The following is a 288358-nucleotide window of genomic DNA, read 5'->3' as shown; positions in this document are numbered from 1 at the left end:
ACTATTTAATCCTCACCAACTATCAGGGGCATGCAGGGGGCAAGAATCCACTGCTTTCTACCCAGGGGATTGGGAGTTTCAGTTGTGCAATCCCCTTGCTTTTCCCCCCCCATGATCTTAGCAAGGATGAAGGGAAGCTGAACAGAGGCACGGGCGGGGGAGTAAATGGCATTAATGAAGGGCATTATTCCTGGTGCTTCCTCTGGGACAGGGAAGTTCTGGCCTGTACTATGGATCATGCCTGCTTTTGTTCTGTGTAGCAATTCTTACTGAGGCAAAACGCTAGTTTTCCCAGTGGTTTAAGAGTGTTTTAAACCAGTAAATATCTGCATGTTAAAGGTCTGATTGTTTAGCACCCATACTGAGAACCCTTAACTCTGTAAGCTTTTCAGGGCAGGGTTCAACTCTTAGCACACATTTGTGCTGCACCATGCACAGGGAGGGTCCCAAGGATAGCTGAGTGCTTTTAAATGCTACCCTAACTTAAATAATCATAGTTGGCTTAGTGACCCTCAGCATACCGCAAAACTGGGCACAAAAGGAGAACTGGGCCAGGGGCATTCTAGAACAGGCTGATGAGCAATACTAGCTAGGAGGGACATGGCAGAGTCTTCTGGAACGAGCTTTAGTAAATGTATTGGATCTTTGTTCAAAATCACAAGTTCTCTTTCACCAAATACCTTATGGAATTCATAAAACCTCTTTTTCCATCCAATGCACTGAAAGTTGGTCTTGGATTAGGATACCAAACACACTAATGAAGGATAAATCTGTGGGGAATTTTCCCGAGCAAGGATTGCAGGCTCAAGTACTTGGTGTTAAAAGATAGCATACAACATTTTAAACAAATTACCAAGGGAAATGGTGGATGCCCCATCTCTTGGTGTTCTCAAATCAAGACTGGTTGCTTTTCCGGAAGATATGTTTTAGCCAAACTTAAGGTATAGGGCTCAATACAGGAGCAACCAGGTGAAATTTGATGGCTTGTGTTGTCCAGGTAAGACTAGATGATCTAATGATACCCTCTGGCTTTCAAATCTATGAATCACATTTTCAAAATACACTATTTGATTACATACAAATACCCATTGTTTTGCTACTCAAATATTGCACAAGTGATATCTTGTATCCACTTTTTGTATTTGCCACTTCTTTTGATTCTATAAAACAGAAATTAGATTCTACAATGAAAGTCAAAAGGACTGAGTGGAAAACATTTTTTGAAATAAGATAGTTCTGGCTCTTAAAATTACAGCTTCAGATTATTTTGATTAAATAGTATTTTATCTTTAAAATCTTACCCATATTGAAAAATGCACATATTTTCCACTTCTATGGTATATATTAAGTTTCATAAAGCATATTGTACAAATATTTGTCATACGGTAGAACATATATTTAAAATAATTTAAAATTAACCATGTTTATGATAGTTAAAATATTTGATAATATCTTGAAAGATTTTAAATACACATAGTGTTATGCTGTCTTTACGTAGTGTAGCATTTAAAAAAATCTGCTTAGATATCTTAACACTGCAACACTGTTCCCTAAATATGTGTAATAAATATTAGGGGCTATGTAATATACATATACATACGAGTAACATAGACATTTTTGCAATATCTTAGCATTTCTGTTTTTCAAATCGCAAACCTTAATTGGAGACAACTGTAGACAGAGACAAGCACAAGAAGAATTTGAAAGCTACCTTGGTGCCCAACTACATTAAATTTATCCTAGTATACAACTCACTGTGTATGATGATTGAAGAGTATAGCCCTTTTAAATGGTGTCACAATATAGACAAATGTGGATTTGAATTACTTGGAAGAGCATACATAACATACCATTATTAATTATTACTGTGAAAGTGCATTATAGTAGTACCTAGAGTCCCAACTGAGATTGGGGCCCCTTTGACCTGGGCATTGTATAAATGTGTAGTGTGAGACAGTCACTGCTCTAAAGAGCTTCACATCTAAATAAACAAGATAGGCAAAATGTGGGGAAAAATATGTTTGTGTTATCCCTTTTTCGTAGATGAGAACTGCAGCTCAGAGAGATTAAGGCCCAGATTTTCAAAGGTATTTAAGCACCTACCTCCCATTGATTTCAATGGAAGTTAGGCTTTGAAACACCTTTGAGAATCTGGGCCTAAACTGATTTTAGAAGTCTGTGGCAGAGCCAGAATCTGAACCCACATCTAGTGAAGCCCAGTCAAGTGCCTTAACCACAGAACCGTCTATACCACACCACATGAGCTGATCTATATCTTAGACTGAAGGCTCTGCTGGTAATTGAATGTGCTTGCATGGTTTTGTCTAACTTTGTTCCTTTCCCTTCTTATGCCAACAGATGCTAAGAACTGTACATTCTTCTCTGCCTATGAAGTGTGGAGAACAGCTACAGCCCAAATCTTGTGGGATAGCACAGAGAGGAAAGGCAGCTATTGACCAGATCCTCAGCTGGTGTAAATTGATGTAGCTCAGTTAACATCAATGGAGCTACTCATATTCACACCAGCTGAGGAGTTGGCCTTTCCTGTCCTTTTCCCTGTACCCCACTGTCTGTCTGCCCTTTTCACAACTAATAGGAGTGGTGCTAGCAGCGCGAGGAAGGGACCCAGGGAATAGCCTTACTGTAGTCATGTTCCCCTCAAACACCATTGGAGGTTGTGCTGCAATAAGCATGATTAGTTACTGATTTCCAGAAAAGCATTAGATCTCCATTTCAGAGCTTCTACACACCATGGTGATGGTACCATAGACACACACAGTGTTGTGAGGTGAGAAGAGCAGTTAGGAAAGGTACAGATCACAGGTATTGTCCAGTAGTGCAGAAATCCAGAAATTTCTGGTGGCAAAACTGCCTTTCATGTCAGTAAGCTAATTGCTGAATCAAGTCCTGAAAATGTTCCCTTAGGTGAGGCTTTCTGTCTCAAAGGAAGGTCCCTCCAGCTTTTCATCTTATCTTTGTACATGGGAGGAGCTGGAAGGCTGCTTCTGAGCGCCTAGCCTTAGGATGAAGTGAAGCTCGCTTGAAGGATGGATAGGGCTGAAATTTTAAAAAATGGATTAGTGAGAATCACAGGATAAATGAAAGCTTCAAATCCTTCTAGGAAAGGGCTAATTTGCCTCTGCCTCAGGAGGAGAAGGCATCCTCAGTATCTACCTTTAGCTGTGGTTGCAGGGCAGGGTAAGAAAAACCTGATGCTAATACTGAACCTAATATTAAAAACATGCAAAGGGAAAATCATACCCTCTGGCTGTAAAACTAACAGGAAAAGTGTCTTGCTCTATGGCATATGCTGCACAAAACCCATTTGTACACTATGAATAACAAATTAAACCAAAAAGCCCTTCCCAACATGTGCTGCAAGAATGTTCTTCCCTTCTCATTACTCCCCTCTCTGTATCCAGTTCATGAACTCGTTGCCTATAGTGGGCCAGCTTGTAAATCCAGACAGCTCTGTTTCAAGGATCTCCTTATCTCTGCACTGAAAGGGAATCAAGTGTTCTACAGCACTGTTTCATCTCCCCCACAAAGGCTGCAGAGGGGCAGACTAAGGAAGGTGTAACCAGGGCCAGAGGATACACGTTGGCCCTTCACCAGCCCAGCAGAACCTACATGGAAAAGTTAACATAGTCCCAAGCTGTATCAACTTTTGCATAGCTTCCTAGCCATTCTCACATCCATTAGGCAATCAGATATTGCCATGATGAGGGCTGTATAGAACTCTATAAAGAAAGAAAACCCACAGCCAGAGGGCCCTGCTGGCTGCATGGCTCCATGGGGGCTATGCTAACAGAGAGTTAGGGGCTGCCCATACATTACATAATGCATTAGGAGGTGGGTGGATGTTAATTTTGCATGTTACAAGTGAGTGGGTGGGTCTTGAAAAATCACCAAAAATGTGTTACATAATTTATGGATAGCCCCTTAAGAAGGCTGAGGGCACTTCTGGGTGTCAGAGCTGAAGACAGGTAGCAACTTTATTTCAGGCTGCATTACATTGCTGAACAGTCAAGTTTGAACCATGTGTGTGCAGAAAGCTACAGTGGGGATATTGGCTGATTCTGCACTACACCAGCCTGTATAGAAATAGTAATGATCAATGCACAGTCTAGAACCCTATATCCATGCCCTATATAGACAAGGCTGCAGGCAGAGAGGCTGGTCAAGTGGACAGGGAAGGTCAGGTGCTGAAGCAGGGGAGGGGCTAGACGTCCGTATGGGAGAATGAGAAGCTGCGGAGGGCCACTCAGGCATTTGAGTGAGGGTGAAAGATCGCCAGTTGGGCAGGAAGTGGGAAACAAGGTTGGGCTTGGATACTAAGGGTGAGGAACCTGGGAGGGAGTCATGAGTTTCTGCTCTGAGAAGTCACAATCTAAAGGCAGAGATTAGGGAGGGGGAATAACCATAGGCAATTTATATACAAATCAACAAGGTTCGCTATAGGCAGCATAGCAGAGGTAAGACTTAAAAGTGGACAGGGCATGGCCCCTTCAGATGAGCTCAGGAAGATCAAGCCATGGAGCGGGGCTCCTTGAAAGGAGGCATGGAAGTGACTGTGTGACAGTCTTACAAATGGACAGATGATGTGGGAGCACTGGTGAAGCAGAGAGGATTGGGGGGCATGAATATTGACAAATAGGGTGGGCAGAATTATGTAGAGCATTAAGACAAGAAGCTTAATTTCCATACTGTGTTGGCTGGGAAGCCACTGGCGCTATTCCAAAAGGAGGGTTTGTGATGTTCCCCACAGGTACCCAATATTGTGAGGCACCTCACCATCACCCACCTTCTGCTTTCTGTAGCAGGGGAAAGCTGTTCCCAGGTGTGAAGGAGGTGCTGGGAGAGAGGAGGAAGAGCAGGGACCCTGGGTCTCTGCTGCTCCCGGAAGCAGCCAGCACGTCCCTGCGGCCAGGGAGGGGGCAGGTGGTCTCCGTGCACTGCCCCCCGGCCTGAACACCAACTCTGCATCTCCCATTGGCTGGGAACTGTGGCCAATGGAAGTTTCAGGGGCGGTGCCTGTGGACAGGGGCAGTGCGTGGAAACCCCATGGCCTCCCGCCTAGGAGCCACTGCCAGAGGGATGTGCCAGTTGCTTTTGGGAGCTGCCCAAGGTAAGCACTGCCCCCCTCAACCCTTCCCGCACCCCAACTCTCTGCCCCAGCCCAGGGCCTGCACCCAAACTCCCTCCGAGAGCCTGACCCCACATCCCGTCCTGCAACCAAACTCCCTCCCAGAACCCGCACCCCCTCCCACACTCCTCACCCTCTCCCATACCGCACCACCCTTCTCCAGTCCTGAGCCCCCTCAAGTACCCAAACTCCTTCCCACACACCCTCCTACACCCAAACTCCCTCCCACAGCCGGCACTCCACTCCTGCACCCCAAACCTCTGCCCCAGCCTGGTGAAAGTGAGTGAGGGTGGGGGAAAGCAAGAGATGGAGGGAGAGGGGATGGAGTGAGTGGAGGCATGACCTCAGGGAAGGGGATGGGGCAGGGGTGGGACCTTAGGGAAGTGGGCAGGGCAAGAGCTGAGCAGGGAGGCTTGGGGGTCCCCCAAAAATCAAATCAAAATGGGGGTCCTTGGGTTGCTAAAGTGTGAGAACCGCTGCACTAGCTTGTTTGATTCAGCGGAGGATCAATGCGTATATAATAGCACAGCACTGAGATATATTTATAGTGAAAACTATTATAAGTTTATTATGAAAGATTAAGGGATAGTCAGTAAGGACAGTTAGAAACAAAATTATTACATATGAAACAAAATCATAAAATTCAAAGTGAGTCTACACTTATCATTGGTTAACTTTTTCTATACAATAATGTAGATTTCCCCCAAAAAGTTTCAGTCTTCTACAGAGCTAGCTGGTTTAAAAAAAAAAAAAAAAACAAGGGCCATGAGTTCATGAAGCACCCACCTCTGCCAGGGTTTTCCTCAGTGAGTGGATACCATAATGTCTCTTTGCATTCTTCTTATACGCTTCAAAACTAAATGTTTGCCCCCAGAAATAGGTCAATTTCCTCTGATTTTGTCTCCAATGTCTTCTCAATCCCCTGATGACTTCACATGTAAATTAGGCTCCCATTGCGTTGGCTTACAATGTTTAATTTACATGTGATCCAAGCTAGACGGGTTAATATACAGCCTAACCCCTGTCTGGAAGAAACCTGTTTTTCTCTTTGGTTGGTGACAGACTTTAAAATATGTTTTGGATACACATGCACAAGTCCTTAAATATCACATGTACCTACAATCACACAATGAGTCTGAGGTTCAGTATGACATAAGCTTTTCTTAGAAACCTCACATGACCCTTTTTGGCTAGATCCTATGAAAGCAGTGTTTTAGGTGTGGTGAGTCTGTCAGGCTTTTCAGGAATTACGGTTACAGAACAGTGAATGCTTTGCCAGCTGGTGCCAGTAGGCCTCTGTATCACAGGGCTACATGATCAAACTAGAAAGGAAGATGAGTTTAGCAGCAGCATTTTATATGAACCAAAGTGGAGCACTACATGGAAGGATGGAGTGAGAAAAGTTGTAGTTTATTCCAGGGCAGGACTATTTTAATTTACAGGCTCTTTTCCTCTGAAGATCTGCCAAGGCCCCTTGGCAGGATATTGTTCTAACATGAACAGTAATGGCACCTCTTTCACCCACCATGTCTTCTCCTTAGGCAAGAGTGTGGAAGCACCATGGATACGAGTCAGCAGGAGCGTTCCACAGGACTAAATCACAGTAATGTCCATCCCTCTGCACATTTGCTAATGATTTTCCATGGCAGAGGGTGGCAGCAGCAGCAGTTTGGGCATGAACCAACTTCCAATGAAGGCAACGGAAAGACTCCCATTCACTTCACTGAGAATTGGAACAGGGTTTTAGACCCAGAGCCTCAAAGGTATTTAGGTGCCTAACACCATTGAAATTAAAAGGAGATAGGCACCTAAATACTTTTGAGGATCTAGGCCTTAGTCCTTATTTGGTGTGTACAGTGTCTTGGGGGTCTTTAACACCTCCACTATATACAATTTCCATTGATTTTGGATGCTTTTTGTATTGTGTAAAGAGATAAATGGCAGCTTTTTCATTTCACATGAACACTATATTTAAAAAAAAAAAGATTATTCTCTTCCCAGGGTATTAAAAAAATCCCTGTGAACCTTAGTCTTCATCTCAAAGGAGTGTTAACATAACAAAAGAGCGCTTGTAATAAAAATGTGAGGCAAGATGTGTGCTCCACATCACCACTCAATCACTTGCTTTTTGCTTCATCCCTTTCTTTGTCTATAGGTTATGTATTTTGATTGTACGTCCCTCAGGGCAAGGGCTTGGGGCCTGAGTCTGATCTCACTTACACCAGTGGAAATCAGGGGATCTCCTGTGTAAAACTAGTGTGCTCAAGATCAGAATTTGGTCTCATACCTCCATATTTGGCTCCAAAGCACCTAGCACACATATGGGACTGTGTGAACAATAAATAATAGTAATAAAAAGATGGCAAGAGGCATTTTCCTCATCATTCTGCCTAACATGAGAAGCCCTTGAGAACACGACACATTAATGAATAAAACATAAATCTGCTAAGCAGCTATGAATATTTGCAACATGGTGTCTTCTGAGGCCTTGGGAAATTCACTTTGGTGTTGTTCTGACCTCAGCGGGTCAATATTCTTAACTTGTGGCAACTGAACATAGTTGAGACTATTTTCTTGCTTACAAACTTTACAGAGAAGCTATGAAGATCAACTGGGCTAGACCAGTATGAATTTATTTTGGGTTAAAAGTTATATCCAACTGTTTACCAGCCACATAACATGCATAGCGCATGGAGACCCCAGATCCGCAATGAGCTTTCTCAGGATTGTGATGGGGGCAGGTTAAAAGTTTGGGAGGCCCCCACATAAATCTTTCTAAAATCATAGGGATTAAATGCTGGGAGCCCATGACAAGTCTTCTAGTACAATGTGACATCGACCTTTATTGGGACATCTGGATGCAACAGCAAAACAAATATGAAATAATAATAACAGGCACAGACTTATCAGCATAGCTCTTAAAATAAGTATTGGCCCTTGTTGTGTAGTGCAGAGGGAAACAAAAGCCACGGTGTCAAGCGGACAGTGGCTCTATAGAATGCTCCTGGGTATCTACTATGCTTAACTACCCCAAAATGTGAGCAGACCAGCATGTTCTACTCTTCCAAAAGCCATGGAAGGTCAAAACATGCAGAAGGGTAATGCCACTTGTAGGAATACTAATTGCATTGAGTGCCCTGTGTTTCCTTTTTGGGATCATGACTATGATCTGACCATGCTGCCATGACTAAAGGTAGTGGGGAAGGGCACTTCATGGAGACAAGAACAAAAGGAAAATCTATCCTCATAGTCAGTGAGGAATCTGTCACTTATAGGGCAAAGACACAAACAATTCTTGCCCCCCCCTTCATTTTTTTGACCCTGCCCTTTGGCTGGTGTACATTTCACTGGTCCTGCAGATGAGGTTTTCTGTACAAGACATTATATTTCTTAATCATGTTTTCCTCTGTGGGATTTTGTGGAAGAGAGGAGCAGAGGGACCTTTGAGGTTTTTTTCACCTGCTGAAATGTTCACACCCAAATAAGGTATGTGGCACCAGTGGGGGTGGGAGGGTGTCAACATACATAGTTGAAATTCTGAGTGGTTAATAGAGATAGGGATGGCGTTGCGTAGTCTTGTCTAGAACAGCCATTCACAGAGGTATTGTTCCTTTACACATTTCATTTTTTCCCCCAAAAAACTAATTGTTTGCATTGTTCTATCAGTATTCCATTAAAAGATTCTGGTCAGTTTTCCACCTGGGGTTTTCTTCTCAAATAGCTCGGTGTGCTCCCTGTACAAGGGATTGCATAACAATAGCATCCTTAGAGCTCAATTTTATTTCTGGATTGCATATCCAATCTCAAGTGGAGTTTTGAGTTGGATATTGAACACATTTGATCTGAAACTTTTGGCAAGAAAGAGATAGCAGGATGGGTAGACAAATATTAAGCCAGGCATTAAGGAGGTGGGTCACCCCAGTGCTACCCCAATCTTTCTAAGTTCATCTGTGATCTCTCTCTGCACCATATATTTCAGGTAGTCAGCCTCTTTGTGAAGTTATTGTAAGGTAGCAGTGGGCATAGCTAAAACACTGTAATATAGTACTTGGGCAAAAGTAGCCTCCCCCAGAGGAGTTTGTTTATAAATTGCTTTGGTCCACTTGACAAGGTCAAATCCATTCTCTTAATGATGAATCTCATCTGTTCTGGTGCAGAAAGAAATGTTTTCTTTCACTTCTACGTGTGGTAAGAGCTCATTCATCTCTGTATGTTCTAAAGGGAAATCTAGCTACATCAGAGAGAGAAGGAGTATTCAGAGGGCAACTGATGGCCAGTAAGATAGATTGAATTCACTTTCCTGGGACAGACATTCAAATGGTAACAAGTGATAGAAAACAGCTCTATATTTCAGCATGATGTGTGTTCTCTCTCTTACGATTAAACCCCCAGTGGGCCATCTGCATTTAATGGGTTAGAACTACTTTGTAGCTGGAGTTTTTTCCTTCCACTGCTCTTATTTATTTGAGAGAAGACCAAACTGCACACTTTAAAAGTGCAGCATTTAGGAAACACTGCCAAGAGAATGAAAAAGAAAAGGCAAATTTATGAGCCAGTGTTGTTTTAAGCATTTAGCAGTACAAATAGGAAGTGTAGATAAATGTGGACACATACGTGTCTCTCTGTTTATCTCAGTTACATTATTTGCCGAAATTCCAGAGGAGAATTAAACAAATTAGTTTAGACAATGGTTAATGCTGTGGCTCAGACTCAGAGATTTAGAGGATGTGTAGAATCATTTTCAAACTAAAGCTGATATTCTTTCCTAGACTGGTCTTCCCTAAAAACCATCCAAAACCAAAACACATTTTCCAGCCCATCCTCATCCATGATTCTTATCAACAACAGTTAGAAACAAGTATGGAAACTACTGTAAGCAATTAGAGAATGAACGCTAATCAATGAAGCACTGTGGTTTTCAATAATAGAATGGGCTATCTAATCACAAGCCTTTCATATAAACTAACCGATTCAAGATAGTCTCATTTAAATAAATCTATTATATATTTGTTAAGAACCAAATCCTGGTCCCAAGTCAAGTCAATGGCAAGATTCCCATTAACTTGAATTGAGTCCAGGATGTGATCTTGAGTAAGGTTTTAATATGGGTGAAGCCAAGGAAATTTCCTCTTCCCGACCTGTGAGTGTATTTTACTTCTTCCTCTCTCTATATAGTGTTGGTGTTAGCAATTGATCACAATGATCCCTTCCGGCCTTGGAATCTATGAATCACTAAATAATATTATCAGACTTTAGTCCAGACTTCAGCTTCAGGGCCTTTTTAAAGGGCTCACGGATCATTCTGTTTAATAATATCATGTATCCAATATAGTGAAGTGACAGCTTGAACATTTTTCCATGTGTAAATATGAATTTAATTATATTATTAAAATCCTTATGAAAACTAGTGGAAAAAATCTTACTTAAGCACTGCTTGGTAGCCAAGTTGTTCTATTAACAAATGTAATGTGTTTTGAAAAGGAAATCTGTGATAGTCCTGTTTAGTATTGTTATTTTAACTGGTGAAGAACTCAACCATTTTCCATTATTATTGTTTTCTAGCAAAACCATTTTAGTCACTAAAGCCCTGGCTTTGCAAACACTCAGACACGTAAGCAATTGTTTGAAGGATTGGGGCCTAATTTTTTAACAGCTTCTTATTTTAAATTAGGCCTTTGAGACATAGGAGGAAAAAATCAGAAAGGTGTTAAATATAATCTTGTTGCCACTGTTGTGAATCATTTCTGAATAATTATAAATCAGATTTTTTTACTTTATTAAAAAAATCCATCACATGCCAAGATTTAAACACATAACAAAATTTCCTGATAGAATTCTAACCCCTTGAAAATAATGGATTACAACAGAAGTGATGGCACACCCATAATTACAGTGGCCTCTTGTTAAATGAGACCAAATCCTGCTCTCTGTACGTATTCCCAATGAAATCATTGACACTGCATATGTTGGTAAGACATACAGGATCTTAATAATGTTCATAATCATAGTATGATGTAGAGATTATTAGGATCCCGGTTTTGGGAAATGGACACCTCCAAAAGATTTAGAGCTATTGTATGGGCACTGTATTGTATTGTATTGTATGCTTTACATTATCCCATTCCAACTTTAGAGAGAGCTTGCAGGCTTGTGCCCGTGCTTTGGCCTTGATTCAAAGCCCACTGAGAACAATGGGGGTCCTTTGATATGCTTTGGACCTGGCCCTTTGTTAGGTTATATTTGTGTGTGGTTATTAGAACTGGGGGTGTACAAGAGGCATGAAAGTCCATTTTATAGCTGAGGTCACTTTACAAGAAAGATTCATTTGGGTCTTGATCTGGCAACCCTTACTGAGGCAAGTGGTGCTTATGCATGTCATTAGTCCCGTTCCCTATTCATGAATATTATTGTCTCTGGGTTGATTAATTTGGCTGGTTAGTAATTTGCATGTTATTATGGAGGCACCAGGTAGGGCTCCATAATTAAGCTTGTTTTGTGCTTAAAGCAGGGATTCAACAAATATGTCTGAGTACAGTGTATCCTCCCCATAATGGCACCATTTACTCTCTGAGTACACAATACTTTTTTTTAAAAGAATGTGCAAGTCCTTATGGCTTTCCATTGCACTACTTTCAGGTATAAGAGGCGTTGAGCAAGGGACAGTGGTGGTTGTGGGGTCAATGGAGAAATTGGGGATGAGTTGGAAGCAGAACTGTTTATGGGCCTGCAGGGAGAGAATGAATGTTTGTAGGGAGGGGGAAATATGTAGAGGAGACCAGTGTTATGTAGGAGGGGCTTGAGGTGCAGGGTAGCGGTGGGGAAGAGACCAGTCTCTAATTACTGATGTTTCTGAACTTTATTGGCTCTCCGTGAACTCTGGCCTCAGCGGCCCAGGCAGTTCTACCTCACTGCACAGTGGATACAGTAATGTCATAGAGACCCTTTCCGTGCATTGGAAGCTTTGTCACAGAGACACTAGGCTTCCCACTCCAGACCCCTGCATGGACCTCTCTGCATAAAAGCCTCATAACTCCCACATGTGCGGGCGCGTGGGCGCACACACACACACACACACATACACATTGCATGTACATCTCTTGCTTCCTCCCACTCTCCTTGACGTTAACATGAATTTCTCCCCCTGCTCTCCTACAACTCAGCACACCACCCTTACTCCCCTTCAGAAAACCCTCTTTTCCAGTAATCAACTCCTGCCACAACCCCTCTATCACCTACCTTATTCCTCCTTATTGCCCAATCTGCCTCCAGATTTTCATAGGTAAGTCACATTTAAAACATTCTCTTTCAATTACAACTGTTTCACTCCATAGTTTCATGTCCTGGAAGTTTACTTGATAAGTTTTCCTATACAACCCATAAGTCAAATGAGAAGTAAGGTCCAGAACCACCATTGAACTGCAGCTGTTTTGTGTTGCACAGACAATGCAAAGCAGCTGTAAACCCAGTTAAACTAGCCAATAATCTCTAGCTGCTTTGTGGTTGTCGACAGTCGTGCAAAGCAACCAGAGCGTACCACTGAATCTGGCCCTAATATTAAAATTCATGTGACTCACAATGTCTCAGAAACCCACTGCCAAAAAAATACCTCAGTTATCCAGGACACATGATCCCCCCCACAACGTTCCTTCTCATTTGATCATTGGATCAGAAATTGGTACTGGGAAGGTGGGCTATGGAAAGCTTACATCTAGGAGGATGAGACGAGAACCAGTGGGGAATTGAGGTAGATGAGAGCTAACATTTAAGAGGAAAGAGAGGGAACTGGCAATGAATGAATGTGTATATTTAGGGGCAGAGGGAGTGGGTTATTCAGCAGCTGTGAGGAAAGTGAAGGGTTCAGTGGTTGGGACAAAGTCAGGACCCTGTCATAGGGAGAATGAAGGATGAAAGTCTGGTGGTGAATAGGGCTGGTTGGAAAACAGAATTTCTTTCCACAGAAAATCTGGCATCACAATATTTGCTTTCATGCTGAATTGGAACAAAGTCAGGATTTTGAGGTCTGTCATGGAACGGAAATTCCAAAATATTTCAAATTCAGAAACATCTAATTGTTTTGATAATGTCAAATTATTTTGTTTAGATAATGTCAAATTGTTCCTTCAGTAAGGTAAAAATGGCTCATTCCAATAATGTCAAAACATTATAATGAATAAAAATATTAAATATAATATACAAGATAAGCATATATAAATAGAATGTTACAATTCATATTTTAATATATACAAGTCAAAAATAATTGAAATAATAACATTGGAATGAAATGTTTTTACCTTTTCAAAACAAACCATTTCAACATTAGGGCAATGAAAACATTTAGTTGTTATCACAACAGAATGAGAGTCAATTTTCTTTTTTATTTTCTCCCATTTAAAATGTCATCAAATTCAATATATTCTTGTGAAACATCTCAATTTTGAAAAAGTGAATTTTCCAGTGGAAAACTGTTTTATTGAAAATTTGAGACCATTTCTAGTGGTGAATATACCGGTCTTCAGCTAGTCAGTGAAATATTGTCCTCAGTGTTGTAATACAGATTAAGTATATTCTGCACATTAAGATGTACAAACATTGATGACAAAATTTAATTTTTAGAGTTAGGTTTAAATATATATATTTTTTTTGGTTCAGAAAATCAGTTTAAAAATGTAAGAATGATTAATCAATCTTAAGAAAAAATGGCCCACCAGTAGATCATTACAAATAAATCATGACATTGTTTTACAACAATATTTCACCTTCTTCTTTAACAAGTGAGGGGAATCATAGCCTAGTACTTCTATAAATTTTCTTCTCATTGTTGCATGATGATCACATATTTCAAACATTAGCTAAAGTGCTCAGGAGAAAGGGCAGGTAAATCACCTCCTTTTGTTTTTAGTACATTCTCCACACCATCTGTGAAGGAAAATGTGTTGAAGAAGCAACTAAAAGTTCAGTCACTCATAGTAAGAAATCAGTAAGTGGATAAAATCTATTTATTTAAAAAAAAAAAAAAAAAGAGTTGAAGTATGTGTTAAAGCTAACAAAAGTCTTGTAGACTGAAGAAGTGTATCCAACAGAAAAAGATCATTTTGATACCCTTATTTCACACAGAGTAGAAATTCATTCAGACTATATTATATATATGCACACACATATATAGACAGACATTTCTTTTGTAAAATACTCTTGTAACAGATGTAGCGCTTTACTCCACAAATAGTGCCACTGACTTCAATACCACTATTTTTGCAGGAAGTGGCTACCCAAAGGGATTATAGGTATTTAACTTTTAAGAATATAAGAATGGCCATAGTGGGTCAGACCAGTGGTCCATCTAACCCAATATCCCTGTCTTCTGACAGTGCCAGATGCTTCAGAGGGAATGAACAGAACAGGGCAATTATTGAGTGATCCAGTCCCAGTCATCCAGTCCCGGCTTCTGGCAGTCAGAGACCATTAGTCACTGTGGGCCAGATTCTGCCACCCTTACCGTTGTTGAATAGTACCATACTCTTGACCTGGTGACTCACTTACGCTGGTGGTGAGCAACTATCCACATGAATAGTCCCATTGTCTGCTGTGGGACTAGTCATATGAGTAACCATTCCCCATTGTGCATAAGTTCACAGTTTGGCTTTCTGTGAGGAGTCCCATTGAAATTGTCTAGAGGGGTCACTAAACTGGCTGTTAATTGAAATCAGTGAGACTACTCACTGAGTAAGGGCTACTCAATAAGAGTAGTAAAGGAGGAAGAATCTGACCCTGTTGTATTATTTGACATCTAACATATGAGGGTGGTTTTTCTACATGCTGCAGCATATAGACTATCGTTCATACTAAGAGACTCGGCTGTTGCGAGAGTGTGACAAGTTTAACTCAGGGTCTGCAATTTATCACACTTCGGGTTTAATGATGCTTGAATACCTGTTTGTTTAATGCATCAGGGTATGCTTGCAAAAGGTAACAAATCATTTCCATTGTTCAAAATGGAGAGGAAAAGTTTAATTCAAATATAACCCTTCCAGTTGATTACAATCAGCAGGAAAATGAGGGGTTCCCTCCCCACCTTTGCTTCTTGCTAGGATTCAAACATCTAGCAGTTTTGTAATGTTTTGAACATGACAGTTTATTTCCTGCAAACACTCTGTCACTGCAATACATTGCTGGGAATTGTTCAGTTCTAATCTTGACCTAAACTGCCTTGTAAAAATGAACTTTAATGCAGAATTTCCTGGACGATAATTGAAACTTCTGGTATTACAATATACAAGTAAACTGAAGGAAAGGCAATGATAAAATGGCTCAATGTTTTGCCAGTTGAGCTTTCATTGCCTTACTGCTAATGATGCTCTAATAAAAGTTATCTGGAAATTGATCTGGCATGTTCCATATACTATACCTTAAAAATTATTATGTTGAAATGCTAAAAAAAAAATAATAATAACAAAAAAAACACATTTTGAAATTGAAAACAATTTGACCTGTGAAAAATGCTTGGATTTTCATCACTTTAATCCTTCTTCATATGGCACAAGTGTCTGTATAGCCATTGTATCTTTACATATGTTAAAAACAAATCGGTCTGCTTTAAAGCATAAGGCACATTTTACAGTTGTCTAAACAGGTCATTAAAAAAGCTGCTAAATGTGAGCCTGAAAATTCCCCCTTCTTCTCCCCGCCCCCAATATCCAAAATTGAAGAAGCTCATTTTGGCAAGGTAATAAAATTAGGAAACCACAAGTCTATAAATGAATAAAAGGCTGATCTTTTTGTTAAAGACTGTGCATAGGACAACTTTCTTTTCAAATCATCCAATTTAAAATATTTGCTATAAAAATCTCATTTCCAATTAATAATAATGCTTTCAAAGTGAGGCTTATTTACTGCACTTAAGGATTATGGATTGGATCCTTCTCACATTTAAGTCATTAGAAGCTTGGCCTTCATCTCAAACAGAAAGAGGATCCCTAGATCCCTGTAGTTTTGTTTTATTAATACTACTTAGTTCAGTTTTGTTGTACTGAAAAATGCTTCCCCGCTGCATCCCTTGCTTCGAAGTGGTGGCTAGAGAGAAAAGCAAGAAGCACGGGCTGTGTGGAGAGCTGTATCCTGTTCTAATCACAGCCATGCAAGTCCTTCTTTATTTCAATTAATTTACTTTGCCTTTATGAACTTGAGAGACTGGCTGTTGCTTTCAAGGAGCCTGACATTTCACTCATCTGAAGGAGCCTGGAATGTGACAGGGGAAAGGGAGGAGAAGTAAATCAAAGCAGATAGCAATTCTCCAGATGTAAAGTATTTTTCTTCCCCCCCCTCCCTATTTTTAAATGTCAAAGTCTGCTAACGTTTTAATTCCTTTGTAATATGCAGCGAGCATATAGAGCCCAATCCTGCTGCCACTGAACTCAATGAGAGTTTTGCCATTGACTTTCTGCTCCCAGTGAAACCACGGGAAATGTCTCATTAAACTCAATGAGAGCACACTCAGGTCTATATGAGTAAAGGATCAGACTCACCATTCCATTACACCAGTTTTACAATGGTATAACTCCATTGAACTCAATACATGGGTGTAGCAGAATAATGGATCAGGCCCAAAGCAGCAGCGGCGTGCTCACAGAGTTAGACCTACAACATTTATTTACAATAAGGAGAATCATATGCTTAACACCCCACACAATGTGCTTAAAGATTTATATCACAGCCTTGATATGACAAATGTATTTTCCTCACCAGACTTCCTCCTTTATCAGGTATTCATTCATAAGGAATTCCTTTTGTACGTAGCACTGACATATATCAAAATATAACTGATGTATTTGTTTAATAGGTTTATTCTTTTTGCAGGTTTTATAATCATATTTCATCAACTGGTACAATAAAACATGTTTTAATATAAAAAACAAAAAACGGGGATGGTTGAGATTGGTAAATCTGTTCAGGTTTATCCTTTAGTTTTATTGTTAAATAATATAGGATATTTAGGTAAGCAGGCTTCAATGTATATCCTGACCTCTAGCATTTCCAAACACAGCAGCTTATTGTTGTGTCCTTTAAATATGGGAAATAAGAATGTTTTTAGTTTGCTACTTAAAAAAAGAAAGTGTACTATGATATTACATGGCCCAGGAAATGTTCGCAGCATGCTCCTTGGCTTTCATTCGTAGAACTGCAATACTGGAGGACCTCCTTTCAAATTCTGGCTTGGTTTCAAATGCGTGTCCGTTGGTAGCCCCAGAAAGTAAAGAATCAGTGAAAAAGTTGTTGAGGGGCACGTGGCTGAATTGGTTCTGGTGGTTTGAAAAGCCTGTGTATCCAGAATCTGTCCGGGGTGAGTGGGAATAAGGTGTCATACAGGAGGAAGTGTCACGCGGTAGCATGCAGGAAGTGACCATCGAGCTGCTAGCTGCATTTCCTGCCCACAAATTGTTCTGAATCTGGAACATATAAAATAAGATTACATTTAGATTTTTTTTCGTGTTTTGTTTTCTTCTTTCTTTGGTTTCCCTCACTAATTCTGCTGTATAATATTAGCAGCTACCCTACTAATGCTATACAATTTCATTGAAAAATATAGTGAAGATACAGCATGGGCAATGTATTAGATCATATGCCAGGGAGTTAGGACTGTGGAACCCTTTCTCTGCTCAGCCACTGATTCTCTTGGCACACTGAACTTAAATATATGCATCTCCTCATGGAGATAAAGAACCCAATCTAATGCCCATTATAGTCAATGGAAACCTCCAAATGACTTCAGAAGAAAGAGCTGTAGAAGTGAAAATATCATTGTCATTATAAAAGCTTTTGATAGTTGAAAATTTTCACTTTGTTTTATTATTATTATTATTTATTTGTATTACTGTAAACAGGACTCCATAATGCTAGTCACTGTACAAACACAGAACACAAAGCTCAAAGAGTTTACAATTTAAGTATAAGACAAATAACAACAGATGGATACAGACAGATGGGGGCGGACAAGGAAACAATGAGCCAGTATTGGTCATCATGGTAAATAGTGGTCTCAGCACACCCGTCACCTAACTGTTGTAATGTTTTGCATACGCATCATGGCAAAGGAGAGTTTTTAAGTAAGTATTTGAAGATAAAAATACCAAACTTTGAACTGAACAGACAATTTTCTCAAGTTACTTATGCTTGACTATAAAATATGAAATTTCAGCGTCTTGGATAGCTTTGTATAGTTAGTTACTTTAAAAAAAATGAATCCAGAAGATACAGACATGAGTCATAACACATTCATGGCTCTTTTCTAAAGTGGTTTCAAAGATGGTTTTTAGTTAAAACCGTCTTTTTCATGATGTTTTAAAACAAAATTACACCCATGAACCTTTTTTCCAGCTCTCTGCCTTAACTAGCTATACAGTGTGGCATTTTTGTTGGAAAACTTTGCATGACAGACTAGGAGACAAACTTTGTGGTTACCGGCAATGTCTGCTACAGATCTGGAGTAACCGCATGTGTAGGGTTTGCTGTCTTATGCCTTTTGTGCTTGGCACTCACCTAAAGCCTAATTTTTTAAACATAAAGTACCACTGGTTTCTCCTGTCTTCAGTGTATATATTTATATAATTTATGAATATATATTTTTCATATATTTGTTATTTGTTAGATGGTGGTTTACAAGGATTTTCAAGGCTCAGCACAACTTATGCCTCCATCTCAGATTGTGTATATTTTTACTGCCCTATCTGTGCACTTTGCTCCAACCAAGACTCACATCCAACCCTCCTTTTTTGTCTTCTCCCATTCTCCCATCATGCGGCCACCTTTTGCATGAATGGGCGAATTGATCTTACAATCCCCCTTTCTTCAAACAAGTCTCTCTTTATACAATTAGGGCTTTTCTACATGGAGCTTTAGTCCACACCAGAAGGGTGTACATTTTAGTCCACACTAGCATATCGTGCACTAACAGGCTCAACGTGGACCTTGCTGATACACACTAAAAGTTCCTTAGTGCGTGTTAATGTAGTCCTGTTTCAATCTTTACTGAAACAACAATAAATTCATGATAAAGACAACTTTCCCTTCTCATTCACTATGGGGAAAATGCTCTGCCAAGAACTATATCATGCTCTTTTCATTTCCTGTGGTTTCCCCCACACCTTTAAAAATGTGTTTGTACATTTTCATGCTGACTTTAGATTACAAGCAAATTGGGATAGGGCCTATATCTTTTTATGTGCTTGTTAAGTGCTATGCACACTTATGGTGCTATTTTGGAGTGTCACAAATTGCTCCATAGGTCACAAAGTGTGTTATAAACCCAATTTTACCCCCATTTTTTCCTATCAAATTTGCCATCAGTTGGAAAAGGGGTTAATGAATTATGACACCCCACCAAAAAAAAAGTTGCATTCCCAAGTTAAAAAATATTTCTGATGTTTTTTTTCCTCTACTCCTTCATAGCAAACATACACACAAACCACCAACCAGAAGGACAGAGATAAATTATGGTTCACTAAACTCGTCTAGTTGAGATCTAGTGTGCAGATATAAAGATGAGGTAATTAAACTCATATTTTAAAAGTTAATATTTTAAATTATATTGTTAGCATGGGTCTTCGGGAGCTGACAAGCTAATTTTGGATCCTTGACAGCTCCAGAAACAGTGCTAGGAGTAGAAAGAGAGAGACAACGGGAAATGTTCCTTCCTGGGTGTCCTGCAGAACACTTGGCGAATAAGGGGCAAATCACACCCATCCTGATGCTCCTGCTCTCCCTAATCTCTCTCTCTCTCACTCACACACACACTCCCCTCCTAAAGATCTGCTCCTACATATCTCAGGTGGTCTGCTGGGAGGGATGGGGGTAGGAAGCAGGACAAGGGATGGAGATAGAAAAGTGCTCGGGGGTGGGAGGGAGATCAGGGATAATTCCTCCTTCCTGTGGGCCTCCTGAGATCGACAGGAGGAAAGAGATCCAGTGACCTTTAGGAGGCTTGTCAGTCCCCATCCACTTCCTGCTTTTGGAGGATCCCGACCAAACAGAAACATCAAGCCCATAGGAGGCCCACCCCACCCCTACATGGGGCTTGTTATTCCCCAAAGGACCAGTTTGAGCCTATTTTAACTTGTCATAAGCTGACAAGCCTACTTTTGCTCCTCAGAGATCAGGGAAGCCAATTTCAGCTACCGGGGGGCTACGGAACCTGCTATGTCTGAGGCAGACATGTGTGGGTCAGTGCCAAGACTACTAAGTGGCAGCCCATTAGCTATTTCTAAGGTTCATAGAGAGGGTCATGAGTATCCTTCTTAAGGCTCAAGAGATAGGGTCCATGAATGTTCTAAGGCCTGCAAAATGCAGGCCCTGATGAGGATACAAAGTCTTGTTGGGTGTGGGGTGGAGGAGGAAGAGACCATCAACAAGCCTCATGAAGCCCAGGGATGGAGGGTAGAACACTGCCTTCAATAACTCTAGGGGAGGGTGAAGGTTGGAGAGGGCCCCAATGAGTCTTAAGGTTTACAGGATTTGTGAAGTCCCTTAGAGCCTTTTAAAACTCATAGAGACTGGAGGCACCAACAAACCTGCTAAGGTTTTTACAGATTTGGAGGCCTAATAACCGCCAAGGAGTCTCAGGGGATTTGAGCTTCCTGGATTATCTTCATAGAAATGTAAGACTGGAAGGACAAGAGGTCATCTAGTCCTGCACTCAGTCAGAACCATTTAAACCTCGACCATTCCTGACAGGTGTTTGTCCAACCTGTTCTTAAAAACCTTCAGTGACAGGGATTCCATAGCCTCTCTTTCAAGCCTATGTTATCCATCCATAACAAACAGTTTTGTCTTTCTAGAGCTTGTGCTAACTCTGGCCTTCTTTATGATCATTCACATTCCACAGAAACAAATCTGCCTTATAAACTCCTGGTTAGACAATAACTTACTGACAGCAATGAATCATTCCCCATTCCTTTTGGGGGGCCCAATCCTCCAAGGTGTTCAGGGTGTTCAGCATCTCATATGCTCAGGCTCTATGACAACCAATGACCTAAGTGTCATTAGACACAGCACTCATGGGCCAAATCCTCTGCTAGTGTAAATTAGCATAGCTCCATTCAAAGCTTTGCCAGTTTATGCTAGCTGAGGATCTGTCCCACTGTGCCTACAAAGGTGACAGAAAACTAATTATATACTAATGCTCTGTGTGCAATTTTATAGTCTACCTGCAAGCAGAACAAGTATGGTGGCAGTTCCAAACATAAGCTATTATACTTTTGAAAGCTCTTAGAAATGGTGCATGATCCCAAAAACTACAATCTTATGAAGCTATTCTTGCAGTACTAGGTTTCCAGTTTGAATGATATTCAAACCTTGCAACCTTTTGAAATTTCCCCACTATTCCCACAATTGACATACATTAGACAAAATCCCATGTTATCTGTCTTGCCCAATGTTCTTTAAAAAAATCAGGGCAAATTCTGCAATTCCATGGACTGCAGAGGTATGATTACTGGAATAATTTTGCCTGAAAACTGCTTTAAATGGGTAAAACAGACAAGTGGAACTTTGTCCAATAGTATGTCTACTACTGTGATGATGGGTGGACTTCAGAAGCTTCAGAGGTTAAGTTTAGATGTTCCTATAAACTTGTGTGGTCTAGAAGTATCACAAGATTAGTACTTGTGAGATTTCTGCTACCTCTGTGTTTGTCATACTATAAATATAGTACCGCAAGTTTTCATGATATTTTTATCCTAAATGCGCCCCTTTCAATTTGAGGTTGTACAGGTGTAAGTGAGGGAAGGAATCAGCCCATAATGCTCAAATAGATCTATGCCATGTCAAAAAAATGAACAAACGATTGATTCTTGAAGATTACAAAGTGGTCCCACAGATTCCTTCATCGGCGGAAGGAATCTTAACTAGTAGCCTGAATTTGAAAAGCCTAACAAGATCTTGGAAGATGCTCACAGCTTATCTCATGAGGCAGCTGCACTTTTCAAGTGTATGTATCATGTTTGCTTTATCATCCTATTCCCTGGGTCATTTTTTTGTTCCTTTATTATTGAACATGAAAATTATTCGGCCTTCATTTTAAGTGCTTGAATCATGTTTGATATCACAGCTCCACTATTTAGCAAAAAGTTATTCCATAACTGTCTCAAAGTGAAATTGTAAGTGCAAAATATATCCCAGAATTACATATAAACAGAGCAATACTTTACAATAAATAGAAATGATCAGTGCTTCTTCTATAGTGTACATGGCAGATGTAGACAGGAGGGAAAGGGGACATTGTGCACATGAATTTAAAGAAAATATTTTTCCTCTTAAAATCTTGTGTGATCCATGTACTATATAAAAGGCAATTCAGAGAGGCTGTGAATAAGGCTATACATACTGTACATCTCTGGTTTCTGTTAACATCACAGACAGCTTGAGATTTGCTCTTGTGGTTACCATGAAATCACCAGAACCCTTGAATATATTTACCTACCATGTTTTATATATATTTATACACTGCCAGCTAGAAAAAAAAAAGAGTCAGATTTCATGGCTGTGACATCAACATCACTAGGAAAGTCATAGTTGTCATCGTAGTTATGATGTCACTTCCTTAGAATAGACCTTCTGCCTGACAGAACTGAGGTATGAAGTTAACTAAAGTAATCAGTATTCTGATTGTCTTTCCATGTAAAAATTCCATACTTCTTTCCATACTAAAGTCTACTACACTTTCTCTTTCTCGTCTATTCAGACTGTAAGGTCTGTGAGGAAGAAGGTCTGTGTCTCTTATTAATGTGTTGCTTTTTTCAGTGCCTAGCACAATGGACAACTGAGATGTTAATTAATAAACAACAATAATAATATAGTAATGAGCCAGATCCTAGCCACCGGGTCTGTTCCTTTTGTGCTGCTGAATGATGCAGGATAGTGGGGGATTCCTCTGATGTACAGGGAATGCCCATATGGCAAAAAGTCAGGGTTGTTTGCTCTATGTCACCTACTCTCCCTGTCCTTCTCCCGGTGTAGATGATATTCCTGGACTGCCACTGCACCCTGGCAATCCCAGGCTGGCAAAAAGTTCCTATGGCACTGGTTTAGCCAGGTTAATCTTGCTGCTCTAAACTACACCACAGATCAATTCAGTCCCTGCTTAGGCCCAGGATCAAGGGAGCAGACAGGCAGCTTCCCACCCCTTGATCCTGTGTCTACCACAGTTTGGCCAGACTAAATTGGCCTAGTATTCAAAAGATGCTTTATTTCTTGTATAGTGTACATCCCAGATGTACTGTAACCCACATAACTCTCAGAGCCAAAGAGAGAAAAGAAAAGCATCATTCACTGCTATGATATGGTCAAAGGCCATATTTCATACCCTTGGAGAACACTATTAAAGGGGGAAATCCCACCTCACACCATTGAGTAACCTTGTAACTAAACTCTGGGTTCACTTTCACCCAAAAAGTTTAAGGGAGTAAGGATTCAGCAAATAATGAGAGAGGAAATCTTGAGACACCAAGGACCAAGTATTTCAAAGTACTAATTGGGTAAGTGAGTATGGTGCTTTTATGGGCTTGAAAAGAAAATTGTTATATGTTGTATGATCCTGTCCAGAACACACTGGAATGGGTTACGTAGGGAGATGGTGGAATCGCTATCCTTAGAGATTTTTAAGGCTTGGCTTGACAAAGCCTTGGCTGGGATGATTTAGTTTCTGTTGGTCCTGCTTTGAGCAGGGGATTGGACTAGATGACCTCCTGAGGTCTCTTTCAACCCTAATATTCTATGATTCTAGATTCTATTATTCTAATTGGCACTGGTCAACAGAATTAGCACTAAAGAACAGTCACTGTTAGTCAGCTACTGCGGTTATCTGCCAGTTTTATTTAGCCTATAGTTAAAGTCATATAACATGTGGTGTATAATATAGACCACATGAGGGATTTAATTTGAACCAATAACTCTGATTATTTTTAATGGGAGTTATCCATTACAATGGAATTAGAATTATGATTCACGGGCTTAATAAACAGCATGTGCATATTTATATAATTTCTTACATCCTTGAGCTGCTAAATAGAATATGGGACCTTAAGGTTTTCCATTGCTGACTAGGTAGTCATAGGCTAAATAAGTACATATCACCTAACTTAGCCTGTCTGAGTGTGTTTGCCAGTCCAAGGTAGGGGACGAGCCCTTGTACTTCTTCCCCTCTCTATTTTTAAGAGGTTGCAATCTACTCTCCCCACGTTTTCTCTTTTGCACCCCCACAACTTCTTACTTTGTTTGAAGCCCCAGCTCTCCTTTTGGGATTCCCACTTGCAGTGGGTTGGAATGTCCCTGAAAATCAAGTGCAGCCAGTGCCTCAGACATGCCTCCATTTCCAACTCCAGTTGCATTTCAAAGGAGATGCTGTGGCTCCGGAGAAAAGGAACCCCAGAGTCTCAGTGACAAAAGGGCAGTCAGTTTAGGAAAAGCAACAAGAATCCAGCAGAGGTAACAGTGCAGCAACAGCAAAGAACAAACAAGTAGGGAAGTCGGGGTGTGGTAGTGAGAGGGGGGGGGGGGGAGATATCCCTCTCTCTCTTTCTGTAAAGGATGTGATTTAATACAATTATTTATTTATTGGCCTTCTTGTGTTTATAGAGATAATACATATGGATTATATTTAAGGTATACAGTGTAAAACTACTAGCCTAAGTACTGAACATGAATAATGTGGGATCGAGCGTATGATTATAACTCTTCATAGGGAATAAGAAGATGCAACCTTGTCTCAGCCTTGGTCCATTTACAACCTAGTACCTGAGCACAAAGACTATTGAAGTTTAGCACGGACAGTGGCACTAGTCTCTCCAAAGGACATGGAGCAATGTCTCCCTCTTCTCACCACCCTCCAAAACTGGCTCCATGTAGTGGGGTAGGAAGCACATGCTGTATTCTGGACATGGGGGTAGCAGGGCTGTGCACCCTCAGAGCCCTGAAGTTATTCTTCCTGCTTCTAGCAATGCTTCCAAGGACTGACTGCATCCTCTTCTCCCTATCACAGAGCTGTGCCTTAAAGGCAAAATCTGGATCATCATTTCTAGTGTCAGAGTGTTACTGAGGTCACTTTTTCAACACTAGGGACAGCACTTCTAGCCTCTCAAGCTCTAGCCTATTTATTACACTCTTTAAAAATGATCTGAGCCCTAATGTGCTGCATAAATTAATCCTCTAATGAGGTCAAAAGCTGCTACTAGAGCAGGTCATAAAACAACATATGCGCTGGTTTTTCCATCAAAAATCAAATTTTCAACACAAACCTTTGTCAAAAACTCAAAATTTGGAAAAGTTCAACTCGTCCTACAGCTGGCTTAAAAAACCCTGATGATTTGCAGGGTGTTGGGGGAGGTAATAATAACATCTACTTTTTGGAAAATTTCAACAAACTCTACTTTTTACTATTTTACCTTAATTTTTCCATGGCTATTTTGTCGTACAACATGCTTGACCACAAGCCTGAAGTACAGCTGAATTGCAAGGAGTTGTGTCCCAAATGCTACTTGAAGTGCCCACACCTGTATGCTGGTTGCTCCCATTACAGTCAAGGGGAGATCTGAGTGTGCAGACACAAGAGAAGAATTGAATGGCATTGGGGCTTCCAGTTATTTTTTCAACCTGCAGAGCAATCATTTTGCACCACAATTTGTGTCAACAGTCAACATACTGCAAAATAGATTAGACTGAATTAGACAGAACAAATAATTATGGTCGGTCTATAAAAATATCAAAAGTACATTGTCTATAACTATGTTAAAGATTAAGAAGAGTAACTTACTAGCATGGTTGGGCTGAATAATAGATAATTCAGAGCCAATCTTCCATCCCAAATAAGTTGAAAAGATTCTTTACTCACTTAGGAAGAAATCCTTTATATAGTTCACACAAGGCTCCGAATACATCAAAAAACATCATATTGTTACTGTGGGGTGGGGGTCAGATAGGCAGTGGAAAAGCAGAGCAGGGGGGTCTCCACACCCTCTGTTTTGCTCTATCTTTGTTGGAATGCAGGTGGGCTATGTGTGTTTGGAATACCACCCACACATGAGTTCAGAGCAGAGATCTGCAGGCTGCAAATCATATAATGCAGAACAAAGAACCACATTGGCTGCTGATCCTCATGCCACACGGCAGTCAGTGCAACAGACTGCCCCAGTGTCCCTATATTCATGTTGGAGGAAGGAGAAAGATTCCATCCTCCCCAGTCCCCATGTACTTTTCACAGGCAAAATCAAAGGTTGGTAAATGCACATCAATGTAAGTAAGGGTTTCACAACTTTATCACCCAATCTAATTATCTGTGTTCCTCCACTCCCAGACAATCTTCTTATCTGCATGCATGGCAGAGCATGCCTTGATCTTTAGAGATGTCAGTGTCAGAATAATAGTGCTTGAGAGGGTTCATTTAGGGAAAATAAAATGACTGATCGGTTTACTTTGTATCATTATTTATTGTTCTAGTTGTGGTACCACTAGGAGTGCTGTGATAATGACACTCACTCTACTTAATGGCACTGTGATTGCAGCCTCTATTAAATTACATTAATGTAATTTAGATCTTGTCTACACTTAATGCTACAGTAGCACAGCTGCATTGCTCCAGCTGCGCCACTGTAGTGCTTCAGGGTAGACACGTCTCCCATCGGCATAGGTAATCCATCTCTCCACGAGGCATTTTTCTGTCAACTTAACACAGGTTACACACCAACTTAGGTTGGCTTAGCTACGCCATTTTACGTGGATTTTACGTGGATTTTTTCAAACCCCTGAGCGACGCAGTTATGCCAACCTAATTTTCTAGTGTAGACCAGGCCTTATTAACAGTATCCAGGGCAGGCAAGCAGATCACAAATTTAAATCCTGACCAATCTCTAATATAACAGCAGCGTATATCTCTGTTGCATATTACATCTGTCTAACCACTTATATAACTCCATCACCATAGTGCCAGAATGTCTTCCAACCATTTAAAAATAGAAATAACCATAATAATTTCTCTCTTTCCTCCTTATCTGTGGAAGAAATAGCTTGAGTAGTTTATACGGAATGTTGTATGTGTTGTGAAGGTGTGAAGCACTTATGACGGGAAAGAAGCCAAATGAAAAGGTTTGAATGTAATGATTCTAGGGGCTATTATGTCTTCTGGTAGAAGATTTCATAGGCCAAGTCTACACTACAGCCCCCACAGTAGCACAGCTATGCTGCCATAGCCCGTAGTGTGGAGGCTTCCTACATCAATGGAAGGGTTTTTTCCATTGTTGTAGGTAATCCACCTCTTCGAGAGGCAGTAGCTAGTTCAACAGAAGGATTCTTCTGGCAACCTAGCTACATGAGGGATTATGTCGACCTAACTACAACACTCAGTGCAAAATTTTTCACAGCCCTGAGCAATGTAGTTAAGTCGACCTAAGTTTTAGGTGTAGACCAGGCCATAGCCTTGTCTACATGAGTACATTGCACCAGTTTAACTAAAGGAGCAATTTTAAATTGATTTAGGCCTTGTCTATACATACAGCATTGCAGCGGCACAGAGGCTTCATATCCCCAAATGATATAAGTTTGCCAACATAGGCTGTAGAGTTAGGGTGACCAGACGTCCCGATATTTAGGCGTTTGTCCCAATATTTCACATTCCTGATTTTTGTGTTGTTGTTTTTTAACTCCGCCGGTGGGACTCTCCCCTCCCCCCATGTGTCCCGATATTTTCTTCATCCCATCTGGTCACCCTATGTAGAGTAGACATAGCCTTAGTTAAACCAGTGCAAAAACTGTGGAGACTCTCATATTTCAGTTTAAACCAGTCTTATTTCAATCAGTTTAAGCTGATTAGGAGTCTGCTTAAGAGAAACTGAAAAATACCACTTTTAAACCTAAACAAGAGAGCCCATCTGAGTTTAAAAATCAGTTTAAAAAAACAACTGAAATTAAGCCTGTACAGCTTTCTCTTGTAGGCAGGCCTTATTCCATATACATATATATGTGGGTGTGCTTTGGAGCGGATGTATATATGTATGTATGCAAAGAATACATATAGCAGTAAGGTAGCAATACTTACGTAATGTTCTGCTATCAGGATTTCTAATATAAACCTCTATTTTTAGGAGTTTATAACTCAACCCAGTGATAAAAATTTCCTCCAGGCTGAAACTTGGCAGACATGACCTAAGCCTGGGAAAGAATTTTTCACAAGATTCATGAAAAAAACAATAATCAGGTCACCCATTTCAGACCAGTAAAGAAGTATACAACAGACATTTTCATTGGCTTCAGGTTTTTCTTTTGGCATTCTCCTATAACTCAAAAAAGCTTCATTTAAATACTAGCAATAACTGCCAAGCAATTATCACATCATGTGGATGAAACATTATCTATATTTAACAATATTTTAAATAACCAAACTATGGTTAGTTTTAAAATATACACTTTTAGCACACACATTTCAAGAGGTTTACTGAGAGTCCCAGAGTGGTGTATGCATAGTTCTAGGGTCTGGTATTACTGGAAGTCTGCTGGTCAGGAAAGGTTGCAAATGAGATTGTGCTGAAAGAAACTGTGCTTTAGGGGAGCTGGCATGGTGTAGTGGATAGCGCAAGGGACTGAGGTTCTGAAGATATGGATGCTAATCCCAGCCTCGCCACTCACTTCCTGTGTGATCTTGGGCAGGAGCGCCACCAGCTTTTCTGCCACCCTAGGCGGCAGAAGGTCCCGCCCCGAAATGCCGCCCCCCACAGAGGCAGCAGAAGGTCCTGCTGCCGAAATACCGCCGCAGTTGCCACCCCCCAAATTGTAGCACCCTAGGCGACCGTCTAGGTCGCCTAATGGGTTGCGCCAGCCCTGATCTTGGGCAAATCGCTTCACATCTCTGTGCTTCAGTTCCCCCTCCTCACTCATTGTCCCTCTTGTCGACTTAGATTGTAAACTTTTAGGGGCAAGGACTATCTCTTATGTGTATATACAGTGCCTTACACAATGGGGCCCTGATGTTAGTTGGGGCCCCTATGTGCTACTATACTATGAAATAATACTAATGCTCTGGAAGCCCCACTTCCTAAGATAAATGCATGCAGGTCTGTTTAAACTGATGAGCTGACAGAGATTCAGAAGTCCTGGTAGCACAAGAACATATTGTCATTGAGGGAAGGGGGCAGGTGTGGCTCAGGGTGTCCAGAAAAGCTTTTTTTTTTTTTTTTTTTTTTAATATTGTGAAGTGGAAATTAGAAGGAAGACATGAAGAGGAGTGAGTACAAAAATAGAGGTGTCCCAAGTCTAAAAGAAAGGGGGCAAAGAGCAAAGAGAGGAATGGGACAGGGGACAGACAGCAAGGAGGATGGGAACAGTATGAAAAGGAAAGAGAAGAGAAATAAATGGAAGGAGTTGATAACAGGTGAGAAGGGTTTGATGATCATCTCTTCCCCCTCCTCTCCTTCCCCCGAGTCTGACCCTTAAATTACTTAATCATAAATTGTGTGCCTGTGAGTAATCTTACTGACTTCAATGGGACTGCTCATGTGAGTATACATTAATGCACATGCTTAAATGGTTGCAGAGTCAGGGCCAAACTGCCTAGTGATCATGTAATGAAAGGTCTGTTAACAAAGTAGAGTGACATCTACAATTCTGAATTTCCTGACTTCATTGTTAATGCTTTTTGGTGTTCTTTTTTTTTAATGAATAGATAGTATAGATTATGTAGGGGTGTTTGTATGTGACTATATTTATATATATATATGACAATATATATTTATATATATGAAGTGAAATCCTGGCCCTATTAAATTCAGTGGCCCAACACCCATTGTTATCCCAGTGTGACTAGGATTTCACCCACGGGTGCGTGTGCATGTGCCTATGTATATAGATTACACACATACACCCTATGTATCATATACATGCAGGGAAAAAAGGAAAAATGCACAAACCAAAGTTATTGCCCACTGTTTAAGAACAAATCAGCCTCCATAACTTATGGAAAATTAGCCATAATAGAAATGCAACGTCTTATAAAAAGCCTTTTCTCATCTAAAAAAGAAAAGCTGTAAATGTATTGTGAAAGCTAATTATTCTGTATAAACAGTTGAGGTGTTGGTCATAATGGCAGCTCTGTTGGATACAAAGTTTTTTGGCATTTATAAACAGCATAAAAAACAAAGTATGGTCAGGGGAAATGAAAATATACAGTAACTGGTTGGGGGGGGGGGAGGGAGTAAAGGAAAACAGATGCCTTGGCTGAGACTGATGGTTTCATGGCGCTCTTGTTCAAGAATGGCTAAGGCTCACCAAACAAAGCCCAAAAGATATTGTCTTATTATGCTACATACAGTGTTATATTTATTTGACTAGTTAACAAAGGTAAAGAAATTGAAAAGTGAAAGTGTGCAGGAATTACAGTGCAAATGAAGTGCTCTTGCTGCCTATTTTGTTTCTAGGTCTTTGCATGTATGAAGTCATACAGAAATGATATTTTAAATGAAGAATGTTAAAAGAAAATCAAATTAGTAGAGTCAGAAATAAAATCAACATGGACTCGAATGTCTCAGTGAAGGGTAATGATGATTGAATATTTTCATTATGCTACAACTGTACTATTTTTGAGCACTTTTACATGTAAGCATTGGCGTGAGGGGGGAACAAAGGTGTTGTTCTATGTTATTTACTGTACCTGTGGGTAGCTGTCAGTCCGTGGTAGAACAGATATATCATAGGTGGCAGCAAAATGGCTTTTAGCTTGCTGGATCTGGCCATAGCGTTCTCTTTTTCTCCATTTGGCTCTTCGATTTTGGAACCAAACCTACACCATGAAAGCAAATAACAATCACAAGAAGCTATTGAAAAGCCTTTCCTGAAACCAAAAGACTTCGGAAGGCAACTTCCAGTATTGCCATGTTTTTTCTGAAAGGAAACTTCTCTCATTGAAAAGAGGAAGCTCACTGCCCCCTCTCACTCCAGACCCTTTCGATATAAGGTCTATTGAAGTGAATTCTGGCTCTTTGAGATGTGTTTACAGGAAATCTATTTTTCCCCTACTGACTGAAGGAAAGAGACAGAGAATGATCAGCACATAAGGTAACATGATGTTATATATCCCAATTATTTTGGGCAGCCCACTCAGGTAGCAGCAAGTCACACCTAAGAAGTACCTTCACTTATTATTAATTTCATACAGCCAATAGATTGTTATGATTGTCTAAACTCTTTATGTTAAGAGAAGAACAGGAGTACTTGTGGCACCTTAGAGACTAACAAATTTATTAGAGCATAAGCTTTCGTGGACTACAGCCCACAAGTACTCCTGTTCTTCTTTTTGCGGATACAGACTAACACGGCTGTTACTCTGAAACCTGTCATTATGCAAGGCACTGCATTTAGCCGTATGGAATGGAAATCCATCAACCTCATGAAAAAACTCGTACAAGAAGTGGGCTGTAGTCCACGAAAGCTTATGCTCTAATAAATTTGTTAGTCTCTAAGGTGCCACAAGTACTCCTGTTCTTCTTTTTGCGGATACAGACTAACACGGCTGTTACTCTGAAACCTGACCTTATGTTAAGAGGTGGTATATAAACTTTATCTGGAGCAATAAAAAATGGTGGGGGAAGCTGGCTAACAGCATCTGTGAGCTTTGCTGCATAATGGAGAGGATCTTGAAGGAAGGGACACAACCAGTCAAGGCTGGGAAACAATAAACAGTTATGGGGCAAAGGCTGTTCTTTATAATAGAATCCAGTGGATAGTCCTGGCAGCATGCATGAAATAGCTCAATGAAAAGAAATATTACTTTTACTGGGAGATGGTCCCGTTTGGAACACTGGAGGTCTGGGAAGGAAAGGAATTTCATTTCTAGGTTCACTTAGGGTCTCATCAAATGCCCACTGAAGTCAATGGAAAGATTAACTTGGCCCTTGGATTAGACCCTTAGTTATTAAGGCATTAATGTATCCAGCTCTCTGAGTATTTATATTGTACTCAGCACAGTATTGTCTGAGAGACTAATATGAGTCCACCATGTTGTAACTTGTGACACCTTGTGATGTACAATTAAAGCTTCACTCTATTTTGGAAGTTTAGTTTGAAGTGCCTAGAAGAGTTTATATGCCTCCTTCGTAGCCTGCTACAAGTTGAACCAAAACTACTATACTGAGGGCTCTATTGTGCAATCCAGACTCATGATGGTGAACACTTGCTCATGAGAGTCATCTCACAGAATCAAAGAGACTGCTAATTTGAAAGTGTTCATCAACAGAAGTAAGGGTTGCCCAGTTAAGCCCTTATTGTTCTGCTATGGGTAAATTCATTTTGATACTTATTAATAAAGTTACCCTGTTAGTAAAACTAATATTACTAATTGTATTGAGGATCCCCAGTCACAGACAATGACCTCATTGTGCTAGGCACTGTACAAACATAGAACAAAAAGATGGTACCCACCCGTATACTAAGGGATGCTTCATTATACTGGATACCACAATATTTAAAATGAAGTTATATGGTATTAGACTCTAGAATAGGGCATGTAGCTCTCTTTAGGCTGAGCAGAAAGTCTCATGATGAGGAAATAATTTAAAGACTCATCTGTCATTAAAACGTAACAGCAAAATGAGTTACTTGAAAAAGTTTCTAGTTGGTTTTAGTGCTTTTAACTCTTTGGGATTTTTGCCCTGGTCCTCTGGGACTCTAACATTCCCTTGATATTGTCTGAGCAGCAGAGGCATATTATTGGTCAGTTTAATTTCTAACTACTTACTGCAAATTTAATATGGCAGTCTTGAAAAATGTACCCAGAAATCAAAACAAGGCACAGAATACCTGTTGAGCATATTTTCTATGAACCTTGTTGGTAAATTTGTATTATCTATCATGCCTGGGGCTCAGCAAAATATATATATAGTATTTTTTGCCTGCTGTCTCCACAGGAGGCACCAGGAACATGCTAAGGGAATTTAGTAATGAGGCTCTTTCATTGAAAAAAGACCTTGACAATCTCCTTAAAATGGGTGCCAATTACTGCACTGACATGCAGCAGGAAAGAGAACAACTTAGATAAATTAGGTTCAGGTTGGCTCACTCTGCATGTACGCAGGACACAAATTAAACTGGATCTTGATGAAATGGCGGTGAAGAGAAATGTGGGTAGCGTATCCAGCTGATCATTCCACTAAAGTAAATAAAACAATTTGTTTGAATTTATAGTAACTAAACTAGAAAAAAAAAGCACACTTTTTTTTTCTTTGACAATCCCCCAGAATGTTTCTGTTTACATCACTTTACTAGAAACTGACTCTTGGCAAAGATAAAGTAACCATTTGCCTACACAAAGTAATGCAAAACTGCTGCTTGTTATCCTTACATTGCCAGATGCTTGCCCCTAATGATGCAAGGCCTTTTAAACTGCTTAATCCCATGATGGAATAATGTTGCTACTCAGGATCAACATGATCACCATTTCCTTTCATATTCCTTTCTTATTTAGCTTCTCAGAAATGCAGATATTGGTCATTTTCTAAGTGAGGGAAAATTATTTGTAAACAAAATAGAAAACAAATATTGTCAGCCTATTATTCAGATATACTGTGCTTTGTGCTTTTAATTCTTCAGTTGTCCTACTTTTACTTCAAGAAGCTTATGTAACTGTGAAAAAAATATGATCAATTTCCCAACCTGAAACTATTAATTTGGACCCCATTATTCCATCCTAATTCTCACTAAGTAGAACTTTACTCTGTGAGGAGGCCCAGTGGCCCCAAAATTACATAACGGAAATAATATAAAGCCATAGTGGTCTTAATGACTTATATGTGTTTGTCTGAAATCTAAGCAGAGATTTGTTGCAAAAAGTAATGACCAGAAGTCACTCCCCAAAAGCTCTCTAAATTTAAAAAGAAGACTGATTCTCCAGGGTTTATTAAAGAGTTAAAAGTCCCTGAGCTAAATTCTCTTCACTTCAGTGACGTTGCATGGGTGCAAATGGAGGGAATATCTGGACCCCGTTTTCAGATGACAACAATGCCTATGTCACTCAGTTAAATACAGACAGGCAAAGGCCATTTATTTTATAAAAGTTAAGTAATTTAAATAGTTTATGAAAGTGATCTTTGTTTAATTTTCAGTCGTGTGCATGTGAACTGGCTTTTATTTCTTTATAAATTACAAGTTGTGAAGTTGTTAACACGTAAAGTGGTTAAACTGAAAAAAGTTACTCCTGTTCTGGGTGATTCAACAGGACTGATATTCCCTAAACTGTAAAAAACAGGGAATATCAATGAAACCAGTAAGATCTCTAAAAACAGAATGAACTTTTAAAATGCAACTATTGTATATATTTGACAGCTAAACCCATCCTTTGAAAGTAAAATTCAAAGGAACTCAGATTTTTTGTCAGCCTTTCTGCATATTTAACACTTTTTCTCATCATTGTATATGTACACATACAAATATTATACAGATGTATTAAATCAGTTATGTGTGTGACTAAGATATATACATATAATGCTAGCTAATTAATTATTTAACAATAAATGTACCCAAGAAATTAAAATAATCTTGAAAATTGATCATACAATAAGTGAAAGAAACTAGGTCGCAATCCTGCAAGGTATTGAACAGCCTCAACTCCCAATGATATTAATGGATCCAGTCCTTACTGTCTATATATATTGTTTCAGTGTTTACTCTTTGAAACAAAATATAAGGAATTTGATTACTTTAAATCTGTAATTTGTGTTCAATAATAGAATTGGAGTCCACAGCAGTCCAATTTGGTATGAGGATACTGCCAAACTATTATACATTTTGTATTACACTGCTGGGAACTTTTACATATTAACACCATATTCATGTGCTGCCTGAAATTTTGACAGAGAAGCAAGGTTATCAAAGACCGAAACTCCATATTTCTTTCTATTTTTCCTCCTATATGCAAGTTTCTCAGACAGTGAAACTTAAATATTAACAAGTTATTTTTCCTATGTAATGAACTGGCTCCTCTTTATAGAAAAACATGACAAAATATATTCTGTTTCATGCAACATTATGAACTTTTGTACAACCCCTAATGTGCTGTTGATCAGGTTCCAGAATGTTTAAATTGTCCTGTGTAATGTCTAAATTAGGTACCTACCTGGACTCTGGCCTCAGTGAGCTCTGTTCTCAGAGCTAGCTGTTCTCTTACATATACATCAGGATAATGTGTTTTCTGGAACACTTTCTCCAGTTCCTCCAGCTGTAAACTGGTGAAGGTCGTTCTGTGTCTCCTCTTCTTACTGCTGGAGACATTGCTGTCACACTTATCTCCCAGTTCATCCAGTTCTCCCTTCTCCTGCATCCCTTTCACTGGAGACATCCTAAGACTGTTGCAATTGTCCATGGGCCTATTCAGCTCTGTGTGAAGAGGCTGTCCTTCTACTTTAGTAATCCCATAGTTCACTGTACACAGGAGGGGAAAATAAGCAGTTAAATGGGCTTTTAGATCGAGGATTTTTAGAAAACTTTCATAGGGAAGTTGATTATATGCAATGATGTGTTGGAATGTGATACAATTGGCAAGGAATACTGTAATTTTTTTAAAAAAATTGATACTATTATTGATACCTATAGAATTTTTGCAAAGGTATGTTATCTAAAAATATTATTTGAAGTCTTTTGGTGTGAAGATAAAGAAGTCTGCATAAGTAAATTACCTATTTCTTATATATTGCAAATAAAATACATAATAGGCAGTATATGAAATCTGATTAAAATCGAGTTGCATAGCCACAGAATTCTAGTGTGAACTAGATTTTGATTTAAAATAAATGGCACAAAAGCTGCTGAAAAATGTGATCTTAAACTAAGATGGCAGTTAAACTAACCCCAACATATTTCTATGAAAAAATCAAAATAATTATATAGAACAAATTAAATATTTGTAAATTGACTAATCAAGAAACACCCAATTGAGTAAAACTAAAATTTGACATTGTGCACAAACCCAACAGATTTTTAAATACTCTTGGATTTGTGAAGTGGAATTGTTTCCAATTAAGGTTGTTATGATTACAAAATATAGGGGGGTTCTGCAAAATGTTAATAAGTTAAAAGAAATTATTTCATATGTTTTGTATTAGTATTACAGGAACTATTTATCTTTAGGTAAACACTAAATGACAGCAATAAATATTAAAATATTTTTCTTTAGTTTCTAAATAAGAAATAAAAAACATTTGATATTTTTGCTAAACATGTCACATTGCATGGATAACTCATGCAACGTGTTACAAGATTTGAAAGATCCTTTTTTTGCTCTCACAGACAGGAGAGAAAATTGAAACATCTACTGCAGTAAAACTTTATAAAGGATGGCATCAGGCATATGATTTGGAGCTTGTTTTGTGGTTCTCTGCTTAACCAAACATAATTTTTTTGATACCCGACTCCAATACACAGATTAATAATGCAATAAAACACCAAACATAAATTAAGCAAGCTAATTAAAAGCAATCACACTCAGTAAATCAATATGCTGTAGCTTTCCTAAACCACACTTGTTCTTGATACTTTTAAGAGCAAAAGATTGCCATTGGTCCCTTTTAAGATTTCTCACATAAAAAGAATTGTCTCCAAAATATTTCAATACATATACGAAGTACAGCAAACTTGATATATTATTAATCCTAGTATTGTACTTAGCTGATTTGTAGCCATAAATAGGAACTTTCTACTAGACCAAGTTTTTTTTTTCTTTTAGTATTATTTTTATAAATGCTGAACTACATAGAGGGAAAATATTGAATTAAAATGTCAAAATTGTAAATTGTTCATTAAAAAAACAAAAATAAAGTGTACCATATTTTATTTTGCCTAGATTCCAGAAATATAAACTATATTTAGTCAGAATGATAAAAAATATGTGTTATAATTTATGATCTGTAATATAAACATTACAATTATAAGTGAGTTGCCGTAGTGTACTAAAGTAGTATTAGACCAAATAATTATTTGAAAGAAATGTGAAAAATGTTATTCAATTTCAGCTTTTGAAATAAAGTACAAATAGTATATATTTTAAATGATCAGTCTGAAATAAAACATTGAAAATGTTCACAATAAAAATATTATATAGAATATAATAATGAACTATAACCCAAATATATTGTATGTAACTTTTGGGAAGTGAAAACATTATTTCCACAGACTGAATAAAATATTAGAAAACTACATACACTTTAATCATTTTGGTACTTAACATTTGCAGTAAGGTGTTTGGCAGATTTGAAATCTCGTTAAAATAAATGGGTTTGTTATAAATATCTCACATTTATTGGTTTGTTGTTTTAAAAGAACCCGCGCTTGCAGGTTATGTGCTGTATACAAGGAGACACAAAAATCCTCTTGGAATTGCAAAAGTGCTTTAACTGTCTTGAAATGAAATAATGGGGTTTGTATTCGGTCGGTTACAAGATAGAAAAGATAGATGGTTTGTTTTGATAACATTTTGACTTTGGAGGGCTTTTGTTTTAGAGCTGAAGACTTTACCAAACAGTTACCACTAAGAAATGTCCCTGTAGTAGCTTGAAATCTGTAGTGGGTCTTTTTCTGGCTATTAAAAGTCAGTTTAACAGACTGTATAGCAAGCCAGATCTGAGTCACTTGAGCATTTGTTGCTAGGTTAAGAATGCTTCTAGACACTGCACCAGATGTTATTGCAAGTTTAGCTATTTCGTTCTCTTTAGTACATTAGAAGATAGTCTAAGCTAAAAGGTAGAATGACCAAACACGCTTTAAGCTAAAAGATGGACTGATTATAGAAACAAACGGAATGTGTGTCTATAATATAACAGCACACAGCTATATATGATCATTACTTTCTAGCTTGAACTATACATACAAGAGAATAAATCTGACTCTGTGCACTGTACACATTACATATCAATCAATGGTTAACATACAGATATTTTCTATTATAAAATCTCCAAATTTAGCTGTATCCTGTAACAAAAAGAACGGTTTAAAAATGTTCAACATTTCTGTTTGGCTCGACTGGTTTTTGGCTAGAAATCCTTCAGGGAATTCTATAGAACTATCTGAAGGCAGGGGAAATTCAGTACCGTTTACTGCAATTCGGATTGTGATTCTAGTTCTAGTTGAATGTTTTGAGTTTAGGCTGTGTCTTCCGGAAACATTTAAACTATGGTGCGGTAGAACCCAAAGCGAGAGCTTCGCCTGTGTGCTGCCGGAAAGGGAGGCTGAAGCCAAACGAAAGGGGCTCATTAATATATTTGCTTAAAAGATCACTTAAAAAGCGTGCGACCGATCCTCCACCGGAACGTGCTCCGGATCCACCGCACTTTAGTTGCTAAGTGCACCCGTTAAAGCTTCCTCTGTTGTCCTCGGATAAAAGGAGTGAACCTTGGAGGGGAGACGCGCCGATTCCCCTGCTCTGCGAACTAAGAATAGTGCTAAATAATCCTACGGGGAGACTCACCATTATTGTCCTGGCAGGGAGATGTCCTCTCGAGCCTCACATGATGCTCAGCCCTTTGCAGAGGGTTGAAGGCCTGCACGCATTTGCTGGCTGAAGTTTTGCTGTAAAAGGACTCATTGTCCAAAGTTTCCATAACGTGCTCCAAAGTGCCTCCTGTTCCCATGTAAAAGTCACTGTTCTTAGTCGGCTGGCTCTTCAGGGCAAACTTCTCGCTCAGAAAATCCATAATCATCTAAAGCTGCTTGGGAGCCGCTTCCCTAGACAGAGGCTGGACTGTGAGCTGGGGTGGGGGGAGGGAAAGGAGGGGAAGAGACCTCCAGAGCTCAGGGAGCTGCTTTGCCTCTGAGCCTTTGATTTGTCTTGTCTTGAAAGGGGGAACCCGAAGTTGCTCTTATATCTTGAAGCTCAGCAGGGCTCCTTGCGCAACCTCCCATTTCTAATGAATATGAAAATAGGCAACCAGTGTAACTCCACCCCAGATCCCTCTAGACCTAATCCCAACACTGGAGGGAGATCCAGGCCCACTTTAGACGGACAGATCCATTTCAGACAGACAGACACACACACACACGCGCTGGAGGGTGGGGACAAACAGATGGAAAGAGACATTTCCCCCACCTCGATGGATTCACATTTCTCCAGGGATTCTGGAAAGTGCGCTAATTCCCCCTCCCGCATCTCCTCCCCGGAAAGTTTAGAGCAATACGTTTTCAGAGGCAAATTCCATTCTAACGGGCTTTTATTTAATCTATTGGAACGACACAGAGATAGGACTATATATGATCTGGAGCTGTGAAATTAACAGCTGGGGTTTCTTCCGCTTCTTATTCGCACGGATGGGGAGTTTGATCCCAAAGTAAGAAAACGAAACGCTTTGGGGCTTGTTTGGGTTGTGTGAATGGGAGAATCGAAGGAATGAAAGAAATTTACATAAGAAATTAGCCCAAGAGAAAACTAGCTCCTCCATCCCTTATATGTTACTTACCGTGCAGACTCGAAATCTGGTTTTGTGTATGCGTATAAAGAGACTAAATGTTTCCCTTATCTTAAGCATTCTAGATCTTAAAACATTTAACGACTTTAAGGGGGGGGGATTCACATTTTGAAAACGTCTAGTCGCCCCTTTATTGCTTCTTGGGGAAATGATCGCCGAGTCACTGCAACAAAAATAGTATTAAGAGAAACAATAACACCTATATTAAAAAGAGGTATCCTATAGACAAAGCACATAAATTGTGAAGCTTTTAACTTTCTTGTTTTTTTCCCGTTGCATAACGTGGAGGATGCAGAACAGAAAAAGAGACAGATTTACATTTTGAAGACAAAAATATTTAGAAAAGACCCTAATCAGGAGAGAGCGAAAATTTGCCTTTTTCTGCTCTTTCGGTCGAATTATGATCTAATTATTTAATCATCAGAGAAACTTAGCTCCCACCTTGCAACACTCCTTCTCTCAAAGAAATCGATATTTCAGTGATAAGGTTCTCTTCTGTCCCTCCATATTGGGTTTTCTTCAAAATCATGTTCAATTTTTCACATTTATATGTCATAAGCAGTTTTAAGCCCAATTTTCCATTGAAATCGATGCGGACCTTTTAAAACACATGACACTATGTGGGCTATATTTACTAATAGTACATCTTATAGAGTCGATCACTAAAAAACTGCGGAAACAGAACAAGTAAAAACGTCCCTAATTTTCACATTAGTATTAAAAGCACCCACACCAGAGGTGTAACTTATTAACACCCGAGGTGAGGACTAGTCAGCTTTCCTTGTCTTTCTTTTTAAGGCTATTTGAAAATGTAGCTCAGTCAAACTAAAACATGGACCCTCTTTCATCTCGAAAACTATTGTACAAATTAAGCTTTTGTGAGCTGTTGAAGTATAGGTATGTGAATGGATTGATTTGGCTGCTGGTAGACCTGTTAGTAGTAAACTAGATAGACAAGCTAGGGCCTAAAGTGAACAACCTCAAGCTACTTTAGTGACCTGAATATTCGGCAGGAATTACTTTCTTCCTTCCGAATAATCCTTTCCCCCCTTCTTGTCCTGTTATTAATTGTCCCACTTCGCTGGGGTGTGTGTGTGTGTAGGACAGTTAAAAGAAAAGGGGGGGAAACCCTCATTTTTAAGCATTTCCTCTCTGCTGTTCTATCATCTAAATAAATTGAAGTTTAAAAAAAAACCATTAAAATAAACATCCCCGCTTGCTTTTAAGCCAGAAGGGTACCAGAATCGTAGGCAAGGCCGATTTATGTCGAGATATATTTGGCCATTTCTAGGGTATCTAGAAACGAACATTCGTGTGTGTTCGTTTAACACATATTCTGTCTAAAAGACCCGTCTAATTTGTCAATATAAATGCCACTTCCTAAGCACTGTACTATTTAGTGTTTCCTTGTGCCTTAGGTTATTAGCTTGGCTGTCTAGCTTACTCTGCATTGGCATTCTCATTATCTAACAGCCATTGTAGCGCCACTGAATTACACATTGTCTATGCTATTTTCGCCCATGTGCCCTCTGGTTTACAGGGCTCTAGCGGAGATCTCCTAAAGCTCTGATGGCAACTGACTCTCATTAGGTGAACCCTAAACGAAGCTATACAGTTTAACAATGTGGTGTATTGGAGTCAGACCCCCCCCCCACACACACACACACACACCCGTCGAGGTCTAGTTAACGTACAAGCAAAGAGGACAGAGCGGAGTTGGACCATCAGTAGAAACACCCCCTCTAAAGAAGGGGTTTTATGTCCTGCTAAAGGTGGGGAGAACGCCGCGGCGGGTGCAGGATGGGAAAGGCAGGCACACTCCTGGGCGTGTGTATGCCTGGGTAGGTCCAGCGCTAGGTTTGCTCCTCTAGCTGGCTCACTGGTTTTAACAGGACATTTGGTGGAGCGCCTTTGAGGCCCAGATCTGCTGTGGCTGCGGACTCGGCCTGAGCTACGTCTTGCAAGCCTCGTTCAGCCAAGCCGCAGGGCCAGAGGCGGAGGCTAGCACGCACACAGGAATCCCTGTGATCGCCTCTCTGCTCCTGCTTATGCTACGTTCAATCGCCTGAGCGAATTGTGTGAGGAACGTTACATTTCCCCCCTACGCCATCCAGCTCAACGCCTGTCGCTGACCCGAGAAAATAGGCCAATAATCCCAGGCCATCCGTATCTCTGTGTACTAGAGCCTTGTCAGCTTGTTTACAAATATGCCTTAAAAGCACTGAACGCCTTGGGGAAAAAGAATGCTCGGTGTCTTTTAAATGAAAGCCACATGCAAGGTTGTTGCAGCCTGCAGTGCACTTTTATCCCAATAAATGTCCCTCTTAAAAGGCAGCTAGTAAACTGCAGGGAAGCCGGGGACAAGGAACAGCGCATCTGCCTGTAAAACCGGTTCCCAGCAGACCTCAAGCCTGGACTTTCCCCCAAGACGCTAGGGAACACATTGTGTTGCCCGGGATGCCTGCTAGAGAGGGACACGAAGCTCTCTCTGTGCTTAAACTCAGGGCCCACTTGGTGGCAAACTCCCGTAATAAACACTTCACCGGCACTTGGCTGGCAAGGAAAGAGCTCTCTGGGTGCCAGGGGGGTCTCCAAAGCTGGAAAGGCTGTTCATGGTAATGTCACAGCTCTGAGCGTTCCTAACAAGCGCCGAGTGACTCCTGCACACCAGGAGGGGAGCTGCAGCCCGCAGAGAATCCGAAGTGAGACCGTCACTTTCACTTGCCCTTGATGCTTGGTTCCTTCTCGCTCCAAGGAAAAACCCCCATGCGATGGGGCTGAGCGCCTGGGGCTACCACCACTTCTCATCCCATTTCCCGCCTAGAGCAGCACCTTGATGGAGAGGCTGTTGGTTATGATAGCACAGCACCGGGCTGAATCTGTTACAGACAGGGCGCGGGGGGGGGGGGGGGGATGGGGGCAGGGGGATATCCACTACCACCACCACCACACATTGTGTGTTTAGGGGTCAAATTCTGCTCCCATTTACATCCGTGCCAGTCTGCTGACTTCAAAGGGGTGGAAGGACTTAACTGGGGGCGGAAATTGGCGCCACGTTCGTAAATTTATTCTTCTTCGGAACTTGAAAGTGCAAAGCTGCCTTCAGTTGCAGAAAAAAATGTAAAGGGCTTTTAAAGATCTCGGGAGAGAAGGAGGCAACTCACACAGCGCCGGGAGCTCTCTCTCTCTGAAAAAGCATCTTTCTGTAGGGCAGATTCCTTGAATGCAGCAGCCAGCCCGCCCCGCTAGGCAGGGCAGCGTGCAGATGTGCCGCTGTGTTTCAAGAGATGAAGGATCTCCTGAACCTGCTGTGAAAGGGTGTTGCGTGTGATGAAGAGACGTTTCGTGGCCAGAGGTGGTGTGAAGGCGCTTGCCCTTGCAGCGAACGCTAGCTCGCCAGGGAAACGCTGTCCCCCGAGATAACCCCCGGATTATCCGCTGCCAAGTGGCTCCTAGCCCTGAGGTTTCGGAACTTCAGAACTTTTTTGAGGGCTTTCGTGTTCAACACAGAACTTGGCTTCTTTTTCTTTCTTTCGCAACCTTTCCCCTTCCCGTCGGGATCAGTTCGCTCTCTAGGAGCGCGATCAGGAAGCTAAACTAAGATAGTCAACAGGAGTGAATTATGAGCAAACATCAAACACAAACAGATCCCTGATTTAAAAACAAAACCTATTTGGGAAAAAAGGGAATTGGATGTGTCGGAAAAACTTCTCCACTGAACCAAACATCATTATCTGGGACAAACTGCCTGGAGCTACAGCCCAGACGAGTTGCTCACATTGTCTCTCCAGTTTGTCCTGTCCCTATATTTATGGGCATCAGCTCACGGCCCAATTAATGTCCCACTCTCCAGGGGATTCCCTTAGTTCTTCAGTTTGTTTAAACAAAGAGAGCGGACTAAAACACCAGTAAGACTCAGGGATTTCCCTTGTAAATTTCAAATAAGACCACCCCCACCCTCTATTTCAGCCAATGTTTTTCTAGCATTAGGGCCAGGCATAGGGTTTGTGATTTGGCCTGGACTATAGCGATCTACTTTACACCGCTGATGTCTTCCAAACAACAAGCGGCTTTTATTGCCTGTGCTGCAAACACGACATGTATTTGTGGGAAAAGAGAAATTATTCGCTTAGGTTGAGCGGCAGAGAGAAATCTCTTACTGCAGAGGTTGGCGTCTCTACCTTACGGCGTTCTTTCCGAGCTGTTAACACAACCCCATGATAAGGGAATGACAAGCTATAGGGGTTGTAAAATGGATGCTTTTACAGGGTTATTTTACAAAGTGAATTTGAGGTATACCAGTAAGGGAAGCCAGGGAGAAAAAAAAAAAACTTGAAAATGACCGAACATGTCAACTGCCGGGAAAGAAAAAAAAAAAAGTCCATGAAAAAAACGAAAGTAATTGAATGTTATGTAGAATGGCAAGTGGCCAAATGGTTCAATATTTTATGTGCCCTCTGTTTCCTTTGTGGAGGCTTCACCCACCCACGCTTTCATGCTTGAATATATAGATTTGTATTATCTCAGAATAACTCAAGAGTTGCACTGAAGTGAAACCCATCAAAAAATAAATACACCAGCCTACAGTGTTATGAATCATTTTCTAAAGCTTAGTTATGACTCACTTGACCTTCTTTTTGGCGATGGGCGAGCCAAAGAGAGGCGAATAAAACATAAAGTGCAACCTGAAGGAATGATATGACGTGAGAACTATTCACCAAAAATTATCTAAGGGATTGTGAGAAGCCAAATTTTATAGATGTAGAATATGGATTAACCGATTTACATTTTACCAAAACATTCTGTTTGGGAAAAATATCAAATCAAATAATATTATAATAAACATACAATGCCAGCGTTTTAAAATGTATTTACACGCCGTTTAAAACGAGTTACTTAATATGGTAAACTTCATGTTCAATTAATTAAAAAACTGAATATGTTTAACCGAAGCACTCAGGATACTTAACGGACCCGATTCAACCCTATTAAGTTCTAGAGACAGGTCGTGTCCAAACTGATGATTTTTCTTTCCAAAGGACCGAATACACTTTCCCCCTCGCCGCGCCCCCATTAACGCATACAAATTTGGTTCAATATAGACAGATGCTCTTCGCATTTCACAGTTCGGAGAAAAAAATGTTGAATCAAAATATTTTCAGAAAATTTACTAATATCTGGGCTCCGTAGGCTTAGTTAGAACGTACCGATAAATCAAGTTTTTTACTGATATTTTAATATTAATCCTGTGCTGGCAGAAGAAAAAGACTGACTGGCTCTAATAAATCCCTTTCATCTCTATCTGTAGTAAGTTAAAACAAACGGATCATTTACTAGTTACGCCGGTCCCAATCCCACAGCCAAAACCCAAGGAATGCAAGGTCAGGCACTTTCCGTTCCTATCTACAATCCAGCCAAGGGCAACATAGCAGTAACGCTGTGGTATCTACCGTTTGATGCGTTGACAATACCTTAGTGGTTTAGCTGATTTCTTTTATGACACCTGCACAGATAAAAAGAAGAAAATCCCTGTCAGTTTAATTTGCCTCAAACAGATGTCCAGGAAAAATACACCACATGTAGGGAACGTAAAAGTTTGCTTTGCCCATGCAGGGAACATCAAAATTGTTTCAAAAGCTACGCCAGCTTTGATGAGTTTCCATTTGGAGTACGTAATGACTATTCTTAAACCACCTAACGTTTCGCTAAAAACAAAATGGTCTGAGACTGTGTAGCGTGTGGTATGGATTTAATCTTAGCTCAATAGGGAATCTCAACAGAGATGCTCCACAAAAGCAGACTGAGCTCTTAACAGGATCTAGTTTAAATGATAATGAAGCCTACTCACGTGTGTTGCAAAAACCAAACCCAACACGACTTCCATCTGCATATTATCTGGGGCTTATATTAGCTCTTTATCAAGTCTGTAAAAGGTTTGAAATTTGAGTAATAAGTGTCATAAGGATGAGACCAGCTACTCAAGAATGCAGGTTTCCAGGACCCGATCGTGTCCCGTACTCCACTTTAGAGCCGGCTCCAACTGTCAGTCTGCAGTCAATAGAAAGAGTTCCTTTCACATCACTGGGAGTTGGATCGGGCCCCTAGAGGAGGTGGAGCATCTGGACCGTATTCAATTCGCACTCTTTACAAGGATAAACCAGTTCAAAATGAGAGGGGAGATAGCTGAGGTAGGTCTCTTCTGCAGCAGCTAAAAACTTTGTTTGAAATGAGGTCTGACCCCCGTGCCATTCTGTCTAATAAATCAAGGAGATACATATAAAGAAAAACACAAATACCGTTTTCCACATCAAAGAAATAGTCACATTAAGAAAGAGAGGCCCAATCACGACTAAACAAGCTCGCTAGTAAGTGAAAGTTGAACATTTGCTGCTCATTTTCCCAGCAGAATTAATTTTTATGTTTTTTTTGAAAATGAGCTTATTGCGAGTTTTAATTTTCGAAAGCTCCTAACTAAATTAAATTTTAAAAAAATCCTCTCTATGTAGAATCACCCCAAAATGAATCAACCTAGCCCCGACTTGGACTCTAAAACATTCAAGACTTCACACACCTAAAAAGACCCCGTAATGTTCATACACTCTTACCTCGCTGGCCTCTTGATTACTATTAGGACAATTCTAAATATATACCGGCTACATTACTGCAGCGACGCAGGAAAGCATCGCGGAGGCTGGTATGGGTGGGCTTAGGGCTGAGTTGTCATCTCACGATTTAAAAAAACAACAACATGAAATATAGGTCGAAATTCTTGGTTTGCAGCACGAAGCTAAAGAAAGTCGGTTACAGATCGCACAAGGGCTAAAAAAAGATCGCTATTTATGTAGCCTGCATTAACAAACGGCTACATTGAGTCGATTTAAACCCACATTGACAGGGACTGCTAGTTTTCAAGCTTAGATCAGCTGAAAGGCCGCTGCTTTTCGCCATGCAACATAAATGTTAGATCAGATTCAAAAATGTGTAATTCAGCTTCATCATTACTCATACAGTGCCCAGGCCGAAAGCCACACAGCGATTTTATTCTGCCCTTTCAGGGTTTGGATCTGGAGAGTCTCAGCATTATTTTGCCCTTCGGTGAGAACCGTTCTGTAGTTTTCGAGCCGTTTTGAGTGCTTAATGGAGCATTTATTCCCAGCTAACTAAAGGTTCTCACTCGGCTTTTCTTACCATGAGCACCTAGGTGAATACAAAAAAAAAAAAAAAAAAAAAAAAAGACTTAGTGGGTAACCGATGTGCTGCTGATATTTCATCCACGGTCCTTTTCTTTTCCCTTTAAACTCTAACTCTTGGAAAAACAACATATTTTAAGCTTTCCACACAAATATTGATATTGGCAAATAAAGCCCCATCTCACCGTCCATAGCTAGAGACAGTATTCTTTTTGTTTCGAAATTGTGCAATCAAAATTAACCCAGGGCATTACAAATGGCCTAAAATATCCAGAGGGGGTAACTTGTCTACACAAAACTCCCACGTCCACTTGCCACTGCGGCAGAACGTGCCTGCGCCCTTTGGCGAGGCGTTTGCCTGTCAGGGGAATACAAGCAAATGGCGCAAAGTAGGATACGTCAAGCTCAAACATAAGCCACGTGTATCTCTGCATTAGTGCCAGTAAATCGTTGGTGCGATCAAATAACCAAGGGAAGGTGGATCTCGACGCCTTGATTTGTATTTTGATCACAGGGCAGCCCTGTAGACCTATATCTGAAGCGAGCAGGATAGCATGCCCTGGGCATAGGATAGAACCAGATTGATCGCATCCTTGATAGCCACTTGGGGTCTGAAACGCCAGATAAGGAACATACAAACAAATACAACACCAACGCTGTCCGGATCAAGAGACTGACTTTAATCACCTCATAGGGCCGCGCTATACAATATACTCAATGGACTCAACCAGCCTTTAAGATGCACGGTCTGCAACAGAAACAAAGCAAATTAGTATTAATGAAAACGACATCAACGTGGGTAGGATTCCTACAGAACAACTGTTGCTTAAATGATCTATTCTCAGACAAAACATTAATGGGAGTCAATGGGAATGGGCTCAAAATAAGGAATGAAACTGCTACTTTTAAAGAAAGGAAGCCACCTGATCACTGTTTCTAACTATTTTAAAAATAGAGATTCCTTTGTGGTCTTTAAGGAGCCGCTGTACTGCGCGTCTGTGAACTAACATCGCCTAAGCAGCAAAAAGTTCATTCAATTTCATCAGTCCAGTTCTTCATAGAGGTTCCAATTTAATAAAAAAAACTATTTGCGAGGAGGGGGAAAAAGTCTTTAGAAATCACTATTTAGTTGAGCCTGTTTAATTTTCTTGGACTGCCTCCACTTCCATCATCTGCTTAATAGTATTTGCTTTCTGTGGCAGGCATTCTTCGTTTCCCACATTAAGAAAATTGTTTTTAAAAGAAAATTGCTGAGGAACTGAATTAAATTAGGTGAAATACAAAGAACTCATTACACGGGGCAGAGAAAGAATTCACGTTAGTCCTGTGTTTTTGCAAATAGGCAGACTCTTTAATCTCTTGCAGATGATTATGATGGCAGAACACCTGTCCTGTTGAAATGACAGGTATTATTACAGTCATCCTGCCGGAAAATAGCTTATCTCCATCAACAGCAACTTGAATCAACCTTGTTTTTTTAATACTCTTAAAAATCGTGACACACAGCAGTAGACAATTAACACCGATACAAAAATACAGAAGTTACTGTCTTTATTTCTTATTGCTTATTTAATTAACAAAGCCTTAGCTACATAGCAACAACTTTCCCTCGAAAATTGGTTTGTACAGAGAAATACCAGACGAGCTGATTTAAAGTCTTAACTAACTGCGTTGTGGGTCTTACGGGTCTTTCAACATAATGAGTTACGCAATCAAATATCAGCTACGGCACAAAATGTACTTGCGCAATTGCCCCTAAAGATTGAAGAGATCACTGCATTTCGGCCACCAGGACATCAGTGGTTATTGGCTTTCTTTAGTATGTGGGTGCAGGAAAGTAAATGTTGATGCTTAAAGGAAATACAGAAAACCAAATGAAAATTCTCCAGTTCCAAAACAACCAATCAGCCCCAAATCCCAGCAAAACACAAATAATTTAATCAATTGGAGCATGGGACCGGCAGAATTTTGCTAACTTGCCTTATTAACATTATTTAGCTAGACTATCAAAAAGTGTACCTGTCCACTCATTTGCCCATAAATAGGCATCTATTTGTATGTTGTTATACAGGTAACCCATACATGCTTCCTCTTCACAATTTTACTCCTGTCAGTTTCAAATCCGCATAGAAAAGGCTTGTCCAACAAAGGATTAGGGTCGATTACATAGTGTCTCTGTTCAAGTTACTGGCAATTCCAAGACAGTTGCAAGGTTGGCTGAAATGTCAGGAGTGCTTCAGTATTTATAGAGAAAGTCTCCCAACTGCATATACATGGCCCTCTGCACCACCATGAGTTGCCTGAGTGAGTTGGGGGGAAGAGGGTCTAGGCAGAGCCTCTACAAGTTGTGATCAGTTTCCCCCTGCTGCACAACATGTAGATAGGCAGTTGGGGACAGGGCGAGGAACTACTACAAGACCACACCTATAAGGTATAGTGTCAGCAGCCTTGAGCTAGAATAGAGGGATGTGTTAATCTTCAGGTGGGCTGAAGGTCTTTTCCCTAAATTTCACACAAAAAGGCCATTTTTTCTGACTTTGTGTGAGAAGGGACAATTTTTCCTTTTCTATTTTAGACTGGAATAATGCCCAATTCCCTCGAGTATCCCAGTCTTATCTAATGTATCCTACAGACTCTAGTTAATTATGTGTCATGGGTTCCACTATCAATTTTTAGGCCTGCAGCGGCTGTAAATCAGAGCTGAATCTGATTCCTTGTCTTACTAGGTTTAAAACTCCCATTCCAAGCCAGGATAATATTTTTCATAAGTCTTTAAAAAGATTAAAATTAGATAATCTGTTTTTTTCCACTTATGCAGGTAAAAAATAAAACAAGCAACAAAGATTGCTGCTGTAAGACTTCTATGCTAGTACAGTTTAGTACAAACAGCTTTGATCTAAGATTGGAAATTTGGCAACCTAATCATGCATAATATGGTTCAGTTCTTTTCTGTATTATTGGGGACGTCCAATAAAAACTAGTTTTCATAAGGATTTTTCTCATTATACAATGTCACTTTAAGGTATCGCCTTCCAGTACAACCTGGCTTCCATTACTGCTAATAGGAGTAACTTTGGCGTTCATCAAGGAAAGAATGTATCTCCATAAATACACATTTCCATGACTGCCTTACTATGCTGTGACACTGAAATCAAAGGGCTGTTAATCAACTACATTCTTTGCAGTGCCTGTAATTTGTGCAGTAGGCAATCAAATGGTAGTTATGCTCCTGTGTATCTGTGGACTGATCTGGATCCTAGTTATGGGAGCATCTTAAAAAATTATAGCATCATACAGTAGAACCACCTTTAAGGGACAGGCCTGTTAAAATTAATTATGATTCTCCATTAAGGTAAAATGCAGCACTAACCCTTCATGAAAAGAAAGCTGTAGAATATTTTTTTCTTTGTATCAACCAAAATATATTTTCTGTAAATACAGCAGTGCCTTGTTAAATGGGGATCAGTTAAAAGAAGAGAGCATTTTGAAGAATAATCTCTTGTTAAAATAAGATTACTGTTTAATAACTGTCTACTATACAAGTAAAATGGACTGTATCGTGAACAAGAGACATATAATTATGGTACTTGGTCATTCAAGCACAGATTATTTGAGCATCATTGACACATCTTAGTCTAACTGAGTAATAATGTTCAATTTTGGTTACAGTCTCTCCATTTGAGGATGTTTTGATTAGCAGTATTCAAATAGCTATAAACCTGTTAAAACTTTCTAAATAAACAGGTAGTTAAAAAAATCTAATTTTATGAGCTCAGATACTATGGTATTGAAGGAAATCAAATAGCTGTAAGCTAGACAGGCAAAAAGAGTTCAGTGTTTGGATCAGAGGAGAATACATGTAAAAATTTCAAAAGTCTTTCAAATCGATTTGGTAAATGACACAGTTATTAACAAATCTCCCCATGTATATTTCTGGGATTGAAATGACCAACATAATTTGGAATCACTGCATTTTTAGGTTTCTGAGAATGTATTCTATACACTCAGCAGAAGAATTTTTAAGTGGCTATTCCCATTAATTTTTTCTTCCTGATTTATAGGATGTACAAAGAAAAATAAGCTTTAGATAGAAATGTTGGTGGATTGTTGTTGCGAGTGCTGGGGCACCATATGGACAATAGAACTTCTAACAGACTATGCTCTTGGATTTTTGTGGATGTGGGTTTGCTAAACCACTAATGGGGAGAGGAGAAGGGTTTTCAGTTTACAGGGTCAGTGTTAGTCTATATCAGCTTTTCCTCATTCAGCACATTCCTGTTCTGACATCAGAAAATAGAACTAGCTCCAGGGAAAATGTTTCCTTGAAAATACTCTGACCATGTTCCTAACTGGGAAGTATTTTCTGATGTATACAGGAAGTAGCATCTGACATCTTTGTGTTGTAAAGCTACAGTTCTCAACCTTTATTTCATTTATGAACCTCAAATGGAGGTGCAGACCCACATCTTAGACATAGTTTGTGGACCCCATGGGTCAGTGGACCACAGATTGAAAACCACTGTTGTAAAGAACAGGGTCCCAATTGATAGTGAAAAGATGTCATGTCTCATAAATATGCTGCCATCTGTAGACATCCATACTTATTATTCATAATATCAGACATTACAAAGTTGTGTACCTTCCACTATAAAATGTTTGCATAAAAGCAACTCCAATTGAAATCAATGAAAGTCTTTTTATTAATTTTAACAGGAGCTGGATCAAACTCCTTTGTCCATATTTGACCAGACCCAGTGCCCCTTTGATGTTCTGATCATATAATAAGGCTCCTTGAAAAAGCAAATTGTGCAATCTGATATACAATGTATAATGACATTGCAACATTATGTAGTAAAGGCTGCAGCATATCTTGGCATAGTCCATACTTGACTTTTGGGTGGATATGCTATATAAACACCACCACGACAATGCTAAGTTGTCGAATAGCAGAATAAGTATAATACTATAACAAAGAAGTTTGTTACAAAATTCACTTCAGAGTACTTGCTCACAGATTATGTTGTAGAGCAGTTAAGACAAAACTATCATTTTGCTCATCACATAGTATGTACATTAAACAATGATGCCAAATCAGTTGGCATAAACAGTTCTCATTTTATTCATGCTTGGAGAGGGTTCTTAACTTTTGCAAATTTGCAATGCTGCCCTGAGGAAAGTAGGTACAGTTTCCCTTTACAAAGCATGAATTTGGAAATACAAATCCCCTTCATTTGTAGCTGCTCTCACATGTGCAGTGGGGTGCAGATTGCCATCTGCTACACCCATGGGTGTGTGTTAAATCACATAATGAATCAATTGCTAGATGTTACATTCGGACCTCTGCTTCAGCTGATACACACGTAAAACATATAGTCAGACATCTACTTAGTGACTGTACAGCTGCACATATTCAAAACCATGTTATTTAAGTGATGGAAGAAGGTTGTTCCTGCAGAGGTACCATCCTTGATAATATAACGGTAGTCATAGTTTTCAAATTTGGGCATCTACATGGCATTTAGTGGTGCATCTGGATCTTCAAATTAACATTCAGTATCTAAAACAGGTATTTGATCAGGCAAGTACCAAATTGTGCACACATCTAAAGAACTGGATGCTGTAACACACTGCTTATGGGCATTTTATATTCTTGTTTATGATGGATAGCAGCTTACTCCACAGGCAGTTCTATTGATAAATTTCTATTCATCCTGAATAAGGTAACCGGTGTAATGTGGCATGCTCCATCCCCACCCTCGGATGCCCCAGAAACCTCTTAGATTTGTTCAAGTAAGTAGCAATTTTGTGTGAATTTATTTATAATTCCCATCACCAATATAGTCTGGGGCAGCCAGAGACAAATAGAATCTCCCTTCCTTGAGATCTCAGTGCATACTTGGGATCAGCTAACCCAGGTTCTCCCTCCCTTCCTTCTTGTGTCTTCTTTTATACTCCTCAGCTCACCTGATCAGCAAATTAGCGGTATATTCCCCAATCAGCCTTTTCCAGGGAAACTCACTGGTGCCTAAGTGATCAAAGTGCAGGCTCACCAGTTACTTCACTCATAGCCTGTCACACTGGCCTTCGCTATGAACAGCAGGCCCAATGGAGTAAGCAGCAATTTATCTTTTTCAAAATTTAAATGATAAGAAATTAGCGAACGTTTTTGTTCCTTTTAAATAATGAGGCACTGAAATAGGCAGAGATCAGCTTCATGACTTCGCATATGAATAGTAAAAGTCCTTAAACATCAGTATTAATGCAGCTTTCCTTTGGATTGTTCAGAGTAAAAGACAATAAAGTTAAACACTTCTAATCCATATTAACCTGTGGATGTTAAAAGAAGACAATATGATGGACGCTTTACAAAACAACGTCTTATGGAATTTACACCATGTGCCAAAAACAAGGACAACATAAGAATTTATGTTTTCTTTATTGACTGACATCTCAAGCCCCATTAGCCTTCCCACTTCAGTCTCAGTTTGTAGCAGTTTAAGGCTTCACAAGAAAGGATGAGACGAAAGCAAACAGATGAGGAATCACCAAAGACTTGCTTCTTTATATCCAATTAGCAATTTCTACCTTCTAAACAGAAAACATTGAAAAAATAGGAATACAAATCAAACGATCTTCTCTGTCCTGTCTATGGATGAACATAGTGATTATTAAAAACAATGAGAGTTATGCACCCACTTCAAGCATGCTAAAGGTAAACATAGTATTTCTCAGGCTTCCTTCATTAAAGCTGTATCACAAAACTTTTACGCATGCACACATTAGTTTGAATGAGTCTAATTACTTGAACAAATAGAGACTGCCTATAACTGACCTAGAGATGTAATGCTACACTACCACAGGAGAAAATTTCAGGATGGTAAATTCAATTTTTCACTGGAAAAAATGTTAGAAGTCCTTAAAAGTATAAAATATTAGCAGCTTGCCATAGCATCACAACAGAACAGTACTAACATAATTTAGTATTAGAATTCATATGCACCTCTATCTTACTAGAAACAGATACTAGCATTTTATAAGTTTCTAATGTGCTGAGAATTTCCATTGCTTCTTCAATAATACATACATGTAGACTTTTCTCAGGGTGCCATTCTTGGGCATTAGAGTTCACAACACAGTTCGTAAGTATAAACATGATATATATTATTATTGTATTATAAGAAATCAGTACTTCAGTTTCTAACATACATCCTCAATAATGACCCATTATTGCATTTATACATCTAAACTAGTTGTTATGAGTAAACCCACAAATCACATTATAGTAACAGAAGTTAATGAATTCTGTATTCCATACCACATGAACACAGAAGCAACTGCAAATTCAAAATATGAATGTAAGGAATATCATCACCAGAAAACAAAAACAAAACAAAAAACCTGCAAAACATGTATGGTAAAATAAATCTAACATAGTTCTTTGAAACGTTGTATCTAATTGGTAACATATATGTAGAATCCTGAAATAATTGATAATCACAGACCTCTTGAAAAGAAACAGCTTTCCATACATTTTGCATGTTGAAGTTTCAACTAATTCTTCAAAGATTTTGCCTTCTTCTTGCCACTTCCCCATCCCCCACTAAGCTGGACTGGATGGTCTCGAAACGATATCCGCTCTTTACGAAATGGACCCGGGTGTGTTCTTTCTGAAGCAGATATGTCCTTTGCTATACAATCAAACAAGTGGCATGAAAATATGTCATCAGTCCAGCCAAATTAGATTATTTTTAATACAATAAAGTAAAAATTCTTCCATCAACGTGTCTAATTTGGTAGTTTATATCTTTGCATAGCTTATGTCTTTTGTCTTTGTGCTTTTTCTTCAAAGTAATTTCAAGATTTAAAAGAAGCTTGTAGCAGTAATTTTGTAAATATAATACAGTATTTTGGAAAATAAACTGCAAAATTATTAGACATAGGCAATGTAGTTTCCAAACAAGTTTCCCTGCCCATTTTGAAATTATTTTAAAGAATATGTACAAGATACATTAGAGAAACAAGTCACTCTTATAATTAAAGATGTTTTGTAACCACACAAAGAACAAGCTTGGTGGTTTTATCTATTTAATTGGTTATTGTTTTGATACATCAGTACAAATACAATGGGTCAGATTTGCTCTAACTGAAGTCAAAGGAAGTTTTGCCATTAGTGCTGATGAAAACAGAACTGGGACAACAAGCATATATAAAGACACTATACCCCCCAAAACTTTTAAATCTTACGAAGTTATTCAGTATTCAGTAACATCTATACAAATACCTAAGTAATGCAACTACTGATTTCTACAAACAAGCCACATGAGACAAGATGGGTAGTTTAATATACAAGAGAGTAATATATAGAGAGTGCCATAGATGTAATTTTATTTTAAGAAAATCAGCACTTCAATTGATAGAAATGTCTCCCTCTCTCTCATTAGGCATGTAAAATCCTCTCAGATTCTGTGTAACACATCTCACATTGCGTAGCAAATCCTCAGAGAGGAAAATGGCGAAGATAACAGTTATCTAAGGTGTCTATTACCAAGCAATTAAGCTAAGCAAGCATAACAAAATTTTACAAGTGTTATCAATAGAACCTGTTCTAATTTACCCTTTTTGGGTAGTCCATACATTATTTTCAACAATTTTAATTAGCTGCATTAAAGCCATTCATATAATCATGGAGATTAGAAATGAAAAATGCCTATTATATCATCTCAGCCAAAACAGGATTGTACACTGTTATATATATGTGTGTTGTCTAATTTAGTTTTAAGTCCCAAGCAATGGCAGGCTCACTACTTCCCTTTGGAGCTTATTCTACAGTCTAACAGTATCTCACAGTCAGGACATTTCCCCTGATATTAAGTCTCCATCACCCCTTTTAATTTTATCCCATTACTCCTAGTTATACTGTCATGCACTACGCAAAATAACACTTCTCTCTTCCTGATATTGTGACCCTTCAAATATTTTTTATGTATCCCCGATTTTTAGGTGTGGCTTAATCAAACAATACATATTTTTCTTATTTAATTTTTCCTCACAATTCTTTTCTGATACTGCCTACAGTAGACCTAATTAATATTGTGTCAAAAATGCCTGTGGCAGCTGTTGCCCCATCTACATTAAGGCTCTCAACATTGGGTTATTTTGTTACCTTACCAATGGTAACATATTTTTAGATAATGTCACTATTACAGACAGGACCTTTATTAGGGAGCAAGGAGTTGAGTTAAGGTATATAATAATTAATGGAGATTATTGTAAACTTTCAGGGTCTTCTTTACCTGGAGACAAAGTACTCACAGAAGATACCCGAAGCTGACAGCAGCAGAGTGGTAAATTCAATAATTTCTTTGAAGTTACAAATTAAGTGTAATAAATCAATAATACTAAGAAGTTTCTTTCTCAACTGAAGGAGAGATTCTGAAGCTGGAAAGAACAGTTGCTAAGAAGAAAAGGCATGAAGAATTAAGAATATGGAACATGGTTTGTTTATTTGTGAAAAAGAGGAAGTCATTGTTACATGTTTAGACTAAAAAAAAAAAAGTTGGCGCTATTGTATGTATGTGACAGTCTTTCTCCAGCATTTCTCTTATAAGATGTAGCAATATAAATGGGTGAAGGTGGGGATACTAATTATTTTTTTCCTTTCCCCATCTCACACCTTTTTATATTCTTTACGTGGAAAAAAACTCCATACCAAAATGGTTCTGGAAGTTCACCCAAAAAGGACAGAATTCAATGGAGCAAAAGTTGAAATTAATCACACCCTAACTACTAATAGCATTAGCTGCTTGTAAATTTCGATATTGTTTAAATTTGATTTCCAGTGGAAGGACTTCAGAAATCTTTGCATGTAGGGTTTTCTGCTTTTCCACATACAAATGTACACAATTAATTGGAAGGGACAGTACTACATTTCCATTACTATGAAATATTATTCTGAAATGGTAATGTAAGATTTTTTTCCAGTTTGGTGTAATTTGTTGCAAGATAATTGTTAATGTTTTACAAAATTATTGAGATATATCTTTCTATTTGGACAGAAGGGAACCATGTTATACTACGGCATGAACTGTTCTTGCCCCAAAGTCCCCAATTTTTTTTGTAAATAAATATGAATTTAATAATTTTTAGAGTTTGAAAACTGTGTCGACAACAAGTAGTGTTCCAACAGTCTGTGATTAACCTGGTGGGAAGAATGGCAACCGTATCTCAGACTTCAAAAAGTCTACACAGTTACACAATGTCACAGAGTAGGATTAATCTCTCAGTCTTTTGATGGTTTTGCAGGTTTCCAGAAAATTCTACATGACCAGATTCTCTGTTTCACTGAGTTTATATTCCGTGAAGCAAGGAGGGGGATTTGTAAGGGTGCCAATTATGGCTCCCTGATTATCTAGCCATTCTCTACCTCCATAACTGACAAGATCCCTATATGGGGTGCAAAGGATTGCTCTTTAGTGGCTAAAAAAAAATCAACTACTCTCTGAAGGGAAAGACTAACCAAACTACTATAAAATCCCAGGAGTTCAGGGAAGCTATAAAATAACCACACAAGACATGTCACCTCTATGTGCCTCAGTTTCCCCAAATATGTAAAATGGAATAATGATACTGACCTTTGTGAAGCACTTTGAGATCTATTGATGAAAAGTACTATATAAGAATTAGGCATTATTATTATTATTATTACTACTACTACTACTGACAGTCTTAGCAGAGAGGCTAAAGACTGAATGGATAGGGAGATTAAACAACCTTATCATACCTAAAGATTGTCCCTTGAACACAGAATTAAGTCAGATTGGCATAGGAGTATAGTGAAGCCTGTTCTTTTCTATACCTACTCTAGACTAATGCTGCAGGCTTTACACACAGAAAACTACTACTGGCTTACACATTAATCATGATTGAAAGACTGGGCCCTGGGATTGTGTGATCTATGCTAGAGGCAGTCTGGATAGTCAATGGAGGAGTTCGCCTAGTAAGAAAAGTACCCCAATTTTATCCCAGTCCTTCCTGGAGTTGAATGTAGAAACAAACTGTGGGGAAGAAAAAGAAAGAGGAGCCAGCTGCAGGCCAGACACTGCAGAACTAGGAATTGTCTATACACAAATTGACCCTGAAATAACTGTTTTGGTTGTAATTCACAGTTAGATACTTCAGTGAAAGTTGTGCATGGACACATTTATTTTGCATTAAGAGTGTCTCATTTATACAAAATGAGCGTCCAGACACAGACTAGCACCGAAATAACAAAAGATGTCAATTAAAACCAATTTAGTTATTTTGGTGTCAATCGGTCTGTAATTTTAATTTAATCTGTCTCTTAATTCTACACTATCAAAATAGAAACCTGGGCAAACTTTTGTTGAGTGAAGCGTTCCACTAAAGAGAGAACCATCTCCAGTGTTCCTAATCCCATCTAGATCCAGGGGCACAACAGGTACTTACAGAATCGGCAACACCATTTTGAATTGAGAGAGTATTCCTTACTTATATAGCACCACTTATTCCCAGAAATTCTGCACTGCAGTCTCACACTGAAATGAATGGGTAACTGAAATCCCAGTTTATGTTTCTTCTGTTTATTTATACTTTTTTCTTCTGATTTCTCTTCTCCTCCTCCTCCTCATTGGTATATGTGTTTGTAGCTGCTTGTTTCCTTCTGGCCACAGGAGGCCAAGCAGGAATATTATTTTAAAGTGTTTTTTTTTCAAACAGACAAGAGTGGGGACAACGAAAGAATAGAGAGACAGAGGAAGATGACTGATTGGAGCTTCGGGAGATAAAGCCAGAGATCTCTACTAAATAATACTTAGCACTTGTATAGCATTTTGTATTTTCCAAGGTGCTGAAGCAAACATTAATCTCAATGGGTCTAATTGCATAAGTAAGGGCTGCATGGTCAGGTATTTATTTTGCAAAACTATTCTGTGGGCCTTCAGCTGTTATCTTTGTGCCCTTTCTCAGTGTCAGACCTTACACATAAACAATAATTTGCAATCTTTCCAGGGTTAGTTATAACTCTTTATACTGATATTGCTAATGATATATAAAAGCTCCTATTATATGACAATACGAACAGATTTTACAACAGCATTGAATTCTGTAATAGCTTCTTTTCTCTACACTGAAAAACATTGCTCTGAAATGAATGGACAGTGGATTAGTATACAACTAAATAAGCAAGTAATTTTTAAAGAGAACTTTTGCTGACAAAATAGCTGGAGGCATTTACATTCATCACTTGTTAAATATATGTAAATAAACAATTTTGACTGGTTATCATTATACCTTCACTTCATTTTGTGTTCCATACATTAATTTGTATTGGATCTTATCCAAAGCCCGCTGCAATCAATGAAAAGATTCCTATTGATTTCAGTGGGCTTCAGATCAGGCCCTTGCGTTTTTGAAATGAATACATAGTGACAAAATAAACTGTAATGCAAAACAACAGGATCGTACTGGCACTTGTTTGGCAACTACAAGAATATCCTTATTAATAAGTATGATTAGTATTACATTTAAATAGAATCAGACAAGTCTATTAAATAGAATAATTAAACACTGTGGTAAATTATAACAGTTAGCCAGGTGGGAATAAAATCGTGAACAATTCTTAACTCATACTATTCATACCTCTAAAATTGTGAAGCTGTTATTGAAAATGATTTGTTTATAGTAACACTGTGTGTTTTTGGCTATGTGACGCTCCAAGTCTCAAAGATATTTTCAGGTGCTTGTACGCACCAAATAATATTTTTGTTTAAATATGTGCTGAAAGCATCTCTTGAGTTTGGTTAGTGTGTTCATATTTTTAAGCAGTCACTTCTCTGAAGTTTAATCTGTTTTCTGCTAATGATTTGTTCTGGTCTTTTTTGGTTAAATCCTCGGTTCTTTAACAAATGTCAAGGTTTACATATGCTCTGTTTGGATAAGTAATGCAATATGTAAAATGCTTTGAATGAAACTCTTGGTATCTAGAAAAAAACCTTTGTTAAACAAGTTATGTTAGAAATTTCATGATGTATGCTAAGACGTCATAGGATTTTCATCAATACACCTAACATGTTGTCTGGATATATAATTCATTTCAAAGTCCTTACCATATTGTATTGCTTAACAGCAAATACTGCAAAAGAAAGCATGGAGAGAAAAATTCAACATTTTAATGAAAGTGACCAGAACGAATCCTTAGCAGCAAAGCATTTACATCAATTTAAGCTCTGCGAATGAGTTAGATTCAGCAGGTTTAGGGGTGAGCTAGATGCTACAATCTATCAGCAGTTGTTTTTTAATGTTGTTTCTTATGTCCACATTGAAGTTACACTCGCCACTTCCCCTGAACGTTATTTGTACCATTTAAACTTTTTTTTATAAATAGATAAAAATCAGGGGAGAAAATAAATAGAAAACTCTGAGGGTGAAATTCTGGCCCTTTTGAAATCAATGGGAGTTTTAGAGTAGGGTGAGGATTTTACCCCCAATGTATAACATATTTGGTATCTCAATAAACATATATGGTGATCTTTCTTAGTTACACTGTCTTATACATTTTTAAAACAGTTTAAAATGACTTTTTAATACTTTTACACTAATTTTCAATTTGATCAGTTTTCCCTGTATTATTATTTCACTCTTATTCTGCAGTAGCATCAAGAAGCCTCAACCACTTTTCAGACTCAAAAATAGACCTGTTAAAAACAACTCCTCTTATCAGATTTTGTAATATAAATGAGATAGTACATTTAGAACTTTTAACAAGTGTACAATTTAGAAAGGGATGTATAAAGATTAAAGATAAGGAAAAAAATCTCACAGGATTTGGGGTATGACATCTTTAATGATATTCTTGTTGGTTAAATCCCAGTCCTGCAAACATTTAGGCAAGTGTTAAACTTTATGCATGGGTCTTCTTGACTTCATATTATGGACCTGCATACGCATTTATAGGATTGGAGCCTGATTTTTGAATTTTATAGACAAGACAACTAATTTCAAATATTTTTTTGTCACTTCAGCCCGCATGTTACAAATGTTTATGCACATGAGTACCCTCACTGATCTCCAAAGGACTTCTCAAACGCATAAAGATACTCATGCGTTTAAGTGTTCGCAGGATATGGGGCTTAAATTGCAACTATTTATTTATGGTATTTCTATATAATGAAACAATGTTTTAAAAAGCTAATAATTCAGTTTCTCAATTTCCCTACAAATAACTGTAAAACACAGCATTTTTTAAATCACAGGTGGGACTGATATTAAGGTTGCCTGGCACTTCCCATTACAAGACTATGTTTTCAGTTGCTTTGCCAAGCTTTACCAATTTTGGCTGAAATAAATTTTTCATGCCAGCTATCTGCCTCAGGCTGATTCTTTTTATTTTGGTGACGTTTTGTCTGAGAAGCTCTAGCAGCATCCATGCTATGGAGCAGGGGCTTCACTTTTAGCAAGGAGGCAGTTGATGTGTCTTTTACCATTCCCATGATCTGTTCGAATTTAGCCACGTTATAAGCCTTTCAAAAATCTTAGTTCACACATGATCAGTACAGACTTCCTAGAGCTTTGCAGATACATTCCAGAAGATTATGCCCACACTGAGTGTCTCTGGTCTGGAGTTGCGGGGACTGAGTAGGACTTTCCCTACAACTGCTCCTGCAGGTTGGGCCAGGTCCAGGCATGGAATAGGAAACTGCTTGAATCAAATGCAAAGGGAACAAGAACTGGACTGTGGCGGGGGGGGGGAGGGGGGAGTAGAGGGAGGCAGTGTAATAGGACAGGGAGCCAGTGGGGGGGGTGGAGGGAGTTTGAGACTGGAAGTTGAGGGGATGAGGAGCTGGGAGGAGGGAACTGGCACTGAAATGGCAAGGAGACTGGGATTGAGAGTGGGAAAAAGACCACATGGGACTGGTGGTGGGAGACTAGGACTGGGATAAGAAGCTCAGGAGTGGAGCCTGAGACTTGCTAGATGAGGAGAATGGGACTGGGACAAGGAGCCACAGATGAGGAAGAGACAGGATTGGGGCAGGTTGGAGGCAAAGGAGCAGAAGTGGTCAAGCTTGGGGACATAAGAAGAAAAGTCTGTGCCCATTAAAGCACACTCCTCTCCAGAGCCCAAAATGAAGCCCCAGATTCCTGTGTCTCACCATTCCTCTGAAATCAGTAAATATCTATAAAACCCACTGGCAAAGTGGGTGCTAATTCAGATAGAGAATGATGACAGATTATTTTACTCAGTTACCTCAAGTGGCAGAGGTCTGTGTGGTGGATCTAAAGGTTCCAGCCCTAATAATCACCTAAGTAGATGTCAATATGTTACATGATGGAATTTCTGTTTTTTCAGTTTGCTTATTTAAAAACCTAGAAAACTCTATACAAAAAACTACATTAAAACAACATGATTAATATTGTAAAGTCAAGCACGCAAAATTAGGAAATACCAGAATTAAGGTTCGCCTTGCAATCTTAATTCATTTCCCCATGTACACATGGACTATGATACAGTCTTCAATTACAAGCACAAATGCCTCCTGCCTCATTCAGTGCATATGATGGACCTGCTGTGGAGATAAATAAGCATTGTGTAGTAAAGGAGGCTTTTGTCTGCTGGACCCCTGTCCATTTGTTGTAGATGATAGAAGATGTATAGTAAATGAGATGGGACTGCAGGAAGAGAAGTACAGTTTCATGGTCAAGACACTGAATGTTGCCCTGGAGAATTCGATTCTCTCTCTGTCTCTGTCACTAAGTTACTATGTGATGCTAGGCAAGTCACTTGAATCAAACTTTTCAGAGATGGTCATATGTGTTCCTCCTTTTCTGGGTGCCTGACTTCACACCCTGGAATTTGAACTGGAAAGTGCCGAAGTCAATGAGAGCATATATAGTGCTATATTATGCTACATGCTCTGAAAAAAACCAGGAGGTAAGTATCTCACATTGGGTGCCAAAAATTAGTGGATACTTTTGACCTAAGTCTCTTTGCCTGAGTTCCCCATCTGTAAAGTGGGGATACCACCACCCTATCACAGGGATGTTGTGAAGATAAATTAATGAATGTCTGGAAGCACTCAGATACTATAGCAGGGGTGGCCAAACTTACTGACCCTCCGAGCCACATACAATAATCTTCAGAAGTTTGAGAGCCAGGCACACCTTCCAGGGCTTGGGGCTTCTGCCCTGTAGCAGGGTGGTGGGGCTAGGTGCTTTAGCCCCATAGGAGATGCCTGCCTGGGCTTGGGGCTTCAGCAAGAGTGGGGCTGAAGCCCCGAGTTCTGGCAGGCGCCTCCCACGGGGTTGAAGCCCTGAGCTCTCCCCTAAGTCTGGTAGGCAGAGAATGGGGGACACAGCGGGGGCCCCGCAAGCTGCACTTTAACTGTAAAAGAGGGTTTGCCCACCCCTGTACTATAGCAATGAGTGCCACAGAAAAGCCCATATGGAAAATAATAATTGTCTCTTCAGAGCAGGGTTTGAATAGTGTGCAATAAATAAAGCCTGGGCCACACATTGAACAATAAGGATAAAACAAAATATTGTATAGCTGCCTATTAAATGAGCACTATCCATTCTATTCACAGGGATCTTGTTTAAAAAAATACAGTATGTAATCATTTAACTAGACCCTCATAATGAATATGCACAAGGGAATCAAATTAAGGTTGCAAGGGCACCTTAATTCTGGCCTTTCCTAACTTTTGAGTGTTTGGCTTTTTCACCTTAATAATGTTCTTTTAATGTAGTTTGTACGTGTAATTATAGATTTATGTCTGTTTCTCTACCTGTTATATATATTTAATAAAGTGCTTAATCTGTTTATATATATATATATTTCTTTTCAAAATATTTCTTTAGACTTAGGCAGGGGTGCTGGAACAATTTATATAGTGGAGGTGCTGAGAGCCATTGAACCAAACTGTAAACCCTGTATGTGACGGAAACAACTTCAAGCCAGGGGGTGCAGCAGCAGCCCCACACTCCGACTTCCAGCACTTATGGTCCCAAGTCTACAAGTGAAGTGATTCAGCATATATATATATATGCATTCTTTCTAGGGCTTTCCCAACAAAATACGTATCCTAAAAACAGATTAAGCACTTTATTAAAGGGATGCAATAAATAGGCTTTATTATTAGGGTATTAATGAATTATGGGTGAAATCCTGGTCCCACTGAAGTTAATGGGAGTTTTGCCACTGACTTCAGTGGAATAAAGATTTGACCCAGAAGTCCAGCTTTTCACTCTGTCCCATTATTACTTGCGATTCTCTACTAAAATCAAACCTAAGGTGCTTATCTTGTAAGTGGCTGCATGTGGGAGGATCCCTGCACACGCACATTGAAGTTAATGGGGCTCCATGAGGACATATAGGATTCTATCCATGCTGAATCACTTCACTTGTAGGCTTGGGGCCATAAGTGCTGGAAGTAGGAGTGTGGGGCTGCTGCTGCACCCCCTGGCTTGAAGTTGTTTCCGTCACATACAGGGTTTACAGTTTGGTTCAATGGCTTTCAGCACCTCCACTATATAAATTGTTCCAGCACCCCTGCCTAAGTCTAAAGAAATTTTTTAGAAAGAAAGCCCATGTCATTTCCATGAATCTTTAATTCATTGTGCCATTTTATTTTATAATGCACTGTCAAATTTTAAATAATATAACTTGAGAGTAATACTGCACTTTTGTCATTTAATATATCCAGAAAAAAGTTAGAGAAAATAAAGAAACTGTCAAAGCTGATAGACCTACAGTCTGACCAACCAACTTCGATTTGTTTTGCTAGTAAGTACATCACTTGCCTCAGGTGTCTGGCCATGTGTTTATTTTTGCCAAGAGAGGCCTTGATCATGCAAATTGATTTGCACTGGTACAGAGCTCCATTGACTTTAAATGGGGTTCTCTGTGATGCCTGGATGGATCCATTTGTAGGACCTATCCCTGTCTTGACATGGAGGTTTCAAGCAGTTTAGTTAACTCATAAATGAGCAGGAAATATATAATTAGTATTGACTTGCTCCTTTTCTCACATACTACTCTTGGTAGTTAACAAAATAATACTATCAAGTTTTCATAAGTAGCTATCATTACACTTTACATATTTGGTCAGTATTATTATCCCCATTTTACATAAGCAGAGACTCAGGTATAGAGAGGGGAAGTGACCTGCCCAAGTTCACCTAGCAGGTAGTGACAGAGTCCCACTCCAATACTTTTCTCACTAGACCACAGTTTCTCCCAAGTAGCTATAATATAGGCCAGTGATACAATTCACTTGCTATACACAGAAAATCAGTTTTCTATCTCTCTCAGATTTTGTGCAAATAAGTTCTATTCTGTTGTGTTTTCTCACACATTGTGCTTTAAAAACAAGTTAATAAACTCAATAATAGCTATAGTAACATTATGTAACTTCTGCTAGTAGCTGATATTGTTTTATTCTTAATTATATATTGAATAAAAAGTATCAATATTATATCATCACAGTTGAAAAAGTACATATTTGGAAAGTCTGTATTTTGATTACAGCTGAGATACAATACAGTCCTAAATATACAGAGATGTTATAGATTTAATAAAGTAATTATTACTATGAAGTGTTCACATCCTTAAAGGTATATTTAAAATTGTCAGACTTTTCAATAGGTATCCATGCCATTCTACTAGGTATTATAACCTTTATCAAGATTTCAAGCATGTCAGAATCGTAGAACATTTCCCAGTCACCTCACACTTAAAGTTTGTACAGCTGTCTGTTCTCCCATCATGTCCTCTGTTTGATGGAATGCAGGCCTGCTAAAATACATGTGGACACCTCACCTAGCTATAAGCCTACAGAAGATATCCACCTTACTCCTAATTATGGTGGCAGTAGTTGTGATTCCAGAGGTAAGGCAGGGTTCAATTTAATGTAAGGCCGGGGTTAAAAGACCTTATTCTATATGACTAATACACTATATCTGCTCCGAATTTACAGCACTTAATCTGTGAGTGAAGAGTGAATTTTATGGCTATTTTCAAGTAAATTGTTAAGCAGTTAAAATTAATTTAAAATGATCCCTTAAAAATTTCTTTACAAAATTGCGTTGAGTTTCAGAATCTTTCAGGCCTATCCAATGGCTTGTTACTAATCCTTTAAACTCTCCATACAGTCAAAACTGGAAAAAGACACATTTGAAAAAGTTTGTAATTAAGCAACTTCATTAATAACTGTTTGAAACTTATTACAAATCAGGGACAATTCAACGGTTCATGTCATTCTTTAGTATCACTGTCATATCAGAGATAACTCAATCATTCATCACCATTCCTCACATTAATTTGCATGCTGTAGTTCTACTGGCTAGAGTAAATCAATTAAGTAAGGGTAGCTGTACCCAATGCCGTCTCCTCTGAGGGTCCGGAACATTGATGCTCCTGTACTTCTCCAGCTGGTTGAGCAGGCAAAAGCTAGGACACTCAAAATTAAGGTTTCCATGGCAACTTTGCCTTTTGTGCATTTTATTACTATTAATAAACATTTTTATACTGTTGTAGTTTATATATCTCTTTAAAGATACAAGGTCAAATATGGAGATCCCTGGTCCATTTTTATACTGAGGCATATTATCACTGGAGTCAGTGGGAGTTAGCTAGATAGAATCAGTAAAATATGAGTAAAGACTTTGGGATTTAGCTCAGAAATAAAATGTTTCCTGTCCCATGAGTTTACAGACTGCTAGCAGCAAAATAAAAATAAAGATGATACAGAAGACTAGTTTCTGGAATGACTGTCTGGAGATTACAGTTTATTTAATTAGTTAATTTAATTAGAGGGTTTTTTGTTGTCTTATCACTGTAGAATACAAATGCTTCATTAACCATGATGAACTTAATTTCATAATATATTGATGTAGTAGAGAAGTAATCTAGGTGAGAGGTGACCAGGGAGTGGATAGAGGTTTAGCAGTGGAGACCGTAAGTCGAGGGTAGATTCTGAAAAGAATGATGAAGAAGTGCCAGGATTTAGTCATCTGATTAAGGCAAGCTTCCTTGCCTGAGAAGTGATGCTTTCCTAAATCGGTGACTCAGCAAGAGACTAGTATGTGGGGAGAAGGAGAGGTAAGAATTAAAGGTGGAATACTGAAAAGCACTTGTGTGATTTAAGAGCACAAGTCCCATTGATTTTCAATTCTAAATCATGCATATGTTTTTGGGAATCCCATTCTAAAAGATAACAACAAAATTACAGGCCTCAGAAACAAGGAGGAGAATGGAAATAAAGGATGAGAAGGCCAATGATTAGGAGAAAAAAAGGATATGATCAAATTACGAAAAATGGAGATGTTGGCTGGACATCGCAGAAGAGATGTCAGAGAGACATCTAAAAGTGCAAGACTGGTTGGAGTGGGGAGAGGTCTGGAGTAGAGGCAGATTTAGGGATGATTAGCACTGAAAATCAAAACCACAAGAGGAGTCATGGTGACAGAAAGAGGGAGGAGGAGATTGAAAACAGGTCACTGTGATCAGGTCTTGCACTATATGACCACGGCATAAGTATTTTAGTCTATCCTTCCAATTTGTCAAAACTATACCATATTCTAATTCTCTCTAAAAAATCCAATCCACAATTTTGCATTACCTAAGCATCTAGAATGTTAATAGTTTTACATAAAAATGATCTACAAGTTTGGTTACTGTCCTATTTACTGCAAAGTTCCTGACATTAATTAAAATATTAATTAGTAGTGGCGTCACACCTGAACTTTGCATGACTCTATTTGACAATAAACCACTAATAATCACCACTAAAGGTACACAGACTAATTAAGACAATTGAGAAGATATACTGGCTACTTATTCACCCTGTCTCTTAATACAATTACAAGGGGATAGGAAATGATATTGAAAGGCTGAACATTTAATAATCATAAACATTTTGTTCTTAACACAATACTCCATTTTGCTTTTGGAATTTTCTGCCACAAGATGTCACTGAGGTCAACACCTTCACAAAATTCAAAACGGATTGAACATTTATGTGGATAAATGAGAACACCCAGAGTTATAATAGCAATGATTAAAAAAACAAAAAAATTAACAGCTAAGAGGTTTCGAAGGGATATAAACCCTCATGTTTCAGAGCACAAGTCAATCTCTAACTAATGGGGTTGTGATGAAATTTTTCCTGGGGGCAGGCTATCCAAAAACTCACCACTTCAAAGTTTCCTGTACCTTCTTCTGAAGCAGCTAGTACTAGCCGGTGGCAGAGACAGGATACTGAAATAAAAAGACCACTAGTCCGATCCAATATGGCAGTTCTTATATTCCTATTCTTTATGTTGATGTTTTAGCTTGTTGTATATCCAATTTGCAGTGGCTCCATTTAATCCACAGCACTCAATTTTCTTTGTGAGTATATTATATGGAACCTTAGTAAAGGTGCCTTAGTAAAGTTGAGATATACTGTTCTACTGGATTTCCCTTATCCACCCCCTGCCTCGGAGAGTACAGGGTAGAAAGAGAGTCATTGAGTTTCCTTGACCAGGAAAGGGAGGGATGGGGGAGAGAACAGCTCAGAACTTGAGTTCCCTTCTCCAGTGGGAACTTTGCTAACAGTCTCATTTTGGCTGTCACTGTCTCAGACTTTAGTTCTGAGTTCTAGATCTCATTTAACTGCATCTCTGTCTTGAGGATACAGAGCTACTTGGGTTGCTCTACATGCTGAAGAAGCTGCTCCTCATAGTTCTCATTGATCCTAGTCAGAGCTCCTTTTCTTTGTGCTGCACTGCAGAGGCATAATGGGAGCACCAGCTATCTGCCCCACCCCACCCCTTCCAGGAGAAGGAAAGGGAAATATGAAAACATTGTGTGGGAAAGAAAGAAAGAATATGAGAAAGAGAAAATAAAAAGAAGAGAAAGATGGCTTACAGAAGCATGATGGCAAGATGTGAGGGGCTGTGACGTGTAGCAGGAGTAGGTGAGGAGTATAGAGAAAGGTAGGAAAGACAAGTTGAGAAAGACAGAGATTTTTGCCTTTCTGAGTCAAAGACCCCACACGTTTCTTTCTCTTAAATATAGTCTTCAGCTACAATAAATGTGACCATGGAACATGGTACTCACTTGAGCCAATGGAGAGTTGTGAATGAAGGATGGCAAATGGGGGACAAGCAGAGATTTTAACTCGTATTTTTGTCTATACTGGAATTATCACACACACACACACACACACACACACACACACACACACGTATAATCTTGGTTTTGTATGCCTTTAGTATCAATCGTCTTCTGAAATCTGTAACAAAGACACAAATACAAGGGCACTACTCTGAATTACAATTCTCCCTGAGTTCCTGGGTTGTGCAAGGGAGGATGGAGGGGGAGGGGCCTACTGCCACTCACAGCATACTCCACCCCATCTTACACACACCCAAACACAATATGGCTCTGCCAACATTTTGTTCCTTCCTGTGCACTTGTTTGCGTGGGGGTGGTAATGGTGTCCATCCTCCGCTTTGCGCCCAATTCCCAATTTGGAAGCTACGTGGCTACCCAGGGGATGAAGGTGGTACACGCCCTCTCCCCCCGCAATGTTTACCAGGATTGTCACATAGGGCTAGGATTACAACCTAGGGCACAATTGTTATATGTTGTGTTATTTAATAAAACAAACACCCTCTTTTCATCATTATATGTGATTTGAGGTTTCTATATATATATTGTTCAAGATATGTTGCATTTATGAAGTTTTTTTAAATTGAATTATAGATAAGATGCATTCATTATACATGTATTTGTTTATGAACAATTCATTTAAGTGTTCATTACAGGACTTTGTATCACTGTATACTTATCAGCACAGTGATCTCAACCCTACTTCCTTTCATCTCAGTGGGACTTTTGCCATTGATTTTACTTAGTGTAGGATTAGATGCAATGTTTTCTTTTTTTGCTCTTAGTGGATTTTCTGACTGACTGTATTCCAGCTGTATCGTCATTTCACCCTTTATTTTAAACATTTTTAATTACAGTAGCAAAATATAGATAAAAAAGTATTCCTTATGCTTTTATGACTATTTTTTCCTTTTAGGACATCAGTTTATTGGACTTTGGTTCAAGTTTCATTTAAACTGAACAGTTAATATTAATGTCAATGGTAATGGTCTGATCAAAATATCTGAAACCAGTGATTAGATTTACTTTTTGTTGAAATAACCTACTTTACAATTATATGAACAAACTTAATGAACTTCACTAGTTATACAGTACTACTGAACTACACAAATCTGGCTAGGTCTTTTAATACCTCTTACACTTCCTATGCGGTCTCTCCCGAATTTCACTTATGCTTGAAAGTCACATTTTCCAAAATCTACATCAAAAGTATAAATAGCATATGGAATATAATATATTTAAACAACAGATGATTTCCCAATTTTCCTCAATTAGTTTTACTATGCAAAGCAAAACCTGAAGCTTAAAAAGTTAAGCTTTTTATGATTTTTAATAATGATTAGAACGTTTATTTTCAGTGTTTATTCTCTTGTTTATTTCTGTGAAATTTAAACAGTGATAAAGTTTCCCCAGAACTTTGAAAATACCATCTGCTATTAGAGTCCAGCAGTCATCACTACTTCCATCCCAATTTAATAACTGAATTCATGGCAATATGTGCCTTGATTGGGATATATGGACTGGCATTCGGTGGTTATATAAATCAACTTTCCCTAAATATTTTGAATGAACTTTTATAGAAGAAAGACAAGAAATCAATTCTTTAGAAGTACAAAATTTTCCTTTCATAATTAAAGAGTTAGGCAAAAATCTGTTTTTAGGAAATGAATGATCAAAGGATTTAGTGTGGCTTACAGGAGAATCACAGGTTACAATTAACTAACAGACAAAAAACTAATGATGTTAATTTTTTGAAGTGATTTAGAGTTTATATGTGTAAAACATAAAGGGAAAGTTTCAGGTAAGAAAGAATCAAAGATACATGTTACTAGACATTCCAATGGCTGGCATTTTATACCCCATCTATATGAGAATGCAGTTAGACAGGCAATTCCATCAACTCATTTTAAAGTGAATATTGAAAGAAACCACAACTTACTTGAAGATCCTGCTGAGTGTCTGTGCGGCTGATTATTTTTTTCTCTGTTCTGAGTCAAAGCACTTCCACTGATCATGGAAATAAGGTCTAAATCCGTGTCTTCTCTGCTTACAGGGCTTGCCTGGGAGCAGTGGGAGAGAATGTACACAATCATGAAACAAAATATGACATTTTCTGAATGCAGCTCACATTACCTCAAATAAATAAACAGACTCTGTCAAACAACCTTCTTCAAAATGATACCATAGTCCTTTATTGCTGCCTCGGCTCAACAAATGCACTATGTCAAAGCATTTTTGTAAATAAGAGCCGATCTTAAAATTGTGGTTTGCGATCTGAGTCAGTACAACAACAAAAGAAAACTTTTCTGTACAGTAATTTTGAAGAAAATCAATCTTGCAGACAGCTGATGAAACCTTAAAAAGCTTAAGATCATTTACTGACCGGTCTATAATTTAAGTCATAGCTGAATGCCAGAAATGTCAGATCAAATTATTTTCTGCAATATTTATGTTTTATCCAGGGCAAGTATCAATTCTATCAATCAAGCATGCAGTACGTAATTTCATCTTTTAGTGGTTTGCTACTTAACCATGGCCATCAAAGAGCATTTAAATTATACTTTGAATATTATATTAATTATAATCTGGCATGCAATGGTGGTACATGTTGGTAATGGACATGATATATGAACCTAAATACAATAACATAAAATTGAAATGTTCTCTCATTTTAACACTGGGTTCTTGATCTTGGGAGCTTGTACAGCATGGCATAGAAACACTGTCCTGGAAGATACCATACTCCATAGATGACACTCTTAGGAGCTTGAACTTACATGTACTTAATGAGAATTCCCTTAGCTAGAACTGAGATATTAATCCAAGCAGGGGATGTCCTGCCACACCCTTCATTAGGAACCTAGCAGTCCACTGTGCTTTTATGGTCAGTTCTCTTTCTAGTAGGGAGTGATATATTTCTAAAACAAAAGCAGATGAACAATATACATATATTCAAATTTCAGAGTCCCCATTCTGGTGGGGAGTGGTAATCTGTCAAGATGCATCTCCTCAATGAAAACAATGATAGGAAAGTAATTATTTCTTCTCTGAAGATACCCATTATGATAGATTTCCATTCTGGGAGACTAAACTGCTCCAGATATATCAAAGAAAAGAAACTGCAATAGGAAGTGTGTGCCAATAACCACAGTGAACATACATCTCGAACAATAGCAATTTTATTCTATATTATTAGTATATAAAAACACATGTGCTCACACACATACATCTGCGTGTAGACATTTTGGGCTCAATTGTGACATTATGTGTCAGCTTGTAGGGATCCTCAGCAGGAACTTCAACTTATTGTGCCTCAGTGCAGAGAGAGAAAGGCCGCTGTACCATCCTTGGTGCTATCACACCCAAGTCAGGTAAACCACTGCTCCAGATCCTCCCTCCTTCCTCTGTGGAGTCTAGCAGCTACGGTGATGCTAGATAGACTTCAATAGTCTTTGCATTCAAAACAGCACAAGAACTAAGATTGCTCACAGCCTTTGTGATGACTTTCTGAGAAATTAAGTCAGCTCCACATAAAAGCTCAGGGTTTTTTTTCACATTGATCTGGGGAAGAAGGGCTTCACTGCACCAGATGTGAGTAAAGGAATGATATAAAAAGGGATATTGATTAATGAAGGTGGGACACCATCACCAACTTCGGAAGGAAGTCAGGCTGTGTTGGAAGCACCATCTTGTCCTTGAAAAAAACATTGTGTACGACGGAGGTTTTAAAGGCAACCTGCAAAGGAAACGAAAAAAGGGCTATGTCCTTTTTAGCTTGTTTACAATATATATAGAGAGCCTAAAATGCTATTTCAAAAGAGGGAGGGGCTCTACAATTAACATTTTGGGTTTTAAGCAGATTCTATGGATGAGAGGAAAATTAGGAGACTTATGATATGAGAAGTACCAAAGAAATAAAACCTAACCTGCTGAGGCTGGACACTATTGTGAGAAAAGTAACAGTATCTTATGTCAGAGAGACATAAAAGAGACAATAGTCATTGACAAGAGAGCAACCTGTAAGTATTAAATTCCTGACTTGAGCTGGACAGGTAAAAGGTATCCTTGTAAAAAATGCCCATTGTAATCTCCATTCAAACTGCAACTAAATACTGACAGGTATCAATGATGTGTAAAAGGAAATTTCAGAAGCAGAGTAAAACAATAGACAAGATTTAGAAAAGAGAAAGAAAATGAATCCACCTCCATGTTAACAGAGTGAGAGCAAGAGAGCTTGCATGAAATGGAATAAACCTGGCATTCACTCATTCTCTAAGACTCAGAGTGATTGGTTTTATTTTATGAGTATCAGGCTTTTTCATATCCTCACACCTCAATCTCCTTCTGTCAAATGAAAGCTGCTGGTTTGTGGGATTTGTAGACTGTCTGCACCACATTGCCTTTGTGACCTTTAGCACTGCCAGATAAAAGAGGATTTACTTAAAGACGTAAATGGGGAGAAACACTAACATACATTTCCCCCCCTCTGTCCCTGCAGTGGTTTAGGATTTTCTCCTTATTTGTGAAGTTGTGGAATCACAGTATAACAGCTCCTGTTCTTGGAGCTCCAGGAGATGAGGAATTAATGAGCAGTGAGTGGAGTTAATTTTCATGTAGTTACATTTCTATTCCAGATTTAAAACTTCAGAGATCCCCATGTTAGAGAAGATTGTGGGATCAAGCCTTGGGATCCTCAACCCACAATGCACAAATTGCAGTTCTGACCTTGTGTAGGGGGTTGAGGTGCGGGAGGGGATGCGAGGTGCAGGCTCTGGCAGGGAGGCGCTTACCACAGGTGGCTCCCGGCCAGTGGCTTAGCCGGGCGCTCAGGAAGGCTGCCTGCATGTCATGGCCCCATATAGCTCCCAGAAACGGACAGCTGCTGGCACCGTGGCACATCTCTGTCTGTCCATTGTGGGGAAGAGGAGCAGTGGGTCTCTATGTGCTGCTCACGCCCGCAAGCACTGCCCCCGCAGTGAGGACGGTGCTGGCCAGGGGCACGCAGACACATGTCAGCAGCAGCCGGCCACGGCGTGAGGCCATGGCAGGTAGGCAGCCTGATTGAGCACCCTGTTGCGCCGTGGGACTTTTAGCAGCCCGGAGTTCGCGAGGTTGGCAGCTACAGTGCCCGGTGGGCAGGACAGAAATGTTAGATGGGCCGTATTTTGCTCTAATATACCTGTCTGTCCTCTTCAGTTGCTCAATGCATTTGTTGACCTTTCATACTATCTTCTCCACAAACAAAAAATTGTAGTAATCTTAGAGCTCAGCAAAGAGGAACAGTTATTTTAGGATCAGGGATTTGAATTACTGTATCATACATTCCTGCTACCATTACAGCTTCTAGAATGTTAGTAGGAGAACTCTCTTCTGTTAACTTTTCTTAGAGGTTCTACTTAGCAGTAGCAGCTTTGGGACATTTCTCTATCATTTTCTGAAGCTGCCAGTCAGATTTTCTCATCCTTGAAAGAAAGTATTGGTTTTATTTTGCCTAATAATTAATTCCCCTTTTAGTCTGTCACCTGATTCAAATACAAATTGCTTCAAAAAAAGAGGACATGAGGTAGGATGTGAGCTATGAAACAATTTTCTCCATGTTAGGTTTCCATCTCCAGTCAGAAGTTACACAGAAAGAATGGGATAAAGGAGAGAGGGGGGGGGGGGGGGAAATAGCTGTGAAGGCTCTTATATTCTCTGCATTGGGTCCTGAAGCTGTCACTGGTGTGAGAAAGGACTAATAAGCAGAGGAATAGAAACCCTGTTCTATTTTTGCTGTCTCTGCAGAAGAAGTAGGATGGAGAGGAACAAAGAAGTCCAGCCCTACTACTCCAAATTGTGCTGACTCCATGCAGGCAGGGGACTTGTGGGGAAGACTCAGTCATGGTTTTCTTAAGATCAACTTTATTAAGGACCAGGAAGGCTAGAGGAAGGAATGCCAGGGACAATTTGTTTTTTCCTGTGTAGCTGGATTATGCATAGAGATAATGAAGAGGAGCAAGAGAAGGAGCATACTATTAAGAAATCAGTCTTAAATGATTATCTCTGACAACCCACTGTTCCTATTATGCCTATTCATCTGTCGCTGCAATTTTTAAACTGTCAGCTGCAGCGGTACAATGAAACCACTCCTGTCCTTCCTCACTAACCCACCACAACCCAATCCTCAGTTACCCAGTATCTTAAATTTCACATAATTTGTCTATGTCTAATTCTCGACCTTTCATTAGGCTTTTCTTTTCCAATTTCTATCCCTGGTTATTTTCAAATCATCAACTTCAAAGATGCAGTCAGTTAAATTAGTACTGTAATCCAGAATGTATTCTTCACTCTTGGACAATACACAAGGTATATGACATGCTGTTTGCCTTTTGTAGGTTTAGTGGCCATGATTTTTAAAATTTATTTTGCACGGATTGCAAGCTCTGCTCTTGTTCTTAACTGTAACAATCAATTTTCTCTTCAGGGACAATATTAAGGTACTCTGAAAGATGTCTTTGTTTTCTGTTGAAAAATTGGCCATTTTTGGCCTATTTTTCAGAGGTGCATGGGAGCTGCAGGTACTCAACAGCTTTGAAAATCAGACTATTTATGTTTGTCTCCCTCTGGTATCAAGTATTTCTGTACAATTTGATCACTTTGGCACTTATAGCAACTGAAATTAAACAGAGTTGATAAATCATTCATATTGCCATCTTTTTCATTTCCATGCATGGCAGATTGTTTCCCAATGTCAAAAATGTAATGTTCAGTGTTTTTTGTTTGTGCCCATAAAATGTCCAAAAGGTTTCAGTAATTTAAACAAGTATCCATGCTGTGGGGCTCTTATCTAATCTGTCCACCAACAAATCTTTTGAGAATGCACCCCTCACTTACACCTGGTCTGGTCAGGACATCTCTCAGGATCTGGATGACAAAAGCCCAGGGTCCAAGGAGACCAGGATGAGGTGGGGTGGGGTTTGGCAGCCATGATGGTGAGGCTTGCTGTAGTAACCTCTGTCTTTAATTCCATTCTCTCCCCAAAGTCTCCTTCTTCAAGGACCCACAAAGAGAATGGTGGGTGGAATAGCCCATTATTGTGTTTACCAGTTAGGCCTAATATCGGATACACCAATTCTGGTTCATTAATTTCTGGTTCCACATCTTTTGTGATTTCAACACAGTCCTTGAGTTATATCAAGTGGCCTTTTTTTTGTTTGGACTAATTTAGTCTGTCTGGTTCTCTTGCATCTGTTTTTAACATTCATTACTGAAAACAACTTGATCTACTCTTAATGAACATTTATTATTATAGGTTATTGTACTATCTTATGAATTTTAGATAGATTAGATTAATGGAGATATCCCATCTCCTAGAACTGGAAGGGACCTTGACAGGTCATTGAGTCCAGCCCCCTGCCTTCACTAGCAGGACCAAGTACTTATTTTGCCCCAGATCCCCAAGTGGCCCCCTCAAGGACTGAACTCATAACCCTGGGTTTAGCAGGCCAATGCTCAAACCACTGAGCTATCCCTCCCCCCAATTTTCATATACTTTTTACAATTGAGTTTACAATTAGGGTAAATTTGTCAGCCCAATTATCACAACAAGTAAAAAACACCTTGTTAAGATGAAAAAGGAAGTGTGCTCTACTCTTATACCCCAATTCAGTAAAGTACTTAAGCACATGCCTAATTTAACATGCTTAATTTAAACATGAAGTCAATGCGACTACTCATGTGCTTAAAGTCAGGCATGTATTTTCAAGTATGCTGGTGAATTAGGAATTTAGTATTACTTCTTCAATCTGTCTTGAAGACTCAAAACAGCATACTAGACAAAGCTGCTTTTGCAACCAGAAGGTTAGGACTTCATTTTTTGCTATGGTGTTTAGACTTGGAAGGATTACATTTTTATTGATAAATGTTGATAAACGTCAATTTCACCGTACACACAGAAAAATACTTCCAACGATGATGATAAAAATTTACAGACAGGCAAAGTAAGAAAAATGCTGCTTGAGAAATTAGTCGAGTTTGTGAATTTTGACATGTGACATTGGCAATGTGTGTGTTAACAATCATAAAGTGTTAACATTTTGAATCTCAATGTCTGCCGTCATTAAATAACCCACCCCCCATAATTTTGCACAACTATGAAAACTTAAATTGAGGGGAAAAATTAAAAATGCTTGCAAATAAATATTGATATTATCTATCAAAATTATCAAAAATAAAAATGAATTTTGCCAAGCCTACTGATATTCTAGGGATACCATGCCCCGCTTTTTGGGTGGGAACATTTTCTCTTTTGCCTGCATTTCCCCTTCCTTTTTCATTATGAGAACTGCTAAATGTTATTTTTTAGCCTTTAACAGAACTACATTATAAACATATTAGGAATATATTCAAATTTCAACAATCAAAATACAAGAAAGTTAATGTACATATTTTGAAACTACATTCATCGGGTTATACAAATCCGGTCATTAATTCATTATCTATGTACATATACAATTTTTCTGGTACTGGAGATCCATATTATTACATTTCTTTTTTATGACCGTCCATTGCATTTTCCTCTGTACAATATTTATGCAGGGCAGCTTTGTAATTATGTGGCACAAGCTGCGACAATCACACAGCATTGTCGGACATGCGGGAACACCAGAAGATAGGACAGTTACCTGTTCCATAACTGATATTCTTCGAGCTGTGTCCTCCTGTCTACTCCACAATACGTGTGCGTGCTCGCCACATGCACCGGTGCCGGAAGTTTTTTCCCTTAGCAGTACCCGTAGTGGGGGAGCACCGCTGCGACCCCTGGAGTGGCGCCTCTATATCACACTATAAGGGGAACTGCGCACTCCCCCCACCCTCGGTTCCTTCTTGCCAGACAACTCCGAAAGAGGGGAACGAGGGCAGGATGTGGAATAGACAGGAGCAACACATCTAGAAGAATGCCAGTTACGGAACAAGTAACTGTCCTTTCTTCTTTGAATGATTGCTCCTGTGTATTCCACAGCAGGTGACTCCAAGCTATATCTGATGGAGGTGGGTAGGAGTTTAAAGGTTATTGGGATGGAGTACCGCCCTACCAAACCCGGCATCATCCTGTGCTTGGGAGACGATCACATAGTGCGAGGAAAAAGTGTGGACCAAGGACCACGTGGCAGCCCTACATATGTTCTGGATAGGGATGTGGGCTACATAGGCAGATGACGAGGCCTGCGCTCTTGTAGAATGCATCTTCAAGATAGGCGGTGGGGGAACCCCTGCCAAGTCGTAACACGTGCATATGCACGAGGTGATCCAGCGGGAAAGGAGACTGGTTGCCCTCTCATATGCTCGGCCGATGCAACGAACAGTTGGGAGAATTTCCTGAACAGCCTGGCACGGTCCAGGTAAAAGGCCAGTGCCCTACATATGTCTGGTGTGTGTAGGTGGCGTTCCTCGTTGGAGGAATGGGGCTTAGGACAGAGTACTGGTAGGAAAATGTCCTATTCCATATGGAAGGCGGAGAATACCTTGGGGAGAAACGCAGAGTGTGGGCGAAGCTGGACCTTATCCCTATGGAAGACTGTATACGGGGGTTCCGAGGTCAAGGCCCTAAGCTCGGAGACCCAACGGGCTGAGGTGATAGCCATCAAGAATGCTACTTTCCAGGACAGGTGGGACCAAGAACACATGGCCAAGGGTTCAAAGGGAGGGCCCGTGAGGCGGGATAGCACTAGGTTCATATCCCATTGCGGGACCAGGGCCCTGGTGTACAGAAATGTAGGATCTAGTCCCTTTAAAAAGAGGGAGGTCATCTCATGGGAAAGCACCGAGTAACCCTGCACCGGAGGGTGAAAGGCTGAAATGGCCGCTAAATGTACCCTGATGGAGGCCGGAGCTAGACCTAAGGTCCTAAGGTCCTAAGGGACAAGAGGTAATCTAGAATAAATTGGAAGGATGCAGACGACAGGGAGGCGCCCCGCTCTCCCGCCCACCTAGAAAACCTAAACCATTTGGCCAGGAAGGTCCGTTGGGTAGACGGCTTTCTGCTCTCCAGCAGAATCCTCCGAACACCTTCCCTCCTCCTCGTTTAACCATGGAGCAACCATAGCTGTCAAGTGAAGCGCAGCTAGGTTGGGATGGAGAAGGCATCCCCTCTCCTGGGAGAGGAGATCCGGGTGGGAGAAAACCCTGCTGAGGTGATCAGCTCGCATATTGCGCATGCCTGGTAGGTGAAAAGCCCACAGAGAGATGTCGTGGGCTATACAAAATTCCCATAAGTCCAGGGCTTCCTGGCACAAGGCCGAGGAGTGTGTGCCCCCTTGTCTATTGATGTAATACATCACAGTCATATTGTCCATGAGGACTCTGACCATCTTTCCCCGTAGGTGCAGGCTGAACACTACGCAGGCCAGGCGCACCGCCCTGAGTTCCCGGACATTTTTGTGCAGGGACAATTCCGAGGTCGACCTGGGTTTGGAAGCTCTCTGCATGGGCTCCCCACCCCAGGTCCGAGGCGTCCGACACTAGATCTAGTGAGGGAGGGGTCTCTCGGAAGGGGATCCCTTGTAACATGTTGATCGGGCGGGACCACCATTGCAGGTCGGCCACTATGTTGGTAGGTAATGTGACCACCTTGTCTAGGCCGTCTCTGGCCTGGGAATATTGGGAGGCCAGCTATAGTTGGAGGGGCCTCATTCTGAGCTTGGCATGTCGCACCACAGAGGTGAAGTTGCCATGTGGCCTAAGAGTTGAAGGCACACCCTTGCCATCATCACGGGGAAGGCCGTGACGGAAGCTATGAGACCCTTGAGCATCTGGAACCTTTCCCGGGGGAAAGAGGCCATTGCCACCACCGAGTCTAACAGCGCTCCTATGAAATGTATGCGCTGAACCGGTACTAACATGGACTTGTCCTCCCTCACCACTAGGCCCAGACTCTCGCAAGTGGCCAGCAGGAATTTTATCTGGGCCTGCACCTGGGACCGAGACTTGCCTTTGAGCAGCCAGTCATACAGGTAGGGGAAAATTTGCAGCCCGTCCCTCCTGAAGTAGGCTGCCACTTCCGCCATGTATTTGGTAAAAACCCTGGGGGCCGTGGAGAGGCGAAAGGGAATGATCGTAAACTGGTAGTGGTCCCGCCCTACCAGGAAGCGGAGGAAGCGCCTGTGACCCTCAAAAATATGGATGTGGAAATACGCATCCTGGAGGTTCAGGGCTGCGAACCGATCCCCTGGGTGTAGGGATGGAATAATAGAGGCCAGGGAAACCTGCAGAACTTGTAATGAACCATGAACTGGTTGAGGCTCCGCAGGTCTAGGAGGGCCTGAGCCCGCCTTTTGCCTTTGGAATCAGGAAGTACCGGGAGTAAAAACCCCTGTCCTGGAATTTCTGAGGCACCTTCTCCACCGCGCCCAAGGTGAGGAGGTGCGTCACCTCCTGGTCTAGAAGGAGGGCGTGCTCCGGATCCCCGGGGATCTCCAAGGGCGAGGGTGCTGGAGGGGGGGCGGGGCGAAGTGAACTGCAACATGTAGCCCCTGGAAATGGTGCTGAGGACCCACTGGTCTGACGTTATATGGGACCATTGCACTCGGAAGGCAGATAAATGGTTGCAGAACACAAACTTTGTTAACTGGGGGGCTCCCCTGACAACAGGCCTGGTGGCCCCCCGCAAAGAGTCAAAAGCGCCTCTTCCCCTGCCTTTTGCCCTTGGAGGGCTCAGGTCACAGGGCCGAGCGGGACTGGCACTGGGACCTATGTCTCTGCTCCCTCGGCCTCTTAGGAGGGGGCTCATATCTGCCCCTAGTTGGAGGAGCCAAGATCTGTGGCCTGGGTTTGTCCTTAGCTGGTGGGACAAATAGACCCAGAGTTTGCAGGGTGGTGCGGGAGTCTTTCATCCCATGCAGACGAGTGTCTGTCTGATCCGCAAACAGGGCCTTCCCGTCGAAAGGCAGGTCCTGCATGAGGGACTGGGACTCCGTGGACAGCCTTGACAGCGAGAGCCAGGACTCTCTATGCATGGCATCCACCGAGGCCATCAAACGGGCCACTGTATCTGCCGCGTCCGAAGCTGCTTGGAGGGCCGCTTTCGCCGCCGCAGCTCCTTCGTGGACTAAAGCTCTGAACTCCTTCTTGTCCCTTTCCTGGAGAAGAGGTTCGAACTTTGGGAAGGATCCCACAAATTAAAATCATATCGGCTCAGTAGGGCTTGGTGGTTTGCCACCCTGAGCTGGAAGTTCGCCGAAGAATAAACCTTCCTGCCAAAGATATCGAGTCTCCTGGCATCTTTTTCCTTGGGGGTGGGCACGGGTTGACCATACCTTTCTCGGTTGTTAACTGACTCCACCACCAGAGAGTTGGGCGCCGGGTGAGAGTATAAGTACTCGTGACCCTTTGCCGGCACAAAGTACTTCCTCTTCGCCTTTTTAGAAATTGGCACCAAGGAAGCCAGGGTTTGCCAAAGCGACGTCGATATGTTGGCCACCCCCTGGTGGAGAGGCAGGGCCACATGGCCCTGTGCCGAGGAGGACACAGCGTGTCAGATGGCTCCTCCATCTCCTCAGCCTGAAGCTGGAGATTCAAGGCCACTCGCCTAAGGAGCTCTTGGTGAGCCTTAAAATCTTCCTGCAAGGCGGGTGGTGGTGCCGCTATGGATTCATCCGGTGCCAGTGAGGGGACCCGATCTGTCCCCAGGGCGTCGGGCGGTACTGAGGGCTCAACCCCCAAGTCTGAGTCCAGGAGCGGTGCCGCTGGTTCGGTGCCGGTTGACTTTTCCCGATGCTGAGGCGGGGATGCTGAGTGTACCTGCGATGCCCCAGCCACCGAACGGGGTCTCGCCGGTGCGGGTAGTTGGGGCCATGGTGCCCACTGACACCACTGCCCTTGCCAAGGGGCCCCTTGTCACTGACCCGCTTGTGGACCTAGTAGGGCCGCTTGATCAGGAGGAGTGGCACTGCCCAGGGATGAGCGGCTGGGTGCCGAAGCCAAAGTCGTGGAAGAACGCACGGTGCCCTACGAGTGTCAGGAGCATCCACGGCCATGTCAGTGCCAGCTTCGAGATTTAGACCTCGACGACGAACACCCGTATCCATCGGAGGAACTGCTTCTTGATTCCCTTTGGCGACCATGGCTACGACACCTCGGTGCCGGTGACTGTCGAGAAGAACTTTGAGCATGCCATCTGCTAGAGCGAATGTTTGAATCTGAGCGTCGATACTGACGGCGTTGCGACCTGCTCCTATAACTTCGTTGGGAAGAGGCGCGTCGATGCCTCTTGTCTCGGTGCCTGCAACCCTTTTTTGTGGGAGGCGGAGGACCCTCGAGACTCCCTCTCAGGCGAACCCTCCAACGGGGTGGACGTCTGACACAGGCTACAAGATGGCCTTGCGGAGCAGGTAGATACCTCATCCTCGGAGTGGGGGCTATGCCGAACTGGGGAGGGTTGGTGACCTCCCAGCAGCAGCTTCCCTCGGGATCGAGGGCCCATCTGAGGCGGCGCACCAGATACCAGAGGGGCGAGGATATCATGCACTGCCTGTGCTGCCTCCGGCATCGACGGTATTCTCACCGCAGGAGAGGCACACGCGGACGGGGCCGGACTACTCCACTCAGTGCGAGTCACAGGTCTGGGTCCCCAGGGAGATTGTGGGGTGCCCAACTCAGGTCTGGCCTCACCCCTGCCTTCTCTCGGCACCGCTGGGTCTTCCATTGCTTCTTGGCTAGCGAGCGGTGCCAAATGGTGGATGGAGCATCGCTCCGTACCGAGGATGCGGTGCCCGGCGCCGAGTCAGGTCAGCGCACCAGTGCCGGGGCCAATGCCAACTCCATTAGCAGAGCCCGGAGTCAGATATCTCTTTCATGCTTCGTTCTAGGTTTGAACGATCTGCAGATTTTACAACGCTCACTTACGTGAGTCTCGCCCAGACAGCGAAGACACAGAGTACGGATCGCTCCTGGGCATAGAACTGCAATAGGAGTCGCACGACTTGAAGCCTGGGGCACGGGGCATGCCCCCAGCCAGGCAACTAACTAGAGAAATAATCTATGAAGAAGAGTTGTACTACTAAGGCTAGACGCGCTACAGCAGAGCTGGAGCACAAAGTTCCGACTACCTTCACTGGCGGCAAGAAGGAACTGAAGGTGGGGGGAGTGCGCAGCTCCCCTTATAGCGCAATATAGAGGTGCCACTCCAGGGGTCGCAGTGGTGCTCCCCCACTACGGGTACTGCTAAGGGAAAAAACTTCCGGCACCAGTGCACATGGCCAGCATGCACACCTACTGTGGAATAAACAGGAGCAATCACTTGAAGAAGAACTTTTCCGTTCTTGCTGTGGGATCGCACAGCTATTTTGTGGATAAAACTGCTTACTATATATTGCTAATGTCTAGCTATGTGTATATACGTTTATGAACAATTACATAATGTGTATCCATATGTAATATCATTGGATTAAGAACCATTTCAGATTGGAGGTAATTATTGTTTTATCCCCTTTCTAAAACCAATCATAGCTACTGCTCACAAAAGCCACAGAAAGGCAACCTAGTTTATGAAAGCAATCTTTAACCTGGATCCAAACAACAGATCTTGTACTAAAGAGAAATAATAAACAATCCTGACACTTATTAAAGCCGTATCAAGAAAACAGCAATCAGAAATTTTTCAGGTGGAATTTTGTATTCTCCATGTAAATAAATTGGAGAGAATGTAATAAAATAATTACTGAACCATATTTCAAGTGGACCTCAGCTTTGTGCACCCTTTGGGGAGGAGACTGTGTCATCTTCTATATTTGGAAAATGTCCTGTACATTTTAGACATGACTCAGTAAAAATAACAACAACCACCACTTGATATTTATTTACTCAACTTTTTCATGCTATCATTTGTGCTCAAGCTGGGCCCCAGAGCTCAGGCCCCAGCCCAAGCCCAAACGTCTAGACCAGTGGTTCTCAAAGCCGGTCTGCCGCTTGTTCAGGGAAAGCCCCTGGCGGGCCTATTTGCTTACCTGCCGCGTCTGCAGATTCGGCCAGTCGCGGCTCCCACTGGCCAGCCACAGCAGTGCCGTAGGTCTTTAATCCCTGTGTTGACATACCTTCTCATATACAGCACAGAGTACAGAATCAGGAGAGAGTTTTTAACCCACATTGCTGGACACCTGATTTTGGGTTAATCCAGGGGCTGGAAAGACATCTGGCATAATTCAGACAGTCCTGAGAGGATAAGTAATGGATGATGGTGCTACTGGATGTGGTCTGCCCCCACATGACACTCCCATGTACCACTTCCAACCCAACTCTCCAGGGCTTGTGAAGGGGTCCTTGATGGGGGGGCCTGTGGCTGCCTTCTGAATTCCTGTGCCTGGGTGAATTTGAGGCTTCTAGAACCTCTTTATGTAGCTCCAGCCCTTTTTCCCAGTTCAAAGGAACAAAAGTAGGGATAAGCTCTCATCCTCAATATATATTTCAGTCATGTACCATTTGTGCATGATTTGCATGTGAAAATGGGGGTTTGGCCTGGTAAATTATGAGCCAGATTCTGAGTTGGGAGCTATTCTGCATACCACCATGGATTTCAATGGAATTATGCCACTTTATGCCAGTTGAGATCTGTACCTGTATTTTCTTCATACATAAGTGAGAGTGTAAGTAGTGCACACAAGTGGCAGAGAGAGTCCAAATGGAGAACACATCTTAAAAATTGTCATTAACAGTCTGGATGAGGGGGAAAAAAAATCAATAAACTATTTATCTTCAATAACCTTAGTTTTGAGTGCTATTGTAACACAATTTAATCACTTCACCATACATGGTTTTTGTAAAGGGAAATCATTCCTCAGCAAATCTACTGGAATTTTTTGAGGGGGTCAACAAGCATATGGACAAGGGGGATCTAGTGGATATAGTGTACTTAGATTTTCAGAAAGTCTTTGACAAGGTCCCTCACCAAAGGCTCTTAAGCAAAGTAAGCTGTCATGGGATAAGAAGGAAGGTCCTCTCATGGATCAGTAACTGGTTAAAAGATAGGCAGCAAAGGGTAGGAATAAAGGTCAGTTTTCAGAAGGAGAGGGGTAAATAGTGGTGTCCCCCAGGGTTCTGCACTAAGCTTTTAAATCACATGTGATTTAAGTCCAGCTACAGAACACAGGCACTATTAAACTGCTCAAAACCATTATCTGGATGTTGAGCCTTTTCCTCAAAGACATATTTGAATTTAACCTGCATCATTTTGTTTACAAAAAACAAACAAAATCCCAGAATAACCCATTACAGAAAATACTTCAGAATATTTTTAAATCTCAATTGAAAAGGAAGAAAAGGCAAATAGGGGGAATGAATTTTAAGATTTAAAATTGGATTTTTATTGCTTATAGAATAGAAATTTTAGGAATAAATATAATTTTATGGGTTATGTGATAATCACTACATTTTATTAATGTTGAAATCCAACTTACCACCTTTTAGTAAACAATGCTCTGAACACATTGGAGTAGTTTACATTTGTGACCTCTTTATATGGCTTAAGCACATTTAAACACATATGACAGAAACAGATGTAGGCCTTGATTCAGCAAAGCACTTAAGCACATGCTTTATAGTGCTCTTCCTGAATAGGAATGCTGTCCTGAACTGGAGTCTAAAGGAATTTTTTTAAAAGCTGTATTTGGAAGTTTTAAAATGAATTCAATGTTGTTTTTTAATCTTAAACGAAAAATAATATCAATTTCCATAGGAAAATTATGCCTCTGTGGTGAAGGTGCATTCTTGTGCCCACGTGCAACTCCACTACCTCAATGGTACTCTGCCAAGATTCAGGCATGTGGATCTGATTGCAAAGTCAGAATCTAAATAAAAGGATTATAGTCAAGAAAAAAAAAGATCATGCTTGTTTTTCATACTGCACATACATTTGGAAATATCAGCTATTAAGGTTTAAGTTGTGATTCTATAAAGTTTTACAGTGAAACAAACATCTTACCACTAGCTGAACTCGTCCACCATTGAGTATGTCTGGATCTAAGTCAGGCAAGAAGCGATTGCTGTGTAGTGACAAAAACCAGAGCAAATACTTCAGTAACACCTTAAGTATACTGATTTCAATAAGATACCTTCTTGGAAGTACTATTGCTCAATAGAGAAAGCAACATATTCAGCTAAATATGATCAATTATTATTTCTATTTTATATCAAGGCATATTATTTTTGAAGCATCTGAGAAGCTCAAATATAGTCATCAGTTATTTCAAGCTAGCCAAAGATGCAGTTCTCAAAATGCAAATCAGTAAATGACTGGAAACAAAAAATATAGCAGTTTACTGAATGTGTATAAATTACAGCCATAGACTCTGATCCAAAACCCACTGAAGAAAGTGAAGACTCCCTTTGACTGCAGTGGGCTTTGGTTCAGGCTCACAATTACCAGATCTTATCAAATCAGTTGTTATATTTACCTTCTGTCACAATTAAGTTGTTTATATCTATCAGTTGTTTTACACATTGTGTTCCGCTGAAGTCAATGGGAGTTTTGAAACTAACTTCAATTGACGCAGGATTGGACACAATATCTATATGCAGCGTTGTAGCTGTGTTGGTCCCAGGATGTGACACTCTGACACAGATGTGACAGAGATCTAAAGATGAGTTCTGTATAAGCTCAAAAGTTTCTCTCTCACCAATAGAAGTTGGTCCAATAAAAGATATTATCTCACCCACCTTGTATCTCTAGTACTAATATTAATGTACTACACACCATAGGTGCTGGAACTAGGGGTGCTACCACACCTCCTGGCTTGAAGTGGTTTCCATCATATACAGAGTTTACAGTTTGGTCCAATGGCTCTCAGTATCCCCAGTATAAAAAATAGTTCCAGCACCCTGATACACACATTTGCGGAGGTGACTTCACATTTTAAAACTTTTCCTGTTGTAAGCGGACATATTTTCTTACTTCAAAATGTTTTCATTAAAATCAAAAGCAGTGAAAAATCACCTTAAGCACCTGGAGTGCATGAAGCTCACTATTAAGGTACGTGATTGACTATATTACAGATAAGAGTTTAAAAAAAAATTGCTGCTACTTACTCATCTGATATACACAATTTAACAACGTAGAGAAAGGTTATTTTTTCTAAGTGCAAAAATATATCAGTACAGTAGTTTCTTCAGAAATTAATATTTTTGCTTCTTAAAAATATGTTAAATAAGCATACTAACAATGTATTGTATGTTGACAACTAGCTTGATTTTTTTTTAAAAGTGCTGAGTATCTGCAGCTCCCAGTGACTTCAATGGCCAAATATTTATTGGATATTGACTTAATGAATAAGAAATGTTAAATGCACTGTGTTTATGTTAACATCTTAAAGGAGCAAAATTATTTTTAAGAAATCTATATTTGTATTTGATCTGGTTAGTAACCAAAACAAAGTTAATACAGAATAGAGTGTTTTACAACCCCCTTTTCAAATGTATTATAGATTTGTCAAAGTAGTTTTTTCTTAATTTGTCCTCTCAGTGTTTCAAAGATACAATAAAAATACATATTATCCATTTATAAAGTTTTATTTAGTTCCTTAACCTATCCTATGTACAGTGTATCTAATTAGCTATTCTATAACAAGAGAATTATGCCCCATGTGAAGAACATCATATATTTTTCCTATATTCTTCATAGAATACAATTCCTCATGTTTGTGGTGAAAGGTTACTTATATATTTTATCATTAGATATTGCATACTGGTAGCATACCAATTCACTATCTGTTGCAGAAGAGGGATCCATAGAATTATTAAAACAGTTTAACGGGAGTCTGTTTGGGACCTGGCATTGTGGTGTGCTGGCCTTTGGCTATAAAACCATGTTTGTTTTAGGACAATAAACCTAGGTTTCACTTTACAAGAGGTATTTAACATACACAAATCTAATTTAAAAGCCAATGACCTCACCATTTAACATTTCTCAAACTGGTTGCTTCATAATCTCCGACCTGTGTGTGAAGCCATTGGTATGTAAGTTCTTTGCTCCTTTGTAATTTCTCAGCTGAAGTAGTATCCAAGTGGACAAAATCTTCTTCCCTACCTGGGGATGAGAAAGAGATCCTCATCTTCCACTGTTATTTGAGAATAACAGAGAGTAAAAAAGTAACCATCAAACTCTGCAAATATCAGAAGATGCTTTTGGGGAAGTCAACAAACCAGTGTTATCCACTTAACCTGCAAAGAGTCCAAAACCCTCTGGATTACTTTTATATTTTAAATATTATTCTTTTTTAGAATAAAAATCTTGACCCTTTGAAGAAAAGTGTCTAGAAAGGGAAGATTGCAGAACAATCTTTTGCAGTAATTGTGGAAATAAAATTCTATGTAGGAACTTACAGCTCTGCTTAGTGCAGCATCTATGTGCCTCACAAACAATTAATTTATCTTTACTTTACCCCCATAAGGTAGGAAATATCATTATCCTCATTTTCTAAATAGGGAACCAAAGCAAACATGACTTGCCCAAAGTCGCACAAGAATTTGGCAGAGCTCAGCTGACGGTGGTCCCAACTCTCCAGCTTCAGCTGCTTCCAAACAGTCATTTCATGTTAAGATAATCAATCTTAACTATGTATTAGCCAAGGTTTTTATTCTGGGGGAAATCTAGATAAAGAGTTGGAACAACTGCTGAAACTTACCTCTGAGTGTCACGGGAAAGCACGGGAGAGAGTGAGGGAGGAAGTAGCATATACAATAAGCTATAATAAAAATTACATACTGTACTTTTTAACTGGCAAGTTATGTTTCCCAAATTATTGTTAATAATTTGCTACATGTATGGTTTGGATTTCTGACTGTGTTATGTCTGGGGAATATTGCCAATTGTTTTATTCATAGCGATGCAAAACACTCTGACATCCAGTTACTTAAAAAAGGAAATGATCAAGATAAATGTAAGTACATTAAACTGACAAATGTATGAACTGATTTTTAAATCACATCAGCTATTTAACACAATGGCCACTTTCCATATTACATTTAATACTGTTTTTGTTTTCTCAAATGGGCAAATGGTATGAAGTAATTGCTTAGTAATGCATCAGAAAATTCTGTTCTATTGTCTCTCCCTCAAATATATCCACACACTTAAATCTCAGTGTTAATGTCTTAAATATTTTCCTTGCGGCTACAATCTTTTTACTTATTTAGAAAAATATAATACATTAAAAATTAATAAATGTTAATCACTCTTGTTCCATTTGTGAACCTCCAAAACCACCCATACCAAATATCATGTGTTTGGGAATCTGATATATCAATAATAATAAAATGTTATTTACCTGACAGCATTCTTAAATTAGGAGTCTAGCTTTCTGACAGCTTGTGGCCTGATTTTCAAAAGTACTGAACACCTACAAATCCCACGGATATCATTAGGGGCTACAGGCGTTCACCATCTTTGAAAATCAGGCCTATCTATTTGCAAAACATGAACAACTCTTGGAATACCAGGTTAAAGGGAACTTTTTACTTTCAAAGGGAAATAACAGTAATAATAACACCGCCTATCTCTTATTTAGTACTTTTCATCAGCAGATCTCAAAGCACTTTACAAAAGGAGGTCAGTCTCATTGTTCCCCATTTTACAGATGCAGAAACTAAGGCACAGAGAGGTAAAGTGACTTGCCCAAGGTCACTTAGTAGGGCCAGGAGCAGATCCAGAAATATAACACCCAGGATCCCTATGTCCCAGTCCAGTGCTCTAACCACTATGCAATACAAGAAAACCAAATAATTTCAGAAGCATTAAAATAAAACACACTAAGGGATCATTTCTAAGCTTTCAATCTAATACACTTTACCTACCTGATACATGCAGTTTAACCATTTAAGATTAGAAAACTCTTACAGCTGGCATTAATACAATAGTGATTTTTAGGTGCTGTCAATTAACAGTCAGCCCGCACAACACACAGATGCAGCCTGTTATGCTTTACACAGTGAAAGGATGTGATTCTTAAATCAATATAAAACTTCTCTAGGCTAGATAAAATCCTCATAATTGTGCATGTCCAACCTTTTTCATGAAACTTGGACTCTAGAGGATGACTTTATTCAAGTAGTCAGCTTACTGAAGATGCAAATTGAGGGATCAACTTGCGTGGGTCTCTAAAGGATTATGTGTGGTCTAAGAATAATCTTTCAAACATAAAAAAATATATGGAGGTGATTTCAGGTCTCTAGTTTTATGTCAGTTATTTTTCTGGTCTTACTTTAAGTTGGAAAGTAATGCCGGAGGTGTAACTATTAACACTTACCTAAAGTGCTAGGAACTCAATGTCAGTAGTTTAAGAGCAAGATAAACACAGTTGAAAATAATATTTTAGAATATTATTTGTATTTAATCTGTAGTTTTGAGCCTTTGCATTCTGCAGCTCAGCAGCAGCAGAACTTTAGCTGCTCCCCTACTGGGGGGCTGGGCAACTAGAAAGTTTGCAGTGTGCTGAGTGGGGATTTTTAGGCTACATCTACACTTGGAGCTAGGGGTGTGATTCCCAGCGTGCTAAAAGTAGTGTAGCTGCAGTAGCACAGGCAGTGGTGAGTGGCAACAGAGATTAGCTGCCCTGAGTATGTACTCACGGTCCACGAGTTTCCCAGTGAGCCCAATTAACTTCCAAAGATGAATGAAAGATCTATAAAATGGAAACTTCTCAAGGAAATGCGATGTCTGGCCATGAAAATGAACTCTAAACCAACAAGCATCCAGAAGCTTACAAAGGTACTAAGGAAAAGGTTAACACGGAGTACTGTGTACACAGATTTTTTGATCCATTCAAAACAGCAAGAGTCCTGCAGAAAGTAACCGAGGCATACATAGCCAGAAGCTAGTAAAATGATGACTACAACCTTTGATTCTCTCCTAAAACTCTCTCCCTCTTCTTCTCCACTCAAGATCATTCAGATTTCAAAGAGAAGATCAATAAGGCCTACCACAATCTCCCCCTCCTGCTCTCCTCTAATCCCTCCACCTGCCCTAGAGTGATCCCATCCTTTTTACATCCTGACCTCACTTGATCCCACCATCATTCTCCAGCTCTCTCCTCTCATAATGCAAGCATGCTCTGGTCTCCCTGATCCTCAAAAAGCAATGACTCAAATAGGGCCAGAGTCCAATATCTCGGTAAATCAGTACCACTTTTTGTTTGTGAGGCCATACTCCTCCTCCCCTATTTCAGTTTCTTGGCATCTGCCTCAATTCCCCTCCCTCATACCCAATCTCTGGGTGCTCTCTTCCACTCACATGGCTTCAAGTACCTGACAAATTGCAAATCTACCTCTTCACTCCTGACCTGCCTCCCTCCATTCAATATCATATCTCAGCTGCTCTCGCCAACATTACCATTATTTATTCTAGCTAAAGAAGACAACTCAGTTTCCTCAAGTAAAATTACCAGGGAGATTTTTTTTTCTTCTGAGGTTGTATGATTTTTATGGTCTAGAAACAGAGTTAAGTAAACATGACCTGGCCACTGTTTTGGGTAGTCTCAATTGAGATTCTAGCAATGAATACCAGAACTAAAATTAGTACCTAAAGTTGGGGACCCCCATTGTTTCTCCTTGATAATGAAACATCCAAGATTAACAAGCAGAGAACCATAGCATGTATCTATTTTCAAGAGTAGATGCATTTTAACTCCTTCATAGATGACTAAGATGACAATCTCCATTCTGGTATTTATATTCAGCATTGCTCTGGTAAATATCAGCATGTCACTTTGTAATACTGTACCAGGTATGTGCAGCAAAACGGTAGGTTTTTTTTGCTTCTGCACCTGGCACATTAGCTAGACTCAAATGGTTAATCAAGTGAATTATACAGAAGAAAAATAAGACAGAAGTAAACTACATAAATGCTGAAATACTAAGATTGAAACTGCTCTTTAACTTTCCAGATTTATAGGAATAATTCAACTCCCCCACAAAATGTCAGTACTACTATTTCCAAAGCAAGGTTTAGAAAGAAAGCAGTCTTTCATTTCTTGTATTCTGGATGAATATCAAATCTTTGTAACATCTGTGCCAGCATTTGATCTAACGTTTAGATTCTTGAAATCTATAAGGCTGCATTAAGAAAAACAGAAGACAGGTATCATAGCAATACTATTTGAAGCTCCAAAACAAAGCATGACAGTTTCCATTAGAACAGATAATTTGAAGTGATTATAAACATTTGCATCAAGTTACAGATACAAGATACCCATTTTAGGAGCAAAACAATTAGAAAAAAATATGAAAAAAATACATTTGACTATCATATGATTGGAGTGCCAATTATTTTTTTTCCTATCTATGGTACCTATATGCCCCCAATCACCATGTTATATAAACACCTTTTAATTTATTTTTCATCTTTGAATATATTTATTCATATAATAACCCTCTAAGATAGTGAAGTATTATTGGCCACATTTTACACATAGGGAAATGATGCACAGAGATACTGTCTTGCCCACGGTATCAGAGGAAGTCTGTACCAAAGCAGAGTATTGAATCTGGGTCTCTCAAGTCCAAGGTTAGCACCCTAACCACTGGACTATCCTTCCTCTCTTTAACCAGCACCTTAGTCCTTCGTGTGAATTGAAATATGTGGACAATTAGAAAAAACCAAATCAACCAAGTTAGAAATGTGTCAAGTGCATTTGCTAAATCACTTAGTGCTATAGCTAGGCTTGTAAGGATTAGAGTTTTATTGGTAAAAGTCAATAAACACAGATTTCATCATATACACAAACCAACAAAAATATTTGCAGCAATAATAATGGAAATTTCAGATAGACAACGTAAGAAAAATTATGCTTGAAAACTTATTAGAGTTGGATTCAAGGATATTTACTACTTTGTATATGCTGATGTGATGCTGACAATTTTTGTTTTAACAAATGACAAAGCTTTAACTTTTTGAATCTCTCAGTCTACTGTCATTAAATAATTATTGTATGCTCCCCCATACTTTCTGCAACTGTGAAAATTTAAATAGATGAAAATAAAAAATTGCTAAGACAATTTTGCACAAACATGAAAATGTAAATTGATAAAATCTAAAAAAAAGCTTAAAATAAACAATTCTAACTGTAAAAATTACAAAAGAATAAAAATTAAATTCTGCAAAGCCTAGCTATAACATAAATAATTAAATCACTATCAGTAGCTGGATGTTCCAAAATATGTTGCTTCCACAAATCCATTTAGAGCTCAGGTGTCATGTTGTAAGGCTTCAAAAATGTTGAGAGCACTTGGCTGCGTGTTGCTACACAACAGATTGGTGCCAAGCCTGAAGTGATAAAGAAGGCAAAGAGGCTCCTCCTTCCTCAGTTTCAATCTGAAATAAAGAAAAGCACCAAAGAAACAGGATTGGAGAGATAGGAGGAAGGGCAAACACGGATCTGTGGAGACCATACTGCATAACTGGGAAAATTTAATTGTTGATAAAGTGCTATATTGTAACTGATATTCCTCTAGGCCAGTGGTTCTCAGACTTATTTGATCTGGCCTCCCTTCTTTGTGTCTGTAGTCATTTACATCCCAACCCCCTCCACAAGCACATATTCCGCCACTCAGCTCTGAAGGCAGAGCAGAGAGCAATGGCTGCTGGCTGGGCATCCAGCTCTGAAGGCAGTGCCATGCTGGCAGCAGCACAAAAGTAAGGGAAGCAATGTGAAAAGTGATATTCGTCAATATCACTTTTCACAGCAGACTTAGTGCCCCATTCACACCCTTACTTCTGCGCTGCTACTGCCACCCCGGGGATGGCAGCCAGAACCACGCTGCCTCCAGGTGAGGGATTTGGGGGGTGGAGGAGTTAAGGAGAGCCCGAGCCCAGGTGCCAAGGCTCCAGCTATCGCCTTTATCCCCACGGCCCTTCTGCATGAGCCCTAGCCATCTGATGCTGACAACCAGAGCTCTTTTAAAACAAAACAACAACAACAAAAACCATACAGCTCACACCTTGACACATTCCTGCACCCAGCCCCATAGTTTGAGAACTTCGGCTCTAGGGTATAGCAGCAAGTGCTGTTGCATACCAGCTCCTTCTAGATATCTTACTGTCTATAGTATATGCTCGGAGGCAAATGCTGAAGGTTCTACAAGCATTAAACTCTTCAGGATCCAGACCCCGATGGATTATTAATTATTTGTATTATCATAGCACCTAGGAGTCCTAAATCATGGACCAGGACCCCATTATGGTAGGTACTGCACAAACAGAACAAAAACAGTGCCTACCTGAAAGAGCTTACAATTTAAGGATAAGGCAAGACACAATGGATGGATACAGACAGACTGACCAGGGAGAACAATGAACAAGGAAAGAATCAACATTCATATATCTCAAATAACACATTGCTTTACCAGCACCGCCAGAAACTACAAGATGCATAATGACACCCTAGGCACAATGATTTTATGTTACAATACAAAGATCAAACCACCAACATTCCTCAGACTGGCCCCTAAGAGCAGTCCAATTCATCAGTATAATCATCACATTGTAATCCTTCCACCCTATCCTCTTGGCATGTAGGCTGCTGCCTGTATCTCCCTGGGGGCTGCTACTGTTGCCTCCTTGCCAACAACAGATTGAGTCTGACTGTCAGCCTTTCAGTCCCAGCTTCCAGGCTTCTCCTCTGCAGCCAACTACCATAATACTGCCTCTGGCCTGGTGCTCCTGCTCTCACAGGATCTCTGGTTCTCCACCCTACCCTGTCCCCAATGACCCCAGGTCATTCTTCTCCTCTCTGAAGATTATGGAGCCCTCAATTGGCTAAATATTAAACTGGGGATTAGACAAGAAATGAGCCACAAACGTCATTACAGTTTCTCGTTTATGACATTACTTCTACATTTCTCAGACTCTTGAGATTAACAACAGAAGTAACTCACTATGTTAGGTGATTGACAAGTGCTTAGTGGAAGGATGAGATAGCTTTCCCCAAACATTCATCCGATTTAGCCTCAACATCAAGAATAATTCTGGATAAAAATATGCATCCAATTCCTCAAAGTCGCTCTGTGAAACTTGGAGATGGACACTGGGAGTCTGTAGAAGCTGCTCTAACTCTACTAGAGTTGGCTTTAAGGTCATCAGGTAGTTGAACTCCAGAGAATACATAATAGATCTTCATGGAGAAGATTGTGCAATTGTGAGATTGGTCATCTAAACACCTAAGAGAGTTGTCAAATGCAATACGTCATATGCAGGACTTTCAAAAATATTAGGGCCTATCCAGCTAATAATAGAATACCTGCATTACATTCATTTTATAGAGCAAATTTTCCCTAGGAGCATCACAGAATCTGGGGTGGGGGAGGGAGGGGAAGTGGTAGACAGATGGACTGTTTCAGAGATTGAAACACATTATCTTATCTTATCTTTATAAAGAACTGTAAGAGAGGGATGAGATACAGAATCATAGAATATTAGGATTGGAAGAGACCTCAAGAGGCCATCTAGTCCAATCCCCTGCTCAAAGCAGGACCAACACCAATTAAATCATCCCAGCCAGGGCTTTGTCAAACAGGGCCTTAAAAACCTCTACGAATGGAGATTCCACCATCTCCCTAGGTAATCCATTCCAGTGCTTCACTACCATCCTAGTGAAATAGTGTTTCCCAATATCCAACCTAGATCTCACCCATTGCAACTTGAGAGCATTGCTTCGTGTTCTGTCATCTGCCACTACTGAAAACAGCCTAGCTCCATCCTCTTCAGGTAGTTGAAGGCTGCTATCAAATCCCCCCTCACTGTTAATTTCTGCAAACTAAATAACCCCAGTTCCCTCAGCCTCTCCTCGTAAGTCATGTGCCCCAGTCCCCTAACCATTTTCATTGCCCTCTGCTGGATTTTCTCCAATTTGTCCACATCCCTTCTGTAGTGGGGGGGGGGGGGAGCAAAACTGGACACAATACTCTAGGTATGGCCTCACCAGTGCCGAACAGAGGGGAATAATCATGTCCCTCGATCTACTGGCAATGCTCCTACTAATACAGCCCAATGCCATTGGCCTTGGCAACAAGGGCACACTGCTGACTCATATCCAGCTTCTTGTGAACTGTAATCCCCAGGTCCTTTTCTGCAGAACTGCTGCTTAGCCAGTCAGTCCCCAGCCTGTAGCTGTGCATGGGATTCTTCCTTCCCAGGACTCCGCACTTGTCCTTGTTGAACTTCATCAGATTTCTTTTGGCCCAATTTGTCTAGGTCACTCTGGACCCTATCCCTACCTTCCAGTGCATCTACCTTTCCCTCCAGCTTAGGGTTATCTGTGAATTTGCTGAGAGTGCAATTCATCCCATCATCCAGATCATTAATAAAGATGTTGAACAAAACCGGCCCCAGGACCGACCCTTGGGGCACTCTGCTTGATATCAAAGCTTGGAGCTTGCCCATACACTTAACAGTGGTAATAATGATCAAGGTGCCCACTTTTTGCTACAGAAAGCATAATGTTCACAACATGATTCAAAAGGAAGGGTCCATGAATTTGCTGAAGTCTATATTCATATCCCAAAAATTTGCTAGGAACTCTAGCAGACAGTACAAGTGCAGCAGCTTCTTTCAGGGAAAACAAGCAGATGCCAACATTCAGTGAAAGTAAGTAATATGAGATGCAAGGTAGCAAAACAAGAATGGAGGCACCAGAGCCTAGTTTGAAATATAAATGGAAAAGTGCCTCCACTTTGAAGCACAGGCTTATGACAAGTAGCATTGTCATTGAGTGGAAGGAAATGGTTTCAGGAAAGCAGTATGGATAAACCTATTCTACTGCCCCTTGATTTTGAATGTGAGGCTGGAGTACCAAAAAGAGGTTGGACAGGAATTTCTCTCCTTGGTTTAGGATTATTCTTCAGCCTAGATAGAGATACACTCAGTAATCCTGTTATTTTTTCCTTATTTGAATATGGTTTGGATCTGATCCTGAAGGTTCTAGGATGGCAGGTGCAAGCACAACACTTGCTGTAGTTCGCTTAGTGTGAGAAGTCTCCTTCCTAATAGAGTCTCAGAAGCCATTTTGTCAAAGCAGAAGTGTTTGTTCCCACCTACCACCACTCTAAGATTCAGTGGGGAAAGCAAGCTGGGAAATGTTGTACAGCTTAGCAATCATTGTAATAATGTGTGTCTTTGGTTTGGCATGATGGGCAAAGGGAAGGAAATACTGGGATATTAAAAAACCCCAAACATTTTAAAAAAATGGAGATTACTAAGTGATAACACAGTACTTAACTTGTATCAACCTAAGTACTTACAAGCAAGGAAATGATTAGGTAGGGATAGTATAAAATGACTTCAGTGGAGTCCCGATGATTTACACCAGATGAATATTTGGCCAGTACTATTTATGAAGTTAAAAGAAATGCATATTTTTCACCAAACCTTATATTGTTACTTTAAAAAAATATTACAGTATTTATGTATGTTTTATCTTGCTTTTAATATCTAAATATTTTGTTTTAAAGTATATTCTAATTAAGATATTATAACTTAACATTTGTCAATTGATAATAGGATTTTTATATGTACTTATAATTGAGTTTCTTTAGAATAACACTATAAGTGAAGTTTAGTAAAGAAAATGTATACTTTATCAATGTATGGTAAAATTATGAATGCACATGGGCTTGTATATTATGCTGATCAATACATACATATTTGTGTTTCATTTTAGAAGGGTTTTATCTTGTGTTATTTCAGTTACTGATGAAAAATAGTATTTATTTTTGGGTCAGTCATGGTCATTGCTTCGTGATGAAATATGTATTCTTTAACTAGCTAAGAGTAGTGTGTTAACTATTCATGGCTTCATCAGTGTAAAAAATGCAGCAATTCAAAAATATATGGCAATAAGTCATATCACACTACATCATTATGTATTTTCTCATAGACGTTCCACACACACACAGTGTATGAAAAAGGATGTGAGGATTATTGTTTAATATTTATATTACAGTAGTACCCAGAGGCACCAGTGAGGATCAGGCATCCCATTGTGCTGTGCATTGTACAAACAAGGCCTGATCCAGCTGACATCAATGGAAAGAACTGTAATGATTTCAATAGACCTACTGATTTCAATTTCAGATTCACACATAGGAAGACATGGTCCCTTTCCCAAAAAGCTTAAATCTAAGGAAACAAGTGACATCGTAGGTGGAGAGGAGTATAATCAAAAACATACCATTTAAAATATATTTGCAATTTGTACATAATTATAAATAGATATAAAAGCCAGCTATCCCCATCTTCCCTTCAAGTCATAATTCACTGGCGACTAATACTTATCAGGGAAATAGTAGTTCTTGAAGAGGGATTTGAAGGACAAGATCTTATGGTTAAGTTCAGGGAGGACATTCCATGCATAAGGGGAAGCATTGAGAAAGGCACTGAGTCATTTGAACACATTCTTCTAGCCCTAATGTAACACTTTGTATTTCTACACCAAGGAGTTCAAAGGACTTAACAAATGTTCCTTAATGAAGCCTCAACTGTTTGGAAAAGAGTCTTCTGACTTGTTTACACACAGGAATGGCAACAATTTAACTTCAGGTTTCAGAGTGGTAGCCCTGTTAGTCTGTATCAGCAAAAAGAACGAGGAGTACTTGTGGCACCTTAGAGACTAACAAATTTATTTGGGCATAAGCTTTCGTGGGCTAAAACCCACTTAATTGGATGCATGCAGTGGAAAATACAGTTGTTTCTAAACCAATTTAGTTACAACTGGCATAACCTCTTTGGGTGGGCACTTTTAAAATGATTTAAAAGTGTCTATCTAGGAGGCTGCACCAAATTTAACTAGATTGATGTAGAAACAGATATAGTTACATTGGCACAATTTCTTTGTGTAGACCAGGCCTAAATGATTTGCCTGACAGAAATAACAAGTCAGAGCTGAGAACAGAACCTAGGAATCCGAACTCCCACAGTTCTTTGCAGGAACTATTATACTCGCACAATACCTACTTAATATAAGTTAACTTTGATCCAATGACAAAAGGCCAATGCCTAACCCTGCACCACTTAATTCACTGAGTTCTCACTAAGCTTGTAAGATGATGATGAATATTTTATTCTCATTGGAGTTGTACACTAATTCCCATGATTTTTGAGATATTATTGTTTGGGCAACTGTTAAAAATACAGTGAATATACCCAAGTTCACTTAATTGGGACATAATTAATGGGGAGATCATGTGTTTAATTAGGATGTTTCCTAGGGAACCACTTAAATCCAGGCATTAGGATGCTGATTCTGACTTCAGGTGATACTTTTGTCCCATCTCTTTAATCTCTCCATTTTTTTTCATCTCTAACAATCTTCAAGACCTCCATAGCTGAGATACATGCAGAAGTATGATTTGTTTCACTGCTGTTTGTTCCTGACTGTTCACTTGCAACCTCCATGCCAATTATACATGCTCAGTCCCTGTCTCTGGCACTGAACAGGCAAAACACACAGTCCCTATTTCATTCCAGTACAGGGAATGTCCAATAATATGATGATCTTTGCAATTTTTAAAGACTACAACTATACTAGTAAAATGCTGTTATCTCAGGTGAGAAGTCCTCAAAATGACGACAAAATAATCTCCATCAAAACAAACCACTAAGAAGATTCTACTTGATCTGTAATAACCTCTGTAATAAGGCACAGATGATGGCATTTAATGGACAAATCTGGAAATACCACATGCTTGCTTTTGGGTTTGTTTGTGAGAACCCAGAATCAATGGCTTCTCCCAGGAAGAGGTGAAGCAAGTCACAAAAAAAGAGAAAACACACAAAGAGATTCATACAAAATAAAACCTTATTAGACAGTTTCTATTAGATTCTTGCAACACAAACAGCAGCAAAATAGTGTGAACAAAAATGACGATGGCTTTATAACAGCTCAAGAAATTAAAAGTCCCACATTAATTAGAAATATTTACAACATATGGTAGTTGCATTTATCTAAATGCACTCTAACAACGGAAAGTAAGTGCATGCTTAACATTCTTGTGTTACAGCAGAATTTCTGCTACTCCTCTGATCTGAAAGGAAAATAAATTGATTAGAAACAGCATGTTAAAAATATTCTCACAGAGACTAATGTATCATTGCTGTGAGATGATAAAAAAATGTTAATGAAAAACATACAAACTTGTCATCAGTGGGTGCATCATAGTCCCCAAAATATCCTTTCAAACCTTTGAAGCAAGCAGCTCCCCCACTCTGGTTCAGCTGCTGCAGCAGAGGCAATTAATACAGAGACATGCCTGGATGGCATCATAGTCGCCCAAACAAGCACATTCTCAGAAGAGGCTCTCTTCTCCCTCATGATTCTAGCTGCCATGGTTAATAAAACAGGAAAAAATAATGCAATGTAGTAAAAAAGTAATTAACAGCAAGATACGTGAACTCCAACAAACTTAAAATTCATACTACTACTTACCTTCTCCCAGATTCCAGCCAGGTTCTACAGTTTTCATCTAGCCAGACCTTAGATCACCTCACTTTGAGGTGGTCTGGGAGTTCACCAGTATTGCCTCCTTGTACATGGTTAATTGTACAATGAAGATAAGGATTTCACCCTCTAGCAGTGCTGCCAGGATGCATATGAGGAATACGAGTATATCATACTGGCAGAGAGACTTGGAAACAAGAAGCACTTTGAACAGGGAAATAAGACAAAGCTCTTGTTACGTAACTGGAACAACATATTATAAGACATACTTTATCACTAATCAGTGACTATGAAACTATTTGATGCTTGTACAAATATAAAAAAATCCATCACATCCATCATATGAGATGATGGACATCTAATGAACAAGGAATTTGTTTGTGAAATGTATGTCAAGTAAGTTTTACAAATATTAGTATTTGCAAAATGCATTTTAAAAAAAATATGTTTCAAAGAGATTTGTATGGTGTACAAAAGTCACATAATACCATGACAGCCTACGTGATGTTTTAGCATATGTAACCCAGACTACAAGCAGAGTCTGACAAAACCTAAGCAAGCAGACCTGGTAAAGAATCAGGAGTCATGCTTATTATATATAATTCTCAAGGGTATCTTGCAATCAGAGGTCACAATCGAGGCAACAGAAGCAATGTCACGATATCAGAGAAAGGGCCAATTCAGTCCTGCTCCCTGACAGTCAGTGAGGTCAGCGCTTGCAGCAAATAATTGTATCAAAAGGGAATATTCTCTGCACACTTTTAGAACCGTCATCTGAACAAACAAGGCCAGGTCATCTTGAGGTTAAATCAGAACTCTCTGCTTAACCTTGTAGCTCATTGTTTTATGTTTAATTCCCAATCAATTTCTTACCTAAAGGAGGAACCTCTAACGAAAATTCTCTTAATAGATTTTACTTTGAGATACATATTAAACTGTTTAGAAATAATAATAAAATATATATTTGCAATTAAATCCTTAACTATATCTATAAAATATGCCCCTTTTCTCTTCATATGCTTCAAAGTACTTCATACTAGAGTACAATAAAGATGTAACTATTTTAAGAGAAATGACCCTTCATAGTTTAGTAAGCCTGGCACTCAGTCTGCACTTGAAAACCACTTAAATAACTTATGCTTAAGCATATCCCACTTGCTGTATAATTAATATGAAAGTGAGGTTAATTGCTACCTTTGTCTGGCTATTTTTATTCCTTTACACCTAACGTGACACAGGGGGCTAGACACAAGCCTTATCACTGGCTTTTTAGTTGCAATGATTTAATTTATGCAACTATAATAAAATGTCAGAAATTTTAACCTGATAGTATATGTATAGAAGAATTATTTGAATGGTCATCTAAGTGACATTTTATTGTAGAACATGATCTCTGCAGTGCTGTGACAATGTTTACAAGCATAGAAGTTTTCTGAGTCACAGCTGAGGAAGCTAACTGTATTAATTGGAAAATATAGTATTTTCACATTGTTCTTTATCCAGTATTATTGTACAGTATGATATTTGTTTCCAAACCTATTTAAAACTTGAAACTCAATATTCTGTTTTTGTAATTTTCTTTTTGAATACACATAGGCAAGATAAGATATTTAAGGCATACACACCAAGAAGCATTGTGGTGTAACTCCAACCTAAAAACACCTTCCTTATAAACAGTACAGATGTACAAATTTGACATGACTTAAAAAGTTTGTATATTATAGATGTTAAAATTTGAATGTTAAAGTCATGCAGTAGAAAAATGTATATTATATAATACATGTCCTAAAGGATAATATAAAATTAACTAGATATATTATTATGCTACAATTCCTCTATTAAAATATTTGAATAATTTGTAAACATACCTACAATTCCTTGTAAAAGCGTCTAAATCTGGCATGCTTACTTTCTATTTCTTTAGATTATATGAATCTTGTAAAAGGTACAGGGCTTTGTTCATTTTATTTAACAGCACTATATTTTCAATATCTAAGTTTCAATGTTGGAGTCTTTTCTCAATGTTTTGTTTAAAAGAATATTTCACATCATCAAAAGGAGTTATAATATACTGCCGATCCACACCTTTTTTAGTAAGAAAAAAGAAAAAAACGACCAAAAATGTGTTCAATATTAAAAATGTTGTCACAAGGAAACAACTTTTTTGGAACGCTGTAGATCTCTGACCTCATTAAGACAATTAATCCTTCATAACACTGTAGGTCCCATGCAAAGAATAGAAAACCAATAATTTCTTCATAAGCGATGTCAGTCAATTACATTTTCAGTTCAACAAAATGACCTTGTAAAGGTCTTTCTTGTCCTAATCCAACCTCCTAAAGGTATTTGACCAGTTAAGATAGATGATTAGAGGCAGTCCTATAATAACACATACATTTATAGAATGCTTTATTTTCTCTGTTGTGGATTTAAAATGTACCATGTTGCCATCTGTTATAAGAGTTGTACGCAGGAATTGTTTCTAAGAATTCATTTGTTAACCCAGATTCATAACTCTGCACACTCCTAACTTATTTTCGTGACAAGAACTATCATATAATGCGGCACTTGAGGATCTTTGAATATGCAGTGTATACCTAAATGCTCTGTTTAATCTTTGTAAAAGGTTATCTAAATGAGTTAAATGTTTAGAATATTTAGCAATCCAAAACTAAGTAAGATAACCTATTTGTGTTTAGTGACTTTCTGGAAAGTAAAAGTAGAACTTCTGCACTGGCATGTTGTTAAAAAAAAAATAGTATGGATGTATGTCATCCAAGTACATGGCAACAAATTGAATGATTATTTTTAATTAGACTTAAGTTCAAATGTTGTAAACCTTTATTGAAAGAGGAATTTAGCCAAATTTACTCTCCCTTAGCCCCTCCAACCAAACCCATTTGGATTTAACTGGTTGCTAAAATTATCTGTCTTTTGCACTCGAAGACCTGGGTCACAACCTTACTTAGGGACAGGAAATAGTTATCAGGTCACTGAATGGTCAGATGAAAAAGGATTTGAAATGCTTTAGTACTCAGGAGTCTATTCATCCAAAATGATTGCCTTATGCAGTGTAAAAAGCTGTGGATTTTGACTCTGCACTCAATTTATTCATCTATAAATTGGTTGCGAGGCAGAAATATTAGTTTTATGTTACCCAGTTCCAGGTCACAGAAGCTAAATTAAAGGAAACTTCAGATGCTGTAAATTACTGTTCAGCTATCTTATTCAAGAATGATAAAAAAATTGCCCTCTGTGGCTGCAGAAATTATGAGGCTTGTTCCACCCAATGAAGTCCACATTAGCCAGCATTAATTTAAGAAGCAGGAAGATCTAGATCTATTGTTTTTAAATGTAAAGTCCCCCTCCCCAGTCCCCTCAAAACCAGGTAAATTGCCATACAGCCAGGTGTGAATACCCAGGTGTCAAAGCTCTAACATTGTTTTATAATAGCTTGGGGCCTTAAAAGGTGATTGTGGCAGTTTGACGTCAAAATTTGTTGGCATAGAAGATTGGAGAACATATTAAAGTCAGATTGCCTCACAAGCTGCTTACTGTGGTCCACCTAATATCATTACAAATGACCAGAGTCTTCAAATGGGAATGAGGAGACAGGACAGTGCACAAACGGGTGGAACATTCCGCCAAGTTCACAATCCTGTGGGGTTAATATAATGGAATTTGGAAGACCAGAACCACGGTTAGGCAACAGGGTATCGAGCTGTAGTATCTCCATGGCTGCTACGTAAAGTGCTGGAATTTCAGGCAAATGCCAACCTTACTGTTTAAAATAGACTTCTGAACATAAAACACAGAATTCCCTTTCTAAATATTCAAAGGCCAATGCATACTGCATTGCTCATCTCACAAAAGATGTTTTTATTTATTTATTTTTAAGCTTGTGTAGCAATTTCAAGATTGGTCTATTCCAAGATCACTGAAAATGCCTATGTTATCATTGATGGACAGAAGACTGGCAAATTAGGCACAGATTTCATTTTAAAGTTTTATTTCATAATAAGAAACTGGGCCACTAAAACTATGTAACTGAAGCTCAAGTGCGTGCACTGTAAGGCCCCTGCAGTCTTTTGCAACTTTTCAGCGTGCCGCTGTTGTGAACTGGGTTTGCACTCTGCCAGCAGAGCAGCTCTGACCCATGGAGAGCACTCCTTCAGATCAACACTGCCTCAGGCTTTACTGCGTTCTCCAAGAAGTCTTACATTTCAGGCATCAAGTTGATTTCTTCTGGAGATGATTAACCCAAACCCATGACAGATTTTTTCCAAGATATCCAACTCCTTATGTTTATTTTATCCTGGCTCTTTCTGGATGTACTGGACACAAGTAACCTACTCATTTTACATGTTAAAGGGCTGGTGGAGAGCCATTAATTCCTTAAAATGAGAAAATATTTCAATGTGCAGAGCTCTGTTGTGTGAGCTCACACTAGATAATGAGAAACAATGCTACAGAACTATGATTTTAAAAGACAGACTCCCTTCCACACTACAGGGTTTTTTAATGCATTTTATTACATCTCAAGATAGATCTTATGCTTTTTGGAAATGCATTATTCTGTCACTTTCACCAGTGCAATACAAGGATCAGATATTGCTTCCATATTCTGCCATACAAGTACAGTGCCTGGGAGAGATTATTATATTTTTACTGTAAACATGGCAAAACATTTGTTAAATTATAGAGCATTAATTTTGCAGCATGGTTACTGATGTTTTTTTAGACTAAATAAAAGATGACAATTTTAGAAATTGGATGCATACAAACAATTTGTGCTTTCTGGGAACTAAGGCCTTTTATATGCTTTAATTGAAAATGGTAAAGTTATTAAAGCCTGAAAACAGTTAATACCCATGAGTATTAGCTACCTTTCATAATATTCTTATCTACCTTTTGAATGACATACACATCCTGATATAATGAAAGCTTATCTGTTTCATAGCACTAGTAAAGGTTACTGAAAATATCTCAGTCTCAATGACTTCTATCAGCTTTCATCTGAAGATATTATATCCAGACAACCACTAGGAATTTGAATCAATAAGTAAATGCTATTTACTTACTACATACTTATATTTTCCAATGTATTTCCTTTCATTACTACAATGTAAGAAATTACATATGTTAAACATGTTTATGTAAAAACATTTTCAAAATGCGTACTTAAATTAACCAAAAAAGGGAATCCTAAATTACCAGATGTATTTGGCCTAGTTTAGCAAAGAAATTTAAAGACAAAGCGGCAGTCTTAAGTCTCAGTTTTCATGGGTTTAAGTTAAGCCTAGTAATAATAAATACAGTATAACAACATTTTGCACTTAAGTAACGCCTTCTGTCTGTGGATGTAGATGTGCTTTACAAATATGAGTTATGAGAAAGTTGAGGCACAGATGTATTTTAAGAGACATACCTAAAGTCATACAAGTTGTCTGTATCACAGCCAAGATGTATGAAATCCTGGACCCACTGAAGACAACAGGAGATTAGATATTCATTTCACAAGGGTCAGGATTTCATACCTGCTTTCCTGAATCCCACTCCTGTGCTGTAACCACACAATCATCTTTCTTCTAATTTTTGGTTAATGCTATCTGAAAACAACTTTTATTTTCATTTGCAATGTATAGAGAAATTAATACATTTGTCTTTTATCAGTCAGTTTTTAATTAAAGTAGAACCTGTTAGTTTTCAAATGAATATTTATGAAAAACTGTCCTTAATACTTATTATGCTTTCTATATTTCTTATTATGCTTTCTATAATTTAGTGATCAATGATCATAAGATGACAGAGGACACAGTATTACTAATTAGATACTCAGGCTTATTAAGAAATTTCCAGCCTGCTGGCTACAACTAACAATATAAAACAATATGACTAATAGAGATTAACCTCCTGATACTGAACACTGTGCACGCTTAGGAGTGAAGCCACCTAAATGAGTTATTTTCACTGAATCTGAAGATTATACAGAGAGTGCATGTGCACTAAGATGTACCCTGATGGATGTACTTCTGTGTCAGTAGGTCGCAAATTGCGAGTAAATCTTAATAAAGGCATCAGAGTATAGTGCCTGAACTTCTGAGTGGTAGCAAGAGAAGTGGATCCAGACATTGAAAATGTTCAATAGCATTACTGACTTCCTAACAGATCCATTCTGTTTCTCCATCTTGCACAGCTGATTCCACACCTAAGAGAAGCGATGAACATGGCTCACCAATCATACGGGTAGCTGGACTGCATTCACTATCAGGTGGCTAGGATGATCTGAAGTGCTTCAAAGCTTATATTCCAAGTGGGCCAGACACTTATACCCCCTACGGCAGTTTTGTGCTGCTAGAACAGAGTAATACAGCCATGATGGCAGTGGAATTGACTGTGTGGGAATTTTCATAAGTGGAATCATGGCACAGATGTGGCAGAGAGGGATTATGCCACACTCTAGTTCATGATTTACAGGAGTTTTACAAGAAGAAGGAGACAGAGAACACCAGCATTTTGTATCTGTCAGATCAACTCTTTGGATCCAAAAGGCCACAGACTACTCTACACGAGACCAGGAATTGGACGTCCCTAGGCAGCCCCAGGATGAAGGAGTAGATATAAAAGTGGTTTATAGTAGAGCTGGTCTAAAAATCATGAAAATAATTTGATTTTTTTAATTGAGAAAAAAACAAAAATAGTTTCACAGAATTTTTCATTTGTCAATTGAAATCAAAATTTGACAAAGAATTTAATCAGCTCTAGCTTAAAGCCAACTAACCCCTCCCTCTTCTAGTCCTGATCTAAGCAGAACTCAGCTGGACCAGAGGATCCAGTCCAACATATTTGATGCATATGAGTAGGGTGACCAGATAGCAAATGTGAAAAATCGGGACTGGGGGTGAGGGGTAATAGACGCCTATATAAGACAAAGCCTCAAATATAGGGACTGTCCCTATAAAATTGGGACATCTGGTCACCCTACATATGAGTGGCTAACAGATCAGTGGAAATCGGAGAACATGTCTTTCAGATTACTTCAATGGGTTTTGGATCAGGCCCTAACTTCCCAAGAGAAGAAAAAAAGCAGGTTATTGTGTGTGTGTGTATTTAAAATGTATTACAATTTTACTAAGTGCTAACATTGGCTCATCAGTATCATTTACAATGTCAATATTTAGGAAGGTTTTGTAGCCTTAAGATGTATTGACAAGTTACAAAAATTATTTTGGTGCATGTATATATCCCTCCTCCCACCCCTTTTACGTATCACTTACCTTCTTAGATAGGAAACACTTCAAAATGGAGATCAAGTCTCCATATGTTATTTGTGCAACATCTAACACAAAGGGGTCTGTTTCTGATTGGGGCTTCTGCATGCTACTGTGCTATAAATATTAACTAACAACAATTTCTCCTTTAGGCCTATTATAAAGTCAATGGAGGATCAGTAGTGGATTCACTGACATTTCATGAAAGATTTGATATCTTATCGCAAACTTTAAAAAATATATTTTTAGATATTTCTGTTCACAAAGGCCCCAGTCCTCTAAAGCACTTAAGGAGCATGTGTCAGGTTTTGCTCACATGAGTAGTCCCATGTGATTAAAGTTATGCACATATGATCAAAGTTATGCACATGCCTCACTTTCCTCTACAGTTTTGTTATAGAATGATTTGCATAAAAAATGGGTTTTCTTCTGCAGAGCTCATTTGCTCTATTTGACGATACCACAGTACGGTAAATCTGTGGCATCACACTTGCTTTTACAAGTACAATTAGTGTGATGCCGGAAATGAAATTCCAATTTCAAATGAGGAATAAGCAGGACCAGGAGGTCTCAAAACCAAAGCTTTTGGATTTATACAATAATCTGTAATAAAAAATAAATGAAGGTAGAAAGAAAATACATGAGCCAGTAAGAGAATTGTCAGCAAGAAAAGTGCTATTTTCCATGAAGTTTCAGTGAGTTTTTAAAAAGCCATACGTTCAATAAGTTGACAACTCAAGATGTGGGAGAAGGGAATGTTATACTTTTTATGTAGTATTAAAACAATGATTTTTAAAAATCCCGTTCAAATTAAAATATTGGTCTTACTTAAACCAAGGAAGCTGAGTATTACAGATGCCAATCTAGCCTAATTCCCCCATTGTGTTTAGATCTATGTCACACAACAGCATACAACATTCTGAGACTTCTGAACTACGTAGGAAAAAAAGGTGAATTATGACAAAATGTCATCCTTAACTCAGACAGAATTGATTTGCTTTAATTAGTTCACCAGATTGTTGATCTTATTTAAGTGCAAGTTTTTTCCTTCCATTCAGTGAACTTGTTACCAGACAAAAAGTTTGCTATATTCTTCCCTTCCCACAAATGCTTGGCATCCATTAATCCTTAGAACAATAAATATTTTAAAATAACCATGAAAAAATGAAATACCTGATATATCTAAAGTTGAAACAAATTTAACCAACCCAAGGATAGAACGTAAAATACAAATATGATACCAGTGGTTTAAATAATCATCAATACTGGTTAATACTGTATACATAGGACTCAGATATAAGCTTTTATATATATTGTTTTTTCTACCACTTGTTTTCCTTCTATGCAGTGTTTCTTTTTTGCATTAGGTTTATTTTAAATACTGTTAACCATAATCCATAATTACAACCAAAAGAACAGAGAAGACTCAAGAGACATACTATACATTTGACAACTTAAATCCTTCTAGATGTTCTCTACTGTGATGTGTTCCAGTTTAAAAAGCTAAAAATGGTCTAATTGTTTCACTTCCTAGGGCATCCCCTTTCAAAAGTAGCAATCCCCTTATTTAACAGATAACATGTGTTCTTGCTATTGATGTTATAATTTCTCCTCCCCACCTCCCACATTAAAGTAGGAATATTTAGAATGTAGATACCCTCTTCTTTGAGATCTCTCTTTAGTGGGTTCTAAAGAAGAGGGGTTGGGATTCAAATCCTCCACCAGAGCACTGACTGGCAGGCAAGCTGGCTGGCTGTGGAGGGAAAATGGGTTGTATGGTTGAAGTTGATTCCTACCAGTCAGCTGATTGGTTCATTCCTCCTCTTGCTCTGGGGGACAATGTCTGCAGGGCTTGAACAGAAGTTGGTCCAATAAAAGATATTACCTCACCCACCTTGTATCTACCTGGTATCTCTACAGAGCTTGTTGGCAGAGAGTGGGAACTCCTACCATAAAAAAGATTCAAGGAGATCTGCTCAAGGCAAGAAAAGGCATGGTCAAAAGGGCAGGAAGGGAAGACATTGGCCTGGTGCTTGTGAGATGGGAGACAAGCAACAATCTGCACAGGTCCTGTTCCAGCCCAACTCAGTGAAACTCTCATGCAGGCTCTTTGTTTTGTGGGGGCCAAACTGAGGCACAGAAAGCTCCGAAGTTGTCCTGGTAGTATCACAACAGCACAAGCAGCTGTTCTCAGGTGTGCTCTTGACCCTAATTCCCATCCCCAACTTAATGCCTTCTGGCAAGCCCATTTGAAGCCATCTTGTGTGCACTAGAGATGCTTTCCTCACACTTGATCAAAATGAAGCAATGTGGCAGCATTCTCAGTCTAACCAGAACCCCTTCAGAGAAAGAGCAGTCACTAATAGCATGCAGTGCTTGTGAGAGTTTGCTGGAAAAAAAACCCAGCCAAGTCACTGATCAGAGGGGAATAGCTGTGGATGACAGGAGAAGTGCCCGGTAGTGGCCTAACTCTGCTTCCAGTGAAGACAATTGGAGTATTACCACTGACTTCAATAGTAGCAGAATTGAACAAACGCTGAGGGCATTTGAAAAGCCCAATCTATAACTTTTATATGTTCTGTTGACATTTCTCATGTATACCCTCAGCCCAAAGGTGAATTCTTTTTGAATGTTCAAGACAATGTTTGAATTGTATGAGAATGGAGAAAAAAATGTATGTTTGTTTTTTTATTTAAAGATTTTATCATATTCTTCTTTTGAATTCACAGAACAGTTTGTAAAAATAAAAAAAGGTCCATTGTCTTCAGGAATGGGTAACTTGAAAAAAATAATAATCAAGAAATGAAGTGAGATTAGAAATGGGGTTATTTTATGCATTTAAATAGGTAAGAAAAAAGGACTGTGTCTGAAATAGATAAGGGTGACACAAGGCCTAAGCTATATTATTTCTCTGGTTACTACCATTCATAGTATTCTATGCTACTGCTTTGTATTTTCTCTGTACAGTGCTTTGTTGCTTATGTAAAATATTTTATTAAATCTGTAGCAGCTGGTGTCATACAGCTCCACCTCCAATCCCACAGCATGTGAGCAGCTCCCCATTTTGTTGAAAGGGTCTTTCACTAAGTCCCCTCTAAGCTACGCAGCTGCGTGGCTGCACAGCAAGCTATCAAGGGCTGTGCAGGCAGGGAGAGGCGCCTCTCCCCCAGTCCCAGCCCCAGAGCTGCTGCGGCCAGGGAGAGGCGCCTCTCCCTCGGCCCCGGGCTACTGAGGCAATAGAGGGCTTGGGGGAGTTCTCTCTCCCTGCCACAGCCCCATGGCAGCCTGCACCCCAAACCTCTATTCCCCACTACAGAGCCTGCACCCCCAGCCAGAGCCCTCAGCCTTCTCCCCGCCACATCCAACCCTCTGCCCCAGCCTTGAGCCCCCTCTTGCACCCGGAACTCCTCATCACTGGCCCCACCCCATAATCCTCACCCCCAGCTGGAGCCCTCACACCCCCCACACCAACCTTGTGCCCCAGTCCTGAGCCCCCTCCCACACTCCGAAACCCTCAGCGCCACCCCCGCCACACATCATCTCCATATTGGTGCACATAACAAAATTAATCCCGCATATGGACATAAAAAATTAGAGGGCACATTGGTTTCACCTCCCTTCTCTGCATGTAGCTTCAAGCATGTCACTTAAAACAACTCCCCCAATTTAAAAGTATTTAGTGCCTGATACAAAGCTCACTGAAGTCAATAGAAAAATTTCCATTGATTTCAATGAGCTTTGGGTCAGGCCTACAGTGCACATTACAAATTAATCACTGGAAAAAAAAATGTATTAAAACTGAAATGTTTCATCACGTCATTTGAGTTGTCCACACACACTTGGAGCCTTCTCTTACTTCTGCATGTTTTTTCATAACTAAAAGAATTGGCCAAAGACATTACAAAATACATAAATAAATATAAAGGGAAACTCCTGTTCATACCTTCAAAGTAACTGCTGGCTGTCTCTTTTGCTGGCTGTCTCTTCCTTGGTGGTTTCACAGGGGGATGTTTATTTTCATTGTTTCTGAACAACGCCAGGCGCACAGCTGGGTCTAGACGACAAGAACAAGTTAAAATCAGAGGTCAGATCTGGCTTGTTCATTCCTTGAAGCAGTTATTCACCTTTTAGTCATGTAATAAAAGAAACAGAATCTCTTGTGTACGTTTTACATTAACAAAAACAATTATATTACTTCTAAAATAAATTAATATAAGTACAAAGAAGCAGCCATATTGACTTGTTTTACATACCTTTAAATGATTTCTAAATCAGCCACCTGTGAAAAGCTAAACTACATTTTAAAAAGATATATATTTTAGGAAATATTTAGAAGTTCTATTTTGAAGGTGGGGATCTCAATCATAAATATTAGGTACACAAATATGTAAACCCCAGTGTTTACAACTTAATAGATAGGTGGAAACACCTTTATTTGAACCAAAGCAAAGAAAATCACAAATATTTTATTATCTGAGGCTAAACTTGAGGAACATAAATGGACCGAAAGCCCTTTAACATATCCTATCCTGTTCTATCCTGTTCAAAGTAGAGGTGGCCTTCAGCAGCCTGTGGAAACATACTCACCATAATCATTCCCATAATTACCAGGCTACATAGTCTTAAGTCTTCATAACTTCTCATTCCCACACCAGAAGAACTTACAATTTATATAAGAAAAGCAAAACCAATACTGGACAACAGTTCAGGAGAAGGGAGTTTTGCAGTTTATTAATGATGGGAAGGGAGGAGGAACTGCTTGAACAGGTGAATTTAAGGAGGGCTATGAAGGAAAGTGAGTGCTTGAGAACAAGGAGAGAGTCTCACACACAGGGGGCAGAATGAAATAAGCTAAAGTCAGGTATCTGGAATAGGAAATGAAGAAAGGGGTGGGAAGAACACAAGAACTGGAAGAAATGCAGAGTTAGAGTGGGAGGCATTGTATAGGATCATGTAGGTGAGTATGGTAAGTTTGAACCTGAAGATAGGGTTGCCAACCCTCAAGGATTGGCCTGGAGTCTGCAGAAATTAAAGATTAATCTTTAATTGAAGATTAAGTCATGTGATTAAATCTCCAGGAATACGTCCAACCAAAATTGGCAACCCTACCTGATGCAGTAAACAGTGTGAGACCCAAAGGAGGGAACCAAAGGAAAAGGTCATATGGTTAGTGAAGGGGGGAGGAGACTGCAAATGAAGGAAGAAAAGAGATTGTTACAAGGTGATGGATTGGTTTTTAGCAGTGACAAGGCTTTTAGCAGTGGGGACAATGAGGAAAGGATGTAGCTTGAGGACAATGAAGAGAAAAAAGACTAGAATTTAGCAGGAAAAAGAATGAGTAGGCAGGCAGGGTAGAAGGATTAGGGAAGATGGGAAGTGCAGTTTTGGAGAGAGTGGGTGTATCAGACTGATAATGTCAGTTTCTCCATTATGAGACTGTTACCGAGGGAGCCGGGGGAGGAGGAGGCTTTAGTGGGGACAGCATTACTTCTTAATCAGTGAGGGTGTCAGAGCTTCTGAGAGCCAGCAGCAAAGTATGTAGCTCTTTGGAGGGGTGAGGGTGAGGGGAAAGACAGCTAGGTCTATACATGTTGGACCCTAATCCCTCCAAAGTCAAGGTGTGTTTTTCCACTAACTTCAATGGCAGCAGAATTAGATTAGAAAATTGGCTGGAGTCCCTTCATGCCAGGAAAAAGGGCTGGAGTGGCTTGAAGGGGCCCTAGAAGTTCTAGTTCTGCACATGGGAGGATTCCCTTGGTGCAAGTACTCCAGACCCAGGACCCCATCACAAGTCCTATGGTAGAGGTCATGATAGGGGCATGGCTGGGGGTGGGGGAGGGATGTGTGTCGGGGGTGAGGGAGGCTTTTTTAAGAGCTTCCAATCATGGTGCAATCTCTATTGGTTGAAGGAACAAATTCACAATAATTCAATTCAGTCTCTAGTTCAGGAGTACTCTTGGATTCCTTGCTGACACTAGGCTCTCACACAGCAGCATCTAGAAGTAATACTTTTTACCATCTCTGATTGGCTAAAGGACTCCAGAGATCTGGCTTCAATTATTAAACTGAAACTACTGAAAGGCACTCTGATACTATGGTCATGAGCATGGTATAAAAACGTATACAGAAACAGGGACTGCAGCGTACCGAATCCGGAGATTCCAGGCAGTGCTGTGGTCTTTAGGGCAGTCTGGAGGATGCTGCCATATCTTAGGCCTCCAATGGCTGTCTATGTTATAGTAATGACCTCTTCAGCCTCTGGAGGAGCCAAGGATTGAGATGCCACAAAGGAAGTGTAAAGTCACCTTAGCCTGAACCCCTACCCTTCTGGCTGCAAGTTTCATCAGCCTTTCTCTCAAGGTTAGCTCCATTAACTAAAATCAGACATTTTAGAGTGTTTCAGATAACTAGATTATATCTGTTGAGGAACCGGACTACTGGGATAACTTGTTAACTGTGAATATTTTAGCAGTTATGGTAGGTAGCTAGATCAGTCAAGTATTTCCATTTTGGCAAATCACCAAAATCTTTATTAATATGGCATTCTTAGTGTCAACAAATGCTTACAGTACTCGGTCATACTGGTGTAGAGGTTCATAACTAATATCTAAAATACAGTAACAAATAATCAGTCCTTGTTACAATATACAAGAGAATTTATCCTGCACTTCTTACTATAACTCAATAAAAATATTGCAGCTGTATAACTATATCAGTCATGCACATATCATTTTAATTTCAGAGATCCTTTTCTCAATAACTTTAGCTGGCAGAAAAGCTATATGAAATATAAAAATATTAAACTATAGTGTAATTCATTACTGTATTTTCTATAGTTATATAATGAGACCCATTGTTATGTACAGTACGACACACAGTGAGAAAGGTAGAGAAGAATATTTTCTGTACTAATTGTTTCCCCCAAACCAAACCTGTAATGTGCAATGAAAAACCAGACACGTCAGCACACTACTTTAGAACAATTTCAAATATGGTAACTTTCTTGAGGAGGGTAAAAGACCAAGTTACCAAAATTGACAGATTAGAAATTCACAAAACAAAATGTGATAAAGGATTCCTAGGTTTCTTTTCTGATGTTCCCAACAGATTATTATAAATTGTTTTGCTTCTTGGGTCTATTGAAGCTATTCTAAACTTGCTATGTCTAAAAGCTTTAGAAATGGAACTTTTTCACATTCAAACCGGCCTAGTTACACCCATGAAAAAGATGACCAGTCTAACAGTACAGTGCATTAAGGACATTTGGATGAAGTCACATAAAATGGCTAATATCACCCAAATTATTCTATAGTTGATCTATGTATAAGATTGTCAAAGTAAGTACTGAAGGAGATATGTATATTGGGAAGAGAGCTATGGAAACTGTTCTGAGAGATTTATATCAGATAGTCTACTTTTGAGCTCTGCAAAATAATTTAAATAATCTACTGAGATTTATCACAATGCTAGAGTACTTAAATTACACCTACATGGATCACCTGAATCTAGGGTGACCAGATGTCCTGATTTTATCGGGACAGTCCTGATATTGGGGACTTTGTCTTATATAGGTGCCAATTACCCCCCACCCTCATCCCGATTTTTCACCCTTGCTATCTGGTCACCCTACCTTAATCATTGCCTCCAGCTCTTTTGATATTAAAAAGAACCCTTTTTAAATCTAGTCTCAAATTAAGGCAATATTACTTCAATTATTTTATGATACTAGTGTTTTTAAGTATCAGAGAAATGGGGAAATGGATTAGATTTTATGTTTTTATTACAGACAATCAACAAATGTTTTAGATTTCACACAGAGGAACTGCAAAAGAGTTAAACAGTTCAGAATTACATTGAGATCTTACTGGACTCCTGAATACTTGTTTAAATGTGGTTTATTTGTTGATGATTTGTACTGAATATCTGGAAACTAGGGAGGTAATTTAATGCACACATTTTGGCAGACTCCAGATATAAAAGATAATTTGGACAAACATTATAAATGTGATAGAAATACTATGGAAATTCATGTTACTGCCTAAGCTGGCATTTGTTACATGACATCGTGGCAAAACTTTAATTGGGTTGTCACTGATTTTGGGTGTGGGGAAAAATTAAAAAAATGAAAATAGGTATTATTGGTACCAGTTTTAAAGAGTTGATATTTTAAAATTGCAAATACTGCATCATGTGAAGGAGGATTAGTCCGAGTAAGTTCAATGGGAGAGGGACCATCATTTTGTTCTGTGTTTGTATTGTGCCCATTACAATGTGGTACTGGTCCATAATTGGGGCTCCTAGGGACTGCTGCAATACAAAGAATAACTAAATAAATAAACAGACAACAAAATGGAAGCATTTTATTTCTTACAGCAGATGAATTTCTTGCATCCATTAAGGAAAATTCAGGAATAAGGGTATTTGAATTCATATCAGAGGTACAGATGGTGAATGATGTTCAGTTCACTAGAGTTGTTTTGTATTCTCAGAGAATCTTTTAAATCTGAATGTAGTTAATGTAGTATCTTTCAAAGATGAAGAAAACAGACTGACCGAACAATACTTCTTGTCCTGTGACAAATCAATCAGTTGTTTCAGTTTTATCTGACTAGTCAAGTCTCAGCCTTAACTTCTCCTTTGTCTCTTCTTGTGTTTCTGCCTGGGTGGCAGCAGAAGTATCACTTCATTTTGTCAATCACTGACAAACTTTGCCTCCAGAAAGGAAATGGTTAAACAAGTAACAGTACAGCATGGCAGAAGATAGCAGCTGAAAACAGTTACTCCAGGCCTCTGGCCATCATAAAAAAATTTGTTAAAAGAAAAAATAAATTAACTTTATTAAAGTTTTTGAATTTCCTTGATTTTGTGGATTTGATGATAGCCCCTTAAATCCCAAAGTTAAGCCAGAGACTCTGTTCTCTTGTGCCAAGGTATCTTTAAGGGCTCTGTGATCTTATGAATCATAGATGTTTAGTACCCAGGCACAATGAAGTGCATTACTGTCTATTGCATTTAGGTTTTTAATTAGAGTTCTGCAGGATTTCATGCATACTTAATAAATGGGAATATTTTTGATATTTTGCCGCTTCTACTTGGCTGCAAAAATTTCTAGTATCTTGCCCACACGTCTCATATTATTTGACAGTCAAGAAAAAGTAGTTGATGTGGACATAGTGGAGATATAAAACACGGCATACATTTGTTATGGTTAAAATACAGGCCACGATTTTAACTATTTATATCTGCATCCATAACCATAATAGACTGGAGCATAATCCACACTGGAGGTACTGGTCCAGTGCAATATGTACTCATTGTCTGCACACACTCCACTTTGTAAGGAGAGGGTACCTTTAGCTCTCCCTAATGATACAAGCCACAGGACTTAGGGCACTTACTAGCATCCTTCAGACCTGTCTTTCCTTGTGCAAAGCTTCTTGGGCCCAGACACAGCATGACTCTGTAGAAGACCCCATGCCCTGCAGGTCTTGTCTTAAATTTTTTCTAACCCTGTGCTCAAGGTTAAGATTGGTAAAAACCTCACATTTTCTTAGAACTCCTGCACTGGAATCTGCTCCACAAAGTTTCAACAAATACACAAGTAGAATGCATATACATAAAGTCTCCCCATAAACTAAGCTTTTGGGGAAGGCAAACCCCATAACTGGCTCATGTTAATCTGCAAAAACTGCACAGAGTCTCTAGGTGTGCTTTCAGTGCACATCCCCTTCACCAATATCACCAAAGTACCCCATGCTCCCCCCTATTTACCCAGTGCTTCCAGCTGCAGCTTTAGACCCTCTCAAGTCCTGACCTGAGGGGAGAAGAGGTCTCCTTAGTTTGAGGCCTCTCTGTGATCAGCCCCAGCTAGCCCTGTCCCTCTGATCTCCCCTTTCTCTCTTTTTTCCCTTTGCACGTCCTTCCTGTGCCTTGTATCAGCCCTGGGCTGATGAGCCAAGTGAGTTCATTGATCCCATCAGCTTCTCCTGGGTACTAATTAGCCTCTAAGCGATCAGAGTGCAGGCTCATCTATTCACTCCCTGCACTCTGTCACAGGGCCGCTGAATCGGTACACTCAGTCATAAAGTGCACCTACCACTGCTGGAGCTGGATGCACCCGAGCAACAGAAGTCAGGGATGATTTGTGCTCCCATATTATGGACTTGCATGGCCCAGTAGAAGAGGTGGAATAGTATCTCTATAAATGTGCTTGTACGGGTGGGACGGGGGAAAAACAGGGCTAGATTGCCATGCAATGTTATTATGAATATCACGATGTCTTATGAAATGGGTGGGAAGTGAGTCATAGTATGGGTTCAATAAGGAAGTGATTGACATGTGGCTTGGTTTACCTAACTGTATAGGAATAGTGTTTGCTTACTAATTCTTAATTGTTCCTGACCTTATGTTTAACTTTATTAATTCAAATCTTGGTTGTATTATGAGATACAGTGATAGCAATAAACTTTCTTGGTGACCTAAAAGGTTTATATATATACACACATGCTTTAAAACAGTGCAGCAGTCACACAGCCAGGCAGGACAGCTGCCATTATAACACCAAAATACCAGTTACAAAAGAACATCGCCAAAACATGTCCCCAGGCTTCCCTATTCTCCTTTCCCCTCTTTCTTCATTTTCCATACAGTTGGTGCCGCAGGAGGTGGATGGAGGTATTCACAGGAGAGGGGATCAAGATAGAGGGCCGCATTGGGTTTCGTTTGCCCTGCCCAGCTGCTCATGGGGACAGACTGAATGGGCCACCCAGACATGGAGTTTTTGCAGCTGTTTTTGGACTCAGGGTATGTCACAGGAGAATCAAACCATAGTGTGGGAAAGACAGCAGGAGCCAGTAATCTTGCAGCTATGACTAAGATGAGCAGCTCAAACAGTTCTTTCTGCTGAGTCCTGTCCTTAGCCACTGTTCCTCCTCCTGCACAGATACTCTGTTCTCAGCCTTTCCTCCTGCCTCTCAGAATGCCTTTTCTCCAGTCTTAAGTCCCTGTGTTTCTGGTACTGGACTAGCTTGTCAGCCCTCTCAAGAACATCAACCATCAGTACATAGAAATGTTTCCTCTTGGAATGGTCCATGAAGGTACTGATATCGAGCTGTGGAGGTACAGCAGCTAGTAGTGGGGACTGCAATAGGACACAACATAGAGGGTATCAAATATCTCAGTAGAGGACCCCAGAATTATTTCTTGTGGAATTTCAGGGACATAAAATGTTACATTTCAAAACTGAACAGCAATATACTGTGAAATGGATGCTTCAGTCCACAGAATCTCCCTAGAGACAGCCTGGGTAACCACAATTAAAGTAGTGCAGACACAATGGTAAATAAAAATGCAAAGCTGTTTTTGTTTTACAAAAGTTCCATAATTACTTGGGTTGGAGAGAGAGGGAGGGGGACTGGTCGGTGGCCTTGCTACAAAAGGCTTTTTTTTTTTTTTTAAATCATTTCAGGCCTTTCATATTTTGGGAGGACATAACTGTTCTTATGGTGCCCTATAGGCAAAGGAAGATGTTATTCGAAGCTGCTGGTTGTAAATCTGCATTGTATGCATCAGAAATATTCAAACATATAGCGATTGAACGACACATCTATGAATGGAGTGGGCTGGTGAGCTACCCAAGTGACCCTGGAAAAAACATGCTTCCACACAATGTGACTAACTATCTGGAATTCTTGTTTCAGGAAAAGTTTGCAGCTATTAGCAACCAGGATTGGGTCAGAATTCATGACTGAATTAACAGAATGATGAGTTATCTTACTCTGGTATGGCTGCATTTCTCCTTCCCCCCCACAGCACATTTCTGGACTAAGCTTCAAACCCCAGTCATACTTGGGACAAATGATTGTGTCATCTATGGACTTCATAGACTACCTTTAACTGAAATTAATTAGTTTTGAAAATGGATCACATTTCCCTAAACACACAGTTCATTTTTATAGGCAGCTCCATAGACCATTGAGTGATTACAGTGCGGCAAATGCAAATGCACAGCAATGTAATTATTATTTTTATGAAACAGGAATGGGCCTAGCAAAAAATCTGTCTTTCCAGTAAAAATCCTCTTTCAAGGTGTTTATTATGGTTTGCACTTCCTGGTCGTCATTTTGAACTCCATGTGATGTGGAGGTGGAGGGGAAAGGAAGGCAGAATGCCAAGCTCCTGACATACAATCTGCCATTAGTGAATACACGCTGCTAGTTGGGACTTCTCATAACTTTTGCATTGGTTCTTAGACCAAGAATCCCTCTCATTATTGTAGTAATAAACATTACATTGGAGCCAGAAACTTTCCGGGCTCAGGGGCAGCTTTTGTCCCTTCTGTGTCTGCTGCAGGCTCCGCAGCAGGCTATTCTTCAGGGAGTGCATCAAACAGCTTCTCTGAGTATGGACCCAGAATTTGCTGATGATCCTGTTCCAAAGCATGCTCTGGGACTGGTTTTAGCAACAAAGTTACTTCATGGTCTTCACTCAGTCCCCGCTGCTTGTTCTTATCAGTCCCCATGCTGGATTCTGGGGCCAAAAGGGCACCAACCTGGCTGACCAAGTCATCATGCACCACAGTTGTCTCTGTGCTGGGCACAATGCCCAGCACCCGGTTAAACTCCTCATAAAACTGGGACAATGTCTACAAGTTGCCCCAGGCGCAGTTCTGGTCCCTGGTCTTCCGGTATGTACTCTTGTGCCATTTAATCTGCTGTCTGCACTGGTCACCAGTCAAGTAAATTTACAAAGCTGCTAGCTTCTTCGCTGTCTGCTGGTATGCATGAGCATTCCTGATACTTTTACTAAAGTCCACATTTTTTCTTGTCTCGCTTCAGAGAGTCACCAAAATCTGGTTGTGCTCCGATGATCACGAAGCAGCAAAGACTGCAAAGGGCTTGTTCTGGCCTGTATCCCTTGCAAACACAGAAGGTTCCATGCTGGTGTGTTTTCAGCTCAGTGGTCAGAAGACTATGAATGAAGTGGAATGGTGAGCTACCCAAGAGACCCTGGAAAATACATGCTTCCACACAATGTGACTAATTATCTGGAATTCCACTCACGCATCACACTACTCGTCACAGCTCCATAAGAAGCAGATATATGGAGAGAAGAAGGGAACAAGTCCCCTCACCAGAGAGCATCAGGACCCAAGATGTTCATTACAATGCTAATCCCATCCAAGTTCCACTGTGGTAAATAAGTAGGCATTTTAAAGCTCAGCAGTCTCTCGTTGGAGTCTGTTTTTGAAGTTTTTCTGTTGTAATATAGCCACCCGCAGGTCTGTCACTGAATGACCAGACAGGTTAAAGTGTTCTCCCACTGGTTTTTGAGTATTATGATTCCTGATGTCAGATTTGTGTCCATTAATTCTTTTGCGTAGAGACTGTCCTGTTTGGCCAATGTACATGGCTTCAAAAACAGACTCCAACGAGAGACTGCTGAGCTGGAATTGATATGCAAACTAGACACAATCAACAAAGGATTGAATAAGGACTGGGAATGGCTGAGCCATTACAAACATTGAATCTATCTCTCCTTGTAAGTATTCTCACACTTCTTATCAAACTGTCTGTACTGGGCTATCTTGATTATCACTTCAAAAGTTTTTTTTCCTCTTACTTAATTGGCCTCTCAGAGTTGGTAAGACAACTCCCACCTGTTTATGCTCTCTGTATGTGTGTATATATATCTCCTCAATATATGTTCCATTCTATATGCATCCGAAGAAGTGGGCTGTAGTCCACGAAAGCTTATGCTCTAATAAATTTGTTAGTCTCTAAGGTGCCACAAGTACTCCTGTTTATTTTTATTGTGTTTTTGTTTGTAAATAATGTATAGAGCAATGAAGGGACATATTAGATGTTCTCGAAACCTGCTTCTTTATAGCATTTAATTAACATTGTAGGTGCATACTTTGTACTTTATCCTCAGATTGGTGGGAATGTCTATATCAATGAGTTTGTATTATTTTAATATAAGTATTAAATTTTTGAATGAAATTAGTTGAAGCTATGTTAGGAAGAAATAGTGCCAAATAACATAACATTCAATCTGGAGTTTAGGAAAAGATCAAACATAAAAAAAACTGAACAAGATATAATGAGGATAAGTATAATAGTGAGGTGTGGATGACTGGACGGTGGCTGAGGATCAGTTTAGAGAAGATGGAAAGGATGTGATGCTGGTTGCTATGGAAACAAGAGGAAATGATGGGGCTGACAATTGCTTATTGTTTAAAGAGGTTGTTACCTGCCTTTTGTTAGTAAGAGGCACATGTTCTGGGGATATCCAGCTGCATGAGAGGTTCAACTGACAGAAGTGACCCAAGGTGGTGGTGGTGGTTTTTTAAAATGGTCTGGTTAAGAGATTGTGACCTCTCTCATTCTTAAAAAGGATGTTGACATTGCCAAATATCTTTTTTCCCCTCAAGAATGGAGTTACTGCAATTTGTTCTACATGGGGCTGCATCTGAAGACCACTCATCCCTAAGTAGGGGAGAGTGGCAGCCACACACAGCTTGTTGCAGCTCCCTGATTCAGAACAAGGGGTCTCAGAACAAGTTAGAACAGGACTCCTCCCGCTCTTACTTAAGCTTCTGGTGTAAGGTCTCAGTTTCACCATGCCCTCAGCCCATCCCTGCTATTCCCTTTCTGTTTCTCCTCCCCAGCGCACATGCTGGGAGGGACGTAGGAGACAGCTATGCTTGTGGAGAACCCCCCTATACAGGGTAAATTTTCCACTGGGTTTTTCTGACCAGTATTAAGCCACTTCACATAAGCAGCACAAAGAAACTTTGGCAGACTACAGAATCCAGCCCAGAAAGTTCTGAATGTAATTGCTTGTTTACATACTTAGTGCTGCTTCTGGCAAGGAGGGATTGACAGCTGTGCTTCAGTATCTGCACTAGTGTCCAATTCAGATCAGGGTGCAACTGCAAATGTGGGTTTTAAGTCAAACTCCATTTAGATATGACTACCTTAGAGTCTGCCTCTTTCACCATGCTGTACCAGAGCAGTTCAGATGAAGAGAGGTACTTGACCTAACAGCCCAGGGGATTGAAGGTGGGCATTTTCTGTGAGGGGGCACTGACACTGAAAATCAGTGCTCTCCTTTGCCTGGATGGAATATGTGGAAAGGGGATTCTTTACTGGGTACTCATGGAAGGAGATATCTTGCAACTATACAACAGATCAGGTCTATACAGATTTAACAACTCAAATTGTAAAGTTTTGTTAACTTTTTAAACACTAGTCACGTGCTTATGAGAGTTTTCCAGTGCAGCACTTTCGAGAAACAAACAAAACAAAACCCCCTCCAATCATCTGAATATAAAAACATCCAAAAAATCCTCTAGAACAATAATAAAAAATAGGATAATTGAATTTGATACTCGCAAACCATTTATGACTGAATTAATCACTACTAATATAAACCAGACAACATATGGAGAAAAGATGATATAACCAAATAGACTTTATTCATTAAAAATGATACATGGGCCACCAAGTTATACATATGTCAAACATTCAGCTGGCCACCAGATATTTATGGTTTTGTGGCGGCGCAGTGTGGTAGGGCGCGGTGGGAAACTATAAAGGATTAAATAATGTTTTAGCCTCCTGCCCATTGTCTTTTCCTCACCCATAAGGAAAAGATTACAGTAACTGTATGCTACCTTTTATTTAAATCTAGAGCTCTATCTGTCATAAGTAGTCTTAGGTGCTGGTACTTGGCTAGGGAAGGGGGGAATTGCAAACTTTTCTTAACTTTACCTTTTTATTTGTAAGTGGTGTTTCCCCCCTTGAGTGAAAAATACTCTTGAACTTAAAAAAACAAAAAACAACCAACCACCACTTGACACAAAACAGGGATTTCCCATGTTATGCAGTAATGGAAAATGCATTATAGCCAGTGGTGTATTCCAAACGTATCACCAAAGAGTTAAACATTATTAATGGAAGGATTTCTCAAGACAGCTTACCATGACTAATGAACTTAAAGGTGTTCACCAATAATCAACTAAGATATTTTATCCTTTCCTGTATTGACAGCTGTATACACAGAGAAAATTCACAGACATAAGAGGTGACCATGCAGGGAAGGAATCATTTTAACATCAGACAGAAAGAAGAGGAGAGCGCCTTCCAAGATTCACAGAATCATCTCTGAAGCTTGAATGCCAAATTATGACCAATTCTAGAGACACCAAAAACTGTGAAACCTTCACAAATGTATATCAATAGCACTTTACGAAATCAAGAGCCGGAGATGATAGGTATGATTACAGATACAGAAATGTTTTTAGGACAGACTTTGAAGCATATCAAACAGATATAAAACTACCCAAACTGAGCAATGCTATTATAACTTGAGATATCCTCTTGAAGGAAAAAAAAATCTAATCAGTACAAAAATACAGAAATACAAACTTTATATCTAGCAAAGGGAATACACAGAACACAATGAAACAAAGTTCCCATTTCATACATTTGTCAAATATTACTCTCAATATTCACCAGAGTACTTCTTCAAATATTAATATATTGAACATATAAACGAAATAAACTTCCTTTTATGATGATTTAATATGTTCATTTCTGAAGCACATTCCTCCCTCCCTCATATTAATGTGTGAAGTGATCTAAGAAAATACAAGCAACATTTCTATAAGTGACAACCTGCTTTCAGATGAAGAAGTAGAGACCTGCTGTTTCCAACATTTTATACATATTCTTATGTAACATATATTGTAATAGCACTGTTGACTTACCTAGATTTTTATTACTAGATTTCTTGGATTTCATTTTATGGGCCCTCTTCAGCATTAGCTGTGCAGTGGCAATATCTTTAAAACCCCTAAGGGAAGGTGATATTTTACTATCAATATATACACATTTTCACATATCAACTGCACAGCTCTCTCTATATATGTGTGTGTGTGTGTGTGTGTGTGTGTGTGTGTGTGTGTATCTATATAGATACACACACACACACACACACACACACACACACACACACACACACACACACACACAGTTTTCACACAGAATACAGCAAGCGCACAGGACATCTCATGTATGATACTTGACACACTGAACTACAGAGATGCTTGCAATGCTCATCTTAAACAGTTAAGAAATTGTAGTTAATTGACTTGGTATCTCACATGCTGGTTAAAAGTTTAAAATAATATTTTTGACATATAGAAATAAATACCTACTTAACCAGGGTACCTATTAAAAGCCTCTACATCTATAGTTCCTGATGTGTAGAATTCATGTTAAAAACAAAAAAGTAGGATAGACTTGGACATACCATTCTTCTGAAATTTTCTCTTCTTTTTCCGATTTGAAAGACAATTTATTTTTGGGCTGCAAGTCAGAGAGACGTGACATAGCTCTCTTCTCTGATCTGAAGAAAGAGTAGCAGAGCAGTACTGAAATCTGGGTCAGTAGTAAAAGTATGGTGTGATGGCATTGCAGCCTTTATTATTCTGCAAACTATTTATGCCTTCTGAAACTCAGAAATAAAAACTTCTATTTTAATACTCCTGGAAGGCTTTATCTTTGAGAGTAATTAAAAGTTTACCATCAATTTTGAATGTTTACATTTCAGTTACAATGAAGCATATTTCAGTCCTTTTCTGCAAAGGAATACAGCACTGTGAGAAATACTTTTAAATTCTTATCTGATAGGTGTCTGTATGTTAAGGCCTACATTATAAGATTTTTTTTAACATTTTATTATTTACATATTTATAGCCTTTTATTCTTATAACTTTTATATTTTAATTAAATGAACATTAAATTACTGCAAACCTAATAGATTGTATTTGTTTTATTCAGTTTTAATAAGTGCATTTACTTACAAATCAGTAATTATCTGAGTTACCAATCAAACAGTTGCAAAAAGCACCACAAAGAGGAGTACTAATTACTCTTCCAGTGTTTATTCTGGTATCTGCCAGAGCAGGTACAGGTAGTAATAAAAAAATCAAATCATTTTGGCTTACCTGGTACTAAACTGGGTTTTTTCTGATGACAACGAATGTGGTCTCTCATCACACTGCCAGGCTTCATGTGGAGGCCATAGTAAATTAAATGAATTATGATCTGAACTTAAAGGCCTAGCATACTTCTAAGTAAGGAAATATTAAAAAAAAAAAGAAAAAGAAAAGAAGAAAAAAAGTCAGTGAATAGTATTATAACTTTGGCTCTGATCCTACAAATGCTTATTCGTAGGCTTGACTTTATGCACACGAGTAGCGTCGTTGATTTTAATGGGGCTATTCGCAAGTGTAGTTAAACATGAGTGTGTTTGCAGAGTCATGCCCTTTGTTTGTATTTCAGAGGTATAGTAAAAACATGATAGGTCCATCATAGACCTTATCTTAAATTAACTAAATGCTCTATGGAATATTGCAAAAAGATGGTGAGTTTAATTATATCACAAAAGCAAAAAAAGTTTAACGCACTGCACATTTATGAATATCCATTATTTTAATCCAGGCAAAAATATTTTAAAGAATACTTTATAGCATATAGCAGAAGAAAAATGGAAAAAACCTAAAACAAAAACAAAAACACCCCAGAAAGCTGAAACTTCAAAGTTTATCAAATAACTAACAGACATTACAGTTCAATGACCTTTAGCTGTTCTGAAAGTCCTCAGCTGTTGCTATATAATGCAGGACTTTAGTATTTTTAAAGTACTGTGTCAACGAGCAATTTTTAATCCATTGCCAAATGTGCAGATGAAGCACATCATCTTTTTTTTTTTGAGCTACTGTGAAGTAAAGTGTTGACAGAAATCCAAAATAAAGAAAAATTTAAGCAAATGAAAGAAAAGCTACATGAAAAATTACATCTGGGGATGAGGAGGAAGTCAGAGGCTTCTAAAAGTAATTGTGTTTTTCAAGTCAATAAATTGAAGTATTAATCACTCCAGTGTAGCATATCCTCAAGGAATGAACAAAGACTGAAGACTAAGAAGTTTCCATGACATGTTACCTTTGGCCAGTGCAGCTGGTTTGTGAGCAGCAGTGTTTTTGAAGGGAAGCGGGTGGAATCCAAAGCTAGCCATTCTCTCTCTAAGGCAGCCTGTATGAATGAGTAAAGTCAAATAATGCACTGATAAAAAATAGTTTAGTTTAGTTTTGATAATTTCTACAAAGTCTCTTTTAAATTGTCTTGCATATTGATTCAAATGTGTTCAGGTTGTATATCAGAATACATCTGCAATGCAATCACAGTCACAATTCCAAAGTGCTGCATTGGATTGATTTTTATTATTATTTACTATTTGTATTATCGTAGCATCTAGGACCATGATCATGGACCAAGACCCCCATTGTACTAGGTGCTGTAGAAATAGAACAAAAAGACACAAATAAATCCACAATTAATAGTTATTTTCACTCAGATGTTTCTATCCTCTTCTCAAATTCTCTTTATTTTACTCCAACACCTTTGCTAAAATAAGCAAATAAGAGCCACTAAAGCAGAAAACTACAGAGCTAAAGTAGTTTTCAAATATTAATATAAAGGACACAGAGAAGCTTGTTAGCTTTTTTTGAACAATTAATATTTTAAATCCCTGTGTGAGTGCCTGATTCTGTCACCCTTACTCATGTTGAGTTGTACCTATCTGGTGAAGAGTCCCACTGAAATCAATGTGTCAGACTGTGCAAACATTCACGCAAGTAGTCCAACTGATTTATAGCCTAATGGAACAACTTGCAAGGGTCGCAGAATCAGATCCTGAAGGGTATCTTATTTTTTCCTAATTTAAAACTCAGCCAGACTAACTTTTTTCTTACACTTCATTGACTTTTTGACCATATTTTCTTTTAACACTTTTAGACAAGTGATAGAAATGCACATCCTGATGAGAATAAGTAAGTACCTCCAAGAATCTGGCTTCTCTTACTGAAGTATCAGCCACTCAGATTGCTCCCACTTCAGCAGCAAAGAATCTTGGGGTTCATTCTAATTCTATTTCCGCTTCCAAAAAAACTCTAATTTATGTGGCTAGAACATCTTTCTCCCATTTATGGAATATTATTAGGTTGCATTCATTTCTGCCTCCATCAGAACTCCCAGCTTTGAATACCTTAAGACATGATTACAGTAATTCTTTATTGGCTAGCATGCTTAACAAGTGTTTGCATAACCTTACATTGTTGAACAATGGGTGCTGCCAGGTTCTTTCTGAAGAAGAGATGACAGGTTCATATTTCACCTATTTTGAACAGGTAACCTTGGATGATGGTCAAATACTATTTATACTATTAATACTACTCATTTTAAAACAGCTCTGATGTATATGTACTATATGATGTTGAATCACCATCCTTCCTCCATACTTACTCAAAAATTCCTGTAACAAGGTTTTTTAGAGTGTATATGCAAGTTTTAAATCATAAGAACTCTTCCATGTTAGACTTCTTGTTTCTGTAACTACCTTAAGCTTGATATGACGGTTAACCATATTTGGTATTTGGGATTTAATTTTTTTAAAAATCTAGATCAGATTATATTCCCTCTTCATTTATATCTGATGTATCATCACTCTTCTTTCCCATTTATTGCGTAATTTCAAGAACAAAGTTTTGTAGGTTTTCCTTTAACCCCCTTCACATCAGTTGCATGTTAAGGAAATAGCAGTGTGATAAATTGAAAACATATTTGCCAAATAAATTTATCATGTACCTATGATTGTCTCATTTGCCCTCTGTCCACTGATCAATCTCCTTTGGAACTTATTCTAACACTCCTAACCAGTGAGCAGCTTCAAACCGCTCCCATTTAAAAACAAAAAAATCAAAGTGCCACTCTAAATGTGGATTCTGTCTTTGCACTCCACACCTTAAAAGCCACCTATCTGAGATGCAAGATGGACAATGTTTAGACTCAGAAACAGTGACTAATTCAAGGTTTGATATGTTTATGACCCAGTAGAGCTAGACTTGGGAGCGTCCCAGATTTCCACACAGAATTTGCTTCTAAGCTTTGGAATGGTATCTCAGGACATCAGACTTTAAAAGTATATACTTATTGTTGGCTTGTGTAGTTTATCTGCTGTGGGAAGAAGTTTTGAAGCTAAAAATCTCTTCAATCTTGACAAAAAGAACAATTTTAGATGGAGTCAAATTTGTGTATTTTTCTTAAAATTAAATGAGATTATCAAACATCTCATTTGGAAATAGGTATTAGTTTACAAATGAGTACTCTTCATGCCCTCTTTAATTTGTACTCAGCTTCAATTAACTAGCAGAAAAACACTTATAATTGTTCAAATGAGCATCCCTACATTCATCCCGAGTCCAGTCCTGCAATCATCACAAGTAGTCTCACTGACACTAGAAGTTCTGCTCCAAAAAGCAGCTATATAAAGATGTAGACTTCTTATTCAAAAATCTCCTCCCTCTCTGTTAGCAATATAAAGTCAACACAGATAAGTGTGTACTGGAGTTTATTATTTCTTCTCCATATTTGTCAGGAGACTGGGTCATAGGCGATCAGCCCTAGTGGTCAAAACAGGAGTCAGGCCTAGTGGCTAGATTCCAATTTCCAGAGCCAAGGGTTGAGACAAGGCCAGAACCAGGATCGAAGGTCAGAACCAGAGTCAGAGTCCAAAGGTTGAGCCAGAGCTAAGGGTTGAGGCACTGTTGCAGTCAGGAATCAGAGTTGAGTGTTGAACCGGATTACAAGAAGTCACAGAAGGCAGGAGCAGGGCTGGTTCTGAGGGAGGAACAAGGCAGGGACTGGATGGGAACAAGGCTGGATGTAGGGCAGGGCCCGGGCTGAAGCTGTGGAGGAGCAAAGCAGGAGCAGGGCTTGGTGAGACAAGCATAGGGAGTCAGAAAGTATGTGGGCATGTGCGTTGAGCAGTCAGCAAGCTACAGTTCCTGTTGATCTTCAGAACCGGCCTGCTGGCTGCCTCATCCAGTCATGCAGGATGGTCTGTCAGGCAGCCCAGATGGCTCGTTAGGGTGTCAGAAGTACTGAGTAGGCACAGCTGCAGTGCCTTGCTCCTGATAATACTGAATTCTAATCAATCTCTCTTGGGTAAATCACACTGAAGCTACTTGTGGTCCACAGCCATATTTGAAAGGAGATTCTGCAAAACATTTATTAATGCAGAATAAGATCCAAGCTTGACTCTCACATCTCTGGTCAAGTTTGTAGACCTGGCAGTTTAAGTTTCTAGTCTAAACTGAGCTCATTTGCTACGGAAATCAGTCAACAAAAATAAACATAGAAGCCTAGAAGGCTTTAAGTTTTGAGGACTTCAGTAACTCAGCCAGAGATTATGGGTTTATCATCAGAATGGGTGGGTGAAGTTCTGTGGCCTGCGGTATGCAGGAGGTCAGACTAGATGCCACTATGGTCCCTGCCTGGAGTATGGATTGGATCCTTTTGTTTTAGAGATGCATTATTTACGAATATTCTTTCTTTGGCTTTTAAATGTATGTTGAAGCCTTACTGTAATTTTTAAATTCAGCTTTTACCATTTACTAAATTTTATATCAATGTTACTATTTTAATAGTGTTTTCATTTGTTTCACTAATTGTACATAAAATATAAAATGTCTAAAGCTGTCTGGTAAAAAGAGACACCACAGTACAGAATGGTAAAGCATTATTCAAAGGTATAAAAGGTACAGTAACTAACAAAACATTACAAAGACAATTGATTTATCATTAAGATCAGATTTGTTAATATGAAGCATTTGGCACTACTAAGAATGTACTGTGTATTAAAAATATACTAAAATGTCATTTACTTTGGCCAACAACAATAAACACATCACTGATTTTCAAAATGTATGTTATTCTATTATGTTTATCCCTAGAGATTTCTACAGTACCAAGCTCAAGAGACTCCTGTTCATAGTCCCCCCATAAATATAGTACTGAAGTATAACTCTCTAAAACAAAGTTTATACATAAATAGATTTTTTGATAACTTAGTCCAAAAATTAGATCCCAGTGCTACTGAGGCTATGCTCTGATGGAAAAAATGCAAGCTGGGATAGACTAAAGATGTATAAAAAGTAGAAAGCATGATTATACGGACTAAAGAAAAAATTACCAATTCCATTTTTACTAGACGAGTGTGTATATGTGGAAGAGCCTCTGCTGAATATTAAGTATATTTCTGAAACCAAATTAAAGGCTTGATTTTACAAACACTAATATATACAAGTAACTTTATGCATGTTTGCAAATCCCATTCAATGGACCCAACTCACATGTGTAAAGTCAATCATTCACATACAATTCGCTGCAGGATTATACCCTGGGAATTTTACATCTAGTTCTATTTGTTTCAAAATAAGCAATGCAATTTACAAAGCTTCATTTAATGGAACTGATGATTTGGAAAAATGTGATTTTTCATGAGGCTAGAGAGAATACATATATTGGCTGCAAGTTAGGAACATCTAGCACATTTTTAAATCCAAAAAGAAATTCTTTATGTTAACCTCCTTTCAGTCTCATATTTTAAACGCTAGTTTGTTGGCACTTTTTTCAAGAAAGAATACACATATATTGAGTAATATTCAGTTAAGGTTCGCACCAGTTTACCTCCTGATTTACCAGGAGTGGGCACAAGAATGTCCAGATTATACCTTCATTCTCATGGAATTCTTTATTAAATACAGTATTTTTTCTCCTCATCGCTTCATATTGCAAGAACTATTAAAATGTAAATATATACACCTCTACCCCGATATAACGTGACCCAATATAACACGAATTCAGATATAACACGGTAAAGCAGCGCTCCGGGTAGGGCGGGGCTGCGCACTCCAGTGGATCAAAGCAAGTTCAATATAATGCGGTTTCACCTATAACACGGTAAGATTTTTTGGCTCCCAAGGACAGTGTTATATCGAGGTAGAGGTGTATTATAGTAATAAAGAATTCTTATGCTGTAAGTAGATTTTGGTATATCCATTAGATAAAAAACTTCATTCAGTGATTCACTGCATCACATTCTTTCAGCTTCTATGAATGTAATCCTGTGATTCCCCCCCCGCAGTATTCTGGTATCTCATAAATGAATTCCAAATGAACAGTGAATTCTTCCACTCCACAGTTTACTACATAACCTTTTCATATATAGCTATTCTTTCCTACCTTTAATCTATTCATTCTAAAATAATCCCAATATCTCTTTTTAGAGCATTATATATCTTACTTTTATTAAGTACTCCTCATTTTGGACTTGATATTTCAAAGTGCAGAGCACCCCCAATTCAAGTGTTAGTCAATGAGAGCTGTGGGAGCTCAGCACTTTGCAGATGACATTCAGAACATAAAAGTGTGGAATTCTGCTGAGTACAATTTAAATAAACTTAATAAAATAATAATAGCAATGATGAGGTAGTCAGTGACTTCTTAACAAGGAAAAGGCAGTGGGTGGAGAAGGTGGGTGTCCTAATTAATCTTTTATAAAAATACAACAGCGTTACAAAAAAGTAAATTACTTCCAGTGGATCCAATCCAATGTCCATTGAATGTACGCTGGATCAGGCCTACTGGGAGGTGGAGATTGCACCCCAATCATGCAAACATACATTAGAGTAACTTTACTCTTGTGAGCAGCCCCACTGAGATCAATGGACAGGTCTCATGTGAGTAAAGTTATGCACATGAATAGTTTTGGATAGGACTGGACCATAGTCTTCTCCAGGAGCAAAGTGGAGCAGGAGAGTTAACAAAAACACACAACCAAAAAACAAAATAGGGAGAGGTTGGGTTGACAGGAAGGAGAAGAGGGAGGGAAGAGTCTCAAAATATTTAAATAAATCAGCATTTCAAACAATCAAATACGCAAAGATTCTTCAATTTAATGTAGAAACCTAAACTCCTGCCTACAAACACACAATAGCTTTATGGCTTCTAAATTGATTTAGCCCATGATTCAGTTATTATAATAGCTTGACAGTTCTTCTTGTTTACAAGTACTAACTATGTCCTAAACTATATTTTTATTAATCCCAGAATATATTTATTACTGAATTTCTAGGAAGTAGAGTCAATTCATTATTATACTGAAGTATTCACTTAAATAGCTACATATTATATGGGGAGAAAAAGAACCTACAAGAGAGCTGTTCAAAATGCTGAATATTACCTTTTTAAAATTAGAAAATCCTTTTGACCTCCTCAATCACCCTCTTCCCTCTCAATTAACCCCTTCTCTGCCTACAGTACAGCATGGGTTTGTCCAGAATAATTGTCATATTTCTGTTTATACAGTGCTTCAAAACCAAAATTTGGGAGTGACTGGCTGGAATTCTCCAAATGTAAACAAAGCAATGAAAAGAGTTATTCTGACAGTTATTCTGAATTCAGGTGCCCTGTTGGCCTGGGGGAGAGATGGTGGCATGAGAAGCATGGAAGGAAAGAGGGCACTGAGTAAAATCTTGTTTTAAAAAACAGCCTCTCCTTACAGTTTCACAGGCCTATCAGCTAAATCCACTGCTTGTTTTAACTCAAGGCTGTTCTATACTCAGCTCCAGTTTATACCTCTGATTTTGTTTAATCAGTTTCCCTGCCTTCTGCTCTGCCAATGAGGTCATTCATCTCCAGTTCCCAATCCTGTCACCATGCCTTTTTCACATCATCTCTAGGTAAGGAATGTCCTCTTCATTCTGATTTTACCACACCACCATCCTCTCTGCATCCAATTTTTTTTTTAACATTGATTTTTCCACATGGACCACAAAGAGTGAACAAATAGAAAAATGACTCAAAATTAATCATTATGCTTATCTTCCCCATGCTGGAAGTGTTTTCAGTTTTGTATTTAAACTAAATTCTTCATGGTAGGGGATGTCTTCACTTTGTTCTTATACGGCACCAAGCTCACTTTTGGTCTTTAACAGAAATGAGTAACAGTCTAGCTCAGTGTTGAAATAAAAATGCTTTAATCCACAATGCAAGTGGAATACATTCAACAGTGTTCTCAGAACTGTCACTCCCCAAGATGCTGAGGATGATAAACTTTGTTTCCATGTGACAAGCTAGAGACTAAAACTTCTTCACCCTATGTTGGCTATTTAGTGGGCTATATGGTTGCTTTCTCTCTTCTTTGGGTCAGGAATAAGTAATCACGTAATGGTGGCCAACTTTGTGGATGATGGAAGTAGAAAAGAGCATACCAGAGAAAAAATTACTGTATTGACTTTCATTTGGCTGAAAACTGCAGATTTCTATCCTGATTTCTGGCTAACATCTCTCTCTCTCTGGTGTATCCCATTCAATTCTTCAGAACAAACCTTTTCACCACTTAATCTAGCTTTTGTTTTCTGCAAGAATCTTAGTATCTCTGATACAAAGTTCTTCTCTGTAAACTTAAGTACTTGCAAAAGTTGCAAGAAAACATGCAATTCTAACTCACAGGTTTCCTGGCACAAGATCCCTGAACTATTATTTCCCAGTTGTTTATATATTGCTGATTGACTGTGAATGAAAACTGCCTTTGAAATTAGAGATCTGAATTTTTTTAGTGCATTTCTCTTTCATCCCCAGAATTTTGATAAATCAGATTACTCTACAGGCTAGTTTTCCAGAGCAAGAAAGCAACAGGCCTTCTCTTGTATAGCTTAATTCGGAATCAGGAAGCCAAACATATTTAGACATTCAGGGCCAGACTCTTGGCTAGTATAAATGCAACTGAATCCAATGGAGCTACACCAATTTACATCTACTGAAGGTGTGTCCTCAGGCAGATTTGCTACAATTTCCATTAAAAGGGGGAAGATTTTTAGTTGCTTTTTCAATTACAGGTAAGAAGTTACTGGCAGTACACAAGTACTAATCTTAAACAAAAAGATCAGATACAAGTTTGAAGTTGAGGGAGTATGAATGTGTTACAGAAAGTGTACATATTGGGCCTGATACTTCTCAGCATTACATTGATTTTACAGCTCAGTGCAAACACCTTTGTAGTCAGTGGAGTTACACAAGCATAAGAAACAGTGTAACTAGGTGGATCAGGCCCTATTGTTTTTATAAAAGCTATCATCCTGATATGTTTTTAATCAATCTTTCCTCAAACAGTCCAGTTGATGAATCACGTACATGGATAGAATCTTAGAATTGCAGCCAATAAGAATAAAGTAGCCTTTTTCTGTTGGTTTTACTTTTCCTGATACTTCACCTATTCTATTTGGTAGAAGTAAGCAGGTTAGCTCCGCAGAAGAGCATTTTAACATTTGACCAATGCTTCTTCCTTAGCTCTGACATTATTTGAGGTGGAGGAGTTGAGAAAGGGAAAATGATCATGTGTGCTTAAAGAAAGTTTCCTATAAGTTCCAAAAGTTGCTTTTAAAAAATGTCCCTTAGATAGAATCAGAATGGAGAGAGGTTAATACTGTTTACTTGCTAGCAAAGTGGGTATACACTTTTGTTTGTAGTGGGAGGGCTTGCAGCATGGTGAGTATCTCTGCCATTGAATGTAGAATGCCTGAGCAGTAAGAGGAAGCAGCATAGCCTGACACCAACACTTCAGCTGCTTCTGGTGAATCTGCAAAGGAGATCTCTGTAGTGCAGACTAGTGAAGATGGTGGGGAAAAAATTTAGCTCTTGGATCCCAGTTTTTCAAGGCTGGCAGTTAGAAAAATTTCCATTTGTAAACATAGCACATTTCATAGGTAAATCACTATTAAAATGGCATTTTGGAGTGCCGTGTTTGTCTCAGCCCTGACCTACACTGGGGGGGGGGGGGGGGAGGGGAATCGATCTAAGTTACGTAACTTCAGCTACGAAGTCAACGTACTTAGATCGACTTACCGTGGTGTCTTCACCATGGTGAGTTGACTGCTTCTGCTCCCCCATTGACTCTGCCTGCACCTCTCGCGGCGCTGGAGTACAGGAGTCGACAGGAGAGCACTCGGGGGTCGATTTATCGCATCTAGACTAGATGCAATAAATCGATCCCCACTGGTATGTAGACATACTCTCATTTTACAAAGTAGAACCATACAGCAAACCACTCTGAAAACAAAGTGAGGAAAATACGGATCATCAGAATTTGTAAATTCAGTAAAAATTGTGCTAAACTTTGTGTGCATTCTAAATACAAAAATAAGGATTACAGAAAAAGACTATTGCATAGCCCTATCTACAAAAATAAGAAGCTTTAGAAACCTGCTATACCTGGATTCAGAAAACTCTGAACTACTACTAACTGAGATTATTTTAAAACACTATTCTAATTGCTAAAAGCAAACAATATGTCCAGCCAAGAAAAGTAGAGAGAGGTGTTGTATGGATTCCAAAGAAATATCACAACAGTGAATTGTTCTCATGGGATCGCAAGAGATTTTAAAGACATAAGAAAGTAGAGTAATTATTACAGAACATTCCCTTAAGAGACAGTTAATTTAGAAGAGAAGTACAGCTATAGTGTATCTTTCTCTTGTAAGTGGACACAATGGAAAACAACAACATTTAGCTGAGAGAAATTTAAGGCAGGATCATATTTTTGAATGCTTGCACCAAATGTCATTTGCTAACCTTAGACAATCATTCTAACAATAGATTTCACTCTTATTCCTATTGCCTGTGTTTTTTTTTAAATAAATATGATTAGGACTGTGTAGAATTAGCAGACTATTCAGTACATGAAGGAGGATGCAAGTAAATGAGTAAAATAAAACAATCTCACAGAACGTTGGAATTTTTGCAAATGAAAACACTCCATACTTAACTCCAAAGAGGTCAAGTCTTATGATAATGTTACAGAAGTCATTCATGACATACACATAACTTTTCTGCAAAATGTGCTTTGTGCCCTAAGCTTGATAGTGCTCAAAGGAAGTTATGGGTCAGAAGCCAATTCCTACATTTTGTTTTGAATAAAAGACTACAAAGTACAGATGAGTGAACCTCATAAGCTTCAGAGGTTAGACTTGGTTCACATAAGCTCCAGAAATGCTTGGATGCTTACCCAATCCTTTTGAAGTTCCCAATTCCACCCTCTCAGCAACCTCAAGAATCCTCAGACTCTTGGCACCTTCAGCCCTCCTTGAAGGCTCCAAGATCCCCAAACAATCTTCCTTTCAAAGGCTCCCAGTTCCTGCTTCCTTCCTACTTCTGATTCCACCACACTCTACAAGATCCTCACCAGACCACTGTCCCTAAATGTTCCAGATGATGTGCCCACATAACCAAATCTCCCATGCTTCCTAACTTTGTAAACAAAACTATAGAACTCAAACTACAGCAGCTTTGCTACACTATGGCAAGACCATAAGCTTCTGTATCTAAATAATATTGCACTTGGAGCTTTCTCTATTAAAGGTAACTCAGAGTATACTGACCTCCAGATTTCCAATATGGGATATCACCACTAGAGAATATGCTACATTTACCGGGGGCTGCAGCTTTATCAGGAGAAGGGAAGCCGGAGAGAAAAGTTAATAGTGGAACAGGATAAATGTTGAGGTATTGCCCAAGGCAGAGATTTTCAAAATAGGGGAGCTGCTGCATGCTCTGCACTTCTGAAAGACAAGCTACTTTTTAAGTGTCTAAATATGGACTTCAGAATATAGTTTTAGGCTCCTATTTTTTTGAAAATCACAACATAAGGTGCTTAAGGTGGACACAAGATGCTTAATTATTAAGAAGATCTATCTTCATAAGACCCACTGCTTGAGAAAATTTGGGCCAGGAAGCACAGAAGGTGGCTAGCCACCTGCCTTGACCTGAGTCCCCACATTCTGTGCCTCCTGGCTCCAACTCTTCTTTAGAAATGAGTCCTATGTAGCTCTAAAAACAGTTGGTCCCCGAATCTCGTCGGTCTAGGACTTGGATCCACTATTCTTTTGAGATCTGTACTCAATCTGCCACTGTTTAGAGAGGTTTTGAGAACCTCCAAGTGCTGGGCCCTCCAAAATGTGTCTCTGTCGGACAGTCACCCCTGCAGATCAATAACTGCCACTGTTTGTGAGTCAAAATTGATTTTGGGAGGGGGGGGGAAGGGTACAAAATAAACAATGTAAGAACCCACAGAAAGCCAACAGCATTTTTGGCCCCTCATACCAAGGTGTAATCATGCCTAAAACTGACGGACTTGATTGATAAAGGGTCAGGGAAATCTGCCTGTTTATAAGCAAAGATAATACAGTATTTGAGTAGTCTCCATAAAGAGATTTGTACTGTCTTGTTCCCCCCCTTTTAAGAATCACAGGAATAAATTATTAGAACCTGACAAAATTTACAGACTCTTACACTCAAAGAATGCACATGGTTACAAGATGCACATATTCTGCCTGTTTTGTTCCTAACATCATTTGTTTTTTTGTTCCTTCCTTCCCTAGCTTCCACTTCCGTAGGAGCTCAGGAACTGATAAGAGGGGGAAAAAGGCTTAGAGAAATAAGGCATACACTTCAGGCTACCAGGAGAAAGAGGAAAAACAGTGAGGAGGAAGTAGGTGGTTGAGCTACTTATAGTCACCTTTGTCTCCTTACTTCCAGGTAGTTTGAAACATGAAGGATAGGTCCTAAATAAACTTAGGAAAGAAAGGTTGCATGACAAATCCACAGTTTAAAAGCGGTGTAACATTGTTCTATTTAGTAAGAAGATAATAGTAATTGTTTTTCAGGAGAGGATTGTTTCCTTTAGTAATGTTCTCAAATATTTCTTTCATCGCTTTTCTTAAGATTGGAAGAAGTTAATACTTCTGAAGTTTAAGCTGATGCTGACTATATCTATGAATTCTGCAGAACAGCTCTCAAAGACAAGAGCTTCAACTGGAAGCAAGAATTTGTTATTTTCTAGATTTTATTTTGAATAATTTGGTCTTTCTTTTCTATTATTGCTACATTAAATATTGATGTTCTTTTAAGAAACAAAATAATTAATGACAGGTTTCAGAGTAGCAGCCGTGTTAGTCTGTATCCGCAAAAAGAACAGGAGTACTTGTGGCACCTTAGAGACTAACAAATTTATTAGAGCATAAGCTTTTGTGGGCTACTGCCCACTTCTTCGGATGCATAATTATTTTGAAAATAATTAATGATGAATGAAATTTCTCCTCATATTTAGCCTGTGGGTTAGATGATATCCCGTGCTCTAAACTAAAAGGATTTCATGAGCCAAGCTACAAACAATGAGATACATATGGATCTTTGCGTAGAGAGAGAAAGAAAGGAAATTGACACTTCACTTTCCTCCTTTGTCCCTCTAGAAGTATTGATATTAAAGCCAATTACAATAGTGGCTGCATTGATGACCTCTTTTCACAGAGTATGGAAGTGGATGTTGATACAATTAGCACATTCTTGGCACACAGATCTCCAAGTACTTTAGTAAGAGTGTAACCCAAAGTTCTTGACTCTTTAGAAGCAACTATATATAAAGCCCCTAGGCTATGGGCTGGAAAAGATTAACTAGGCCCCACATTACCTCATCTTGTATATAACGATATCATACATGCCATGATAAATTTATATAAGGGAGCAGATTATGATAAATCTATATGAGGGTTAAATGGGAGCTCTGGGTAATTAATGGCAGACAACTGGATGGAGACGCTTAATATAGTATCTCTTGCCATTTCAATTGTACAGAGGCTAAAAGCATGATAGCAAAGATGTATAAAACCCTCAGTCATTCCAGACACAGAATTTCTTGTCCTTGAAATACAGGAACACCTAGAAGAGTAGTTAATATGGACAGGAATTTGCAGAAGAAATAGAGGGACACCCATATTAGTAAGCCAGAATGCAATCATTGGAGCAGCCAGGCAGGGAGAAACTCCTGGTGTTTGAAAACAGATGTTACAGAAGTCTTCTTCCCCAGCAGTCAATGTACCAAATATTATGTGACCATGTTAAATAACTGATGTGACAGATCTCTGGATATTTATACATTCTGGACAACCCTTTAAAGGCAAAATATACCATCACTGAAATACTAATTTTAATTGGACACAAAAATATGTGAATTTAGGGTTAGACCCAGGTCCAGTCCCCGCCTCCATGAGATCAGTGACTCCCCTGGCAAGAGAGCTAGTGCAGGTTCATTGCAGAAGGATGAGCTGAATGCAGGGAATTGGCACCTCATGCTCACTGCAGCTGTGCAAGGACTCCTGATGCAATTGTACTGAGAAATAGGCAAAGTGGAAGGATCTATCACTGCATGAATCCTCGCCTGCCTTTTCACTTTGTAACATGCCATAGAAACTGCTTTGCCTCCTAGCCTGGAATAATCACTCCATGACCCTGGGAGGCGTAGAAAGATTCCTCCCTTTTATACATCTGTTCTGTGCCTGGCCTAGCCATTCAGGCCAGCTGCTTGACTTCGTATTTGCACCTAGATGAACAACTATTAAGAATATTCAGTTAATGACATGATAGCACTCTGATATGTAATACAGGCTATAAACACCACTGTTATTTATTTTAGAAAAATACTATAATATTTGGAATAAATAGAGATTCCAGGCCAGATCTCCAGGTGGTATAAAAGGCCATAGCTCCCCTGACTTTAATGCAACTACACTGATTTATACTAAATAAGAATCTGGTTCACTGGGTGTAAAATGCAATACAGCATATGTGCTTTTCCCTTCTTTGATACACATGAACAGATATTTTCCTCCCTGTGTTAAAAAGTAAGTTCTGCAACTTTCTAGTATTGAGTATTATTTGAGAGAAAGATGGGAGCAAACAACAGAGTTGCTCTTTATGCTGGATACATTTTAAAATCCTAAACATTAAAAAGTAAAATTTAAGCCTACTCTCCTGGTTTAAACCCCCATTTTATGCCCGCAAAATTATTTCCTGGTACTTGTGCCTCTGTCTGATTTGCACTCTCAAAAGGGTGGCTGCCCTTTTGAAAATTTACCCCTGAAAAGTTTATAGCTACTCAAAGACTGAAGAAAAATTAATTTTGATTGTTAAAAATTATTCCAAGTCATAAGTAACACATTGCATGTGTATATAATAAACACCATTCCTGTTTTGTTTAATCCAGTGCAACTCTAACTGGGGTCCTCAAAAGGTGGCTGATCCTCAGGTCACCAGATACACCGCACCGGTGTTTTGGTACACCGCAACACACCGGTGTTTTGGTACACCGCAAAGGCAAAAATATTTGATGTTCAGAAGTATTTTATGAGCCCTAGGAACATGTCATCTCCAGCCAAGTAGGGGTTAACCACATTAGAAGTAGGTCATCTCAACCTCCCTTTTGAAGTTATGGTGGGATTTTAACACAGGACTATTGCAAACACCCATGCTCACCCGTATCCAAATGTCCATGACAAAGCCATATAAGGTTCCATGGCACCAGCCATGGTGAGTTCCTTTCTTGTGTTTGAAATCATGACAAGGAAAGCAGGGTGAGTGAATGAGGATGTGCAGAGAACTCAGAGAGCTCCAATTACAGGTGAGTAACTTTCTTCATCCAGAATTGCTCCTACAGATACTCAGTTTTGGAGAGACCATCCAGTTTCCAGAAATGGTGGACTGTACTGTGTAGTATTTAATTCACACTGGATTAATTCTCTCCTGAAATGACCCTCTGACTGGCTCTGAGCAACAATTAAATCCTTGCTGGAGTCTACTCTGCCAACTGTTTCCAAAAAACAGAGCCCCAATTGTGCAAGTATTTGCAAAGAGGAGTTTCTGTTGTTTCGCAGGAAAGTGAAGATAATGCTGTATAAGGCTCCTTTTCCATGCTTACTGAAAAGATTTGGCTGTTGGCAGTTGTTTGATTCCCTTGATTCAGTAGAGCATTGCCTACATGTTTTATATATCAATTTACCAGGTTTTGAACTTTACTTTATTGCTCTGTAATTACTTTGGTGATCTTTGTCATGTCTTAAAAATGAATATTTTTGCTCAAGTTTAGTCCTCTAAAACTTCATTTGCCCTCCCTGAACTGCCAATATTGACAATGATTCTAATAGTTCCTGTAGTACTGCAGCTGGATGTTCTGGATCACTGCTACTTTAGCCTTTTCCTTCCCAATTTCACTATCCCTTTCTTTATTAACTACTCTTGCATTAAGAACCTGATCCTCCTAGTCATTTTCCAAAAGACAGAGGTGAGATAGCTACTAAACAATTCAGCATTCTCCACCTCCGGTTGTTGATGGTGGTGGTTTGTTTATTTATTTTGTTATCCATCAATGTTAATTAGCAGATATATTTTCCAATATGTTTTTCTTTTAGAAGTTTGCATCCATCAGTGGCATAGCTCCCAATCTGTCAAATGACTCTACTGATCACTACGCTGGTGACATCACACCTACTGGGGACACTGGAGTTCCTGGGACCACTCGTGAGGGTCAAGGCCAATCCTTATTTTCTCCAAAAATTATGGTTTTGTAATATTTTTTAAACTATATTGTACCTTATATCCCATAGGGTATAAAATATTATTAAAAGGGTTACAGAACTGCACACTTTTGGACAAAAACAGCCACTTGCACGATCCATTTATTTGCCTTCAGGCTCTAGAAATAGATGAGGTTCCATATAGATGAGGTGTGTCATTAATAGCATAGTAGCACTGGAACATCAATGCGACCAGCAAGCCAATAATCCATAAAAAGTACATTTAAATTAATTATATACACAAAATGTAACTCTTTCTTGCTCTCTCGGGTTATCTAATATATCCAACATACAGTTCTAATGTAGGTACATTTGCTGCTGTTTTAGGTGAACTTTTATGTTAACAACTGTGCTTACTTCATCAAATGTAAAATCATCCACATTTACTTCTTCATAGTCATCCTCCACTTCATCACTTTTAACAGCTGCAAGAGCACTGGCTAGTTTCTTCCGCAAGAGGAAACCCTTCCAAAATGCCTAAACAAAAATTTAAAGCATGTTATACAAGGCCATAGATCAAACCCAAATCCAGATTCTCTATGTTATCCCATTAGGAAGATAAAACATCTTAGACCTTGGTTTAATAGCTCAATGATCTGTTTTTTGAACTTTATGTGACATTTAAAACTACAAGACAAATTAAATGCCAGCATATGTCTAAAGCTTAGAATACTCAAGAGGTTTTCCTCAAGTAAGCAGAATGGAATCTTGAAACTCCCTCAACTACAAACCTAGGTCAACTAATTAATTATTTGACAATTCCTACAGGGCCTATTCTAAGCGGAGGGGGAAGAAGATATAAGAAAAAGTTGAGTGTTCACTTTCAAATTACTGAGAACAAAAATAAAAACACACTTATACCAAATTTCCAGTGGTTACAAGTGGCAATTCTTGTTGTCATCTCATGTAATTAACCTAAACCAGTCAACCACATCTTCACAGTCACCGTCTACTCTACATTTTTTAAGAAAGGGGTTTTTTATTATCATCATCATCATCATCTAGGTAAACAAGAACATACAGCAAAAAAATGAGCACTTAAATACCTGAAAATGATGCAAGACATTAGGAACATGTGCAAAGACATACTGGATACTTTAGGATAAAAGGCACATTATACACGGGAATATTATTTTTATAACTGTAGTTTTATGGATCATGGTTTTAAAGGGAAATTCCTGTTTTATGGTAGACAGTGTTAGAACTTGGATAGCAATTTTCCTTGCTCACTGAGAATGTTCTACACTGTATAAATGAGAGGATATTGACATTTCCTCCTCCTTCTCAAAAATTATGTGCAAATAATAGCCCTGTATCTGCTTTGCCTTATCATTTGCAGTGTGCTGCCACAAACTAATGATTTATCATGAACATAATGAAATGCTGAGACTGAAGATCTGCTTTCCTACTGGTTACTCTGTTGGCCTGTAACTACTAGGAACATACAATTAAAGTTAAATCAGGCATACCGTAGCACTTATGACTGGCTAGGTTAAAAACTTGTATATTGGGTTATATCCTCAACTCCTCCAGAGCACAGGTGGCAGGAAAGGGCATCCTCACGGGTAAGTGACCTGTGCTTGGAGAGCCCATTTCTAGAATTCAGAGAGAAGGAAAAGCCAGCATTTCCCCATAATGCTGGTCCTTTCCTGATACCCATTCTACATTCCCAGAAGACAAGTTCCGTTGAACAGATGCCACAATGTGATGAAATCCATGAGGCAAGCAGTAAAATTTTCTGAAGTAGCTTAGGATACTTAGTAGATTAAATCCTATTGACATTTAAATAAGATTTAGGCTTCGAAGTGTGTAAGGTATTTTTGAAAATGAGACAAGATCCTAAATCACTTAGGTACCTTTGATGTTTTCACCCAACAAACACAATATGGAATAACTTTCAAGATAGGTTTATGTAAGGCCAAAAATTCTGGCAGTGTCCCTTTAATTTAAAAAGGACTAGAAAGATTTTGAAACTAAGAATATACAGGGTACATGGCATTATTTACCTTTGCCACCACAGTAAAATTAAAATCAAACTAATATTTTGTAAAATAAACTTTTGATGCTTATGCAGGATTTTATTAAACAAAAAAAGGGTTTTCTGCTTGGTTCAAGAAAAAAACAGAATGAACATTACTTATAAATACTGCTAATTAATCAAATCATTCCTGACTAAGTCTAACTGTAACAAATGAAGAGAACACTGTAGCAAACCAACCTGAATAAGGGCAGCAGCTTTATGCTTCTGTTCTATAGCGTCTGTGAGTTCATTGCTTTCTTTTGTGCAGTAGACAGCGTTTCTCCTGGCAAGGTACTTCCGCCAAGCACACTGGATCTCTGTTGCTGCCATATGTAGTCTAGCACAGAAATGAATATCTCTGTGAATTATGTAGCCTCGCCAATATGACTGGATTAGTGTAGCTGCCAAGCTATGAACACCAAAAAAAGAAAGGTTTATGCAACTGAAGGCTCTACAGTAACTGTAAAGACGTTCCCCATTAGATATGCATACATGTGTTCATCCACACACAATGGTTGAGAGACTCTTGGAAAATGCATTTCCAGCTTCTACCTATTTTTACTTTTTAAACAACAAGACTATTCAAGAGAGTAATACACTAGGGATGCTTTTAAATCTACACAATGATTTAAAACAGTTATGTATGGGGTGCCATGGAGTTACCCTTATGCAATCATAATATAGTTGATAATTTCATACTGCAATCCCAGTGGTTAAAGTATTGTTCAAGTTCCATTTTGCTTATTGTTTTAAAAGTACAGTTATTAATTTAAATGCTGTAAAACAATCTTGATTATATTATAATCAGAATATTCAGATCTGTCAAATGGTTGGTGCTTTCTAAAGGTTTGGAGAATTCAAGAAACCAAGGCACATTCTCCCTACAGTGATCTGCAGATAAAATTTTTATAGAGAAGTTAATGTCTGATGGCAGTTCTAAGTTGTTATCTCAAAATTTTAGAAAAAAACCCCTTGCATCTCTTATATCAACAAACCAATGAAAGGACAGAAGAATTTAGAAACACCCCACATTTCTATATTTTTTTGTTTTCTCTTCTTATTTAGGTGTAGCTGCTTACAGTGAAGCAGATACTCTGAAACAAGTCACAGCCTCCCACAGGAATATTTTGAAGTCAACAAGTTAACTCAGAGATAAGTAAATATTACATAGAAAATATGTGGCTTTTTAAAAATCTGAACTTTTAAGAAAATACTTAGGAAAATTTTAAAAATAATTGATTTCACCATAAAAAGTATATTTTAAAACCTTGCTTAAGTACTGATGAGCAAGCACAACCAGGGGTGGGGAAAGTAGGGATGCTGGGGGTGCAGTAGCACCCCTGATTTTAAGTAGTTTAGTTTACAGTTTTGCCCAATAGCTTTCAGCACCTCCATTATAAAAAATATTCCAGCACTACTGGGTGCAACTCACAGTTAAGAGGATGACTTTCCAACAGCAGAATTCCTGGAATATTTATATTAGAAGAGTAACTAAAATACTTTAAATGCAACGTTTAGAAAAGGATTTAGATTTTCAAAAACACTCAGGTTTCATAATGGGCTACTATGCTCCCGCTCATTTCCACTGGAGTTCATTATGTATCCTGCAGTCCTCCTCAAGAAATACATTCATAATAAATTAATCAATTCCCAAGTACAACCAAAAACAAAAAAACAGAAAAACCCCAAAACACAGGGAATGCTGTCTGCATATTGTACTTCTAAGGAAACTGAAGGAACATACCTTTCAGTGTTGCCCCTCACAGTGTACCCCAGGCTTCTATGTACAATGTATTTTTGATACTGGACACCTTGTCCTATCTGAACTCTTATGTACATAGGACCAAATCTTCACTTCCAGTTCTGCCTGTGTAGCATGAATCAGTACAAAGCAGCTAGAAATCTGCCCTAAATGGCAACAGAGCATTGCATTTCACACGGGAGAATCCTTAGGTGGCACAAATCAAGTGTAGTTGGCTCTATGCTCCCCAACCCCTTTTGTACAGGACGGAAAGAGGCATGTTGGGAATGCCAAGAACAGGACAGATAGTTGGCTCTTCAGTCAGCACAGCTGCATATGATTGGCCCAGGGTCAGGAAAATGGAGAAGTAGCTTTAACAGCACCTTCCCCTCCCACTTTCTCAACTGTAAACTCAGCACAGATTAGGACTGAGCCCTAATGAAAGTTACAGGAAAAAAAAATCTTACTAAGAGTGTTAAAAAGCCTCTGGACTATTGTTTCTTCTTGTTTTATACAATTAGGCAGAGGGTTCATGTATTTAGTACCAAGAAAGGAAAAGTTAGATAGAAGTCACATTTTTAAATTTTCTCCTTACTTTCACGCAGTTTTCAATTAAAATACATTTTAAAAATATTGTTAAAATGCAATCACCGACAAAATACCACAGAACTGTCATGCATAAGGGATATGAATTTTAACCATGATTAGGAGACAATAAGAGAGTTAAAACTTATTAAAAAGTACATAGGAGGTGAACAGAAAAGACAAAGGGTTTGTCTACATGGCAAGTTACTGCACAGCAAGCCAGTGTGTTTATATATAGCATACTGCGTTTCGAAGTAGAAGAATGCTAAGCCACACTCCAGGACTTTCACTGTGCTGTAGCAGTGTCCACACAGGATGCTACTGCATGGCAAGATAGTGCGCTATAGATTCACAGCACGGTAACTTGCTGTGTAGACAAGCCCTTAATAGAACGTAATAGTTGTAAGTTTGTATCCCATTGGAAACTATTTTGAAAACTAACTTTTCACATTACGATTATGCAGAAATGGAACTGGGTTTTTATGGCAAATATTTGACATTTATATCTTACTTTTCCACACTGTTCTCAACATGCTGGAGATTCTCTCCCTCATTACTTGCAATAACTGTCTCTCTGAATGTATTTCTTGTAGTTGGGGTTGATATTTTACTGTTATCTTTGCTCTCCCCTTTGTGACTGATGCAACATTCAGTACTTTTCTTCTTTATTTTGTGCTCTTGATTACTTTTTTTTTGAGGCACAGGTACGGAGGAGTTAATGAACATAGGCTGAATGTGGCTTGTAGTAATCCATCTTTCAGAAGGATTCAACAAGCCCTGCTTATTTTCCTTTGCACCAGCGATAAAGAGGTTATTTTGCTGTAGCCTGTCGGTGGCTGTTTGCTTCAAATGATCTTGCTGTGCTTCTGGTTCGTCTCTGTCAGCAATGTTTAGGTCTCCATATTCATGTGCATATCGGTGTTCATTACTAAGTTTCATCAGCTCCTTAAAATACCAGCACTGACTCTGTGCAGCATCCAAGAAAGAAGCATTTCTGAAGAAAGATAAAAATGCAATTACATTTATTTTAGACAATTGGAATTATATTTTTAAAACAACCATGCCTTTATTTTCTAATGTACATAAGCCACGTATTGGATGAGTTTAGCACACACATAACATTGTGAACACTGAGTACTAAATGACTCCTGCTTTAATTGCCAATTTATAATATTCTGAAATTGTTTCTTTTCCCCTCTTTATTTTTCCAGTATCTTGAATACACTAACACACATTAGTTTGCTTATTTTACTGTACCAGTAGCTTCATTAGAAAATTATTTTTTCTTGGTGTTAAGACTTTGGGTTTGAAATACGTACAGGGGTATCTATTTCACTGCAAATTTTAGTGCGGTTAGGAGCATATAGTGCAGCAAATTCTGGAGGATGAGTCTATTTTATTTTATACACCAATAACCTTATGAATTGATTGTAAAATAGGAAATAAGCAAGACAAAGTAAAGATGGTACTAAATATTTCTGAATCTAGAGTAGAACATAACAAAACACAGACTCCAACCAACAAGCCTCAATATCTAGTGAGGGTCTAAAAGAGAATAAAGTCTAAAAAGACTATTAAAAATGGAGAAATGCTACAATTTCATTATCTGGGGATCATACATATCCAACCAAGGAGGCTGCTCCAAAGAAATCAGAAGATGATTAGCGATGGATCACTCAGCCATTGTCTTTATATGAAAGTGTGGAAAAACTTCCATGCACTTTGAGAAGCAACTGGTGAACTTTAGATACTTATGGATATGAATCCTGGGAAACTAATGCTGCAGACAAAAAGAAAATTGAAGCCTTTGAGATGTGGTACTGGTGAAGACTCTTGTGCATCTCCTGGACAGAAAAGAATAAAAGCACTTACATTCAAAATATCAGAGAGAAGCGGATTTGGCTCTTGGAAATCAACAGGTGAAAACTTATATTTTGTGATCAAATCAACACAGACATGAAAATACCCTCGAACAAATGATCATGAAAGCAATAGTGATGGATCATTATAGTAAAGGACAACCAATGAGAAGATGGATAGAAGATTTGCAGCAGATCACTAGGAGTTCAGCTGCTGTGTGTGTGAAGTTAGCGATGGATTGAAAAGGCTTCCGAAAATTCTGCTATGATGTCACCAGATGTCAGCCAGAAACAAATGGACTTTACTACTACTACTATTATTGACAAGCCATCAAAGACTTTGCCTAACATGCTAGATGGCAGTTTTGCAAAAATACATGTAGGCATTAGTAATGCTCTGGCAAAAATGTCCTATTAGTATCTGGATCTTTACCCTACAAGTACATATTTAAAAGCACCATTTCACCAATGCTGGCAATATAAACACTAATAATGCACCATGCCATCTGATAGTGTAGAATGACTTAGTTTCCTGAACCTAAATTATATCAGGTTTCAGTATTCAGCGTATGTTGCTTTAATAAAGAATTATTACACAATTCTGTGTTTAAAAATGAGTTGTGACAAACAGTATATGCAGACTGTACACTCAGACATTACATTAGATTCTGTTTGTAATTGTGTAGTAAAATAATTCTGCATAGAGGAAACACATAGAAGTATCATTATTATTCAACTACAAAGTACAAAAGTCCCTTACAGATACATAAAAGAGTTTACTGTTTATATTTCTTCTTTCACATTCCCGTAACAGAGCTTGCCTGTCATTTTCACTATTTTAAATAGTTACTATTTATAAGGTTTTCAACTTCCATCAGTATCTATTACTGAAACTGAAGTGTTGTATTTCTTAATATAGCTATTTATTAGTAAGTGTCAAAAGATTACATGGCAGTCATTAGAATACAGAAATTTAATTTTTAAAAAACATAATTCTTAAGCATGGTAAAAACAAGACATTCGAAAGCAGAAACTGCACAGACAATTTATTTGAGCAGCAGTGGTATATGAAACATGGATTAGAGAACCAACCAGTGATTACTTTTGGCAGATTACATAGCTGAGGTCGTACCTACAGGGGCTCATAACTTAGTGAGATGTGAAACAGACAAGAAGCTTGCTCTTTTTTCAGTCTGTTCTTATTCAACGTTACATTAAGTCAGTCAACTTGGAAAAAGTATCGCAGTATGTAAGTATAATAGCTGTGCTGTTTAGGCTTATGTAGGTATGTTTTGTTTAGGAGTTTTTGTGTGTGTTTTTTTAAGTGCACTTTTCAATGGTTTTTAAATCATCCATAAAATGTGCTTTGGGCCAAAAAAATATAACATACAGGGTTGTAACCCAAGTGAATACTTCTTTAAACCAAATTTCATAAGAGTTGTTTCATCCATTTCCAATTTACAAGTTTAAATTTAAAAATTACTAAGGGTCAAATTTTTAAAGGATCTTCAGATATCCTTGACAATAGAAGATAGTTAAACTAAAGATTAATTGTGAAACAAAATTTGGACATGAGAATTATCTACTTGTAATCGCTCTTCTCAAATATATCCAAAATTTTGGGTGCATAGTGCTATATTATGGCATGAAGAAATTCTTTGAGAAGAGACTGGGAGCCCCTTCATTCTGTCTGCTACTTTGATGAATAGTTGAGTAGATTTTCGAAACTGCTTCATCCGTTCAATATAGAAGGCTAACGCCCGGCAAACACCCAAAGAGTGAAGTCTTTGTTCCTGGCTGTTTGCATGTGGCTTGGGATAAAAGATTGTAAGAAAAATATCCTGATTAAAGCGAAACTGGGAGACGACCTTCGGTAGGAAGGCTGGGTGTGGCTGAAGCTGAACCTTGTCCTTATAGAAGATTGTGTAAGGAGGTTCAGATGTTAGGGCCTTAATCTTGGATACTCTCCTGGCAAATGTTATTGCTACCAGAAATGTTCCCTTTCATGAGACAAAGCAAAGAAAATCTCGCTAGTGGCTCAAAGAGGGGCCCGATACTCTGGAAAGAACCAGGCCGGGATCAGTTATTGTACTTGAGGGTGTAGCCTTTCAAGTCCTTTAAGGAAGCATCCAACTATTGGGTTGGCGAAGACTGACTGGCCCACCACACCTGGGTGAGAGGCGGAAATGGTAGCCAAGTAGACTTTTATTGATGACACAGAAAGCCCTTATAGTTTCAGGTGCAGAAGTCCAAGATAAAAGGTACTGTCGAATGCGCAGAAGATGTGTATTTCTGCAATGACCAAATTGTGAATCTCTTCCATTTGGCTAGATAGGTGGCCTTAGTAGACGGTTTCCTACTGCCAAGGAGGACTTCCCTAACTGGATCGGAGCAAGCAAGCTCCATCAGGTTTAGCCCTGGAGCTTCCAAGCCATGAAGTGGAGAGATTCACGGTTGGGGTGCTGAAGACGGCCGTGGTCCTGAGTTATCAGGTCCAGGAGAAGTGGTAGAGTGATCGGAGTTTCCACTGACAGTTTCAGAAGAGATGTGTACCAGTGCTGACATGGAGCTATCAATATTACCGAGGCTTTGTCCCTCCAAACCTTGAGTAGCACCTTGTGGATGAGTGGAATGGGGAGTACCACCAGAACAATTCCTTACTGGAATTCTAACTATATAATGACTAAACTAACTACAACTACTAACTACTGTTATAACTATTTACAGAAAAAATAGTCTGAAGACTACTAGGGAGAAAGCTTACCGAAGCAAGAGAGAACAAGTGTTCTGGCTAACTGTCACAGGTGGAAAGAAGGAACTGAAGTGGGAGCGGGTCGGCAGAGCCCTATATATCGCATCATAGAGGCGTGACTCCAGGGGGCACCTGAGCCAACCTCAGGAGTACTGTTAGGAAAAAAACCTTCTGGCTACTATGCACTCAGTGCACACATACCTAATTGGAATCGACATGAGCAAGCACTTGAAGAAGTAGTGAGAATATCTCTGCAAAATAACACACCCAAGTCTTCAACACACAATGTAAGAAGAGTTAGCATGACAGAATTACTCATATAGGAAACTAGAATGATAATCTGTAAATATAGCAAGACAACTCAGATACACCTCATGATATGAGAGAATACATCTAACAAACATGGGTAAAATGTTTTGTTTTGAGTGAAGAACCTTTAATACTAGACCTTGTGAACCATTAAATGGTAGATATCTAAAGCCCTTCAGAGACTACCTAACATTAAGAAGAGTTATTTTCTGGTTTAAGAAGTTATTACAGTCCTTAATGTAAAGGTGCTAATATGTCACAGAAAGGCTTGGAAAGATTTATAGTTTCCTGATTTATCTGGGCCTGTTTCAGCAAAGCACTTAAGCAAGCACTTAACTTCAAGTATATGGGTAGGCTCATTAACTTTAGTGGAAATATTCACCCACTTACAGTTAAGCATAGGCTTGAGAACTTTCCTGAACTGAAGAGTCTATCCCTATGCAAGATACCAAAGAACTCATGAAAGGAATGAGAAACACAGATCACGGATTTCTGTATAATTTTACGAAATATACACAAAAGTGTGTTTCCGATAAATAGCTAAAAAACAAATAGATATTTTGTATGGGATATTTTAAGATACCTTATTGTAATAATATGCAGTTAAGAATTCATATCACAAATATTTTATGTTAACAAAATCTGTAACCTCTAGTAAGGAATAAGACAATCACTACAGACAATGCATGAAGGTCTCATCCTGGAAATGTAGATGTTGCCCCAGAATGAAAACACTGAGTGATTCCAGAGATTAATCAGCACAACAAAAGCTCCAATAAGATCCCATATCAAAATAAAGTAAACATAAAAAAACCTGTGCAAAAATAAACTTGTAACAAATTTGAAAAAAAGCTGTTTATGCAACATATATAGTAGGAGGATGTCTGTTAACAAATAGTGTACATTTTATTTATGCAACAGAGTGACCAGCTTCTTGGTTTCTAAAAGGACTTGACATTTCAGTGCTAGACAAGTGAATTATTTGAATTGATATATCCATTTCTTGGAGTATGTATCAGAACTAAATTAATAATGATCAAACAGGAAACTTTTGGTTGGCCCAAGACCAATTAATTTGTTACCTGCCTCAGTATTACCTGCTTTATGTTATCTTTTTAAAAGTTATTCTGGGGAAGATGTTTTCTCCATACTTCTACATTATCTCCTTGCAAGACAATCTCAATCCCATACGTTTATTTAAGAAAAATTTACCACAGGACTGCTGCTCAAGCATCAAGTCTGGAAGTATCAGAGACTTTGAAGACCACAGTCTTTCCTTATAAAAACTTTGAGCTTTTACCTATGTACCTCCAATCATTTGTAGTATTATCAACACACCCAAGAAAAACTAATATGGAAAAAAACCTCAATGTGCCTTTAACAAAAATCAATTTATTCTAATCTTGGGCCACAAATACTAAAATGTATTGATTGAATCGGCCCTTAGAGGATAGACTTAAACTTGTTTGAAGGCCTTGACATGTTTGGATCTCTTTAAATTTAACCTTAACTCTGACCTGGCTTTGTAAGCTTATTTTGAGGATAATTATAACATCATTGTAATGCTCTTTCTGTTTAAAATTACTAATATATACTCTCATTCTTAACGTAATTTATATTCCCAGACAAAATTTTAAGTAAAATACAGGAAAACAATGAGGAAGTATCCTAAAGACTTAACATTTTAAAAAGCATGCTTTTGAAAATAATTATATTTGCATAAAAAGATTTCAGATATCTACCCTTGTTCAATGGTCTTCTTTTTTATTAAGTTAATTTCTTCAATCTGGGCTTGACAAAATTTCAAAAAGCTTCCTGGTTTTGACTCTTTGATTCTTTCAGTTGAGAGTTTTGCAGGAGAATTTAGGTTTTCACCATTAAGAAATTGCAAACTAGGAAGTATTTTAAGTAGGGAACACCTTTTAAAAGAGGAGAAAACAATCCATCATTAGCATTAAGGAAAAACTTGCATTTTAGAATCCAGAGTCTAGAAATACGCATCACAACTACATAAAGAGATTGACCTTTAAATATGTTATTTTACTAAACATTTTGGTATACATGAAAATGTTTACATAAAATTACTATACCTTATTTGATATTTATTTATTGTTTATTACTAGCAATATTTACTCTTATGGAAACCACAAAATTAACATGAGAAATCATTTATTAGCAGCAATTCTTAATACTTTTTAGGTATATAGACACTGGGTGAAATCCTGGCCACACTGAAGTCAGTGACAAAAATTTCTGATTCAAAAGGGCCAAGATGTCATCCATTACCATTAATAACTCCATGAGTACCTGAAATATTTTTGTGGTTTGTTTTAAACATAAGCAACTGATTAGAAGGCAATACCGAAAACTAGATCATGATGGAGTAACAAACAATAAAATAAAGCAGCACTGGCTGACCTGATACTTTTGGAGACAAATTCAAATACTGCATAGACCGCGAACGAAAATGGCATTGCAATCTCATTTCACTCTCCATATTTATACACAACAAAAACAAGACAATTCAACCTGACTCACAGTCTCAGGAAAGTCCATGTGGAACAGCAGGGGTGTTGCAAGTTATGAATGAGAGGAAAATAGCACGGAACTTGCAAATTCTAGTGCCGTTAATCACACATTTTTATGAGAATTAAGGGATGGCTCCTGCTCCAATCCTAGGCACTAGGATAGGTCCCTGCTTCTATATATACCTAAATGGAACTCCCACTGACTTCAATAGAACAGGACTGGGTTAATTCACCCCCTTTAAAAAAAACACCTTAGATAGCTATTGGAATTCATTTTTAGTTTTCTAAAAGATGTATTTTAAAAAATATTCAGAAATGTGTAACATCTGACTTAATAGACTATGGGATTAATAATGCCTCTCATAGCATAAAGTCCATCCTATAAGAAAGGAGGTTGTACCAGTGAAATCAGAGGGGGGGAGGGCTAATGAATTTCCTGGGCAGCCCTTTCACATGCAAGGGATAATCTGGCACACAGATGTTAAGAACACTTTTTATGTGTGTCTAATTCACCAATTAAACCTCATGGTATTTTAAATATTTATTTAGGACAATACAATATGTATTGTGTCCGATATTCCTTATTTTCAATTCAAAATTTTTTCCAGTTATCAAACGGCAAAAAATAGCTTAAATTGGCAAAGTAGTATATCTTAATGCAGAGAATTTTAAATAAGTCTGAATTAGCTTTTCCTTTATTTAGATTTAAATAACACACATTAAAGAAAACCTATTCTGCACTATAGGCACCTTTGCCATCAGTTAAAACTACATTACATAATCCTTCAGAACCAAAGGATTCCTTGACCACCCCCATATTTAAAGAAAAGAATGTTACTTAGCTGAGATCATATATGCCAAGTTTCAAATCCAAGCAAATTTCTATGGCTGAGTTACATTATCCAAAACATAGATTGGCAAAAGTCTTTACAACAGCAGTGCTATTTGATGCAGATATAAAGATTACCCCCCCCCCCCCGCCCTCCTTTTTATGGCAAATATAATACTGTCTAAAATATACTTGAAATAAAAGGATCATTTTAGATACACTGGCCTTGAGCTTGTAGTGAAGAGCCAATGTTGAATAATGATACATTTAAAAAGTGCCATATCAAGTTGATTAATGCTGGAAGTAGTGTATCTTCGAGCTATGGGATCTCAACACTAGTTTTTCCAGCTGGGTTTCTCCTGGTGAAGGGCTGAGTCAATATTTCATTTAGTGAAAACTTCCTGGTGAATATTCTGTCACTTAAGAGGCTCTATTAATCATTACTGCAGTGAAACACATTCCCCTAGGAGCGCTCAGACTGATCCCAGGGTTTAATTTTTAAAAAGCAATTTCTTAGTACTTCAGTTTTGTCGGTGTTATCGCTGGCTGGACATGAAAGTAGGAAACCGATTGGAAAATTTTACAACTAATTCCTTTGTTGGTATCAAGGGGTTACGTAAAGTTCATTGGAACATATTGCCTGAAGTTATAGTTAATGCTGTATTCAACAAATCCATATTTTATACTATCCCAGCCTTTAAATCCTTTAGATAAATGAATCTCTTGTCCAATCATAAAAGCTCTATTGGGTCAAATGATCTAAGAGAAGAACCTGAGGTATCAGTTCTTAAAGTTAATAGGAATTCAGAAGTAATTTCTTTTTCCTGAGTAATGTCTGAGGAAGAAATTAGTTCTATGAGACATCAGAAATTAAAAACAGTGGAAACGTAAATGTGAGCTTTACTAAAATGTCATATGTTGAAGAATATTAAATAGTACTTGCATTAATTAACAGTAGTGTAAATACCTGTATGCATTAAATAATATAAACATGTATTTACAGCTACTTCTGCTACTGTTTGAAAGCTTCAAATTCCAAAAACGTGCACACATGTTTTTCCACTTGAATACTAACCTGAAGTTTGCTAAAAGATCTCCTACTGGAGAAAATATGCATATATATTTTTCTCTCTTTATATACCACATACAAAAAACAAAAACAAAAACAAAACAAAAAAAAACCCTGAATTTCTCACACCAATAAAGTAAAAAAATGGCAAGTCACTGCATTGGGGAAGCTTGTGGTAATACTGAAGCATAAAGTTTTGTGTTTAACTGGCTTGAAGTTATGCAAGGAACTGAGAAAAGTACAAAAAAAATGATTACAGAAATGAATGTTAATGAATGTCAAAGTAAATGTTTACTCAGATACTGAAATGATCATACTGAAGGTTACTATATACAGTCACGTGGTACTGCACTTGAGGGACTATGGCTCGTGGGCAGCAAAAGTAGGAAAACACAAGAACATTACTAGCAGCATATTTCTGTGGATTGGAAAGATTGTTCCCAGAGACCAGGAAAACAAAGAAGAAAAGAAGTTAATAAATATTTCAATCTATGGTTCCAAGAAGAGCTTATCAATGACAATAATATATTTTTAAAATAATTTTAAAAAATAAACCCTCAAACACTGCTACATATTCCACTGCCTTGTGATATCACTTTTGATAAACAATACAAGCCAGGCCAGGATCCAATTGCTAAGCTCTTTTATTTTTTTTTAAATGTTCCTAGTCAAAATCATAATCAACTACATTACTCATATCTTATCTGAAAGTTCCCTTGTTATCTCAACCCAGAATACTGACATTTTTAATGGGCTTAATATCTCTTTTCTATCCCTAGAGCTATTCTATATAAGTAATACTTTCCCAAATAAATACTAGATGCCCTTATTTGGAAAGAACAGTTTAGATTACTCTGGTCAATCTAAAGCTTCTCTGAATCAACTAAATGGCTCACTTAAAAAGTTGAGTAATAGGGACAGCTTATTGACTCAATAGTTTATTCTGCCCTATCATGTAGAAGACAAAAGTTGGATTCCAGGCCAGCCATCTTTCTCTTGAAGCTACCAGGACAGAAAGTTAAATGAAAGAACTCTGGATCTGATGCAGGATCAGACTGGCCGCTCAGGAATCGTCTAAAAAGGTTAAGGAAAAGATCTGGAAGGAGGATTTTGTTGATTTATTTACTTGGCTCTTTAGGGAACAACAGTCAGAGAAAGGGGGCAAAAAGAACAAAAAAATATGAGAATAAACCCCGCAGACTTAAAGTGCCTCAAAATTTTAAGAGCAATCTTTTGCAGTTATCAGAGTAACAGCCGTGTTAGTCTGTATCCGCAAAAAGAAGAACAGGAGTACTTGTGGCACCTTAGAGACTAACAAATTTATTAGAGCATAAGCTTTCGTGGACTACAGCCCACTTCTTCGGATGCATATAGAAAGGAACATATATTGAGGAGATATATATACACACATACAGAGAGCATAAACAGGTGGGAGTTGTCTTACCAACTCTGAGAGGCCAATTAATTAAGAGAAAAAAAACTTTTGAAGTGATAATCAAGCTAGCCGAGTACAGACAGTTTGATAATAAGTGTGAGAGTACTTACAAGGGGAGATAGAGTCAATGTTTGTAATGGCTCAGCCATTCCCAGTCCTTATTCAAACCGGAGTTGATTGTGTCTAGTTTGCATATCAATTCTAGCTCACCAGTCTCTCTTTGGAGTCTGTTTTTGAAGTTTTTCTGTTGTAATATAGCCACCCGCAGGTCTGTCACTGAATGACCAGACAGGTTAAAGTGTTCTCCCACTGGTTTTTGAGTATTTTGATTCCTGATGTCAGATTTTTTTCTCTTAATTAATTGGCCTCTCAGAGTTGGTAAGACAACTCCCACCTGTTTATGCTCTCTGTATGTGTGTATATATATCTCCTCAATATATGTTCCATTCTATATGCATCCGAAGAAGTGGGCTGTAGTCCACGAAAGCTTATGCTCTAATAAATTTGTTAGTCTCTAAGGTGCCACAAGTACTCCTGTTCTTCTTTTTGCAGTTATGTGAGCGTAATTTGCGAGAGAGCTGTATTTCCTTGTTCAAGTACGAGGACTTAATGGCAAAGGCTTATGCTACATCATTGTGAGGTAGCACGGTTAAAGCATGACAGAGAATATAGACAGAGGATGGCAAAGGAAACAAATACCCTGGGTTACAATAGACCAGGAACTTTGGCTGGAGTGTATGACTTCTTATCACCCCACCTAGCTGGCATTCATAGACATTCACTTTCAAAACACGGATTTAAAACGAAGAAGTGCTTTACATTTAACTACGGAAAATGTACATGCATTGGGAGCAAAAACAAACACCACTGTAGGTGATGGGCAGGGGTGGGGGGGAAGGTCAGCACAGTGCCCTCTCCTGTTATGGGGGTAGAAGGTGGTAGGAAAAGGAATCAACAAGGACTCACTGCTTCAGGAGATGCTACAGGGGGAGGCAGTAACCTTGAGAAGGCTCCTTCTCCAAATTAAAATACAGGTTTTATGGAATATTATTGGACTACCCCAAGAAAAAATATGCAGCTTATTTATGGAATGGGTTTTCAGCCAGTTTTAAAATCCCATATGAAGGAGTGAGATACATCTCCTGGGCAAAGAAGTCCATTAAAGGCATCAAGCATATAGTGAAAGCAAAGATCACCCCACATTATAGGGCCAGATCCTGGTGCCCACTCTGGCTGCTTCATATCCCACAAAGCAGCCAGAAAGATGGCAGATCCAGCCCCTTAAAGATTTCCCAACTATAAAATAATCCTTGGGTAGTACAAAGTTCTTATAGAGGCTTCCTGACAACCCTCCCACAGTCTAGGGGATGTGGGCAGGGAAAATGTGCACAGTTGGTTGCCCGTATTCCTCGGCTGCTGGGATGGCCCTCAGTGTCCCTGAAGCTGCTCTGCTTTACACCTGAGACTGGCTCAGTTTCTGAAGCCTGAGATTTAATACTTTGTCCGCTTCTCTCCCCCACACTGTTATACTAAGCACATCTCAGCCACAACTGAAGAAGTAGGAGGAGAGATTGAAGAGGCTAGGACTCGTAAGCTTGGAAAAGAGGAGACTAAGGGGGGATATGATAGAGGTATATAACATCATGAGTGATGTGGAGAAAGTGGATAAGGAAAAGTTATTTACTTATTCCTATAATACAAGAACTAGGGGGTCACCAAATGAAATTAATAGGCAGCAGGTTTAAAACAAATACAAGGAAGTTCCTCTTCACGCAGCACACAGTCAACTTGTGGAACTCCTTACCTGAGGAGGTTGTGAAGGCTAGGACTATAACAGCGTTTAGAAGAGAACTGGATAATTCATGGTGATTAAGTCCATGAATGGCTATTAGCCAGGATGGGTAAGGAATGGTGTCCCTAGCCTCTGTTTGTCAGAGGCTGGAGATGGATGGCAGGAGAGAGATCAACTTGATCATTGCCTATTAGATCCACTCCCTCTGGGGCACCTGGCATTGGCCACTGTCGGTAGACAGGATACTGGGCTAGATGGACCTTTGGTCTGACCCGGTACGGCGTTCTTATGTGCTATATACCATTGCATAGAAAAATCCATAATCAAATATTGTTTTCTCAATGTTTAGTCAAATGAAAACTACTTTTTAAGAAGCATTTCACAGCAATCACACACTGGAAATATCATAAAAGTGTTCTATTGAGATTATGACAGGGATTGCAGTAACTCAAAGAGATGGAACCTAGTAAACCTGACAATTTAAATTTGTACACCATTTCAGAAAGAGAACAGAGATGAAATGATAGGTATGCTGTGAAATATCTGAGTGACAAACATCTGTGCCAGAACAGGCCAATGCTCACTCCTTTTATGAAGCAGTAAGTACTCTACTAAAACATCTTAATTTGTGTGTTTAACTTTATAAAGCTATAAAACATTTTAAGACATGTTCTTTAATTTTATTTGGAGTTGGGAAAAAAAGCTAATTAGAAGGGAGAATAAGTTTGAAGTAACCACTGCCACACTCTGGCAAACTTATGAAAACATACAGCATTTTACTAAAAATCCAGAAATGTTGGGCTACATTTTGGGGTCCTTGCTTGAGCAAAGTTTCCATTAATATCAATAAGAATTTTCCTCAAATAAACAGTGCAGAATTCAGCCCATTTTTATGCAGTTCCCCCCCATCAGTGGTTATTGTAAAGAGATGTATGTATGTACATCACAGTTCTCTTTCACAGTATACCCTCTACTGATCCTACTTCATTCATTTAGAAGTGTCATACTAGTATGTTTGCAGGAGTGTATCTAAGACCAAAGAGTTGTGGGTAGGGAAAGCATGCTTTGTGTCAACAATTTTACAAGTGAAGAGAGACAGCTACTTGCTCACTTATACCTTCAATGACTCTTCAGAGTCCTTCACTGAGAAGGAAAGAAATCAGAAGGAAACAGAATGTCTCCAACCAACGCTGAAGTCATGAACTTTTTCCAATTCTTTTTATCCAGACTCATTCCCTCTCACCTCCATCCAAGTTATAAATCTCTGAACACAAAAGGACTGCAGAATCCAGCATCCAGGCTCAAATTTTTGTATTGGGACGAGCCAGGGTTCCTCCCAGCCCCAAATTTAACTGTGGTGGTGAAAACTGTTCTCCTTTTAAGCAGCGGAATTCAGAGTTGGAAGGGAAGGAAAGGGAGGGCAAGGTGCTCGAGTCCAAAAATTGGCAGGATCAGGCAGGATCCAACTTTAACTCAGCACCTTACACCCATACTAAGTGTCAGGGAAACAAATCTTCCCTCCAAAAAACACTCCCAAAACACCACAATACTGCCTTTCACATACATTTACTATGGTGTGAGTGTCCATTTATAACTTGACAAGCGCAAAATGAGATTTTTAAATAATTTTAGGGTGGTTGGCATATTTCTGGTGTTGAAGCTCTATAAGGCTTACTGAAGCAAGTAAATTTACAGATAATCCTATGAATTTTTCTGGCCTGCCCAGCATTTTGGTACATGGTGATACTGATATGCTCCTTCACGTCTATGCACCTCCACCTTTCTGTGCACACACAGACCAGGTCTAAACTCTCCTCTTTCCTAACCACCTACATACAGTACCACTGTACTCATAGTTGTGAAATCTCACTACAAGCTAGGCTGGCAGGGAAGCAGGGTTTGGGTTGCTGAAACCCTGGCCTTCCCTTGACTCCTGGTGCACAAGAAGCCTAGTGATTGATGCTGACAGTCAGTCTTCCACTGGACAGTGTAATCTGGGAGTTCCCTCTCTACAGAATAGGGCATGCTGACTTTTCTCTCTATCTGCTCATTCCAGTTTGTGGGGGGCGATTACTTATGTTAGGGAACTGGCTTCTCTTTCTGTCTGTTGCTGATAGCAGAGATTTTGGTGGGCAGCACCCCATAAAGCTGGGTACTTCTGATCAGCTGCACTCCTCTTGCCGAGAAGCAAAACAGAGCGTTTTTTTCGCCCTACTCTCAAGGACAAGCGAAGGGGCTGGGCCTTCTTTTGCTGCTTGAAGTCAACTTCCTTACCTTCCCCAAAACACTACTAGTGTGGCCTGGGTACACATGTCTGAATGGTCTTAGCTATGTGCATGTTACTATAGGTGTGGGGTTGGTTGTCCAGGCATGTCAGTCAGGCTCTGAGCCCCAGCCAGGATCATAACCCCATTGTGTTATGTGCCATACAAACATGGAATAGGAAGGCAGTCCCTGTCCTAGAGAGCTCAGAAGTTAAGCTCACAACCAGAAACAACACATAGATGAAGCAGGTAAATAGGATGAGGGAATGGTAACAGCAGAACTGTTTGAAAAGTAGAAGGTAGTCTCAGCTTGCCATCTGGCAGTATTTTCTAGGGTTTTATTGATTCATACTTTTATCATTATTGAGGCCTGCAGTAGGCATGTTCTCCGCAACAGTGGGTATGTCTACAGTGCAAAAAAAGGTGTGTTCTTCATTCAAGTTAGCTCACTCACATTAGCTAACTCAAGTTAAAACTGCATCAAAGACATGGCAACTTGGGTTAGCAACTTGTATTAAAGCTGGTTGAATTCAAGCTGCTAACTCAAATTAAAAACTGTGTACTGTATCTTCACTGATATTTTAACCTGAGTTAAGAACAAAGTGTTTGCTTTTGCAGTGAACACCTACCCACAGGCAGGCTGCCCAGACAATTAACCATCATAGTCATAAACTGGAAGACAGCCCCAAATCTGAGGTTAGTGAGTGATGCAAAATGCATCCCTCTAAACAAAAAGGGGAAATGAATATCTCCCACAGCTGGCAAGCCCTGCACAGCTCTTCATAACTAATCTCACTGCCAGCTACTTACCCAAGTCTTTTTTACATTCAGGAAATGTAGAGAAAGATTAATATTTACCACTATAAGTTTTCCCTGATCATATAAGCTCAGCCTTAATCTTTGCCTAAAATTAGAATCCCTAGAAGGATGATGACTCTCTGGATATTATTTCACAACAATATCTAACTTTAAAAAATACCAGCATTTACACCAAGAAAAAAAAATCAGATCACCTATAAAAATATCAACATTTGCTGATGTTGCCACAAGCCTAGATGCAGAAATGTATACTAACCCTGCACTTCCAGTGTGTGCAGGAGAGCTGAGGGATAATTTCATTTGTTGGGTGGAGGTATTTATAATATTTAGATTTCAAAAATGATCAGATATAATATTCTGAATAATAAAATGAATAATAAATGTATTGATTGCAACCTCCAGATTTTTATAAAATTACTATTTAGCTAACTTAAATATTAAGATTTATTTACTATCTGGCTATGTGTGAACTTTGGTTGATTTCGATTTTGTTGAGCAATGGATATATTGTAAGGATTAATTAATTGTTTATCTTACCTCCAATTTTTTTCTTGGAGAACTGGATTTCCATTGAGTGATAACTCACTTAGTTTTTCACATCCACTAAACCATATGATGACACTCTCAAGGTCTATATTACATTAGGGAAGAAAAAGTAAATATAATACTGAATAATTAAGGTGCAGACATGTGTAAAAGCAAACAATTATAGTAAAGTAGTATCATTAACAAACTCTCCGTTATTGTGGATTCTGTTAGAAACAAAATGACAATTGTCCAAACTTTTTTGTGAAAAGGCTTTCTCAAATTTCAACCAGCTCTAGTATAGAGTATATTCAAGTAAAATTCAATTTAACAGAAATCATAAAATTCAGCAAAAGTGTACAAACATTTCTGTTGTCTTATAAAGTAGTCACCTGTTTACCTGAATATGTTTGGAAATACCTGAAATATCTAGATAAATAGGTATTTGATCAAACATTATGCTATTACATTTAGAAATACAGGTGAGGACAACAAGGCATCTGAACATCCCAAAACATAGAATGATGATGTACTCCTTCTTTCCAGATTTCCTGCATCTAAAGAGCACTCTGACATTAAATTATGATCCTTTGCATTATAGCTGGAAATGCACAACTAACACTGACTACTACAAATAGAGCTGATGGTATACAATTCCAGCTTGAGTCTGTGGAATAAAAGCTACAAGATACCTCTTCAGTGTTTGGAATATAGCAGTAATTCATGTCTAGGTTTTTTGTTCTTTAGCCAGCAGCATGCAGGTGGCACACAGCTTTACCTATTTTTCACCATATATGACCTACCACTAAGATGCCCCAGTGCTTGGATGAGATCATCTCATGGATTAAGATCAACTGGTTGAAAAAGAACTTTAGAGAGGTTATGCGGATAGAGAGAGGAAAGCAGTTTGAGGAGTCTGCAGCCATAGTTCAATCTCCTTTGGTTGAAGGTACACACCCTCAGTTGGTGAAGTCAGTCTGTAGGTGAGCAGTGATCCCAGATTCCTCACTCCGATTCTAAATTCTCACATAGCAGCATCCATGAATAAACACACCTTCTAACAACTCTAGATGGATAGGAAACTCCATCCCATGCTGCTGGCTTCAGTTACATAAGCCTTCCTCGCCTCTCATCTGGACTACAGCAGTGCAAGCACTCAGCCCTTGGGAAACTACAACTAGTACAGCACACAAGCATCTCCTTAGCAACATAGGCTACTGTGTGCATGTCAAACATGTCCTCTGCTGCCTACACTGGCTTCCCATAGAATAATGGTCCTTATCTTTGAAGTGCTCAACAGCCTAGGCCCAGCATATCTCAAAGATCATCAGAAGCTTTGGGATGAAGTCTGACCAACAAATGCTCCTGAAGAATAATGAATCTTCCTATCATAAGAGTAATAGCTCTTTCTTCCACACAGAAGAGTATCTCGGGGGGGCCCCATCTGAGATGGCAAAATGAACTCACAAACTTCACCTCCTTCTAATCCAAATGCAAGATGCACTTCTTCAACCCTTCTTCAACATAAGCACAGAGCAGCATGTACATTAAAAAAAAAAAAAAAGAAAGAAACACAATTCTTCCCCAGGAGAAAGGATGAGAGAGAGAACAAACCACATGTGACAGATGTTAGCGACATCACTTAATACACAACTGGAAGGTGCCCAGATACTACACTAATGAACTGCTACAGGCTGGGGACTGACTGGCTAAGCAGCAGTTCTGCAGAAAAGGACCTGGGGATTACAGTGGAAGAGAAGCTGGATATGAGTCAGTAGTGTGCCCTTGTTGCCAAGACGGCCAATGGCATATTGGGCAGTATTAGTAGGAGCACTGCCAGCAGATTGAGGAAAGTAATTATCCCCCTCTATTTGGCACTAGTAAGGCCACACCTGGAGTATTGCATCCAGTTTTGGTCCCCCCCTCCCCCGCCCCACTACAGAAGGGATGTGGACAAATTGGAAAAAGTCCAGCGGAGGGGAAGGAAAATGATTGGGAGGAGAGGGATATTAGGAAACACTATTTCACTAGGAGGATGGTGAAGCACTGGAATGGGTTACCTAGGGAGGTGGTGGAATCTCCATCCTTAAAGGTTTTTAAGACCTGGCTTGACAAAACCTTGGCTGGGATGATTTAGTTGGTGCTGGTCCTGCTTTGAGCAGGGGATTGTACTAGATGACCTCCTGAGGTCTCTTCCAACCCTAATATTCTATGATTCTATGAAGGTGGTCATAGAATAGAATAGCTCCTGTCATTTTAAGACCCCATTCTATATATTTTAATAAACAATTGACGTTTATAATATGCTGGTTGCCTGTATTCCTAAAAAAAGCCTAAAGGTAATTTTTACAAAAATATATTGTTTAATTCATTTTACATACTCACCTGACAAGCAGTTGTTGCTGATATTAAGCTTTTCCAAAGATACACATGAAAATAGGGGTGCAAGCTGAGTCAAACTACAAACAAAACAGAGAAAGTTATGTAAATAAAAAAGAAGCACTTCTCATTGAGAAGTAGGGACAAATATTGCTGAAATAAGTTTTGAAATACGATGTCAGGGATATATATAAATAAAATTTTACTATTAGGGCTGTTCACTAATCACAGTTAACTCATGCGATTAACTCAAAAAAATGAATTGTGATTTAAAAAGCTAATTGCAATTAATTGCAGTTTTAATCACACTGTTAAGCAATAGAATATCAAGTGAAATGTATTAAATATTTTGGATTTTTCTTCTATATTTTCAAATATATTGATATCAATTACAACACAGAATACAAAATGCACAGTGCTCACTTTATATTATTATTTTTATTACAAATAGTTGCACTCTAAAAATGATAAACAAAAGAAATGGTATTTTTTAATTCACCTCATACAAGTACTGTAGTGCAATCTCTATCGTGAAACTGCAAGTTACAAATGTAAATTTTTTTTGTTACATAACTGCACTCAAAAAAACCAAAACAATGTAAAATTTTAGAGCCTTCAAGTCCAATCAGTCCTACTTCTTGTTCAGCCAATCACTAAGACAAACAAGTTTGTTTACCTTTACGGGACATAATGCTGCCTGCTTATTATTTATAATGTCTCCTGAAAGTGAGAACAGGCCTTTGCATGGAACTTTTGTAGCCAGCACTGCAAGGTATTTACATGCCAGATATGATAAACATTCGTATGCCCTTCATGCTTCAGCCACCAATGTAGAGGACATGCTTCCATGCTGATGACACTCATTAAAGAAAAAAAAAGCGTTAATTCAATTTGTGACTGAACTCCTTGGGAGAGAATTGTATGTCTCCTGCTCTTTTACCTGCATTCTGCCATATATTTCATGTTATATCAGTCTCGAATGATGACCCAGCACATGTTATTTGTTTTAAGATGACTTTCACTGTGAGATTTCTAAAGATAGTTACAGCACTAAATCTAAGGTTTAAGAATCTGAAGTGCCCTCCAAAACCTGAGAGGGACTGGGTATGGCACATGCTTTCAGAAGTCTTAAAAGAGCAACACTCCGATGTGGAAACTACAGAAACCGAACCACCAAAAAAGAAAATCAGCCTTCTGCTGTTGGCATCTGACGCAGATGATGAAAATGAACATGCACTGGTCCACTCTACTTTGGATTGTTATTGAGCAAAACCAGTCATCAGCATGGATCCATGTCCTCTGGAATGGTGGTTGAAGCATGAAGGGACATATGAATCTTTAGGGAATTTGGAACGTAAATATCTTGTGCCACAGTGCCACATGAACACCTGTTGGTCACTTTCAGGTGACATTGTAAATAAGAAGCGAGCAGCATTATCTCTTGCAAATGTAAACAAACTTGCTTGTCTGCGTGATTGGCTGAACAAGAAGTAGGACTGATTGGACTTGTAAGCTCTGAAGTTTTACATTGTTTTGTTTTTGAATATATATATAATTATGTAATATATATATATATATATATATATAATTATGTAATATATATATATATTACATAATTCTACATTTGTAAATTCAACTTTCATGATAAAGAGATTGCACAGCAGAACTTGCAATGGGGGAACTGAAATACTTTTTTTTTTTTACAGTGCAAATAGTTACAATCAAACATAAATATAAAGTGGGCACTGTACACTTTGTATTCTGTGTTGTAATTGAAATCAATATATTTGAAAATTTTGAAAATACCTAAAATATTTAAATAAATGGTATTCTATTATTGTTTAACAGCACGATTAATTGCATGTTTAATCGTGATTAATTTTTATAATCACTTGACAGCCCTACTAACTATTCATTTAGCTATCCAAGGTGCTACAACTAATTGCTGCAGTTTTCCTTTTAAGCTTATAGTGCTTTATAGTATTTTAATCTTCTGCATGGCATGGTGTTGCAGCACAGTACTTTAGACCAGCTCAGCTTAGTCTAACAATTTTCTCTTTAGGATTTTTTCTTTTTTTCTTTTTGCTTCATAGATTTTATTCTTTTTTGATGTAGTTCTGATTATGTGAACACTTCTGCTACATTCAATGACTCAACTACCATGACTTTGCTTGAGATAGCACCACCAGTATGGGACTAACAAGGGGCCAGGAATCTGGAGAAATAAGAAAATCTGTTTTTTCCTCTTTTTTCTCAGTTTTCTCCTCTCTTACACTATTTGTTTCCATCTCCCTTCTCTACTCACTCAAATTGCTTCCTAGACCTTAAAAGTTACACAGCAGTAATATCTGTAGGCGTGCATATGCTCTCATATATCAGCTGCTGCATTGAGGTCAACTAGCTCTGTAGAGCCTCCTGTATCTCACTACCTCAGAAAACTCTATCAGAGATATGCCAAGTACAAGGACTGATATAAAATTACTCTTCATACACGAGTCAGAACAGAATTCTCCCTGGAGACTGAAATGGCAAAATACGGGGTCCCCAAAATAGGAAATCTAATGTGGAGAGTATGTGTGGCATGGGCATGCTCAACACATAGTAAGTTTTCCTGAATTAAAGAAAATTTTCAGTTATTGCTGTTAAAAAAAAATCAAAATTTATCCACAGTTGTGCTATGCACTGTTATTCTAAGACTTTGTCTACACATAAATTTGCACTGGTTTAATGAAAAGTGTGTTTTTAACTGGATTTAGTTAAACCATTGCTAATTTGTTTGCAAATGCTATTCTTTCATTTTAAGAGTAGTTTATATTTTGCTTTATCTTAAACCTGAAAAAAAAAAAAAGAAGGGATCAAGCTAAACTGCAATATGCCACTCTTAAAACAAAATTAGAGGGTCTATGCACAAACTTGCACTAGTTTAGGTAAATCAGTTAAAAACCATACATTTAATTAACCTGGTTTAAGTTTTTGTATGGACAAGACCTAAATATCACAGATGGCACTGTGACTGTTGGCAACTATTAGTTTTTACAATCGAAAGGAATGTACTGTGTGGAGGAAAGTAAATGAACCTATCAATTAGAGTCTGCTATGGTCAAAAATCTTTTTTGTGTAAAAATTATATCTACTTATAGACTCACAACCTGCTAGTCAAAGCTGCTCATATATTGCCAAAATATGTTTTATGACTTTTTAAACACACTGTTATTCCTGCAGTCATTACTGCTAAGAGAAAGATGGATTTTTTTCTGGTTCATGTATCATCAATAGAATTGTGAACCAAGTTTTGATTGCAGAATCCTTATTACTGATGAAGATGTGTGCATGGGAGCCACAAAGAGCTCAACCTGACTTTCACATCCCATGTCAAGTCACAGGGAGGGCAGCTTACAAGTAAAAATATAGTTTCAAAGTCAGAAAACCAGCTCTAGAGTAGTAAAATTCATATTAGTTGTGTCTCACTATGCCTTTTCTTTTTGAGTCACATTTTACAATAAGATCTGCACTTACTCCAATTTATCCTCTGCCCATATTTTTTCAACTAGATTATAATGTTTCATATTATTTTCAGTCTTAGAAACAATTGGTTTAATATGGTTTAACTAGATTATAATGTTTCAGATTTTTTCCAGTCTTAGAAACAATTGGTTTAATATGAAATAAAAATATAATTTAAAAATCTCTTCAAAGGTAGTTTTTCCACTGACACACAAATAGTGCATCTACTTTTATTTCTCATAACAGTGTATATTGCATCTTGAAAATCCATGACACAGGCTCGGGTACCTCAGAATCAACAAAAGTTGGACTGGGTGAACGCTGATTTTAAGAGTTCAGTTCCCTAGACAAAATGATGCACTATTTTTTTTATGCTGTGTTGATTATGTTGGTAGTTGTAGCGCTATGCTGTGATGAACTGACAATTCTATTTGACTCCTGCTCTGCCTTTTTCTGCTGCGATTATTAGCAATTTAAATCTTTCTTGTCAATCTATCGCCTTCCTTTTACTGACATTCTTTGTTAATTCTTTTTCTAAGAAAATTAAAACCAGAAAGACAAAGGACATTACTGAAAACTTAATACCACTTGACCTTGTCACACTAGCCCTCGGCATAAAAAAGATATAAATTACAAAGAAGACACAAAAGTAAAAGATATTCACAAAAAAGCAAGCAACAGCTTCCGCTTTCTGCTCCCATTTAATGTTGTAGCAGGAGTAGGACACTGACAGCCAGAAAGGTTTGCAGTCAGAAAACAGATTTTTTAAAAACTTGGTTAGGCGAAAACAGTGTAAAAATGAAATTTAGAACCTGCTCACCAAATATTACATGATGGCCCAAATCCTGTTGAATGTCTGCCTTTACCCAGGAAACTTTTCATTAACATTAATTGAAGTTTAACAGGTAGGAAGACCGAAGAACTAAAATTTAACTTATGTTCTATAATGTATATTCTTATCTTAAAATAAAGCTCCTGTATTTCTTTCACATTCTTTAAAAAATATACGTTTTACTTACAAAACTTCACCTTTATTGTCCTATACTATCATTCTATTTTTCCTGAATATTCTGGCAGAGAATACTTAAGAACATTGTCTAATACTAGACATTCAAAATAAATATCTGCAACAAAAGGTTACTGAATTTGATAGAATCCAGTCCAATTCAGAAAAATTCTATATCCAAATGTATTTTTATGACTGATTAACTGCAATATCATAGTTAATTACCACTAAGGACTTCTGGAAAGGTTGTAATTCCCAAAAGACAGTGGCTTGCAATGGAAATACAGTTAACCATAATTACAGTCATTAGTGTAGTGTAGTATAAAAATGCATATAACATGTACATTTAATAGAGAGACTAATATGTATTAATAAGTGAGAGCGCTGAGAAGGCCTTTTAGCATTTTGATTAGAATTCCTTTAAAAAAACCACATTCAACTGGGTGTAAAAACATGCTGCAGGATCAATGTGTTCGCACTGAATTTGATCCCGCTTAGACCGAAGTCAAGGGAGTTTTGTAAGTACATAAGAATGGCCGTACTGGGTCAGACCAAAGTCCATCCAGCCCAGTATCCTGTCTACCGACAGTGGCCAATGCCAGGTGCCCCAGAGGGAGTGAACCTAACAGGTAATGATCAAGTGATCTCTCTCCTGCCATCCATCTCCACCCTCTGACAAACAGACCATCTAAGCTGTAGCACTGCAACCACAAAAAACTTGGACTTTTGCAGGTATATAAAAGAGATACTTGTTTTCAGATATTTTGTGTTCAGATGCATTTACAATATGTAATGTTTAGCTCTATAGCAATTCCCTGTTAATTTGTGGATTTAAAATATTTTCTTTATGCTTTGAGGTTCAACTTTGAAAAATGATTTTGGGGAGCAATTTTTGATATCGGATATGGACATAATATCTAGATCAACAAATCCTTACAAATTAGTTTGTGAAGAACTTTCTTTTTTCTTTTGATTTTTCCTAAACACTGCTTTATTTTTAAGGAGAACATAAATTTACAGTCTTACCATTGCAGAGGCTTCCTGAAATCAGCAAAAAGGAAATGGCACTCAGTGCACACTCTTAAAAAGATTCTCAAGATTGCATTGGCTGAAGGATTAAAGCAAAGAAACAGCTTTTCTTTCAACAGCTTACTCCATTACATTAATTCCTTCTATATAGAACATCCAGTTATTCATGCCAAAGCAGATGCATATGGTGCTGCTTATAATGTACATAAAGTGAATGTAACAGAGTAGGCTACTGCAATACTAGGAATTTTGAGGCTTCTATCCTGCATTTAATGTTAACTTGTCTCTTTTGCCCCAGAGATTTGATTTAAGGCACTGACACATGATGTGGTAGTCGTTCATGTCTGACTTATCATTCATATATTTGTTCCGTTGATGCTCTGACATACTACAGCACTTCTTCCCCCACTACAGGAAGCACTTCATATTTCAGCCAACCACTAAAGCACAGCATGTCAGCAGGACTAGCAGAGAGAAGACACATGACAGGGAATGAGGATTTTAACAGAAAAGATGGCAACTGGATGGGTGAATGAGTCAGAAAAAAGAGAGACGGGGAGAGAGGGGAAAAACAGGAGACAGGAAACAGAAAAGGACTCCATAAAATATAGAGAAGAGGAAAAGGAAAAGGCACTCAGGCCGGATTCACAAGGTACTTAGGCACTAAAATGCTGAGCATCGCAACCCTGTAACTTTTAGGCACCTAGAAAAAATCACAGGAACATACTGTGATTCATTAAGCCTGAGTTAGGCATCTAGGCTCCAATACAATGAATGAGGAGAGAGAGGCACCTTGGAATACAATTCACAAAAGCCAGCATGCTAGACAGGGAGATGCCTAGAGGTATCCAATAGGAGATGCCAACATCAAAGGTATATCATAAACCCCAGCCCTCTAGGCAAGGAGATGCCTAAGTCCAGGTTGTAGGGAGGTGTCTCTCTTTGCTAGCGGTTCCCCTCTCTTGGAGTCAAGCAGCTTAGATGCCTGTGAGACTGAGTTAGGCCAGAGCCTCGCTCCACACAAAATAGCTAGAGACTCACCCAGGTTCAATTCTCCCCCTCCTGTAGGGTGCTATAACTACAGAGCTATGGGATAGTCTGATATGGGGCTCCTCAGTCTCTTCTACTGAAGTTGTTCCAGTTTGGATAAATATTTGAAGAATGATTGGAACAGGAGGACTAGCCCAAGGGTCCTCCCACCTCCTAGGTGAATACCCTAACCACCAAGCTATAGTCAGTCGTTCTCTCACTCTGTGACTTTTTAAGTATTTATACACAGTGGAACAGCTTCAAATACTAAAGAGTCTTTGGGAGACAGAGCGAGAGAAAATATGATTCTATAGCCTTGTGATTAGAGCACTCACCTGGGAAGTGGAAGGCCCAGCATCCACTCTCTCTGCTCCAAAGACTCTTTATCCAAAGTAGAACAGCTTCAATAGGAGAGACTGAGGGAGCTTCACACTGGACAATCCTATGGCTCAGCAGTTAGAGCACTCTCCCGAGAGGTGGCAGACCCATGTTCAAATCCTTTCTTCTTCTCTGGCAAGGGGTGGGGAGAAATGAACTCAGATCTCCCACATCCCAGCTGAGTACTCTAACCACTTTGGCTCAAAGTTCATCACCATCATCTTGTACGGAGGCCAGATTTTGAATGGGACCCAATCCGGTAGGCAACCTCTGAGCACTCTTACCAGATTGGGCCCTCCATACAAGGTAGGCAACCGAATGCCTATCTTCCCTGAATTGTGAATCTGGACACCTAATGTGAGGCAGCAGTGCACATACCTCAGATACCACTTTGATGGGTGTTTCATAGAAGTCGAATAGAAAACAGAAAAGACATGAAGTAAACAGAGGAATAATAGCAGAGAATACTGTCTGGGGAAATCATACACAGACTTATATTTTTATCTGAGTTACCAAAATAAGAGTAAACCAAAATCCACTGCCCACCAAACAGTACTCATGTTAGTCACAGACATGAAGCACTGTCTCCAGAAAGCTTGAAGAAAGAAGTCTAGATTTTGGCATATCCACCCTACATGCCTTGCAATTTCATATGCATTACTACATTATAGGTGACCTGTAAAGCTTAGTTTGAAAAGTCAGAATGCCCCCTAAGTGAATCTAAACTTATTTTTTATTTACATCTCCCCACAATCACATCCAATTAGCTCTCCTCACACAGAAAGCACCATGCCCCAGCTATGACAGAACCTTGCTAAGGGTACGTCTACACTTACCGGAGGGTCCGGGGGCAGGCAATCGATGTTCTGGGATCGATTTATCGCATCTGGTTTAGACGTGATAAATCGATCCCGGATCGATCCCGGAAGTGCTCGCCATCGACGCCGGTACTCCAGCTCGGCGAGAGGAGTACGCGGCATCGACGGGGGAGCCTCCCTGCCGCGTCTGGACCCGCGGTAAGTTCGGACTAAGGTACTTCGAATTCAGCTACGTTATTAACGTAGCTGAATTTGCGTACCTTAGTCCGAAGTGGGGGCTTAGAGGGGACCAGGCCTTAGTGTGACATGCCCTAAATTCTTTAGCACTGCTCTATGTTTTCAGGAAGGCCATCGATTCTGTATATGCCCTACAGTAGGGCATGTAAAATATCTGCAGACCTTTACCCTACATTGTGACAAGAGGGCAAGCTGCTAAGAAAAATTCTTTACAAAATGTCTGAAATGGTGCTAAGTATCAGGGGGTAGCCGTGTTAGTCTGTATCCACAAAAACAACAAGGAGTCTGGTGGCACCTTAAAGACTAACAGATTTGTCTTTAGGGTGCCCTCCAGACTCCTTGTTTTTGAAATGGTGATGTAAGCTAGTAAAATACACTTCCCATTCAGAAACTGTAGCTGCTTATATCTCAAAAATTATATCTCAAAAGCAAGCAAACAAAAAACTACATACACACGCACACATACGCAGCCTTGTGAGATTGTACAAAAGTAATACAGAGAACTAGAAATATCCAGAATTGTAAGTGTTTGTTATTGTTTGCCTTTGCTCATACACTGAGGTAGACTCAATTTTGAAATCAGCTACATAAAAAAAGGTAGCAAACTTTTGACTCAGAACATGTGGCTACTATATTCCCATAGAAACACAGATTGCCACATACAAAGCTATGGGAAGTCATTAATTAGTATTTTACTATATGGCTTATAAATAATAAGAAAAAACCCTATTTTATTTTTTACACATTAAATCAAACTAAACTGTAACAATGAAAAATAAAAGCTGATAAGCAACTTGAAATTCCTTTTCTTTGACACTTAAATACAATGTGTGCATGGAAATGAAAATTAGTTTTTTGATGAACATTTTAATTAGCACTGTTTATTCCAGATAGAGTGGGAGGCCTCTATTAGGTCCAACGTTTGGAGCAAAACAAGCCCTATGGTGGAAGTAAGACAGAGAATGTTTTACTAATAATCCTATTTATAGAGTAAGGTAGAATTCTGTTAACATGGTTTCAGCAGTGCCACAGCACTGCCATAATTATATTTTTAAATTAACCTTTTATGGTCACCATTGTTTTCAAAATTGTCTAAAGAAGATTACTCCTATTAATTGCTAAATATACTTTTTCAAACAACATCATCCTAGGAACTCTGCTTTGTCTGGTACAGCTGAAACTGTCCTTTATGGTCCTTTATATACACTCAGGTTCATACTGAAAACTCATAAGAGAACTGTTATTTTGTAAATATCTATGTATTAAATTACTTGAATAGAAAAAGTTTCCACTTTACCTGTTTTGTGATAGGGAAAGGATATGTAGCAGAGGCAGCCAATAAAAAGAAAATGTTTCCATAGTTGAAATACTATTGTCATCCAAGTATAGTTCTCTTAGCAGAACATGATTTTCCAAGGTAGGGAGCTAAATACAGGAAAGTGATTTTTTGCTATTATTTTTCAAATAAAAATTGATTGCATATAACAACAATTGAATGCTTATCAGTTGCTTTTCTTGACTATATTATTAAATACTATTACAGATATGCTTTGTTACATAGTATGTATAGCATTTTCGATTTATCACATGCTAACATTTTTCTATGCTTTGTGCATAGTCTGAACATTTAATGTATGCCACAGCATTTGAGATTAGCAATATACACAGACTTACTGCTTTCATTCACGCAATGAGGAGATGACTGGGTCTGTGGATGAGGGGAAAGCAGTGGATGTGTTATTCCTTGACTTTAGCAAAGCTTTTGTTACGGTCTCCCACAGTATTCTTGCCAGCAAGTTAAAGAAGTATGGGCTGGATGAATGGACTATAAGGTGGATAGAAAGCTGTCTAGATCGTCGGGCTCAACGGGTAGTGATCAATGGCTCCATGTCTAGTTGGCAGCCAGTATCAAGAGGAGTGCCCCAAGGGTCGGTCCTGGGGCCGGTTTTGTTCAATATCTTCATTAATGATCTGGAGGATGGCGTGTATTGCACCCTCAGCAAGTTTGCAGATGACACTAAACTGGGAGGAGTGGTAGATACGCTGGAGGGTAGGGATAGGATACAGAAGAACCTAGACAAATTAGAGGATTGGGCCAAAAGAAACCTGATGAGGTTCAACAAGGACAAGTGCAGAGTCCTGCACTTAGGACGGAAAAATCCCGTTCACTGTTACAGACTAGGGACCGAATGGCTAGGAAGCAGTTCTACAGAAAAGGACCTAGGTGTTACAGTGGACAAGAAGCTGGATATGAGTCAACAGTATGCCCTTGTTGCCAAGAAGGCTAACGGCATTTTGGGCTGTATAAGTAGGGGCATTGCCAGGAGATCGAGTGACATGATCATTCCCCTCTATTCGACATTGTTGAGGCCTCATCTGGAGTACTGTGTCCAGTTTTGGGCCCCACACTACAAGAAGGATGTGGAAAAATTGGAAGGAGTCCAGCGGAGGGCAACAAAAATGATTAGGGAGCTGGAGCACATGACTTATGAGGAGAGGCTGAGGGAACTGGGATTGTTTAGTCTGCAGAAGAGAAGAACGAGGAGGGATTTGATAACTGCTTTCAACTACCTGAAAGGGGGTTCCAAAGAGGATGGATCTAGACTGTTCTCAGTGGTGGCAGATGACAGAATAAGGAGTAATGGTCTCAAGCTGCAGTGTGGGAGGGTTTAGGTTGGATATTAGGAAAAAAACTTTTTCACTAGGAAGGTGGTGAAGCACTGGAATAGGTTACCTAGGGAGGTGGTGGAATCTCCTTCCTTAGAGGTTTTTAAGGTCAGGCTTGACAAAGCCCTGGCTGGGATGATTTAGTTGGGGATTGGTCTTGCTTTGAGCAGGGGGTTGGACTAGATGACCTCCTGAGGTCCCTTCCAACTCTGATATTCTATGATTCTAATGACTGACTATTTATTGACAAGTAGGTTTTGCCTCAGTTTTATATAAAAGCCATTGCCAAGAAAGGTTACTAAATGTACAGGTAGCCATCTAGCGCCTTATTTTTAGAGTTGCAGCCCACAATGATTTAATTCAAGTTGTAGGCAGTTATCACCTATGAAATCATCCCATACTGAATTCTGGAAGAAATCGCTCTACTGCATGACTCGTTTTACCTTTAATGATCATAGCAGTTTTACCAACTTAAAAAAAAATTAATTTTGCATACAACAAACTGAAAACTACCCACTATAGTACAAAGAATGGAAATTAAATTACCGAGGGGGGGGGATTTTCAAAGGTACAGAGGGTACTGAGACACCAAACTCCCATAGCTGGCCCTTTGTAGATCCCCCCCTCAAGAAAAAAATAATGTGATCAGCATCATGGGCTGTATTACTGGTATCAGAGAAGCATGGTATGAAAAATCATCCCATTTGATTCACGGATATTACCTCACTTAGATTATTTCCTTGTAACTTCAGAATCTGAAGCAGGCCACAATTCTCAATGCCCTCAAGTTGAGTAAGATGATTAAAAGAGCAGTCTATGTGCATGAGAGTTGGCACATCACAAAGACCTTTCGTGCTGATTAACTGATTGTGGTCCACAATTAGTTGCTGGAGATTTTTCAATGACTCTAAACCACCTGAAAAGGAAAACTCATATTTTAACCTGAATTAAATCATAATGCGATTAAAATTGTGTTAGTTTTGAATCTTGAAGCACACTGAGATTGTAACAGGTTCATGTTTTAAAAAATGAACACACTCAGTTTTCTATAAAAGGCTTTACAATGATTTTGAGGTATTTTAAACACTGATTAATTTTATATTCATCCCCATGTGTTTCAAGCATTTTAAACAATCATTTTCAAAAATTGCAAACGTCTGAGTCTATTAACTAAACAAGAAACCAAATTAGCTTAGATTCCCTGTGCACATCACATTGTCAAAGTGTTGTAACAGGACATGCTTCGTGCAATAAAGTACTCTTACAATGCTGTAACTAGAGAAATTACTAAATACCAAAGGCAGAGAGCATATTTAGTCAAGGTCCTGTGGTGTCAGCAAAATGCTAGCAGCCATCTTAAAATCTCTACTAAGAGCAAATGCTCAAAAGTTTCAATTTGAAATATTTTAATTAAAGTTTTTTTAAAAAGTGACCAGAAATGGTAAGAACTAATCATACCACTATAACACACAGAGGCCAATTAGCAGGGATGTGAATGAGGGCATGCACTGTGTAAGCAAGCGCATTAAAACAAAGTCTTATAAGGAAAGTGAGGTATCTGTAAACATATGTATGTCTTGAACTATAGCTACAACTACCATATTTTTAAAGAGCAAACCTAACAGCTGGTATACAGAGCAAGAATCAGACTATCACATCCCACTCTCGGAGAGTGAGAGTTCTCTCCTGGAGTTGCTCCCAAATCATTCTGTTAGCAGTTTATATGATAGCGCAACAAGACTAGGTTCCTCCCACAACTTTGTGGAACCCAGGGGATCTGAAAGATGGGCAGGCCTTGTACCTCTGTACCAGCTCTGGGCCCATTCACCTCCTCACTTGTTTCTAGCATTGTGGCTTCCTTCAAGAGAGCTCAGAAATGATAGGAATGAATACGGTATAAAAACCTATGGCGGGGGGAGGAGGGAAAGTGAGAAAAATGTAGTACCCTCCCAGTCCTTTTTTCTGTGTAATCTTCACAGAACGGGGAGGTGGTTGAGACAGGCCTTCTCAGACCTACCCCCAACCTTCCCATCCTTCCATGCACAGAAAAGAGATGATCTGTGCAAGTATGGAGCTAGCTTTGTGGTAATCTCCCTGGAGCAACCTGGGCCTTCAAAAGTACTGTTTGTCCCAGCCAAAGAAAGGGTTACCACAGGTACAGAGGGTGTATGGAGAAAGAAGAGAAAAGATGAAGGGGGAAAAAACATAGTAAAAATTAAACATCAATATTCATATTACATTAAGAATTTATACAGCATAGGATTTAGGATAATAATAACTGGATATGGAAAAGAATATCAGATATTAAACTGATACTACACCAAATTTAAGGCAAGTGGTCTGTTACGAGCAGTTTATTTCCCGTCCGAGCTTTAAGAAATTAATTTACTAGCTTTTAATTACTGAAAAAAGAATTTCAGATATGCCGGTGACATACTACACCAGACTGAAAGCTGCTTTTCTGGATTTTATTTATTTATTTATTGAGGAAAAAAATTAAAGGGAACTAGCACCATCTAGTGGACTGCGCACAGTTTCATTTCAGGCATAATACTGAAAACTGACAGCTGCAAGAACTTGCCTCAACATCATTTTTCCATTTTTAAAGCTTTGTACTTCTGTGTAGGAAGGTCAACACCCTTAAAAGACAAGCACTGAATTCAAATAGGTGGCAGACCAGTAGAGGATGTACAAAAGGGACCTCTACAGGAGGTGTGCGTGAATCAAGAGACCAGGATTCTATTTCCAGCTCTGTCACTACCCTACTATGCAATCTTGGAAAGTCACTTCATTTTCTGTGCCTGTTTCCTCATTTATTTAGATCGCAAGCCTTGTGTCTGTCTTGTCTATTTTGTCTGTAAGCTCTTGGGGACAGGGATTGTCACTCACTGTGTTTGTATAATGCTAAGTACAATGGGGTTCCAATCTACTTCGGGACCTCCTAGTGCTACTGTAATATAAATATGTAATTTGTATATTTACTGGCTGTATTGCAGACATATGCAAGATTAAAACTAACCACAAATGTTAGGTGACCATATATTTTGCACTATGCAGGGTGCAAGGGGAGTGGATGACAGGGGATGGATCACTCGATGATTGCCTGTTCTGTCCATTCCCTCTGAAGCACCTGGCATTGGCCACTGTCAGAGACAGGATACTGGATTAGATGGATCATTGGTCTGACCCAGGATGGCCAATCTTATGTACAAGAACATGTCTTCTATGTTTTGTATAATGTCATGCTTAAATAGTAATGATTTCTTTGAGAGTCTGAATTCTCATGGGGCACTGACATAAAACACACGATGTGATATCAGCTATGGCAGTACATGAAAAAAGGTGTTCTGTAACTAAATGCATATGTCTCAATAGAACAAGCAGAGCTGAAGACTCCTCTATAAGCAGAACTGCTCTTGGTAACGTGAAAACAGTGCAGCTGCATGGAGCATCCACTTGCCCACGGCACCCCGTTCAGCACACATTGTCCTGATTCAATAAAAGTAACTTTCTTTTTAAAACAGGAAGAAGATGGATGAGGCAAGAGAAGTGAGGTCGTAAGAAGAACAGGAGGAGACTTCTGACTGAAAGAGAGAGGAGGGGTTCTGAGTAAGCTGATGCTCCAATTGGGCATTTCTTAACTTCTAACAAATGGTAAAATCAAGACTGCCTGAAAGGGGGATCCAGGGCTGTGCTTTGTTCTCATTAGCACTGGTAACCTACTGGGTAAAATACACATCCTATGACCTACATAGAGATTCACAGGGGGGAAAAAGCAGCAGCAGCATACACATGCATTTTCAAAGACGCTGGATCTAGTTATTAACCAAAGATTTGGGAACTGTGGTGGATAATCACCTGAACATGAGCTCTCAGTGTGATGCTATGGACAAGAGAGTTCATGTGATCCGTGATGCATAAACAGGAGTCTCAAATAGGACTAGAGAGGTTACATTTTGTCTGTATTTGGCACTGCTGGAATACTTGGTCCAAGGAGGATGTTGGTAAACTGGAGAGGATTCAGAGAAGAGCCATAAGAATGATTAATAGATTAGAAAACAAGCCTTCTAGCAATAGCCTCATGGAGCTCAATCTATTCAGCTTAACAAAGAGAAGGTTAATTGGTGCCTCAATCACAGAGAAAGGTATAACATGATCCAATGGCCGGAAGTTGAAGCTAGTCAAATGCAGACTGAAAATAATGAATAAGTTTTTAATAATGAGAGTAATTAACCATTTACCAAGGGATGTAGTAGATACGCCATCACTGGCAATTTTAAAATCAAGATTGGATGTTTTTTCTAAAAAGCTCTGCTCTAGGAATTATTTTGGGGAAGTTCTATGACCTGTGTTACCCAGGGGACAAGACTAGATGATCACAAAGGTCCCTTCTAGACAAGATTTTTTTTAAATATTTTTCATTAATAAAAGAAATATTTAAATGAACCAGCCCCCTCCCAAGAATATACATATGCTAAAGTTCCTTATGTTCATTGTACAAATGTATAGTCACCCAGGCAGTGAGCATGCTGATTTCAGGGGACATGCTCATTTGCAATAAAGCATTCCCCTCAGTCCCCATTTATTTTATTAACAGCTTCTGCCAACTGCCATTGTTCCCCACTTTTTACTCTGGTGAAAACAAAAGTAATAGTATCTAGGAAACTTCCTGCAACAAGTTAACCTGAATTGCTACAACCATAATATATATAAGCCTTTAAAAAATATCCATAGATTAGAATAATTTAAAACAGAATGAACTGAATGTAAAAAAGAACGCTACACAGCAGTGCAACTTCCAAAATTGCCATGGGACATGCTGCTAGATTTATAGATGGGAGGAGCAAATTAACATCTTAAAAACACAAGTCCATCTTTGTGTGAGTCTATAAGATTTCTTACTATCAATATGTTATTGTGTGAAACAAAACAAAACAAAAAAGCTATGTTATGCATTTAGTTTATCCAGACATCCTCAAAGCTGTTCCTTAGGCGAGAAAACCATGTGGCTTTTCGTTGAACATTCCCTTCCCCATTTAAACTCATATCATACTCAGTGAATACAGTACTTTCATTGTACATAATAGAGAGTACTGGAGGCTTTTACTCCATTTGCTCTGTACACAGATACTTCATACTTAAGGATCATCAATTAATATTATGTCACTTGCATATTAATCTTGCAGATATTCTGCCACAGGAAATCCATCCCAAACAAATAATCTCACAGCGCATTACTGGCAACCAGACATAGAGGAAGTTCCAGCACTGCTTCTTGCAGTTTGTTTCCTCAATTCCCCTTAGGCTACTGGCATTGGTTTTTATAGTAGGTGCCCATAACACCACCATTTACCACCTCCGCAGGACACTGTCCTCAGAAACATGAATTATGGTCATGTACTTTAATATGTAAAATCAACAATCCAATATCCAAAGTATTAGCATTTTGAAACTGAAGCTATTAACACCACATGGGTGGCTGTACAATCACTAATTTCTCAAGTTTAATATTTCCTATTTGCCATTTTCTTGTTTATTTATTAATCATGGAATTTGGTCCTCACCTCTCATATCTGCATATTTGTCTAAACGTTTGTTTTTGCTGCTGTAAAAACTTTTTAATTTTTTTTTTAATGACCTTATGTGTACAGGCTTAATTTGTCAGCCTGGAAGTTGTGATAATGTTGGTTTTTCATTCAATTCAATTCCTTATTTCCTTTAACACCTCATTTTGTTTATAGGTAAACATCAAGACAAGTCTAAAGCAAGACAAAGCATTCAAAAACACCACCTTTCTGATGCTCAACTCGAGTCCTGCCATACACACATTTGAAGTGGTCTCAACTCAAGAGCTGGCCACCTACCCACCCACTGCTTGCATAGGCTTCCTCAGCTCAAATGAGTTTCCTCCAAACAAAAGATGAATTGCTTCAGCAAATGAAATCTTTCCTTACGACTCAAAACCCATGCTTTGATTTTCACTAGAATTAGTGCCTGGCAAGCCCCAGAAGGCTCAGTGTTTGAATTAGTTAAGTATTCCAATGATTACCTACACCTTTGTGGCCCTCACTTCTCTACCTTCCAACATGACCCAGTCCCCACAGCAGGACCTGCAACTCTTTCAGCAGCAGACCTACCTGCTGTGTTGCATTCTTGAAGGAAGAAGCGCCTTGCTCCTTTCAGCACTGGGATCGCCATTTTAGGTAATTACAAGGCGGTTTACCTCTCTCCCCCCTTCAATTATTAAAGCTACTTTTGGATGGGGGGGGGGGGACAGAATAGGTTAGTTTTTCTGTAGACAACCAAAGAACCGATTCTCCCCACTCTAATGCAGCAGAATCAGCAATTCTTTCCACTGTGTTGAATTTAACTGCCCCTTCATTACAGAGGAAACATTCTGAGGCCTGCTGTACCAGCATCAGGTTAGTGGGTCTCCTGGTTACCCCCAGAGGGAGGAACTAGGACAAGGATTTCTCCTCTTGTATAATTTTTTCCTCCTTTCTAATCTAAAACAAATTAATTCCCCTTAAGTTTCTGGTTCTTCTCTCATCATCCACCCACCCAACTTTTTTGAAATTTTAAACTATTCACATCCTACAAAGGGTGCAAGATTTTATATGTACTTTTCCGATTTTTCCATCCTAATAAGGACATGAGTACTGAGTAATATCTTCTTTGAAATAAGCCTGTTACAGGATTAAAAATAAACACTACTACATTGGCAACAGTCGTTTTCTATCTTCAACCAAACCAAGTTAAGAATAAATGCACAATACTGATGTTAAATGAATAAAATGCATCATCTTTAATATTTTCTTACCAATTCGAGTGACTTTATTGCAGGACAGTTCAAGATTCCTGAGATCACTGCAGCCATCTAAGCCATGAAGTGATGCAAGTTGATTTTTATTCAGAATTAAAATGCAGAGATTTTCTAGATTCTCACAATTTATTGTCTGAATATTGTTTTCCTACCACAAAGAAGAAAGCAGATAAAATTAAAGATCATGACTAGAAAAGCATAGACAGTTTTCAGTGAGAGAAGAAAGACAGTCCAGTGTTTGGATAACTAGCCTACGACTTGGCAGACCCAGGCTCAATTCCCTACTCCACCACAGACTTCTTGTGTGCTCTTGGACAAGTCACGTAGTCTCTCTGTTACCCATCTGTAAAAATTAGGATACCACCACTTCCTTACCTCACAGGGGTGTTTGTGAGGATAAATACAAGAAAGACTGAAACACTTTGAGATCTACTAATGAAAATCACAATATTAAGTTAAGCATTATTATGGGTCATTCAAAAATATTGTAAACTTTACTATTGTTAACCATTTTTAGTCTGAGCAGTTAACCAGTATTCGAGGCCTTGAGGAGTGTTTCCATTAAGAGGCGAAACTGATGGTTGAGTCAGGCATTTCCAAGCTTCTTTCCAGCCAGCACTCTGCCTATAAAGCTTTCCTGGCTTTTTTTCCCGCAGTAGTGCTTCTATTACTGTCTGCTTGGCTTTCGCTGCCTGCTTCTGACTCACAGACAGCTCCGCCAAACAACAATGCTCAAGGAATTGTTTTGGGGAAGTTCTATGGCCTGTGTCTTACAGAAGCTCAGACTAGACAATCGCAATGGTTCCTCCTGGACTTGGAATCTGTGAATACTCAGTCCCCTGTGTTGGCATGCAGATGCTAGGAAAAACCCTCAGACCAACTGGCTCAACTCCTACTCAAGCCTTGCCATGCTGGTCTGTGATTTGGGCAGGGTCTTGTGTTGTTTCCGCTTTTACTTAACAAAGGGGCATTTAACTGCTCTGTCATTTTAGTTTGAATGGAAGTCTTCTATCAGACAAGCCAGCACTGCCCGCAGATCAAGCCACCCAACTTCCAGCGAATAGACAGCTAGTGTAATACTATATTTAGAATAACATTTTTAATGCTTAGAAACACCAAGTTTGTGTGTAAAAATACTGGGCAACACTTAGTATAAAACCTCGTCATCTATAAATGTCAGTCAGAGAAAGGTCAACAGGTTAGCTATATATAGATAGATAGATATAGATCAGGGGTCGGCAACCTTTCAGAAGTGGTGTGCAGAGTCTTCATTTATTCACTCTAATTTAAGGTTTCGCGTTCCAATAATACATTTTAACCTTTTTAGAAGGTCTCTTTCTATAAGTCTAAAATATATAACTAAACTATTGTTGTATGTAAAGTAAATAAGGTTTCAAAATATTTAAGAAGCTTCATTTAAAATTAAATTAAAATGCAGAGCCCTCCAGACTGGTGGCCAGGATGCAGGCAGTGTGAGTGCCACTGAAAATCAGCTCACATGCCGCCTTCGGCATGCATGCCATAGTTTGCCTACCCCTGATATAGATATAAAATCCTCTTACTCCTTTTGCGCTGTAATTTGAGGCATCCAAAATTAGTGGACATTTGAAAATTTTGCCCAAGATTATTTTTAATAGGTAGGAAAACTGGGAAAAGAACACAAGAGTCTTGACTCCCAGTGCACTGCTCTAACCACTAGACAATGTTGCCTTAGCTATAACTGACCTTGCCCATTCCTCTCTCAGTTTTGAGAAGGTCACAGCATACACCGAACAGTAATCATTGGGCAAAAAAGAAACATTCAAAACTTTTATACACAATGGGTCATCTGTTAGTCATTATGCATGAACTCTCCCAGTGCATTGATATAATCAAAATGCTAAAAACCGAAAAGGTAAAACCATCTATTTCATGTAGATCATCAAGTTCTTTAAATGAGGCACATTTTCTTTAGTCACTTAGATTTTAAGACGCAGCTCCGTGTAAGCAGCAGTGCAGTGCCACCACCTGCAGAAGCAGCACTGGAGAGATTGTGCCTCAGAAATCAATGCTGGTGCTGCTCCTGGTGCACATGGGCAAGCAATCTGGGCTAGTACACAGGAGTTATGTTCCTAAGGCGTCACCTCCTCCTTCTCGCTCACTTTTAAATGCCCTAGTCACTAAGGGGGTGGGGGTGGAGCACACAAACTGCTAGGGTGAACAGCATTTGCACAGCCATGCAACAGAGGGAATGAAGATTTATCACTTTCCCTCCATACTCACACTCAACTTTTGGCACTTAAAAAAAAAAAAAAAAACTTGTCTTATATGTACATACACATATAAACAGATGGATTCAGTCTCATCATATCCTGAATGGCAGAGATGGCAGTCTCACCCCACCTCCATGTAGATAGTAAAATATGCTAGGTACCTCCACATCAATATACTTTAGGCCTTTGCAGTTACTGAGTCCTTCCAATGCAGTTAGTCCACAGCGTCTAAGGGTCAATAATTGAAGACTTGAACATTCAGACAACGTGGAGAGACTACAGCCAGGCAAATCTTGAAGTGTAAGTGTCGTAACCTACACACATTCAATGAAAAGGATGTCCATAAGATTGCACTCTAATAGTATTTTTATGTAGCCTTTTTAAAGTATTTTTAAAGTTAAATACCTACTATGTAACATATAATTATATGGATTAAGTCTAGATTCTGAATTTACTGTAAAACACTTATAAAAGACTAAAAGTTTTCTGATCTTCAGCAAAAACATTAACTGATAAATGTTGCTCCCATGATAAAAAAATTGCATAACACTACTTAAGCATCATAAAAACATAGAAATGATTTGCAATAGGGTTGTCAAACAATTACAAAACTGCAATTAATTACAGTGCTCACTTTATATAATTATTTTTATTACAAATATTTGCACTGTAAAAAAGAAACAAAAATAGTATTTTTCAATTCACCACATACAAGTACTGTAGTGCAATCTCTTTATCCTGAAAGTGCAACTTACAAATGTAGAATTATTTTTTACATAACTGCACTCAAAAACAAAACAAGTCTACTCAGTCCTACTTCTTGTTCAGCCAAATCGCTAAGACAAACAATTTTGTTTACATTTATGGGAGATAATAGTGCCCACTCCTTATTTACAATGTCACCTGAAAGTGAGAACAGGCATTTGCATGGCACTTTTGTAACCAGCATTGCACGATATTTACGTGCCAGATATGCTAAACATTCGTATGCCCCTTTACGCTTTGGCCACCATTCCAGAGAATAGTGCAGATATTTGTAATACAAAATAATAATTACAAAACACTGCACACTTTGTATTCTGTGATGCAACTGAAATCAATATATTTGAAAATGTAGAAAAAATATCCACAAATATTTATAATAAATTTCAATTGGTATTCTATTATTAACTGTGCGATTCAAACTGCAATTAATCATGATTAATTTTTTAACTGAGTTAATTTGTTTTGAGATAATCGTTTGAGTAAAATGCAATTAATTGAAAGCCGTAATTTGTAACTGATAGTGGAAAAAATTGGTAAAACTATAAAAAGGTAACCAAACTCATTTGATTTTGATGTCCATTTCAAACATAAGTGCTTCACTACTAATAATGTATAATGTGAATGAATAGAAGATTAATGAGACAGCAAAACAGAAGTCAATGGGGTTTTGTCTCATTTATAATGTCAACAGATTAGAAGTGTACATAATCTTACCATAATAGAAGTGAGAAGAATCATCGCTAAACTAAATATCATATATATTAGGATTAATAATGGTATGTTGATACCAATCAGATGACCACAGTACAAATATGTGCCAGCCTCTTTTGCATTAAAATAAACTGTTCTGCAGATCTGGGCCGTTTTATTAGTGTGAACCATATTTCAATAGAGACATTGTTTTATGCACCACTTCCTATCCCAGTCACAGAACATCCTTGTTTCAATAAATCAATTACTTATATGGAAAGATAATGTAATTTCAGCTGTGACTTAATGCAGTTTAGCAGCTGAAAACAAAGAATCAGCACCATGAGCAGGATTTCCAAAAGCACTTGACATTGGCCTCATTCTTTTCCCTTTGAAGAAGTCAATGGAAAAACCAATTATTAGGCCAACACTGACAGTTTTGAAAATTCCACCTCACATGACTAGTCAGCTCTCATGTAAATCACTGCTTAAGAATTACTTACAGTATTTAGTTACCTGTTGGAGGGCATTCCAAGGGCCACATTGAATAATCATTTCTACACTTAATGGGGGCATCTTGCTTTCTGAGGTTTTTCTTGGTCTGCTTCTTTTAACTACGTTCTTTCTTTGGTTTTCCCTATAAATTTTAGACCAGGGTTTACACATCGTCATCCAAGTTAGCCTCTTCTTTTCAACATTATCAGGTAGCGTTAGTGGCCTCTCAAAATACTTAATTACACTCTCACTTTTGTCCCAATCCTCAGCAACTTCCTCCTGAATTTTCTTCATCACAACCTCTGCTGTTTTAACTGTTTCAAACTTACAAGATTGCACTTTGTGTTCACTGTTCCTGTTATCTGGCTGGACCTCCAAATTCCACTGACTGTTGTGCATACTGTTTTCCTTATTTGAGATTGCATCATTAGCTACAAGAACAATGGCTTCTCTATCCTTAGTTTGTAGGGAACTTTTTCCTGTATGTGTCATCACATACCCATCTTCATTTTCTTTACTTTTATCATGAGACTCTTCTTTCTTCTCAGAGCTCGGTGGTGTCTGTTTTCTGTCTTTTGTATTCTCTGAATTATTGGAAAGATACAAGAGGCAAATATGTTTTTCTTCTTGTTTCTCTTCCTCTTCTCTTATTTCCAGTATCTGTTTCTTCTGCTCCTTTTCCTGTTCTCTTAGGCCTTTTATATTTTCTCTCTCTCTTTCTTCCTTTGTTATTTTTGTGTCTTTGTCTCTATTTTCAGCCACTGCATTTATTGCTATTTTCTCTTTTCGTTTTGCTCCTTGTTGCCCTCTTGGTCCTTCTAACTGAAGGCTTTTTTCTCGTTCAAGACGGAGATTTTCTTTCTTCTTTTCATATTCCTCACGCCTTCTCACCTGTTCCATATGTGCTTGTCTTTCTATTTCTTCTTGTCTCTTTCTCGACTCCTCTTCTTTTTGCTTCCTTTCCTGCATCCGTCTCCTCATTTTTTCTTCCTTTTCTCTCTTTTCTCTCTCCATTTTTTGTTGCAGTTCCTTCTTCCTTTTAATTTTCGCTTTCCATTCTTTTAAGATAGGAGCATATTTTCTGTACACGATAAATGCTCTAAATCTAGCTTGGATTTTAACAGCTGCTTTATTCCACTGCTCTGCCAAGTGTTCTCTTTCTTTTGCTTTCTGCTCTTCAAAGGCCCTTTTCTCCTCTTCTATTTGCAACTGTAGTCTTTTGATCAATTCCTGTGCCAAAACAACAATAGAAATACATTTTATTCAGCATCTGAATTACTGAAATCTTCCTTAAGATGTAATTATAATATGTGAAACAAGATAGACAGATTTATTCTTAAATGTTATTTTACTTTCTGCTAATATGGTTTCTTCTTCATTTCTTCAGGTAAGTCTGGACACAGGATTGTCTTCTTATCAATACATGGAGACAAACACCAGTTTGTAAAGTTGGCCAAAGGTTTTGCTTAGCTGGCGAACCTGAGAGCTATTTGCAGCTGCTCAAACAAGAAGAGAAATGGACTGCTCAGCCAGAGAAGGGCTGCTTTCACAAATTTCAAAAACTTTTTTCTTTTTTAAAACTACACACAGGTACCTGTCTTAACACATATGGCATAAATCATTCAATTTGATTGTGTTTTCCTACATAACAATGAAAGTATCTTTCGAGCATATTCTAATAACATTCAAATACTTTTTGACAAAAATTCATGTGTACAAATTACCTCATGTTGCCTAAACTTCTCTCTCCAAACTTCCTTTTCTTTCAGTAACTCATCTTCCATCATAGCTTGTTGCTGCTGTATAACAAGTAACCTTATATCAATTATTTTAATACATTTCATTGTATAACTCACTAAAATCATAGCTGACTATAAAAATAGCATTCTCCAAAAATCCACTTATTTTGTGTTGATACCTGAAATATAATAAGCAGTCAGGTTGGTTGGATCAGAAAAAAACAAACAGTAGCTAAAAACTCAAATTGAGTGTCACCCATTTGGTCAAGCATGGCTCCAGAAAAGCAGCAAACAGCATTGGAAACAGCATGGAGAAGAGTAAGCTTGGGAAAACGGGGGGGAAGGGGGGGGGGTTACCCCCAGCCCCACAGACAAGGAAGGGTAGGCACAGGCAAATTACACAGAAGGGGACAGTGAAAAGAAGGGGAATTAGTGTCCCCTGCCCCAGGTACTTCCACCCACAGGCAGGCTGTGTAGGCAGGATGGCTCCAGGGGCACGGAGAAGGGTGAGCTCAGGAAAACAGGGGAGCTGTTCACCACCACCAGGTGTTAGGGAACTGCAGGCACAGGCAAATTAAACAGAAAAGGGACAGTGCAAGGAAGGGGAACTAGCATCCCCTACCCCAGGTTCTTTCACCCCCAGGCAGGCTGGAAACTGCAACCAGGGAGGGTGAATTTGCAAGCGAGGTGAAGCAGTTTCCATTAAGGGCAGCAACACAAGCTGGAATTAGGTGGCATCACGCACTGTGGTTCAAGGGCATAACACTAAGGGCACCAGGGGTTTGTCCATACCGCAACAAGCCTGAAAAGAGCCCTGGACACATAATTGTATTTGCTGGGCATTTAATAATGGTGGTTGTTTAAGACGCCTACCGCCGGCAACTTTATTTCAACAAGGCTATGCCAATGGGCTCTTCAGTATCCTGTGCAGCTTTTCAGAAATTTAGTTCAATGTTGCACTGGGCAGTGGTGCAGTCAGTGGGACTAAACCAAACAGTGCATTATTTGCACAATTTTTGTTCACAGGGCGAGCTGGGCCAAATAAGTGTTTTCACCTGTTGGGACACATTTTCAGGTCCTGGCTAAATAGTTGGGAAAACCCCTAGCGAAGGACAAAACAGAAGCCCCCTTTCACGACATTAACCTACCTGGGCTTTGAGCTGAACTTTGCTTGCAGGGTTGTTGCCCCGGGGCAGGCTTTTTGTGCCCGGCTGGCAGGAGCACCAGGTGGCATAGCCAGACCACACAATTACATATGAGTCACTACACAGATGTAGTAAGACTTGGAAAAGTTTTCTAAGTCAATTTAAGGAGGTATCATTGTGGAGATACAAATGGTTATTAATTTGGGTCTAATATACGGGTGTGCCTTTGGTGCGACAACATGGCAGTGGTACAGGTTATCAATCGCCAAAATTCCAGATCGCACAGGATTGGAAAGTTGGCAAGGGCATTTGTTCTCCAATGCTTAACCTTGAACATCTGTTTTTTCTTCCAAGCACATGCCAGGCATGGATAATGGCATAGCAGATGCCTTGTCTCATTTCTAGTTTGCCGCGAGCTCTCTGGAACCTTGGAATGTCATGTGGTTGGCGAAATGCAGATTTTTGGCTCTAACTTACAAATTGTTTATTTTGTTTTCTTTTAAGGATTCCTCTCAATACAAGGATCCAGAGAATGGGTCGCCTATGCGGCCCTCCATTAAGGGCGTTTGCTGCAGTACCAGGTCAAGGACAATGCAGCTGCTGGTGTCCCTTGACGATTACACATGGGACAATGGGTTCTTTCTCCCCGGTAGGGCTGCTAGCCAAGAGGCCATTTGCAGATGTCTGGGAACCCGGCGGGGATGGGGGAGGCAGCCAAGCAAATGGCTGGCGCCTCCTTGTGGCGGATGTTCAGTGCAGGTACTCCATAGGGAGGGCAGCCAATGACCAGATAAATGGCCTCGTAAAGGACTTAAAAGGAGGTACTGGATAAAGAAACAGAATGAGGGAGGTGGTTCAGGGACTCCCATGACCGGTATGGCAGGGAGCCAACCCCCCCTCCCCCCCCCCCCCGTTCTCATAGCCCTCCTTAAGCCTCTTGCGACGCTGGTGGATGGTAAGGTCCAAGCTATGGGTCAGCTGAGGGACCTGGATAGAAACAAAGGGGGGCTGGTGAAAGCCCCAGAGAACTGATTTGAATAACCATGGATTTGCCTGCTCTGTACACTTTATCTGCCGGGTAGTCCCAGACATCTATATAATAAAGTTGCGGCCTGATTAAAACCCATAACAACAAACTCCTGTCCTTCTTGCGGTATACCCAGACAAACAAAACCAAGTCAGAAACTTGGTACTTTACCCAAATAACTGCCATCTTGTTCTTCAAAATCTTCAATCTATTACTGAAAATTAAAAAAAGGTCTATCCTTATGGGTCATGAAGAGATCCTTCAAAATGCGTACAGGCTAACTGATGCAATGATGTCTAAGTCTGAAACAACTACTCTGACAGAAGTGTGAACTACCCCCATTAGAATACTGTATAACTCTGAAGTTCATAAGCTCTTTGAAGGAGGAACAGTGTCTCCTATGGCTACATGAAAATTTTACACCAAAACGGTTTTGATGGAAAACTGGGGTTTCGATGAAATTAAATTTTTCGCAGTAAACTTCCATAGAAAATTGTGATTTTTCATCAAAAAAGGAGATTCCTCAGCACCAAAATATTTCAGCCTGAATATTTAGACTAAAAACTAAAAAAAGGGAAAAAAAAAAGAAATCTGATATCTGAATCAGGTGCTTCATGGGAGCTGTAATTCATTTTTCTTATGCCCTCATTCTTCTCTATGGCCTGAGATTCCCAGCCAGACTATATCTTCCATGATGCAACCATTTCACTTCACTATGAGGGAATTCTGGTGCATCGGGCAGATGTAATCTGACCAAGGAGAATGGCATAAAGAAGAGAACTGGAGCACAAGAAACTAGAACTACAAATCCCAAGAGGCACCACAGAAATGTTTGGCTTTCAGCCAAAATATTTTATTTGGGATTTTTCACCAAAAAGATAAAATTTTCCATGAAAAGGACCTTTTTATGGGTTGCTCTAGTACCATTTTGTTTCTGTTCAGCATCTAGCACTTTGGGGTTCCATTCTTGTCCAAGGATTTTGGCTGGTACCATACTACAGATACTTACTAATAATGATAAAGCCTAATTATCACAATTTAAATATCAGCTTTGTTAAGTAGTTCACAGCTTATCAAAGTAGGGAAGAGAGACAATCATAATACAAAGATCTACATGATCTATTCTCAGCAGTATTTCTTTTTGGAACCAGAAGTGTGGGGATGTGCACACATTTGAGAGGGTACTGTTTTCCCTCTCTTCAGCATTGATCTTTATGTTCAAGTAGTCCAGATAAATAAAGGGATGTGTTATAAATATCTCTGTTAAAACGTCACCTTATGAAGCATCTCTAACTTCATCCTTTCAGCCTCAAATTCCTCCAGATACAGTTGCCTTCTTTTCTTTTCCTCTTCATTTTGTTTTTCCTCTATTTCCCTCTCAGCTTTCAGCTTTTTCCTTTTCTGGTCTTCAAGTTCTTTTTGTCGCTCCTCCCACAGCTCAAATTCTTGCCTGCACCTTTCCTCTACTTCATGGTAAGTAAAGCTAATGGTCATGTCACCATTATCTACAAGAATTTAAGCAAACACACCTTTTAACTAAAAGTCTGAGCTCATAGTAATTACTTATCTGAAATCATGAAATAATTTAATGGATTGAAAAGAAAACAATACGAGTAAGATTCTGTGTTTGTACAGCCTATAACTTGAAGCCCTAGAGAGGAGGAGTTGCTCCAGGGGCTGAAAAAGTGCTATGAGCAGAACATGGCAGCCTGTGGAGCTGCTCTAAATTACAGCAACCTATTATGGGCTGCCTACAAGAGCTGGCACTGCACAAAATGCCCAGTTTTATAGGCCTACGCTCTCCAGCCTAAGGATCTGCTACAAACATACATGCCCACTATACCAGGATTTGTAAGGAGGTCTGTGTAGGACTGTTTAGGGCAGTCCTATACATGCAGGCACCAGGGCAATTTTCCCTTAGCCACATAGGGGCTTTTATGGCCCCTGTATTCTACCAGTGTAGAATACAGAATCCATATTGGATGGTGACATTTAAAGTGAATAGTCTATAAAGCAAATGCTCAGTGGCCACAATCGAGTTTCCATTTGTGTTCATACTATGTTTTGCATGGAGAAACAAGAGAACTGACACATACATAGTTTATTTGCACTCAATTTGGGCATTTAAATTGGATCTATGTATGCAAAAAAAACCCAGCACGTTCAGATTGTGTGAATTCAGACCAAAGCCACATTCTGCAAATGCTGCCCTTAATGTCAAAAAAAATGAAATTAACAAATATTAAGATCGATACATTTGGCCCAGTTGCTGATTTGGGAACCTTTTAAGTATGCTTAGCCAGTCAGCAAATGAAATTAGCTAATAAATTATATTACTTAAGTCATTTGTGTATAATACCATTTGAAATAAACTCATTATTAAGACTTTAGATATAAAAGAATAAGAAGTTAAGATCCCGTTCCTACAGCTGGATAAATGCAGGCATCTGCCTAAGTAGCTCCGGTTCCAGAATCAGGTTCTAAATCCCATCGTAACAGAGGCGCTGTCTTTCTGAGTTGCCAGGGGGTGCTTGACCGCCACTCCACCCCAGGCCCCGCCCCCACTCCACCCCTTTCCCCAAACCTCCACCCCGCCCTGCCTCTTTCTGACCCCCCAACTCTTCCTGCTCCTGCTCCGCCTTTTCTCAACATGTTCCGCCCCCTCCCCCGAGCGTGTCCCACCCTAGCTCCTCCCCCTCCCCCCCAAGCACCTCCTGCATGCTGCCAACAGCTGATCTGCGGCGGGTGGGAGGCGCGGGAGGGGAAGGGAAGGGAAGGGAAGGGAAGGGAAGGGAAGGGAAGGGAAGGGAAGGGAAGGAGCTGATCAGGGGAGGGAGGCTGCTAGTGAGTGCTGAGCACCCACTATTTTTTTTTCTGTTGGTGCTCCAGCCCCGGAGCACCCACAGAGTTGACACCTATGCATTGTAATATATATTGTACTGGACAGCCATAACTATTCTCATCAAAAGAACAGAGCAGAAGAAATAGTTTATACAGTGATATGAGTATTGCACTAAATAGCAGCACAAATAAATTAATATTACGTTTGTTTACCTGTGACAGAGCACTCATCAGCAACCACTCTGCAAGTTACATCTTCATGGATGGGTTGACTATTACTATCAGAAGTTGCTCTGCTCTGCAATTCTTCATTTTCTATTTCAGACAGTATCTGTATAAAACCAAACACATTCTCATAATGAAATGAAATGGGATGAAGCTATAACAATCCAAGCAGAACATTTCAGATAAAGACTTTGGATCAGGGACTTCATTTTCACCGTCCAGAGTTTAGCAATCTGGGGGGTTCTGATCCCTGACTGCAGCCCCTAGGCACCAGTGTCACACAAATATATTTAAAATTAGAATGTTATTTTTTAGAGTAAGGAATATTTGGAGCAGTTCCCAAAAGATTGTAGTGCTTTCTTATATTTTGTATATTGAAAGGGAAATTGTCAAAATATATATTTTTTTAAGAAGTTGCACAAGTAAATGCAAGTACTATATGTATAAATTAATTCTATTATGGCAATAAATACGTGAAATTGATCACACAGGGAAACTGAAAAAACATTATTTGAAAACAACACTGCATGGATCACATCTTCTTATTTTTCTTCCCTTGTTCTTCACTGCCAAGAGTTGATCTATTCCTGCTACGTATTGATCATCTGCATAGTGTATGTATAGTTCTACATTTGTGATATAACAACCATCACAATAAATAATTGTGCTGTCACAAACAGGATATTCACAAGAAAGTGATCTCTTAATGTAATTAAACTTCATATTTTATACAGTGCTCACTGGTAAAAACAGGGAAAGAAATAAAAGATGGCACATAAACAGAACTGTTTTTAAATATAGGTTCAGGTTTTCTAAAGTGCCTATGAGAGTTTGGCAACTGAATACCATTGAAATTCAATGGAAATTATGTGCCTAACTCCCTGAGTCTCACTTGAAAATTCCAGTCATAATTCTTTTAACATTTTCCATGAAACAGATAAACTTTTTCAATAAGTGAATTATGTTAGTGATCTCATAATCCTAATAATGAAAAGGAACAGACAATGATAAAATAATAGATAAGATCAAAAATGAACACTATAAAAATCTTATATTATGGAAATGACATTTTGCCACTGGATTAAATATTAATAATTGATAGTCCAAGTCTATTTTAGTCATTTAATGTTCATCCCCACCACTTAAGACTACTGAACATCTATACCAAATGTTATAACTTCATGATCTAGGGCAGGGATCAGCAACCTTTCAGAAGTGATGTGCCAAGTCTTCACTTATTCACTCTAATTTAAGGTTTTGCGTGCCGGTAATACATTTTAACATTTTTAGAAGGTCTCTTTCTCTAAGTCTATAATATATAACTAAACTATTGTTGTATGTAAAGTAAATAAGGTTTTTAAAATGTTTAAGAAACTTAATTTCAAATTAAATTAAAATGTAGAGCCCCCCGGACCTGTGGCCAGGACCCGGACAGTGAGAGTGCCACTAAAAATCAGCTCGCGTGCCGCCTTCGGCACGTGTGCCATAGGTTGCCTACCCCTGATCTAGGGACTAAAACACCAGTGACCCCATCCTGCAAAACCACATGCAAATGCTTCCCTTTATGTGCACCACTAATCCCGTGGGGACTACTTAGAGTGTGTAAATTTAAGTATGTGCATTGGTCATTGAAAGATTGGGTCCAAAAAAGGAATTGTTTATCTGTAATGACTATGGAATCTAATCTATTACAAAGATGGTTTAAACATAGAATACCCTCTTCTTCAATGCATCTGGATCTTCATTGTATTCAGAAGCCAATTCTGCCAAGTACTCTGAAGCCTGGCTAGAAACTACTCGATAGATGTCACCTGAGGAGGGAAGGGGGAGAAAAAAGGACATTGGGAGAAGATGTCTTTCTAAGTAGTCTAATTCTGATGAATACTAGTTTCCTATTATCTGTCCATAAAATCCAAAATCTGAAACACAATGTGTTTTTGCTTTAAAAGTGTACACCACAGGTACTATTTAAAGAAAAACACCAAATCCACTCAGACAAGAAACGGCTCCTTTAATATTAATTAAATCTAATTCATCTATGATAATTAAAAACACTAGATATATAGAAATAAAAAAATAGAGTAAAAAAAAAAAGTCTATGGCAACAACATCTATGCAAAGAAAAGCACTCCATGAGGCAAAACACATTTGAACATTCTCCAGCTAACAGGAAGTAATAAGACTGGGGTGGTTACTTTTTTAGAATAAGAACTGTGACAAATTGAAGCTCCCCCTAAAGGACAAGGTAAATAAGTAGGCATATACATAAATTATATTTAGAATATACATAATTCTTATTACTGAGAAAATGGAAGAAACTTCCCCTAAGGATGAGCATGAATAGGGAACACAACTTCATTCAGAACAGGTCCCAACTAAAAGTTGTGAAACCTGGAAACTCTGACTAAACTGGAATTTGGAGTCTCAACAACCTAGGGTAATTTAGAAACTAAGGGCTCAGTCTTGTGAGGTGTTCAATTACCTCAGCGCCCACTAATTTCAGTGGGAGGCAGAGGTGTTAAGCACCTCACAAGATTGACCCTAACAAGAACATGGTCTAGAGTGGCTGAGTACTAGTATTTCAGAGAACAATACTGTGAGGAGACCTTCCAGCAATGGCCCTAGGACCTCTGTGGAATCACCAGGTGCAAAGATCAACCCTAGCAAATGCTATTTCTGGATTAAGTCTTTCGAGTTTACAAGTGCTAAACATGTGTGTTTGAAAAGTAAAAAAAAAAAAAAAAAGAAAACTCACGATTGACCTGAATAGTCTAGAACAGTGTTCCTCAACCTTTTTGATACCAGGGACTGACCGTCTACATTATGCAGAAACTTGAGATTATCCTTGACTGAGTCAATGAGACAGAAAAGAATGCAGATTTTAAGCACTCTTATAATAACAGAAACCTTTCATGCTATTGTGCAGGCTAGAAAAGCAACACCACCTCAAGCCGTAGGCATTGCAGTCTATAAACTATTAACCAAGGTTTCCATACCACTGAACAGGGTCATATTTCCTAGCCAATCCTTTGCAAACTGTTTTGCAGTAATAAAGTGATGCCTACCATACTATACAGGACCACATATTTTCCAGACTACAGGCTACATTAGTTAGTGCTATTTGGAGAACATCTAAGGGGATCATAGAAGCTGCAATACTAGGTGATGAGTTAAAGTTGGTGCAATAGGTTTCATAGTTTTGTTACATTTGAGGATTTATGTTATATTATGGATGGTTTTTAGTTTGATCTGCATTGGCAATAGGAGGGTTTGGGAGGCACATCACACATATATTTATTACAATCACAGCTTACTTGTGGTTTCTTCATCTTCCAAGTCTTGCAGTATAAGATTTTCAGCATTTTGACTTCTGTTCTTCACAACGTTTAGACAATACAGAACTGATTCTGGTAATTCATCTGAAGTCTAGAAGTAAACATTATTTTAAATTAAATTCTGTATGTTCATCTCTCTGTGAAGACTACTGGTAAATACTTAACATTCTTAATTAAAGTCCATGGGCCTGTCTACACCAGGAGTCGGCAACCTGTGGCTCTCGGTCCATCAGGGTAAAGCCGCTGGTAGGCCGGGCCGGTTTGTTTATTTGGAGCGTCCGCAGGCACAGAGCCCCGCAGCTCCCACTGGCTGCGGTTCGCCGTTCCTGGCCAAGGGGAGCTGTGGGAAGCAGTGGCTAGCACGTCCCTCGGCCCATGCCACTTCCTGCAGCTCCCATTGGCCAAGAATGGTGAATCGCGGCCAGTGGGAGCTGCGGGGCTCCGTGCCTGCGGACGCTCTAGTTAAACAAACCGGCCCGGCCCAGCAGCGGCTTTACCCTGACAGGCCAGGTTACTAGTTACTATTGCCCTCTAGAAGCATCTTTCTAATTTATATTGTTTTTTGTTGTTGTTATTGGTTTGATCCAAGTAGAATAAAAGGACAAATGATTCAATATGGAGGAATCAGACATGTGACATGGGGTCTTTGTTACTGAGATACTGATTTTTTGAAGGACAGATTAGATTCACAAATACAAATATACCAAGGACTTGAACCTAGGTCTCCCACGTCCTCAGCAAATGCCCTCACCACCAGATTATAGAGCCAGTCTCTCTCAATCTCTTTTGATGGAACTGTTCCACTTATGATAAATTTAATATTCAGTGGGCCAGCAAGAGAATGAGTCTGTAGCCTAGTGGTGAGGGTACTTTCCTGAAATGTAGGAGACCCCGAGATTTCCTGACCCTGAGTTGGGAGCCCCTGGTTCCCTACGCTCTAGGCAAGTATCCTGACCACCAGGCTTCTAGCTATGCTAGGGTGGGTGGGTCTCTCCCTTTCTCAGGCGCTGGACCTGAAAAACTTCCCAATGAAAATTTCATCAACATCAATCCATTTCCACAAAACATTTCAATTTTGACAAAACAACATTTTTGGTGGGACAAAATTTTAAATGATTTTTTTTCAGGCAGCTCTGAAAATTATTTAATTATTGATCATTTCAGTAGATGGAAGCAAAGTGCACTAGGTTGGGAACAGGATGCTGCTGCGGGGATGGAAATGAAAAGAACAGAGGAGAGGGAAAAGAGAAACAAGGCAGAGTTCACAGTGACCTGAAGGGGAACAGATTTTCCTCAGAATGATGGGCGTTACAAGAAGGCACTTAACAAGTAATAAATATCTAAACATTTAGTTACTACATAAAGGCCACATAGTCTCCTTGATCTCTGTAAAAACTTCTTACTGACATCAGAGAGCATTCTATTGTGCATCTAGGGAATGTATAGTCCTGAATTTATACCCCAACCCATGGACCATAATTAACCATAGAATTTAGCTCTCTCAGATGAGCCTGCAAATGACATCCCTGCTCCCTCAGTACTCCACTTCTTTTCACTGGTACTCTACTCTATCCCCGACTACATAAGTCACAGGCAGAAAGGAGCAATCAGAAGTGGAGGAGTGAACTCAGTTGTATGGAATATCATCAACAAATTGTTCACCTGGGCAAGAGAGTCCTCACCCCCATTGTTCAGAGTTTGTATTTGTTTTTCCTGATTAAGGGTCCAAATCCTGTGAAGAGCCCAGTGCCTTCTGAGAGCTGCTGAGTGTCAATGCCTTTTTATATCAACAGGAGATTAAGGTGTTCAGCATCATACAGGAAGCACTTAGTACTCAGAGTCTCTGAACATTGAGAGTTCCTGACAATCATTATTCTGGTGGGAGTTGTGGGTGCTTAGTGACTGTCAGGATCAGGCCGTATGTTTTTAAATAGATCCCCACTGGCCAATGCTCTAGAAACTCTCTGCCAATAGGCAGGGGCAGTTTACAAAGAGAAAAGGTTCTGATGATGGAAATAACAGAATGGATCCTTGAGGTTATAGTCATAGCCCAAAGACTTTGAGGCAAGTGAATGCCAGTGAAAATGAGGTAGGAGCAGAATCTAAAATAGGGAAAGAACAAGTCAAAATTACTTAGACAAGTTAGATGTCTTCAAATAACCAGGGCCTGATGAAATGCATCCTAGAATACTCAAAGAGCTGACTGAGGAGATATCTGAGCCATTAGCAATTATCTTTGAAAAGTCATGGAAGACGGGAGACAATCCAGAAGACTGTAAAAGGGCAAATATAGTGCTCATCTATAAAAAGAGAAATAAAGGACAATCCGGAGACTAGTCAGCTTAACTTCTGTACCCGGAAAGATAACGGATCAAATAATTAAGAAATCAATTTGCAAACACCTAGAAGATAATGAGGTGATAAGTAACAGTCAGCATGGATTTGTCAAGAACAAATAGTGTCAAACCAACCCGATGGCTTTCTTTGACAGGGTAACAAGCTTTGTGGATGGGGGGAAGCAGTAGATGTAGTACAGCTTGACTTTAGTAAGGCTTTTGTTTATGAGGTCATGCGAGACAGTATCAAACTAGGGAAATACAACCTAGATGGAGCTACTATAAGGTGGGTGCATACGTGGTTGGAAAATTGTTCCCAGAGAGTAGTTATCAGTAGTTCTCAGTCATGCTGGAAGGACATAACGAGTGGGGTCCCTCAGGGATCGGTTCTGGGCCCGGTTTTGTTCAATATCTTCACCAATGATTTAGATAATGGTATAGAGAGTACACTTACGAAGTTTGCGGACAGTACCAAGCTGGGAGGGGTGGCAAGTGCTTTGGAGGATAGGATTAAAATTCAAAATGATCTGGACAAACTGGCGAAACAGTCTGAAGTAAATAGGATGAAATTCAATTAGGACAAATGCAAAGTACTCCACTTAGGAAGGAACAATCAGTTGCACACATACAAAATGGGAAGGAGTACTGCAGAAAGGGATCTGGGGGTCATTGTGGATCACAAGCTAAATATGAGAGTCAGCAGTGTAACACTCTTGCAAAAAAAGCAAACATCATTCTGGGATGTATTAGCAGGAGTACTGTAAGCAAGACACAAGAAGTAATTCTTCCACTCTTCTCCGCGCTGATTAGGCTTCAACTGGAGTATTGTGTCCAGTTCTGGGCGCCACATTTCAGGAAAGATGTGGACAAATTGGAGAAAGTCCAGAGAAGAGCTACAAAAATGATTAAAGATCTAGAAAACATGACCTATGAGGGAAGATTGAAAAAATTGAGTTTGTTTAGTCTGGAGAAGAGAAGACTCAGAGGGAACATGATAACAGTTTTCAAGTATATAAAAGGTTGTTACAAGGAGGAGTGAGAAAAATTGTTCTTCTTAACCTCTGAGGATTGGGCAAGAAGCAATGGGCTTAAATTGCAGCAAGGGCAGTTTAGGTTGGACATTAGGAAAAACTTCCTAACTGTCAGAGTGGTTAAGCATTGGAATAAATTGCCTAGGGACGTTGTGGAATCTTTTCCAGATTATGAACAAACAGGAAAATGAAGGTGAAGACGACTGAGTTAACTGCACAAGCCAATATTTTAAGTTTCTCATGTTGACCTGGCTGACATATTTGATTAAATTTTTTTTTAAATTTCATTTAACTATTTTAGTTAAAAACAATTTTAACAAAAACAAAACTGATTTTAAAAAACTTGAATGTTTAACTAAATACAAAAATTCATATGCTTGTTTTGTTAAAATATTATATGTTTGCTGTTGAAGAAAAAAATCCAGAATACAGAACGTTGTTGTTTTAGTTATATAAAACAATTTAAATGTCTGTCTGGTGATGGTCTCCTCCTAATTCAGCATGGCAAGAAAATCCTCCAAATATTAATGATTAACCTGTTGAACTGGAGATATTTATGAAGTCATTGGGAGGTGAACTATCTGCTTCAATTACCTTTGGTAAATGAAATAACCAAACAATCATTCATTTTCTGATATAGCTGTAAAACTAGTCTGAAAAGTTTTCAGAATAAATCACTTTAAAAATGTATAGTGTATACCTTCTAAAAATGAAACCTACATCTACTTCTGAATTGTGAAGAATACGTATTTATAAGTTTATAACAACCAACAAGAATGCACTTTTATGTAGAAATTCATAATTAAATCGAGTCTTCCTGACTAGTGATTTAAATCAAATCCACCCTGTAGTAGTACACCTCCAAGTAGCTTAGAACGGCAGGAATGCAAGAGGCCTCCACAAAAGACACAAGTTTGCCATGCAAAAGAAAAGGCAGTACTATCCCTCCTGTGTCCATTAAACACTTACTGCTTCACCATCACTCCAAGCTTCTGCTGATAAATCAGTGTTGAGATCATCCACTTCAAGGGAAGTAACACTGATTCTGCTCAATTCTATATTTATTTCTTCTTCAAGTTTTACATCATCATCTTCCATAGCTTTCCATAATAAAATTGTAACAGCAAAGAGGAAAAATAAAATTGAATACATTAGTGGATATTGTATTTACTGCTAGATTTGTGGCAGTAGTAGGTATCTCAAAACTCTTTCTCTAAGGGCTTGTCTATACTTACCGCGCTGGTTCGGCGGCAGGCAATCGAACTTCTGGGTTCGATTTATCGTGTCTAGTCTGGACGCGATAAATCGAACTCAGAAGTGCTCCCCGTCGACTCCGGTAATCCTGCTCGCCGCGAGGAGTACGCGGAGTCGACGGGGGAGCCTGCCTGCCGGGTCTGGACGGCAGTAAATTCGAACTAAGGTACGTCGACTTCAGCTACGTTATTCACGTAGCTGAAGTTGCGTACCTTAGTTCGATTTGGGGGTTTAGTGTAGACCAAGCCTAAAACAAAACAAAAATCATCCACATCCACAGTAAGGCTCCAACTATGACAAGACTTATATGAATACTTAACTTTAGACATGTAAGTATTCCCATTGACGTCAACGGAATACTCATGTTTGTAAAGTTAAGGTTTGGTTGTACTGGGACCAGGGCTGGCTCCAGCATTTCTGCCACCCCAAGCCAAAAACAAAACAAAAAAAAGCCGCGGCCGCGATCGGCAATTGGAGAGAGAGAAAAAAAAAGCCGCGATTGGCGGCGGCAGTTCAGCAGCAGGTCTTTCGCTCCCAGAGAGAGTGAGGGACCTGCCGCCCCTGAATTGCCGCAGGTGCGCCCCTCTCCCTTGGCCGCCCCAAGCACCTGCTTGTTAAGCTGGTGCCTGGAGCTGGCCCTGACTGGGACCTAAAGCTCTATATTTATCAATACTGTTGAGAGGGAAGGATGCAGACAAATAATAAAATATTACCTTGTGCCCTGTTCCCACAAACATTTACATGTGTGCAGCTTTCATTGACTTCAATGGGACTACTCAGATGAGCAAAGTTATGAGAGTTTAAGGGTACATCTACACTGGAAAAAAAGGTGTGTCCTTAACTCAGGTTAGCTAACTTGGATTAAAATAGCAGCAAAGACATGGCAATTCCGGTTAGCAGTTTAAGTTAAAGCCTAAAGGGGAGCCTAGAAATGAACTCGAGCTGCTAACCAAGTTGCCCTAGTGGTAGGTAGACCATGCTAATTTATTTATATGGAAGTATAGATATCTGTGATTTCTTATCAACCTTTAAAGCTCCACAAACAGCATTACCTTCAATCACTGACTGTATTAAACAAAACACAGTAAACATGCATTCCCATTTGGCCTCAGTTTAGTCAGCTATTGATAATGGATTTAGAGCAAGGGTGGGCAAACTTTTTGGCCTGAGGGCCACATCTGGGAATAAAAATTGTCTGTGGGCCACGAATGCTCACAAAATTGGGGTTGGGGTGCAGGAGGGGGTGAGGGCTCTGGTTGGGGGGTGCGGGCTCCAGGGTGGGGCCAGAAATGAGTTCAGGGTGCTGGAAGGGGCTCCAGGCTGGGCAGGGGAGTGGGCTGTGGGGGGGGAGGGAGGACTCCGGCTTGGGGTGTGGGTTCTAGGGTGGGGCTAGGGATGAGGAGTTTGGGGTGTAGGAGAGTGCTCTGGGCTGGGAGTGAGGGGTTCGGAGGGTGAGAGGGGGATCAGGGCTGGGGTAGGGATTCAGAAAGGGGTGCAGGCTCTGGGGTGGGCTGGGAGGTTTGGGGTGCAGAAAGGTGCTCCGGGCTGGGATCGAGGGGTTCGGAGGGTGGGAGGGAGATCAGGATTGGGGCACGGGGAGAGACTCAAGGGTGCAAGGCTCCGGGCGGTGCTTACCTCAAGCGGCTCCCGGAAGCAGCGGCATGTCCCTTCTCCGGGTCCTATGTGAAGGCGCAGCCAGGTGGCTCTGCAAGCTGCCCAATCCACAGGAACCGTCCCTGCAGCTCCCATTGGCCACGGTGCCCAGCTAATGGGAGCTGCAGGGGTGGCACTTGGGGCAGGGGCAGAGTGCAGCCCCCTGGCTGCCCCTACATGTAGGAGCCGGAGAGGGGCCATGCCGCTGCTTCCGGGAGCTGTGTGGAGGCCCTCCAACCCTGCTCCCCGGTTGGAGCGCCAGACCAGGCAAGCCCCAGACCCCACTCCCCAGCGGGAGCTCAAGGGCTGGATTAAAACAGCTGGCAAGCAGGATCCAGCTGGCAGGCCGCAGTTTGTTTAGAATATGGGCAGTGTACCTAGATCTCTATTTTTTAATAAAGAGAAAAGGAACTGCACAAGTTTATCGCAACTACACACTTTACTCTGTAACAGACATGAAGAAAAGCAATACAACACAGGAAAAGGTTTGCTTAATAGTTTGAGATAAGAAAAGCATCCCAGAACAGCCTATTCCTATGGATTCTGCAGATGCTGCTGTAACCCACACGCCTCCTGGGTGTGGTGCTCTGTCCCATCTAATGACACCAAGACACTTAGAAAGAGATTAATGAGTCTGCTACAGTCTTAGCTAACAAGCACATGACTTTTAACTCATGCGGTAGAGGCTCGTGTATTCAGTCCGAGGTCCCAAATTCAATCCCGCCTGCCGATGAGCCGCATCTGTCAGTGTTACACTGCCACTTAGGATACACAAAAAACATGCCTTTCATCTGCATACTGTACACTAGTTTAGATATGAAAGCTCAGATAGGTATTGCTCAAGAAGTGCACAGTGAAAAGATACAGCAGATCCAAAGTGTGCTATATTGTGAGTTGAGGTTTTGGGACAGAAGAGTTGATTTAGGGATAAAGGTCTTTTTAAGGTGAGGAGGAGCTTGGTGTCTTTGGGCCATTCTGATTCAATTTTTATTTTAAATTTGCATATGTCTAGATTGTTTCTGATAAGTTCAGCGTATAATAATATACACACACACACACACACAAAATCTGCTTCACGCAGATACATTCACGTGCAACAAAATCCCTCCTTTCTCGACTCCATCAACGCAATTGCAGCGCTAATCGTCACCACAAGTAACGTTATCATGTTGCCAACCCTCATTAAGGTCTCAGGAGCCATATGCTATTTGATTTTTTTTTTCTGCCAGGACCAAGCTGCTGAGTGGGCTCCAGAAGCTCACCCTTCACTTAAAGACAAAAAGCATCTCGCTCTCATGGTTGCGGAGAAAAGATTGAGTATAAAGAGCCACAAGGCTCAGGACCAGAGGCAAACAACAGCCAAGTTATTACACTAAAAATATTCGGGGGTTCAAGGCAGGTGCTGGCAAAACAGCCCCAAACAGGGCCGGCTTTAGGAAGTACGGGGCCCAATTCGAACATTTTTGGTGGGGCCCCGGCAGGGATGACTAAAAAAAAAAGTTTAAAAAAAGCCTTTAATTTCTTAGCAACCGGTTCCCTATAAAAAGTTCTGATTTAAGGGATGTGCCACAGTATGTATTTTTTGTAGTAATAGGGTTACCGTACGTCCAAAAAGAACCAAAAAGCCTGACATGTCCGGGAAAATACGGATGTATGTTAACCCTACCTAAAGTTCTTTTTTAAAAAGATGGGCCTGAACTAGAAATGAGCTCCGTTTCACATGTGTGGGTCTCCACCACTCCCTGGGGGTGTGCACATGTGTAGGTCCAGCTACTCCCTGCCCCTCTCATTGAAGCAGGTGTGCAGGGTTACTGCCCTGGGAACTGCAGGGCATCAGTAGACATGGGGCTGGCTGGAGGCAGGGCAGCGGCTGACTGGAGGTAGGGTCTGGCTGCAGGCAGGGCAAGGGGTGCGGGACTGGCTGGAGACACGGGTGTGTGGGGTGGGCTGGCTGGCTTCAGGCAGGGCCGCAGGGGGATGCGGCATGGGTTGGCAGGGCTGGAGACAGAGGAGTGCGGGACTGGCTGGCTTCAGGCAGGGGGGTGCAAAAGGGATTGGCTGGAGACAGGGCAGGGGGTGCGGGGCTGGCTACAGACAGGGCAGGGGGTGCGGGGCTGGCTGGCTTTGGGCAGGACCGCAGGAGGGGTGCGGCAGGGGTTGGCTGTGGGTAGGGGGTGTGGGGCTGGTGCAGGCAGGACAGGGGGTGCAGGGCTGGTGCAGGCAGGGGCTGGCTGCGGGCAGGGCAGGGGGTGCAGACAGGGGCTGGTGCGGGCAGGGCAGGGGGTGCGGGGCTGGCTGGAGACACGGGCTGGCTGCGGGCAGGGCAGGGGGTGCAGGGCTGGGTGGAGACAGGGGCTGGTGCGGGCAGGGCAGGGGGTGCGGGGCTGGTGCGGGCAGGGGGTGCGGGTACAGTCCACCCTGTATGGTAAGTGCCCCCTCCTTCTCCCTTCCCCACCCGGGTAGCAGCAGCAGCCCGGGGGTATTTAAAGGGCCCGGGGCTCCCCTGCTTCCACCGCCCCGGCCCTTTAAAATAGTTGCTGGAGCCCTGGGGAAGCGGCGGGGCTCCAGCGACTATTTAAAGGGCCGGGGCGGTAGAAGCAGCGGGAGCCCCAGACTTTTTAAATAGCCCCCAGAGCCCCGCAGTCCTACCCCAGGGCTCCAGCAGTGGGGCTCTAGTGGCAATTTAAAGGACCTAGGACTCCAGCCCCTGCTGGGAGCCCCAGGCCCTTTAAATTGCCACCTGGGGAAGCCAGGCCACCCGGGTACAGCACGCCGGCTCTTGCCGGTATGCTGTACCAGGGTTTGGGCATGGGGCCCGATTCAGGGGGATTGGATGAATTGGTCTAAAGCCGGCCCTGACCCCAAAGGGGGAGAGGGAGGTGAGAATCCCACGGGAACAGGCCAGGCTCTTAGCCTGGGGGAGAACAAACAGCCCCAGGGTGCCCGCCCAGCTCATTTTCTCTCGAGGTCCCGCCCAGGACTACAGCTCCCAGAATGCAACAAGAAACGGCCCTCGCAGACCCTACAGCTCCCGGACGACAAAGATCCGCCTAACCAAGCCCCGGGGCATGCTGGGGGTGATAGTTCCCTCTACTTCCCATCCCGGGGGGACCAGCCGCAGCCCCCAGGATCTCGCCGAACAGTCCCCGTGGGTTGGATGGAGCTGGTCGCCACCCGCGGCTGGAGTCAGGCCCCTACCCGGGCCGCGGCCCCTGGAGACGCCCCGTCGCCCCGATCCTGCAGCTCCGGATCACGCAGACCGCTTTGCAAACCCTCCAGCTGCGCACGCTGCGGCGTTAAACAGGAAGCGTAACCATGGCACCGGCAGACTGGGGACAGGGCGAAGCCTGTGCTACGGCAAGCCGGAAGGGACTAACCTAGTAAGCAGCGATCTCTTTGCATTCCAGCCGGGGGAGAGGAGGTGAAGGAAGAAAGGCAGAGAGAAATGTGGCTGCAGGACGAGGGGAAACCCTCCATCACTAGCCCCGCTGGGCTCCCGTTAGCAGCTCCCGCCTTTCCCATCCAGCTTGAATGTTATTTCAAACCCCCATTCTTTTCTTACACTGATTGGCTTGTGGCATGGGAAATAGTTTTCCCAACCCCAGGCATTCACAAATCGAGTAGTCAGATCCACGCGGTCCCCAAATCATGAGCTTGGTTTAACAATCACGAGATTTTTATAAATAATTAATGTTGGGTTTGTTAGTTTTTGTCTTCTGGGTTGTGATCTCTTTAGCATCGTGTTTCTAAGCCTTTCTCTGCACCTATAGCTAGAAACATACTTTAAAAAGAAAGTTGCGATTTTCAAGAAATCATCTGACTCCAGGAGCTGGTATTTTGAGGAAAAAATACAAATATTGTGAAACTTCCACTAAAATTGGATGGGATGTCAATGCTGAAAGTATTTGCAAAGCTTGTCCTTTTGAAATCCATCCTGTCTCCCAGCAGTCTGTAATAATATGTAACAATGCTATCCAAATCCAGGGTTGCCAACTTTCTAATCGCAGAAAATCGAACACCCCTGCCCTGACTCTGACCCTTCCCCGAGGCCCCGCCCCTGCTCATTCCATCTCCCCTCCCTCCATCGCTCACTCTCTCTCCCCCATGCTCACTCACTTTCATGGGACTGGGACGGGATTGGTGTGCAGGAGGGAGGTGAGCACTCCAGTTTAGGGGTGCAGGCTCTGGTGTGGGGTCAGGAATGAGGGGCTTGGGGTGTACGATGGTGCTCAGGGCTGGAGCAGGAAGTTGGGGTATGTGGGGGGGAAACAGGCTCCAGGAGGAAGTTTGGGTGCAAGAGGGGACTCCGGGCTGGGGCAGGAGGTTGGGGTGCGGGGGGGGGTGTGAGGGCTTCAACTGGATGTGTGGGTACTGGGGTAGGCCTGGGGATGAGGGGTTTGTGATGAAGGAGGGGGCTCTGGGCTGGAGCAGGGGGTTGGAGAGCGAGGGGTGTGTGAGGGCTCTGGCTGTGGGGGGGGGTGGGCTCTGGTGTGGGGCTGGGAATGAGAGGTTTGGGGTGCAGAAGGGGCCTCAGGGCTGGCGGCAGGGGGTTAGGGTTTGGTGAGGTGCAGGCTCTGAGAGGGAGTTTGGGTGTGGGAGCGGACTCCGGGCTGGGGCAGCAGGTTGGGGTGCAGGAGAGGGTACGGGGTCCCAGTGGCACTTACCGCAGCTCCCAGAAAGTTAATGTCAGTTATGATACTGCCAGCTATACACTTACACAGCACCACTGTGATCATGAAGCTCCCACTTGGCTGCTGCTGACCCTGTAGGCACCTTAACTCACTCAGCACCTAACATTCCACTAGGGTTACCATACGTCCGGATTTTCCCAGACATGTCCAGCTTTTTGGTCCTCAAATCCCCGTCCAGGAGGAAATTCCAAAAAGCCGGACATGTCTGGGAAAATCCGGAGGGGTCGTGGGGCTTGGGTCCGGGCTGGAGCCGCTGGGGCCGGAGCCGCTGGGGCCGGCGGTGCTCGGCCAGGGCCGGGGCCGGGGCCGGGGCTGGGCCGCGCCTCCTCACGCCCCCCCCCACCGCCCCAGCCCCAGCTTACCTGCTGCCTGCCTGTATCAGGCTTCCTGCGAACACCATGCCCGCAGCTCCCGTTGGTCATGGTTCCCGGCCAATGGGAGCTGCGGAGCCGGAATTCAGGGCGGTGGAGCCGCAGGGACCTGGCTGCTGCTTCTGGGAGCCATGTGGAGCCAAGGCAGTTAGGGAGCCTGCCTTAGCCCTAGGCCCTCGCTGCACCTCCGACCGGACTTTTAATGGCCCAGTTGGCAGTGCCGACTGGAGCCGCCAGGGTCCCTTTTTGACCAGGCATTCCGGTCAAAAACTGGGTGCCTGGCAACCCCATCTAAACCAATATTAAAAGTTCTTTCATGCCGTGTTGTTGTAGCCATGTTGGTCCCAGAATATAGGAGAGACAAGATGGGTGAGGTAATGTCTTTTATTGGACAACTTCTGTTGTTGAGAGAGAGATAAGCTTACCTGAAGAAGAGCTCTGTGTAATCCCGAAAGCATGTCTCTCTCACCAACAGAAGTTGGTCTAATAAAAGATATTATCTCGGCCACCTTAAAAGTTGTCATTTAAGAGAAAATCAGATCCTTTAAAAATTCTTTGGGGGCAGAACTGATTCAGTGATATTTATCTTCTAGTACATGTTAGGCCTAAGCTACACTTAAAATTTAGGTCAACATAACTACGTTGCTCAGGGGTGTGAAAAATGCCAACCTCACCCCAAGTGTAGACATTAAGCTAGGTTGATGGAAGACTGCTTCTGTCAACCTAGCTACTATTACTCAGAATGTAGTGTTCCTACACTGATGGAAAAGGTCCTGCATCAGTGTACACTATGTCAGCACTACAGGGTTTTGCTGGCATAGCTACATCACTGTAGCTATGCTGGTATAGTCCCTGTAGTGTAGACATTGCCTTAATCATTGTGCTCATGGTGATTAAAGCAAACAACTTATTGCAGCACTGAAAGGAATGAAACTTCTATAGAGTTTTGTACATAGTTGTCTTCTGTAACAAGGAAGTAAAATATTGTCAACAAAAGAATTAGTAAACATACTGTGCTTGAGATGCAGTGAAGAAACGAATTTATGCCACTATATGGTAGTGCTCCATAGATGAGAGTGAACTATTCAGCACAAGTAAGGATTTTTTGTTTTGTTTTGGAGTTGTATTTTAATAGAACAACTACAGTACATGCTTCTGTGGGAATAACACTATTTTTACTTTTTATACAATCAAACAGTTAGACAAAGATTGAAAAAATGTGTATAAACAGTTTTAATAATGAAACATTGAAGTGCAAGCACTATTGTTCCAAAGATTTCTGACTATTTCATGTACAAGTTGGTCAGGTAATGTATCCATTAGTACTGTTTTGCTGAGAATATGCTGCAGGTACAGCATTTAATTAAATTCTAGATATGAAAAACTCTGGGATGAGATTTAATTCGCTGTGAATACATAGTGCATCATTTTAAGAATGATAGAATCTACTCCAGGGGAAGTGGAGCAACAGTTATCCAGTATGGTTCATAAATTGTACATAGTTTTGTAATATAGAATTAAAAACATCAAAAAGCAGCAGTTTTAAGAAGCTTATACTTTTTATCATCCTAGTGTTTAGCAGGTAAAAATTCCTAATGCAAAGAATAAGAATGTTGACAAGTAAAGCAAAAACTAATTGTGTTTTGAATGATACTGCTATTAATCAATGCCTTTCACTATACTTCATTATATATGTTTGGTCTGTACAGTAAACTGTCTATTGGATACAATTATTTGAAAATATGAAGCTGCATCTATCCTGGTAAATCTCCTTCTATTTTAAAAATGACGGAAAATGTAACTATTATATTCTCATTTGTGCACAGAAATTGATAGCAGCCCTGACAAAGGAGAAATCCGTAGGAATCCTTTCTTTTTGTATTGCATCTCTTGACATTTTCATTGGGAAATACCATTTGAATAGCACTGTTCAATTTTTGGGGCTTCAGCAACTTAATTCTTCCACTTACCTGAATGATGTCATAAACCAGAGAAATCAGTTAGTGGAGATTTCTGTTCATCTACAGAAAAGTGTACAGATAACTTTTGTGGTTAAAGGTGTAATTTAATACTAGTGTGGTGTTATGTGAATTAGGTTTGTAATACAGTATTATAAGCATGTGACAAATCTCACAGTTTTCAGTATCACCACTTCTATCACCAAAGAAGGTGGTAGAAAGTAAAGGTTATTTAAAAAAAAATCTGAGTATGTTTGTTATCTATGTATGTTGTGAGTGAATTTAGTGCTCATGAAAGCAAGAATAAGCACTAGTTAGAGCCATTAGATTAAAACTAAATGGAACTCAAATGCACCAAAACTTCAATACTCCTGCCCCAACCCTTTTTCCTCAAGATTCCTTGATTGCCCTCCCTCAGCTCTGTTTTGATGACTTGTCCTGCCAGTCTTGATGGACTCTTTCCCTTACAGCCCTCCTGGATAGACCCTTAGGATGAGATTATCCATCTTGTTAAATCTATTTAAGCACAGTGAAGCAGACTTAACCCTGTCTCAGCTGATCAGTGGAGTATCATTTCCTACTGATACCACCTTCCGTCTTAGTGCCCAGCATAAGGAATAGGGCAGGGCAAAAGATATCATGGCTGGGATGTCCCTATATCTGTCTGTTTCGATACTGCTAGAAAAGCCACTGTGGGCCATTGGCAGTTGGCATAAAATAGAGTAATCTTTAGGCTACTCTGTCTTCCACAAGGAACTGGATTTACATTTTCTAGCTCCAGGATTGTAGAGCTGCAAAGATGGTATAATGCAACCTTTTTCCCAACTCTCACTCCCATTCCTGCATGGTGTCAAGTATCAGGGGGTAGCCGTGTTAGTCTGTATCTACAAAAACAACAAGGAGTCTGGTGGCACCTTAAAGACTAACAGATTTATTTGGGCATAAGCTTTCGTGAGTAAAAACCTCACTTCTTCGGATGCATCCGAAGAAGTGAGGTTTTTACTCACGAAAGCTTATGCCCAAATAAATCTGTTAGTCTTTAAGGTGCCACCAGACTCCTTGTTGTTCCCATTCCTGCAGACTTTCTCCAAGTACAGCTCCTTTGTTCTGGAGTGCTTCACTGCTGTATTGTGCCTACTCAATGTGTAGTATTCAGATCGCAAAGATGCAATGCTAATGCAGAAATAATGCAGGAGACACTCTACAGTCTTCCCCATAGGGCTCTACTAAAGTATCTCAGTCCTAACTGGCAGGACTCATGCTCTTTCTCCTCAGACTTTTATAGATTGGAGGATGGTAATTGACTTTAGACAAATGTGACTGTCCATTAGGGACAAGTCTCATAGGGTGGGCTCCATGAAGGATCTTAGGCACTGCAGCCCTGAGCATCACAGCGCCTAACTTTTAGGTGCCTAGAAAATCACAGGAACAACACTGCGATCCACGAAGCTGAATTAGGCACCTAGACTCCCTATACCATGAATGGGGAGAGCCTGGCATCTAAGAATGTGATCCACAAAAGCCAGCATGTTAAGCAAGGAGCTGCCTAAGGAAGCCAACGGGAGATGCCAACGAGAGGGGTGTATGCTAAGCCCCACTCCCTCATAGAGATAGGTACCAAAATTGGTATGTAATCACAAATTGGTATCCATTGCCTGGAATGGGATGGCTTAGATGCCTAAACCACTTCTTGAGGGCATGAGTTAAGCACGACTTTACTCCACATGAAATAGCTATAGAAGGAGGCCTTACCCACCTCAGAACTTGTAGCCCAGTGGTTAGCCCACTCATATAGGATGTGAGAGAGTGAGGTTCAATTACCCCCTTTCTGCTACAGGAAGAGAAGGGATACTTCCTTTTCAAATCTTTTCTCCCCCTCTGCAGAGAGCTCTGGAGGAATTGACCCTGGATCTCTAACATCCCAGGTGAGTGCTCTAACCATGTGGCTAAAAGTTATAAAGTAGGCAATAATACCACTTCTTCCTCTGGCCAGATTTTGAATGGGACCCAGTATGGAAGGTGTGATCAGCGACCACCTACCAGATTGGGCCCCTCACATGACTTAGGTGGCCAAATGCCTGTCTTCCCCTGGTTTGTGATTTGCTCCGGAGCTTATATGAGAGATAGGCCTCCAAACACCTAGAATGGGGAAGCGGTGCACATGCCCCTGGGTCCAAAACTTAGGCATCTAGGGAACTTTTACAGTGGAATGTTAGGTGCTGAGTGAGTTAAAGTACCTACAGTGTTAGCAGCAGCCAAGCGGGAGTTTCATGATCACAGTGGTGCTGTGTAAGTGTATAGCAGGCAGTACCATAACTGACATCTTCGATACACACACCTTCATCCCTCTTGCTCCAAAAAGTCTTTGCAGATGTAGAAAGAAAAGACTGAAAAAGAAAATGTAAGACTGATCACAGCTATAAGGCAGTCATGACGTGTCAGCCATTTTGGCACCTCTGATGATGCTGCTACTTTGTAACTCAAAATAGCAGTTTTAAATATTTACACTTATAGAACTGTACTCAGACATATACCTAAGGAGTTACTTATCTCATTGATTATATTGAATGAATGATTTGTGTTGAATGAATAATTATATTTGCAGAAAGCCGTTAAAAACTCAGAAAAGAAAGAGAATGGAACCGAGAGATAAAATATTAATCCTAAAATACTTTCTAAGCATCTTCAACGGAATTTTCTTGGTAAGAATCTTGATTTATTTTTAACAAGTTAAATAACTTGGTAAATATTATTCAGCAACTGTCTTAATTTAAAAAAAAATCTTATTTTCAGGTTTTAGGTCTTATGCTTATGATGTTCGGCATGTGGCTTCTAATTGACAGAAACAATTTATTCACTGTTTTATGTGAGTATAAATAGATATTTTTTTCTGCATTCCATGACTAGCAAAACATACACACGCTAACAACAGAAATAATTATAGGATTTCTTCACAAGGTGGCAGTATTGGATTAAAATGCAATGTATTAACTTTGCTGTAATTTATGTTGGACAAATCTATTATCAAAGTGGGAGAAAGAAATCTGTAGCATAGACCCTTAGAACAGCAATTGAAGAGGTATTCTTCCATCGACCTAGCAGTGTCTATACCAGAGCTTAGGTCAGCTTAACTACATCTCTCAGGGGTGTGAATGTAGCCGACATAGCTAGGTCAACATAAATTTTAGGTATAGACCAGGCCTGAGCCCCTGTCACACCTTTAATCATGGGAAAGATCTTCAAGGGTTCACAAGCTATTTCCTTTGTAGACTGGGAGGAGAGCAATCACCTCCACAAAGGCTGAATGTGGGGGAAGGGGCCAACTGCATTGTCCCAGACATCAGCTCTGAGGTGATTTGAAGGTCACAGAACAACTCCAAAAACCTTTCTTATAGACATGGAAGAAGGGAAGGAAAGAGTTAATCTTAGATGGCTCCCCCCATGTCAGCCTTTAGGGCAGAGAGTGGTCTAAATCAGTGGTTCTCAAAGCCTGTCTGCTGCTTGTTCAGGGAAAGCCCCTAGCAGGCTGGGCCGGTTTGTTTACCTGTCACGTCCGCAGATTTGACCGATCGCGGCTCCCACTGGTCGCGGTTCGCTGCTCCAGGCCAATGCGGGCTGCAGGAAGGGCGGCCAGCACAACTCTTGGCCGGCGCCGCTTCCCGCAGCCCCCATTGGACTGGAGTGGCAAACTGTATCCAGTGGGAGCAGTGATCGGCCGAACCTGTGGACGCAGCAGGTAAACAAGCCATCCCGTCCCGCCAGGGGCTTTCCCTGAACAAGCGGCGGACCAGCTTTGAGAACCACTGATCTAAATGGTTACCCCTAGAGATCTAAGATAGGGAGGAGGAAAGCAAGCTGCCCCTGAAAAGCATTATGTGACCTTGTGGTCTATTCGTCAGTGGATTGGCACAGCTAGGCAGAGTCCCCATAATAATTATATGAGAACAAGCTCAGTTAAAGAACAAAACCACATCTCTTTATTCCTGCAATACGGTATAAAGGCAGCTCCCCTCCTGCTGCTGGCATTGCTGGCACCAACCATTTTGCCTTCTCCCCATAGGCAAAAAGCACATATCCACACTCCTGTAGTCCCTCTCAGAATTACTTCTTGAGATAGGGATCCTTCCCACCTGTGAGGAGCCACACCTTTAAGAGCTGTCTGTATGCCAAGGAACCACAACTCATGTAGAGTAACTCTGACACAAGACACTGAAGATGTAGAGGGGTGGAGGGTGGAATCACAACCATCTTCTCATGTCCACAAAGATGATAAAATATAAATGGAAGCTTGGTTCTGGTCCTCCAATTAAGGAGGACTGGACCCATGCCCAAAGAGTTTGTGAATCTAGCATGAATTTTGAGTGCACAGCAAACCTATAAGCAGGTGAGTGTCCTCTGGTTTCACTATGAACTGTCACACAACTCTACTATATATATATATATATATATATATATCCTTGTTTACATCTGATGTACTGCTGGACAACTCTGGGTGTCCCACAGTGCCTTGTACTATGGTTTCAGACTGAACTCGCACAAATGGATCTACTTTTTATGTGAGTATATATCTCCTCTGAACAATACTGGGAGTTAGCAAAATTTCAGGAGGAAAGCAGATCTCTGTCTCTTTAGCCGGATCTAGCCGTGCAGGTAATAACTTCATTTGGTGACTTCACTAATTCCGTCTATTCAACAATGGCTTTAAAAAAGTTGGTACACTGAATTTTTTAAAAAGAAGAAGTTTTAATGGCAGAGGTTTTGTAAGTGAAGGTTACTAAGAAAAAAATCACATTTTCTGAATTCATTTTGTTTCAGCTTTCACAGGTGAAAACCACTTGTTAGCATACATTTCTTATATGTTGCTTGGCATTGGATCCATCATTGTTTTTATTTCATTCTTGGGATTCCTAGGAAGCTTTGAAGAAATCAGATGGTTACTAATTCTGGTAAGTACAGTCTTGTAAAATGACTCCAGATTTAAGATGTTAATTTGCAAAGCACAGTCAATGAACGTACTACAGGAACAGAGTGTCCCAATATTATTATTTATTTTCTACCAACTGCCTGTGTCACGTGTGAAGCTCTGAAGAAATAGATAAGGAAAGTGAATATAAGATGAGAAATCATGATGTGAGGAGTTGTGTGGCATAAGAGAAGACATTACCAGATGAGAATAAACTGCAGGAAATTGCTTTTATCAAGTCACAATACTAGTGAGCATTAAGCATATGGGTTTTAAAATGTCAGAACATTGCAAATTTTATCCGTTAGGTACATTTGCATCATTGGTTTATTATCAGTAAGTTCTTTTCTGGGGGAAAAATGCCTCTAGCTCCTGAAGCAATTTGTAAAACTCCTTTATAGTTTCAGACTATAAAGGTTGCTTCCTGAAAAGACCCACTTACAGCAACACCTTGTGGAATTACAGTATGCTGTACATCTTGCCACCCTTTTAACACTATAGGTTCATCTTGTGGTGACAGTACTGGAAAAAAACAACTGCGTTGTCAGTTTTGCTACCAGGCCAGATTATTTTACTAGATTATTTGTATAACTCTTCTGCCAGGTGGATCCAGCAGCAACCAGGACCAGGTTCAATATCTAGGGATTCCTTTTCAACAATACAACACAGAACCAACTCGAGCTCCCACCCAGTAACCTGGGGAAATTACACACCACCCCTGGGTACCTCTGAGAGGTAATACTTGCCCACTCGCAAACACAGAGTGTAGAAAAGAAACTTTTAAGGAAAGGAGGAAAATCACCCGACATGAATTAGGGAGAATGCCACAAGCGGGATTCATAATCATAAAACTGTGAGCAGGACACCCACCCCAGAGTGCGTGGGGCAATGCCTTCCAACTCATGTTCTTGAGTCCGACAACCAAAAGTTCCTTTTCTGTGCCCCTCTCTGCTCCCTTACCATACCTCACTCACAGTTATTGTCCTTGGTCAGAGAGGACTCAGGGTTCAGGAGCACATCTGTGTGAGTTCACCTCCCACCTAGAGGAGAAGGAACCTTGCTGGCACCGCCAGCCGATCACTTGCTTTGGCTGGCTGCCCCGCTAGCCGCTGCTCCTTGCCGCCTGGTCACCCCACCAACCGCGGTTCCTTATTGCTTCTCCAGCCTCTCATTCTGCTCACCGCCTCACTCGTTCACCGGCCAACTGTCAGCCACCTTCTGCTGCCACCTGTCTCTCTGCTGTGACCGCTGCACATCAGTCTCTTTGGGTAGGTCTACACTTACCTCCGGGTCCGGCGGTAAGCAATCGATCTTCTGGGATCGATCCCGGAAGTGCTCGCCGTCGACACCGGTACTCCAGCTCGGCGAGAGGAGTACGCGGCATCGACGGGGGAGCCTGCCTGCCACGTCTGGACCCGCGGTAAGTTCAAACTAAGGTACTTCGAATTCAGCTACATTATTAACGTAGCTGAATTTGCGTACCTTAGTTCGAAGTGGGGGGTTAGTGTGGACCAGGCCTTAGTAATTTTCAGCTCTTTTCAGGCTGGGCAGAAACACTGCCCCATCTCAAGTGATTTCAGCTCTCAGTCATTTTTAGCTCTTCAGCAGGCTGGGCAGAAATACAGTCCCACCACAACTGATTTCAGCTCTGATTCAGCATTTAAAATAACTAAGAGGCTCCTAATGAAGCCTATTTAGCTCTTTCTTTGAACAATGGGGAGGAACAGGTTAAACCACTCTGGGGCCCCCTAGGAAGCCTTTCACAGGGTTCTGGCATTTGAGCCCCTGGTTTAATGAGGTCCTTTCATCTGAGTCATTCCTTCCTTGGAGGTTTTTAAGGCCCGGCTTGACAAAGCCCTGGCTGGGATGATTTAGCTGGGAATTGGTCCTGCTTTGAGCAGGGGGTTGGACTAGATGACCTCTTGAGGTCCCTTCCAACTCTGATATTCTATGATTCTATGAGAGTGACCCCCTCATTTGGGACACGTTAAGCACAGTCCTATTTCTCTGTATTCATACAATAATGCCAACAACATTGGTAACAGCATTTCACTACCCCTGCATTCAATACTAAAGTGATTTGTAACCCAACACCAGCCAAAGTTGATTATTTTGAGCAACACCTCTCTATCTGCTGGATATCTATGCAGAGTAGGTGTGTACATGTAAATACAGTTTGCTCCAGAAGTCTCTTCGCATCCCAGCTAGTTGTCAGAGGAGAATCCATTCAGTTCATTTAAACCCTTACATTTTGTTGACTTTAATTTATTACTTGATGCTGTCTTCAGTTGTAAATTGGCAGTACTATTGCATGTGCTCTTGGAACTGTTCAAGAAAAAGTGTCCATGTCCCTCAGACAAAACCTCAACAGGGCAATCAAATTTCACTTTAAACCAGGGGTTCTCAAACTTCATTGCACCAGGACCCCCTTCTGACAACAAAAATTACTACACGACACCAGGAGGGAGGACCAAAGCCTGAGCCTGCCCAAGCCCTGCCACCCCAGGCAGGGGCACAAAAGCCTGAGCCCTGCCGCCCCAGGCAGATGGGGGCAAAGCAAAATGGAAGCTGAAGCTTAATGGAAGATAAAGCTCAGTCTTTGGCTTTAGCCCTGGGCCCCAACAAGTCTAAAGCCAGCCCTGGCGACCCCATTAAAACAGGGTCATGACCCACTTTGGGGTCCCGACTCACAGTTTGAGAACCACTGCTCTAAACCATTGCTCCTCCTGCTGACAATACTCTGCCTGCCCAGCAAGCTGTGAAGCTCTGTGGAGTCAGCTCTCCTTAGTGCAGTGCTTCGATGGATGAGATGAAGCACTTGTGTGCTGCACAGCAGACTCTGCAGGGCAGGCTTACAGTTTGACTTATGTTAGCAGGGACAAGCTCAGCAGAGATAGCAGTGCTCACTTTATTGCCTTTCTGAAAGTGAAGACTAGCAAGCATAGGAAGAGAAGGAGTAATTGAAATATTTACCATCCCATACAACAGTGGTCCCCAAAATGTTGGCCATGCCCTTCTGGCGGGGGGTGGGGGGGTGCAGAGGAATGTTCAGGGGGGCGTGTGATGGGGCCCAGGCCAGCCCCCACAGGGGGCAGGGTGGGAGTGCCATCCAGCCCCGCTCTGCCCGCAGCCCAGCTGTGCCCCCAGCCACAGCTCCAGTTGGCCCATGCTCAACCCCCAGCCCAGCCCAGCACCAGCTCCAGCTGCAGCTCTGATCTGCCCCCAGGCCAGCTCCAGCCCCAGAGACAACTCCACTGTTCCCCTTGCTCCACTCCCAGCTTTGCCCTCTGACAGATTCCATTACTGGTAAGGGGGGGTAGGGCACGAGAGGAAAAGGTTGGGCACTTCTGCCATACAATATGCATTCAGGAGATGGGTGATTAGAAGGGCAATTCCCACTACAGCTAATTAGTTAGGGCCTGTTTCTCCATTGCCTTGGACCCGATGTAGTCATTCATACCTGTGAAAAGTGAATGTAAACTGATATTGCTAGTGTGAATGGAGAATTCAGATTTGGAAGGTGCAAATACAATGATGCAAAGTACAGGGCAGTGGAGAATTAAACATTACCCCAACTCCACCCCCTGTGCCTTACTCAGGTTAAAAGTATCTTCCCATGTGTAACTAGAATTCCAACCTGGGAGTGGTTTCTTCCACATCTGTCAGCTACTTCAATAGTCTCTTCTTTCGAGGCTGGTCAAAATTCTGTCCCTCTAAGGAAATGGTTTGCAACGTTTTTTCATTTGCAGACCCCTAAAATTTTTGACTGGAGGTGTGAATCCCTTTGGAAATCTTAGACATAGTCTGTGGACCCCAGGGGGTCTGCAGACCACAGGTTGAAAACCACTGTTCTATGGTAATGGCAACCTTTTGCAGGTCCTTAGACATAGTCTGTGGACCCCCAGGGGTCCATGGACCTCTGCTTTAAGGATGCTGGCGCCCTTTGAATCAGAAGAGCATTATTAAAAGTTTCAGAGTAGCAGCCGTGTTAGTCTGTATCCGCAAAAAGAAGAACAGGAGGACTTGTGGCACCTTAGAGACTAACAAATTTATTAGAGCATAAGCTTTCGTGGACTACATATGCATCCGAAGAAGTGGGCTGTAGTCCACGAAAGCTTATGCTCTAATAAAAGAGCATTATTGACTCACTAGCAAGGTGTGCCATCTGCCACGCTTCCTTGCTTAAGGGCCTTCCTTGACAGGCTGACATTCACAACTTTAGAAGTAGACCTAAGAAATACTAAATCAGCTGGTCTAATAGACAGAAAAAAACAGCTGGAGGTAAAAAAAAAAAAAAAAAAAAAGGCCTCAGGTACAAAATTACTAACACTACACTTGTAACACTGCAACATGCAATTGCTTTGTGAACTTTAAGGACCTTAAGCCCTATGACCTGTGTTATACAGCTCAGACTAGATGATCACAATAGTCTGTTTTTAGTTTATAATCTACAAATAGGCTATATTTTCAACACAGCTTTGCACAGAAGCAGAAGTGCATACAAGGGCTTATTTCAAATTATAGTAATTTATGGATGTTGTAATGATGATAGAACCTAAGAAGGAGCCTTTGCTTTTTCTGTAGCTTCACATTAGAGAAAGGAAGTAGATAATGCAGTGAAACAGTAGAGAGCCTAGAGAGGTCTACACAGCAGACCCCTGTGCATATATTGGGGCCTGTCAGAACTCCAAAATAAATGCCCTACTAAGAATGTGGTTGGACTTGATTAATGGGTCGTGAGCCCAGTCTATGTACATACTCCAAAGATTATGGAGAAATAAGGGACTTTACTCCCTATGTGGGCTACTTATATTGCAGAACACAGCAACTGCCCCAGCACTGCTGCTTCCCCTCCGATGCTATTCAGAGGCGAGTGGGTGGGAAAAAGGCAGAACTTTGACACTGACCTCTTTGATGTGCTGGGCAGTACAGCTGAGATAGTGAGGGGAGGAAAGTAAACTGTGTCAAGAAAAGAGTTGGAGCAGCTGACTTTACTTATGGAGCAAGGAGAGACCAAATTGTGACTCGGGGCTTTCTACATGGTGAGTTAGTGCGTAGCCATCCAGTGTGTGAATCTGTAGAATCTAGTTTGTCATGCACTAACATCCCATGTGATCACTGCTAGAACTAGTGTTTTAATCTGGACTAACTTTAGGTTGTGATTCTGAGTTGAAGTTCAAGGCTGAATCAGGACTAAGGTTACAGTTCAGATTCAACAACACCAAAGTCTGGAGTGCAGGTCTCAAAATCCATTAATCCAAAACTAAAAAAATAAAATAAAATAAAATAATACAATATAATCTGTTCTCATGGGATTCCCACCAATTTGGGCTGAAATACCAACAACTGTTCCCATAAGATTTCACCTATACCCAAATTGGAATCAGAAAATAGGCCCCTTCCTCTTTTAGATCCAAAACTATAGGGGCAGGCAGGCCTATAGCTGGAGATTTGAAAATGAATCTCTTTAACTCAAAAGGTTTGAACATTCAAAGTTCTGGTTTTGATCTTTTGTTTAGTATTACAGTGTAATCAGTGCCCGATCAGGGATTCGGAACCCATTGTGCTAGCCACTTTACACAAACACAGCCTCAAAAAGCTTACAATCTAATTTGATTTTCGTGGGGGGGAGGGGATGGTTTTGTTTTAATTTATTTATAAAGCTCTCCCTCCCAACAAGATGCTCTGGATGCTGTGAAGATAATATAATGCAGTAATATATCCCTCCTTTTCAAATGTGGATGTACATTCTGATTATTTATATGTCATTCTAAAAATTCTTGAAGTTTTAAACAGCAATGATATGGATTTGGTCAAATTCAGACCGAAATGGTGTTTTCTCTATTTTCTATCAGTTTTCTGTTGGCGTTAAGCAGGCTACAAAAATATAAGTTATAGTCATTTATAGAACATCATGGTAAATTATATATATATATAAAATCTTGGACAAGTTCATTTTGATATCAACTATTTCAGATCAGGATAAAATAGGGGAAAATTTGTTTTTATGTCTAGGTATGTTGACTAAACAGTAAACGAAGTTTTCACTTTTTAACTATTTCTTTGCTGGATTTTCACAGGACAATATACAGGCTTATAACAACAGCATAATGCACATTGACTTTGCACACTTTCAACATACATTTTCAAGAGAATTCTGGAATGAGATTTCCCAATAGCTCAGAAGGGAAGCCTGTATAGTCCTGTGAAGTTCAGATCATATCCAATCCATACAAACAAGAGTTGGGAATAATGAACAAAAGTATTCACAAGCATCATTTTGAATTAAATTGCAAATTGGCATCAGTATAAATTTTTCTCACAAGTGTTTTCGTTCACAAGAATGTTTGCAAGGAGGGAAAATGTCACAGGTATCAGTGTTTCAGGTACTCATGTAAATGAGTATCAGTAAAACTATTCCCACTGAAAGTGTTCATGTGGCCATCTTGAAAGCTCTTCACATGTTGGGACTCATCCAATCAGGAAGCAGTGACAGTACCATGCAACTTAGGGGATCACACAGCACAAATAGCAAGCTAAGAATATGTGAAGCAAGCCTTACGGTGAGTCCCTGTAAAACAAGAATATTTCATGTAATCTTGTCTTTGGGCCTGATTGTGCAGATATTACTCCCACTGATACAATGGCATGAGGATTTCATCCATTAGATTTATATCACACTAAGTATGAAGAGTGTTTCGCGACAGATAACGTATACGCTGAAGACACAAATGGCTATAATATAGCTACATTATGGAAACACCAAGTATGATTAAATAAAGAATAGCTAGCAGTTATTTTGGCTATTATGGTTGTAACTAGTACTCATATTTGATATCTGCTCTTTAAGGACTCAGTTGCTTCCATTGAAATTAATGGCAAGACACATAGCAATTTCAGCAGGATTGGGCTATAATTTTAAATTCTCACAGTTTATGTTTTTGTTACATTCATGCTCCTATATTCCTTTTTTTGCCCCCTTTTTTATTAACCTTTTTTGTGTAATATCTAATTTATACTATAAGAACCTTGAGGCAGAGAGATATCCTTTTTGTCAGTAGAGTACCACAAACATCAATGAGGCACACCAGTCAGAGCTAGGAATTCCTGAGTTCTAATTCCGGCTCTTATCCCAGCTCAATCTATGGCACTAGACTAAGGCATCTTAGCCTTTTTGCATCACTTGTTTACATCTATTAAAGGGAGATGATAATACAGGTATCTAACTGCCAGTCTCCATAAGGTTGTTATGATTAATTACTAAGAGTGAGATCCTGGCCTCACTAAAGTCAATGGCAAAACTCACAGGGGCTGTCTTATGGACACAGTTTGTTGGGGAAGAGTCAACACAACTTTTGTGAAGGAAAATCATGCCTCACCGATCTATTAGAATTCTTTGAGAAGGTCAACAAACATGTGGACAAGAGTGATCCAGGGGACATAGTGTACTTGGATTTTGAGAAAGCCTTTGACAAGGTCCTTCAACAGAGGCTTTTAAGCAAAGTAAGCATTCATGGGATAAGAGGGAATGTCCGCTCATGGATCAGTAACTGGTTAAAGGACAGGAAACAAAGGATAGGAATAAATGATCAGTTATCAGAATGGAGAGAGGTAAATAGTGGTGTCCCCCAAGGATCTGTACTGGGACCAGTGCTGTTCAACATATTCATAAACTATCTGGAAAAAGGGAACTAATGAGGTGGCAAAATTTGCAGATGATAAGTTTCTCAAGATAGTTAAGTCCAAAAACTGCGAAGAGTTACACAGAGATCTCACAAAATTGGGTGACTGGGCAACAAAATGGCAGATGAAATTCATTGTTGATAAATGCAAAACAATGCAAATTGGAAAACATAATCCCAACTATACATATAAAATGATGGGGTCTAAATTAGTTTTCACCACTGAAGAAAGAGATCTTGGAGTCATTGTGGATAGTTCTCTGAAAACAGCCACTCAGTATGCAGTGGCAGTCAAAAAAGCTAACTGAATACGAGGAACCATTAGGAAAGTGATAGATAATAAGACAGAAAATATCATAATGCCTCTATATAAGTCCATGATATGCCCATGCATATTGCATGAAGTTCTGGTCACCCCCTCTCAAAAAAGATATATTGGAATTGGAAAAGATACAGCAAAGGACAACAAAAATGATTAAGGGTATGGAACAGTTTCCGTATGAGAAGAGACTGAGACTTTTCAGCTTGGAAAAGGGACGACTAAGGGGGGATATGATTGAGGTCTATAAAATCATGACTGGTGTGGAGAAAGTGTTATTTACTCCTTCTTATAACACAAGAACTAAGGTTACCAAATGAAATTAATAGGCAGCAGGTTTAAAACAAACAAAAGGAAATACTTCTTCACACAATGCACAGTCAACCTGTGGAACTCATTGCTAGGGGATGTTGTGAAGGTCAAAATTATAGTAGGGTTAAAAAAAATAGTTACATTCATGGAGGATAGGTCCATCAATAGCTATTAGCCAGGATGGTCAGGGATGCAACCCTATGCTCCGGTTATCCCTAGCCTCTGGTTGCCACAAACTGGGTGTGAACAATAGGAGATGGATCATTCCTGTTCATTTCTTCTGAAGCGGTTAGCATTGGCCACTGTCAGAAGACAGGATACTGGGCTAGACAGACCATTGGTCTGACCCAGTATGGTTGTTCTTATGTCTTTTTATTCTAAGTTTGTATAGTGCCTAGCACAGTGGATTCCTGGTCCATAACTGAAGCTACTAGCTGTTATGATAATACCAATAAATAATAATTTACTTCAAAGGAGCCTGGATTTCATCCTGTGTTTCACAATGCTTTCAAGATGAACGGCACTATATACTGCAACTACTACATCAGTGTTTCCCAAACTTGGGATGCAGCTTGTGTAGGGAAAGTCCCTGGTGGGCCGGGCCGGTTTGTTTACCTCCCCCGTCCACAGGTTCCGCCGATCGTGGCTCCCACGACCGCGGTTCACTGCTCCAGGCCAATGGGAGCTGCTGGAAGCGGCGCGGGCCAAGGGACATATCTAAGGCTATGTCTATACTACAGCCTATATCGGCAAAACTTATGTCATTCAGGGGTGTGAATATCCCCCCCCTCCCCAAGCAACATAAGTTGCACCGACATAAATGCTTTTGTGCACAGAGCTATGTCAATGGGAGAGCGTCTGCCACTGACATAGCTTCTGCTGCTCACAGAGGTGTTTTTTTATGCCGACGGGAGAGCTTTCTCCCATAAGCATAGCGTATCTTCACTAGATGCGCTGTAGTATCAGTACAACTGTGCTGCTGCAATGCTGTATGTATAGACATGGTCTAATCCTGAATGGCAGCAGCAGTGATAGCTAAGCATTTTGCTCTCAGATTGCTTTTATAGGAACATATTTCCTTGCTTTTATTGGAATACATCTAAATAATAAGCATGGTTGATCAGATTTCAGTTTATGAAGCAGCTTTCCATGCATTGTTCTATTGTGCAATAATTTTTATTTATATATTTATTTATATTTGATTTTTTTTAGTATCTGGGACTCATAGTCTTGCTGTTTGGTATCCAAGTTGCAATGCCAGTGCTAATATATATAAGAAAAGAAGAGGTATGTAAACTTTCTATCATATAGGCCTGTTATTAATTTAAAATTGTTGCTAAAATTATTAAGGGCCGATTCCTATGGGGTACAAAGATATGTTATGCACTGAGATGGGAGCTCTGCAGTGGACTTACTATGCCCAAGTATGTTCATGCTGACACATTAAGGGACACAGAGCCACTTGGAACCTGAGCAGATTTGGAAGGTTCTCCTGCAAATTAATTCCCTACCTCCTCCTCCATGGAGTCTCCATAGAGCCTTCTCCTATGAAGGAGCCAAGGAGATTATGGTCAGCAGTAGCACCAATAGATCTGCCCAAGGTGAGCTAGAAAGGGATGCAGGAATTGTCATAATAATAATTAATGGAGATATCCTATCTCCTAGAACTGGAAGGGACCTTGAAAGATCATTGAGTCCAGCCCCCCACATTCACTAGCAGGACCAAGTACTGATTTTAATCCAGATCCCCAAGTGGCCCCCTCAAGGATTGAACTCACAACCCTGGGTTTAGCAGGCCAATGCTCAAACCACTGAGCTATCCCTTCCCCCAGTCTCATAAAGGAAATGATACAGGTGCTTGTGAGTGTGGGTTGAATAGGCGTCAGCTTCCCTGAACCCCACTACCTTTCACTGTGAGCCGACGGGCCCACTCCCTGCTGATATCTCCATTTCGGAGATGTCAGCCAGCTCCGGTGCTGGGCTGGGAAAAGGCTCACTTGCTGTCTTTCCAGCCATCAGCTAGCTTGGATGCTATCCCCACGCCAAGACATCTGGAGAGGCACCACATTCCTGTAACTATGACTCCCCTGCTGTATACAGAAGTGGGAAGGAAGAGACAGAAGGGTGGGGATCCATGGCACACCTCTGGCTGCTGCCAACAGGTCTAGCCTCATAAAATTCAACTTCTCATAATACAGGCCAGCAGCATTGGTATTTGACCCTTAGAAAAATCACAGGTATTGTTACATGACTCACCATCCCAGAGAACCCCCCTGCAGCAAGACCAGCGGCTGTAGCACTTCCACCCCAGTTTCCCCACATGATCTTCAGCCTGCTCTCACCATGCCATTGACTTGCTGCAGTGACTTTGCCCTCCAACTAAATCATTAACAAGAGTCCACCCCCTCTGGGGAATCCAAATCTAAAACCCAAAGTCTTTGCCACAGCCCATCCTTCCCAAGGGGTCTGTCTTCTCTCCTTTAATTTCAGGCACTCTTCTGCCCACCCTAAGGCTCAGTTTTTGCCCTTTCCAGGTTCATTTTCATCTCACCCCCCTCTTTGATTTGCTCCCTGCTATTTCCTGAGCAGCCATTCCTTAGCTTCTGCCTCATTTATACCCACCTCTCCAGCCAGCTCCCCACAGCTGGGCTTCCTTCCTCTTAAATCCAACACCCAACACAGGTGAAGTGGGGTGGGGCTAACTGAACAGTGCTGACTGACACAAGTCCCATTGGCCCTTAAAGGGGCAGGCTGCCCTGTACCAAGTATTTAATCCCATTGTCCAAGCAAAGACTGTGTAAACAATGACCATAGAGCTATAGTGCATCTTATATTATCACAGTTTAGAGGGAACATATTGGCTGACTTAAAGACCACATAGAGCACGTGTTTCTGCAAGATCATGACTGGGTGGGGGAAAATATGGAACAGTGTTAGATGGGATGGTCCTAAAATAGTTCACATGACAGAAGGTATTTTCTCTTACGCAATATAAGATGTGTAGGTAATGTACAATACATTAGTACTGCCACTGCTAGACCTTTGGTAAAATTCCAATGCCTGTTAATGGGGAATTAATGTATTTTTAAAAATGATAAAAGAATTATGCTGTAATTAGATAATTAGCTTACGTAATGAGCTTTATTAAAGTGAATGATATAATTAACCACTATGTAACAACTGCATCTATCTTGCAATTTATAGAAACAGTAATTGTTACCATGACATGTAAAATATATGAATTAATTACACTATTTGTTAACTTAGGTTCTATTTTAAATGCAAGCACAGCCAGCATATCTGTGAATGCAAAATTCTATGCGATGACGATGGCCCAGATCCACAAAGGGATTTGGGCACCCAAGTCCCAGATTTAGGTACAGCTTGCAGTCCACAGCTGGGAACCGTCTTTTGGAGTCAGGTAAGTAGATCTAAGCTACTTCGATTTGAGTTGTGCTATTCATGTAACTCAAATTGCGTAGCTTTGATCGACTTTTCCCTTTAGTGTAGACAAAGCTTCTGCGAGCCCCACATCAGAACATCCCATAGTCTAGTGGCTAGGGCATGCACATAGAGGGTGGAAAACCCCTTTCTTCCCCATCTGACAGCCATCGTGTGTAAGTTCCCTGGACTGAAGGTTATAAAGGAGGTGTCCCCTAGCCTGTCTCATTTCTCTTCCCCACACCTCCCAGCCTTCTTGTGTGGAGTTAGGTGTGCACTGCTGCTATTCTTGCAAAAATGGCTTAGGAAACTGACTCCAGGAGACGCCTACTAGCTGTGGATCACAAGCAGAAATAGGCACCTCCCTACATTAGTGAGGTGCCTAACTCTGCAAGGGGTGGGCTTTAGGACACACCGCTCTCCCCAGTATCTGTCATTGACTCCTACATACCTTCATTTTTTTAACAATAGGAAGCAGCAGCTACACACTGTGCAAAACTGTTGACCTGATACTCCACGGTTTTGTACCTTCATATAGTAGTTTATGTACTTCACTTCAGCACTGCGGCTCTATGGAGGGCAGTAATTGGTGGTTCCATACAGAAGTCCTGATTCCTCCCTCTCCTGGCCATACTCCCTAAACTCTATTGCATTGGAATGCAAACAGAGTCCCCACAAAACTAGGCTCAGAATGCACAGGGGGTGCAGGCTCTTGTGCAGGTTTTCCAAAGCCAGCTCCTATCCCCACACTATACAGTAGAACTGCATCAGTTCTGCTGCATCTGGGTCTCTCCATGGCACCAGAATTTGCCTCTTAACCAGTAATTAATGCTGATTGAGTTCTGCCTGTCATAGAATAATTTTCTGTATTGTAATATTTGAACAGATATGATATATTCAGGAATTTTGTGTGTGTGTGTATGTTATTTTAAAGACAGCAGTAAAGCAAATACAATTGTATCTCAACCTAACTATAATGCTGCTCAGGTGTTAAAATAAATTAGACTAACATGCTATAATTCACAATGCAGAGCTTCCAACCATGTCTGCAGAATGAATAGGCTAATTGGGGTGGGGTGGCAGAGAGAGACTTACCATTTGCTTGCATTGTAATGAAATGTTTCCACAACCTACAACATGTCATCGTATGTTACTCATGCCCTCTGTGTAACTTTTCCCTGTGATCTGTCACTCCAATGCCCTAGAGCAGGGCTGGCCAACCTGAGCCTGAGAAGGAGCCAGAATTTATCAATGAACATTGCCAAAGAGCCACAGTAATACATCAGCAGCCCTGCATCAGCTTTGCCCCCCACTCCCAGCGCCTCCCGCCCACCGGCAGCCACGCTGATCAGCGCCTTCCCCTCCCTCCCCACACCTCCCAATCAGCTGTTTCTTGGCATGCAGGAGGCTCTGGGGGGAAGGGGGAAGGAGCAAGGGCACGGCAGGCTTGGGAGGGGGCAGGAAGGAGTGGAGTGAGGGCAGGGCCTGTGGCAGATCCAGGGGCTTAGCAGTGAGCACCCCCCTGCACATTGGAAAGTTGGCACCTGTAGCTCCAGCCCCGGAGTTGGTGTTGGTGCCTATGGAGCCGCATATTAACTTCTGAAGAGCCGCATGTGGCCACCCCTGCACTTGAGGCTGCTGATACACTGGGTCACTTTGTTCATCTTCTCATTTTTGCTTTCTTCTTTTCTGTTGCTCCCGTGACCGCGGCTGTTCTCACATATGGTAAAGAGGCCAAAGCAACGCTGCTCACAGGTGGCTCTTGGAGAAAGCAGAATGTCAGTAAAAGAAAAAACACAGACTGCAGTATCCCCTTTCCCAAAAGTGGAAACATTGAGGGCCTCCTTCCACAACAGAAATGTCCAGGTTTCAGGTCCCTGAGCCTTTTCATGAAAACTAGAGTACACAACATGCTGCTGACATACATGTTCTTTCATCAGAACTCTAAGGAGACATACTCAGGAGAGGCAACATGGTCTAGTTGATAGGGCACTGTAGTGGGAGACTGGAGAGCAGGGTGCGCCTGCCTCTGCCTTTGACCTGCTGTGTGATCTCTGACAAGTCATTTGAAGTTCGTGCCACAGTTTCCCCTCCCACCCTTTGCCTATGTCATGTATTTTGACTAAAGTTCTTCTGCATAAGGACTGCTTCTCACTACATGTTTGTACAGTGCCTAGCATAATGAGGCCTTGATCTCAGTTGGGGCCTCTGGGCACCACTGTCATACTAATAATACAATATTTTGAGCAGTTTATTTTAAATCGACCAGTGTGTATTGTAAATGCTCTGTATTAACAGGTCCAGATTATGTGGAATGACAGAATTGATGCAGTTATTTCTAACTATGGGAACAAAAATCTGACTGGAAGAGAACATGAGTGGGATATTCTGAATGCTGTGCAGCATACTGTAAGCAGAAAATTGAAAAATCACCACCCCAGAAATGTTCTATCACCTTTTATCACATGAAAAGTCTATGTCATAAAGCACTCTGAAAAAAACTGTTGTTTAGCTACAGGCTTATATAGCATGGCAGATGGTGTCAGATGTAAGTAGATATATTCTCTACTGTTTAACTGAAAACTTGGATGTCTATGGGGTTGAGAGTACTAGCTCTGCAGATGTGCAAAAGGACTCCCCATCCTTGCTTTGCCACCCTGTGCAGGGGCAGGCACAATCCCAATCATTGTAGGACACTGGTCTAATTAGGCCCCTGGGCATAAGGGCAAGAATTCTCTAATGCCTTGGCCAATGCTAGAAACCACAAAGGATGTGGGCAGGATGTGGCCGTGGCCTCAACCCCATGCACATTGTCTAATGGAGGTGTTCCAGCATGGAGAGGATTGAACACTGTAACCTGTAAGAGGGTATAGCTGGGGTCACACTGTTGCAGCAATCATATGGGAATTGTCATGTGCCTTCCTCAGGGGCAATGCCGATCTCTCCAATGCATTATACCATACTCATCACCATAGTGTCCAAGTGCATGTGAGAACACCTGCTGGTGCTATATTTCCCTTCACCAGCCCTGACTGCCAGAGGCAACTTAAAGCCACATTAGTCCTGCATATCAACATTTTATTACTAATATTTCAGAGCATTCATAAACATTTTCATTACATGGTGATACATGAACAAAGTTTCCTTTGTTAGAAGGCCTTAATAGCAGCATCATTTTCCATGGGATAAATTGCTTAAAAGGTGAACTACAAAGTTCTTTGCAAAGGATAAGCAATGATTTATGATCCCAAATAATCACAGCAATATCTATCCTTAAAATTACAAGTTCGTTTGCATTGCAGATACATTTTAAAACAAACATTCTTTGAAAATCTGTTCTTCCTTCTCTGAATTGCAAAGTCCTGATTTCAGCAACAGCTGATGCTGATATCATCATAAACTAAGACAGCATTCCCCACTATGCTTCCAGCTCTTATGTGATGTCATCAACAATTGTTAGAAAAACACAACCACAACCTAAGATTTCACAGCTTTTTGCCTGATAAGTTTTTCCAGCAAAATATGGGTTTTCATTGACAAAATTTTTTTGTAAGAAAATGTCATTTTTAACTGAATTATCTGATTTTTTTCAAAAGGAAAATTCTAAACAGGACATTTCCTTTTGAATTGATATTTCAACCTGAAAATTTTTGAATCAATATTGTGCAGTGTCAAAAACAACACTTATATAGCCATTTCCAATTTGAAATTTTTCAGAACTGTTTCGTCTTTTATTTTATTTTTTATTTTGACTTTTCATACTGTTTTAGGATGAAAACAAATGTTGAAATATTAGACTTTCCCCTGGGACAGAAATCCAGCATTCCAAACAGTTCTACCATTGATATTCAAACAGGTTTTTGGGAAGGATGCCTGGAGCTGACCCATGTGATTTTGTGGTAGTGGTTAGCTTTTTGCCAAACAAACGAGAACCTTACGGCTGGATTGTCAAAAGAGCTCCATTCTCATTTAGGTACTAACATAAAAGGCTAGGTTTTCAAAAGAACTCAGCATGTTGGGAGCTGAGCTCTTAAAAATCTTACCGTAAGTGTCACCATAAGAGCTGCTGAGTTGTGAGTGCTTTGGAAAATCTTGCTCTTATAGAGGTGTCTAAATCAGACCTGTACACCTGGCCCTAATTATGGAAGTGTACTCTATTTCCTTTGCTATTTTTACAGATTTTCCTCTTTTCTTTCTGGTCGTATTTCACTGTGCCCTGGCCTGTTGTCAGTTTGGTGCCTCTACTGCTTGACTGCATAAACAACAATATATAAAGTGAATGCCTTCTTAGCTCACATTTAAACCTTGATGAAGGCTGAGTGTGATGGCCAAAATGTTTGGCATTTGCCTGGAATAAAAACATTATAACAACATTTCCAGTTTACATTTTTAGTAGTTCTGTCATGACCCTTGTGCCCCAAATAGAAATTCCTTTAAAATATATATTTTAAGAACATATTCCTCTCCTTATATACACATGTAAAATGAACATTCCATACATGCCATTGAATATTACAAATATATGCAATGGCTGTTTTGGAAAAGAGATTGGATTCTTACATGATAGAGAATGGTGAGACAATATAAACCATATTTTTAAGGAATAAACTACATCACTGACACTACTACTACTATCTCTTATTGTATTATAATTCTGTCTACCTTGGGGGCACAATGTGTCATTCTTTATTTGTTTTGGCATTAAAAGTGACAGGATCTTTTTTTTCTAGCTGGAATGCTGTGGAAGACACAATTCTACAGACTGGAAAAAGAATGAAAATAAAGAACACACAAATCAGGTCCCATGTTCATGTACAAAATCTAATAGGAAGGAATGGTTTTGTGATGCCACCGCGAATGAAGTGTACACTAAGGTAAGGAATAACCAATTTTATTTTACCTGAGTGACCACAGTAGCTAGCTTTCATAACTTAGGGCTGGTCTACACTACACAGTTAGGTCAAAGTAAGGCAGAATCCGTGAAATTGACAAGAAAGCTGGACAGCTAGAGCCCAGCTGCCCCTTGCTCCACTGGAGAGCTGGGTGGCTGGACCCCACTATCATCTGGGAGCTGGGGTGAGAAGCCCAAGTGGCTCTCCCCCACTCCTGGCAGGGAATGGAGAGGCAAGAAGCCCCTGGTGGCTTCCCCCCAACTCCTGGAGGGGAACAGGAAGTGTGTGTGGGGGGAACCCTGCCAGGAGCCCCAGAGCCTGTGGGGCAGCTGGGCTGCAGCAGGGAGCTGCAAGTGGAGCTGAGAGACTAGGCTTTCAGCTCCCCACACTGGCTCTCTTAGGTCGGTGGAAGCACTCCTGGTGAGGACACGCACCACCAACCCAAGTAGGGTAAAGTGGATATGCACCACCACAGTAATTACTGCAATGGCTGTAAGTTTATCTAATATAGATCAATTTACAGTTATAGTGTAGACATACCCTAAATTAAATTTTGAAAACTCTTTCCAAATCTTAATTAAACCATAAGTGCCTTTACAAAAATTGAAACAATAGTAATGATCATCATAATTAAAGCAAAGACATTCTTGGGCAGGCTGCTGGCGTGGTTGTTACTCTTTAGGAGTCTACCACACAGGAAACTCTAGATCAAGGAGGAGACTTCAGGATAACAGGAGCTGGGAGCATCACAGAGTGAGTCAGTCATGAGAGAACATTTACTGGTAGCTTGTGCAGTACTGAAGTTGTTGCCATCCACCATTTTGTGCTCTGTGCAAGTACAGCTATGATACAGGAAAGGAGTGAAGAATGTAACATAAAAGCAATGGCAATACATAATTGTTATCATTGTTGTTATTTGTATCATGCCAGCAGTGTATTCACCTATTTAGGAGTTGTCTTTCACCAAAACATCTGCATGCACTTTACAGAATTAAAGAACCCCAAGCAGAAAAATAAGAAGCATATTATCAGAGAGAGATAGATCAGAACTAGCTAATTATAAAAGAGAAGGACAAGCTTGTCTAGGGCCATCAGATTGCAGTTATTAGAAAGCTGGAGCAAAGAGATACATCTTACCATACTTCCTAAAAGCACCCAAAGTTGATCTCATATAATCTTACATTGGGAACAAATTCAAGAGGGGCAGGATCCAAAGGGAATACTATAATCCTATGCTCTTGAGCAATATTCTTCAGACAAACAGCCGAAGGCACCTCATGTCAATCATAGATAGTTTGGAATGGTATAGCATGAAAAGAAAGATTTTCAGCAACAAAGGGGACCAAGCTCATTGAGGGGTTTGTAGATACTAATCAGCAACTTGAATTTCACCTGAAAGGGAACTGGCAGACAATATTTCATTCTTTTCATATCAAGTTGGCACTGTCCCCTTTTGTTGCAACAAATTAACTCTGATAGCAGGTCAATTACTGGGATATAGAGACATATTTGATCATCTATATATTAGAGTATTCTTCCCCCGTGGAATATTAAGACTTTTTGTCAAAAAAGCAAATGTTCAAAAATAGATATTTTTTATTTATGTATTTATGGTTTGACAACTGAAACTAATTATTTTTTTACCTGAAAACTGCCAGAGTCTGAAAGCTTTCAGTCAAAAACAACAGAAATCCTTCTTTGGGTTTCTGTTTTCCTAGATACCCCCTCATCCCCAAATGAAAGAAAAACAGAAACTGTTCATGAAATTTTTCATTTAATCAAAAATCCAATTTGCTGTTGGAAAACAATTTCAACAGAAAATCTTTGAGCAGTCTTAATTTATAAAAACTTTATTCTTGACACTATTTCAAGATACAGTTTTCTGAATATGTACACGTACTGTTATTCAAAATCAGGGAAGTGGAAAGAGGAAAAGACATGGAGATTGGAAGTTTATATTAGTGTGAGACCTGCACAATACCTTTTCCCTGCAGTAACAATGACCCTTCTTTACTTTTCAGCTTCTTTCCTATATAACAGTTTATTAATTATTGAAGTGACTGGTATAACAAACACAAACAATAATCCAGAAGTCATATAAGTCCATCCTGAGATGAATAATATGTGGGAATCACAGTAAATTTGCAGTAGCTAAACATATTCTTTTAAGCATCCAGTTGTAGAGTGACTGGATGCTTGACTGAGGATCCATTAATATGCTTTTACAAAAGCAAATTCCCCCTTAGATCAGCCACTAGTCCCAGGATTTTGGGGTGCAAAGGTAACTGATTCAGTCATTTACTTTTAAAAACTGGTTTATACATTTAAAAAAAACAACACTTGAAAATGTTTTGGGCCAAACTCTCAGCGTTAATGTGACTGCCTTCCAATGAGTAAGTATCAGAACCCATAAATCCCTGGTAGGAAGTTGTTGCATAAAATTTGAACAGGGACATGTTATAAACATGCAGTCTGAATCCAGGAATCAAAAATAATTTTGCAGTTAATATCTATTCATCTGCTTTTGCCTAGGGATGTGACGAGTATATTAAAATGTGGTTTGAAAACAACACTTCGGTCTTAATTGCAATTAATATTGCACTGCTAGCTGTAGAGGTAAGAGTACTTGATTTTTTTAAAAATAAGAAAATATTGACAAACTAGTGGGACCCACAAAAATAAGTTTAGTGTTCTATGGGCATGACCCTGCCCCATTAAAATCATGTAGGAAGTTACATTAACTTCAACAGGAGCAAGATAAGTCTCTATTTATTGGTGGCTTTGTTAACTAAGTTAATGTCTACACTGACCCACTGTTCGGATGACAGGGCTGTGAATAATAGAGTGCGTTGTAGCTCCTGTAAGAGGATGCTGTGGGCTCAAACTAAAAGGTCCCCAGTTTGTGTATTGCAAACTAGGAACTTCTTAGTTCATGCTCTCTGTGTCTACCTAGGAGAGTTACAGCAAAGCACTTTGGTGCACACTACTATTCACAACCCCGAAGTCTGAACTATGTGGCATTGTAGATACAGCCTTAGGCTATGTCTACACTACCACTTATGTCAAAGAGGTGTGAAAAAAACACTCCTGTGCACAACATAAGTTTCGCTAGTGCTAGTGTGCACAACACTATGTCAGTGGGAGAGCTTCTCCCACCGACATAGCTACCATTGCTTGTTGGAGGTGGTTTAATTATGCTGGCGGGAGAGCTCTCTCCCATCAGCATAGAGAGGAAACAAGAGAGATCTTACAGTGGTGCAGCTACATTAGTACAGCTGTGCTGCTGTAGGATCTCTAGTGTAGACATAGCCTCAGAAACAGTATTCCGAGAGCCAGTGCTGCTGGAACATTTTTAGTAGTGGGGGTGCTGAAAGCCAGCCCCCTTATCCCTGTCTGCTCCCCTGCCCCTCTCCCCCCCACCAAGAGGCTGGAAGCAGGGATGGGGGACCTGGACAGGGTAAAGGGGCCAAGGCCACAGCTGGGGGCAGGCGTGGGGCCAGGAGCGGCGCCCTGGGCAGGGGCCAGCAGCCGAGACCCCACATGCAGGGCCAAGAGCAGAGCCCCAGCTGTGGGGCCAGGCATGGGGCCATCAGCTGGGGAGCAGGGCTGGTGTCCCAGGAGCAGAGCCCCAGGTGCAGGGCTGGGAGAGGGACAGGCCCTGGGAGCGGAGGCCTGGGAGTGGGGGGTGGGGCCGGCGACCAGGACCCGAGCCCCAGGTGAGATGAGGGGTTGGGGAGCGGAGTGCGGGCGGAGGGCTGGGAGCACAGCATAGGTGTGGGAAACACCCCAATGGCTGGGGAGCGGGGAGCTGGGCCGACGGCCCTGCATAAAAGCTGAGGGTGCTGCAGCACCTCCCACACCGCTACTTCCCATGCCTATGCCCAGAGCAGTAAAGACTCCTTCACTGATGTTGGTGCCCATCCTGTCTCTAATTTGTTTATACAGCTTGTTTCTTTAACCTGCAGTGGAGGAAAAGTCAGTTACTGAGATTGTAAGCTCTTTGGGGCAGGGACAATCTTGTTATTGTTTGTTTGTACGGCATCTAGCACAGTGGGGTCCTGGTCCATTACTGGGGCTCTGAGGTGATACCATACTACTACTGCTTATTATTAATATTTGAGAAATGTGCACTAAATCAAACAGCACAAAATCACATTAGGAAGAAAATTCATTCTCAAATTTATGAGAAAAATATATCATAAAAAAGTTATAAACGCTGCAAAAACGAAACAAAATTTGTGTCGAATTACAACAAAGAGACACCCTGAATTCCATAGGCACCCCGAAGTCCCACTGCCACCAATGGAAGTTGTCGGAGCATAAAGGAAGTGGGCTCAGATCCCAAATCACTGAGTTGGAAATTGAGTTACCTCAGTTTTATACTGACTGAAAGCAGAATCTAACTCTGTATGTCCAGACACTTTTATTGTTCCACTGTCATATCCTGGTAGGTCAGTGGAATTCCCCATTATCAGTGTTGGCCAAATTAGTAATAAAAAATGGTTTAGGGCTTATTTATATTAAGTGCTGGCCTGTGATACAGACTAATTCATATTCTGACTGAACTGGTTAATCCATCTCTCCTGACATACAGCCCTTTAAGGAATTGATCTATGATCACCGTTTTTATCTGCAAGTATATTCTGCTGGAATTTTTTCTCTGTCAGATATTTTATTATTTTACTTTTGGGATTTTCTGATCTGCACACCATCTCTTCCATTGGTGTGTTTTAGGGGCAAATGAAATGTATGGCAACATTTACGTTATTTTAAGTAGGTATGTATCTCCCATTCCCATAGTGCCTCACAATCTTTTATGTCTTTAGCCTCACAACACACTCCCGTGAGGTAGGGAAGAGCTAGTATGCCCATTTTACAGAGGGGGATCGAAGGCAGAGAAAGACCAAACAACCTGTGTAAGGTCACACAAGAAGCTTAGGAAAGGGAGAGGGAACTGAACCCACATCTTCCAAGTCCTACGTTAGCATTCTAACCACTGGTTTATCTTTCCTGTCATTCTGGCTACTGTGGCATCAGTGGGAGCAGGATCTGGCCACTAAACTGCAACAGATTAAATTTAGATATCAATGAGCATAAATTACTATGACCCGCTTTAATTTTTAACCCATTCTTCCTTCCTTTTTTCAGGTCCTCCTGTTCACAGTAGGTGTATTGCTGTTCAAAAACACCAAGAAGAATAAAATTTCACTAAAGGAATAAAGAAAAATTTTTGGTGTTGTTATATTGCATGAATTATCTAATAATTCTTTAATCCAGAGGTTTCCAAACTTTTCTTATTGTGTACCCCCTTCCAGATCTACCAGGTGCCCATGTACCCCTACCCTTCTCATCACTGATACTTTGTGTGTTCTTCTTAACACTACCAGTCTTTAGCCATCTGTCCATATTCACTGTTATGTACAGATATAGTTATAGTGTGACATATACAACCAAAAAAATCCTCCTAAATTCTGAGCTAAGTTAGACTGGACAGTTGCTGGGCAACTGAGCCTGCACTGTACAGTGATTGGAGAGGTGAGGACAGGGCTGGATTTACACCTGACGCACTCCTAGGCACAGCATCTTCAGCGCCCCCCTCCCCTGACTATAGCTGACCTTTGTGTTGCACACAATTTCAGAGAGGTAAGGCGCCCCTAGAATGCTAGCACCCCTAGGTATGTGCCTACTATGTCTGGCCCTGGGTGAGGCCTCTGTACATCTGTGTCTTTGTGTATCTGTGTTCTCACTGATACATCTTGAAGTAAATTAACTACCATATTTTATAGAACAAATTCCCACAGAGTTTTAAAGATTTATCTGCATAGCCTATTATGAAAATGTAATAAATAAAATCCACCATTACACAATTTTTCCTGTGTACCTCCCAGAGATGTCTTGAATACCCCCAGGAGTACGCATGCCAGCGTTTGGGAACCTCTGCTTTAATCTGACCTTTCAAGTCAAAGGAAAGACTCCCATTAAAATCAACGATGTTTGGCTCAGGCTCTAAAATATCACAATTACTCTGAAAGATTGTAATTTATGTGTTGATTCGGAAAATATCCCAATGTATATAGCTTCCTGCTGTGTACTGCATAACATGTGAATTTATGTCTTGATACATTTGTGTATTGTTTGTAGTCTTGGTTATGATATTTATATTACAAAGATATACAGACTAAAGTATTGAGCACTTTCCCATTAAATAGCTGGATAATAAAACATTCTGTGAAACTGAATACTGGTTTTCTGAGTCTCCAAAACAACTTGCTCTGTGAGTTATGTTATATATGTTGCTGTACCTGCAAATAACTCTAAAACAGAAAGATATGTGGGCATTATCACTGGGGTTACTGACCCCATTTAAGAAGAGTCTGGGCCCAGGTTACCCATGATGAACTGATTTAAGGGAAACAAGCCTATCTAGGCAGCCTGATAAAAGGCCATCAGGACTCGGTTGCAGAGAGGTGCTCACAGAAGGAGAAGCAGTCCTAACAGAGGGGTGTTCCCTGAAAACCACAGGCACAAAGAGGAGGGCTGTGCCATGCCCTGAACCCAAGAGGAGAGACTAGAGGCCTGGACTGAGAACCCACAGGCTCCAAGAAGGAAGGATGTGCAACCTCTGAACCCAAAGGGAGAGACTTTATTTCAAGTTTATTTTGCTTTAAAAAAGGAGATCTCCAGTATGGGTATTTTGTCATTCACTCAATTCAATTGTGTGGAAGGGGTTCAGAAAAGAGAAACTGAGGCCAGGAGTGCCTGCAGCACCACACTAAATCAAGAGGAAGTGCTACAGGGCAGGATGACCTGCAACAGGCATTCATCAGGCTCAGTGGTCAACCAAACAAACTTGGCATCAAAGTGGGCAAGACAGCTTTTCCTGACAAATCCTACCAGTTTTTTCTTTTCAGTAGCAGTAAGTCTCAGAATCCAGGTCAACTGAATCAGGATCGCACAACAGGGCTAAAATTAGCAGTGTAGATATTCTGCCCGAGCTCTGAGACCCTCCCCCCTCACGGGTTTCAAAGTCCAGGCTCCAAGCCCCAGAAGGAACAGCTATACTGCTATATTTAGCCCTGTAGGGCAAACCCGAGTCAGTTGACCTGGGATCTGCGACTTGCTGATGCAGGTTCATTTTATTTTATTTTTATTGCTGGGTAGACAGGGAGAGCAGGGAGGGGAGGGGCTGTGAGGGATAAGGAAGGGGAGAGCGAGCAGGTGGCAATGCCTGAAATGGGGAGCTGAGCCCAGCCAGCCCTGCAGGACAGCAGCTGCTTCAACCAGGAGAGAAGGATTTGTAGGAGAAACCTGGGATTGTTTGGGAGGTCTGCATGTTCCTTTCCTGATGGATGGTCCTCTCCTTTGTCTGTGGGCTTGGGTGAAGCCAATCAGGGATCCTCAAACATACTTATCCTAGGAGCAATAAAAGGTTTTAAGGAAAATTGATACCTGGTATTGTATTGTAATTTAAAATGAAACACAGTGGGCTAATGTCTAAATTCTGCAAATAAGGACTGTGGTCTGTGTCCAGATATTGACCTTGGATAAGCTCCTATTGACATCAATGATAGCCTGGCATGCACATCTGAGAGGAGAATTTGTCTCAACATGTAGATCAATCCTGCACAGATTTTTAAAACTCTGCTCAAAGGCATTACCCTCTCAGTGCCAGCCACCCACATTCACAATAAAACATGAATGTACATTGACTGCTAAAGCTTCCAACAAGCATTTTTCATGAATCCATGCTTTTGTGTGCCTTGAACAAGGCCAAACATGCTGCTGGTGTTTAACTAATAATAATAATAATAATTAATAATTAATAATACAAAACATAGTAATGCCAGGTGAGAGAATCTGAAAAAAGGAATAAGAAGAAATAAAGATGAAATTCCATGTATGTGCCAGAAAAATTGAATAATTATAGTCAAAAGAGATCAAATATTTATGTTTTGCAATTAGAAGGATGAAACATGTAAGGTCTTCTATCTGTTAACTTGTGTTGTGTTTCTATAGAAATACTAGAGGATACAAAGTGCTAAAGGGATATAAAGTATGTAGAAAAAGCCATCACAAAATTCACAGAATACCACAAAATCCTAAAGGCTAAAACAAAAACTGAGTTACACCTTGCAAGGACATAATGGGCAGAAAGAAGAGGTTATATACATACAGTAGGAGTAAGAGAAAGATAGAGGAAAACATAGTTCCTCTACTTAGTGGGGAAGGAGAACTAAAAATAGATGACATAAAGAAGGTGAGGTGATTAATGCCTATTTTGCTTCAGTCTTCACTAAAAAGGTAAATTGTGACCAGATATTAGACACAATTAATATTAACAATAAGGGGAGAGGAACATAAGCCAAAATAGGGAAAGAACAGGTTAAAGAATATTTAGATAAATTAGATGGGGAGAAAAAGCAAGGGTGCCATGGTACTTTGCAATCTTGGGTTAGGTTACTGTGCATGGTCCCCAATAGAACTAGAAGTTTGCAAGTAGTCTCTGACCATATTGGAAATTAAATGGCACAAAATTTTGTTAATGAAGAGTTAAGGTTGACCAGTGATAGCTCGTGTCTTCCCAGAATGTCCAGTTCAGCAAAACTCAAATGTCAGAAAGCCAGGAAATACAGCGTAAAGGTAAATGCCCACATGTGTACCTTGAGGTTCCAGTCTGCAGCATTTCAATACAGAATTGTGTAGGTTGTGTCAGTAGCAGGGCACTGGGGTCTTCTTGCCATGGGTATTGTCAGTAGTGTGGTGGGATATGAAAGCAGTCGGGTAGGGGACAGGATAGGTATAGGTGGTATCCTGTGTGCAAATGTGAAGGGTATGAAGTGGTTGATAAATTTTGCAAGTGTGTTCTTCTGTCAGGGGAAATAGGCTCGGGGTCTGGGTATCGGGCTAGTGCAGGTAGAACCTGTTCATTACAGCAAAAAGGCAGAGAGTCAGTATGTGTGTTATGGGCATTGTTCAAAGAGGGTGGAGGTAAGATTGCATGGGTGTTTCCCTTAACTTTGCTTCAAAATGTTTGACATGTGTTGTTATTGACATGGCTGGTGAGAAAATTCTCATCCATGGTCTAGGTCCCAAACCTTTGACAGTTTTATTTCAGTGTTTTTACAATAACTTTAAGTGTATGAGAGAAGCTGGTGTGTCTCTCTCCTTCTCCAACCCTTGCTCCACTGTTCCCCACAACATGCAATCCCCCCCAGCCAATATTTCCAGCTTCCCCTTCCCTTCCCATCCCATCCCATTAAGCCATTAGCACTGTAGGAGCCATAAACCTGTAAGAAGTTGCTCCTTGCTGTCTCCTGATTCTGCTACTGCATACATATATCACAGGCAGCAGCTTACTGGAGGACCTCGGTCAAATAGCCTGAGCTGCACCCTGAGCTGGGCTCCCTATTCCAACTACCCACTTCCAGATGGGACTTCTGCCCCTGCTTCAGCCAGGCTTCCTCAGGTATGCCGCAGGTCCACCTCATCTGTCCTTCCTACAAACCGGGCCCATTCCCTGCCCACTCTGGACAGACCACCCACTCACACACTTCCCACAAGGGTGATGCATATCTTAACTATTCATTTCGTTTTCTGGATTTACGATGTTTAGATTAGTGTTACCTTAATTCCACCCCACCACAGATCCCAGCTCATTCATATATATATGAATATATGAAATGCTTTGACTACATGCCCCCAAATTTAAAAAACAAAACCAAAAAAAAAAAAAACCCCAAAGAACCAACCCCAACCCTCTTACAGAGACAGATTTTACCATTGTGCCTTTCAACTTTTTCTAGATTTCTGCCCAAAGTGGGACTCAAATTAACAATGGCTTTGATGACTATCCCTGCCCTAGGCTACATTACATACTTACTTCAGTATAACTATGTTGTTCAGGGTGTGAAAAATTCACACTCCCGAGTGATGTAGTTACACTGACCGTAATCCCCCATGTAGACAGCACTATGTGGCGGGAGAGTTTCTCCCGCTGATATAGTTTCCGTCTCTTGCAGAGGTGGAGTTATTATGCCAACAGGAGACCTGTAAATTTATAAAGTAGACCTGCCCTTAGTAGATATAAAGGCGCATTTCTAGGCTGGCATAAAAAATTAATTGTTGTGCAAGCTCTAGCAGGATTTGAATGTGCTGAAATGACCTTGTGCTGACTGGCTTGCTGTGCATACTTCTGGCCGCATGTACAGTTTACATATGCTCTCTTACTCTGGCTAGCTTGCTGTGAGCATGTTCTCAAGCTGGGCAGGCAGTTTGCCGATGCTCCCTGTTCTGGTGTGTAGTTTGCAGGGAACATTGGGGAAAAAAAAGGAGCCAAAACACTCTGCCTTCCAGTGGCTTTGAATAGGAGAGAAATTAGGTAACTCCTAAAAGTAGTAAGAGGGCCTGGCCCTCCTAAACCCATCTCTAATTTGAGCTTTGAGTCAGACTGACTTTGATACCTGGAAAGATGCTGGAGCAATTTGTAAGCACCTAGAGGATAATAGGGTTATAAAGAATAGCCAACATGGATTTGCCAAGAATGAGTCATACCAAATCAACCTAATATCCTTCTTTGATAAGGTTACTGGCCTTTTGAATGGGGAAGCTTTAAATGTGATATATCTTGATTTTAGCAAAGCTTTTGACACAATCTCATATGATATTCTCTTAAGAAAACTAGGGAAATGTGGTTTAGATGAAATTAATATAAAGTGAGTGTAAAACTGGTTGAAAGACAATACTCAAGAGTAGTTATTGATGGTTCACTGTTAAACTGGGGGGACATATCTAGTTGGATACCACAGGGGTCTGTCCTGGGTTCAGTACTATCAGTACTATTCAGTATTTTCATTAATGACTTGGATAACGGAGAAGAGAGTATGTGTATAAAATTTGCAGATGACAGCAAACTGGGAGGAGTTGCTAGTACTTTGAAGGACAAGATTAGAATTCAAAATGATCTTGACAAATTGAAGAATTGGTCTGAAATCAACATGATGAAATTTAATTTAATAAAGCAAAATGCAAAGTACTTCACTTAGGAAGAAAAAAAAATCAAATGCACAACAACAAAATGGGGAATAACAGGCCAGGTGGTAGCACTGTTGAAAAAGATCTGGGGGCTATAGAGGGTCACAAATTGAATATGAGTCAGCAATGTGATGCAGTTGTGAAAAAGGCTAATATCATTCTAGGGTGTATTAACAGGAGTTTGTTGTATGTACGACATGGGAGGAAATTGTCCTACTATACTCAAAATTGGTGAGGTCTCAACTGGTGTACTGTGTCCAGTTCTGGGTGCCACTCTTTAGGAAAGATGTGGATAAACTGGAGAGAGAGTCCAGAGGAGAACAAGAAATATGATAAAAGGGAATGATTAAAAAAACTGGGCATGTTTAGTCTTAAGCAAAGAAGACTGAAAAGAGACCTGATAACAGTTTTCAAATATGTTCAGGGCTGTTACAAAAAAGAAGTATCAGGGGGTAGCCGTGTTAGTCTGGATCTGTAAAAAGCGACAAAGAGTCCTATGGCACCTTATAGACTAACGGACGTAATGGAGCATAAGCTTTCGTGGGTGAATACCCACTTCGTCAGATGAAAGAAGAAGATGATCAATTATTCTCCATGCCCACAAGGTAGGACAAGAAGTAATTGACTTAATCTGCAGCAAAGGAGATTTAGGTTAGATATTAGAAAACTTTTTTACTATATGGATAGTTAAGCACTGGAATAGGCTTCCCTGTGGAATCCCTGTCGCTGGAGACTTTTTGGAACAGGTTACACCTATCAGGGATGGTCTAGGTTTACGTGGTCCTGCCTCAGCAAGGGGGCCATGACCTCTGAATGTCCCTTCCAGCTTGACATTTCTATGATCTACATCCTTTACATGTATTCTACATAACTTTATATCTATTGAATAATTCACTAGATACAGGCCATGTGATTATTTGGTTTGAAACACTGAATGTAGCTGGAAGAAGAAAAAATGTGAAAACAAATGCTCGGAGGCAGATTGGTGTATAGTGTTCCGTCATAAGGAACAGCATACTTTTCAATTTGCACTGTGTTAAAGAATGGAAAGACCTATATTTTCCAGTTGTTTACTCCCTCCACCCCACCCCCACTTCCCTCACAGAGATCAAAAGTGAGGTGAATCTGATTATATTTACATCAGGATAATGGCACATTCATACAAAGTGCTGATCACTTCCAGGGCAGAGCTTAATGCCTTCAGCTCCCAGCACTTCCCAGGAGGTATTTTGTACTGTGGATTAGACCCTAGGAGCATTATGCACAGCCCACTAAAATCAATGGAGATTCTTCCCTGAAGGCTTGATTCAAAGTCTATGGAATGAGAATTAAGAGTAACCCTATGGAAATCAGTGGAGTTACTCCACTGTAAAACAGGTGAGAATCAGGAAACAGGCCCACATATTCTAATTTTGTTCTAGTGTAGATGGGCTGACTTCTAGTATGTCCTCTAATAATTTGAGCTCAAAAACATAGATACATCCAAGAGATAAATCGGATGAAAAGTTCTTTGCCCAGAAAAATGGAATCCTCTTAATGGACAAATCGTTAGCTCCCAGAAAACTGACACATCCATCCACACACACATGAACACACACAAAAATAACAATGCAGAAGAGAAAATTCATGTGTGAATAGTTTTTTTTAACTGAGTCAGAGTTTTTAACTCTTTAAATAAGCTAACCAAATTTACTGTTCTGTATTCTAATAAAAATTATTTAGTTCTCCAGAAAGAGTTCAATGGCTGATATTTTCTTTTCTTTAGTGTATGTAATGATATTAAGATATGATCACAATGATCTAATGATATCTCAAAATGAATGACAACTTTGTCTTTCTTTAAAGAACACTCTTAATCCTAGATTACGTTAAACACACATACAGACAGTCCGGCACAGTGCTTTGATCACAGATCTTATGGAATTTATTCCTTATGACAATAAGGTGATTAGAAAGGTCTGTGTATTCACTATTCTGAAGAATAAAGCCTGCAAGCTTTGATTCTCACTATGAATTTTGGCTTAGTAGTAATGTGTTTATATTTTAATTTTCCTCTAACTTAATTTTCCTCTGTAAAAATTATTTACTTTGTATTGTCTCATGCAAAAAGGTTACAAAAAACATAGGATCAAAGTTTTCCTCTAGGGGAATTGGTTTAGAGCATTTTAGCACCAGTAAGATACACAGAGAAAAGTATTTTCATTATATATTACAGGATTTGGGAGGTACATGAAATGGTCTCTTGAAATACTTTTATCCGTAAGTAGAAGGAAACAATTCTCACACACATCGGCATTCTCAGAATCTATAACTAGGAGCACTAAAAGTATTTTAAGCTAAGCCTTGGCACTGCATATAGATACATTTTATAGCTTGGTTTTATTTTGGTGACTTTTTTTTTTAAGTCACACAGTTTTGCTAATTCTCATGATTTTATCACACATCTCACAAAATTTGGTTTATTTCTTAAAGCTTCAGTTGCTGGAGACAAGTGATTGTGTGAGAAATGCAACTTTCATTTTAAAAAATTAAGTTTCTAGCTCTCATGGCTGCAGGAAAAAAAAGCTTGAAAATGTGACATGAGTATGACCTAAAGACTCAAAGAAACAGAAAGAAAAAAAGCTCCCTAAATGGATTATTTTAAAATCTCATGATCTTTAAGTATTCTCATGATTTCTGAGAGCCAGACTCATGAGATTTGAGTGATTGGAGTTGGCAATACTGTAAGTGTTTTTAAACAAATTTAATTTAAATTGCCCATTACCATCATTAGTACACTCACGTCTTGGGGGCACAATCGGTTCATATATTTTTAACTCTCATCTGTTATTGTTCCACATGTAAATCACCTGGTGTCTGTGACCTATATGTTCAAACCCAATGGATGAAAATGGAGGCTGTGAGAAGAGATCAATGAGAGTTTATGGCCCTATGTTGATAAAATATAACAGTGTTTACAAACTACAGTATGGAATGCACAAGTTATAATTCCAGCAAAATTAAAATCCAGATTGTGTCCAGAGGGTATGGAGTGTATGGAATCCACTTTACAGAGACTCGGCTTAACTGGTTGGAGGAACAGTTCGCTTCAAACTCTCTCAGCTGCTAGCCATTCTCAAGGGATGCATGATGAGGAGGACATGGGATCACACCCACATCTCCCTTTATGGGCTGGGTGCGGGAAGGAGAATACAATACACCATTCAAAAGGATGGTACAACTTCCACATGAGGTGGCATTTTGTATCCTCAGATGCAGTGCCACCTGGAGCACTGCAGGGGGCAATATGATTCCATACTGCCTAATTCTTAATGTTCACTATCTGGCTGGATGTCTTTTTTCAATACCCATTACAAAATCTCAGCCTAAAGAATTAAAGCCTACTTAAACATGTGCCATTCCCCAATGGTAAATTACCTGCAAATGGCATTTGTGTAAGTATTAATTGTCAACCACTGTATGATAATTAAAGATTTAATACTAGACTGATCATGCATATGAACTGAACATTCACACTTTTTTTTTTAAGCCAGGGGCTGAAATATAACATTCTCCCTAAGCGTATGCTTCAGCATTTGGCAAGGTGCTGTTGCACTCTAAAGACAACAGTTTTTAGAGAACTGAAAATTGCAGTAAAAATTAATGAAGCAATTCCAGCTGCATCTTAAATCCCAGCTGGGACTCTGCACTAAAATATTTGGTAAACATGGCTCTATTATGCAGTTCACTATTTTACATCTTTAATGCTTTCATTTCCAACTAGTTCCATTCAATAATCATTAGCAAAGTGTTTGGGGGTTATTGTAGTGTTGGGGGTAGTGCTGAATTATGTTTCATAAACTTTTGTTTTGTTGTTTTGGATTACATTTGTATGTCTCTGTGAAACTGTATTGCTGTGCCATTCCATTCAAAGACATCCAAACATTATCTATCCATCAATTGGAATGAACCATCCAGAACGTTTTTTAGTAGTATGTCAGTATTCTCTATGCAGATTAAAAACAACAAGAAGTACTGTTTAGACATTATATGGGAATAAATCCAACAAGGTCTCACTTTTTCATTTGTTTGAAAGTAATAAAAATGTCTTTCATGAATGCATATAGATTCCACATCTATCGTGATAAATTTTTAATTCTTCACCAACACTGTAATAGCAATAACAAGGAGTAGGAGATATGCAAAATATTTTTTGCAGTGTAGTTGTAGCCATGTTGGTCACAGGATATTAGAGACAAGGTGGGTGAGGTAATATTTTTTATTGGACCAACTTCTGTTGGTGAGAGAGACAAGCTTTCAAGCTACACAGAACTATTCTTTAGGTCTGGGAAAGTTACTGAGGCCATCTCTACACTACAAACTTATGTTGATGCAAGTTATGTCAGCATAAAGCTACTGCAGTTAGTACATTGCTTGTGTGCATGCATACTTGGCTCCTTGTGTCGGTGATGCACATACTCACCAGGAGTGCTTGTATCAATTAACAGTGCACCATAGGTAGGTACCCCGATCTGCAACTCCAGCGCACTATTTTTGGGATGTTTTAGCAATGTATGATGGGCCTGAAATGAATCATGCATAGCTGACTGGGAGCAAGGGGTCAAGTTCCCAATTTGCAACGGTCTCCATCCCATAATATTATCTGTATCCCATAATATTTTCACCTTTTTTAAAAATTCCACAAATGCGTGTGGCCTTCTTCACTGTCCGCTATCTCTGATAGAAACATGGAGCCTAGGCAGTTCTGCACTATTGTCACCAGCATCGCAAGCACAGAGTGCATGATCCTGCATTATTTGCAGAACTGCAAGAACCAAATCAGTGGCGAACATGATGATTTCATGGAGGACAGATTGCTGTGGGACATATTGAGAACCAGTTCAAGATTGTTAGTGGCATTCATGGCACAGCTGCAGACAGTGGAGCTCTGCTTCTGGGCCCGAGAAGCAAGCATTGATTGGTGGGATTGCATTGTAATGCAGGCTTGGGATGATGAGCAGTGGTTGCAGAGCTTTTGGATGCACAAGGCCACATTACTGGATCTGTGAACTGAGCACGCCCCAGCCCTCCATGGCAGGGACACCAAAATGAGAGGTGCACTGCCAGAGGAGAAATGAGTGCTGATTGCACTCTGGAAACTTGCAATGCCAGATTGCTACCAGTCAATGGGAAATCAATTTGGAGTTGGGAAATCCACCCCAGGAGGACATTTTCATGTAAGTGCGCAGAGCCATTAATTGCCAGGACTGCGACGCTGGGCAATGTGCGGGACATAGTGGCTGGATTCATGGCAATGGGGTTCCTGGATGGTGGTGGAGCAATAGACAGCACACATATCCCTATTTTGGCACCAGACTACCTTGCCACAGAGTACATCAAGAGAAAGGGCTGTTTTTCTGTGGTTATGCAAGTGCCTGTGTATCACCAGGGATGTTTTACTGACATCAGTATGGGCTGGTCAGGGAAGGTGCATGTTGCTCGCATCTTTAAGAACACAGGACTTTTCTGAAAGCTGCAAACAGGGACTTTCTTTCCTGACTAGTGAATTATCACTGGGAATGTTGAAATGCCAGTAGTGATCCTGACTCAGCCTACCTGCTGATCCAGCCTGCCTCTTGATCCTCCGGCTTATGAAGCCATACACTGGCCATCTTGATGGCACCAAGGAACACTTCAGCTCCTAGCTTAGAAGGTACAGAATGACAGTTGAGTGTGCTTTTGGTCAATTCAAGGGGTGCTGGCATTGTTTACTCACAAGATTGGACCTCAGTGAGAAAATATCCCAATAGTTATAGCTGCCTGCTGTGTACTGCATAATGTATATGAAGCAAAGGGGGACAAGTTTTCACTGGGGTGGAGGGCAGAGGTGCAGTGCGTGGTTGTCTGCTGAATTTGAACAGCCAGACACAAGGGCTATTGGAAGAGCTGAACACGGACCTAAATGGCTCAGCGTCTCTTTGGAAGCAATTTAATAGTAAGCCACCATAGCGTGTTTTGCTGCAGTGTACTCTACGTCGCCTGTGTGATGATTACTTTCACGTATAGGAATATAACATTGTCAAAACATCTATTAATTTTGTTTGTGGCTCATCCAATGAGTTGTATCACATTGTCAGTAACAAGTAACTGGTTGCTTTCAGACCTGCTAAGCACTCAGTAGCGGATGTTGCAAAGTAATAAAGATGAGTTATGTTTTAAATAGAAATTTATTTTGAAAAGAATTCAGTCCAAAGAAAAAGGACACCATGACATTTTAGAACATGTATATTTAAAACTTAATAAATTAAGAGAAAAGAACTTATGAAGGGCATACAGCTTCATCTGGCAGGCATACTGATCCCCTGACGCTCCCTCTGGGGGTGCCCTGACCCTAAGCTACAGAAGGCTACATACCCTCTTTTCTTAGTGATTCTTTTAAAGAAATATATATAAAAATTAGCCCAGATCAGATGATGCAAATCATTGCAGCTCCAATGCTGCAAAAAAACTAGATAAGAGTTTACAGAATAGTAGCAAGATTTGATAAACATGGGGAAAATGCACACTTCACTGAAATACTTATGTATATGTTTTCATACTAGTTTCAGGTTTTGCCCAGCTCAAAATAATTGGATTTCAAAAAAACATGAGTAGAATTTTTTATCACTATTAACCAAAAACCCCCACCAAAAAATGACCTAGTAAACTAGCATGTTTTTCTCTACCTGCTTTAATTACGTTTAAAGTTTGAATTTTTTTTGAAGAGAAATTGTCAGAAGTAGTAACAATATAATAGGCTATTAAGGTAAAACAGCCTACTTTTCCCCCCCTTTTCCCTTGTCTTTTTTGCTCACTGGCTCTGTGACCGTATGTCAAAGTTTCAGGTATTGGCCAGCATGGCATTTAGTGTACATCTTACAGAATTTTCACATCTTGGGGTGGGAAAGTGGGGGGTCCTATGTGGTTATTCCTCGACACTGCTTTAAATATTAATCCATAGCCACAAGTATGTATTATGCAATGAAATATTCCATTTCACCCATTTCATGAACAATTTTTTGTAAAGTGGTATAGTTCTAATAGTTTCTGCATATGTGAAATTAAAAGTTTCTGTACACATCCCAATGGAAACAGGACTCACTGAACTTCAGGATTTTGGCAAGACTCATAATGCTCAATCTTTTGGAAAGATGGCAGAGTTTTTTGGTTTCATCACATTATTTTGGCAATGTGCACATCAGCACTTTTATCTAGCCCCTAGCCACACCACACCTCCAATTAGGTACAACAACAAAGAAGAATGTTCTGAAGCCACCCTCAGGAGCTAGGTTCAAATCAGTGCATGTTCTGACAATGCCCTTGTCGGGTGCATTCCTCTGATGACTGCATACATTATTTCTGAGCTGTATCTAATAATAAACATAATAAAGTAACACAGCAGTAAGAAAGTTGGTCCTGCTAATGAAGGCAGGGGGCTGGACTCGATGACCTTTCAAGCTCCCTTCCAGTTCTAGGAGATAGGACATCTCCATTTATTTATTTATTTATTTAATTTTATTTATAATTTATACTTGATGCACCAAAGGAGTAACAGACTTGATTTGTAATCCACTGAGCCCATCAATTTAGTAGTTTCTCTGAATTACTACCAACCAATAGTATTTTTAAAAATAATTTTAGGACATTTTTCTTAAAACCCTCTTCATCATCATTTTCTCAAACACCACAAAGCTCACTCTAAAAGCTTTATTTTAGGAAAAGTTCAGTAAAGGCTGGAAACCCTTCTCATTCACTTCAGTCTTATATGGGTGTGGCTTCAGCAGAATTACTCCTGATTTATACCAGTATAAGTGAGGAGGTAGGCTGATGCAAGGCAGCTTACATTGACATAACTCTGTAAGTGTCTACATTTAATTTTTGCTCCCACCGACGTACCTCACCCGCTACGTTGGCTTAATAACTCTACCTCCATGAGAGGCATAGCATTTAGGTTGACGTAGTTAGGTTGACGCAGTGTCAGCATAGACATGCCATGACTTACATTGACATTAGTGGCCTCTAGGAGGTGTCCCACAATGCCCCAACTTGACCACTATGGTCACTGTTCTGAATTCTGCTTCCCAGCAGCCAGGTACATAGTTACACACCCCCACTTTTTAAAGCCATGAACATTTTTGAAATTCAATTTCCTGGTTGCCTGGCTTTGAGAGCACACCTAGCAACTGCCCAGCTGACCATACCGGCTACACACTACCGAGGCGCTTTTGCCTGGACTACTCAGGAGGTGTTGGCTCTCCTGGGTCTGTGGGGAGCAGAGGCGGTGCAGAGACAGCTCTGATCCAGTGGTAGAAATCTCAGCATCTATGAGCAGATTGCTTGGGGCATGGAGGAGAAGGGCTACAAGAGGGACCCGCAACAGTGCCCCGCATGAAAGCCATGGAGCTGCGGCAGGTGTAGCAGAATTCAAGAGAGAGAAACAGTTAGTCTGATGCAGAGCCGGAGATTTGCTGCTTTTACAAGGAGCTGCATGCCATCCTTGGCGGACAGCCCACCACCATCCCCAAGAGCCTACCGGCCCACATCATGAACAGCAAGGAGGATTATGAGGGACAGGTGACCAAGGAATCCACTGGCACAGGGAGCCAGGACCTGTTTTTGATTCCTGGGCAGTGCAGCCAGTTCCTACAGCCCAGCACAGGCGAGTCTGAAGCAGGGGAAGGAACCTCTGGTAAGTATTCTGTTTGCTTTTGGAACCCCCAAAGTAGCAGGACCCACATCTGCTGATTTACTCTTTTTTACTTAGAATCATAGAATCATAGAAGATTAGGGTTGGAAGAGACCTCAGGAGGTCATCTAGTCCAATCCCCTGCTAAAAGCAGGCCCAACATCAACTAAATCATCCCAGCCAAGGCTTTGTCAAGCAGGGCCTTAAAAATCTCTAAGGCCTGGTCCACACTAGGCGTTTATGTCGAATTTAGCGCCGTTACATCGAATTAACCCTGCACCCGTCCACACCGCGAAGCCATTTAGTTCGACCTAGAGGTCTCTTTAATTCGACTTCTGTACTCCTCCCCGACGAGGGGAGTAGCGCTAAATTCGACATGGCCATGTCAAATTAGGCTAGGTGTGGATGGAAATCGACGTTAATAGCTCCGGGAGCTATCCCACAGTGCACCACTCTGTTGACGCTCTGGACAGCAGTCCGAGCTCGGATGCTCTGACCAGCCACACAGGAAAAGCCCCGGGAAAATTTGAATTTGAATTCCTTTTCCTGTCTGGGCAGTTTGAATCTCATTTCCTGTCTGGACATCGTGGCGAGCTCAGCAGCACTGGCAACGATGCAGAGCTCTCCAGCAGTGATGGCCGTGCAATCTCAGAATAGAAAGAGGGCCCCAGCATGGACTGATCGGGAAGTCTTGGATCTGATCGCTGTGTGGGGCGATGAGTCCGTGCTTTCCGAGCTGCGCTCCAAGAAATGGAATGCAAAGATCTATGAGAAGATCTCTAAAGACATGTCAGAGAGAGGATACAGCCGGGATGCAACGCAGTGCCGCGTGAAAATCAAGGAGCTGAGACAAGGCTACCAGAAGACCAAAGAGGCAAACGGACGCTCCGGATCCCATCCCCAGACATCCCGTTTCTACGAGGCACTGCATTCCATCCTAGGTGCGGCCGCCACCACTACCCCACCACTGACCGTGGACTCTGAGGATGGGATATTGTCCACGGCCAGTTCCTCGGACATGTTAGCGGACGGGGAAGATGAGGAAGGAGATGAGGAGGACGAGGCAGTCGACAGCGCTTACAACGCTGATTTCCCCGACAGCCAGGATCTCTTCATCACCCTTACAGAGATCCCCTACCAACCATCCCCAGCCGTTAACCCGGACACAGAATCTGGGGAAGGATCAGCCAGTAAGTGTTTTAAACATCTAAACATTTATTTTTAACAGAACAGGAATATTAACAACAACAAAAATGGGTTTCTCATGATTAGTTTGCCCTAGGCGCTTAACGTTTCAGTCCAGGGCAGTGCAACTATTGAAAAAAAATCTAACAATGTCCGGTTTAGCATGATTGTTCTGCCCAAGCCGCTCTACTGTCTAGTCACTGCCAGTGCAGCTGGAGTAAAATGCGGTCTATATGTCCTGGGATAGAGCAGAAATCCTCCTGGGACATCTCGAGGAAGCTCTCCTGGAGGTAATTGGAAAGCCGTTGCATCAGGTTCCTGGGGATAGCGGCCTTATTGGGTCCTCCGTAGTATGACACGTTGCCGCGCCACGAGACAATCAAGTACTCAGGGATCATTGCTCTGCACAGCAGGGCGGCATACGGCCCTGCTCTTTGGAGGCTTTCCCGAAGCATTCTTTCTTTCTCGCTGTCTGAGATCCTCATGAGGGTGATGTCGCTCATGGTGACCTGCTTTGAATTAGGTAGGGGAATGTTAGTGTTGGGACTGCTTTCCTGTTCCTTTACAGAACTGTAACCACTGGTTTGCGGCCACGCGGTGGAGGCGGGAGAGGGGCAGCCTACAGGGATCGTTCCCGGGGACAGCCGCGAGGGGGTGGGACATGGGCAGAGTTCCTGCTTGCCGGATTGCTGGCAGCAGGGACTGACATTGCTTTTAATATGAAATGAGGCCAGTGCTAATATTAAAGTTTTAAGCTGCCACAAGTCTATGGCTTACCATGTCTGCCTGCTACAGAAATTCCAGTGTCCTGCCCCGCTTCTCAAATCTGCTGTGCAAGACCCCAGGCACTGAATGCGAAGGCCGAGAATTCGACCTTGTGCTGAGTGCGCATGTGATAGGTGCTGTGCATGGTCTTGTTCACAGAGAAAGACTATGTTCTTTGTTCACAACTACATTTATCTTTCTGAGGAATTCACTCCCTTTTTCCCATTCCCACAGCCACATCTGTGACTGTCTCACAACTTAGCCTGGCATCACACTCCCAGAGGCTAGCGCAGATTAGGCGTAGGAAGAAGAGGACACGGGAGGACATGTTCTCGGAGTTTATGGCCTGCTCCCGAGCCCAGGCAGCACAGCAGACCCATTGGCGGGAGAACTTGTCCCAAATGCACCAAGCAAACATGGATCGGGAGGAGAGGTGGCGGCAGGAAGACCAGCAGGCGACTCAAACCCTGCTTGGACTACTGAGGGAGCAAACGGACACGCTCCGGCGCCTTGTGGATGTTCTGCAGGAACGGAGGCAGGAGGACAGAGCCCCGCTGCAGTCTATCTGTAACCGCCCTCCCCCGCCACCAAGTCCCATACCCCCCTCACCCAAAGTGCAAAGAAGGAGGGGCGGCAGAGTCCGTGCTAACTCTCACTCCACCCCTGCAGAGAGCTCGAGTAGTAGAAGGCTCTCATTCCCCAAAATTTGACAAGTTCTTTCCTTCCCGCCTCACACAAGCCCCCGTCCAAGTTTCACCTCCCAGTTCCATGTGTAGTTGCTAATAAAAAATACGTTTCTGTTAATTACTGTTTCCATCATGTTCTTTTGGAGGAGAGGGGGAAGGGGGTTGGTAATCGGACAGGACAGTCACCTTTGGCAGGGTACATAGGCGGGGGCAGGTCCAACAGCAGGTCACATACACAGTGCAGTGATTAGTTACCCTGGTCAGTCTGGGAGGTGGTTTTCATGTTCTGTGGTGGGGGGTGGGTTGCTCTGTGACTTTGTTGCGGGGGAGGGCAGTTACACATCTTATGCGGCGGGCCTTATCCTGGATCACAGAGCCACGCAGCAGGGGATCTGTAACCGTCCTCCCCCTGCCACAAAGTCACATCGCCCCCCCCATACACACAGTCCCGATCAGGAGGGGTGACAGGCTCCGTTGAAACAACCAGTCCACCACAGCGGAGCCTGTCAATCCTGGAGTTTAGAAGCTTCATTTGCATCAGTACACTACACCCGCTCCCCACCACAGTCTGCGTCCCAGTTTTAAAACATTCCCGCGAAAACAGTAATAAAGACAACGATGTTCATTAACAAAGTAGAAGTGATTTTATTTCTAAACGTGTGTTGGAAGGGGGTGAAGGGGGTATGTAACTGGAGAGGATTGTCAACATTAACTGGGTAAAGAAACGGGGGCAGGTTCAGCTTCTCTGTACACTAACTTAAAAGTCACAGGTTACCCTGCTCAGTCAGGAACCTAGCTTTCAAAGCCTCCCGGATGCACAGCGCGTCCCGCTGGTCTCTTCTAATCGCCCGGCTGTCTGGCTGGGTGTAATCAGAAGCCAGGCTATTTGCCTCAACCTCCCACCCCGCCATAAAGGTCTCCCCCTTGCTCTCACAGAGATTGTGGAGCACACAGCAAGCTGCTATAACAATGGGGATATTGGTTTCGCTGAGATCACAGCGAGTCAGTAAGCTTCTCCATCTCCCCTTGAGACGGCCAAAAGCACACTCCACCACTATTCTGCACTTGCTCAGCCGGTAGTTGAAGAGTTCTTTTTCACTGTCCAGGGCGCCAGTATAGGGCTTCATGAGCCAGGACATTAGCGGGTAGGCTGGGTCCCCGAGGATGACTATAGGCATCTCCACATCCCCAACAGTTATTTTGTGGTCCGGGAAGTAAATACCTTGCTGCAGCCGTCTAAACAGACCAGAGTTCCTGAAAACACGAGCGTCATAAACCTTGCCCGGCCATCCGACGTAGATGTTCGTAAAACGTCCCCTGTGGTCCACCAGTGCTTGCAGCACCATGGAAAAGTAGCCCTTTCTGTTAATGTACTGGCTGGCCTGGTGGTCCGGTGCCAGGATAGGGATGCGAGTTCCATCTATGGCCCCACCGCAGTTTGGGAATCCCATCGCTGCGAAGCCATCTATGATCGCCTCCACGTTTCCCAGGGTCACTACCTTTGACAGCAGTACATCAACGATTGCCTTGGCTACTTGCATCACAACAACCCCCACGGTAGATTTGCCCACGCCAAAGTGGTTCGCAACTGACCGGTAGCTGTCTGGCGTTGCAAGCTTCCAGAGGGCTATGGCCACTCGCTTCTGGACAGTCAGGGCTGCTCGCATCCGGGTGTCATTGCGCTTCAGGGCAGGGGACAGCAACTCACAAAGTTCAAGGAAAGTTCCCTTCCGCATGCGAAAGTTTCGCAGCCACTGGGATTCATCCCAGACCTGCAGCACTATGCGGTCCCACCACTCAGTGCTTGTTTCCCGGGCCCAGAATCGCCATTCCACAGCATCAACACGACCCATTGCCACCGTGATGTCCTCGGCGCTGGGTCCCATGCTTTCTGAGAGGTCTGTGCTACTCTCAGACTTCAGGCCCTCACCGCGGTGCCGTAGCCTCCTCACCTGACTTATCTGCATCTGCCTCAGGGAAAGGTGGTTCTGTGTTTGTTAAAGTCTGCTTTTTTGAAGTCCATTGTCCTTATTTTCTGCTGTTCTCACTCCTTCCTTTCCTTAGAATAATGAAATCTATCATTTCATGATCACTTTCATCCAAATTGCCTTCTACCTTCAGATTCTCAACTAACTCTGCTGTTGGTCAGCATCAAGTCAAAATGGCTTTTGCCCTTGTTACTTGCTTCACTTTCTGAAACAAAAAGGTCTATTGCCCCACCGCAGTTCAGGAACCCCATTGCTGAAAACCCATCCACTATGTGAGGGGTGGCCAAACTTACTGATCCTCTGAGCTGCATACAACAATCTTCAGAAGTTCGAGAACCGGGGCGCACCTGCCGGGGCTCGGGCTTCAGCCCCATGGGGAATGGGGTCTTGGGGCTTCAGCCCAGCATTTGGCACCTGCTGGGGCTTGGGGCTTCAACCCCATTCCTGCTGAAGCCCTGATCCCCGGAAGGCGCATCCTGCAGGGCTGAAGCCTCTGGGCAGAAGCCAGAAGTGATGTGTGAGGGAGGTTGGGTGGGGTAATATGCATCCCCCCAGATTTTTGCCAGGGTTTGCTGGCCCCACTCAGTCACATGGTGCCATCAGGCTCCCTCTCTGGGCGGCCGCTGCTGGAGCCAGCGAGCTGGGAGCTGCAGCTATGCGGAGAGGCAGCAGCAAACAGCTGGGAGCTGCAGGGAGAGCTGCTGCTTTTGCTGTTGTCTCTTCTCTTGGAGCTAAAGCAGCAATCCCTCTCTGCAGCTCTCAGCTGTTTGCCGCCGGCTCTCCATGTGGAACTGGGAACTGCAGAGCGGGGCTGCTGAGGGTAAGCAGGGGCATGACTCAAGCTGTTGGGGGAGGCAAACCTTTAAATTGTGCCCCCCACCCCACTCTTAGCTGACACCAGTCATCTCTGGCAGAAGCTCTTAACTCCATCACCCCTCCACAGGACAGAAGACACGAGCTCCCCCCGCCCTCAGTCTGGTAGGTGGAGAATGGTGGGGAGAGCGTGGGGAGCCCTGGGAGCTGCACTTTAACTGTAAAAGAGCTGCATGTGGCTCACAAGCCACAGTTTGGCCACCTCACACTATGTCTTGCACTTTTCCCAGAATCACAGTCCTTCGTCTCCAAAGATGATTAATGGCTCTGCACACTTGCATCACAACCACCCCCATGGTGGATTTCCCCACTCCAAATTGATTCCCGATTGATCAGTAGCAATCAGACATTGCAAGTTTCCGCGGGGCGATCACCACTTGCCTCTCCACTATCAGTGTAGATCTCATTTTGGTGTTGCTGTGCTGGAAGGCTGGCACGAGCTCCACAGACAGACCCAGGAATGTGGCTTTGCACATCCAAAAATTCTGCAACCACTGCTCATCATCCCAAGACTGCATTAGATGCAATCCCACCAGTCAATGCCCATTTTTTAGGCCCAGAAATAGCACTCTACCATCTTCAGTTGCTCTGTGAATGATGCCAGCAACTTTGTCCCACAATAATATCCCCCACCCACCCAAGGAATTGTCATGTTCCCTGTAGCTCCCCTGACAGCTCTGGAAATACTGCAGGATCTGGCTCCCCATGCTCACAATGCTCATCACATTAGTGCAGAGCTGTGCAGGCTCCATGCTTCTGGTACACATGGCAGACAGTGAGGAGGGATGGGTGGATTTGCGTGAATCTTTGAAAAGTGGTGCAAAACATTATGGGATGCAGATGAAATTATGAGATGAACACTGCATTATGGGATGTTTGAATCATGTTCGCAGTCAACCCTGAATGACTTGTTTGGTCCTATGAGGCATTGCAAACCGTTCCCAAAACACCCTGTGCTAGAAGGTGGCGAGCTGCACGGTGGGATAGCTAGCCACAGTGCACTGCTCTCTGCATCGATGCAAGTGCTGCTAGTGAAAACACAAACTGCTGACATAAGGAGCATAGTGTGGACATGCAAAAGCTATTTAATTACTGCAGAGGCTGTATGCTGATGGAACTGAGGTCAACATGGCCTGACAGGAGAATCTGGCCCTCAATTTCTGATTTCCCAGATTAATATTTTAAATTAATAATCAATGTGGTTACCTGAGATACCACCTTGTTCCCCATGCCCCATTGCTACAGTTAGAGTCAGCTAAGGTGCTTAATTTGTAGTTCCCTTGATATAAATGGGGGAAGCTGTTGGAAGAGAATTCCTCAGCTTTCAACTTTTGATTCAAAATAGGCATTAAACACCTCAGACTTCTTGATGTAATCAGGTATTAGCTCTCCTTCCCCTCTAAGTAGAGGACCTACACTTTCATCCATCTTTCTCTTGCTCTTAACATATTTAAAGAACCGTTTCTTACTGCCTTTTGTGTCTCCTGCTTGGTGTAACTCACTTTGTGCCTTAGCCTTTCTGATTTTGTCCCTCCTTGATTGTGCTATTCTTTTGTATTCATCCTTCGCAATATGTCCATGTTTCCACTTTTGTAGAATTCCTTTTTGATTTTCAGATCAATAAAGAGCTCTTGATGGAGCTATACAGGCTTCTTACTTTTCTTCCTATCTTTCCTTCACATCAGGAGAGCTTCTAGCTGTTCTTTTAATACTATCTCCTTGAAAAACCGGTTAGCTCTCCTGAACTCCTTTTTCCCTTAGATTTTCTTCCTGTGATACCTTATCTCAGGGATCGGCAACTTTTGGCTAAGGGCTCGTCAGGGTAAGCACCGTGGCAGGCCGGGCAGGTTTGTTTACCTGCCGTATCCACAGGTTCGGCTCACACTGGCCACGGTTCGCCATCCCAGGCCAATGGGGGCTGCAGGAAGCGGCAGCTAGCACATCCCTCGGCCCGCGCCACTTCCTGCAGCCCCCATTGGCCTGGGACGGCCAGTGGGAGCCGCGATCAGCCAAATCTGCAGATGCGGAAGGTAAACAAACTGGCCTGGCCCACCAGGGTGCTTACCCTGGCGGGCCGTGTGCCAAAGGTTGCCAATCTCTGCCTTACCTACTAGTTCTGTGTTTGTTAAAGTCTGCTTTTTTGAAGTCCATTGTCCTTATTTTCTGCTGTTCTCACTCCTTCCTTTCCTTAGAATAATGAAATCTATCATTTCATGATCACTTTCATCCAAATTGCCTTCTACCTTCAGATTCTCAACTAACTCTGCTGTTGGTCAGCATCAAGTCAAAATGGCTTTTGCCCTTGTTACTTGCTTCACTTTCTGAAACAAAAAGTTGTCCTCAATAGAGTCCAAAAACTAAATAGCAATTTTGGGATTTGCTGTTCTACTTTTCCAGTAGATGTCTGGGTAGTTAAAATTCCCCATTATTTTCAGGTCTTCTGTTTTGCATATTTTTGTTATTTATTCCAGAAATGCCTCATCCACCTCCTCTTCCTGATCCTGTAGTCTATAATAGACACTTACCAGGACATCATCCGTGTTTTTTCACCCCATTTTACCTTTATCCAGAGGCTTTCAACTAGTCTGCCTCTCACCTCCTTCTGGACCTCAGAACAAGTGTATATAGTATTGATTGATAATGCAAAACTGCCTCATTTTTTTTCTTCCTGAACAGGCTATACCACTCTATACCAGTACTCTAGTCATGAGACTTATCCTATGACGTTGTGTTCAGGGAGGAAGGTTGGTCTTGCTGTCAGGGCAATAAACAGGGACTCAGGAGTGCTGGGTTCCATTCTTGTCTCTGCCACATACTTCCTTTGTGCCCTGGACCAAGTCACTTAGTGTTGGAGTGTTTCAGTTCCCCATCTGTAAAATGGGGATCAGAATATTTACTCTTTCACTTGTCCATTCCAATTGTAAGCTTTATGGGGCATTGGTGGTTTCTAACTATATGTATTTGTGCAATGCCTAACACAATGGGGGCTCTTTCGTGGTTGGGGGTCTGGACTATTACAAAAAATTATAATAATGACATTATTTTACATTGTGAGGTTATTTAAGCCTATTAGAAAATTATTTCTAATGGGTAAAAGTCAAAATTCACATGCTAAGATCACAAATAACCCTCACTTATTGTAATTTAAGTGAAGCTGCTTAAAATCCAACCATCAGCAGACTGTGTCCACTCCTATTAGCAACAATCAGTGCTTCTGCCCTCCATCAGTGAGAAAGGTGTTCGTATCTTTTGTTGAAGCTGGCTAAATCCAGACAAAGGCTAGACTGCTTCAACCAGCAGATTTGCACAAAGATTATACATCAATAGTAAATCCAGTCTAACGAGACACAAGTTTGGATAGCATCTCTGTTTGTATTACCAAGGTATTTCCCCCCATTGCCTTTTCAGTATTGTATTGTTAGGGGAAATGGCTACAGACATATCCATTACTACTGATCTGAGAAAAAAAAGCACGTTTATTTAAGGGCAAGCAGAGGGGAAAAAGATATTCATGACACTTCTATTGTCATTTATTAATGCAGGGAGGTCAAGGTTTACAATTAAATTATATTTCCAGATCTGAACCTCTAAAACAGGGTTAGCTCAATTATTTCCTGAATCACGAAAAATGTGTTTAAAGAACACAGATTGCAAAGATCCCTTTGCGGTGGACTGGATTATCTGAATAGTCATGCTGTAGTAGTTGTGCAGGATAGAACCCAGGTTGATTTCTTACTGAATCTGGCCCTATGCTTGTTAACCAATATCAAAACTGACCATTTCAAGATACATTTTTTACACTCCATAACTTAATAAACAGTTTCACATCACGTAGCAAGTAATAAATCATATAATCCCCTAATCTTGTGATGAAGTCTGCCATCCAGTGTGCAGGGGCAGACAGTTTCAATATTAAATCTGAATTCTTAGCTTTTCACAGTTTGAGTCGGACCTTTGACATTTTGCCTCACACAAAATTATAGATATATTGTGATGGGTGTAGGTGAAAAGATGGAGATTTGGATCAGATAAGCACTCCAACATGTGGCTATTTAAGCTCTTCAGAACTTCATAGGTTTTCAAAATTGAGCCAGACATTTCCTGAGTCACATGAACATTTTTTCTTTGGCTTCTTGCCCCATCCAGGAAGCATGCAGGCTCCCAGACAGGGAAGAGTTTGCTTTCAAACATTAACCAACATTTTTATAACCTCAAAAAAGATTCAGTTAAGAGACTGGTTGCATAGTTTGGTCTCCTATTTTATTCAACTTTTTTCAACCCTAACATAAAATGTGACCATACAGTGCTAGATTGTTTCTTTAGGCCCAGAGTTCAGTAAGGAGAAGAGGACAGGAATACATTACCTGCACTAGGAATAGCATATAGACAGAGGCATTGTGACATCAGAGATGCACTCTGACACATCCTCCCATTTCCCTCTTGCTCTGGAGCAGGAATTGGCAACCTTTGACACATGGCCCATCAGGGAAATCCGCTGGCAGGCTAGGACAGTTTGTTTACCTGCAGCGTCCAAAGGTTTGGCTGATCGCAGCTCCCACTGGCCACGGTTCGCTGTTCCAGGCCAATGGGGGCTGCGATAAGTGGCGACCAGCATAGCCCTCCGCCCGTGCTGCTTCCTGCAGCCCCCATTGGCCTGGAATGGCGAACCGCTGCCAGTGGGAGCTGCGATCGGTCGAAACTGTGGACGCTGCAGGTAAACAAACTGGCCTGGCCCGCCAGCGGATTTCCCTGATGGGCCACGTGCCAAAGGTTGCTGATCCCTGCTCTGGAGCAAGCTGTAATTTGCAACAACCCTCTAGCAGTTCAGCTGTGTTTGTCAACTAATAGAAGGTGGAGCCCTCCCTGCCCAACTGCTGCCCGCCTGCACAAGGTGGGGAGTTAGGAGGCACAAAGGTAATTTTTCAAAAGTGCTTCAGAATTCTACGTCCCACTGAAATGTTACCAACAGTGCCAGCCCTTATGCAGGCCTATAAGGGAAGTTCTTGCTCCTCCCTTATTGACTTGTATAGACATATAGTCCAAGTTACTATCTAATACAAAATTTGCATCATTTATAAGAAAATGCTGGTTATAAGAAAATGTTTCCAAAATACACGGTGCCAGTTCCTCAGTTGGCATACATTGTCACTGACTTCAAGCTCCATTGAAGTCAATAGAGCTATGACAATTGACACCAGCTGTGGATCAGCTCCCAGTTCTGTACTGAGGTTTCTAGTGTGATTTTTCTTCTTGCTTACAACACTTCTGAGACATCATTTTTTAATATTTTTTCCGTTATTACTTTATGGAGGTGACCTAGTAATTTTCTTTTATGCTTTTAAAATCTGATTCTTAATTCTCAGTGCATTTATGTAGACAACTTTATGGAACATAGGACTTTTTGTTAAATCTGTACCTATTTCCTGCTAACTGGACAAGAAATATCTGGGACATCAATAGAAAATATGACTTTTTAAAGTGTGAGAAAAAACTATTTGCAATGAGTCAAAAAAAATGGTTTACTGTTTGTCAGGGGGCTAGCTTCAAAATCAACTGTTGAAGTCAGTCTTGAAGTCAGATTGGAAAGAGAAAGAACAGCAAATCTTTCCCTGCATTCTTTACTGATTGAGAAGCTGGGGTTCAGAGAGTATAAAGGTCTTCTCCACAGTCATGCACAGACTCAGTAGCACTGATGGGAATTAGAACCCAAATCTTCTGACACTCAATCCATGTTCAATCCACTAGGTCATGGCTGTGCAGTACTACTGTACGTGACAAGGTGGGTTCCCAACAGTCTGTATGTGATACAATAATAAGACTCTGGGCTGTTTTACAGCATTAATAAAAAGGTCTTTTATGTGGTTTCTAATGGGTTTTAACCTGCTCAGGTAATATCATCCAATAATTGCACATATCTTGAAGCCTCCTCAACCAAACAGATTACTAGCCTGCAGGGCAGCTGACTAATGGATGCCCCAAAAGGCTTCCCTGACTCTGCAGTTATGGAACCAAATGCAAACACTGGGGTAAGCAGGTCAACTCCACTGAAACTGATGGGCAGACTTTAGCCAAAACTATGGGATTAATGGTGTTACTGCTTAGGATAAATTTGGTCAACAGAGTGGGAAAGAGTCTCATCTACACTGAATAATGCTGCTTTACAGGCTTCCCACACCATTCTCTTCCACACTGTCAAGTATCACTATCTCTGCTCAGCCACAGTGCTGTCTGATTCCTTCACTATTCGCCCCAATACATAATAATGATTATTTATAGATTCCTTGGGCATTGTGATTTTAATATGTTCTTCTCCTTGCAGTATTTAGGGCCAGACTGTGTCACCCTAATTCACATTAAGTAGAATCGTACCATGCAAATATGTCTTATTCAGTCTGTGTAAAAGTGGCATGATCTGACCATTGGGTATTACATTTTTTTAATTAAGAAGATGAACAGGCTTGTTGATACTACAAGTTACTTTCTTACATAAGAATTAAAATGGAGGGTGACCGTTACAAAGACATGGGATGAAATTCCAGTTCAACTGAACTCACTGGGAGTTTCACTATCAAGGGGCCAGGATTTCACCCAGAAGATTTAAAGCAGAATTCAGACAGTTACGCAAAGCCAGAAACAAGGCTCTCTCACTTTATAAAGCCATTTGATTTGGGAAATGAAACTAGCAAAAGCAAAACGCAAATCACCTTTCTAAACTACACCTAAATTCTTCAATAGCAGTTGCAGATGGTTTGTTCCTACCCCCCGCCCCCCAAATAGATTTGAGTGCTCATGAAAGTAAGATTGATAGTTGGGCAATCTGAAAAAAATAGATTGAAGACGGCTTCAGAAGGCCAATCTCCTTCATGTTCCTTAATGAATGAGTGACAGCATGCTTCCTGTCTGTCTCGGCATATTTTGAAGAATGGGGGAGTGATAACATATGAATAGCTAAACTTGTAGAAACCATCTGTTTCTATAGCTATAGATATTGAAATTCATTTAATTTCAATTCAGAAGTATCTAAAAGGGATAAAAATACAATTTGCTAAAAATTGAAGCAATTTAAAAAAAACTGTACTATACTTCTTACAAATGCATATGAGATAAAATATAGTACAGCAATAGGGTTTTATATTTTACAACAATGACACCGGTAGGACTACAAGAAAATGCTTGTTAATGAATAGATCATGCAGTGCCAAAGCTTACAAGATCAGGTGACTGTCTTTGGATTGATAAATAATACGATACTCCAGACTTCAGGTGTTTTATGGCCTCTCACAATGAACTAAGTAAGAGGTTACTTCATTAGTAACTAATGAGTCTTCATACATGTCAATTATTGCACATAAAAGACAGTATAATATGTACTTGACCATTCAGGTCAAACACCAGTACTAGACATATTTCAAGTTTTCTATATTTTTAAGTGTATCAAAATAATTAACTCAGACTATTAAGAGTAGTCTGCTAGTGTATCTTTGTTCTCCAGCCAATAAGAGGAATAATGTCATGAGGCAGCTGTTCTCAGGGAGCTGATGCTACTGCCATGCTAAAAATTGCTAGCAGGGACATTCTGAAACCAACTTATAATGACACCGGACATTAAAATCCCTTAAAAACAAACAAAAACAAAACAAACAAACAAAAAACAAACAAAAAAACAAACTTCCCTTTCACAGAAGTACCCCCAGAGCAACATGGTGGGGAATTAATCATCTCTGGGGCTCAGCAGATCTCTATGGCAAAGGTGATGTAATTTGCACCTTTGCATCAGTACAGGTGAATTGATACTCTAAATTAAGCGTTGGTCAACTATCATTTATAGGTATACAAGCTGAACATTTGAACAAATAAATGGCCAGTGAATGTATTAAAATCCAGCAAAGCTTCTGAAGAAGTCTAACCCCCTATATTTTATAAAGAAGCATGCAGTGATTTAGTCCTATGTGGTAAAATGGCTGTGACAACACACCTCTGGTGACGGTATATGGCATTGAGACAGCTGTGCCTCAGTTTCCCCCATGACTTTTTGGGCCTATTTCAGCTGTGGGCATGACCTAACTCTCTGACCAAGCCAGATAACAGAGTCCAACCCTTTGCAGGGCCGCAAAGTCTTTCACATAAAATCCAACAGAAAATAACTAGACAACAATCTCCAGCCCAGCCAGACTGGGCTAACAGCCTTCTTCTTTGCAGGCCAGCTTTAAACTGTCCCCAGTTGCTGGGTTTCACAGGGGCTGTCACACTTTCCCTTTACTGAGGGTTTTAGGCAGGCTGCAGTTCCTGATTGGCTACTGTCTCCATCCGGGCTTCTAGCTCGGAGCTCAGCCACCTCTCAGCCCTCAACCCAAGAGAGAAAGCTACCTCTCACCTGGGTGTCCTTTCTGACCGCTCCTCCTGTAGTCTTTTCCTCCTGTAGTCCTTTCCTTTATGAAGACCCACACCTCCCGCCCCCCAGCTGGGTTTGATCACCAATGAGGCCTAACACCCCTCCAGGTCCAGTCTTTCAGGCCACTTCAACCATTTGTCACCTGTGTGGGGTATCACACCCCTATCAGATACCCTTCCTCCTCAAGACTGCATCCTGGCCAGTGCTAGGGTCTTGCCACCTGGGGGGGTGGGGTGAGGAAAGTGTCCACCTTGTCACCCTTGTTATACCATAATGTCAATAGATAATTCCTTTCCTCCTGGAAGTCTCCTAGCCTGCTGTCAAATGAACCAGTCTCATTCTCCAGGAGCGCCACCTGGAAATCTAACCTCCTTTTTGCTTATTTAGGTTTTCCTTTTCTTAATAGGCCTCATGCAAGGCCTATTCCTCCTTCATCTGCTTTTCCTAAAGTCTTGCTGTTGCTGTTACCACTTCAATGTAGATAAAGTAGACAGATATCTCAGAATCAGTTCTCTAAGGGATTGAGGCATTTTTTGTTAAAAACGGGTAACAACTTTTTATAACATAATTTGAACCTGCTGATTTCAAAAATGGTTGCTACTAAACAGAATTTTGACATTTAGACCCTCAAACTTGTAAATAAATATGGTCACCAAAATTCACCAGAAATATTTGATATACCACCAACACAGGCATGAACTTGTCAGCAAAATCCAACTGTTTGGCATAATTCCTTTTCAGACTATTAAAGAACAGCAATGAGAAAACATCTGTTGAATCCTAACATTCAATTTTTATAGCATTAAGTCATCCATTTATCGTAATAGTCAAAACAAGTTAAACACCACACATTTTTTCTTGCAATAGATGAAATCATTTTCTTGCATGCTTAGTATTTGTTTTATAGTATGTAATGCTTTGTAGTTAGAGTAGAATTAACCAAGTGATGATGTTTTGTTTTGGAGGTTTTGTTTTTTTATTATACAAAGAGAGCAATAGTAGTTAGATGAGGTGATGGTTTATGACACTGAAATTCTCTACAGTTGTAGGTATACTATGGAATTGGTAGTAAATCTAAAGAGATCCACACCAGTTTCCTACAGTCTCTGTATTATTTGTGAAGAATCACGTAAAGCACATGAACAAAGATTGCATAGAATAAGGGAGTCAACAGCCATTAGAAAGGAACTACAAGATGTCAAATATAGAGAGACCATTGGCAAGGTTGAGTCCATCTTCCAATCAGAACAGATAGTATCAGTTATGCTGCACAAAAATTGCTATGCCCAATACACTGGCAAAGGCAAAACCAGAGGTTACAAGCATCTGCAGCTGATGTATCATGTGGTAATCTGTAGTGATCCCAAATAGATGCACCAGTATCCACAATACAACAGTCCAGTTCTATGAGACCTATTGACTATAGACTCTGCATGTTTTGTCAAGAAGTGCTGCCTAAACAAAGACTCATGTCTGTATCTACATTCAAGATGACTGTTCAGTCAGTGAAGGCAGATGTATTTGTTCACAAAATGAGTGTTCATTTAGCTAGGGTAAATGACCCCATAGCTGTTGAAGAAAAGTACCACCTGACTTGTTACATTCCGTTTATGAGGTCTGTGATGAAAATGTGAAGGCACAAAAATTACCAACACAGCAATGGTTTGGCTTAAAATGAGCTTTAGCATGCAGCCAATCAAGGCCATGTTTCTGAGGTTTGGCATCATTACTGCAATCTTGCAAAGGAAACTGGCATTGAAATTCCACACTCCTGCATCAGTCATAGAGCATCATTCAAGGAAAAACTCCAAGCTCATCCTGGGGATTTGGTTCATTTCATTTCATTGTCTGATCAATCTCCTGCTGAGAGACAAACACTCTTAGTTCCAGCCAAGTATAAATATGTACCTATCTCACAAATGACAGATTCCTGCCAAGATGATGAGATACTGTTCTCATTTACCATCGCCAAGAAGTCATATTTCTGTCACTAGTACATGTTGCATTGAAAATTCATGGAGATACTTTGTTACACCCTGGCCACAAAGGCAATGTCTGAAGATGATGCAGTTGCCTGCTTTCCAGATAGTCTGTACTTGTTCCTCTACCTGCTATATGAAGGCCAGTCTCTTCTGATTAAGAGAACCTTGAGAAACAAGAATCAGTGACATTTAAGGTGCTTAGTATAGCTCAAGACATTATATGTGGTGTGAGTTGAGGAAAGAAATGGACATCAAAGCATATTGCTTTGGGGTTCCCCCTTCATCAGGCAACAAGGACAAAACTACTTGTTCAGTTTTCCATAAGACTGCCCATTGCATTAGTTAGGAAGTACAGACTTTGGGAGGAACAACATTCTCAGCATCCAACCTGGTTCCCAGGAAGCTCATTCAGCTGACAATGTGCAGGAAGGCAGCCTAGATGATCACAATGGTCCCTTCTGAGCTTAAAATCTATTAATTAGTCTATGAGCTGCAGTGCAGGCAATAGCTTCTGATATGGCCTGTATCATTTAATGTCAAATGAGAACCCAAGACATGGACAGATACATTCAACCAGCTGCACATGACAACAGAACCAGAAATAACAACCACTGGATAATTGCTTGTGCTTGTAGGCAGGCTGCTGTTGTTGGGGTATGAAATAAAGACTCATAGCATAAAGGCACCCAAGGTTACAGAGTAGATGAAGACAGAACTCTTATTGGTCTGGATGATCCCCAACATGTCACAGTGAGAGAGTGCCATCTATATCGCCAAAATGCATCAACTATCAGCTAGAGTGCTCAAGAAATTCCAACGGGGGAACTTTGTTGTCAAGAGATCATGTCAGAAGTTCAACCAAGTGGACCCTGATCAGAGTCAAGAGTGGCGTAACGGCAAAGGAAAGAAAGAAGGTGGAATTGTAGGCATCACTGAGATTTGCTCAGACCTCAGATGGACCTTGTGATAGCACATACCACAGCAGACACCAGAGACACATTCCATGTTGGGTTGGATGACTAGCTTATTCACAGTGAGTCCAAAAAAGACAAAGAAGTGACATGACAATGAAGATGAGGATGCACACTTACAAACACTTCAAAGGTTCGTGGTTTTCTTAGGGGAGAAACCACCCACTTCAGTGCAAAATATTGGAACAAAAGATCTGGCTACTGAAGCCATTCAAGATGCATTGTGGAATTCAAAGATCCTAGTACAAGTGCAGCTGGACAGTTTGGTGGAGAAACAATTTATGACACAAGACGGGGAGCCTGGGTATGTACTCTTATGATCCACTGCCAAAAAATAATGCTCTGACTTTTCCATGCTATATGAATTGGGGGAAGAAGTCAAAGAAAAGGCCTCAACCATGAAGGCAGACAGAAATATTCTTCAGCGCCTAATCACAGCCTGTAAAGATGACAGGACTGTGAATTTAAACAAATTTTGAAACAAGAAATGACTGTTCCTTTGGAATGAGTGCAGACAAATGGCAGCCTAAGAACAGGCATAAAAGCAATACTGAGTGGTGTACTGACAGCTGACTTACACTGCCCACCAACACTTACCCTTGTTGGGAAAAGATGTCTTATTATACATGTGCAAGCTTTGGTACAAGCCATGGGAAAGCCGTACAGACCCAAAACATATGGAGATCTTGCAGACGCATTTGTAAAAATAGTACTTAGGACTGGCACAGACTTCCACAAAATAGATGTGTGACAGGTATTACAAGGAATCTATTAAGGATGGTACAAGACAAAAAACGGTCAAGAGGTACAAGACCTATCTGACGAGTGGTGGAAGGCAGATATGTGAAATTGGATAATTTCATTTTGCTTCCAGAAAATAAGAAGGACCTTGCAATATTTTTATCTGAACAACTAATGACCCAAGCACCACATGATAAAATCATCATTCTGGCTTTCAGGTATGATGCTCGACAGCAACAGTTGATACCAATCAGCAATGCACTTAACAGCAAGAAATAGACAAAAGAATGATTTTGCACTGTGTCCACAGTGATACCAACAGTATGGTTGTTGCAGCTAGGGCCACTGATGTGCTTATTCTTTTGCTGGCTCACCACAGCAAAATAACGCATAGGCAGCTTTGGATGAAAGCTGGGCACATCAAAGGAACTAAAGTCCTTTCTCATAAATGGCATGAATAGGAAACAATATGAACCCACCGTTCTGGAAACTCTGTTCCCATTTCACACCTTGACTGGTTGTGATGCTACCTCATTTATTGCTGGACACAGCAAAAAGACCATATGGAAAGTTTTTCATCGACTTCATCAGCTGCTAATACATCTTGGACAAGGTGAGCTGGACTCAGAGAAGGTGAAAAGTGCAGAAGAGTTTATTTGTAAGATATATGGCTTGTCAGAGGTCCATAGCACTGATAAAGCATTTGCCATTTTGTTCACATGCTTGTGGTCATCAGAAGCACTACCCCCAGTGAGTAATGGTGTTATTGCCACATACACAGGACTCATTTCCAGGCATTAGTTGGGAGACAGGTTCACCACACAAATCCAATACTTCCTCCTCCAAATACAATGGGTTGTAAATAGGTCTGGTGCCACAACTCATGTCATGGCCACCAATAGCAGCAGACTGAATGGAGGAAATATTCTGTAGCTGCACAACAGGGTGCAGTAGTCAGTGAAGCAAGTGCAGGATAGCATGCATTTTTTGTACAGGAGCATGCAAATATAGAGATCTAAAACAAGGTTGTGTCAATGTACCTGATATTTACTGCTTAAGGACAGTATTATCAAATAAGTAAATGTGTCATACGTGACCTAATAAGATGTTAATTCAATCGGTATACCAAAGTTTCTTGAAATAGAACAACTTTAAATAAGTATTTTAATGCATACATTCATGTGTAGTAAAGAATATATCACCACGTTTTTAAAACAGATGTTTTCAGATTATGTGTTATATTTCTAATAGTTAAATCAGCTGCTATACTTTTGTTTCAAAGTTCTAACACTGAAGGAATAAGAGTATGTTTACATGGCTCTTTTGTGGTTGTATAACATAGTAAAATATTTCTAATATCTCTTGCAAATAAGAAATGGAAATTCAATAGCTTTATAAACAGGTTGTGCATATTATTTGATCACTTGTATTACACCCTACAGGTCATTACAATCATTTGACATATGTTATTCCTAAATGAAAAGGAAATAAAAAAAAATTTATCTTCAGCAATTTCCAAAAGTTACTTTGCTCTCTTTGTAGAGGCCTGTATACACAACATACAGCTTGTTAACAACCATATTTAGATTCAGTGCACCCTAATTATCTTAAAAAAAAAAAAAAAAACACCACACACACCAAGTTATTGCCAACTTTTAACAGCAGCAACAACAGCAGCCACCGCCTCTTACAATAAACTTTTTTTGAAAACCCAATTAGGCTAATAGATCTGAAACATATTTTGTATCTTGGACTCATCTCTTTATTAAACTTAAAATTACATTCCTAACTTCTTAATTACATTAAAAAAATATTTCCAGCCCACCATCCTTCAGTGCGAAGTAAAATAATAGAGAAATTTCTTGAATTAAGCAGTGTCTTCTCTTTCAGATATCCCTCCATTTTAGATTGGAACCTCCAGATCCTTGGAAGATCTGAGCATTTCACTAGAATTTACTTTTAAGTTTTGCCCAAATTGAACTTAGAATATGAAATGGTATATCCCTCCAATTGAATGCAGAATGTCCAGAGGAAGAAAAGGTCAAATCCTAAGAGTTGCAGAGAATCTATAATTTCCAATGAAGTCAGTGGAGGAGGATGCCAATTTGGTACCAGGCCACAGCTGTCTGATACAGCAGTGATAGTGGGCTACTTTGTCTCCAGCCCTATCTTTAGTTTCTATTTGTCTCTTGAAGTGACATTTTTGGGTTGCCTGGGCTTCCTCAGCTACACCTGTACTGGGAACCTTTACACATGCACCTTCTCAAAGAAGCTGAATGAACATCCTTCTTTCAGACTTCTGCTTTTAATGGTCTGCCCTTCACCCTATCCTTCCTGAAGAACCGGGCACAGCCCCATTGGCTGCTCTCCATTGCCACTCTCTAGGGAGGGAAGGCTACTAGTGGTAAGGAGTGGGGGAATGTGAGGAAAAGCAACATTTTCACAGTAAGGGTTTTAGACCTTCTATAACCAGCTCATTATTGTACTTCGTTTCAAACCAATATCCATGAAATGAACTGAGAGTAGTGTCACACTGATTTTTCCCAGATGCTGTGGTCTCACTGTGCTCTCCGCATGTGCAGCCATGCTTTTTTTTTTTTTAAAAAAATTCATTTTCTTCTAGCAACTGACCCTCAGTGAGAAGTATGATTTTGTTAATCCTGGACATTGTGTTAGGATTTCAGTTCTTAATACATTTGCTGTGAATGTCACTTAAGATTTTACATAGTTTGGATTCACAACACACAATACTGTAGCACAGATTATGATCCAATTAAGACTTTTAAACCTTCAAACCTACATGAGATGTAATAGCCACTTCTATGAAGCGGTCTATTTGCCAACCCCACCATGCACAAGAGTTGTTCTTACTCTTCTAATAGGATTATATTTTATTAGATGTAGCCCTTCCCCCATGTAACCTTTGATGATGTATTCCCAATTACTAATTTAAAAATAAGGAATAACACCAAACTGAATTCTTTAAGATTTGGGCTTCCAAGGTAGATACAGATAATTTAATTTAATGAAGGACTGTAAATAACATAAATGATAAAATTAAACACATTATTTAATATGAAATAATTAAGCAAACAGGCATTACAATATAATCATAAACTGCATTTATACTCATATTCTAAGATGGTATGATGCAGCTGGGGGTGATCAGTCCCTAAATGGAGAAAAAAGTGTGATAAAGTTCCTCCTCTACCTTGGTGAGTTCTGCACTTTCTGGGGGGATTTGCTCACTTCAGAAGTTCACGGCAGTCCTCAGTTTGGCTCCTTTTTAGTGGCACAGACTTGCCGTTCACTTGGCTAACCTCATCACTGGCCAGCATTGGGAAAAGGAGGAGAACAATCCCTGCAGTCTCTGCTGGCCTACCTAATGGGTCAGGCCAGAGATCTTCCCTTCTGGTGGGACTCATAGTCCAAGGCAACTCCTCTTATAACAAATAGGGAGTTAAGGAGATGGGGAGAAACCCAGGCCCACTCTCTACTCCGATTTCCAGCCCAGGGCCCTGTGGATTGCAGCTGTCTATAGTATCTCCTATAACAGCTGCATGACAGCTACAACTCCCTGGGCTGCTTCCCCATGGCCTCCTCCCAACACCTTCTTTATCTTCACCACAGGACCTTCCTCCTGATGTTTGGTAATGCTTGTACTTCACAATCCTCCAGCAGTATGCCTACTCACTCTCAGCTCCTTGCACCTTTTACTCCCAGCTCTTCACATGCACACCCCACTGACTGAAGTGAGGTCCTTTTTAAAACCAGGTGCCCTGATTAACCTGCCTGTCCTAATTGATTCTGGTAGCTTCTTAATTGGCTCCAGGTGTCCTAATTAGCCTGCCTTAATTGGTTCTAGCAACTTCCTGATTGTTCTAGAACTGTCCCTGTTACCTTACCCAGGGAAAAGGGACCTGCTGGGTCTGCAGACTGAAATACCTGCCTTTTGCTCTTTTGAGGTTGTTCTTCTGGCCAGTTGCCACCCCCCCCCCCCAGCTACTGTGTGACCCTCAGAGGGGAGTGCGAGGCCCCCCTTTTGCCATCATTTCTGGGGCCTCCCCTTGCTGGGTTGCTGCTGCCCTTGCTGCTGGGGAGCTGTTAGTGCTGCTGGAGCTGAGGAGGGAGTAGAAGAGGCCTTGTTTTGTGGAGGGAGTTTGTAACATCCTTGTTTCTGTGGTGGTAGGTGCCTTTGTCGTGGGGAGCTGGGGGAGTGGCCTGGAGCCCTTCCCCTAGTCCACCCGCTCCCCTACTGCCGCCACCACTGCCCCCTCCACCTTTCCACCTGCCTTCTGGCTCTGTTCTCTGCTCCCTGGCCCAGCAGTTTGCTCTGCCCTTCTAACCATCCAGGGACCGTAGCGGCAGCAAATGGGCATTTGTATTTCAGACACCCATGGGTGCTCGTTTCCTTTCCCTTCCCTTGGCTTTGTCCTCCCTCCCCTGCTGCATTTGGCCGGTAGGCCCCCTTTTCCTCTGCCTTGTCCACTGCCCTGTTCTTGCAGCTGCCTGCCCCGCCCATCCCCTTTCTACTGCCCTGTTTTGCTCTGGTTTACCCTGTTTTGTTTTTTGGTCCTTGATTGGTTTGTTTGCCCCACGCTTGTCCCACAGTGCAGGCGTGGTTGCCAGCCCCATTTCCCCCTTTTTTGTTTTGGTTGTTTTTGAACCCACCCTGTTCTTTGTTCCATGCCTGGGGCCCACCTGATTTAGCCCTTCCCTGCATTCTGCCCCCAAGCTTCTTGCCCTCCCTCCAGGTCAGCCCTCATTGCCTATGTGCCCATGTTCTGCTGTTGGCGTTTGAGATTCCCTCTCCCCTCTTTTTTTTTTTTCTTTCATTGACTCATTCACAAATGCACACTTTCCCATGATGTCTTACTTTTCCCTTCTTTTCCTTAGTGCAGCTGAGGGAGCCGGTTTCTTTTTCATCTCGTGCTGGTGTTGTGTTCCTTGTCTTCTTTTGTCCCTTTCTGATGACACCCTTCCACCCTGCTTTCAGCCTTGTGGGTGGGGTGTGGTAGCCGTTCTCCCTTCCCTCCCCTCCCACTTCCATTTCCCTGCCCTAGTGGCTGTCCCCTTCCCTTCCTTTCTGTGGTGGGTGATTCAAGGGGTGGGACTTCCCTGGACGCCCCTGCAACTCCCTTTCAGTCCCCCTCCCCATGCCCTCCCTTGCAATGGCTGCCTCGACTGCTGCTGCCAGGCTGCCTGCCATCGCTGTTATTGAGGCACCGGCAGGCACGGATAGGAGCTCCAGAGACTCCGCTGCTGCTGCCATGACCTCAGCTGCCTCTGCTTCTGAGACCACTCCCTTGGTCGGTGGGAAGGACCGGGGGACAAAGAAGGGCAAGGGCTCTGACTGGAAGGTGAACCCCCCCGGGACAGTGGTTCCTTCTCCCGCTGTAGCCCCATCAACAGCCGCAGCTCCCCCTTCTCCCTTGCTCGTTGTTCCCTCCACCAGCTCTGGGGGTGCCACTCCCTTGGCTCCCCAGGGCGTATGCCCAGGTGGCTGCGACCCCTCCGCTCGCCGCCTGCTCCAGCCACCTCTGGAATACCATTCCTGGAGGCTGGGGCCCCTTTCCCACCCTCACCAAGGAGCATGGGGTGCGTTGCCTCCTGGTGCCGGCCTCGCCCCACGTAGAGCCCTATGTGCAGGCGTTGGCATGGGTGGTGGCGCCCATGGCTGTAGTGGCGGCCTCTAAGATGTTTGGGAAGGTGGTGTTCTTCCTGGCGTCCGAGACCGCTGCCCAGGAGGCGGTGGAGAGGGGCTTGGCGGTGGGGGGCATTCACGTCTCCCTCGAGCCTTTGGAGGACCTGGGCATATGGATGGTTTTCTCCTCTGTTCCTCCCTTCCTCCCCAATGCCGCCCTTTTGCCGTTCCTCTCCACCCTGGGGAGGCCCCTGTCTGTCCTCAGCCTCCTTTCGTTGGGCTGTAAGGACCCCGCCCTCCGCCACGTTTTGTCATTCCGCCGGCAGGTGCAGGTTCAAGTTCCGCCGGTGGCACGTGATGGGGAGGCTCTGGAGGAGTCCTTTCTGGTGCCCCATCGAGGGGCCCAGTACCGGGTTTATTATTCTTCGGGGGTAGCCTGGTGCTTTCTCTGCCGGGCGGCGGGGCACGGCCGGAGGGACTGCCCCCGGCCCGGCTTGGAGGGGCATCTGGGACCCCCGATACCCGGAAGTGCGTCAGCTCTATCATCACTGGCGGCCCTGATTGCCCAGTCCCTGGGGTCACCCCTCCTCCATCCGTGACCGTTGTCAACTCCGCTCGGGTCCTGGGGGAGGCCCCCCCCGATGTGCCCAGATGAACGTGCAGGCCCTGCCGCTGAGGTGGGTAGTAGACCGGGGCCTGCGGAGGAGAGGGTGGCAGGGCCGGTAGCAGGACTCGAGCAGGGCTTGCCTCAGGGGGAGTTTGTCCCTTTCCCTGTTGTCCTACCCTTGTCTTCCCTTACCCTCCCATCATTGCCCTTGCTCCCAGACCTTGACGAGCTGGCCAGCCCCCCTCTTCGGGGAGCTGGGAGCTTGTGCCTGGGAGACGCCGCAAGCTGGGAGCTCGGGCCCAGCACCCCCCCCTCGTTGGCGAGGGGGAAGGGACCCCCTGTAAAACTATGAAGGGGGTTGCTGGTGCTGGGCCTTCCGTTGACTCCCCTGCTGACGTTCATCATTTGGAGTCGGCCAAGGTCACTGCAGCCGCAGAGGCAGGTACCACCTCTCCTATGGAGTCCCTCCCTAGGGGGTTATGGACGACGCCCCTGCTGCTCTGTGCCCCCTGTAAGTGCCGCAATGGCTACTGCCCCGGCTGCTGTTGGGAACCTGTAGAGGCGGGTGGGGGACTTTGCCTCTATTTTTGCTGAGATCGAGGCCCTGGGCTTGACCCCAACCACTGAGGGAGTGGATGCCCCCCTGTTAGAAGACCTTGGTAAGGGTGATTGCTCTCTGGTGCCTCCCCCCTTTCCCCTTCCCTCCACCTGAGGTGGTTGCCCCTGTTTTGGCCTCCGCAATGCCCTGGGCCATGTCCACCTGCCTGGCCACGAATGGTAATCTGGCTGATGCCGCCGTGCCCATTGTGGGGACGGCCGACGCCAAGCAGCTGGGCTCTGAGCCCACGGGTGCCTTACCCCATGAGGCGGGGCCGCTGCTTTCATTTCCCCCCAGCGCTGTAATCGTGGGTGCCTCGTTTAGTGGGGCACCTGAGCCTAGTGCTGTGGAGGTGTCCCACTCCCTTGCTGCCCCTTTCACTGCTGTATCGGAGGCTCTGCCACTCATGCCCTAGATTTTGTCCCCGCTCCCTGCCCTGATCCTGCTCCCATCCTCGATCTGTGTTCTGTCCCTGTTCCTGCCCTTTTTTCTGCCCTTAACCTCTTTTCCCTCCCCCCTCCTGTTGCTGCCGCCCCCGGGGTTGCCTCATTTTCTTTTTATGGGGGCCCCCGGGGAGGCAGTTTTTGTTTTTTTCCCTCTTCTGGCCCATCAGGGGTTGCAGTTTTCCCTCCGCCATTGTTCCTAGGACTGAGTGCTGCATCGGGTAGCGCGGTGCCGGACTGACGGGTGCCACGGCGGGACTCTGATCCCTGCGTGCCCATCTCGATGGGCCATGAGGCTGGCAGGGGGGTCCAATCAGGGGACGCCCTGGGGTCCGTGACCTCAGTCCCTGCCATGCAGAGGAGCGAGATGCGCTCTTTCTTGGAGGACACTCGTGGCTCCACGAACAGAGTGCATCTCGCTCTTCAGCGCTGGGGCGATTTCCATCTTGTTCCCCAGACTGTGAGGGCCATTAAGGGGAAGGCAAAGGGACCGGGAAGCGGGATGCTGTGGCCATTAAGGGGAGGGCAAAGGGACCGGGAAGCGGGATGCAGCGGGCCCGCGGCTTCCGTGACGCCCTTCTGGCTTTCGGGGTTGGTCACGGTTTGCTGCGGGATCCGATGGGAGCTGCTAGCACCCCAGACCGCGAGGATCATCCCCAGCCCTCCTTATGTCGCCGTCCATCTTTGCCACTTTGAACATCCGTGGCTGTAGGTCGGGTCTCCGCAGGTGCCAGGTGCTCTCCTTCCTTTGGGGGGGAGGGGTACTCGGTTATTTTCCTGCAGGAGACCCACACGGATCCAGCCACCGAAGTGAGCTGGCGGCTGGAGTGGAGGGACAGGGTCTACTTTAACCATCTTTCGGTCCATCAGGGCGGGGTGGCGACCCTGTTCTCCCCGCACTTACAGCCAGAGGTGGTGGGGATTACCGAAGTTGTGCCGGGTCGCCTGCTGCACCTCTAACGTTGCATCCTGTCAATGTCTAAGCCCCAGCATCCGGCCCGGTGAGAGCGTGGTTCTTTCAGCAGGCATCCGCCTTCCTCGGTACTTTGGATCCTCGCGAGTGCCTGGTCCTGGGCGGAGACTTCAACTGCACCCTCGAGGAGCGGGACCGCACAGGGATCGAGCTGAGCCCGGCCGCTGCAGACGTCCTCAGGGAGATCGTAGTCCATCACTCCCTGGTGGACGTCTGGCGCGACCACCACCTGGACGATGACTCTACGTTCACTTTTCTCTGGGTGGAGGAACAACGGTCGAGCCACTCCCAGTTGGATCGCATCTATTTCTCTCGTTGTCATCTTTCGTAGGCCCACTCCTCCAGCGTTCGGCCGGCCCCATTCTCGGACCACCATTTGGTGGCCGTGACGGCCTCTCTTTCTTCGGAGAGGCCTGGGCTGGCCTATTGGCATTTCAATAATAGCCTGCTGGAGGATGTGGGATTTGTGGCATCCTTTCGGGAGTTTTGGCTGGCCTGGCGGGAACAGAGGCGTGCCTTTCCCTCAGCGCGGTGGTGGTGGGATGTGGGGAAGGTGCGCGTCCGGCTCTTCTGTCGTAGCCACACCCGGGGCGCCAGCTGGCGGAGGGATGTGGTGATAGAGCAGCTGGAGCGGGAGGTATTGGAGCTGGAGAGGTGTCTGTCCACCAGCCCCGGAGATCCACCCCTCTGTAGAGCGTACTGGGAGAAGCGGGAGGAGCTCCAGGCTCTCGACAATCTTCGGGCCCGGGGTGCTTTCGTATGATCCCGCATCCATCTCCTGCGGGAGATGGATCGCGGCTCCCGCTTCTTCTACGCCCTGGAGAAGAAGAGGGGGGCGAAAAAGCACATCCTCTGCCTTTTGGCAGAGGATGGTGCCCCCCTCACGGATCCGGTGGAGATGTATGAGAGGGCCAGGGCCTTCTACGCTGGCCTTTTCTCCCCGGATCCAACCGACGCTGATGCCTGAGGAGTGCTTTGGGATGGACTCCCGACGGTCAGCACAGACAACCGGGACCGGCTGGAGCTGTCTCTCACTCTGGCAGAGTTCTCAGAAGCCCTCCATCTCATGCCCACCAATAAATCTCCGGGCATGGACAGGCTGAATGTGGAATTCTAACGCATGTTCTGGGATGTCCTCGGCCCGGACCTTGCCACCGTCTGGGCCGAGTCCTTGGCGAGTGGGGTCCTCCCTCTTTCGTGCAGGCGAGCGGTGCTCGCCTTATTGCCGAAGAAGGGGGACCTCCGCGATCTTCGGAATTAGCGTCCCGTCTTGCTCCTCAGCATGGACTATAAGGTCGTGGCGAAGGCCATCACGCTGCGGCTACGGTCCGTGCTGGTGGACGTGGTCCATCCAGACCAGACCTACACTGTCCCAGGCCGTACCACCTTTATCTGGTCCGGGATCTCTTGGAGCTTGGGTGTAGGGATGATCTGTCGTTTGCCCTCCTGTCCCTGGATCAGGAGAAGGCATTCGACTGGATGGACCACATGGGCACTCTGCGGGCATTCGGCTTCGGACCCCGGTTTGTGGGGTTTCTCCAGGTGCTGTACGCCTCCGCAGAGCGCTTGGTCAAGCTCAACTGGACCCTGACCACTCCTGTCAGCTTCGGGCGAGGGGTGCGTCAAGTCTGACCGCTGTCGGGTCAGCTGTACACTCTGGCCATTGAGCCCTTCCTTCGCTTCCTTCACATGAGGTTGACGGGGTTGGTGCTCCGTGAGCCGGAGGTGCGGCTGGTCCTGGCATCCTATGCCGACGACGTGCTCCTCATGGTCCAGGACCCGGATGACCTGGTGCGGGTGGAGGCTTGTCAAGCTGTCTATTCAGCGGCCTCCTCCGCCCGGGTCAACTGGGTCAAGAGCTCTGGCCTTGTGGTCGGGGCTGGGTGGCAGGCGAGCCCCCTCTCACCCGCGCTTCAAGCCATCCGGTGGAGCGCGGGTCCGCTGCTCTATCTTGGCATTTATTTTTCTGCCAAGCATCCGTCTCTGCCGGAGAACTGGCATGGTTTAGAGGACAGGGTGACTGGGCGGTTGCGGAGCTGGACAGGACTGCTCCGGTGCCTCTCCCTCAGGGGGAGAGCACTGGTGCTCAACCAACTGGTCCTGTCCATGCTCTGGCACCAACTCAACACCCTGTGCCCGCCCCGAGGGTTCCTGGCCAATCTCCAGAGGTTGGTTCTGGGTTTTTTTTGGCCAGGACTGCACTGGGTCTCTGCAGGGGTTCTCCATCTCCCCCTGGAGGAGGGCGGACAGGGCCTGACGTGCATGCGCACGCAGGTCCATGTCTTCCACCTCCAGGCTCTGCAGAGACTCCTTTATCATGCAGGTGGCTCAGCGTGGAGCATGTTGGCGCACACCTTCCTCTGCTGCCTGCGAGGGTTCCGATACGACCAGCAGCTATTTTTTCTCCATCCAAGAGGTCTTCCGCGAGACCTCTCTGAGCTGCCGGTCTTCTACCAGGACCTCCTCCGGACCTGGAGGCTGGTTTCAGCAACCAGGTCCTTTGTGGCCCACGAGGGGGTGGATCTCCTCGCGGAGCCCCTGTTACACAATCCCCATCTTTGTGTGCAGGTGGTGGAGTCCTCCTTGGTGCGCCGGAGGTTGGTCCTGGTGGGAGTCACCAAGATCGGAGACCTCCTGGACTACGACCTGGGGGGCTGGGTGGATCCCCAGGCGCTCGGTCAGCGCATAGGGCTCTCCACCCTTACGACCCCCCGGTGCGTACTCCAGGAGGTGGAGGCAGCCCTGTCTCACGCGGCTCAGTTTTTCCTTGAGAGGGTGTGCCCTGCCCGCCCCTCACTCCAGGCCCTCCAGATCTTTCCATCGGACCCCTGCCCCATGAGCCTTCCCGCCTCCCCCCCACCCCCCAACATACCTTCAGCCGGCTGCATGTCATGCAGCCAGTTCGTTTTCAGTCCGCGCCAAGGGACCATCTGTAAGCACTCGTGCTGCACACGCTTCATTACCCCACCCTCGTGTCCCGCCCAGACACCAAGTGTCGGGACCTTCCACCAGCAGTGGAGGGTGGGGAACCCCGGTGGGCCAGTTTCTATTCCACCTTAGTCCCGCAGCCCGCCGGGGATATCAGCTGGCGGCTCCTGCATGGAGCTGTGAGCATGGGCGTGTACTTGGCGTGGTTTACCACTGTCCCTGAAGCCTCTCCCTTCTGTGGTGTGAGGGAGACCCTGGCGCACGCGTACCTTCAGTGCGCCAGGCTGCAGCCCCTTTTCCGGTGGCTGCACTTTTCCCCGCACTTATTTCTTTATGCACACCCAATCCGAGGCCTCACGAAGTCGCGGGACCACTTCGTCAACCTCCTCCTAGCCATGGCCAAAGTGGCCATTCATAACACCAGGGAGAGGAGGTTGGTGGGGGGGGCTGCGACTGTGGGGCCGTTTTTCGTTCTTCCATCCGTTCACGTATCCGGGCAGAGTTCCTCTGGGCAGCATCCGGCGGCTCTCTCAATGTTTTCGAGGAGCAGTGGGTGCTGTCTGGGGTTCTCTGCTCAGTATCCTCTTCTGGTTCCTTAGTTTTGGCCCTTTGACCCACACACCTGTCCATGTTGTTGCCTTTGTTGTTCCACCAACTCAGTTGAGTTCCGGATTTAGTAGCCCCTCCCTAGGCTGGAGGAGGGGCTTTCAGCAGTGGGCTGAAAGCCCCTCACGTCCCGGTACAAAAGGACCAGCTCACCCACGTCCCGGTACTCAAAAGGATCGCTCTCCTGTAGCCATCTGGCCTAACCCTGTCACAAAAGATTATACTCATTCTCTAACGATACCTTAATAGTAGAAGGGTGTGCCTAATGTAAAATTAGTGTGCTTTCCTTTTTTAATGAATTATAATAATATGCTTTAATTAATTAACATGAACTCCATCCTTACTCTAATTCAATATTTTCTACTTTCTTACTGGCTATTTAACATTGCCATCTTAACATCTATGTAAATGCCATACCAGTAACTATCAATATAGATAAAATGTTTGTTTTGGAAAATACTATCTAAAACACTTGTAAAAACCAATCAGGACCAAAACATGTTTACAGCTTGCCCTGGGGTTATGTCCTAACTTATCTTCAACTTGTAACTGAATTCACTCACTTCACTCTATTCATTTTACCAAGTCTCGCTTGACTATTGTCAAGACTATTTTTAAGAAATAGATATTTGGGTCTCCTTAAATTTCAACATTTCTATATAAACACAGCAAGCATAATCTCCGTAGGCTACACCCAAGGCATGGCTCAAGCCTTCTTCATGCTTGCTACCTGAGTGACTTCTCCTCCCACCTTACGTGGGCGGGTCCTGAGTTCTTTATTTTGGCACTGGTCCTCCACCCAAGGTGACTCCTCTCAGTGTCTGGGATACAAGGTGTGCTGTCCCTTGGGAAAATAATTAATTCTGTTACTCTATTCACAAGGAATATAACCCAGTAAATGAACAACATAATACATTAATAGAAGCCCCAGCCAATGAAATGCCAGACTCAAAAAGAATAATATTGCACAGAGGACTTTATTGGGGACAGGAAACAAACACTCTAGGGAAGGAAACGATTAAGATTGTTATTTTGCTGATGTTTTAGTCAAATTCCCTACTTCCCTGCATTTACCATTCGATACAGGTTCCCAGCTCCCTCCCTAGAACCTTTCCAAGCAGATGAGATACTGAGGATAAGTTCTGCAACAAATGCTGCAGTGCTGTGAATGCTGGCTAGTTTATACAAAACAAGGGGGCTCTCCCTTAGGGTCTTCACCCTGGCATGAGGCAGGGTCCTCACCTGGCCCCCTGACTTGGAACCCTGTGGAGGTCCTGGTTGTCTCTAGGTAACTAGTGCTGGGTTGGTTCTCTACCCTTTGATCACTGGTATCCACAGAGCTGGTTCTCCCTGGTCACATACTAAATACCACAGTAGTTCAAAGTCCACTTTTGTGTGGGAAGTGGGAGTTGATTAGAGACTCCCTAGGCTGCGCTGCTTCTCCCCAGCTCCATATACAGCCCAAAGTAAAACTAGTCCTCTTGTCTCTGGGTCAAGCAACCCCCCGCCCAAGGACTGAACTGTCCTGGTTTCTTATTGGCCCAGCAAACTCTCTATATAAATCACTCCATCCATAGCTCCCCGTTGGCTTTGGTAGGCATTTCCAGTTTATTCTGTCCCTGCCTCAGACCCTAAAGCAGTCTGGGAAATGGTGTCTGTTGGTTCTGGAGCCATTGTTCCTGTGGTCATGAGAGTAGGATCCATAGAGGCTCAGTTCAGCCTTCCAGGAACTAGCAAACTCCAAAGGAGGTTACATAGATATTATCTGAATTTTAATTAAAATTACCTTAAGAAAATGACTGTGTTTATCAAAACTGGTAGATCCATTTTGTACTAATTACTGATTGGGTGAAGTGAAGTGGCTTGACTGGTTAATTGTCTGGTCACTAATATAGGCTACATTTAATTCAAACATGGTTTAAAGATTGTGCATGTGTGGTTTAAGGAAGTATTAGTGCTTATTTAGGGCCTGATCCTGAATGGTACTAGTCCAATGGGAGTTGAGAGTGCACTTCAGCCTTATAGCAGCTTGTTCAGCATATCTCAGGGTATTATATTCACTCTTTACCCTTTTCTTAGATTTGTTTTAAATCTAATAATATTTTACATTTACATAGTGTTTTCTATCCTACACAATAGTTCTTCACAAAAGTGTGCTTTTCCTTATTCATGTGAGTAGACCATTGACTTCTATGAGACTACTCACATGAGTAAGCAAAAACTGTATGGTCTTAAACACCATACCTACAATACTATTGGAGCAATAAGCAGTGACAGTGTGTGCATTAATGAACAATGTGTGTTCACCTTGAATGCAGTGCTGAACATGGTGTCCTCATCCATCCCTGTAGTCGTCTACAGCATGCCCAGGAGTGTTTTTGGTACCAGAGTATGAGATGCTTTATTTAAAAAATGTTTTAAATAAGAAAATAATTGGCACTGACAATTCTCCTCATCTGGAATAAAAGTGTAAGCAAAGTCAGGATGAGCTCTACCCTGACATCTGGTGGTGAATTGTGGCGAGTGTGGAAAAGAACTTCAGGGGCTGATCTTGTTTGCATAGGCACACCCACCCTGCCTATCATGAGCCCAGGGCAGCCCAAAATGGTCACTTTGGCTGCTGTGTGATCCCCAGTTTCTCTGTTATTGGGGCAGGAGGAATAAAGTGTTGTTACCCTGATTATGTGAATCAAGGACAATGAAACTGTTTTATGACAGATGGTCTTACCATCAACTAAGTAGCACTCACTAGACAAGGGACATGGGTTCCAAAACCCAGTGAATTGAAAGAGAGGGACTGGGACTTGTATTTGTACCTGGTGGGGTGGGCCCCTTTTGCGAGCCTGAAACACCAATTGTACCTTCTCCTCTCTCCACTGTTGAATGTCAGAGTAAACTCTGATTTTATTAGGAGTCTAGTTACAGGCTGCTGAGCTGAATTCACTTTGGGCCAATGGTGCACCAGCATTGGGGCTCCCCTACTACAAGCTGAAATCACTAAGAGCTGAAATCACTAAAGACCTAAATGCATGCATGACATGCATCTGATGAAGTGGGCATTCACCCACAAAAGCTTATGCTCCAATACCTCTGTTAGCCTTAAAGGTGCCACAGGACTCTCTGTTGCTTTTTACAGATTCAGACTAACACGGCTACCCCTCTGATACTAAAGAGCTAAAGTTACTAAGAGCTGAGATTGCTGTGTTAACTAGTGGGGGAGCCTGAAGCTATATTGCTAAGTGGCTGGTGGAGCAGTTTGCGGGACGGCTGGTGGAGCGGCTGGCAGAGCGGAGCAGTTTGTGGGACAGTTGGAGCGGCCCATGGAACGGGGAGCGGAGCAGAGATGAGCAGAGCAGTTTGTGGGATGGCAGGAGCAGCTCACGGGGCAGCTGGTGGAGTGGAGCGGCTCGTGGTGAAGGCTGCAGTGGGACCCCATGGAGAGGCGGGCAGTAGGCCTCAGACCACGTAATGTGCCCCTTAACGCCCTGCACCCAGGCTGGGGGGGTAAACTTTTGAACTCTGGGGCTGCACTGACTAGAGGCAAAGACTTTTGGGGTGTTGGACTTTGGGTGATTTTTTGGGTTGCTGGATTCAAGAACCAAAAGGAAAGGACATGGCCCAATTTGCTGGGGTGGGTCTTTGCTCATGGTTTGGTCTATGAACTCTAGTTGTGGTGTTTTCCCAATTTAATGCTATGTCGTTTACCTCATGTTATAAAACATTTTCTGCTACACTGAGACTCTGTGCTTGCGAGATGGGAAGTATTGCCTCTTCGAGGTGCCCAGGGGTGTGTGTACGATTTTCCCAGGTCCCTGGGTGGGGTCTCGAGCTGGTTTTGCGATACGTTGCTGGGAGGGGACCCCTATGTACTGAACCCGGCCCTTGCTGCTATCAATTCGGCCTGGCAGAAGGGTTACAAAAGCTTAGTAATGGAAAAAAAGGTATAAAACAAATGTTGTGGGAATTTTACAATGTATCCTGCAATGGAAAATTGCTTCTACTCAACAAAAAAAAAAAAAAAAGGGGGGGGGGGCAAATTTATAAACCCCATGGTTCTCTAGGATCTCGACCTATATTTATTGTAAAGAATATTCACTAATTTTATTTAGTCCAAGAAACCTGAAAAAACATAAGCTCCCTTCATCCTTCTCCCATGAGCTTTGCTGACCTTTCAGTTGTAATTTGTTGCTAAAAGATTGCTTTCTGCTCCCGCTTTTTATTAGAATTAAATTGGGAAGAGTAATAGTACCAAATTACATTTTTTTTGTAATAGAAAAGTGCTTGGAAGGGCTACTGGACTAATGGATGGTAGGTGGTGGGAATGAAGAGGTAGTTTAACCTGCACTCTCCATACAGATCCCTCCCTTCCTTTTAATTTTCTACATAACCTCCACCTCAAGCTTGGTTCTTAAGTCACATGGGCTAGCAAGGGCTTTAGGCTCTGATTCATGAAGGTTGTTAAGCATGCTGACATCAATGGACTACTTATGTGCTTAAAATTAGGCATGTGTATCAGTACCTGACTGAAACAGGGACTTAATAATGATACCGATCACAGATGGTTATTTTAAGTGTGATGTCTAAAAAAGAAGCTTATGTAGAAAATCTAAAGCTAGATTTAAAAATAAATTTCAAGCAAGACATTTTTGTCAGTTCACAAATGGATTAGAAGCGCTGTTGTGCATGTATTTATGAAATAATTTGCATTATCATTAAAGGATGTAACAGTCATGAAAAGATGTCTGAAGATCTGTGTATGTGGTTGCATAAATTTGTATGACCAATTACACAAACAACCGGACATTTCCTGTGTGTCCTATTTTTCAGAAAATCTCAGATCTTTAGTGAGCCAGGGTGGGATTTTCAGTTGCGCACCCTCTCAGTTCTTAGTCACACTCTTCTCATGTGGATGTCATCAGCACATTAGTGTATTGGGGAACTTTATAAACAAAATAACCTTGAAGATGAATCAATAATCACTATATGTTTGTGTGACGATGTGGTTCTGGCGGAACCCAACTGAGAGTGCCAACTCAGGACAAATTGCTCAAACAGGGCAGTTACAGCCCACGGCTGGGGGTTTTTCCACCTCTAAGGCAAACCAAACCAGCCAGACTAGGAGGACTTCGGTCTCACCCCACTGGTTAACTGCAAGTCTCACAAGCAATCTCCGAAGGCACTCCAGTTTCCCAGTATTACCACCAGTGCCACTCATTATGGGGACAAATGGTTATGAAAACCAATACCCCAGTAAAAGAAAAAGGTTCTCCAGATCCCAAAGGACCAAGCCCCAGACCCAGGTCAATATACAAATCAGATCTTACCCACAAATCACGTTGTTGCCATTCCTTTAGAATCTAAAATCTAAAGGTTTATTCATAAAAGGAAAAAGATAGAGATGAGAGTTAGAATTGGTTAAATGGAATCAATTACATACAGTAATGGCAAAGTTCTTGGTTCAGGCTTGCAGCAGAGATAGAATAAACTGCAGGTTCAAATCAAGTCTCTGGAATACATCCCCCGCTGGGATGGGTCCTCAGTCCTTTGTTCAAAGCTTCAGCTTGTAGCAAAGTTTCTCCAGAGGTATGAAGCAGGATTGAAGATAAGATGGAGATGAGGCATCAGCCTTATATAGTCTTTTCTAGGTGTAAGAACACCTCTTTGTTCTTACTGTGGAAAATTACCACAAAATGGAGTCTGGAGTCACATGGGCAAGTTCCTACATACTTTGCTGAGTCTCAAGGCATATTTGCCTTCTCTCAATGGGTCCATTGTATGGCTGATGGTCCTTAATGAGCCATCAAGCAGGCTAGGCAGACCTAACACCAGTTTGTCTGGGATGTCACCCAGCAGCATAGCATAAGTTTGAAATACAGACAGTATAGAGCCAATATTCATAACTTCAACTACAAAAACGATACACACATATAGACAGCATAATCATAACCAGTAAACCATCACCTTGTCTTAGACACCCCATTTGACCCCCTTTATACAAGATTTGCGTGCCACTATAGGACCTTGGTTGCAACAATGATCTGTATGGTCCCAGATTATATCAATAACGTCACAGTTTGAAAAGGAAAGGGCAATCAGGAAATACTCTAAATATGCTTGGCCTGTTTAAAAATATTTTTGCTTTGCCCTTCTTGAAGATGGCTCATACATGACCAACTTCTGTGCCTTGTTATACCAATGCAATCCTATTGACTTTACCATGGTCGCATGGGTGGAAATGAACAGAATTTGGCCCATAAAATAAAACTATCTACCAATAGTCCAACCACTTATTCTGATAATTCTTCGTGGATTTATTAGCTATATGCCTAAACGGTGGCATTTAAAACCATATCCTTAATTTTTTGTAAGGAAAGAAATAATTATCAAACCTTTCTGAGTGGGTGGTGATGAAAAGATCATCTAAATAAATGAATCTTCACATATAGGGGAATTCTGGTTGTTTGCCTGTGAAGACATTAAACAGCAAGGGTGATAGCACTGAATCTTGGAGCAGATCTTCTGCTGAGTACGCCATAGACTTTTCTAAGCAGCCATCCTGACCCCATCCCGCACCCCTTGATTATTGAACAGTCAACAGATCAACAAACACAGCCTGTAATTTTGCAGATTTCTAAGTAATCTTCAATGTATTGAGTTAGATTTGCAGCACGGCAACAGCATGAATGTCCTGGTGAAAGTGGCTTGGTCCTCAGTCAGCTGCCCTTCCATTATTGGTGCTATTCTACCCATTATCATCTGCTCCTATAGCTTGTAGGTTGAGCAGAGTCAGGTATGTTCATGTTGTGACCCCTGTTAATCTCCCATTGCAACTAACCACAGAAGAGACCAAATCTGAAAATACACACCAAGACTGTAACAGCAGACAGACATAGATGTAAACATAAACTGTCCCTTTCAGAGCCTCAGCTAAAGACAGCACTTGAAATTGTCAGTTTCAGTGTGGAGGGATTCTCTGTACAGAAGGCTGACATTCAATCTGGCATGAAAGCAGACATTATGTGCTTGCAAGAGGCAACAACACCAAATGTCCCTGGCATGCTTATTGCTGCAAACATTAAATCTATGCAACGCAAAAAAAGAACCTGCTATGAAACATCTTGGTATAATGGAACTTATCATGATTGAACTTTATCAAATAGCAGTAGTTTCTGCTTACAAACCAGCATGAAGAGTTTTTATGGCCAACTGACTTGCTCCTTGTCATAGGTGACTGCAACAGTCATATCATCATCTGGGAAAGAAGTTGAAGTGGGCAGCAACTAGCAATTTGATGTTGCTCTGATTTCAAATATAAATGTATTTTCCCAAGCTCACAATGGAATAAGAGGTACATTTCTGACCACACCTT

The 288358-nt window shown here is 40.9% G+C and overlaps 3 protein-coding genes across 5 annotated transcripts; 1 reads left to right on the top strand and 2 right to left on the bottom strand.

Moving 5' to 3' along the window:
* Positions 1-16967: 16967 nt before the first annotated feature.
* ALX1 (ALX homeobox 1) lies at positions 16968-39164 on the bottom strand. Its single transcript, XM_005279098.4, has 4 exons — positions 38619-39164; positions 35277-35581; positions 30822-30950; positions 16968-17586 (listed from the first exon to the last, which is right to left on the bottom strand). The coding sequence occupies exons 1-4, from the start codon at positions 38848-38850 to the stop codon at positions 17266-17268; spliced, it is 987 nt and encodes a 328-aa protein (XP_005279155.2). The 5' UTR covers positions 38851-39164; the 3' UTR covers positions 16968-17265.
* Positions 39165-48155: 8991 nt separating this feature from the next.
* On the bottom strand, positions 48156-206577 carry LRRIQ1 (leucine rich repeats and IQ motif containing 1). Of its 2 annotated transcripts, none has more exons than XM_065559974.1 (27): positions 206442-206577; positions 201306-201436; positions 196949-197060; positions 195351-195445; positions 193623-193740; positions 191844-192073; positions 188382-188453; positions 186679-187887; positions 184869-185021; positions 182453-182603; positions 176355-176548; positions 174263-174390; positions 164971-165044; positions 162598-162691; positions 153067-153243; positions 146916-147398; positions 144277-144487; positions 142416-142535; positions 126700-126789; positions 125703-125827; positions 125006-125101; positions 124461-124546; positions 111633-111743; positions 87889-88021; positions 85922-85982; positions 70910-71030; positions 48156-54490 (listed from the first exon to the last, which is right to left on the bottom strand). In XM_065559974.1, exons 2-27 carry the CDS (start codon positions 201432-201434, stop codon positions 54354-54356), a joined length of 4710 nt encoding a protein of 1569 aa, XP_065416046.1. In that variant the 5' UTR covers positions 201435-201436; positions 206442-206577; the 3' UTR covers positions 48156-54353. The 2 variants fall into 2 exon arrangements, with proteins under 2 accessions (XP_065416046.1, XP_005279209.4); XM_005279152.5 differs by having other exon boundaries at positions 48159-54490; positions 188382-188456.
* A 2673-nt stretch (positions 206578-209250) lies between these two features.
* On the top strand, positions 209251-238560 carry TSPAN19 (tetraspanin 19). Of its 2 annotated transcripts, none has more exons than XM_065559962.1 (8): positions 209251-209399; positions 213057-213129; positions 215079-215209; positions 224752-224826; positions 229279-229389; positions 231711-231854; positions 234405-234488; positions 237021-238560. In XM_065559962.1, exons 1-8 carry the CDS (start codon positions 209376-209378, stop codon positions 237090-237092), a joined length of 714 nt encoding a protein of 237 aa, XP_065416034.1. In that variant the 5' UTR covers positions 209251-209375; the 3' UTR covers positions 237093-238560. The 2 variants fall into 2 exon arrangements, with proteins under 2 accessions (XP_065416034.1, XP_005279154.2); XM_005279097.5 differs by lacking the exon at positions 209251-209399 and adding an exon at positions 212873-212965 and having other exon boundaries at positions 237021-238554.
* Positions 238561-288358: the final 49798 nt, after the last annotated feature.

The sequence above is a fragment of the Chrysemys picta genome, chromosome 1 (genome assembly GCF_011386835.1).
Source record: "Chrysemys picta bellii isolate R12L10 chromosome 1, ASM1138683v2, whole genome shotgun sequence".
NCBI lineage: Eukaryota > Metazoa > Chordata > Testudines > Emydidae > Chrysemys > Chrysemys picta.
This window is presented reverse-complemented; position numbering and strand designations above follow the sequence as displayed.

Coding starts and splice junctions, on each gene's coding strand:
- ALX1 (XM_005279098.4), bottom strand. CDS start 38,850: ATGATTATGGATTTTCTGAGCGAGAAGTTTGCCCTGAAGAGCCAGCCG. Junction 35,582..38,618: donor TCCCTGCCAGGACAATAATG/GTGAGTCTCCCC, acceptor TCCTGTGTACAG/TGAACTATGGGATTACTAAA. Junction 17,587..30,821: donor GGACTGACAGCTACCCACAG/GTACAGTAAATA, acceptor TATATGTTCCAG/ATTCAGAACAATTTGTGGGC.
- TSPAN19 (XM_005279097.5), top strand. CDS start 212,900: ATGGAACCGAGAGATAAAATATTAATCCTAAAATACTTTCTAAGCATC. Junction 224,827..229,278: donor TATATATAAGAAAAGAAGAG/GTATGTAAACTT, acceptor CTGTATTAACAG/GTCCAGATTATGTGGAATGA. Junction 229,390..231,710: donor TGAATGCTGTGCAGCATACT/GTAAGCAGAAAA, acceptor TTTTTTTTCTAG/CTGGAATGCTGTGGAAGACA.
- LRRIQ1 (XM_005279152.5), bottom strand. CDS start 201,434: ATGGAAGATGATGATGTAAAACTTGAAGAAGAAATAAATATAGAATTG. Junction 176,549..182,452: donor CAATAAAGTCACTCGAATTG/GTAAGAAAATAT, acceptor TTTCCTTTTCAG/GTGGTTTAGAGTCATTGAAA. Junction 54,491..70,909: donor ACACTCAGCAGGATCTTCAA/GTAAGTTGTGGT, acceptor TTGATTGTATAG/CAAAGGACATATCTGCTTCA.